At 40.3% G+C, this 282,802-nt stretch overlaps 22 protein-coding genes, 2 long non-coding RNA genes and 1 other non-coding gene across 55 annotated transcripts in view; 14 read left to right on the plus strand and 11 right to left on the minus strand.

Annotated features, from left to right (window-relative positions):
* Nucleotides 1–2,699, minus strand: part of LOC144057626 (histone deacetylase 4-like) — a 58,358-nt gene extending 55,659 nt beyond the window's left edge. For both annotated transcript variants that reach the window (XM_077575447.1, XM_077575440.1), the window contains exon 1: nt 2,475–2,699. The gene's annotated coding sequence lies outside the window, so the exon portion shown is untranslated. The remainder of the gene's footprint in view (nt 1–2,474) is intronic.
* A 7,113-nt stretch (nt 2,700–9,812) lies between these two features.
* aamp (angio-associated, migratory cell protein) lies at nt 9,813–16,006 on the plus strand. The gene is made up of 11 exons (XM_077579965.1): nt 9,813–10,739; nt 11,094–11,228; nt 11,331–11,450; nt 12,622–12,761; nt 12,888–13,032; nt 13,235–13,318; nt 13,902–14,017; nt 15,021–15,115; nt 15,316–15,406; nt 15,487–15,641; nt 15,710–16,006. The coding sequence occupies exons 1-11, from the start codon at nt 10,649–10,651 to the stop codon at nt 15,783–15,785; spliced, it is 1,248 nt and encodes a 415-aa protein (XP_077436091.1). The 5' UTR covers nt 9,813–10,648; the 3' UTR covers nt 15,786–16,006.
* On the minus strand, nt 15,565–22,721 carry LOC144060444 (uncharacterized). Of its 10 annotated transcripts, none has more exons than XR_013295931.1 (5): nt 22,545–22,720; nt 20,400–20,575; nt 20,212–20,294; nt 19,808–19,899; nt 15,574–15,703 (listed from the first exon to the last, which is right to left on the minus strand). XR_013295931.1 is itself a non-coding variant. In XM_077579996.1 (4 exons), the coding sequence occupies exons 1-4, from the start codon at nt 22,651–22,653 to the stop codon at nt 15,697–15,699; spliced, it is 384 nt and encodes a 127-aa protein (XP_077436122.1). In that variant the 5' UTR covers nt 22,654–22,721; the 3' UTR covers nt 15,574–15,696. The 10 variants fall into 10 exon arrangements, 1 of the variants encoding a protein (XP_077436122.1); XR_013295927.1 differs by lacking the exon at nt 15,574–15,703 and adding an exon at nt 17,554–19,161 and having other exon boundaries at nt 20,212–20,288; nt 22,545–22,717; XR_013295924.1 differs by lacking the exon at nt 15,574–15,703 and adding an exon at nt 17,554–19,161 and having other exon boundaries at nt 22,545–22,715.
* Nucleotides 20,585–25,212, plus strand: LOC144060426 (G-protein coupled bile acid receptor 1-like). Of its 2 annotated transcripts, none has more exons than XM_077579985.1 (2): nt 20,585–20,676; nt 23,445–25,212. In XM_077579985.1, exon 2 carries the CDS (start codon nt 23,503–23,505, stop codon nt 24,337–24,339), a length of 837 nt encoding a protein of 278 aa, XP_077436111.1. In that variant the 5' UTR covers nt 20,585–20,676; nt 23,445–23,502; the 3' UTR covers nt 24,340–25,212. The 2 variants fall into 2 exon arrangements, with proteins under 2 accessions (XP_077436111.1, XP_077436102.1); XM_077579976.1 differs by lacking the exon at nt 20,585–20,676 and adding an exon at nt 22,273–22,413.
* Nucleotides 25,213–26,938: 1,726 nt separating this feature from the next.
* On the minus strand, nt 26,939–31,614 carry LOC144054714 (keratin, type II cytoskeletal 8-like). The gene is made up of 9 exons (XM_077569940.1): nt 31,433–31,614; nt 30,472–30,680; nt 30,335–30,395; nt 29,668–29,763; nt 29,428–29,592; nt 29,223–29,348; nt 28,291–28,511; nt 28,033–28,058; nt 26,939–27,125 (listed from the first exon to the last, which is right to left on the minus strand). The coding sequence occupies exons 1-9, from the start codon at nt 31,565–31,567 to the stop codon at nt 26,944–26,946; spliced, it is 1,221 nt and encodes a 406-aa protein (XP_077426066.1). The 5' UTR covers nt 31,568–31,614; the 3' UTR covers nt 26,939–26,943.
* An 848-nt stretch (nt 31,615–32,462) lies between these two features.
* LOC144054696 (keratin, type I cytoskeletal 18-like) lies at nt 32,463–37,556 on the plus strand. Its single transcript, XM_077569916.1, has 8 exons — nt 32,463–32,889; nt 33,398–33,480; nt 34,392–34,548; nt 34,604–34,765; nt 34,837–34,962; nt 35,950–36,170; nt 36,382–36,416; nt 37,192–37,556. Exons 1-8 carry the CDS (start codon nt 32,527–32,529, stop codon nt 37,428–37,430), a joined length of 1,386 nt encoding a protein of 461 aa, XP_077426042.1. The 5' UTR covers nt 32,463–32,526; the 3' UTR covers nt 37,431–37,556.
* Nucleotides 37,557–37,603: 47 nt separating this feature from the next.
* arpc2 (actin related protein 2/3 complex, subunit 2) lies at nt 37,604–51,131 on the minus strand. Its single transcript, XM_077569928.1, has 10 exons — nt 50,988–51,131; nt 49,599–49,633; nt 48,174–48,286; nt 46,770–46,815; nt 46,503–46,689; nt 46,339–46,432; nt 45,170–45,296; nt 44,986–45,086; nt 41,202–41,302; nt 37,604–38,393 (listed from the first exon to the last, which is right to left on the minus strand). Exons 1-10 carry the CDS (start codon nt 51,059–51,061, stop codon nt 38,360–38,362), a joined length of 912 nt encoding a protein of 303 aa, XP_077426054.1. The 5' UTR covers nt 51,062–51,131; the 3' UTR covers nt 37,604–38,359.
* slc19a1 (solute carrier family 19 member 1) lies at nt 50,412–59,713 on the plus strand. 4 transcript variants are annotated; one of them, XM_077569887.1, is made up of 7 exons: nt 51,125–51,267; nt 51,918–51,998; nt 52,704–53,271; nt 54,385–55,171; nt 56,486–56,678; nt 56,894–57,035; nt 58,647–59,713. In XM_077569887.1, exons 3-7 carry the CDS (start codon nt 52,996–52,998, stop codon nt 58,830–58,832), a joined length of 1,584 nt encoding a protein of 527 aa, XP_077426013.1. In that variant the 5' UTR covers nt 51,125–51,267; nt 51,918–51,998; nt 52,704–52,995; the 3' UTR covers nt 58,833–59,713. The 4 variants fall into 4 exon arrangements, with proteins under 4 accessions (XP_077426029.1, XP_077426020.1, XP_077426013.1 ...); XM_077569879.1 differs by having other exon boundaries at nt 51,918–51,982; XM_077569903.1 differs by lacking the exons at nt 51,125–51,267; nt 51,918–51,998 and adding an exon at nt 50,412–50,430.
* A 908-nt stretch (nt 59,714–60,621) lies between these two features.
* LOC144056807 (uncharacterized) lies at nt 60,622–66,246 on the minus strand. The gene is made up of 12 exons (XM_077573888.1): nt 66,013–66,246; nt 65,835–65,913; nt 65,016–65,171; nt 64,814–64,939; nt 64,390–64,553; nt 63,152–63,242; nt 62,970–63,068; nt 62,638–62,658; nt 62,519–62,539; nt 62,315–62,341; nt 62,176–62,235; nt 60,622–61,207 (listed from the first exon to the last, which is right to left on the minus strand). Exons 2-12 carry the CDS (start codon nt 65,884–65,886, stop codon nt 61,188–61,190), a joined length of 837 nt encoding a protein of 278 aa, XP_077430014.1. The 5' UTR covers nt 65,887–65,913; nt 66,013–66,246; the 3' UTR covers nt 60,622–61,187.
* Nucleotides 66,247–67,178: 932 nt separating this feature from the next.
* Nucleotides 67,179–74,148, minus strand: cyp4f3 (cytochrome P450, family 4, subfamily F, polypeptide 3). Its single transcript, XM_077572361.1, has 13 exons — nt 73,796–74,148; nt 73,587–73,731; nt 73,446–73,499; nt 71,979–72,106; nt 70,254–70,375; nt 70,025–70,171; nt 69,818–69,932; nt 68,385–68,451; nt 68,184–68,313; nt 67,981–68,114; nt 67,825–67,889; nt 67,597–67,679; nt 67,179–67,523 (listed from the first exon to the last, which is right to left on the minus strand). Exons 1-13 carry the CDS (start codon nt 74,129–74,131, stop codon nt 67,310–67,312), a joined length of 1,740 nt encoding a protein of 579 aa, XP_077428487.1. The 5' UTR covers nt 74,132–74,148; the 3' UTR covers nt 67,179–67,309.
* Nucleotides 74,149–75,353: 1,205 nt separating this feature from the next.
* On the plus strand, nt 75,354–79,609 carry LOC144054699 (uncharacterized). Of its 2 annotated transcripts, none has more exons than XM_077569955.1 (6): nt 75,354–75,519; nt 75,811–76,231; nt 76,325–76,565; nt 77,532–77,781; nt 77,871–78,297; nt 79,160–79,609. In XM_077569955.1, exons 2-6 carry the CDS (start codon nt 75,825–75,827, stop codon nt 79,419–79,421), a joined length of 1,587 nt encoding a protein of 528 aa, XP_077426081.1. In that variant the 5' UTR covers nt 75,354–75,519; nt 75,811–75,824; the 3' UTR covers nt 79,422–79,609. The 2 variants fall into 2 exon arrangements, with proteins under 2 accessions (XP_077426081.1, XP_077426164.1); XM_077570038.1 differs by having other exon boundaries at nt 77,532–77,586.
* An 863-nt stretch (nt 79,610–80,472) lies between these two features.
* Nucleotides 80,473–84,040, minus strand: smim11 (small integral membrane protein 11). The gene is made up of 3 exons (XM_077555437.1): nt 83,963–84,040; nt 82,650–82,857; nt 80,473–80,615 (listed from the first exon to the last, which is right to left on the minus strand). The coding sequence occupies exons 1-2, from the start codon at nt 83,975–83,977 to the stop codon at nt 82,669–82,671; spliced, it is 204 nt and encodes a 67-aa protein (XP_077411563.1). The 5' UTR covers nt 83,978–84,040; the 3' UTR covers nt 80,473–80,615; nt 82,650–82,668.
* Nucleotides 84,041–84,414: 374 nt separating this feature from the next.
* Nucleotides 84,415–84,496, plus strand: trnas-cga (transfer RNA serine (anticodon CGA)). The gene has a single exon. It is a non-coding gene; the product is annotated as a tRNA-Ser (tRNA).
* Nucleotides 84,497–90,524: 6,028 nt separating this feature from the next.
* LOC144053300 (IQ motif and SEC7 domain-containing protein 1-like) lies at nt 90,525–149,026 on the minus strand. Of its 7 annotated transcripts, none has more exons than XM_077567619.1 (19): nt 148,755–149,026; nt 146,447–146,561; nt 142,657–144,080; nt 102,629–102,740; nt 102,385–102,552; nt 102,135–102,308; nt 101,963–102,058; nt 100,452–101,020; nt 97,951–98,826; nt 96,549–96,707; nt 96,353–96,475; nt 96,121–96,287; nt 95,102–95,241; nt 94,896–95,021; nt 94,301–94,400; nt 93,852–94,013; nt 92,440–92,646; nt 92,238–92,287; nt 90,525–91,867 (listed from the first exon to the last, which is right to left on the minus strand). In XM_077567619.1, exons 3-19 carry the CDS (start codon nt 143,292–143,294, stop codon nt 90,671–90,673), a joined length of 5,064 nt encoding a protein of 1,687 aa, XP_077423745.1. In that variant the 5' UTR covers nt 143,295–144,080; nt 146,447–146,561; nt 148,755–149,026; the 3' UTR covers nt 90,525–90,670. The 7 variants fall into 7 exon arrangements, with proteins under 7 accessions (XP_077423745.1, XP_077423764.1, XP_077423753.1 ...); XM_077567638.1 differs by having other exon boundaries at nt 146,388–146,561; XM_077567627.1 differs by having other exon boundaries at nt 142,657–144,076; nt 146,447–149,026.
* On the plus strand, nt 94,931–108,065 carry LOC144053326 (uncharacterized). Its single transcript, XR_013294381.1, has 5 exons — nt 94,931–95,247; nt 96,166–96,682; nt 100,471–100,982; nt 102,130–102,317; nt 107,876–108,065. It is a non-coding gene; the product is annotated as an uncharacterized LOC144053326 (long non-coding RNA).
* A 9,966-nt stretch (nt 149,027–158,992) lies between the features above and the next one.
* On the plus strand, nt 158,993–165,106 carry LOC144053297 (uncharacterized). Its single transcript, XR_013294375.1, has 2 exons — nt 158,993–159,528; nt 164,176–165,106. It is a non-coding gene; the product is annotated as an uncharacterized LOC144053297 (long non-coding RNA).
* Nucleotides 165,107–165,191: 85 nt separating this feature from the next.
* LOC144053283 (lithostathine-1-alpha-like) lies at nt 165,192–166,664 on the minus strand. The gene is made up of 7 exons (XM_077567583.1): nt 166,318–166,664; nt 166,149–166,211; nt 166,005–166,032; nt 165,833–165,918; nt 165,522–165,656; nt 165,334–165,442; nt 165,192–165,262 (listed from the first exon to the last, which is right to left on the minus strand). Exons 1-7 carry the CDS (start codon nt 166,363–166,365, stop codon nt 165,192–165,194), a joined length of 540 nt encoding a protein of 179 aa, XP_077423709.1. The 5' UTR covers nt 166,366–166,664.
* Nucleotides 166,665–169,472: 2,808 nt separating this feature from the next.
* Nucleotides 169,473–170,844, minus strand: LOC144053291 (lithostathine-1-beta-like). Its single transcript, XM_077567597.1, has 7 exons — nt 170,782–170,844; nt 170,613–170,675; nt 170,470–170,497; nt 170,298–170,383; nt 169,979–170,110; nt 169,791–169,899; nt 169,473–169,719 (listed from the first exon to the last, which is right to left on the minus strand). Exons 1-7 carry the CDS (start codon nt 170,827–170,829, stop codon nt 169,649–169,651), a joined length of 537 nt encoding a protein of 178 aa, XP_077423723.1. The 5' UTR covers nt 170,830–170,844; the 3' UTR covers nt 169,473–169,648.
* Nucleotides 170,845–174,902: 4,058 nt separating this feature from the next.
* On the minus strand, nt 174,903–176,267 carry LOC144057985 (galactose-specific lectin nattectin-like). The gene is made up of 7 exons (XM_077576048.1): nt 176,203–176,267; nt 176,034–176,096; nt 175,911–175,938; nt 175,739–175,824; nt 175,409–175,540; nt 175,221–175,329; nt 174,903–175,149 (listed from the first exon to the last, which is right to left on the minus strand). Exons 1-7 carry the CDS (start codon nt 176,248–176,250, stop codon nt 175,079–175,081), a joined length of 537 nt encoding a protein of 178 aa, XP_077432174.1. The 5' UTR covers nt 176,251–176,267; the 3' UTR covers nt 174,903–175,078.
* A 4,499-nt stretch (nt 176,268–180,766) lies between these two features.
* LOC144040386 (PDZ domain-containing protein 4-like) lies at nt 180,767–197,872 on the plus strand. Of its 5 annotated transcripts, none has more exons than XM_077554546.1 (18): nt 180,767–181,030; nt 181,508–182,317; nt 185,310–185,363; nt 186,892–186,994; nt 187,175–187,331; nt 188,189–188,252; nt 188,535–188,633; nt 188,715–188,777; nt 189,342–189,443; nt 191,880–192,229; nt 192,759–192,930; nt 193,305–193,647; nt 194,351–194,624; nt 194,787–194,857; nt 195,477–195,790; nt 195,905–196,048; nt 196,291–196,403; nt 196,477–197,872. In XM_077554546.1, exons 2-18 carry the CDS (start codon nt 182,258–182,260, stop codon nt 196,691–196,693), a joined length of 2,700 nt encoding a protein of 899 aa, XP_077410672.1. In that variant the 5' UTR covers nt 180,767–181,030; nt 181,508–182,257; the 3' UTR covers nt 196,694–197,872. The 5 variants fall into 5 exon arrangements, with proteins under 5 accessions (XP_077410672.1, XP_077410664.1, XP_077410690.1 ...); XM_077554538.1 differs by having other exon boundaries at nt 181,544–182,317; XM_077554564.1 differs by having other exon boundaries at nt 181,544–182,317; nt 196,480–197,872.
* A 6,593-nt stretch (nt 197,873–204,465) lies between these two features.
* LOC144058382 (neural cell adhesion molecule L1.1-like) lies at nt 204,466–242,125 on the plus strand. 2 transcript variants are annotated; one of them, XM_077576824.1, is made up of 29 exons: nt 204,466–204,580; nt 218,594–218,838; nt 220,874–220,888; nt 221,083–221,194; nt 221,740–221,909; nt 222,274–222,396; nt 223,944–224,114; nt 224,568–224,682; nt 224,769–224,953; nt 226,647–226,778; nt 227,454–227,597; nt 227,685–227,796; nt 228,176–228,336; nt 228,624–228,783; nt 229,456–229,583; nt 229,891–229,992; nt 230,058–230,273; nt 230,539–230,609; nt 231,584–231,809; nt 232,411–232,517; nt 232,596–232,863; nt 232,941–233,063; nt 234,148–234,324; nt 234,657–234,770; nt 234,851–235,000; nt 235,791–235,922; nt 235,990–236,050; nt 236,141–236,152; nt 237,082–242,125. In XM_077576824.1, the coding sequence occupies exons 2-29, from the start codon at nt 218,721–218,723 to the stop codon at nt 237,338–237,340; spliced, it is 3,864 nt and encodes a 1,287-aa protein (XP_077432950.1). In that variant the 5' UTR covers nt 204,466–204,580; nt 218,594–218,720; the 3' UTR covers nt 237,341–242,125. The 2 variants fall into 2 exon arrangements, with proteins under 2 accessions (XP_077432950.1, XP_077432958.1); XM_077576832.1 differs by lacking the exon at nt 236,141–236,152.
* A 1,276-nt stretch (nt 242,126–243,401) lies between these two features.
* LOC144055018 (6-phosphofructo-2-kinase/fructose-2,6-bisphosphatase-like) lies at nt 243,402–262,915 on the plus strand. Of its 4 annotated transcripts, none has more exons than XM_077570581.1 (14): nt 243,402–243,639; nt 247,007–247,132; nt 248,433–248,529; nt 248,600–248,666; nt 249,685–249,759; nt 251,117–251,173; nt 251,254–251,375; nt 252,126–252,333; nt 252,409–252,555; nt 253,472–253,576; nt 254,053–254,182; nt 254,274–254,336; nt 255,626–255,690; nt 261,271–262,915. In XM_077570581.1, exons 1-14 carry the CDS (start codon nt 243,564–243,566, stop codon nt 261,328–261,330), a joined length of 1,398 nt encoding a protein of 465 aa, XP_077426707.1. In that variant the 5' UTR covers nt 243,402–243,563; the 3' UTR covers nt 261,331–262,915. The 4 variants fall into 4 exon arrangements, with proteins under 4 accessions (XP_077426707.1, XP_077426717.1, XP_077426729.1 ...); XM_077570591.1 differs by lacking the exon at nt 243,402–243,639 and adding an exon at nt 243,905–244,074; XM_077570573.1 differs by lacking the exon at nt 243,402–243,639 and adding an exon at nt 246,294–246,420.
* An 853-nt stretch (nt 262,916–263,768) lies between these two features.
* On the plus strand, nt 263,769–272,398 carry LOC144035384 (mitochondrial carnitine/acylcarnitine carrier protein-like). Its single transcript, XM_077545024.1, has 9 exons — nt 263,769–263,990; nt 264,662–264,757; nt 264,921–265,048; nt 266,772–266,862; nt 268,477–268,594; nt 270,576–270,648; nt 270,740–270,849; nt 271,682–271,803; nt 271,875–272,398. Exons 1-9 carry the CDS (start codon nt 263,889–263,891, stop codon nt 271,935–271,937), a joined length of 903 nt encoding a protein of 300 aa, XP_077401150.1. The 5' UTR covers nt 263,769–263,888; the 3' UTR covers nt 271,938–272,398.
* Nucleotides 272,399–272,685: 287 nt separating this feature from the next.
* Nucleotides 272,686–278,380, plus strand: tafazzin (tafazzin, phospholipid-lysophospholipid transacylase). Of its 2 annotated transcripts, none has more exons than XM_077571897.1 (11): nt 272,686–272,745; nt 273,883–274,029; nt 274,854–275,039; nt 275,132–275,177; nt 275,554–275,639; nt 275,711–275,791; nt 276,231–276,272; nt 276,345–276,407; nt 277,477–277,529; nt 277,614–277,691; nt 277,914–278,380. In XM_077571897.1, exons 2-11 carry the CDS (start codon nt 273,921–273,923, stop codon nt 277,998–278,000), a joined length of 831 nt encoding a protein of 276 aa, XP_077428023.1. In that variant the 5' UTR covers nt 272,686–272,745; nt 273,883–273,920; the 3' UTR covers nt 278,001–278,380. The 2 variants fall into 2 exon arrangements, with proteins under 2 accessions (XP_077428023.1, XP_077428032.1); XM_077571906.1 differs by having other exon boundaries at nt 274,911–275,039.
* A 712-nt stretch (nt 278,381–279,092) lies between these two features.
* atp6ap1a (ATPase H+ transporting accessory protein 1a) overlaps nt 279,093–282,802 on the plus strand; it is a 7,047-nt gene continuing 3,337 nt past the window's right edge. The window contains exons 1-6 of the mRNA XM_077550211.1: nt 279,093–279,259; nt 280,377–280,503; nt 280,588–280,662; nt 281,071–281,264; nt 281,451–281,491; nt 281,584–281,669. Coding sequence (XP_077406337.1) covers nt 279,141–279,259; nt 280,377–280,503; nt 280,588–280,662; nt 281,071–281,264; nt 281,451–281,491; nt 281,584–281,669 — 642 coding nt within the window. The 5' untranslated portion in view covers nt 279,093–279,140. The remainder of the gene's footprint in view (nt 279,260–280,376; nt 280,504–280,587; nt 280,663–281,070; nt 281,265–281,450; nt 281,492–281,583; nt 281,670–282,802) is intronic.

A 282,802-nucleotide genomic window follows, 5' to 3' on the forward strand; every position in this document is an offset into this window, starting at 1 on the left:
TAATTCTGATTCTGGTTCAAAAAATGACATGTCGAAAAATTAACTAGAAATAGATGACCAGTTTGTTCTGTATTTCTATATGACAATTTAACTGCAAATTGATTTTCTCTTCTTTAATTTTAAAGCATAGCCTGAATTCCTGGCGCCCCGAGCAGAGGGTGTCAGATGTAATCAAGACAAGAGGTTGAAATGACAAGTCGACTTCAACGCATATTAACAAAAAAAAAATGGGGGGAGCGGTGGGGGCCAAAGTGCCTGAGGGTAAGGTAGATGGGGGATGCGAGTGTGTTCACGCCCTTGTGTGTGTGTTGGCAGAGGCCTCCGGTGTCCTCTAAAGCAGGATGGATATGTGTGTGTATGTGTTATGACAGTGGGGAGGGGGCAGGGTTCACGGCAAGAAGGCCAGACAGTGGGACAAATTGCTACCCCAAAAAAAGTCGGTCATTGCGCCGCGCATGTTGCTTTGTGATGGAAGAAAAAGGAGGGGGGCTTCGTGCAACACCATTCTCCCAGGGCATCTGTCTCGAGTGGGGGTGCGGGTGTGTTCATGTGCAAGAGCGTGTGCGCGCTTGGCCATTGTCCCCAGAAAGACCTAGCTTGATGCAAGGTGACAGATCTGGGGAGCCCTGAAGAAAAATCATGAAAGGCTGAAAATGAGTTCAGAAACAGTTATCATGCTTAATCACATTGACTACATCAGTGAGCTCATTGCTATCCTAAACGTAAAAAACAAACGCTAATTGGCGCCAAAAATAGTGTTCACTTTCAGACTAGTTGCGACAAATGTTTCTCCTGGACTAAGCGCAAACTTGAAACCCCCGCCAACATGCTGTCTGACATCTCTCCTGACACGCCTGCATGTGTGTGGTCTGGTTCTGCGTGTGACGTGCAATGAAAAAAAGTACATAATTGTAAAATGCATTTGCCTTAAGGGATCATGATCATAATCTAGAAATTCAATCTAACGAGATCAAGTGCAAGAAAAAATGCTTTCAATGCGGACTGGCATGGCAGAAGAGCAAAAGCAGTAAACAAGTGTTTTCTACTTCCTGATTCTTTGTTTTCATCTATTTTGCTAGAAGTATGTAAACTGTTCACCCCAAACTGTTGATCGATTATTGAATAACAAAACACATTATGTTGTACTTCTACTGTGGTGACGCATTGTTCGTATGTCATAGATGCTCTTCACTGCCTCCTACAGGCTGGCAGAATATCGACTAACAGCGGGGGCTAGCCACGCAAAGTATAAAAGGCTGCAACCTAGCAGTTTTAATGTCGTAGGATGGAGTCTTTTCCATACCACGGCAAATGATCCTTCCATTAAATGTTTTATGGCGTTTATGTTCATTAGGGCCGCGGGCGAGCTGGAGCTTATGCCACCTGTTGTCTATGGGTGAAAGTCAAAATGTCGGTCTTACTCTGTGAAATTACTTTATCTGTCCATGGAAAAGCATTGTATTATGAATCATTATTTATTTTGTTAGGATTATTTTTTATTTCAAAATATGCTGACATTTCCTTCGTTTAACTACTATAACAATCTGCCTGGTTTGTATGCCAGTCACAGGCAAAGGCATACAATATGCCGTTTGTTTTCACCGCGTAAAGGAAGCGTTACATTGCGGAAATATATTTTTAAAAAAGTCCTAATGTTCAGAATTGTCAATAGTCAAACCACCACACACTCACCATCACATTTGTGGACAATTGTGAGTCTGAGATGAACCTTTTTGGAATTGTGACAAAAAGACGGCTGAGCTAAGAATTTGAACCCTGAACCTCATTGCTGTGAAGCAAACGTGCCACCCACTCTACAACTGTGCTGCCCCACTAGAAAGAATAATAATTTTTAAAAACATACTTTTAGTCAATACATTTAAGATCGTGTAAGAATACTAACTGTGTGGACAGTGAGAGTGTAGAAGGCTGTGATGGAGGAGAGTTGTAATAACAGACATGATGAGCCGCTTTGGCGTAACAGTTTCAACGCCCCCATTCACAAAAAAAAAAAAAAAAAAAAAAGATTGACGCATGCAGAGAATTACCACCGCCCATCCCGAAACCATTCACACAGTCGCACAGGCCTTGGGCTTTATCTTCTCGTCGACACAACAAAATAACAGGCTGCACTATAACACAAAAGTGGCGCAGTCAAGCTAAAGCCCGAGGTGCACTAAAAATAGCCTAGCAACAATCGGCATAATAAACGTCGCCTGTCCTGTGCTGGCCCACCCCCACCCTCCTTGTTGCCTGGACACTTCCCGCCCTCAACAGCGCAACGAACCGCGGGGAAACGCTTTCAAGATCAACCTTCCTCTCGAGAAGTGTCGCGAAATGAACAAGAAGGCGGAGGCAACGTGGGGCGAAAAGTTAAGATAGACGTCGCCGAGATGAAACCGCGTCCGCGCATCGCATCCCTGCCGGAGGATCAAAGTGGCGACACGCTCACGTACAGCCCCCCAAAAACTCACCGGAAGCGCCACTCAACGGGCCCGGAGGCGACCACTCGTCCCGACGTTCGCCCCGCGCGGCGTTTAGTCCTCTCCCATGCTACACTCCCGGGCTTTTTTCTCGACTTGGCGAGAGGAGGAGGCGGAGGAGGAGGGGGCACGAAAAATTCATCTCCTGACAGATTCCGCCATACTGGATTTTTGTGTTCAGGCCCAGCGTCACATGGAGGAGCGCCCCTGCGCGCAGCGAGGGGCGGGGTCAGGCCGGCCAGTGCGTGCGTGAGCGTGCGTGCGTGAGCGTCAATCAACGTAAACATCCTGCGTGCGCGTGTGCGTATGTGCCTATGAACATGCACGCAGGAACCAACGGTGATATTCAAGTAAAAAGTGTAAATGCTCAGAAGTAGCGAAAGTACTCACACGTTGTAGTGAATAAAAAAAAAAAATGGTGAAAGTACAAAAACTCGTTTACTCATTTACTTACGTATGGCTGCATTATATATATTTATAAACAATAACTCAGTGTGCTTAACGTAATTAAAAATAGCCTACAACACTTAAAAGCATCAAAGAACTAAAGACATCTAAAAACAAAAGTGCATAAATAAAATGTAGCTTACAAAAAATTATTAAAAGAACATACGCATGTAAAAGTAAATTATAACAGTAAAAATGAAATTTTGCTATCAATTATGGACAATACCCATTTTTATTACATTGTTAATTATAGCAGTGCAGTTTTTTTTAAATCAGTTGTAGCTTTCCAAATGAAATCTCTACTGGCTCTTGCTTATACGAGTGCTAAAATGGCTATTTGTTTAAACTAAAATCATATTATATTTTTATTTTTACCGCAACAGGAGCCTACGCCACGGCTAGTTAAACATACCTGTAACATATAAGTAACATATTGATTTAAAAGTTGCCCATCAAACAAATTCATTTATTTTAGAATAAAAATGCATGAGAATAAAGTCATGTTTTTCAACAAAGAGCTTGTAATCTTAGAAGAATAAAGTATGTTTCCAAGATCCTAATATAAGTCAAATAGATGATGCAGTAAGCTGCTAGCCTAATATCACGGTTGCCCAAGTCATTTTTCAACTTACTGTCACAATAAAAATCATTTTAAAAATACCAATGTTCTTTGCTAACAATTGTCTTTTATTTTGCATTTATTTATGCCTGTGTAGCTTCCCAGTCACCTTCGTCATTGCAACCCACAAAGGTTGAAATGGACACTTCTTTGTTGAAGTTGTTAATTGGATTTTGTTTTTTTACTTTTTTAAACGACTTTTGGAAAATACTCCTTTATTTTCTTTATATATAGTCTCCAAAACACTTTTGATCTTGAAAAAAGAATATTCTGGTAATAATATGCCTTTTGTTCTTAAAAAAAATGGCTGTCAGATTTTTGTGTCACATTCAAATTGGAGATTAGACAATTGGCATTAACTCATTCACTCCCAGCCATTTTCACTGAAGCAATCCAAATTTATTTAGAAATGTGAGTAAACTAGCTTTTTTTCAACATGGCCCTGATTGATCTCTTTTGCTCTTCTGACACCTTCTGGCCATTTTTGTAATTACTATTTCTTCAACCATTCTTATCAAAGCCTTCTATATGCTCTAGCATTAAAAAAAAAACATTTAAAAAAACATATAAATATGTCTTTGGGACACTTAAAACATTTTAAATAGAATGTATTTATACGTTTTGGGGAGCAAATGATTATTGGCCTAAAAGCAAGTGCCACCCATAGGAAACGCTCCAAGTACCAACATCAAGATATATTCAATATTATTGTAAGCCACTGAATATTATGTACAACACTAAAATATAGGAAAAATCTGTAACCATGCCAGTAATGATTCAGCTGAAATGTATTCAGGCAGTGATTCACGTACCACTAGTTCTTCACTTGTTTATTATTGGCCTTTCCCAACATGCTGCTATGCACTTTTTGACGTTATACCACATAATGATCGATTGTAAAAAACATTTCCGCGGACTTCCAACCTATAGCTCGCGGACCCCAGTTTGAGAACCACTAGCCCAAACTACTCCGCATTTAACACACATCCGGCAGCTGCAAAATGAAATGAGCATGATCACATTCTTGCTGAATGCAACATGAGGGGCCTTCCCCATTCCCTGCTCGAATGCAATGAATGTTCATTTCCACGACTTCATATTGGATTTTGCCTCTCGCACAGCCACCCACGTGAGCTATTCTATTGCCAGCACCTTGTTTTGCTGCTTTGATTATTGTAATATGCTAAAGAGTTCCTGTGTAGAACACATCCTGGGGTGGCAGGAATCAACAGTGCAGATGCAGATGCAGACCATTTCCGCTCCTGTGCTTCTCTTCTCAACGATGCAGGACACGACGAGGTCAATGGTCAGGTGCCGTTGACAATAATCCTTCAGAGTGTTGCGATATCTTGCCTTACAATCATAAAGTCGTTATAATATGCATCCAGGTCACGTTTATTGTTTCCTATCTTGAAGAGGAAATAATTCATACATCATCTTCCTGTCTTTATTATTTTTAGCCCAGTCGCAGCTTTCTGCTGCTTGACTTGCATTTGTGAATCGAGGTCGTTCCTCTTTTGGAATACAAGGGAGGTCTTTTGGGATGGCCGTAACCATGGCAACAGAGAATTGTAATTTGCGTTCGACAACAGAGCATCAGTTATGTAAGGTGAGCGCGTCTTGTTGTGCTTGGGTGCACGCTTGAAAGCCGCGAGACCCTCGCGACGTGCTAGTGAGAGGAGACAGAAACCTTGCATGGCGGACTGTTTGGATTTGGTCCAAAAATTGCGCAAAGCGTGGTAAGGTGACTCAAGAGCTATAAGAAAACATCATAAAATGTGATCTCATGACTAGGAAGTGTGACAGTTGCATCTTTGTGAGGCTGCACTCGGCCGCAAACTAAATTTAAGGTGATGTTCAGCCATTTTTAAAAACAGGTTGTTAGAACTTACTAATTAACTCTGCGGGTGGGAATATTTGTAGCATTACATATAAATTTACTTCATACATATTGTATATTATGACCCAAAATATATAAAAAAAAAATTGTCTTAATCTAAGACTTTGCCATTTCACAACAACAACAAAAAAGCATTTTTGTGCACTGAAAAAGTAGGATGGGGAAGTCAACCCCCCCAAAAATCTTGACAATAAAATGTTATATGCAGCTCCAGTAGTCTAATGCTGCATTCAAGGTTGGTCGGAAGTCAGACTTTTCCGAGTCCAAACTAGGAAGGGTGTACGGGAACGCCCCCTTGCACTCGGAAATCCTACTTGCGAAGTTGTGGTGAAAAAAGTACCTTGACTTCACCGACGGACTACAAGTAACGTCACTCTACAATGGCGACCCCTATGGAAACACGGACCGTGAATGGTAAAACTCAATTGACTACAAGTAACGTCACTCTACAATGGCGACCCCTATGGAAACACAGACCGTGAATGGTAAAACACAATTGACTTGAATATAAAACTAGGTTGTTTTCTTCATTCATAAATATTTGACATAACTCCATGTAACACAACGTACGTGACAGAATGCCACTATCTCCCTGCATGAAATTATACCGTGAACTACTGAACTGTATGAAATTCTTATGAAATAAGATTTTTTTTTTAAAATAAAATAAATGAAGCAAAATTGCGAGAAGGCAAGTTTGCTGGAGGTCAAAATGAGTTTTGACGACCAAAATAAAAAACAATTTATCACTAACCGCCATTTTGGTTGTTTACTTTCAGCTTTCAGGTCAGAACAGGGAAAAAACAACTTGGGTAAATCCGACTTCCGACCATCCTCGAATGCAGAAAAATACGGTATTCTGGTTAATATTGTGTGAGTGGAATATGAGTTAAGCAGCAAAATCCAGCCGTTTTTATCAATATCACAAAACAGCCATTTTGTCACTTGCTGTCGAGTGAAAATGACATCACAGTTGCTCAGGTCTCAGGTAACAACCAATTACAGCTCAGTTTCAGAAAACTGGTGAGTTGTGATTGGTCGTTGCCTGAGCAACAATGATGTCATCTTCAGTCGACAGCAAGTGGCAAAATGGCCGCCCCCTAAGATGGATAAAAACAGGTTTGATTTTGCTTCATAACTCATATTCCACAAATCTAATATTAATCCGAATGTCATGTTTAGACTAGTGAGGTCACATATTATTGTCAAGAAATGTTTAAGGTAGACTTCCACTTTAATGTTTGCGTTCAGATCATGAAAAAAGGAAACAAAACAAAAGTGTTGCGTTTATATTTTTGTTCAGAATGCTTACGTGTCAAATGACGCCAAAATAAAAATATGTGTGCTCGTATACGTTCATGTGTATCGCACTCCTGCAGCTGACAAATTGCTCTTTTCATTGTTTTGACCGCATGTAAGAAATAAAAGGCCATAAAAGATCATCATTATCACATACACTAAAAGTGAAGGATTTAATCCAGATTTGTCATCAAACCCAGATTGGTTGTGGACATCTGCATCTCTATTGTTATTCTAAGGGCTTTGATTTAGGCACACGCACACAAAATACACACGCGTGTAAACATGTGTGTGCGGCGAAAGCAGTGATGTCAAAACACGGATTAGACTGGCTTATTTTGCCCAGAGAGGCACATGTGCAATTTAGTGAGTGTCACGTTCATGTTGCCAAGTCGCTGATGTCAGTTTAACCCTTTTGCATCCAAGAGGGATCAACCAGTGCTGGTGCATTTGAACCAAAATATCAACTGAAAAAAAAAAAAACTGAAAATCTTGAATAATGATCTTAAAATAAATCATATTTTGGCCAGTGGCTGGATGAGGAGCAGCAAGCCGGCCAGAAAAGTCAACAGGCGAGAGTAAACTACCACCCTGCCACCACAGCAGGCACATCACACACGGGCTGCGGAACAAGCCACTTGCAAGACACACACAACTGGCTGTTAGTGGTTTGCGAGGGGAAGCTTTCGTCTCACCCAGCGCGCTTCCACATGAGTCAGATGCAGCACGCAGACAAAGCTGAAGACCTCACTGTTGCTTTTCCCCCTCACAAAGGCAAACTTATAGTAAAAAAAAGTCAGAACTAATCCAAAATAATTAACTCATTTGCTCCCAAAAATGTATAAAAACGTTCCCGAAAAACTATTTATACGTTTTGTATGTGTGTTTGTTTTTATGCTTGAGCATACAGAAGGGTTTGATGCAGCCTCTGAACTGCAGAGAACGGGTGAAGCAATGGTAGTGATTACAAAAACGGCCAGCAGGTGGCAGCAGAGTATAAGAGATCAGCCAGGGCCATGTTGCAACAAAGCTCATTTACACAGTTTTAAACAAATTTGTGAATAATGATGAAACTTAGCTATATATTCCAATGCCAATTGCTCCAAAACGGAAACAGATAGAAATATACTTTTTTTCCCCGATGAAAGAAGCAATAGAACACAATATTCTGTGGGCCTTGCAAAATCAGTCAAAATCCAATGAAACAGCTGGTAGCAAAGAGGGTTGCTTCATTACAAATGTCTGGGAGTGAATGAGTTAAAAATAAACAAAACTGAAATGTTATGAAGAGTTATTTTTGGGGGGTTGGGTGCCTTTAACATTCAAGCCAGTTAGTCTAAAACAGTGGTTCTCGCTAAGTCGCAACCCAATTTTATTATTATTATTTTTTGCATAGTACTGTCATCAAAGAGGAATTCCAATGAACTGATTTGTTTTGTGTTTGTGGAGTACGAAATATTCAGAAAACGTCGCCTGTTTTATTCATCTCAGGGGGCGGCCATCTTGCCATTTGCTGGCGACTGAAAATGACATCACGGTGCCTAAGGGCTCAGGTAACGCTCATGACAGCTCACCTCTTTTCTGGGTTTAGTCATGTGACTTGACAGTTCACCTGTTTAGTCATGTGACATTCACAAGCTGAGCCCTTAGGCACTATGATGTCATTTCCAGCAAAATGGCCGCCCCCTGAAATGGGTAAATGCGGGTGGATTTTATTCCAGCTTCAGAGTCAGTGTCATTGCAGGGTGGCACATCCGCTCAATAAATCTTTGCTAATATTATAGTTCTGTCAACATGTCATTTACTCAATCAAAAGCGCTAGCTATTTCCATTCACACTGCTAGTTGGATGTGTTGGCTAGCTTGGGGAGCTGAAGCTAAATGCCCCACCTTGGGCCTATTGAGACTACAGACTACAGTCAATAGGTAAAGACTCAAATTAGGAAAATCAAACCACATAGAAGAACGAAAAAGCTTTACGCTTCATTAACTAAATCATTTTTTATCCTACCTTATCAAAAAATAAATGTATACACTAATTAGCTTAGCTTTACAAGTTTGTGAGTTTCTGGAAAATACAAGTTACAACAACCACAATCAATTACAATCTTCCGGTGTGCTATGGCACTTAAACATGTAGTTTCTGTTGAATCATAATTTTGAGGGTTTTGAGTGAAATAATTTGAGTACCTGCAATACAGACTGGAAAATATGGCTTCTCCTGAAGCCCATTACACATTTAACATGTTGTGAAATGTATCCTCTCTCACATCAAATGTGTACAAATCAAATCATTTCCAGCGCTTGAGTCAGTCATGTTATTTTTGAGAGGAATAGTCATTTATAGGCCTACTCATCTTTTTTTAGGACATTTCACCACATGCGCTTAAAGAGATGCTAATCCTTCAATAATTTCTTTAGCAGTCTCGTGTGTGTCATGATGGTCTGTCTGCTGGTTCTGAGGCTTTTCTGGGAAGTAGAATGAATTAGCCACATTTAACCATGAAACCAGAAAATTAAATTACAGAGTGTAGAAATGTGAGCCCTGCCACTATGCATTGACATTATCAGTCAGCATAAGATGCAATAAACTGATCAACATAGGGCTTATAGATTGATAAATACTGCACTGAAAAAAAGATTGTTAGTTACTTGTAATTGTTCTATTTTTTTTTAATGACAGACATATTTAAAATTGTGATAATTATGCACTGATATTGTCTCTCTCGATATACATGCAACCAAACCTGTTACTAAAACCTTTTTAGCCATAGACTCTAAAGTGAGTTGTATGACTCAGTAGAAATGACATCATCAAGGTAATTGCTATGGGCAGACCTGTTTTCAGCATTATGGGAATATGTTATTCAAACTAACGCAACCGGGTAACTCATATCACCAGAAAATACTTTTTCTTATATATAGTAATGTATATTTGAATTTTTATATATATATATATATATATATATATATATATATATAGCCAAGTTCGTTATTAGCATAGCAAGTAGGTAATCTTTACATTAGCATTGATTAGCAACCTTATAACTGTAATTATAAAATTCATTAATTATAAAATGAAATTAGTATGGTATAAAGCTAAGTAGAAATCAAATTTATTTCAATTGTAACTGATTTACTATATTGCTGTACTGTTTAACGGGTAGGCTACCTGGTTATAATTGTTTATAGCTTGTTTAAAACTAAATATTGTTTTAAGATAAATATATTACAAAAACATAAAATAAATGTTCCGTTTTTCACAGATATCATATTAGTTAGTGTACAGTGAAGTGCCTAGACTGACCTCCAATTCTGGAATGGCCTATCTTTCCTTACTGGTGCATTTATTATTTGGGCGATTGTGTGTCGTTTCTTTGTTGACACTGCTATCTAGTGGATTTCGCTGTTATGGCGCATTGACTGCCTTCGTGACGTCATCAACTTGCGCCCGTGAAGGCAAAACATTTACCCGTCTTTTTGTTTTCAGGCGGTCCTCGCTTAAAAATGATTGAAACACTCGCCGATTTTAGGATTTAAAGAAAAAACATATCAACATCGTTTATTGTACTATAAAAAAAAACAAAATAAGCCATCTTATTTGACGTGAGATTCAGCAAAATTTGGACTGAGAACCCGGCGTACCCTGGAAAAAAAAACTCAGGGCATACTTGCGATCATAGTCATAGCAACGTGGAAAGGAAAACTAGCATATCGTGTGTATTTGTTTCATTTAATTTTTTTGACATGCCGCTAACGTTGATCTATTTTCTCTCAACGTCATATGCGACATTGTCTATGTCTCAGTTGGAAATATAATACTGTCTTCAGTAACGTACTGCAGAAGTCAGGCCTCCGGCTAGTCCCTGGTTGATTGTTTTGCTCGAAGTGTGCTAACAGCATGGACAACCCGGAGCAAAATTCGTTAGAATTTCACGGAGACGAAGAAATCATTGAAGTCATCGACCTGAACGAGACTGAAGAAGGTCCAGGTACGTAAAGGGACAACATCTTTAACCAAAGTTTATTATTATTATTATCATGATCATCATCGTTATTATTGTTATTGTTCGAATCCAATTACCATATAATAATCCTTTTAGCTAAACAGTAGTCTTCTTATTAGTTTATCAATCCAGTATTGACTATGATTGACGTATGACAGCTAAACTGTGACTTGATAAATCTTTCTTTCTGCGATCGGCTGGTGACCAGTCCTGTGTGTGCCCCGTATATATATATATATATATATATATATATATATATATATATATATATATATATATATATGGATGCAAGAGGCTAATCGGAATCACTGGCTTGTAACATTTGGCTTCTGCTCACAGATAACTTGGCAGACGACTTAGAGGACATCGACTTTGATGAGGACGCCGGTGCAGACAACGACGAAGGCTGGGAGACGGAGGACGAGATGGAGTTGGAGCGGGATGATAGCGAGTTGACCTTCACCAAACACACCGGTACCGGAAGGCATACACTGTGGATGTTTTCTGCGATCAAGAAAGGAATCCAAATTTGAGCCTTCATTCCCCGGTGTGTTTTGTTTTTGTTTTCCACTTCAGGCTCTGTGTTTTGCGTGAGCTTGGACCCAGCCACCAACAACTTGGCAGTGACGGGTGGAGAAGATGATAAGGCGTATGTGTGGAGGGTGAGCGATGGTGAAGTTGTCCTGGAGTGTACAGGTGATTCTCCACAAATAGAATTGCAGGCACAAATTCTCACTTTTGGGTACAGTGAACCCCCGGGATATTTTCCTGCCGACCCACACAAAATTGGTGACCCTATAATTATTCTAAATTGTAAGGTTGAATGGAATGGTGTCATTTGCATTAGTGATAGATCGATATGTTTTTTTTTTTTTCAGGACTGATACTGATTGAAAATATATGTGTCGACATTTTTTAAAATTAACTGTGTTGAAATGCCATTAAGCGTGTGTTTGTTAAAGCAACTTTTCAAATTTTCAACACTTTGAAGGTTTTTCTTTTAATTTTAAACATATAAGCAATAGACAGCTTTGTTTAAAAATTAGGAAAAAAATTGTTAAGCTACCGGTAAATTAAAAACTAAGCAAGTAAATAGCTCCTGAAAGTTTTCTACTATACATAAAATTTTCCAAAATTTCAACATAATTTTTTAATTAAAAAAGGAATAATTTTTTTTAAAAGTGTATTGAGTTCCCAATGTCATCATCTTTTCTAAAGTGGAAATTTAAATAAATACATAAATGGAATGGAATCTTTCACTGAGCGACAAATGCATACAAATGTAGCTTATTTTGGGTTTTCATCAGGGTTCATAAAAGGTTTCAAAAGAACTTCAGACAGTGAAAATTTGTCTGAACCTGTTCTAGATTTATTTTTGACAAGTAATAACTGTCTGTGAACGTGTTACGAATCTTAATGAAAATCCCAAATTTGCTACGTTCGCAAGCATTCACCGCTCAGTGAGATACCAACTATATATATCGATTCAGACTGGTAAAAAGGCAGATGCCGATATTTGTCAAAATGCCAAAAATAAGGCCCGGCCGATAATCGGTCTATCTCTAATTTTCATACATAAATATCAACATTTTCTTTTGTCATTTAGCAAGCAGAGTGACGACTCCTGAAAAACGTCTAAGTTTGGCCACTTGTAAGTCCAGGCGCCGCTGTATACCGTAAAAATAACTAACTAACAAAAACAAGTGCTTTAAACATCAGATCTGATTTCCACAACAGACATGAATATGTTCCTCGCTGAGCCACTTTGGGCGCGCCGCAACATGGCGGGGGATTACTGCACACCAAAACGCAATCATAGAAAACTGAATAGCCTACTTGACAACTCCCGTTAATTTCTCCTGCGCAGGTCACAAAGATTCTATCACGTGTGCCGTGTTCAGCCATGACTCGGCGCTTGTGGCTTCGGGTGACATGAGTGGCTTCATTAAAGTCTGGAAAGTGGAGACCAAAGAAGAGATCTGGTCTTTCGAAGTCGGAGATTTGGAGGTAAAACACATTTGCTTTGATTTTCTTATGTATGTTGTGATCATCTTTAAAAAATTTTTTTTTTTAAAAATGCAATGAAAGCTCAATTCTTCTTCCGTGCTTATTTTCGGTCATGTGTCCTTCCAGTGGTTGCAGTGGCATCCGTGTGCTCCAGTTCTCCTGGCAGGAACAGATGATGGGAACATGTGGATGTGGAAGATCCCCAGCGGAGACTGTAAAACCTTCCAGAGTTCTGCATGCCAGTCCACCAGTGGCAAAGTCCTCCCTGATGGTAACCCGCATACGGTGACGCCTTCACTCAGGACGTATTTTAAATCCTATTCCCCCATTGAAATGAATGGCAAGGCTATTAATCTGTTCCAACCTCCGAAAACACCCCCCAATTTATGCATTTCTGTACATTTTATTCTTGCACATTATTTTTGTATCATCAAATGTGTTAACAATTGTTTTTGTTAATCCCTTCTCCTCAGGTAAACGCGCTGTGGTGGGTTATGAGGATGGAACCGTGCGCTTGTGGGATTTAAAGCAGGGCAACTGCATCCATGTCATTAAAGGTGATTTTTGTTTCTTATTTCATATTAAAACACGAGAATTGAGCTAAGACGTTTATAGAAGAATGGAAGAAATGGGATAATACCCGTGTACTTTCACATCGTTTAAATTTTGAAGAAAATCTTCCTCTGTAAAAACGTTGCCATCATAAAAGCTTCTTTTTATCAATTTTTGAGTTGATCAAAGTCACTGATAATTAAAAACAATGCATTTTGTACTCACCCGTTGAGTGACAGATGAGATGAGGAAAGTGTTGATGGAATAGCACAAAACCGCACTTCCGTGACATCATGTGGCTCAAGACAATTTTTCGCCAAACTTTGCCCAGGAAGTCAACTGCTTATTGTCCAGCAGTGATTCTCAAAGTGTGGGCTCCCTCTAGTGGTACATAAAAGAATCACTGCCCAAGTATAGTCATTTATGTTTCACTTTTTGTATTTTTTTCAGCATTTATTTCAGTACACTTTTTATTTAACTTTTATGTATAGTATATTTTAATTGAATTATTATCATTATTTAAGTACGTTTTTTTTTACAGTTACAATTTCCTTCTTCATTAAAATAAACACACGCACACACACACAGGTCAGGATGGACACCAGGGGGCGCTGACATGCCTTGCATGCAACAAGGACAGCTCTTTGGTCCTCACTGGCTCAGTGGACGGTTGTGCCAAGCTCATCAACACCGCTACGGGCAAGGTGGGTGCCATGGCAACATAATTGGAAACATGTAAACAATTACACACATTTCAAGTGGTAGGACCTTAAGTAGATTTACTTGAGTATTTATTTTTCAAAAGTTCTCCATCTAATCTCATAGTTTTCTTTTATCCAGGGATGTGATTTTTCCGCTAGTTCGCGGAATTCCGCTTTTTTTTTTTATCTCCCCCCCCCAAAAAAAAAATCCGATTTTTTTTTTTTTTTTTTAGTAGTTCATTGTGTATGCACATGACTCCGACAGATAACATCTTCTGCTATAACAAAGACATTTGTGGTATGCTCTAATATGAGTTACTTTTCATTTGGTCATGATACAATTATTTGTTCATGAAATTTGAACTCTTCAACATTATTTATGTGTTAACTTAGTAATCACATTAGTTAGATATGATGATATTCTCAGTGATAGTTTTTAAAAGCAAAGGCAGTCCAATGTTTTTGAATGTGACTGATTTTGAGTTGACTAAAACTGCCATTTTATATGGGATAGTTCAATATACATTGAAAATTTATGCTGTTGTTTTGTCTATTTCTTTGTCATGTGAGTGCATTGAAAGTACTTAAAAACACGGACCCTGGACCTAGCTGGGTGCCAGCGGGGCCCCCAGACCCCCGGCTAAATTTTCAGATAATTTCACTTTGGTCAAATCACATCCCTGTTTATCATTAGCAAAGTTAGTATTTTTTGTTTGCCAGTTTAAAATATTCCCAAATCATAAAGTGAAAGTTAATAAAATAGGGAATCTATTTTGTCTCCTGAAAAGTGTTTTTTGTTCTTGTGCCTTGTTATCAAAACCAGGCATTGAATATACTTGACAGTAAAACTCATTTTTGCTGACGTTTTTTTTTTATTTTTAACTTAAGTGCAGGAGTTGATTCAGCACTTGTATTTTATTATTCTTTGGATAATTTTTTTTTTTTTATTATAAAATAATCTGCACTTCTACATATTTGTGAGCACTTCTTCCACTTGTGGTATCAGGTGGTGGGCGTGTTCTCTTTGGCGGGAGGCAAGGCCAAAGGTTCGAAAGACGGGGAAGAATCCAACTCTGTGGAATCTGTAGGATTCTGCAACATGTAAGTCTGCTCGGGTGGTTCGGGAACCGTGAGGGACATGATTAACGTTACCTCTCATTACACTACTGAGATGCTCTCGTACCATTTTGCTGCTCTTACACCAATTTTTTGAGTGTGTGTGTCAGGAGTAAGATGAACTTGTCAATCACGTCCCTGGAGGCCCCCGCATAATAATGTCAACCATCCTGTGTCTTCTGCAGCCTTCCTCTCATCGCTGTGGCATATCTAGATGGCACCTTAGCCATTTACGATCTTTCCACACAAGTGCTGCGACACAGCTGCCGACATGAGGTTCGCATTTTCCGCTTTGACGCTCACAAAGTCGGGAAGGTAAAACTCGGGCTAAAATCCTCGACTCTCGCTTCCTCCAGGCCGGCGTTGTTCACCTGCAGTGGGAGGAGTCTTCTTCGCTGGTGGCCACCTGCAGTTTAGACGGAGCGCTGCGCCAATGGGACGCCCGCTCTGGCAAAATGGTGTCCGAGTACCGCGGTCACGCCGCCGAGATCTTGGACTTTGCGGTCAACAGGTAGGACGTAACGTTAGTCGTGTTGACAGCAGACTTGGCTTCGGCTTGACTGTCCTCATCTCCTGCAGGGAAGGGACAGTGGCAGTCACGGCTTCAGGAGACAACCAAGCCAAAGTCTTCTGTCTCCAAAGGCCCGATCGATAAAAAAGGAGGAGAGACGGAGATGGAATACAAGAGCTTGTTGCATTTTGCTAAATCTCCATCGGATTAACTTCACGGAAATCATTTCTCATCATGTTTGAATTGTCAAATTTAAAGTGGGATACATTATGCCATCTTTTCTCCAGATTATTTTAATATTCCCACCTGCGTCACCCTAATTGTAAATACGACATGAAAAATATACTAAAACACATTTTGCTTTACTGTTTTTGTGTTGTTATTCTCTTGTAACAGTCATTTTAAGACAACTTGTAGGGGTGCATTACACTTTAAGAGGAGAGGACCTTTCAAACTTTTTTGGGTTCAGGGATAAAATTTTCATTCACTGCCATTGACGGCTATAGACGTCAAAAATTCATTTCTATTAGTTTCAAAATTTTTCTCACTTTTATTAACAAGAGTATGAAAAAAATGTATTGTATGTTTAGAACAGATGTAAAATTTGTGATTTATCGTCAGTTAACGAGTGAAGTCATTGTAATTACAATAAAAAAATCGCCTGACACCTCTAATTAAAAAAAAAAAAAGATTATTAAAAATTAAGGGTGTCAGACGATTAAAATGACTTCAATAGTTAACTCACGATTAATCACAAATTTTATATCTGTTCGGAATGAACAATAAAAAAAAAAATTATAGGTTTTCATACTCATGTTAACAAAGGTGGAAAAAATGTGAAACTAATAGAAATAGTATTAATATTGAATTTTTGATGTCAATGACAGTGAATGAGTTAAAAGTGGGAAGTCTCAATTTTATGAGAATGAAGTTGCAGCTTTTTTTTGCGGGGGGGGGGCAGAAAAAATGTGATGGATGGATAGATAAGATAGATGGATAGCTTTATTGTCTGTTACAGGTAAAAACAGAAATGTTTCTTTTGCCACGGCTGTAAAAGTTAAAAACTCACATTCAAACATCCCACACATTTAAAAAAGCATTACAAAAGATAATAAAAAAAAAGAATAAAATATAGTGCAGTTCAATTTGTATTATTAATTGAATATTTATTGTAGAGGCGATAGAGGATTTTCATAATGCTATAATATTAAAGTCCAAGTTTAACAAGGGAAGAAACTAACATTTTAAGCGAATTTATTATTATGCAATGATTATTATTTAATTTATTCTTGTTATATTACACCTTTTATTCTAAAATAGATGTCTTCTTCTGATTTGTTGTGGTATCATGTTTGTAATGTTGACATTTTATCAGAGCAGAACCAAAAGGGCAAGTCAGTCATTAGAGAGACAAGAAGACTCCTTAAGAAGTGGATTTTCCTTAAGTACACTTTCATGTCATTAATCAAGGTACAAAATGGTCCTTTGAGGGAGAAGTCTCGGGCTCAACCAATTTAAGACTTAAGATCAATTTAAGCATGAGTGGCCTTGAGTTCAAGACTTTCGATTCTTATCAAATCCAATTGATCAGTCTGAGTAGCATAAATCTCCGCTGGCTGTCTGTGTCCTAACCTGATCTTTGAGATTGTTTTCATATTTTTTTAAAATTTTATTTCTTCTCAACGAGTCGGCCTGCCTGGCACCAAAAACTGAGCTTGAGGCCCAACAATCAAAATCAGATCTGTGTTGGGAAAGTGGTAGTCACGTTCGCTGGGTTCTTATCAGATTGAAACAACTACAGAAACTTTTAGATCCTATTTTTCCCTAGTGGTGATCCACAGTAGATTAGTTTCTTTGAATGCCTTTGCCAATTGTCATTAGAAATGACATATAACAGATAAACTCATGGAAATAACTTTGGATCCATTTTTAATTCAGTGTGTCATTAATAAAGAACATTCACATGTTTTTCAGCACCAACATTCTTTATATATTATTATCTCCCGACAGTTATCCGACATCTATTCCTTCCACATTTCTCAACTAATTCAAACCCTTTAACTCAATGCTTCGCGATTATTCTTTGTTATCTCCCAACTCCCAGCCGTGACTACTAATAGTATCACTTGTCTATAAAACTGTTCTAAGTACACTTCTACAGAGAATACTCTTTGCAAACTGTGACAATAAGAGCGCCACTGCCACCTACTGTAGTGGATGTACAATTACAATTTATCAACGTCGGATTCGTTCATTCATTCTTTGAACTGCTGTTAATCCTAGCTAGAGTCGCTGGCGTGCTTCATTATTCTCTGTTAATCAAATACATAGTCAGCACTTCAACATTAAGACACAATCCCTACAGAAATTGCATTCTGCACTCTTAAAAACAGTTGGGTCAAAAATAAACCAAGAATGGACCAGCACAGCTTTTTGAGTTATTTGACCCAAAAAGTTGGGTCAAATTAAACTAATAGCCCACAAAGCAACATGTTTTTTTTGTGGGGGGTTGTTTTGTGGGTTATTCATTTAGTTTGACCCAATAACCCAATAATGACCTAATTGAGTAACCTAATAGAACTTGGTCAAAAAAACAACTGACGAACTCTGCGTTATTTAACCTCAAAAGTTGCGTAAAATTAAATTAATAACCCACAAAGCAACCTATTTTGGGGGGATGTTTTGTGGGGGTATTCATTTGACCCAACTTTTTGGTTAATTGAGTAACCTAATAGAACTGGGTCAAAAATGAACTGACCCAACGTTTTAGTTATTTAAGCCAAAAAGTTGGGTCAAATAAAATTAATATCCCACAAAGCAACCCATTTTTCGTTTGTTCTTTGGGTTCTTCATTTAACCCAACTTTTGGGGAAAATTGAACCCAAAAAGTTGGGTCAGTCGCAGTCCCTTTTTGACCCAAGTTGGGTTATTTTTGACACACCCGTGTACTGTATTAAGTGTAACAGGCTTTGTTCAAGACTCGAACCATAGGTTTGTTGCGTCCTGTCGTACCTCCCTTTAGGTTAGCGCTCCTCCACTCCTTCAAATTTGCCATCCACAGGCAAGCGTAAACATCCTGTGCACAAGTGCGCCTTCCTTATAGCTACATTTCTGGGGCCCCGACCGAACTCGTTGTATCTGATTGTGTATTGTAACTCATCCAGACATGAGCGTGAATAGTCACAATGCATCCTTGGCCTCCAAGGATATTTGAATTTATTATAATAACATCCCAACTGCAAAAGTGTTCCACTCCTTTTAAAAACATGTGATTGCTGTTGGTGGTCCAGTGAATGTTGACTAAGTTTGAAAATGAATGCGAACGGGCCGACGATATGCGTGTGCTCCTTTCTCACGTGGAGACGTTGCGATGTCCCGTCCAGCCTGCTCTTCCTGCGTAGTGTCTTTCCAGATGCGTCCAGGCTCGGCTTGTGTTTAAAGCCGTTATCTTGACAGGCGCTGGGCCGGCGACCAGCTTTGCTCCGGACTGTCATGGAAAACAAAGCCAGCCTCCACCGACCTTCCATCAGACCAGACACTGTGTTTATTAGATACCAGGCGGGCATGACGGCTCTTGTGAATTGCAGACATACACCGTGTGCGTGCATGCGCATGTGTGAGTGAGTGCGTGCGTGAGTCCATTATTTTGTGTGTGAGAGCAAAACAATCACTGGACCAACATATGTTCCTCATTTGTCTCACTGTCACACATTTATTGTGTTTTTCAGTGTTGTGAGGTAACAGATTACTTTACTTTGTTACTGTACTTGAGGAGATTTTTCATATGTGTGTGTCTTTTACTTTTCCTCCCTAAATTTGAAAACACGTTTAAAGCGCTATGGGAACATATTGTGTTGATCAAAATAAGTCAAACCTGAGCCAACACAAGCAAGCTTTTATTTTGTTGTTCTATATGCGAGCAACCCTGCAAGGTAATGGAAACTTTTATGTGGAGTATTTTTTTTCATACTTAAACTCATTTAGTGCCAGCCATATTCAGACCCTCCTTTACCCTAACACTTGAAAAAAAATATTTTTTTTATATATTAGGGGTGTGCCAAAAAATCAATTCTCATAAGATTCGCAATTCTCATTTAGTACAATTCAGAATAGATTTAAAATGTCGCAAAATAGATTTTTATTGAAATTATTTCATACTGTCTTACCTTTGTCTGTGTGTGCTTTTATTGGGAGCGCTGTTCATGTTGTACCCGGTTTGGCCACTGAGGGGCAGTGTGGTTCCACGCGGTCTAATACACTGTTAAGTTGTAGCCACATTAGAGGGTAGAAGGCAAAAGTCACGATCAAGTTATTCCAATAAAAGCTGGGTTTTTTTTGCAGCGTGGAGCCGTTCTTTTGAGTGATAAAAGTGCCGCGAGTAACGCGCTAATTAGCATTAGCGAGTCAGACTGGACATTTTAAAACATTGTTGGCACTCAACAACTAAATTTTAGCATTAGTGCTTTTTTTACTTTTCCTTAGTAATGTATTTGATTCAGTACTTTTACCACTCTTATTTATTGACTTACCCAAGAATCGATACTTTTACTTAACTACAGATTGCGTGTACCTTTGCCGCCTCCGTCTGGTTTTCAGTTTTCCAGTAATCCGCTCAACAAATTGAGTGTTCTCCTAGTGTGCATCAACCTGTAACTTAATTACACGACTTTAGAACGCATTGTAGCTCGGAGCCGTTAACAAAAACTGTCTGCTGACCAATCTTAACTAGGAATCTTGTTAGGAAAGGAACAAACGTACTTCCTGAGCAGGAGGGGGAAACAAGGGGCTGAGAGAGCAAGTCAGTGGGTCAGAAGGCTGGTGTCTCTCCTCCTCCTCCTCTTCCTCTGTGCACACCTCCTCTTTACAGCGTGCGGACAGACAGACAGACGCGGTCGGCTGCGGTGTCTTGTGACGTTTCCAGAATTTGAGATCCACTAAAGGGATTAAAAGGGAAGCAGCAATGATCATCTGAGCGCAGATGTAGCAGACAGGAGGGATGATAGCAAGCTGAAGACGGACGGATCTTCACTGAAAGGTAAAACATGATTTCACTGACCTACTTTTGTTTCAAAAAGTTGACAAATAGACCACAGCTTGTGGGATTTTCAGGTTAATCTTATCTATGAGGTAGCAGAGCAGCGAATGGACGTGTGAGATACAGGATGCCGTATATCATATCGACATGTGTCATACGGAAGCGGCGGTTTTATTGGCAGGTTCTGCAAACATCTTTCCTGCTTCATAAACTGCATTTTGATAAAAAAATAAGTATGATTTTATTTGACGGATGTGACACGATCATAAGCACTTTGCCAACTAAATTCTGATATTTGTTCCGTATTCCATTCTGCTGTCGTCTTCATTTTGTAGTTTATTTTAGCCGCACTTTTCCTAGCAAATGTAAGTGGACATTCAATTTTTCTTGTCCAATAATATTTCAGCCTCTATGCGTTGCCATGTCAATCTAATCTGCCTAGCAACCTTAAACATTTCTTGACAATAATATGTTCTATGTGACCTCACTAGTCTAAACACGACATTCTGATTAATATTCCATTTTTGGAATAAGAGTTATGAAGCAAAATCCAGCCTTTTTTATCCATCTCAGGGGGCGGCCATTTTGCCACTTGCTGTCGACTGGAGATGACATCAAAATTGCGCAGGTCTCAGGTAACAACCAATCACAGCTCAGCTTCAGAAAACAGGTGAGCTGCGATTGGTCGTTGCCTGAGCCCTGAGCGACTGTGATGTCATCAAAAGTCGACAGCAAGTGGCAAAATGGCCGACCCCTGAGATGGATAAAAACGGCTGGATTTTGCTGCTTAACTCATATTCCACAAATTTGGGGGTTGACTTTGCCTTTAACTTTGCTATTTGGGCGAAATAACCCAGAGTTCTTGGAGGCAAGCGTTTTTGAATTTGAAAAATGTTTCGGAAAAGTGCCCCGATGCACCAGATGTTACCCATAATCATTTACAGCAGCAGTATTAAACAAAATAGGCTATCGAGGAAGTTTAGCGACTCTACATGAATACTTGTAAAATAATTGCCATTATGCAATGCCAAGAAGAAGAAGAAAAAAATATATATACTGTATATAAATATATTTCTATGTTTGAAAGGAAGCACAATTTTATCTCACACTGACCTTTTGACATTTTTCACAAGGGGTTAAAAAAAGGTGGTATTAAGGTAAAAAAAAAAATCGGACTTTTCAAATAGCTCCCTTATTAGCAATTCTGTATAATCAATCAGATTCATCTCACAATAGCATCAGCATTTTTCCATCATCTGATTGGTCAGTCAGAACAAACCAAGTTCCACTAGCAAACACATACGTCATAATCTGCACCCATTAATACATTTAGCAATCAGCAGCTTTACTGAGTATTTGTATTTCCATGTTTTGTCATGTTAATAGATAATGCTCCATATAGTGCATATTTTCTATAATTGTGATGTAATCTTTGTGCTATTAAGAGTTGGTAAGTCGCCACTGAAAGGCCCAGGTACCAAATGCACCGTCTTCCACTGCTAAATCTATCCGTAGGTGTGAATGTGACTATTAATGGTTGTCTGCTAATGAGTCCAAGGTTAATGAGTTTGCCTCCCACAAATCAGCTGCGATAGACTTTAGTTTCCCGGTGACCATAAGCAGAATGGAAATGTAGGAATGAATGATAGACATCGGGGCACTACACTTGCACTCATATTTGTGTGATTTCCTTTTTCCAGTAACGACCAAGCTAAAGCATTACTACTCCCCAGTCAGGTAATTATAGATTACAGTTACTGTACAAATATCACAAAACGTTATCATGGGCAGTTGCAGTTAACTGCTACTGCTCAAAAAAATATATAAAACACGTAATAGAGGCAGACTTTGATACGGTTTAAACATACCTGTGTCCAAATTGACAAGAAGTCCTCCGAAGGTCGGATTTGTCGGCCAAGGGACGTCACTTCCGGGGCGCCTCGACAGCACGAAGGGAATTATGACTGATTTACACATGAATGGATTGTCGGTCAACTGCTACTGACGAGCAATATTGACAATCCATTCATGTATAAGTCCGTGCGTGCCGTCGAGTCGCGTCGGGAGTGACGTCATGCAGCCGCAGATTCGGCACCCAGCCTTGCGAATTTGGACACAGTGTGGGAGACTTCAACTTCACATTCCCATCTGATGGAGTGACATCATTCACAGCCAAAATTGGAGTGCTAATATATCGGTGTTAAATGGTTCAGAGTTGATCTCAACCCCTTAAAGTGTATTTGACCACTTTCTGAAATAAATGTTTTTTTTAAAAAAAGCGGTATGCATTCCAGTCACCAAATAGGGCGACTGCAGGAGGTCCCAAAATGTATTAATTTCATTTATAAACAATGTACATTACAAACGTTACGTTTTGCCATTATATTAATAGTTAAATATGTGAAGTAAAAAAAAAAGACTGCCTTTTTTAAAATATTTTATTTAACAAATATATTTATGTTTAAAAATATATTAACACAAAGTAGCTCATTTATATTCAGTAAAATCCAGAAAAGACTCATTGCGTATTAGTTAAACATAAAGTGGTAAATCATAAATTTGCCTTAATTTTATTTTTAATGAAAACAAACTTTATTCTTAAATGTCACTGTTAAGAATCAAGTGGCATTTTTATCTTAAGCAGGGCTGTTGGTATCTGCTGAATGTAACGTAACTTGTAATCCAACTTAAAATCAAGTAATCGATAAAGTATCTAAGTTACTTTATAAAGCAAGTAATCAGTTAAGTAACGACGTGACTTTTCAAAGGTAACCGTGATACCACCCGTTGAAGGCGAGTGGAGCCGCTGCGTTGAAATCCCCGACGATGGCCTGCGGCGACGCTGGCGCTCTGCTCAGCCAGGAGCACCTCATCTTCGCCATCACCATCCCGCTGTCGGCCTCCATCATCCTGGCCAACCTCGTCATCATCTTAGGCATCGCGTGCAACCGCCAGCTCCACAACACGCCCAACTACTTCTTCCTCAGCCTGTTAGTGGCAGACCTGTGCACGGGCGTGGCGCTCCCGTTCATACCTCTGATGGGACTCAACCGCGAGCTGAGCTTCGGCTCGTGCCTGGTGGCGCACGTTTTCCCCAATTTCCTCTTCCTGGCCTTTCTGCTCAACTTGGTGATGGTCCACTATGAGCGTTACATTTGTATCGTGGAACCTCTCCACTACAGCAACTTGTGGATGCACCGACATTTCCCCCTGGCCCTGCTGTTTGTATGGGCGCCCCCGCTTCTGTACGCGTCGCTGCCTGCGTTCGGCTGGAACAACTGGACCAGCCCAGATTGGAGCAGCTGTCGCGCACTTGGCCAAAAGTGGACCCTTTCCTCAAATTGTTCCATCAATATCACCACCTGCTGCTCATACAGACGCGTGTTCCCCAATGCCTTCATCTACCTGGAGGTCTACGGGTTAGTCCTGCCCGCCATTCTCACCATCGCCGCCATGACGGGCCGCGTCCTGTGGATCACACGGGGCCAACTGAAAAGCATCTGCCGGCTCCATCGCTCGGTGGAGCGCGGTCAGGCCTCGGACCGGGAACAGCGGCTGAACATGCGCTACACCCGCTGCGTGGTGGCCGTGTCGTTGAGGCAGAAGATGCGGACGGCGAGAGAGTCCGCAGTCAAGGAAAATGCCAATGAGATTGTTGAGTAGTTGTTGTGTTGTATTTGTGGAAATACATTATAGGAATATTAGCTTTTAGGTTGAAAACAATTGAAGGGTTGAAAGGCAAAAGCGGACATCTCCGTTTTTTGCTGTCATTTCATCACAAGACTAAACAACAAAATTAGACAAGTACAATTTTTTTTTTTTATAGAATTCTATGGAGTTCCGTGAGTGCCAAAAATATGTCCCAATTAAAACTTCCCATATGGCGAAAATAGACAACTTTCTAATTCCTTTAGCATTTGGGTACACATATGGTAGTCAAAGGTAGAGATTTCATTTTTGTATGCGGTCCATAGACCAAAATTTTTTAAAATCCAAAATCCACTGCTGTACAGTACTGGATGCCCACAAATAAACAGGATTACAGTGACCAGACGCAATATGTTGCTCAGGTTTCTTGTAGTAGTAGTCATCGTCGTTTTAGTAATTTTAGCAGACCACCTTGGACTGGTTGCCAACGAATGGCATGGCAGATGTAAATGGCGAATTCTTCATTTCATGCGGGAAAACCGTGCTCGTTTCAATTCATCGTCACATATTGTAGTTTGAATGAATGTCTTGTTATTTTGGCTGCACTTGAAATGATTGTAACCAGTTTCACTCTACCTCCTGCCTGCAATGTTTACTCCAACTTTCCCTAGCAGTGTTTATCTATGTACTGGTATGCAAGTTGAGGAGGAGAGACGGATGCACTCCCGAGTGTAGTCCATCTACAGTAAGAAGACACGAGGAATAACACTGACCTTAGTTTCATGCAGACATTTATTAAGACACTCATGGCAGAAAATTGGCTTCTGGAACAAAAGTTTCTATTTGATTTCCCCCCCACCCCAAATGTCAGTATAATAACTGCAATACACTTTGTTTATTCAAAGATGTGTTTGCTTTCCAAGCAAAGCTCTTCAAGAGGAAATTACATGTTGAAATAAATGTGGAAAATATAACATGTATGTGCGTTGTCCTGACTGAAAATGGGCTTTGAAATGTGTAGCATGTAGCAGGTGGGCGGAAGGAAGACAGAGCGCAAAGATGGACGTGGAGGAAGAACAGACTTTAATGAAATTAGAGGCAAACAAGGTCTGAAATTATGCATGCGTGCGTGAGGAGAGATGAGATGCCCTCATGGGATCTGCCTGTTCCTCCAGCATGTTTAGTCCATGTACAAATCTCTTTTCCACAATGGAAGAACAGAATGAGGCGAATGCTTAAGACGGATTCAGTCAACTAGTTTTTTTTTTCTTATTTCAAGCATGCATAAAACAAGAACACAAACTGTTAAAACATCTGTTTACAGCAGATTTTATTGTCAACAACTACCCCCAGAATTTTAATGTCATTTAATCTTTCTATATATATATATATATATATATATATATATATATATATGTATATTTACACCTTCTATTTGTAGTATTATGTGCTTTCTTGATTTACTGTGTTTATACCAGAGCAGGTTTTGATTTCCTTGAATTCTGAGGAAATCATGCTGCATTTTCTCACCAGTCATCTGCAAACAATGCAAATGTCAGTGATTGTCACATCACATAAATCATTAACATATAACAAACAGTTATGGTTCCAAGACGGACCCCTGGGGGAACGCCATAAACAATGTCCAAACATTTTAAATTGAATTCACTCAAGAACTCAAGCAATTAAAACGGTCGCCTCTCTTTTAAATAGCATCTAAGCTCGTTCAAAACTATAACTCAGAATACGATAATGCTCTAATTTATTGCTCAATAGATTATGATTTATGGGATCAAATGCTTTCTGAAGGTCAGCAAACAGTATTGTGAGTTTCTCTTTTTATCTATGGCAGGGATCGGTAACCAGAGCCGCATGTGGCTCTTTGATCCTTCTGCTGTGGCGCTCTGTGACTTTGGGAAATAACAAATATTGAGTATTTTATTTCAAATTATTTTTATTTTAATCAATTCGCTAGGGTTAGTGTTAGTTCATTTCATGGGCACCCGGTTACTTACCAACGTACCCACCCTTTTAGCATTTTAGCATAGAGTTAGGTTTTTGAAATACTAACTCTAGTTTTAAACCCTAATTTGAAACCCGAACCCTAGTTCAAAACACTAATTTGAAATCTTAACCCTAATATAAAACCCCATTTTGAAAATGTCACCCTAATGTAAAACCCTGATTTGACGCCTTAACCCTAGTTTAAAACTTTTGAAAACCTAACCCTATAGTTTAAACTCAGGCTAGTATTTCAAAGTTAGGTTCGCGTTTCAAAGTAAGATATCATTTCCTGTAATTCCCCTGTGAATGCATTCAGTCTGTTGTTGTGTGAGTCAATGATTGTCTTCTTTATTTTAGATATATTGAACCAACTAAAAGCATCGTCATAATTGAATAAATCATAGTCATAAATGTACTGCTCAAAATTAATGTACCTGACCAACATTTTCTTTAATTTATTTATGAAAATTCAAGATGACAATATGCTTAAAAAAATAAAATAAAGACACTGGAAAGCAACTCAAACTTTATGCATCTACTCCCAAAAATGTCCATCCAATCTTGTAGCATGACATTATTGCTCCATTATGATTCACAAAGAGCTGTTGGCTCTTCTTAATCATCTGTGTAATGGCAAGTTTGGGACAGAACTCTCCCTGCCTCCACGCGCACTTTGACGAGCAGTCGCCTCTTGGTTTGGGGACTTGCAGCTCGGATGAGGTGAGATGTGATTTTAGTGTTGGGTTTTTGGCCTTGCGGCTCCTCGGGTGGTGATCGCCGGAGAAGCAGCTGAAGGTCTGCGTGCAAGTAAGGAGGCGGATTTGGTTGGTTGTTTTTTTTTTTAGAAATCTGAGCAAAAGAGAGGGGTGGATTTAGTGGAACACAACACTGGAATCAAATGAATGCAGGATTTGTTGAAAATTTGTCTATCCATTTTTATACCTAAAAAATATGAAAAATGAATTATTCCGAAAATCCCCCCAAGCTAAAAATAAATAAATTGTTTATTCCTTTTTATACCTAAAAAATATGAAAACGAATTCTTCCAAAAATTCCCCCAAATTATCTAATCTCCTCCCCCCCAACTATTTTTTTTCCCCCGTGCTAATTTTGGTCACTATATTGTCCTGCTATTTACTGTGGAATAGGTCAAAACATATATTTTACATGAGAGAAATCTCACAGTTCACGATACAAAAACATTATAAAAAGGTTAAAAATAAATAAATACAGTGCTAATTGTTAGCCCATCCAAGCGCACTTTAGTACAGCAAAATGATGTCGTTTTAAAAACAATTGTGTAATTCTCTTGGTTTGATTTTTATGGTAGTTTGATAGTAAACTTTAACTGAGAGTGGCAATAAACAGCTTGAACACTCTTTTTTTTATTTTTTTTTTTAACTGCCATTATATCTCAGATTTTTTGCTTACAAATCAAACCAAAAATAAAAGTGGCCGAACATCAGTTCGCTTCTCCAAAACTCATCAGGTGTGGTAGTCGTGGAAGGGTATGTAATAATTCTGCCTGTCGCTATAGGTCAGCGGCATAAATAGAGGAACACAGAAACATTATTTGGAGAACTTTTTTTTTTTTTTACAGAACAATTAAGTGGAATTAGACAATTTCCCGTAACAATCCTGATGATCTTCAAATAAGTAAGAAAGGTTACTAAAAACTTAGGACATTCACTCCAGGATTCTCACCTGAGTTATGCATGAGTTTGTTCATTCTGCAAAGAAACAGAACAAAAGGAGCAGTGATTAAGTAATATTGATCGACTTTCAGAAGAGGTGGCAAAAATATTCACACCCTATACTTAAATAGAAGTACAAATACTTTGTGTTAAAAAAGAAAAAAAGACTAAGGTAAAAGTAAAAAATCTTTGAATGTTCCGTCGTGCGAAAAAGATCTTGAAAAAAAAAAAGAGTGCTTAAAACAATTTCCCCTCGGTCCAACTCTACCTCAGTTCCTCGCCTTCCAGCAACTTGCGATAGGTGGCGATCTCAATATCCAGGGCCAGTTTGAGGTTCATCAGCTCTTGGTGTTCTCGGACCTGGCCGGCCAAGTCGTGCTTGGCGCGCCTCAGGGCCTCCTCCAGCTGGGCGATGTCATTTTGGGCCCTCTCCAAGTTCTCGTCGCCTTCCGCGATTGCGTCGTTGATGTCCTTCTTCAGAGACTCTTCCTGCAGGTAAAGGAATATGCAAATGACTTGTACTACACGTCACAAACTCACACTTAGAATTGGGTTGAGAGGTCCGAGAAAGCGCTTAAGTGCACAATAAACACGTTTCGCAACATACAGTACACAATAAAAGGCAAACAAACCAAACCAAAGTTACAAAAAGCCGACGCGAAGGGCGACACACGAAATATGCATATGAGGTGCAGGTATTGTTTTTATCCACTTAGGGTCGCCGTCCTCACATTCCACACTATCGTATGGGTACCCTTAAAAGGTGGGCGTGGCCTGTTCGGTGACGTGAAAGTCAGTTGTCGGCTGTTGACTGGCTAAACGTTAGCCACATTGATGTGAGACAGCAGTTGAGGCCATCTCAAATAATGTGTGTGTTTTTAAAAAAAAATGTAATTTCATTTGCTACTTTTGTTTATCAAAGCTATTTAAACTTTGGACATTCTGTCTCTTTATGCATTCCTTCCTCCTGGCTTGGCCTTTTTGCTCCACGAGTCTGTAGAAAAAGTCAACGTGGGAAAAATAATCACCGCAATAAACCGAATAATCAGCGATTTAAATAGTATTCAAGAAATCTGCAATGCAGTGAACCCACAAAAGGTGAACTACGATATAATGAGGGATGACTGTGTGTGTGTGTGTGTGTTTTTTTTTTCGATGTCTGTAGCCTACGTACGTACTTTGCCACCTTTGGAAACAAACCTTTCTTTTGAGAGCATCCAGCTCCCCATTCAGCCTTTGCATGAAGCGCGCCGTATCTGAGATCTCTCTTCGTATTTCTCTCACTTCTTGCTCTTGCTGTCCCGCTTTCAAAACCAGCACGTCCATCTAAAAGCAAGAGAAATCAATCAATCAATCATGTTTAATAATCAGGCATCTTCTGGACTTGTAACATCGTCTTCCTCGCCTTCTTCTGGTTCCAGTGCTCTGCTTCCTGCCTGGTGCGAGCAGCGATGTTGCCATACTGGCTCTTGACACTCTCAACAATCTCATTCATGTCCAGAGATCTCTTGGTGTTCGATGGTATAACCACCGTCTCGTTCTGGATTTGCGATTCCAGCTCTTTGATCTCCTGCGAGGAGTGCAGCAATGTTGTTAGTGGGGGGGAAAAAAACAGATCGGAGAATAAACATACTTGTTACGGTACCTCATCGTAACCAACCCTGAGGAAATCCAGCTGGCCTATCAGATCTTCCAACTCCAGAGCCAAATTTACAGCTTCCAAGTGACCTTCATCTGCTTCCTTTTGTAAAGTACAATTTTCATACATGAAAGCCTGGACTTAGCCAAAAGTGTGCAATTAAAAATATTTCTACCGAATATCACATTATTAATCACAAATGCATTTTAACCTCAATAACATGCAGGTACTATTTATGTCCACTTGGGGTCACCATACTCATCATACTTCTAGTGTAGTATCTGTTTGTGCGTTGAAAGGCAGTGGCCTAGCCTGGTAAGTGACGTGGGTGTCAATGAATGAGAAGCTGTTTCTCAATGTCAAGAATGCAGAGTACGGTCTCGTGAACATGCCAAGTATGGTTTTCCTAAGAACGAGCTCAAGAATATACTTCCTAAGTTTGTTTGTATTTGAAATTTGAAACACTTTATGTTTCTGTAAAATTATATTTTTAAAAAGCTACAACTTGAGCCATTTCAGGCATTTTGATAACAGCACAAAATGCATCTTGGGATATTTTCTGCATAGTTAGTTTAAGCTAGCAGACAAAACCAGGCAGCATCTGAATATAATAATAATAATAATAATTTTAGGCATACTTTGATTGAGAACCGGACTTGGACCGTGACCGTACCTTTTTGGTGATAATAAATTCATTCTCCAGTTCTGCTTTCTTCAGCAACTCATCCTCGTACCTGAAGCCAAAATGAAAGGGGAAATTGTAGTGTCAGTATTAGTAGACAAAACGTGTCGGCGACCGTGACCTCTCACCTCTTCTTGCTGTTTTCTGCCTCTTCCTGGTTGTGAAAGAGCGCATCCTCAAGTTTAGCCTGGTCACTGAGTAAACCGTCAATCTGTTGCTTCAGCGCCGCCTCCATTTGCTTCACCACGCCCTCAATCTTGCCCTCATAGGCCTTCTGAGCTTTCAGGATTTTCAACTTTGTGTAAAGTTTTTTGTTCTCATCGTCCTGGTGTTTCACCTGAGACACCAACAGGCAAAATATTTGAACTAAGAACGATAAAAGGCTTTAAAATGTCACTTATTAACAGCGGTGGCAAATCCAGAAAGTAAAAATCTTGCCATCGTTTGGCTTTAGCCAAAGATGCACCTGCGGCTAAAAGCAAACTGTGGCAAGCTTTTTACTTTTTGGACCCGGATTTGCCACCTTACACACTAACCTATCAAATCCAACACAATATGATTTTTTTTTGTTACAGATAGATAGATTCATTTTATTTTAAGTTTTACTTTAAGTTCTACTCTTTACTTTGTTTTTTTTTCTTTACTAGTTACTCTTTTCAAACACGAAGGGTGATGTCAATATCACGCAATATTCTTAATTGTTTTGTAAAATAAATAAATAAAATGTTTGAATGTTGCATCCCAGTCTGTTTTTATTTAACAAATAATAAATATATATAGAAAAATTGAATTTGACATGCTATCACGATTTTTTTTCTCATTAAAAAATACATATCACACAGTTTTTTTCATTTGACACAGATAAACAGGATACATGTATCTAACTGTGCATGTGAGTAACTTTAATTAACTGCGTCGCATTGGTTGAACTACAGTAATGGAATACTTTTGGTATGTTTCCTAAACACAAAGTGTTGTGGCTCTTTTCCTTCCATTTTTCTGCATGTGGTCCTCAGTGGAGAAAAAAAAAGTTTTGACATCACTGACTTACAGTAAATAAATTGCACAAATGAATTTGTAATAACTGACCTTTTCAATCAACCTGACGAACTTGTCATTGAGTCCCACCATGTCGTCCTTCTCCCTGAACTTGCCCGCCGACTGGACGTGGTTGCTCGGGTAGCCTCTGGCTGATTGGCTGCTGTAATCTCTTCCTTTGGACATGGCGAGGCGCTGAGCAACAGTGAGATCACAACAGTGAGATCACAACAGTGAGAATGAAGCAGGCTATCAGAGCAAGGATGGGTTCCGTCCACCGGCTCGCCTCCATTTAAAGCGGAGGAGGAGCGCTTGTTGCCTCCCTCCACTTCTGCCTGCGTCCAATCCAAAGAGGCAAAAGTGTAATTATAGGTAAAGGGGGCAAAAGTCGCCAACTCATATTCTGTAGGCTACTTAAGTAAAAATATATTATACTTAATAAATAAATACACCACACGGTAAAAGGTTGAACTCTTTTTTTGTAAAAGTAGAGAAAGAAAGTACAGACTCATAAATATACAAAAGTAAAATATATATTGTTTGTATGCTTTTATTTCTAGATACATTTATGGAAAAAGCATTCACATAGGCATACCCCCCCCCCCCCCAAAGAAAATTAGCTGATGTGATAAACTAATAATAATATTATAGTATTGGATTTTTCCACTCCATCGTCAAAATCGAACGAGCCTATTTCTAAAAATAAATAAATTAATAAACGAAAGAAAGCAAAGGTTTTCAAATAAGATTAAGTTCCTCAAAAAAGAAGAAGCCCTATTACTCAGGTTAAGTAAAATGCATTTGTTTTAATCTACAAAAGTAGCTACAGTATTGAACTTGGTTTTCTGCACTGACGTTAGTCACGCCACACCTCTCATCCCCCTCCCTCCAAAGAAAGAAAGAAAGAAAGAAAGAAAGAAAGAAAGAAAGAAAGAAAGAAAGAAAGAAAGAAAGAAAGAAAGAAAGAAAGAAAGAAAGAAAGAAACCCGGTGGTGGGATGTTATCCATGAGCCAATAGCATCACCAGGGGGCGGACTGGATTGGTGCGTAAAAATGCTATAAAAACCCCACCTGGATTCGTCATCTCCATCAAGTTTTGTTGCTATCAGTTCGCTCTCGGTCTGACTCCATCTCATCATCTCATCATGCCTTCCAACACCGCTGCAAGCATGTTCGGTGGTGCCGGCGGAAGAGGCTCCAGGGCGTCGGTGGCCAGTTTGGAGGGGCTGCGCAATGTACTGCGTAACGAGACCGACCGCCGGGACCGGAACTTCTCTCCGGTCCGTGCGGCCGTTCCTGCCACGACCTCCGCCGCACCTGCGGATGACAAACAGACCCTGCGGGGTTTGAACGACCGGCTGTCGGGCTACCTGGACCGAGTGAAGCAGCTGGAGAAGGAGAACCAGCAACTGAAGGATGAGATCGACGAGATTTTGGTGAAAAGGGAAACACAAGAGGGCCGCGACTGGGAAGAGCTTGAAAAGCCACTGAATCATCTCAAGAATAAGGTGGATCTCTTATTTAGGCTACTTAATATGATATCGGCCTGCTTTTGGCAACATAGATGAAATTGTCAATTTTACCTTCTTCTATGTAATTGTAACTGCCCGTCACTGATTGATTACAATTTTTGGACCAATGGGGTTGATTGATTTAAAAAAAAAAATATTTTAAATGCCACGGACTTCCGGCCACTGTCGCGACACACAGGACAAGTCCAACCCCCCCCCCCCCCCCCCCCCTCCCCCCACGGCACACAAGGGCGGAAGCGCAAGCAACGTACACGGCCCAAACGTCGCAAACAACAACCGGAAATAGCGCTGGTGCGTGAAACCCGGAAGTTAGAAGCCCGGCCTCCTCCGTGGCATATACCCCGTTATGTGAAATCAGATAATTTTCTGCACAGGTTTCGGTAATCTTTTGATTTATTTTTACATTTTTTTAGGTTTTGGTAATCATGGCTGATTTCGAAGCTGACTTTGAAGTACCTCTGCCCATGTGTCTTTATTTCCTCAGATAAAGGATATCACCATGCATAATGCCAAGATGCTGCTCCAGATTGACAACACCAAACTGGCCAACGCGGATTTCTTGAACAAGTCGGTACCATGCAATGTACCTCAGCGTTTCCCAACCACTGTGCCGTGGTACATTAGTGTGCCGTGAGACTTCATCAGGTGTTGCTGCAGGGAATGAGCCACTTTCACTTTAATTGGTCTGAACTCTGAAAACCATTATTGTATTTTTGGTTATCCATCTATGCCAGTGACATATAGTGACAGGCATAACGAAACTATTTTTTTGTTAATAGAATAAAGTAAACAATCCACCTGTTTCCATGCAGTCATACAACAGAATGTATCAAACTAAAGACATCCAGATTTCACACCATGTAATTGGAGACAGTGTCATTAATTAATAGACGTTTTGGAAATTAAAATTTTCTGGGAAGCTGTGATATTTTTTTCTAATGTGGGATATGTGCCTTGGCTCAGTAAAGGTTGGGAAATACTTGCGTATCCAAAACATAAAATAAGATTAAGTATGTCTGTGTAGATTTTCAGTCATCCACGTCATGATAATCTACAAAAGTTGATTTGAGGCTACTGGAATCTTTTTGGTTGTGAACGACCTTTTCCGCTTTGATTAAAAGGCTTCTTCAGTACAATTTTTTTGTTTTGGAAAAAATTAGAACTGAAGAAGCCTTTTAGATTATTTTCAAGATTTCCAAATTTTTCTAAAATTACTGGAAAATTTTAGAAGCCTTTAGATCCGCTTGATTTGGCTCCTTCATTTTTACAGTGTTCTCTAACTCCAAAAGCCGCTTATATTTTCTTTTTGATTTGGCTTCTTCGGGTTTAAAATAACCTAAAATGTAGGCTTGAAAAAGTCTTTTGGGATTAAAGAAGGAAAGTCTTCAAAAACCAGAAAGAATCCAGTTGCCTTGATTCAACTTCTGCGAACTTTGACAAAAATAATAAATAATTCCATTCCTGTTGTTGAATGCGAGGTTCAACGATGAGACGAAGGTGCGGAAGGCGATTGAAAATGACCTGGAAGATCTGAAGAAGAACATCCAGGACACAAAGCTGAGCAACAAGCAGACGGAGAAGGAGATTGATCTGGTGAAGGATGAACTGGCCATTTTTGAGCAGCACCACCAAAACGTGAGTCTCAACCTCAAAACCACCAAATCCACTTTCGAGCGTCTCACGTTTGCAGGCTGTGGCCGACCTACGTGAGAAGATCAAGAAGTCTGAGGTGAAAGTGGAGATTGAAACTCGCAACTCCAACTTGCCCGAGATCGTCAACAATATCCGCATGCAGTACGACAAACTTGCCACCAAGAACCTGAAGGAGACCGAGGACTGGTATCAGAGCAAAGTACCCGACATCCAGACTCGCGATCCTTTGCGCTTTTCTGTACTCGCCTCACTGTGTTGCTTCCTCTTCAGTTTGAAAACATCGAGGTTGAAGAGGCCCACAACGCCGAAGCGCTGCAGTCGGGCAAGACGGAGCTGAAAGATCTGCTCAAGCAGAAACAATATCTGGAGATGAAGGTTCAGGGTGCGCACAGCACGGTGAGGCCATCCAAAATTCACTAATCCAGCTAGCCATCAAATTTCTTTCGGTTGTTCTCAATGGGGTGAGCTGGGGGCCTTTCCCAGGTGACTTTGGGTGCACTCTGGACTCTTTGCTAGCCACGCGCAGGACATTTACAAATCCAAAAACACTGCCCTGCCAATATTTTAGGACTGTCTCCTCCAGTATTCCACCTGAAACTGCTCTTGTACAAAAAAAAAGTACACGGTGTCCCAAATGAGGCCTTCAGTACGTGACAGACGTTGCGGTTTTTGTAAGCATATTTTATCCCTGCTGGTTTTTGAAAGTCATCAAGCGGAAGGTTGTGATGTTGGTAACGAGCCGTTACTCTTGAAATCGAGTCTTTTTTTGATGCGGAGTGCCAACAATGTCAAACGTCGAGGGGTCCAATCTGGCCCGGGAGGACAAAACTTAAATTGTGGTTTTTCAAGTCAATTTCTGTTGTTGCTAATTTTGTCACTGGAGGTCACACCAACGACTACTTCAATGACATTCTGAAATTTTGCGGTTATTTGGGGTTTGATGCCCAAAAATTGCGTCTGTTTCAGATGACTCTACAATAAGAGAATAATAAATAGGAATATAATCAGAATGTATACGTATTTTTTTTTGCACCAAAAAAGGAAATATTTGACCTGTCATTTATAGCTTTTTAGCCACGGACATAGTGGTTTGGCCGAAAGTGGCCCCAAGAACTAAAATGAGTTTAACACTCCTGACTTAGACTCCCTGTCTTTGTTTGAATGCCTGCTCTAGGAGTTCAGTGTTTTGTTTTGTTTCCACAACGTCTTGCCAAGCTAAAATTTTACTAAACGGCTTCAATGTCAATTGGTAAGCTATTAGCAAACTAATGATATGCTTACAAAAATGTCTGTCTGAATGATACCGTAAAACAAAACGGGGAAAAGGAAGCGTATACTGTAGTGACTTTTGAAACACGCCCACTTTCCACTGACTGTCTGCAGATCTACAATCTGGAGGAAAGCCTGAGGTTCACCAAGATGAATAACGGGCAGCGACTGGGCCCACTCAACCGGGCAATCTTGGACTTGGAACAGCAGCTGAGGAAGGTGAGAGCACATGTGGAGAACCAGCTGGAGATGAACAAGGACCTGCTGTGCGTCAAGATGAGACTGGAAGCCGAGATCGATAACTACCAGCAGCTGATGACAGGCAATGTCGACAGGTGGGAGCAGTCGGATGATGGTAGAAAAAAATGACGTCACACTTTTTAATGCAAACCTAGACATGACTTAGTGGTAACGAGTTAGTATTTTGTGCACACATTTGATGTATATTGTGGTCAGTTGAATTTTTTCCTCTCGCGTCATCAGTTTTTTTTGGGTGATGGGATTCTCGTGTTTCACACTCAGTGCATTAATGTTCTTTCTCGACAGCTTGGACTTTTCTTTCGAGGATGCTTTGGCCTACGGTAAGTCCTGCACCCAATTGGTAAACTAAATGAATTATGAGTGACCTGATCTTCAGCCAAAGCCAATTAACTTTAAAAAGAAACCCTGACTGTAATGACAAGTTTGCTCCATGTGATCTATTTGGTTGTTACTAGCATAACTATGAGATCAATTTTTCAAAAATAATTTCCAGTTTAATACATTTTGTAGAAACTCTTATTTGTACACGATACGCCACCATTGTTGTTTGCGAAACGTAGAATGGCGCTGTTCTCTAGAAGCAAAACAGTGCGGTTGAGATAGTGCCCCTCCTCCACGCGTGCTCTCGTCGTCATTCACCAGAATCATTCAAAGACGAAAGCGCGGCGTGGGGGAGGGGAACTATCTCAACCGCACCGTTTTTCTTCTAGAGAGCAGCGCCATTCTACGTCACGCAAACAACAGCGGTGTATGTACTAGTTGTGTTTAATTATTTGTTGTTACATTGACAAGATTTGTTACAAAATTGTCCGTTTGTATTCTGACAATAAAAACGTACATATTTCTACAAAACTTATTAAACTGGAAATAATTTTTGAAAAATTAATATAGTTATGTTAGTAACAACCAAACAAATCATATGGAGCAAACTTGTCATTAGTCAGGGTTCTATAATAGCTCAATATTTTGTGTAGCCTACTGGTGTCTGTTCATTTGTTTGAATGAAATTTAATTCAATTTAAGTCTTGAGTCGCTGCATACAATGTGGTTTACCAACCAAACGGTGACCAAGATCACATTTGTTTACTTCCAAAGACCAACAAAAGCCCGATTGGGTCTCCGAGAAGCAGGAAGCGGCAAGAGAAGTTGTCAAGCAGGAAAATGAATCAGCTCCCCCAGAAACTCCTGAAGTCAAAGTAGAAGCTTCGACCGATGCAACCGACGGACTTGCAGTCAAGAAAATTATTATTAAGAGCTCTTCTTCCTCATCCTCCTCTTCTTCTGAGTCTGAAGAGGAAAAGGCCAAGAATCAGGGTCAAGAAGAAAAAGCTTGATTCAATGGTTTCTTGCGGTTATGTAAACAAACCTGCAAATGTAATTTCTGGTCAAATACAAAATGATAAACAATATTGCTCTTTTTTTGCACACTTTCAAAATAAAGGATTCGATTCAATATCAAATTTCCTTTTTTTCTGTGTGACATTTGTCGAGTTTGAGTCTCATCATCCAGCGTTTCCAAACCTTTATTGAGCCAAGGCACATATTTTAAATCCCAAAAAACAGAAATGACACAAAACGTATATACATATTAAAATAATGATCTGATCTCAATTTCCTCACAAATTTACTTTGGGCCTGTTTAGCTAATACAAAGCTATTATTCAACAGCAAGGGGATACACAAGTCAACCTTAATCGTAGCATTTAATTGTTCTGCCTGGCAAAATAATATACACGTTTTCCCCCCTTTCTAACATTACATTTCTACTTAAGTACAGAGTTCAAGTGAGTACCTTTTCACCTCCGTATATTACACACACACAACCCAAGATTTTTTTTTGTGGTATTTGAGTGTTTTATTATTATTTTTCCCTCAAATGACAATGACATGAAAGCGCAAAAGGGGGGTGTTGAAACCATCAAATAAAAATTAATAAGTGGTGAAGCTCAAGTAAGAGTACCAAATGAAATAAAAGATATTGTATCAAAAATGTCTTTTTTTTTTTCATATATATATATTTATATAGGACTAATAATGCTCTTTAACTATGCAAAGCAAGGAATGCCCTGTTTTCATTATCTTGAGCCTTGGCTTTTCCTATCAACTTTATTATTGGTTATAAAGAAGAAAAAAAAGAAGAAAAAAAAAAGACTTGACAATTTTGTGTGGGCTGTGTGGGGTGTTTAGAGGCGTCCTGGAAGCCTGTCCAATGTGCCGTTGAGTCGCAGCGTGGTGCGTTGGCGTGTGGCCACGGACGGTGGCTTCAGCTGAGCTGGCCGCGAGAGAAGGTCTTCCCGCTGAGAAGGCAACGGAAAGAACAATTAGCATTAAAGCTACGCGTTTTGCGCATGTGGGGAGCCAGAAGGGAGAGACGTTCACCAGAGACGTGCAGGCACGAGAGTACGACATGTTTGTGGGATCAAAGTGATGAAAGACATGAAAGGGTGAAAAGTCAGTAGCTTTCTGTTGGAAGAGTCAGAGACACGATTCACCTCTCTTGTCCTCTCGTCATTTATTGCATATTTAACTTTCCTGTACAGTATATTGTTGCCACCGATGATTACTTGAGAAATGGGAGTTAAAGCAGCAAAATCCGGCAGTTTTTATCAATATCAGAAGGCGGCCATTTTGCCACTTGAGTGAAAATGACATCACAGTTGCTCAGGTCTCGGGTAACAACCAATCAAGTTCAGCTTCAGAAAACAGGCGAGCTGTGATTGGTCGACACCAAGTGGCCAAATGAGAAAAAAAAAAACGGCTGGATTTTGGTGCATAACTCATATTCCACTAGTGTTAATTTTATCCGCCATTTTTACATTTTGTCTCAGTTTTAGCCCAGTTTCAATCACGCTTGTTAGTTTTTATTGTAGTTAAGTCAACCTCATCCCCTTTTTAATCAGTCCATTTTTAGTCGACTATAAAGCTAGCATTTTAGTCTTTATTTTAGTCCAAGAAAACATCATTTTATTCGTCGAGTTTTCAACGTTGTAGTCTAGTTTTAGTCAGGACAATCATTTAACCCCTGTATTTTTTCTCTCCATAAGATTATGTTGAACATTTCAGATCTAAAAATTATTTCACTTTTTTTTATTTCTGAAAAACAACTTGACACACAATTACAGTGGCTACTATGGCTCCATGCTACGACCAATAAGTTAGCTAGCATTAGTTAGCGGTCGGTTTAACATTATTGTTGGAATGTTACAGTGTTGGTTGGATTAATGTTACGTTGCTATAACTATATATATATATTTTTTTTAACCTTTCACCGTGAAACCACCTCCTGTCTGTCTCACGTGTTTGTTTGTGCATGTTGCACTCGCTAGCTAACTAGCTAGCTGCAGATTTGAAAGGGGGTGTGTCACATGACAGATTAGCAGAGAAAAGATTTGACAAAATCATATCATCTTCGTCTCGTTTTTCGTCATGAACTAAAATGTCCATAGATTTTAGTCCACTTTTTATTAAGTGAAGTACATTTTCGTCTCGTCTTTATTAGTCGGCGAAAATACATACTGATTTAGTCCTAGTTATTGTTTATTAATGAAGATTTTAGTCTAGTGTTAGTCTGGTGAAAAATGTTGTCGTTTTTGTTGACAAAATTAACACTATATTCCACAAATGTAATATTAGAATGTCATGTTTAGACTAGTGAGGTCACAGTTTAAGGTTGACTTCCCCATTAATAATAATATATATATATTTTTTTATATATCAGAAACAAAAAGAAGGCTAAATGGGCTCCAGTTAGACATTTACTGCATCAAAAATGATCAGCACTCTATTTGATGCATTTACAACTGTGGAAGGTTTCCCTCATAAAAATTCCTCCTGAGCATATGGGACCAAGTTTGAACTAGGGGTGGGAATCGCAGGACAAACTCTCAGGATAACATTGCCACAATATTTAGCCAACAAAAACAACAGTGTCCATTAAATGAAGAAGAAACTGCGAAGAAGAATAAACAAACTATTGACTATTGATAATGTCATAAGTACGGTTTAAGTAGAGTCTAGTAGACACAAATACATTAAGCTCTAAATCTTTTTTATTATTATTAATTTTTTTTTATATTGTCATCACTCTATGGTGTTGCTTTTGTTTTATTAGGAGACACGAGTCTCGTTCCTCAGCTTGTAACAAGATCGTAAAGCAAGACCATAAAGCGAAAATACATGAAGTTGTGGTCAGACGGCGTGCATGACGACAAAGGGTTCTACTAAAACGGTCTTTGGCAGAAGACAGGCCGGCTCATTTTTTGAGCAGGAATCGGCAGAAGTCGGAACTTGAGGATTTGAATTTGTGCAGGTCACAATCGATATTTTTGTCCGTCATCATCTCGATACGTTGTTTCGTATCAAATATTCTCAAAAACCGGAGGATTGTTTTGTCTTGTTATGACCCCGCCTCACCAAAAACTAATTGAAGGACAGCAGTCAATTGTTAGAAACACATCGAGTGGTAGCAAATAACGTCGACACTCGAAGAGCGGCAGACATGTACAGGGATGTGATTTGACCAAAGTGAAATTATCTGAAAATTTAGCCGGGGGTCTGGGGGCCGCTGGCACCCAGCTAGGTCCCCCCGGAGCTCATGGGTTTTCTGTGTTTTTAAGTACTTTCAATGCACTCACATGACAAAGAAATAGACAAAACAACAGCATAAATTTTCAATGTATATTGAACTATCCCATATAAAATGGCAGTTTTAGTCAACTCAAAATCAGTCACATTCAAAAACATTGGACTGCCTTTGCTTTTAAAAACTATCACTGAGAATATCATCATATCTAACTAATGTGATTACTAAGTTAACACATAAATAATGTTGAGGGGTTCAAATTTCATGAACAAATAATTGTATCATGACCAAATGAAAAGTAACTCATATTAGAGCATACCACAAATGTCTTTGTTATAGCAGAAGATGTTATCTGTCGGAGTCATGTGCATACACAATGAACTACTACTAAAAAAATATATATATTTTTTTTGGGGGGGGGGGGGGGGGTTGGGGGGGAGATAAAAAAAAGCGGAATTCCGCGAATTAGCGGAAAAATCACATCCCTGCATTTAGGAGGAGCGGGAGAATCAATGCTACGTACGAAATGGTCTTCATCTCCTTCTTCTCAGCGTCTGGTCGGGCACGGTTGAGAACCTTGAGGAAGTCTGACGTCTTGGCCCTCATGCGTGTGTGAATGTAGGCCTGGAGAAGAACCCATGACACATTTAAAGATCGCTTTGGGTACAAGACAAATGTTGACACACTTTCATTTCAGCATCCTTGATTTATTATAATCTAGTCACAACAAATAAGGTTGATCTATCTATGCAAGTGATTAGAGATACCGATGCTGTTGATTAGTAGCCAAGGAGGCTGATAATCGATATTTGGAGCTGATATTCATTTTCGGGGATTTTTATTTTTTTTTTTAAACTCATTTACTGCCATTGACGGCTATAGACGTCAAAAATTCATTTGAACTATTTCTGTTAGTTTAATATTTTTTCCTACTTTTGTTAACAAGAGTATGAAAACCTAGATTTTTTTTATTGTATTAGAACAGATATAAAATGTGTGATTAATCGTGACTTAACTAGTGAAGTCATGCGATTAATTACGATTGAAAATTGTAATCGCCGGACGCCACTTATTTTTAATAATTTTTTCTCTAAAAGAAAAAAAAAGTGTTTTTTTTTTTTAAAGAAAAGGTTATTTAAAAATTAGGGGCATCAGGTGATTACAATTTGTAATCGTAATTAATCGCATGACTTCACTAGTTATCTCACGATTAATCACACATTTTATATCTGTTCTAAATGTACCCAAAAAATTCTAGGTTTTCATACTCTTTGTAAATTGAAAAAAATGTTAAACTAATAGAAATAGTTCAAATGAATTTTTGACGTCTATAGCTGTCAATGGGAGTAAATGAGTTAAAATGCAATTGTCAGTCTTGACTCTGTTGTAGGGTTTTTCCTGTGTACAAAATTCAGAGGCGGCCGCCTCCACCTTATTTGCTCACCACTGACTGATAATGAATGAACGCTTTAACGTGATATTGGAACTATTTTTCTTATTATTGAAACATGAAATTATTATATGTTGCTTGTAAAAAAAAAAGAAAGAAAGCGAGTCAGTTGAATTTACGGAATACATGCACATGGTCAGGATTAGGGATGTTCGATACCACTTTTTCCCCCGACTGATACGCAACTCTTGAGTAGTCACCACTACTGATACCAAATACCGATACCACTAGTAAATAAAATTCCCCACCCATAAACGACAGATGATTTTAAAGAAAGACATATACATCCCAATATATTATTTTTCTTAAAATTGCATGAAGTTAATGTCAATTTTGGATTCATATCATTTCAAATTTCTTGTCCCTGATTGTAAAACGGCCACAGGGGGGCGGCCAAGAATGTTATCAGTCACCGCCGTGACTACCAATACTTTAAAATAAGATAGTATTGGCACCGATACTTGGTATCGGTAGTTACCCATCATAGTCGGGATGCTACCACGTCTGCCTCAATTTGAGCCAGGAAAAACAAATGTCTTAAAGTTTGTTTAATGAACAATCTTTCTGACTTGTCAAAATGTGGACGTTTTTTTGTTATTTATCTTAGACAGTAGACATTTCTAACAAAATGTTCAAGTAAATAGTAAATAAATAGTTCCCTGAGATTAAAATAGATTTAGATTATTATGATTATTTTTCCATCAGCTCTATTAAAAAAAAAAAGCGGATACCGATCTTCGTCAAAATGTACCAATATCGGCGCCGATAATCGGCCAGGTCTATCTTTACAAGTGATGTATAGTGACAGTCAGAACAATTCACTGCTCTTCCACCGCGTCAACTAAACGGGCCCACATTTCACACTGGCTCATGATTCCAGCATGTTGGATAGACTTTTCTTGCGACCATTTTGTTGGGTGGTGTCTGATGTGCTCGCTGCCGTGAGATTGCGTCTCTTGCAAAATATGTGCCTTGGCTCAATAAAGATTGAGAAACACCGCTCTACGCAACAGATAAGGATGCAAACAAAACACTGTATTGTGCGCTTGCCTTCCTGTTTCTCAACAAACTCACACCCATCAATAAACGTGCCCACACTGACTCCTGTCTGTCTGAGCAAAAAAAAAAAAAGAAGTCCCATCCTACTTCATTATCTGGCGGGCGGCGCAGCTTCACAAAAGCCAAACAAATACACCTGAAATTAACGTTGCTAAAAAATGTGTCTGAGTAGCATTCACGACCGCAAAAAGGTGCATTAAGGAAGTTGTAGTCATGCGTCGCCCCATCAGTCGCCCTAAAATCTGTATGATGAATGTGTGTGGCAGCACGGACCGGACTTTCTTTTGATGAGAGCGGCAGATGGAATGCTCCATTACAGTGACTCTAAAAGCATATAATTAAAAGGAGACAAGTGTCCCCTTAAAATCCGATTGTGAAACAACCGGAGACTCTAGCGCATGATGCAGCTCCCCCCCCCCCCCCACCCCACACACACACTAGACAACTGATCCCTTTTATGAATCTATCAAGTAAATTCTATTTTGAATATTTCCAAGCTCCAAAAGACGTATTTATACGTTTTTTAAATACTAGACCATACAGGAGGTTTTGATGCAGCCTCTGAACTGAAGAGAACGCTTGAAGAAATGCTAGTTATTACAAAAATGGCCAGCTGGTGGCAGCAGAGTATAAGAGATCAACCAGGGCCATGTCGCAAACAAGCTCATTTACCCACAGTTCTAAACAGATTTGTGCATAATGACGATGATACTTAGCTGTATTCTGAAGCTAATTGCTGCACAATGTAAACAGATACAAATATACTTTTTTTTCCTGATGAAAGAAGAGACTCTAATCTTTCTTTTGGCATGTTTTTATAGCAATAGAACACAATATTCTGTGGGCCTTGCAAAATCAGTCAAAATTAAGTAAAACAGCCTGGAGCGAAGGGGGTTGCTTCAGTGAAAATGGCTGGGAGTGAATGAGTTAATGACCACTTTGGCCTATTACGTTTATGCTGGTGGTAAAAAATATTATTATTATTATTATTTTTTTTTTTTAAATCTGACAACACCAGCAACAGACCTTTTGAATGACGCGTTCCATGGATGAGATGCTCTCCACGGAAGGGCCTAACATCCAGGTGGCATCTTTCTTTTGGCATGTTTTTATAGCAATAGAACACAATATTCTGTGGGCCTTGCAAAATCAGTCAAAATTAAGTAAAACAGCATGGAGCGAAGGGGGTTGCTTCAGTGAAAATGGCTGCGAGTGAATCAAGGACTAGAGGAATAAGTGAACAATAACTGTTGATATGCTGAAATCTGAGGATTTTGACAATTTTACATAAAAAAATCATTAAATAATGATTGATTACTCGATTATCGAGATTAACGTTGCTCAAAAATGTGTCTGAGTAGCATTTACAACCGCAAAAAGGTGCATTAAGGAAGTTGTAGTAGCCCCATCAGTCGCCCTAAAATCTGTACGAGGAATGTGTGTGGCAGCACCGACCGGACTTTCTTTTGATGAGAGCGGCAGATGGAATGCTCCATTACAGTGACTCTAAAAGCATATAATTAAAAGGAGACAGGTGTCCCCTTAAAATCCGATTGTGAAACAACCGGAGACTCTTAACCGCATGATGCAACTTCTCAGCTGTTGTTTGCTGCAAGGGACTAATAGCATTTCCATTCATTTTAATGGAGAGATGCAAGTGCTTTTAAGTGTGGCCATAGAACAAATGTAACTCTGCAAACTGTAAATATCATATAATAGTTCAGCTACGTCTGGTGGACGCCATTTGACAACTAGAACAGCGACAACTCCTGACCTAAAAGGCTCCACTCAAACTCACCTTGGAGCACTTTATGTGGTAATGCAGGTAGTCCCTGAAGGTGTGGATGAGGTTGATGGTGTTGTCTCTGGCATTGGTATTGGTGTGACGTGGGAAGAGGACTACAACGAAAACACACGGAACGGGCACGTCAGTATCGGTCATGGAGTGTGACACTCCCTTTTTCCACAGTGCAGTAACTGACCAAAGGTGATGTAACCGATGTTGTCCCCGATGGTTGCGTCTGTGTCCTTGAGTTCCAGAGGCGGCTCCCTGTGGCTGAACAGCACCTGCGGGGCCGTGTGGCTGGCTCGCCGACCCTCTTTGAACTCCTATGCGGCGATTGGATTTGAAGCAAAACATAAGAAGACACAATATGGACGGGAATTAAAAAGACAGTTATGTCAAATGTTTTGAACGTCAAGGAAGTATGCAAATGTCATACAAAATTCACTGGCTGCATGAACTTAGCATTAATAGTGTACTTTTTTTTTTTTTAACCCTTTTAAAATATGTTGATTGTGAGCAAATCCACCGGCTGCCAAAAACAAATACCTCCCTTTTTTCTTTTCTCCCCCCCTCCTCCCCAGACAACTGATCCCTTTTATAAATCTATCAAGTACATTCTATTTTAAATATTTCCAAGCTCCAAAAGACGTATTTATACGTATTAAAAAAAAAAAAAAGCCAAACCATACAGTAGGTTTTGATGCAGCCTCTGAACTGAAGAAATTATATACTTGAAGAAATGCTAGTTATTACAAAAATGGCCAGCGGGTGGCAGCAGAGTATAAGAGATCAATCAGGGCCATGTCGCAAACAGTTCTAAACAAATTTGTGAATCATAATGAAACTATATTCTAATGCTAATTGCTGCTCAACGTAAACAGACACAAATATACTTTTGTTTCCTGATGAAAGAAGAAACTCTAATCTTTCTTTTGATAGGTTCCATGTATTCATAGCAATAGAACACAATAGTCTGTGGGCCTTGCAAAATCAAGTAAAACAGCCCGGAGCGAAGGGGGTTGCTTCAGTGAAAATGGCTGCGCGTGAATCAAGGACTAGAGAAATAAGTGAACATTAACTGTTGATATGCTGAAATCAGAGGATTTTGACAATTTTACATAAAAAATATTAAATAATTATTGATTACTTATCAAAATAGTAGCCGATTAATTTGATAATCGATTAATTTTGACAGCTCTAAAAAGTTGATTATGAGCATCTCCACTGCCTGACAGAAAGAAAAAAAAATAAGTGTACAGTGTTGTACTCACTCCTAAATCAGACCATATCGAACATACAGTTTTACCGTACTCCAATTAAGTACACAATTGAGAACAAATGAAGATATTTAGTCGCCTCACAAACCTGCATGAAAACTTTTCCAATAATGACGTCATCGTCATCTTTGAACACCGTGCTGAACACCACCGTCACCCGGTCTTTCTTGGCCTCCACATACCTGAGGGCGTTCAAGTGTTATTTAATACATCTGAAATTGTTCAAATCGACACCGAAGAGAGAGAACCTACATGGACTCGTCATCTCTGTAGTGGACCACAGCCCTCTTCTCGCCCTCTTTGCCCTCCTCCTGGAACTTGAAGTACTTTTCAAATACGGAGGCAAAGCAGTTCCTCTTCAGCTTTCCCGCTTGGTGCACAACCTCATCTTTGTTGCCTGGTAGTGCGTCCAGGTCATAGAGGAGTGACACGTTGTAGCCTGGCAGCAAATCACAGCGGAGGTTATGCATTTGCAGCATCCTTTAGCATGAAGCTAACATTAGCATCATGTGAACATACCAGCCTCCGGTGAAACAAGGAAGCTCCCGTACACTCTCTTCAGAAGCTAAGAACAAAAACACGTTTTAGTATTTAAAAATCAATGAACAGTGGCTAAGTACAAATGAACATCTGACCCCAAAAATCAAGATCCCCCAAAAAATGTGGGCCAAAATTTGATCTCATGCCATTGCTCTCTTGGAAAAGGTATCGCCTAAGTATATAATCTTATTTTATGTTTGTGTATTTAGAATTTAGTGTATTTCACAAGGCATCTTGAAAGGGGTATCCCTCCATCAGTGATCACTTTTAGTTTTTTTTCTATGCTAAATGAGTTTTAAATGGTCTGCATTTTTACTGGGTGTGTATGGACTAGGGGATGTTGTCGTTTTTGTTAACTGTGGCGACGTGGCCCGAGTTAGCCCCTCTTGTGATTAAGGGATATACTAAATAATTGGATTTTTCAAAAATAACAGTTAATGAAGACTATGGAAAAAAATAAAACTGTTGCTTCTACTTGCTCCAACAGCTGTTTGAAGAATTTAATGCATTGTTTTATTTTAAATTGTTAATAGTGATGTGATTTTTTTTCTTTGTCTGTGTGTGCCTTTATTTGGAGCGCTGTTCATGTTGTACCCGGTTTGGCCACTGAGGGGCAGTGTGGTTACACGCGGTCTAATACACTGTTAAGTTGTAGCCACATTAGAGAGTAGAAGGAAAAAGTCATGTTCAAGTTATTCCAATAAAAGTTGCGGGGTTTTTTTCAACGTGGAGCCGTTCTTTTGAGTGATAAAAGTGCCGCGAGTAGCGCGCTAATTAGCATTAGCGAGTCAGACTGGAGTAGATCATGACAATTCCTTGCACATCTATAGATTAAAGCAAAAATCATTGTCAATTAAAAATCGATTCTGAATTGAATCACAGACCTAAAAATCGGAATTGAATCGTGAGACATTCGAAGATTCCCACCCCTAATAGATGACTGTAATTTTGAAATTAACAGTAGGAGAGCAAATCATAATATGCAAAGAGTAGGAGAGCAATGGCAGCCACGCATCACATAAACTTGACTTCAATCTGTCAGTACAAAGATATTTCACGTAATCCTTCGCCCGTGTATCCGGAAAAAAAAGGGGAAAAAAAGGAGCCCAGACTGCAGCCAACGCATTCATACAGCTGCCGCTAGTCACAGTCAGCACTTCCTTGCCTGTGGTGAGCGTGCCTCAAACGCACTTCCTGTTTCTACTTGGGGCCGCCGTGGCTGCTTTTCTTCCCTAACATGGCAGCAGAACTCTCTTGGCGGTTCACAGTATATGAACAGTAGACCTCATTCGAGTGTTTTTTGAAACTTTAGCATCTCTATGCATATCAAACCACATTGAAACAGTGTGTCTATGCTTGTGTGTGTGTGTGTGTATGTAGTACCTCATCGGCCCCATGCTCCTGTAGTTCCTTGTAGAACTTCAGGGAGATGCTGACCATCACTTTGGTCTTATCGCCATTAGGGTTGGAGATGTGGTACAAGACGCCATCGAAGTCTACAGAAGAGAAGGTCGACGTTACGCTATACATTTGTCACAACATTATGACCTTGTGCACCATACATACATCCCTTTTCGATCATGCCTGTCCTGATTTGGATTGCGGGTTAAGCTGGATCTTGCCCCAGCTGGCTTTGAGTAAGAGGCAGGTATAACCCGGACTGGTTACCAGCCAATCACAGGGTTCATATTTATCAGAATCGGACGGTCTTTTTGAGTGGTGGTCCTGTTAGAACAGGTACAGGCCCCATATACAAGTATTCATGATATAATACGTTAAAGGGACACTTGACTCATTGAGACATTTTAAGCAGTAAAAAAAACGTTATATTTTGTCTAGAAATAATTTGATAACTTCATTATTTTTCATGTACAATTAACGCCTTTAAAAGTAATTTTTACAATTGTTGTCGCCTGAAGATGATATCACCTGTGCTGAGGAAGTAGGTAGCGACCAATCATGGCTCACCTGTTTTCAAGGTTTGGTCAGCAAACTGAGCCATGATTGGTCGTTACCTATTTCCTCAGGACAGGTGATGTCATCTTCAGTCGACAGCAAGTGTAAAAATTTGTTTTTAAAAAAGGTACTAATGAAGTTATCAAATTAATTCTGGACAAAATATATATATTTTTTTTTTACTGCTGAAAATGGCTCAATGAGTCAAGTATCCCTTTAAGTTGAAATGACTATTTATTAATATTAGCATCTTTATACTGTATTATTTAAGCTTTAAAAAAAAAAGATTACCTATGTATGGGTAGTTAAAAAAAATAAAATAAATCTAGTTTATTTATTTATTTATTTTTCCATGCAGTAAAAAAATAATGTGGGAGGAAGCCGGAGTACCCTGGAGAAAACCCACACACACATTCAAGCAAAGGGAGAGCATGCACACGGCAACAGATTCGAACCGCAAACCTTATAACTGTGAGGCAAACGTGCTATACCACTCTTGTACCGTCAGAGATGTAATTATCAATGCATATACGGTAATATTTTGATGCTCTCATGTAGCTGAATTAGGTAACTAAAATATTAGAAACCACTCTCAGTCCTAATATGATGCAATAGATTTCTACAATACTGCAAAATACACCCAAGACTGTCAAAGGTGGATTCTGAATATACACTTAATTACATTAAATAATTAAAGATTGCATTTATGAAAGATAACATCCATGAACAGAAGCATAACTTTCCACAGGCAACGCATCAAACAATGTGTACAACAATAATGGATGACATCCTTTAACTCGCACAATTTGGTGGTACGATTGTCGAGCACTTAATTAAGTAACGCCGTCTTACCTGCAAATGTTACATCAACAGCCTCGGGTTTGGTTCTGCAAGGTAAATACTCAGTTAGAGCAGGGTTCACCAACATTTTTAAACACGAGACCTAATTCTTGGGTTATGGTATTACCTCAAATATGCTATTATTGCTAATTAATGATATTCATCATCATGTGAAGACACTGATTAACAAATGACAAGGGATTGAACAGATAAAAATCAATTAGAAGCACTTTACAGTCATTAAAAAAATGCATTTAATGTAGTAATAGAAACAGTGAAGCCAAGAGAAAAACACGGAAGTAACAGAACTTTGTGGGAAGGAAAAAAAAAATACTATTTCATGGAACAAATATCGAAATTTGGGTTGTAAATGTTGGTAATTTCTTTTGATGGTGTTAAGGTCAGCAGAAACGTAATTTATAACATGGATTATTATAACATCTATTTATATGGCTGAAAAGCCAATATAGAGGTGGATGCTGCTACATCTTGTGCAAGCTGATGTGTCGTGTGTGTTCCAAGACAGTGATTCCCAACAATTACTGGTTTGAAAAGGATTTAAGATTTCTGCATGTGTCTTTCTTTCATTCCTGCAAGAATAGCAGCTTTGTGTCACTAAACAGGTCCAAATGTGACACAAACAAAGTGCATTTTTGTGAGTCAATTATCATTGTTTCAATATACAAGTACTAGTTTGGTAGGATTTTTGGGGGGGGACTCAGTAAGGGTTCTAAGAGACTGCATCTGGCTGTGTAGCGGACTTGACTCAGCTTGACTTCAGGAATGCGGAAGCTGCAAAGAAATTGCCATCCAGTGGCTAAACCGCTTGCTGGTGTTCTGGCAAGTATGGACGTTCACTGTTTAATTTTTATGTATTTATCTGTTACCGGAGACTAATCGTAGTTAGGTTAGGCATCAACAATAAACATCAAACAGCCCAACAAAAAACGTTCTTCAAAGAGACCATTTGAGTTAGCTTGCTGCATCAAATTGCGTCCGCTACAAATGACATTTTCTGTTTTCAATTTTGCAAAATGTCGTATTAATCAAGCCGACGGAGCCAAACGGATACAAAATCCGAGCTTTTGCTTCCTGTTTCGAGATGCTTCAGGGGAGGTTTGATGAAGTGGCCGGGGTTGACACACAGATCGTTGAGACACACCCCAGCTAGAGGCAAAGCAGTAAGAGCCGATCGCCACGATCATTCAGTGCCCATTTAGACATTTTTTCCCCCCACATTACAACGCTCCTTTGCCGACTCTTCCAGATCTGTATGCGTTCATCAGGCCCACCAAACTCGACTCCCGTGCACCATTAATTACGGTTAGTGCAAGTACGGACCCGCTAAAGGGAAGCTAGCCCGAGTTAGCAACGCTAGCCAGGTGTAACAATGATTCTCACCCGTTTGATGCGCTGTCGAACTTCAACGACAGCGTCTCTTCTATAATGCGGTTATTGATTTCTAACAGGATCATCGCAGTGGATGGTGGCGTCGACGAAGAGGGAAGATAATCGCTGCAATTTGATGAAGTTACGCTATTTGTGTCAAATGGTGCTAAATGTTTCCTCCCTTGACAGACCAGACCGCTTCCGCCGAGGCTCCTTCCGCCTGTCACTTCCGCGTATTTTGCACTCTGGACCATAGGGTTGTCCGTGGTGTTGCCTGTAATAAAAACTATTAGTAAGTACTAATTCAAACCCTGTACTTTAGTAAAACTATTTTTTTTAAGTACTGAAGTACAAAAGTAAAACAAAAGAGAGTCATTTATATACAAAAGCCATTTCGATAACTTTACGCAACAATAAGAAACAAGATCCCACACACCAATAATTTCCCTCATCATCACCTAAAACATCCTGCTATGTGTTGTTATTTAAACCAAAAGCTAGCTAGCATGGGCTTTTTTTTGCTATCAAACACATGCAACAAAATGTAATAAAAAGAAAAAAATACTCAAAATTAGTAATTGATAAAAATGGAAAAAAATACAGTTTCGTGATTTTTCAAATTAGGCAGAGATAATTTGAATACCAGGAACTTTTTTTAAAAGGCTGGCACAAGAAACAACATGATCACCATGAATTAGATGAAAATATCATACAATTCTCTTAACCAAGGTCATTCTCAATTTGACCAAAAACACCCATTTTAAAACTGACATAGAAAAAAACAGAATAGTGTGTGTTGGTGGTTGTAAAATAATGTTGCAAGGGAAACACTTTATTATAGAGCAGAAAATCGAACCTCGCTACACTGCTACCACCTAGCGAAAGCTATATCGCTTGTAGTTTTCGAGCGGCCATTTTACACCCTCCTACTCCATTTCCCAGAAGTCAATGCGACGAAAGTAGGGTGTTCGACCAATGGGCGCCGTCGATTCTGCTGCACACACGAGGTACATAAACGTTAATGTAAGTTGAATGTACTTGTATTTTGTGATTTAAAAGCAAAATGCTAATCTATTTGGCAAGCGAGATTCTTGCAAGCCAGTTTCCTAACGTGAATAACGCGTCGTGCATTTGTATCAACAAACGATACAAATGTAGCGTTTTCGTTGTTAGCCAACCAGTTAGCTGCTTTGTGCTTATTTACTGTTTATTTGAAGTCGACCACTAATGTTCTCCCACGGGTGAATTAGTTGTCAAAAAGAACAAATTGCTAAATTTGTAAGCGGACGATTTAGGAAACTTCTGTACAAGCTTGTGTAACTTGTTTATCCGTCGTTATTTAGGCCACGTACTGTGACAAATCTGGCCATTCTTATTTGTTTCTTAAACAAATTACTGTACTTGATACGGCTGTCACAGAAAAAAACAAAAAACATTTAAAATCTTTTTTCCTTTTTTTTATTTTTATTTTTTTTAAATTTAAAACCCTTATGTCACATTGACCCAACGAGTTAGAATTTTAAAAATGACCCCCAAAAATATGCTGGTCTTGTTGTTGTTTAAGGTATTAAATATGTTTTTAAATATGTTATTAAATATAGTGACACAAGGGACTGAAACATCCCATTAACAGTCTTTTGTGTATCTAAGAAACAAACATATCTAAATCTTTTAATAGACCATTTTTGTTATAGTCAGCATAGTAATGTTATTGCTTTGTGTTTTCAGGTGGACAATGACTCAAACCCAGTGACTGGCCGCTTGCTTTAGTGCATTGTCAAAGTGCGTAATGGAGCAAAGGTCAACATTCTTCTCAGTGAGGCTGACTGCGTGTAGCATTTTAACCAAGCCAGCACGTTATTCAAACTTTTCGTTGGGAACGGAAGGAAGGTCGAAGCGTTGACAAGGAACCACGCTTTTCAACTTGACCCATTCAGGGAATGAGTGGGTTTGGCACCAAAACACTTGGTGATTCCACTCTGCAGTTTCACTTGTGAGTGCACCCTGATCAGCTGACACAATGGTTTCACATAGCACAGCGGAGCAAGAGACTGAGATGTACCCGAAGGTGCCTGCAGCTGAAGCCATTGAAGGAAATGTGGATGGAGATTTTGAGATGGCTGTCTGTGCTTCAGAGGAGCCGTCTGCCTCTAAAGGTCTCCCAGAGGAGCCCAGAAAGTGGATGTCGGCTGTGATATTCTTGTGTTTCTATGGATTTATGGCATCCATTAAGCCTGGAGAGCCTTTCATTACGCCCTATCTACTCAGCACTGAGAAGAACTTTACTAGGCAGCAGGTCAGTTGTGCCCTTTCAGGGTTGATTGAACTTTGTTGAATTTGTATGCGCCCTTATATTGTCACATTACACTGGTTAACATAAATTTTTTTTTTATAGTCGTTTCACAGATTTTGGGGGCTCTGAATCAGAATCTGGTGTTAGCTTTTGCTAATCACATCACCTTTTAGAGATATCAAAACATTAAAAAAAAGATATATATTTTTGGCAGAAAATTAAAAACATTACATTGTGTGTAAGCATCTATACATGGATTATGTTTGCAATGGAAGGCAGCTACTTCCGTAAGAATGCTTTTCCAAAACGACTGCACTCTTTTCGAGTATTTTTTTTAAACCAAAATATACGAACACTAAATACTGTAAGTGAAATATATTGTGGGGAAAAAAATACAGTCTAATCACAGGTGGACACCACTGAAAAGTTTTTTTTCCTTTCTTAGTCTTGTCTTAAAAAAAATAAAAAATTTAATTGGCAATTTTCAACCTAGAACATGCAAACATGCACAGGTTACACTGTTACTTTAAAGAGGAAGTTAACCGTAAACATTTCTTGACAATAATATGTTATATTTGAGTCTAAACATGACATTGTGATGAATATTACATTTGTGGAGTATGAGTTATGAAACAAAATCCAGCCGTTTTTATCCATCTCCGGGGCGGCCATTTTGCCACTTGCTGTCGACTGATGATGACATCACAGTCGCTCAGGCAACAACACAATCGCAGCTCACCTGTTTTCTGAAGCTGAGCTGTGATTGTTTTTTTTTTTCCTGAGACTTGAGCGACATTAATGTCATTTTCACTTGACAGCAAGTGGCAAAATGGCCGCCTTCAGATATAGATAAAAAAAAACTGCTGGATTTTACTGCTTAACTCACATTCCGCTAACGCAACATTAACTACTATTTAGACTAGTGGGGCTGCATAAAACATATTATTGTCATGAATTATTTTTTGGGGTTGACTTCCCCTTTCGAACAATTTGTAGTGTTGTCTAAATGCTAATAAAATCTTGGCACAAAGTAGCAATCACGTGAAGACCTCTCGCTTGAAAAGTGAAACCGTTTCAGGATCTGATTCAAACTGTCTTGAATTTTTGCATTTTTAGGTGACCAACGAAATTACTCCAGTGCTGACGTACTCTTACATGGCAGTGCTGGTACCTGCCTTCCTGCTGACGGATTTTCTGCGCTACAAGCCAGTTCTGATCATCCAGGGCATGAGCCAGGTGGTCATCTGGCTCCTTCTGCTTCTAGGCACCTCCCTCCTTGAGATGCAGTTCATGGAATTCTTCTACGGCGTCACAATGGCGTGCCGCGTGGCTTATTCCTCCTATATCTTTTCCCTGGTCAACCCGAGCCTCTATCAGCGCGTGGCCAGCTACTCGCGCACCTCGGTCCTTTTGGGGGTGTTCACCAGCTCCGTGCTTGGACAGCTTTTCATTTCAGTGGGGGAAATCCGCTACAAGACCCTCAGTGCCGTTTCTTTGGGTTTTGTCAGCTTTGGTGTGCTGCTGTCGCTGTGCCTGCCCTGGCCCAAGCGCTCCTTGTTTTTCAACCAGGCGCGCAAGCAGGAGCACAGAGAAGTGGCCAGTCAAGTAGCCACCAAGGCGGAATTGGACACGATAAACCCGAAGGATGCCGACTTGACCAAAGCCGTCTCCAAGTGCGCCGCATCCCGCTGGAAGGACTCCATCTTCGTGCAGATGTTGATGGAGCTGAGAACCGTGGTGAAAAGACCCAATATGCGGCTGTGGTCCCTATGGTGGATCTTCAACTCCACAGGATACTACCTGGTGTTATTCTACATCCACATCCTGTGGAGCAAAGTCCACCCGGCTACTGAGAACAAGAATGTATACAATGGCGCCGTGGAGGCTGCTTCTACCTTACTCAGTAAGTCATTTGAAGTCCAAGAAAGTTAGGCTGTGAGTTTCTCTTGAATATTTCAGCCACGAGTGTCGTCCCCTCACTGCCTTCAATTAATTTTATGTTCATCACCACAGTACAAAAACAGCGAAGAACCAATTTTTTTTACAATGAGCATGCACTGAATAAATGTATAATGCTTAGTACTTTTATTGGATTCTCAAGGGACCGAGCCCTGCTGTGAATCATGAAAAAAAAATTGACACTCCCCCAAAATATTTTAAAGCTGAACTATGGAGATTTTCCTCCCAAAAATGTCTTTATAATAGCTTTTTTATTTGACCATTTATGAAACATCTTCTAATTAGTAGATTAACAACATAGCTGTTCACAATGGGTACTCCTGTAAGATTTGTTTTCGAATTTCCCGCCCTCTGTCTGCTGATGTGACGTCATTTGCGCATTGTCTGTGAAGAAGTTTGTGCAGTTTAATTTTTTTGTCAACAGGTGGCAGTAGCAATTTAAAATTCAATTTTCTGCGTCCAGCACCTATGAGTTATGCTAGGAATATATATCAGAACAGTTTAATATTATATCAAACCTATCTTATGGCACTACTTAAAAAAATGGCTTACTGCTGATTTGATTTTGAAAAAAAAAATGCATAAGAATAAATAGTAATGCATGCTTGTTATTAGGGCTGTGCAATTAATCGAAATTCAATTACAATTTCAATTATTGCACCCCACAAGTAAAACATCGACATAATTGTTAACAAACAAAAAATACTATTAATACTAATTTTGAGTTGTTTAAATTTATATATTTGAACTTTTTTTAAATTTTAAAATAACTAATTTAATAAATAATGTTTGGTCCAAAAGAAACATATAGCATAATTATAGTGTTTCCCCAAAAAAATAATGTACCAAAAAACAAATGATTGTCCTAATTGTGATGGCAATTATTACCAAATTAATCGTGATTCATATTTTCTTCATAATGGAGAAGCCCTAACTGTTATGAAAAATTCTGGATTGGGAGAAATCCAGGATCGGCAGGTCAGGCTTTGTCAAGACCAGGGATCAGTGATAGAAAATTGTGATCACTGCACCCCTAATTGACACCAATCACTCTTGAGCCAGGGCTTGGGCATCTTGTGGCGTTTTAGGGTGTTGCAGAAAGAGCTTGAAAAAAATAATTTGTAAAAAAAAACGAGCCACCATCATACACGGGGACAACACGATATTTCCAGTATTTTCACTTCGTGGCCTCTCTCTACCAATATTTTGTTCAGAAAAATATCTACACTCCTGATTGAAATCTTTTGCCTCTTTGCAGGTGCATTGACCTCCTTCATCGCGGGCTTTGTGAAAATCCGGTGGAATATCTGGTCCGAGCTTGTCATCGGCGTGATCACGGCCGTGCAGGCTGGCCTGCTACTGCTCATGGGCACCACCGACAACATCTGGATCTGTTACGTGGCCTACGTCATCTTCAGAAGCTTCTACCAGTTCCTGGTGCCCATTGCCACGTGAGTGCCGTCCCGTTTGCATAGAGGCTAGACATATTCCAAGTTTTGTGTGAAAGTCCAACCGACTCGGTAACGGCGCTAATAAGACAGTAAGCTCGTCAAGAAAGCAGCCTGAGAGTTTTCTCGAAGGCGGACTAAACAACACGTTGTAATCCAATACTACCGAGCAGCTGTTGTAAAATGTTACAGTGTGACTTTGTAACTTTGATGTGTAGTTTTCAGATAGCGTCGTCGCTCACCAAGGAGCTTTGTGCCCTGGTGTTCGGCATCAACACCTTCATAGGGACCATCCTGAAGAGCATCATCAACCTGATATTTTCCGACAAGAGGGGGTTGGCTTTGGATGTACACAGTCAGGTATGTAGATATGCAACAAGAGCTATTAGGGAACAAAATATGTGTTCTACTTAATCAGCCTCTGGGCTCAGTTGTCAGTAGTGTTAATAAAAACTCCACAAAAATATTTTCATCAACACATTTTTTAACAAACGAAAATGTACTTCACTTAATAACAACTGGACTAAAATAAAAACCTATGGACATTTTAGTTCATGAGAAAATTGTGTGATTTTGCTATTCTGTCCCTGTGACACACCCCTTTTCAATCTGCAGCTAACGAGTGCAACATGCACAAACACATGGACAAACAGGAGGCGGATTCACAGTGAAAGGTTAAAAAAATAAAATAAATTATAGTTATAACGTAACATTGATCCAACAGCTATAACATTTCAACAATAATGTTAACCCGACCGCTAACTAATGCTTGCTAACTTACTAGCTCGTAGCATGGAGCCTTAGTAGACACTTGTTGATATCATGTAATTGTGTGTTAAAGCAACACTAAGGAACTTTCAGTTTACGTTGATTATGGCGACGCCATATGGACAAAAGCGGTAATGTTATGCCTGACGGAAGACCACATTTCCCATGAGGACAAGCGCATTGCGTCGTTTTTTTGAGTACACACCAGCGAGCGTTGACATTCAAATTAACTTCTGTCTTTGTGACGAATGGGGAATAGGGGAAGTGACGTGTGCCATAAAGCAGTCAGCACGTTTGTAGTTTTTTTGTGTGGCAGTGTTCCTACCATCCTCCTCAAAGTTGCTTAGTGCCAGTAAAAATGACACCGACCTACCATTCAACCAGTTTTAAGTTGATGTTTCATCAGATGAGTTATGAAAATATTTTATGACAGTTGAAAAGTTCCTTAGTGCTACTTTAATTTTTTTTATCATCAACATTAGAGAAATTGTTATGTCAAATAGTTTTAGATCTGAAATGTTCAACATTATCTGCTGACAGAAAAATCCAGGGGTAAAATGATGGTCCTGACAAAAACTAGACTAAAACGTTGACAATTTTTGTTGACTAAGACGAGACAAGTAAAATACAGACTAAAATGCTAGATTTATAGTCGACTAAAAGTTAACTAAATCAACACAAGATGAGGTTGACTAACTGATAACAATTAACAAGCGTGATTGAAAGTGGACTAAAATTGAGAGTAAATTTTAAAATGTCTGATAGAATTAAAAACTAGTCGTCAGTCGTGTTTAGATCATTGTTTCCTTTTCGCTCAGAGTGGAAGGTTTATTTCGATATCTATGGAGTGTAACCCAAACACTGACAATTGGATCTGATACACAGCTTATAAGAGAGCATTATTTGAACATTACATTTTAGGGGAGCAAAAGTATTGGAACAAAATCGATTCAAATGAATAAAATGCTTTTTTTTTTTTGTTGAAAATTTTTCATTCTTCTTTTGTGATGCTTTCACCACAGCTCTTTTCAGTTGTTTGTTTCGTGGAGTTACTCCCTCTCTGTGTCCTGTTTAGCAAGAGAAAAAACATTCCCTCTAGGGTTTAAGTCTGGAGATTTGCACATTGCAACCATTCTTGTAACCGTAACTGATTTTCGTCTCCATATAAATGTTGCATTCCTGCTGTTTTTTTTCTTTTCCCAGTTTCTTGTTTACTTCATCTACTTCGCCCTGCTGACCGTCATCTACTTAGCAAGTGCCGCCTTCGTCATCTGCCGGCACTTTAGAAACCAGCCCAAGAGGCAAGAGATCAAGCAGCAGCCCAGGGAGCTTAGCAACACGGTACCTGAGGCAGAACCTTTGTCCAATGGCAAAAATGCCAAGACATAGCAATCACCACCTATTAATAGACTCTAATTGATTTAATGAGCCGTAATCTTGCTCAAGTGCCTCAAGCTGGCTGATACAAAAGCCCGGTTTGACTTTTTTTTTTTTTTGTTTGTTCCTTATTCAATGCACTTAATGACAAACTTCAGTGTTGCGGGACCACTCAAGTGATGACCCGAATGAGGAGTTTGATTATCTCGATTCATCGACAGCGAATTATTGATTCCAATGTGATGGTGATGGCACTGCCGCCTAGCAGTGTGATGGCGCCATACCTATCGCAATCACTCTATTGGATTTATGACAATAATCAAACATTCGCATCACTTTAGAAAAGCCCTTCAGTGTCAAACTAGCATCGATGGTGTTATTTGCACACATTTTTATTAAGTTTAGTTTTTTAAAAATGTAATGAAATAGGAAAAAATGCATTGGAAGAAATGATTACATAGTTTTATGACTTAAATTTGTTTCCAGTCCATAGCCTTGATGGTTGTCAGATTTTTGCTGCTTTTACTCCCAGAAGCACTTGCGTTGGACAATTATCAGAATGTCGTGTTGCAGGTTTTTGCAAATTTTTCTTTTTAGAGAAATTACGAGTATATGAGATGATATATGTTTTGGAGTAGGATTATACCGTATTCAGTTGGAACGAGAGTTTTAAGTTAATGTTACAATATAGCTGATGTTATGTGAACTTGTCTGAATGCTGTAAAACAATCAGGTGTTATAATTTTTTTTTTTTTTGTATTTTTGTGTACTTTATGTACAATTAAAGCCGGTTGGTAATAACATTTGAATTCTGTTTGTTTGTAAACTGGCATGTCTGCCGGTCCTTTCTCTAAATTGTTTTAGTGCAATGAAGTTTGTTTGTTTTTCTGTCAGTGCCACTCAGCGTCTGTTTAGTTTTTTAACAGCCTAAGATATTTTTGCAGCTGCAGGCTTGAATCAGATGTTCTTGCATGCTTTGAAAAATTCAACCACGTAAACGAGTTTGTGTCCCGACGGCATGTGGCAATACTAATAAGAATCAGAAAGCTTGGTACCGTTTCTTTTGTTAGAAGCATTTTTTTAAAAGGGATACTTTTCAGCAGTTAAAAGATTATGTTTTGTCTAAAATTATGCACAAAAACAATTGGGTTAAAAATAACCGAATTATGGATCAATAATGGACCAATCCACTTTATGGTTCAATTTGACTCAACTTTCTGGGTTGTTCTATACAAAATGACCCAATTTTTGGACCAAAGTAAAGGATCTGACCAATATGTATTTAGTTTTACGCTGAAAGACCCATTTCTTGACTTAAAGTTGGGTCAAATCGACCCAAGTGGAGGATTGGCCCATTTTTGACTCATAGTTGGGTTATTTTTGAACCAACTGTTTTTAGTGTGTGATAACTTCATTATTTTTCATGATCAATTAATACCTTTAAAAACTAATTTTGCCACCTGCTGTTAGGTGGCGATTACCTACTTCCTCAACTGTGCTGAGGAAGTTGGTAACGACCAATCATGGCTCACCTGTTTTCTGGGTTTGGTCAGCAAACTGAGCCATGATTGGTTGTTACCTACTTCCTCATCACAGGCGACGTCGTCGTCGTCAATCGACAGCAAGTGGAAACATTAATTGTACATCAAAAATAATGAAGTTATCAAATTAATTCTGGACAAAATATTTTTTTACTGCTAAAAAATAAGTCAAGTATCCCTTTAAACGGGACATTGTGCAAGATGTGTTGACTTGCTGCCCTCCTGTGGTCAAAAGAAAAATGACGCACCATGCTTCAAGATTGACAGTTTGGTGTTTTATTTTATTAGACAGTTTAAATAATATACATATACTTTCTCATTTACAAAGCAAAATGAGATTGAATATCAAAGAGAAATGTGTGCAAATGTGTTTAAAAAGCATATAATAAAACTTGAAATAGTTTGACAGGGTATCAAAAAAAAGAAGAAGTTAAAAACATTAGTATCTAAAAATGCCCCAGAAGACCTGAATGATGCGATTGTTGATTGACAATGGTTTCTGCCTGCACCCCCACCCCCATTAGTGCATTCCCTCCCCACAGTGGCGCTACAACCTGCGACTGCCCTGGTGCCGACCCGTGTCGGCATGTTGGCTAACAAAATGGCACACGCTGGAGGATTTCCTGGAATTGTCTAGGGTTCACTTTTCAATCCTATTCCATGCCTGGTTTCCCTTTTTGTCTTTTCTTGGATTCTCACACACTCACACAAACAATCATTTGCTATACGGGTCCTAAATGATGTGTCAAAAAAAAAAAAAGAAAGAAGGGGAGAAAAAAAAAAGCATGTGCAGAGGTTAAGAGCGTGATCTCAGGTTTTGGCCCGTCTACGTCATTGGCATTTCCTCTGCAAATGACAAACGGTAAAAAATGGAGTTGTGACCGATCTCATTTTAAGTGCACAGTAAATTTTGTAGAGTACATTTTACTCCAGGAAGAGTCTATTTGGTCCTACTCTAACAGAGTCAAATTTACACTTGGAAGAGAGTAAAATATTCAGTAAATTTTACTCAAAGTATTTTTACTTTGTACAGGAGGATTGGCCTATCCCACGACAAAAACCTAAAGTTTTTTTCACTCAGAAATTCTAAGTAATATTTAGAAGAAAATATTTTGAGTACATTTTATTAATTTATATATATATATATATATATATATATATATATATATATATATATATATATATATTTATATATATATATATATATATTTATTTATATATATATATATATATATATATATATTATATATTTATATATATATATATTTATATATATATAATTTATATATATATATTTATATATATATATATTTATATATTTATATATATATATATATTTATATATTTATATATATATATATATTTATATATATATATATATTTATATATATATTTATATTTATATATATATTTATATTTATATATATATATTTATATATATATATATATATTTATATATATATATATATATATTTATATATATATATATATTTATATATATTTATATATATATATATATATTTATTTATTTATATATATGTATTTATATATATATATATTTATTTATATATATATATATATATATATATATATGTATATATATATATATTTATTTATATAAAGTTCCGCTTCGGAGAAGGCCGCTCTACCACGTCTACTGTTTGCTGATATCCAAAAACATTCTCTCGTACACAAAATATTTTACTCTCTTCCAAGTGTAAATTTTACTCTGTTTAGAGTGTGACCAAATAGACTCTTTTTAGGGTCAAATCTACTCTACAAAATGTACTGTGTGGGCATTTTAACTGTCGTACCTTCCGCTTGTGCTTTCTCCTGATGAGTCGTCGTGCCGTTTGATTCGTTAGCGTCTCGACCTACAGCACATTTGTGTTTTTAATCACACAGCATTTAAACGTTTCAAATCAAGACATCAATTAAGTGATGGACACTTACGTTGCCTCTCCTGCTTCTTCCAGAAGTCTGTGGCGGTGAAGGAGACACTAAATGTTATTGCACAGCACATGTTTTGTTCTAAAATAATTTTAGGCCCTAAAATAATGTCAAAGAAGTATGATGTGGCCATTTGTCTTTACTTTTTTTTTTTTTGATGGAGACTGATTTATCACAATGTTAAAAATAGTTCTGCTTTATACTGACCTGCATCCCATGGCATGGATCCTTATAAGGATTGGGAATTTGAAATAGAAAAAAAAAAGAAGAGTTTTCATTAGTCATAGAAGAAGAACGCAAAGTTCAATTTTCATTTCCATGCTTACCTTTTTGGAAGAACCAAACCCCTGTGCGAGATGAACAGATATTAGAACTCATTTCCCCAATAGGAAATAATGGAAATTGAATTCAGAAAACCTTTATTAACTATAAATTCAATTGCACTAAAGTTAATGACAAAGTGCAGAGGGAGATCAATTTTTGAATTTGGTATAATCGTCACAATTTTTTTTTTAATAAGCTTATTTACTCAACTTAGATTTTTTATTAATCACTTCAAAAACAACCTCATCTGAAACAGTCATTAATGTACATAGAAGCTGAAACTATTTAAAACCAAAAAACAGATTTGTTCAAACACAGATTGCACTAGTCTTACCTGTTCTACATTTGTGAATGAGCACTAGCACCACCAATGCAGTGAGGAGACAGATTAACAAGGTCAGGCCTGTGTTGACCTTCAAACCTCCTTCACCCGCTGTTGAAACAAAAACACCCTTTTTTCCTTTTTTTTTTTTTAACAGGACACCATTAACTGAACACTGTATTGTGACAACTTACAAGTGAGGAACGGGTTGCGAGTAGACAGACTGGATTTCTTGCTGACAGGATTCTCCAGCTCGCACTTGAACTCGTCTGCGCTTGAAGTATCCTGAGAGGTTGAGCGAAGGAGCAAACGACCGATTGGCACTTTTTTTTATGCTGCCCAAAAGTGTCCACTGACTTTCAGTGAGACATTTTAAAGTCACAGATCAGTGAAAAAGTGCAAATGGGAATTAAATAAATACATTTGCATTTCATGCTTTCCAATGGTTTGTTGTTACAATTTCTACGGAACTTTTTTTAATGTGCAATACATGCTAATCATTTAAGTATAGTTTAAATAAGTTCTAAATTTTAACTCATTTGCTCCCAAAAACGTATAAATGCGTTCTATTTTAAGTGTCCCCAAATTTTTTATTTTTTAAATGCTAGAGCATACAGAAGGCTTTGATGCAGCCTCTATGCCTGTCACGACAAGAAATTTTGCTTGGCGATAAATTGCCCCAGAAATTATTGCGATAAACGATAATATTGCGGTTTTCATATCATTTATCAACTAATATAATGATAATGGTATAATAAATAAATCCAAAGAATTCCCACACATGAGCAGTTGCGTTCGGCTTTGATACCAGCTCCATTTGTCCGCATTATTTCCAAATGATGGCTGTCCCTACTGCTCAAGCGACCTCACACTGAATCTAATGCGCCAAATGTGCCGCCGTGGTTTTGGTTTGTATTCCCTGCCTACCGCCGATCTTATGACTTTTACCACATAAAAGAGGCGATTTTAAAAAAAATGTTCCTTGTTCCTAACCTTAAACTTCAAAAATGTGGAAAAAAAACGAAAAAACATCAACGAGTCGTTTAAGCTTGTTATAAGTATACTGAGATTTCCTACTACGTGCGTGGTCATTGAACGCACTTAGAGTCCATTGCAGAATGTGAGTGTGTTCTTGCTAGGAAATTCACACCCTTAGATACAAATATTCTTTTTTTTTTTTCCTGATGAAAGAAGAGACTCTAATCTTCCTTTTGGTAGGTTCCATGTTTTTATAGCAATAGAACACAATATTCTGTGGACCTTGCAAAATCAGTCAAAATCCAGTAAAACAGCCCGGAGCGAAGGGGGTTGCGTCAGTGAAAATGGCTGGGAGTGAATGAGTTCATGACCACTTTGGCCTATTACGTTTATGCTGGTGGTAAAAAATATTATTATTATTTTTTTTTTAAATCTGACAACACCAGCAACAGACCTTTTGAATGACGCGTTCCATGGATGAGATGTTCTCCACGGAAGGGCCTAACATCCAGGTGTAGGTGACAGGTTCGGCCCCCGTGGTGTTGCTGCTGCATGTTAAAGTACAAGTTGTCCTCTCAGCGTCACACGAGATTAAGACAGTGGGCTCGGGGACAGACACTGATGAAGAAACAAAGAGTGATGATGCCTTGTAGCATCTACGTGGCAGTGTTACTTTAAACAACAGATCACGGTGAGATTTATTAGTCATTTTAAAATGAAATTTAAAAAAAGCTGAAAATAAATACATTTAATTACAATTATTCCGATTTTGTAATTGTGGAGTGAAATAAATGAAATTGTAGTTGAATTTTGTTTAATTGCACAGCTCTACCTGGCGCCAAGTATTTACAAACATTACAAGGTGAATATATACTTACAAATAACGGCAAGATGAGTTGGAGTGCTGGAGACAAAGTTGATCTCAGGTGTGTATGCGCCACTGTCGCCCTTTGTCAAGCCCGTAATGGTCAGCTCACCACTCACATTGTCCAGCTTAGCTCGATCTTAAAGAGGCCCAACCAGAAAGAGGCTTTTAGCAAGCAACAAGATCCTTAACCACCTCTCGATTTGATTCCATACGTTGGAACTGACGATACGCCTCAACTCCATCCGCGTCCCACTGGATGGCGATGTCGTCACCGTGCTTCCACAAGATGCTCGTGAGCGGGCCGGTATTAGGACCTGCGTCAGGTCTGAGGATAACTTCGTCGCCCACCTTTCTGTAAAATGTTGTGCCTGGAAAAAAAGGGGAATATAGTATGACCAAGCTCAAATGTTTTGGGTCCAGGGACTTTACAGGGAAGACATTTTTCCAAGGATGCAGACAAAAATCCTCACGCCAAATAAACGCAGCTGCCAGGTACAACGCTAAATGCCATTGATATTATTTTTGGACTGTTTCAAGCTAAATATTCACAGCCTTTTTAATAATAGCAATCAAGCTAGCTGCTGTGCACGGTTTCCACGTATAACAGCTGGAGGGTTGCAGGGAAGCTGAAGCGTGTCCAGTTGACATTGGAAGCCAGAGCACCAGCAGAAAACATACGCAAGCACTAAAAGGCCGGAAATCAGATTCGAATCCCGAACCTCAGAACAATGAGGCAGATGTGCTGACCACTTGCACACCGTACGGCCCTGTTGAAATGCAACAGGTTTTAAGCTTCCAAAACTTTTTTTCTTGTTCCTAAACATAATACACAAAACGTCAGGAGCACTTATTTGTTCTTCGGATTAATTATTTTGTGTACGCTAAATGTCAAGCTAACTAAAACTCGTGGCCATGAAAACAGCATCGATGTGACATACAATATAAGCTTCAAAAACAAACTACACCAAAAACGTCACTTTAACTGTCCTTCAGCTTCTGTATGAAAGTTTTCCAGGGGGGGAAGACCGTACCAGTGCAACAAGCAGCCAAAATCACGGGAATCACTGACAGGAACACGTGCATCTTTCTCGTCAGTTCAGCCACCACAAGCTGAAAACACAGCAACCATCCACATGTTAAAAAAACTAAAAATAGAAAAAAAAAGCGTTAAAGCAAAGTCATCGTAATGTTTTGCATGCTCATGCTCACCTTGTTAATGACTGGCGCTCCTGGAACTATTTGTTTCCGGATACAGGAACGTGAAGCTGCCTTTCCTCAATGCTACACCGCCCAAGTTTCTGGAAACTTCACCCGACGTGTCAAGTTAAAGAAAAAGACGACTTATTTAATATTAAGCACAACAGGATCACACAAATGACTGTATCCGGAATCATTGAGTCATTTCCTAATCCCTATTTACAAATCACTTAATCACGTCATCGCTGTCGCACAATAATCACGTAGGCTAGCTGTGAACTTTCCAAAAAAAAACATATTAAATTAAGTTGCTTTAACAATTTTAAAGAAAGTATTTCATAAGGATTTCCCCCCCCTGTATTGGCGCAAAATTAATTTTCTACTGACCATTAATTTGTGTCTTTTTTTAAATTGTTATTTATTTATTTATTTATATTTCAAATACAAACAAAATAGGTATAACATCTGAAAAAATTAAAATTCCGCAAATCAATAAATATAATCAAATAGAGGGACATGATGAGGCATTTCATTTTCTTACTAAATGCAAAGGACAAATAGCCAGCACAATAAGAAAGAAAGAAAGAAAGAAAGAAACAAACAAAAACAAACATTTTACTGACATAATCAATTTTAATAAATGAAGCTTGTTGCATTCTTGGTGTTTATAAGTACAGTATCAGAAATGTATCATATAAGATTTCAACTCATTTTTCTAATGAGGAATAATTGGTTTTAAAGAAACATTTATGCATTGTGAGCTACTGTATTTATTGGGTACTGATTAATGTGATGGGCTACCAATTTGATACACACATACTTTTTTTCTTCTTTTTTTAGGGGTTAAAGCATCTCACGTTTCTCAGAATCTTGGTCCAAAGCCGGAGTCCATATAGATGAGTTACTGCTGCTCTGTTATTCACTCAAATATTGATTTCTAAACACTAAGTTAAAACATTAGTAATGTGTTGTTTAAATAACTTTGAACTTTTTTTGCATATTATTTGAGCTCTAAAAACAATTCCATTCCTTTTCCGAAAAAATAAAGAAAACACTAAATATGTGAACTATTAATAATAATAATAATAATTGCATTTGGAATTAGAAAGTTATGTTGTCTGTAGTTTATTGGGGGGAAAAAAAACATTTTCTTTACCTAATAACAAAAATCAGACACATTGACAATTTTGCAGTGGTCTTTAATTTTTTTTCAAGTTGTACATACTTTTTCTTCTTCTTCTTTTTAAACAATTTCTTTGCATTTCAATTTAGCTTTAACGATTTTGGTCAACTATACAACAAATCAGCATCACTCATCCGCTGCTGCATCCACATTGGGTGGTGTCAAAGGCTCCAGCTGCAGCCACATGCCGCCCTCTGCCCTCAGCACGAGCTGGGGTAGACGACGAACCTCACCGGATCCAAGTCTGGGGTTCACCCCCGGTGTCAAGCGGAATCTGAGCAGTGTCAGCGACACAACAACACGGAGCTCTGCCAGTGCAAATTTCTGACCGATACAGTTTCTGTGAAGGCAAAAACATGGTTAACACAAAATAGGTGATCTCTGATTTAGCTGAGGTCAGGATGAGGCCGCACCTGGGGCCTGAGGAGAAGGGAATAAAAGCGTGTGAAGAGCGGCCCTCTTGGTTGATTTGTTCAAAACGCTGAGGATCAAACTCCTGTGAGAAAGTACATGAAAACAGTCAGACACAACTCAGCATTCAGAAGAGACTTATCTGACTTATTTGACGTGTTAATACCACAACGGACATGTCACAATTACAGAAAACATCAACATGAAAAACTAAAGATCTTGTTTCTTACATGTGGATTTGTCCATACCGCAGGGTTGTGGTGTGTCCCATAAATGCTGACTAAACAGATGGCTCCTGTGGGTGGTTTATGAAAAATTACATTCACACAAGCGGACACCCACAAGTCATCTGATCAGATTCCCTTTTTCGACTGTTTCCGTCTCACCCTTTGGTACTGTCCGGTTCCCTGGCAGGGGCATGTCTTGGGTGTACTTCCGTGTCACGGCCTGGACCGGCGAGTGTAACCTCAGCGCTTCCCTGATGCACATGGTGGTGAAAGGAAGCTTGGACAGATCCTCCCTGGGGATGAACACATGCGAGTAAGTCGCACAGACTTTTCAGATTGAAAGTATTTGTTTCTTTTCGAACCACTCGATTCCTTGTCCTTCGCGTCCCTGCATAAGCTCCAACACTTCCTTCCTGCATTTTTCTTGAAAGTGTGCATGGCGTGCTAAATTATAAAGCGTCCAGCAAATGGCACTGGCTGTGGTGTCATGACCTGAGGAGAAGGATGGCTGTGATGGATAAAATAACTTTCAGTCCTCAAACATCATCCTCTGATAGTCTCACCCGCAAACATGAACGTGTTGGCCTCAGCTTCGATCTCCTCGTCTATTAGGCCTCGTCCATCTTCATCCTGATATGTTTAATGCAATTTCTTTCTTTAATCTTACTGTTAGACTGAAACCATTTAGTTTTGACACCAAAAGATGAATATGAGATCAACATTTAAACTTTTACTTGCAGGTATTTGGATCTAGATCTGATACGCAACTTAGAAGATCAAATTATGGGGTGTCAAAATTAGTGTGTTCATTTTGAGTTGAAGTTCGCCACAATTTTTTTTTAAATGTTACAATGGTCCCCAAAAATGTTTGATTTTTTTATTTTTTTTTAATGCTAGAGCATACAGAAGGCTTTGATGCAGTCTCTGAACTGAAGAGGACGCTTGAAGCAATGGTAGTTATTACAACAACGGCCAGCAGGTGGCAGCAGAGTATAAGAGATCAACCAGGGACATGTTGCAACAAGTTGTTTTGTGAATAATGATGAAACTTAGCTATATTCTAATGCTAATTGCTGTAAAACGGAAACAGATACAAATATGCCTTTTTTTCCTGATGAAAGAAGAGAATCTAATCTTTCTTTTGGTAGGTTCCATGTTTTTATAGCAATAGAACAGAATGTTCTGTGGGTCTTGCAAAATCAGTCAAAATCCAGTAAAACAGCCGGGAGTGAAGGGGGTTGCTTCGATGAAAATGGCTGCGAGTGAATGAGTTAATGACCGCCTCTTACTTGGAAAGCCTGTACTGGCGGAATTCCAGTCGCAACGCAGCAGAAACGTCCACCTTACAATTTCGCAGTAATAAGTGTAAAAATAATGCATATATTTGTGGAGACTAGGGTCAAGTTGTATTTTATCATTTTAAAAATGTGCAGAATTTTCCAAGTTATGTCAAGTTGAAGATTAGATAGCTGCTAATATGAAACGAAAAATGCACTGTCACGTCTTACAAGCGCAATTATGCCATCTAGTGGCAGAAAAATGACCTCAACACAAATAAATAACACACTCGTTTTTTAACTTGAATTAAATTTTATGAATTCTTATGAAATTACTGTATCAATGACTAAAAGATGCAGCCATATTCTATTAGTTTTAAATGTTTTTCCACTTCTATGTTGACAGGAGTATAAAAACTATTTTATTGTACGTTTCATTGTACATTTAGAAAATATATAAAGTGTGTAATTAATCATGAGTTAACTATGTGATTAATTACTATTAATTTTAAAATATCATGTTTAGGAAATAGTCCTATATTTGTGTTTTGTATCAGATCCAGATGTAAATACTATGTGTCGAAATGGAAACTAAAATATTGGTTTTCTCGTCTTATATTCAACATGAATGTCAAACCCTGACGTATTCGGTCTCCAGAAAAAATAAATGGAGGGGATCAAAGTGATTTTTTGAAATTGTGTCATTGTGCAGCGAAAACCTTGGACAGCAGGATGATGTCCACGAAATCCTTTTTCCTCCGAGGTGTTGAGGTGGAATCAGACAAAGTCTCGCTGAGGAGGGCGCGGCGCCTCTGAACAATTTTGCTTGTAAAACTGCATTAATACAGTATTTAATAATCATTCTGTCACATGATCAATGACGAGTCAGCATGATTTCCACCAGACTGCATCCGCATGTGTGTTACCTGTGCACGATGTTTAAAGCCCTCTTAAAGCGTTTCCCCTCTTCCGTCTTCCAGTAAATCCAGTCCCAGTGATGCAGAATATTTTGACGCCGCGCTATAATCTGATCATTCAGCTCCACTACGGCTGACACGTACTCACTGCTTGACCTGGAGCGAGACGGGGATGTGTTACTAACCAAATGAAAAAGGTCAAAGGTCAAACAAAATAAGATCAGTGGCGCATCCTCACTCTTGACAGTTGCTGCTGTAGCTGAAGGCACATTTCAGTAAACTGTCCAATGTCATCAGAGTGACATGGTGGAATATCTCGACAGTCGTGCTGCCCTCTGCCACCAGACGCCGCCATTTATCCTGTGACACGTGGAGAGGAAGGCACACACAGTTTCTACATGCCAGATGAAATCACTGTAAAGCAGTGTTTGTCAAATAGTGGGGCGGGCCACCCTGGGAGGGCACGCGTGACCTCAGGGAACTCCCCTCCGCCATACTAAAATAACGTGTAATTGCACACCTACTACAGTAGGTGGCAGTGGCACTCAGTGGGGGGTTGCAATATTTTCTTCTTTCCTTGGGGTGGTCACAAAAATTTATTGAGCACTAGTGTTAATTTTATCAGCCATTTTAAAATTTAGTCTCAGTTTTAGTCCAGTTTCAATTACACATAGTTTAGTTAATTGTTTTTTTTAATCATAATTAGTCATCCCGTTTTTATTTAGGCCATTTTTAGTCAACTATAAATCTAGCATTTTAGTCCAAGAAAACATAATTTTATTTGTCTAGTTTTATTCAACAAAAACAGTCAACGTTTTAGTCTAGTTTTAGTCAGGACAATCATTTTACCCCTGTATATATATATTTTTGTCAGCAGATAATGTTGAACATTTCGGATCTTAAACTATTTCACATTATTACACACAAAATGTCCTCTCATCTTTTTGATGAAGAACACAATTACAGTATGTCAACAAGTGGCTACTTTTGCTCCATGTTATGAGCTAGTAAGTTAGCTAGCATTAGTTAGCGGTCGGATTAACATGGAACATTATGGCCATTGGGTTAATGTTAAGTTATAACTATAATTTACTTTTTTTTGGGTGCAGTTTAACGTTCTATATACACAATTGAGTATTACATAGCTTGCAGTCATTTTCAGCAATTACCTTCAAACATGTACAAAATGTCTAGAAACAAATCTCTAAATTCAATTACATTGACAGTGCATTTCATTTCTATTTCAGAATACAAGACTCAACATACAGTATTCTAAAATTAAATTAAATTTAAATTTATTTCACTCTTTAAAATAAAATAAATGAAAGGGGACAGAAAGAAGTAAAAACATCTGCCCCCAACACACACACACACACACACACACAAAATCAACACAAAAAGAAAGACAATGTAACAATTCTATAAACTAATTTAACAACATGTCCTTGCGCTAGGCTATATATATTTTTCCAGTAATTATGCTTTTATACATTTTTTAAATAAGACGATGATTAATCTGCATTCTGCACTGATAGTGAACTTGGCAGTGTTTCCCAACTTTTGTTGTGCAAAGGCACATACTGTGTATTATATTAGAAAAGGATCTAAATTTACTCCAAAATGGACTTGGTCATTGTGAAATCTAAGCTTGTTCAGCTGAACACAAAACTTTTGTGTTGTATGAATGGTAACAGGTTAATGGTTTGTTGTGCCTGTCACTATATGTCAGGGATGGCGAGATCCAGTCCTCCAGGGCTGGAATCCTGCAACTTTTGGATATTTTCCTTCTTCACAACAGCTGATTCATGATCAGCTCACCAGATTTATGGTAGGGTTGCATTTGGTCTGTAAAAATAATCTCAAACAAACCATGAGGGTACCTCGCTTGCTCTCGAGACCCTTGAGGGCAGGAGTTGAAAACAACAATTGATTATATGATTCCTCGCAATGCCTTTAGTCTTACATGCATGGCGTCTGCTGAAGTGTTAAATCTTGCAATGTAGTTCTTCAGTATGTCGAAATGAAAAGCGGGAGTCAGAAGGCGCCTCCTGCGGGACCACACCTCCCCATTGCTGAGCAAAAGACTCTCCCCTGAAAGACAATAATCAATTTGTGTCACCGAGCTTTATTTGCAAGCACATCAGACTTAAATATTATAAAATAACATTTATTTGTTATCCTTCATTGAAACACAACTGTATCTGAGTAGTGTTCATTTTATCAGACATTTAAAAATTTAGTCTATGTTTTAGTCCGGTTTCAATCACGCTTGTTCGTTTTTATCATAGTTAGTCAACCTCATCACCTTTTTATTTAGTCAACTTTTAGTCAGCTTTAAATCTCGCATTTCAGTCTTTATTTTTGTCCAAGAAAACATAATTTTCTTTATCTAGTTTTAGTCAACAATTGCCAACGTTTTAGTCAGGAAAATTATTTTACCTGTGTATTTTTTTCTTTTGTCAGCAGATTAAACTATTTCATATAAAATTTTCTCTCATTTTTATGATGAACAACATTTTGACACACAATTACATTGGCTACTATGGCTCCTGCTATGAGCTAGTAAATTAGCCACCATTAGTTAGCGGTCGGACTGTCTGAACATTATAGCCATTGGATTAATGTTACGTTATACTATAGTTTACTATATATATATATATATATATATATATATATATATATATATATATATATATATATATATATATATATATATATATATATATATATTTTATTTTTTTTTATTTTTTATTTTTTTAACCGTAAATCCACCTCCTGTCTTTTCCATGTGTTGCACTCTTTAGCTGCAGATTTGAAAGGGGGTGTGTCACTGTGTGTGTCACGTGACAGTGTCACAGACGTGACAGATTAGCAGAGACAAGATGTTACAAAACCATATAATATTTGTCTCGTTTTTGTTCATGAACTATAATGTCCATTCATTTTAGTTCAGTTTTTATTAAGTGAAGTACATTTTCGTCTTGTCTTAATTAATTAATCGACAAAAATGCATACTGATTTTGTCCCAGTTATTGTGTTAATGAGGGTTTTTGTCTAGTTTTTGTCTGGTGAAAAATGTGTGTTGATGAAAATATTTTTGTTTAGTTTTCGTTAACAAAATTAGCACTATTTACATATACAGTACATACCGATACCAGGTATTATTTCAAGTTTTTTTTATTTTTATTTTATTTTTTTAACTTGCAACCCTCTTGTGGCTGTTTTACGATCAGGAACTAGAAATTAGAAGAATTAAAAAAAAATTGTGTGTGGGGGGGGGTAATTTATATCTGTATCTATCTGCTTTCCTCCCACTTATAACCACTATTACGCGACTAGCCATCTTCCTGTGTGTTTTGAAATGTTAAACAACCTCAGAGCGACTCATCTTACAACATGTACAGTATTAGCTTCTTCATTTTTGACTCACCAAGCCATGGACGGAGATGACCATAGATGAGCTCGTCTTTCACAGTAATACTGGCTGCGTAGAGGGAGAACCAGACACTGTTGCTGCGTGAATTTATATATCGCCTTATAATAAACAATCAGTGTGAAGATGTTACATTACCAGGTGCCATCAGAAGAGGTTTGACATAGTCCGGGTGGAAGAGTCTAACCAGATGATAGAAGGGCCCCAGGAACCAGCTGCAGGAATGTTTATATGTCTGCACTAACTCATCCACCTGGAGGAGACCTTCCTCTGTACTCTGCATCTGATCGCAGACAATTAAGAATATTATAGTTATAATGTGTACGGTATAAATGTGTGTGACTTACCTGACCCAGGTGACCTATCAGCCAAGAATCCGCATGAGGCTTGCTGAAACACGACAGCCTACAAGTGAACCAAGCATGTTGAAGCAACAACCTGGTGGTCCAGACTGTAACCATGGCAACCAGTCCTGCAGCAGCCACTTGTAGGACCTGGGAAAGGGCGGCCCAACAGAACACCTGCGAGAAGAAGCGTAAGAGGAGAGACATCTCGGCAACAGACAGCGAAAGCAGTTTGGTGGTGATCTCTAAGGAGAAAGTGTTGATGTTACGCAAAACACAACTGCTTTTGGCAATTATTTCGACATGAACATCCTCCTTTGTAATCGTACTGAGACACATTACTTCCTTTTTTTCTGTTGTGGCTGTGAGATTCTAAATGAAGCGTTTGGTTGACAGTGGTGATGGTGATGTTATTTGTTGTTGTGTAGCCCGCCTCAAAGTCAGCTGGACTCCAGCTGGATGGACGGAATACCTACACTACAATGGAACATTTATTTGCTACAAATAATGTCTCTTTGTTCATCTATCCATGCCAGAATCATTTGATGGCAAAACAGAACCCAAGAACAGAATACGCCAACAGAACAAAGAGAAGCGAATTACCCACTTGAGTAAAGTGGAAAAATTACAAAAAGGACGGCCACAGTCGGTGATGAACTTTGACTCATTTATTGGATTGCCAAACATACAAAATAAAAAAATAAAAAATGCAAACACGTGCAAGGAGCATGAAGCAGATGCTAATACGAACGACTTAAAGGCACATATCAAACACAATTGTACTCAGCATGTTTGTTTTGGCTTAAAAATAGACTTCATCAAACCCATTATTTATCTATGCTCTCTTTTATTATGTATTTATATTTATATTTTATTTACAAGCCTCTAGTGTATATGTACAACATCACATGACAAAACCTGGAAAACAGGTCAGCATACTTAAATGATATATGTAAACATGAATGATATGGAAACATTGGGCATACTGTCATATTTTGTTGCTCTGGAAGACTGTAAAACAGAAGACATTGTAGATGTTTAAAATCCTGTCCTGATTTCATGTGTCATTTACCCAAGCAGGAAGGAAGTCCCTCAACCTGATTTGCCAAATGCAGAAGTTGTTTGCAGTGTTTTGGGGGGTTATAGAATGGATTGTGCGGAATCAGATTTGTTTGACACAAATCTGATTCTATAGGATTCATGGCATTTCAATTATTTTCAATTGGGAAAATGTATTTGATACATGTATGTATTTGAGTATTGAGCTTGGCCACTTTGAACTTGATATTAAACTCAAAAGTCAAGGTGTCAATGTTTCGTGTTCAATTAAGCAGCCCCAGAGTTCTCACTATTTGTGACTAAACAGAGATGAGACATGATTTTAGTTCCATATACCATTTGTGACATTATTGCTTGGTGATGCCCTCTAGGCTTAATAAAGGTTGGAAAACAAATATATAACAGTTTTACCATTCACTGTAAATAAATAAATAAAAACTTGCAATGCCAAGAACAGACTGTAGAGGGTAGCAATACGCCACAGAGGTGTCTAATTACTACAAAGAAGAAAAGACCAAAAAAAAATCTCCGGTGATTAGGTCTCTGTTACACCTGGCCAAGATTAAGAAATGGTGGTGCGAAAAAGCCGTTTAAAAATTCCTCGTTTGACCTCTACTTGCAGACTCAAATGAAACGAAAACGTAGATGTTCATAACTGTTCAAAACAGGTGAGTTTTGGTTCAACAGCTTTAAGTTAAATTAGCTAGATAGTCAGCTAGTTTTGGAATTACGTTTTTAACAGAACATTTTTGTAAATCATCGTTTCATGTTGTATAAGGTATTTAATTTGAAAATATCCCACGGTTAGTGTTCTTTTGGCAAAGTTCAAATCCAATATTATGTCATTTGATCAAGCAAAAAACATGTGTAAGTTTCCGCTGACCTAGATATAGCATTAGACTCGTTTATGAGCAATGTATTGTTTGTTCACTCGTCATCTTCTACCAAATATTGTGCAGGGTTACCTCTGGATATGGATATGGAGATGGTTGACTGGTCCAACACGGGGGCTGCTGGCTCAGAACAAATGGCGACCAAACTCTCCAGCAGTGATTGTCAGATACCAGTAAGAGTTGGTGAGCTGGGCCATCACATTAGGGTGCAGGTGACCCCTTATGATTCGTACGAGGAATTCTTCTGCAACAGCCAGACTTCCATCCATCTGCTCAGTGCCCTTGTGACTTACTCGGGGCAGCGCAGTGATGTAGTGAAACAAGGTTACCTGGGCATGCTTGAGCGGAGCAACAGAAGATATTTTGTCCTCAGAGCAGGAAGTCACACCGGATCGAGTCGACTTGAGTGGTACAAGTCCCTGGAGAAGTTTGCAGCAATGGAGAAGTCATCTGGAAAAGTTATGCTGTTTGGGCCAAAAAAGCAAGGGTTTGTTCTTTTTCTAATTACAAATTATAACGTTTTTACATGATAATGGTAACATTTTGCCTTTGAATAGTAAAATGAATTTCTCTTTCCCAGGGTCATTTACCTGAGGTGCTGCATTGGCGTGGGCTGCTTGAGCAGTTCCAGGAAAGGCCTCACGGTGGTGCTCTATGCTCAGGACCAGACGATGGTGCTGGTGGCGGACAACCAGCAAGATCAAGAAGCATGGTACCTGTCCATCAAGAAAATGATCGAGGAGCATAGAGATGAAGATCAGGCGTGTGATGATGAAGATGATGGGTATTGCACTCTGCCACCTGCAGCCTTCTTTAAAGAGGTTTGATCACTTTTTACACCGTGGAACAACACATTTGCTCAACATACCTTTTAAACACTTATTATAGAAATGACAAGGTGGGAAGGAGATGAATATCGATTTGCAATACTTTATTTCTACAAATCTTTGCAAGTGTTGTCATTTTCAAATGATCACTTAAACATTACTAGAAGATCACAATGTGGCCGCTCGTGAGTTACTTTAAGAACAGGCCCACGCCAGTCATGTGGTCCTTGGGCGCTACTTTCACCATGTGGGTGGTGGCCAAACTTTTGTGCTCACCACGTCTGATTTTTAAAACGGACTGATTGGCCTGGTCATTTGGGGTTACAATCGCAGCATGGAGTTACAATGTAAAATTATTTTATTACAATCGAAATGTATTCTCATGTTTACATTTTTATTATAATTGTTAGATTTTAATTAATCATAAAAAAAAACACTTTAATAAAGCCATTATTTTACCATTCAAAAAAATATTTACAATATAATGACCAGTTATTTAAGCAAATTAATTAAAATATAATAAAATTGTTTATTTTACTGTAAATTAAATTTTCGCCAAAAAAGGATTACACATGTATGCAATAATTTTGCTCTGATTAACTGGCAATAAGTTTACCAGTTTAATAAAATGTTAAGTGAATGTGTAAAATAGTCTACAGTAGTTTGCTATTTATTTTCTTTGCAATAAATTTAAACAAGTTATTGAGATGAGTGAATACAAATATTACAAGATTATGTAAATACTTGATGGGCCTGATTAAAGATCAACGGGCAGGCTGTATGTGGCCACTGGGTCATACGTTGCACACCCCTGCATCACATTCTTATTTAAAAAAATAAAATGGGAACAGTTGTGTGAACTATGCCCTTTATAAAACCATTTGCACAGGCATGATTTAAATGACCAATTAAAAAAAAAAAACCTATAGCAGTGAAAATATGAAATATGTTTTGCTCAAGGTTTGGCCCGTCTCGGTGAGTCCGCAAGGTCTGGGTCGCTCAAAGTCTCTGGCAGGTGAGCTCCGCCTCTGCCTCACCGCGACCTCTCTCATCCTGGTCCGAGCGGGCGCGTGCAGTGATTTGCCCTCGGTTACGATACCTTTGCTCGCCGTCCGGCGCTTTGGCCACTTGGAGGGCTCCTTTTTTCTGGAGCTCGGCCGCTCGTCACCGGTCGGCCCCGGAGAGCTCTGGTTTGAAGCCAAAGACCAAGGTGCTAATGAGCTTCGCGCTGCGTTGACATCAGGCCACTTGCTGCTTCACCACTGGAGCGTGACCCTGCCTCCTCCTCTGCTTTGACAGCACAGCACATTCACGAAGTGGTTCGGGACACGGTCCGAGCACTGCGTGCGCTTCCGGATTTCAGCCGGTCCCCGACCTCTAACCACAATCCACTCCTGGCTCCCAAACGCTGCAGACTTAAATACAGAGAGAAGAAAAACTCTGACGTCCAGATGGGCCCAACACAGTGCCAAGAACTCAACACAACAGAACCTCAATCTCCTCTCAGCTTGCATAGCATCACCTTGCCTGAGCCCGACTGCTACATGGACATGAGCAAGCAGCCATGTGATGGCGAATGCTGTGAGGGGGAGGGTGTTGGTTACATGATGATGTCACCGCAGGTCAGCCGCAGTTCTTGCGTGTTACCTCAGGATGCTTATGTTACTATGTCAAGCCCTCAAAAACAAGACTTGCCAGCCTCCATTTCACCTCAGAGAGTAAACAGGTACATTTAAAGTTTATCACCACAGTCCCGCCAGGAATTCACAATGTCGCAATTGCAACAGTTTATACGACCTCAACTAATTGCTGGGAATTATACACGTATTTGCAATTTCAGTTAGTCACAGCAACTTTTCGTAGCTTTCCTCGAATCATGGCAGTTCCCCAAACAATTGTAATATTGCACTGCAAATTATTTACATCGTAAGTCAAGTAAAAAAATGTATGTTCTATTCGGCCACTACATGGCCTTATTAATGTTGTGTTTGTATAATATGAGTTAAGCAGCAAAATCCACCCATTATTATTTTTATCCATCTCAGGGGCAGCCATGTTGCCATTTGCTTTTGACTGAAAATGACATCACATTTGCTCAGAGCTCAAGTAATGACCAATCACAGCTCACCTTTTTCTGGGGTTGGTCATGTGATGTCCACAAGCAGAGCCCCCAATGTGATGAGAAATTGACTTTATAAAATGTGTCACTTTGTGTCAGCCAATCATGTATATACACCGTTTACTCAAATGTGCATATTCATTGTCGTAAATTATGACTTAATGAATCATTACTTTGTCCGAGATATACTATCTACCATGTTATCAGCAATTTGCGTGCATGTTTTCAAATGTCTCTAAAATATCAAGTGAATGGGTATTCTAATCAGATGGGGCGCATGAGTGACTAATCACTGTGGAGAGGAAAAAAATCTTAATATTTCATCACAACTAAAAGCTTTGAAAATCCTTCAATCTGCCTAAAAAAAATGCCCACAAAATACTGGCGGGACTGTCCACATCTTACCTTGTTGTTTGTCTAGCTCTTGCTTGCATGTTGTTTACGTGATTGACTTTCCTGCATCTGACAGATGTTCTCCCCTGTACCCATCACATCGTCAATCCAGCGACCGGGCACAGCACCTTTCAACCCACAATGGACGGCTTCCACTGCAGTTTGGGTCCACTCTTTCACCCAAAAGACGCACAGATACCTCTAGACTGATGACTCCATTTGTCCAAACTGCATTGCTCCAATCGAGTCCTCAATCTGGTCTCTTCCAAGCAGAACGGCTTGCCGTTAGATCCCGTCTCGCGTCATGCCTGCCATCTTGTCTGCAAGTTGACGACTAGTTTGTGTTCTCACATTTTTGCACGCTTTGCTGTTGGCGTACCATGTGACAAATCTTAAATGTAATGTCAGTCATGTTTAGCACATGGGTGCAGAACAATGCAAAGTAGTTGATCACTACCTGGGTGTGGCTTTCACTGAAAAATGTTTCACGGTTGTGTACGTATGAATTAAAGTCACTTGAATGCAACCTGTGTATCCACTTTGTGATATTTGTTTGGTAATGTGCCGGAAGATAATTTTTTTCGTTATGTGCTTTGCCTCAAATGTTGGTTAACAGAACTACAGTACACTAACTACTTCCAAATGGAAAACAATTGGAATGATACACATTTTGAAGAATGGGTAGTCACAATAGATCTCCATTAAAGGGATACTTGAGTCATTTTCAAAAGTAAGATATTTTGTGTATTTAATTGTGATAGCTACATTTTTCTTCATGAATTAATACTTTTAAGAACTGATTTTGCCACTTGCTGTCTACTGATATCACCTGTTCTGAGGAAATACATTAATTAGGGATGTAACGATATCCAAATGTCACAATATGAATCTCACGATACGATAATTAGCACAATACTATGCCAGTAAAGTTGCCACCCTCTGTCATTTTGAATTACTTTGCAAACGATGTTACTATTGGCTTGGCAGCGTAAATTATCAGTCTATGGTGATGAAAAGTAAAAAAAAATTATGCCGATGTGCTTTAAATATTGTAGTATGACGATATTGTGGCAATTTTAATATTGCGATATATTGCAGTTATTGTTACTTCCTAAGTAATGACCAATCATGGCTCAGTTTGCTGACCAAACACAGAAAACAGATGAGCCATGATTGGTCATTACCTATTTCTTCAGCACAGATGTCATCTTCAGTCGACTCCAAGTGGGAAAATGTGTTTTTAATTGTACATGAAAAATAATGTCAAATTGGGGACAAAATATTTTTTTTATTGCTGAAAATGACCCATCATTAAATTTTGCACATTATGTGCAATACATCAACTTGTAAGAGAACTGGAGAACTTCAGAAAATAGCACAGTGAAATACTGAATGTTAAGCAATCTTTTATCCATTTAAGCACAAATACATGTTACAAAATTCAATAAATAAATTGTGTGTTATGCGATATCCTGTAGAACGCAGCGCCAAGCACGTGTACGTAGCAGTCAGGTCCATTCGGTTGATTGGCCCTAGAAAGTAAAAGGACAAGACAGGTCGTGAGACTATGACATTGTAACATAGGGTACACATAATCCGATAAGGTCACATTTGAGCGTTTGAAGAAAGTCGGCAAAAGCCCTGCTCTCGGATGCGTCGGAATGATAATGAAAACTAGAAAAATTCCCGCGGAAATTTTGAATGGGACTGCTGACTCTTGTAAATGAGCTGAACAGTTTAAAATTAAAAATTATCATTTGGTGTAGGCTATGTTGTGATTTTTTCCCCCTCCACGCTCTGCTTGGAAAATGCTCAAGGTCGACGATTGTAAATGTTAAACCGGTTCAATGTTTACGATAACGAAACCTTTTGTGTGGTTAACACCAAGTTCTATCTTTTATTCTACCGCCATTTCCAGGTTACGTCAAAGGCTACAACGCATCATTGAGTTGAAACAGGACCCATGTGTGTGTGGCTGTGAAGATTTTTTTTGTTGTTGTTTTAAAGCATGCCTAGCTGCATTGTGTGTACAAGTGTACGAATCAGAAAAGAAAGGAGTTCAAATTGTTCTCTTTTCCAAGAGGAAACAGGCCATTTCAGTCAGAAACACCGGAGGAGCTTGTGCCTCTAAGCTATTTAATGCACAGACTGGACTAAGGACATAATTAGGAATGTCCACGTTTGTGATGTTCATTTCATATTTGGTAAGTTATCGTGGCCATTTAGTTAAACTTGACTTCTGTCTTGAAATGTTCAGTAAGCATTTATTTAGCATTTATCAGTAATTTCTTAAGTCCAACGATGACTCCGCCTCCACCCCCCCACATCGTCGTCAGAACAATATGACACGATTCTCAGTTCTTTTATATACTGAAGGATTATATTTAGTTTTGTAATCTTTTGTGTGTTCAAATAAATCAAAGATGAGATTCTTGTGAAAAGGGTCCTTGCAAGGAGAATTTATTACAGAGATCTCTGGTCACACAATTGCATATCACCCAAGCAGTGTCATCCAAGAATGTGTGTCCCTCCCCCCAGGAGACACAGCCCTTTATTACAATCAGAGTTAGTACAGAAAAACGCCTCTTCTCCTCCCATCAAATACGAAAATCAGATTACATTCTCACAGTATGCTATGTTGATCTTTCACATTTAGACAAAACAGGTTCTCAGTATGCCAGCTTGCACTTTCTTCCCAAAACAGAATCTCAATATGTCAGATTGAACTTTCTTCCCAAAACACAATCTCAATATGCCATCTTGCACTTTCTCAAGCAGGACAAGGGAAAGGGAATTTAGACGAAACAAGATAACAGATAGGTTAAGGTCGAGTTATATTGAGTTTAACATTATTGCACCTGTGTAGATGTGCATCTACACATCTATAACTAAATTCAAAATGGTTAAAATATAAAATAAAGAATTAAAAATGTTAACAATGTTAACAATACCAAACAACAAAATAACCAGCAGACTAGTTGGCTACGTTACTCACCTGCCATGCAAGTATAGTTAGCTGTGAGGATTTAGTTCTTCCTATTGACAATGGCCCAAGCATCATACATTTTATGTTCTCGTCTCCGCCAAACTTTCACTTGTAAAACACTGAACTCTGTAATTCCATAAGGATCAGAAATTTGCTGGCCATCTGACATTAGTTTTTTGTGTGTGTGTCATTTTCATGATTCTTTATAGTCAGTTTATGTAAATGTTTACAAACCCCACCATCTTTTACTAACAATGTGTGCAACCTGATTACGCCATCTTTGTTTACAAACGGGAAAGGAGTCTATTCTTATTTTCCACCAGCCTGGATGCTGTGTGTTACCATATTGCCCCCTTCTGGTCAGTCTTGGTACTATGACTGCCACAGTGATGTGTGTGATATGCCATCTTTGTCATAGAGTACATCACCAACTCTAAGGGCAGCAACATGTTTTTGTTGCCATGTGTTAGGTTTCTCGCATTAAAAATAAATACAAAATCTTAATCAAAGGACAAATCTGCATGTGTGTACCCTATTTAAAATATAATTGGTACATGAAGTGGCATATCTGCTTTTATACCAGTGTTCAGAAGTTCCTCTCAGTCTTCCTTCAAGTTATTGATGAGCTCCTGTGTCCTCTGGGCCAACTTCCTCCTCTCGGCCTGCTGCTGCTTGAGCGCTGCCTCTGCTTTCTTACTCTGGTAGATCTTTACCCCAGCGAAGGCCAAACACAGGATCAGTGTCTTTAGAGCCAAGATGTACAAGAGTACGGGTACGTTGTCCAAAGCCTGCCAACATACAGAAAAAGTGCAGTGACTACACAATTTCCCAACCGCAGAGGAGTAACTAAAAGAAGAATAAATTGTACAGTCGCAGGCTGCAGCCCCAATGCATACCGTACCAGAGGTGATGGATTTAAGTCACATGACTTGCTTAGAGTCAGCAATTTTATAAATTCGGATTTGGTTAGCTAAAACTTATGATAGACTCGCTCAACTTGACAATACAGAGACTGGTTTTGGAACCATAAATAACTATTTGGGTAGCTGACTAAAGCAAGAAGAACATATTGAGTGTGAAGTGGCTAATGTGATATAATATATTATGTGAACAAGCTTGTATGACTCGTGACTTGTATGACAGTGACTTGTATGATTTTGGCTCAGGTCGTGGGATTCTGGGCTTCCCGGTGAAATTTCAGGATGAATCTACAACCTTTACCGCTGAGCTTAATTTGACCTCTAATCGTATACGTGCATTTCGTCCTTCAGCGCCTTGGCACGAAACAGTACTGTAGCATTGAACCCTTGGCCATGTGCGTTGAAAAGGTCAAAATGTATTAACTTGTAAAGGTTCTAATGCATTTAACGTTGATTCTGACATTTCACCCGAAATATAGCCCGAACAGTTTATGTGTGTGGCACGTACTCACAGTCCCACCGCTGATGTATTTATATGTCCGTCATTTCATCGTTACATAGCAGGCGCAGCCTGCCAGGACCATATAGGGTCGGAGGAGAGATCAATGTGAGCGAGACAGCTGCACACCAGCCATCGAGTGACATTCATTCGTCCGTATAAGCCACGCACACAACTATTAAGAGCGCTTTTATTAACATTGAACGATCACTAGCGAGTCCCACACACGGAAAAATGCTAAAAGATATGTAAACAGTTGTCACAGCAGCACCGCCGCCGTAACCCTAACCCTAACCCTAACCCTTAAACATGGCAAATTAGCATTAGCATGACGCTAGCGACAGCTGACAGTACAGGGTTTTGTAAAAACAAGCACAAAGGAAAAATCCGGAATAAAAGAATTGAAGACGAACACACAAGCAATCAATTGTCATTTACATGTCGTTTCTGATATCATGTGTTTGAATCGATTACCTTCCAATTGATCATTTTTAGCTTGTGACCGTCCAAGTTTGTTTTCGGCAAACAGTACCAGAAGACAGCGACCCACCAAAGAGGCGGGGCTAGAACTTAAACAACCAATTAAAATGTTTCAGTCGTGCTGCGTTCTAGGTAGCTGGGATAAAACGCAATACAGCACTCAATTTTAATTTAATCGTTTTAAAAAACAATTTAGCAATCATGTATTCAACTCGATTTCCTAAAATGCTTTAAGTAAGTTTGAAAATAAATTACACATTGTTTCCCTATGTCATTACGCTCTTTTTTACGTCATGTTTTGAAATCACGGAGCACACGTTAGTATTAAATAGCTGACCAATGTCAATAACGTGTAACAATCGAAAATGTCGAGCGTGCAACGCATTCATTCAAACAGGAATGTTTTAATATAAAGTTATTAAGCACTGCATTAAGAGTGAGGTGTAGTCACGGTGGCCGAGAGGTTAAGGCGTTGGACTCGAAATCCAATGGGGTTTCCCCGCACAGGTTCGAATCCTGTTCGTGACGCATTACTTTTTTTTTTTTTTTTTTTAACTTTTTTAAATAAACAGTCTTTCTTAAAGAGGCAATGTTTTAATGTTCATTTATTTTAAAAAGCCACTATAATTTTTATTAATATGCAGGAAAATATCTTCTATCACATCATATAGATAATCATAGGTCTAGTAATCGCTAATTATATTACATATGTCGCGCCGCACCTTGGCTGACATGTTTCGCCGCCATCTGCCTGTTACGGATACCCGCAGAAGACGAACTTAGTGAACCAAGTAACTGATGGTCGGCTTGCGAAGTGTGTCTTTTTAATATTGTTATGCTAATGTTAGGCTAAGTTGTGTACGCCAGAGTGGGGGTTGTTTATCATGCGCTACACCACAACACTGTTCAGCAAGTGTAATTTGGTGACTTGATTAATCGCTTGCCTCTATGATAAATGGAATCGCTATGAGCACTAGCTTTAAGTGTATGTGTGGAGGAGATGCGCTAGGCTTAAATTAGCCAGTGATAGTCTTAGATAACAGCATTAGCTTGTGAAATACAGTATTACTTGACTCCTCTGTGAAGTTGTTGACAGGGTGTTTGTATTTGTCATCCATGCGCCACACAATTGTTTCAATCTTCTTGGCTACGGCTAGTCGAAGCAAGATGCCGACCATCGCCAACACTAAATGCTGAGCAAGGTGGAAATGCAGACTTACGAATGAGTGCCAGCTTTCTGGTTGTCAATCTAATCGGGCCTTTAGTTTATTGGTGTTAGCATTTAGCAATGTTTCGGTCGACAAATATCTGATTTATAGAGCCGGCATGAATTATTAAAGCAATATAAGTAAGGCTCATTTTACATCATGTATTTCTAACATTTGCAATTCATTTTATGCATAAATTAACTGAAGCATAAAAATATTGAGGCGCCACTGAAGAGCTGACAAAATTCCCCTTACTAATCTTCAGTATGAGGGAGCTGTGTCATTATATGAAACAGATCCGTCCCAAAATGAGCCAATTTTACCATGACAAGAAATATATTGTAAAAACGTGAATAGTTCTTGATTTTTAGGATATTTTGATGAAAGAATTCCACAGACACGTTATTAAGACTCTGAACACTATGCAACATGATATTGCTTGTGATCAAGGACGTTATTACTGGAAATGCATTTCTTTCTTTCTTTTTTAAATCATAGATGTACTGTTAACGAGTGGCACTAGTTCCGGTTCTGAATCAGGTTTTCTGCTTCCCCCGTGTGGACTTTGCATGCTCTCCTCATGCTTTCGTGGGTTTATCTGCGGGTACTCTGGATTCCGACCACATTCCCAAAATATGTTTTGTAGGTTAATCGAAGACTCTTAATTGTCCCTATATGAATGTGAGCAATCGTTTATCTATATGCGCCCCACGATTGGCTGGTGATCAGTGACCAGGATGTTGCACACTGCTTCTTGCCTAAAGTCAACTGGGTTAGGCTCCAGCTCACCCGCCACGGACCCTCGTAAGGTTATGCAGTACAGAAATGGATTGTGTGACTATATGTGAAAAAACAAAAAACAACCTTCCATCAACATGAACAGACTTTTTATATGTTCAGAGCAATAAATATTTCCACTTTTGCCTCTGCAATGATGTCGAAAACCAAGTTACAAGTAATATATTTCTTTACATGGCTAAATCATCTTTAAAATAATGTAATCTCTGTGGACACGTACAGTATTTGACACTACTGGTACAATTGTACACGTACTACCTCAGCACAGGAAGCACAGACAACATTTGTCATTTGATTTTCTTCAAAAGAAAACAACAATCCCTGTTTTGCCGGCAGCAGCAGTCAGAAAAGATTTCCTATAAAATGAAAAACATCGCTATTGGTTCCTGACAAAAAGAGCTGCTTTTCATTGAATACAACATGTTTTTATGTACACGGTGGCTTATAATACAAAGTTCCATTCGTTGCAGATACCGTAATAATAAATAAGACATGCACAGCAATAATGGAGAGAAGAGCTGGGCCAAGAGAGCATCATGCCTCTATTTTTGCGTGTGTTTTCAAACGTCAACGTGCTGCACACTTAAAAAAAAGAAAAGAAAAGACACGCACTTTTTCATTTTCATCCTGTCTTTTGATTGCTTTAAGTGAACGCTCAACTGGTGCAAAATCAAACATATCAGGGGAAATAGTACATTTAGATAAAATGTTGCATTTGTGAGTGCAGTGTTAGACAAGACTGCGATTGGAAAAAGCTCCACGGCCGACAAAAGCCACGCTAAACGGCAAGATGGCGCTCAAACACGATGACTCAAACACTGCACTGTCCATTACTTCATGGCATTAGTAGGCTCTCACAGTACTTCATGAAATCATTGTTGCTTCATTCAAATAAAGATCTGAGCAAATGACGTGTTCCGCGTAAAAACGCGTGAAGACATCATGTCACACGATGTGTGTAAAGACATTTAAATTTGTCATCAGGTCATTGACAGACACTTGAAGACACTACAAGTCATCGCCAAGTCACCTGACGTGTGTAAAGACACTTGGGACCCTATTTTCATAGCCATGGTCAAGGTCATGGTATTTAAGATGATTTAAAAATATATATATTTCTACAATGATTCTTCGTAACTCCAAGATCAAAAGCGATGTTTTTGTTTTGTTTTGTTCTCCTCTTACAGTAGGAAGAGCATGGCTCAGGTGGTAGTGTGGCAGTCTCCCAAGCTGAAGGTTGTGTGTTCATTCCTCAATCATTGAGTGAAATGACTTTTATTAATTTTTTTCAATTCTTTATTTTACTCCCTTCCAAGTGTAAATATTACTGTAAAATTCAGTCTATTTGGCCCGTACTCTAAATAGTCAAATTTACTCTACAGAATTTACTGTGTATGATGACATTCACCCAAATGAATAAACAAATAAAACAATGAAATCCACCAAAATCACGTTACAACGCCTGTGCCACAATTTAGGCCTGATTTTAGCAGGTCTAAAGTCTAGTCTGCTTTGTCTCCAAATTGTCAGGTGCGCCGCGGCGCGTAATAGAAAACACCCTCAGTCCACCGGAATGCCCTGTGTGGCGCAATTCTTAAACACGGTAAAATAGACCTGCGCCGGTGCCAGTTTTTATACCAATCACATGTGCATCAGTCTATGAAAATAGGGCCCTTGGAATCGTCGTCGATTTACAAATTGTGATCACTGTAAAGAAATTTAAAAATCACCATCAAGCCGTGTGACATGTTCAGTAAGACGTAACGCCAAGTCATCAACTGACGTGGAGTTCAGTATAAAGACACTTAAAAGTCATCAAGTTTTCATTAAGTTGTGTGACATATTTAGGGTAAAGACTTCAAGTCATAGGACAGTCAGCGTAAAGACACTTGGAGTCATCACCAAGTCGTGATGTGTTCAGTGAAGACTTTTAGTTGTTAAGATTGCACTCAATAGTGTATCTTGGTAGTAAAAAGAAGAGGGGAGCCAATAAGGTGCCCAGAGGAACGCCATCACGTCGTTTCTGCTCGCAACACATTGCACGCAAATATAGAAAAGAATCAAGTTCAAATATGCTCAGCAGAACCCTGAAGAACTTCACAGTCACTCACATGCACGCACAGTCGCACGCACACACACACACACACACACGTATGCGCAGATTCAAGACAACACACACTGTACGCTTCACATGCACACGCTCACAAAGGCGACGCTCATATTTGCATAAGTGCAAAAAATTAACCATCATAATCATAGAAAAGTATATGTGTGTAGGTCCAGCTTCCTCCAAAAAAAGTACCTTTTAAATATGGTGTGGTGTGAAATGACCATGATTCATATTTTACCATCCTCCTGTCAGAAGGCACCTTGTTCTCCACTTTGCAAAATTATTATTAGGATTATGTGAATGCAAACGTTATTGTACTCCATGTTGGGACAGAGGTGGGCAACTTCAGTGCTCAAGACTCACATGATGATGATTCTTAAAAGGGATGGGTCAAGTTAAAATGTGTACGTAAAACATTTAATTTGAATAAAATAACATATTTTTACATAATCATTTATGCTGATTGAAATGTTTACAATCTATTTGACTCATTAAACCCTCAAGGGGAAATCAACGCATTTCTTATAATTAATGTAATTATAATTAAGTGACTAAATCATGAAAATAGTTCATTTAAAAAAATAGTTCAAATTCATGTAAAAATTATTCAGATTAAATTCTCAAGTAGAAATTCAACATTTGTAATAATTAACTAAATTATCTAAATAGATCAATTTGATGATGAAACAATTTCTTCTCATTTTGTAACTTCATTATTTATTTTTAACTCATTCACTCCCAGCCATTTTCACAGAAGCAGTCCCCTTTTATCCCGGCCGGCTGTTTTACTGGATTTTGACTGATTTTGCAAGGCCCACAAAATATTGTGTTGTATTGCTATAAAAACATGGAACCTACCAAAAAAAAGATTAGTGTCTCCTCTTTCATCAGGAAAAAAAGTATTTTTTTTTTATCTGTTTCCATTTTGTAGCAATTAGCATTAGAATATAGCTAAGTTTCATTATTATTCACAAATCTGTTTAGAATTCTGAGTAACCGAGTGTTTTTCCAACATGACCATTTCCTATGCTCTGCTGCCACCTGCTGGCCGTTTGTGTAATAACTACCATTTCTTCAACCGTTCTTTGCAGTTGAGAGGCTGCATCAAAGCCTTCTGTATGCTCTAGCATAAAGAACATAAAAACACGTATAAATTAGTCTTTGGGACACTTAAAACATTTAAAATAGAACGTATTTATATGTTTTTGGGCGCAAATGAGTTTACCAACCAATTGTTTTTTAAAGAAAATACATGTAATAAAATATATGTAAAATTGTTTTCTTCACTAACAAATTTTGATTTTATTATTTACAATAAATCAAATAACCCATTTAATGAGGATTTTTAGGGTAAATATGGCTAAATTAATATGACAATATTACACTGGTTTCTTGATTGTGTCAATAATCGGTGCGCCCGATTCAATAAAACACGTAGCGAGTAATACTTTGCCTCGCCCCTCATGTAGAATGTCATATCAGTGTGTTAAACATTACTAGCCACGAAATTGTAACTATACTTGCACTATGCATTTTGCATAATAATACCACAGTTGGACTACATATGCAGGATTAGTATCCTAATTATGGTAATTATAGCCAATTGTATATAAAAAAAAAAGACTCTGTTTCCCAGAATGCACCCTGTTTGGCGTCATGATATGATAATAGCTTAATCTCCTTCCTTGGCAATGTCTCATACAAAAACATCAATACATCAATTACTTTTGTATACCTTTGGAATACTTGATATACATTATATACTGTATACATCACAACGTGAGACGTTTGTGTATTTTCCCATGTTTGTCTCCTCAACTCGATGATGGTCTTGTTGTTTGGCTCAATGTTTGTTAGAATTCTTGTCTTCTCGTTTTGTCTTGATGTTTGTTTTAATATCGGTTTTCGGGTTTGTCTTCTTGTCTTGATGTTTGACTCAATGTTTGGCTTCTCATTTTGATGCTGGTCTTGATGTTTCACTTGATACTTGTCGTCATGCTTGCCTTGCTGTCTTGACCGTTCCAGTCCATAACAATGAGAGTGAAGAAACCCTGTGAGCCAAAACATTTTCACAAAGCACAGAGGTAAAAAAACAAACAAAAAACAGCAACAAAAAAGTCCTCCCCACTTTTACTCAGCAGCAATTGCACGAGTCATGCATGGCTGTTGATCAGACACAAAGTGCATCAAACTAACAAAAACACCCCACACTGGCCACTCCTGGGAATTGTCAGGCGAAAACCCCCGTTACCACGTGCAAGCATCGTGCACTTCAGGCACAGTTGTCACTCCTCACTAAAGTGTCTGCAACCCCGAATGATGGTTGAACCTATACATGCCTAGACGGGTGGCTCTAGTTGCAGGGAAAATTGATGTGAAAGTAACACAGGCTCAGTAATTTCCTCTTTCCTCTTATTTCTAGCCGTCTAACCAGGCGGCCGTTTTGATACATCTGCACATGCCCTCCACCCCTCCTCCTGCTCCTTCTCCCTTTGAATACTGCCCCCCGGTGGCAGGTGACGAGGTGGGGCGCCGCCCCCCGGTAGCCAACGGCGAGATGGGCCGGTGCCCTGGCTCGCCGACTCCTCACACCACGGTGCTGATCCGACTGACCGGTTTCGACTTGGGCCCTGGCACGCCGCCCACCCCCGGGTGCGGGGAGAGCGGCGCGGTGGACGGCGGCGGCAACGGGGAGTGCGGAGGAGGGGGCGGGATGGAGGAGAGCGGCGGGTACTGGGGAGCGTAGGGCTGCGGCAGAGTCTGAGAGACCAGGCGCGCCGAAGGGGTCTGGGGGGGTGCCGTGGAGAATATGAAGTGTGTGGAGGGCGAGCTGGCGGGAGAGGGGCTTAGCGGGGAGTGGACGGCGTGGTTGTGAGAGTGAGCGTGGGGGTGGGGCTGCGAGTGCGAGATGGTGAGCGGCAGCTTGCCTCCGCCGCCCGGCCGGTAGAGTCCGTGTGGCGTAGTCGGGGTGAGGGGCGAGTGCGGGGACAGCGGTGGCGGCGTGATAAATCCTGAGGCCGCGTTGTAGCGCTGGTGCTGGGCGGCGGCCTGCTGGATCCGCTGATGCTGCTGGATATGAGAAGGGCCACAGCCGGACGGGACCTGGCGCCGGGGGACCGACACCCTGTGCATGAGGGGGTGGTGCTGCGGGGCGCTTTGCATGTGGTATCGGTGATGGTGGTGGTAAGGTGGTGGGGGAGTCTGTTGCGGCTGGTGCCCGCTGACTCCGCCTCCCCCACTGTTGCCGTGGCAATACTGGGCGTGCAAAGCCTGGAGCTTGGACGGCGCCACACTTGTGCCTCCTCCCACGCCAATGCCGCCCGGGTCCGACTGGCCGAGGTTGGCAGATGGGGAGGGGCATGGGGAAGGGGAGGACGGGTGGGCGATGGGTGGTTCGGGGGCGGGGTAATGGGGCGGGGAGGATATCATCAGGGGACTCGGGGGGCACTGCGGTGTCGGTGATGTCATCGTCAGGGGACCAGGAACTTTCCCTCTGCGGCTGCCAAAAAAGTTCCCCAGCCGGCCGCTGCCGACGCCCGGCCCCACCCCCATCGCCATCCCGGCGCCGGCCCCAGCCCCGCCCCCGCTCATGAGCGGGGAAGTGCTCGGCCCACCCTGGTTGTGACAGAGCCCCGGCCCACCGCCCACCCCCGTACCGGGGCTCTGAGTAGGGCGGTGCGGCCGGTAGGCTGCTGGAGACGAGGGCGCCATCATGGGGCTGTAGGCCAGAATCCCTCCGGGGTGATATTGCTGGTGTGGCCGTGGGCTGCTGATGATCGACCCCTGACAGGAACAGCAAACAAGTTCAGTTAGACATCACTTTCTGTGCAAAATGTTCAGACAACAATAATGTAGACAATATTCATAGTTTGCACTTAAATTAGGTAGTTGGCAGCTCTTGTAAACATGTCTTGTAAACCACTCATCCAGCATTCTGCCACTTGTGCAAAATTACAACTCACAATAAAATTTGGATGTAACAGAACATAAAACAACAACAGCCTTTAATAATCCAGAAGACAAAACTCGACTTTACGATTTAGCACATTTTCAACGATTAATCAAATTAATTCGATTTATTGCCCGGCCCTATATAATGAATTATAAATAAGCGATTGGTTGTTTTGATCATATGTATCGACATCATGCTTACCTCCATCGTGCTGTCCAATGAGCCGACACTGTTCCGACGACCTCGCTTCCCTGTTGGCCAATCAGAAAGTAGCAACAGTCAACGTAGGGGAGAATCAAATTAATTAACAACCAAATTAATTATGATTGAACATAATGCCCCATGCATAACAATTTGTAAAGCCATTTTCTATGTCTGAACCCAAAAAGGAAGCTGTGCTGACCGCTGTCGGACAGATCTCTGAGCGAGGAGCTGAGCGCCGTGCGTTTGAGTCCGTCCACTGACGCGTACGTGTCGTCCAGGCTCGGCCGGCCCAGGGTGCCGTTCAGCGCCTCGCTCTTTGCGGGCCCGGCTGCTCCGGTCCCGACGCCCGGCCCACCCGCCATTAGCGCAGCGGGACGCATCACACCTTTCTGCTTCTCAAGCTCGGCTGTGTGTGAGGTAAGAGAATGGCGTGAATAATTAAAGCGCACAGCAACACAATCTGCCATTTACAGCATCGCCCTTTATTTACTTGTTAAATTCATTTATCTGTTTTTGACTTCTACAATTGGTTTATTAAAATTAGGGGTGTCAAAATGAGTGAGTTAATTTTGAGTTAATTTAAAGTTCCTTGACCTTTGAATTTTTTTAACGAGCAATTAATGACCGCCACTTACTTGAAAAGCCTGAATTGGGGGAATTCCAGTCGCAACGCAGCAGACACGCCCACGTCAAATTTAGCAGTAATACATTTAATAATAATGCACAATAATAATGCATATATTTGTGGAGACTGGGGTCAAGTTGTATTTTACAATTTTAAAATTGTGCAGAATTTCACAAATTACTTGTGTTAATGATTTGATAGCTCTTAAGAAAAATGCACTAAGCTGTAACTGTCTTACAATAACAATTATGCCATCGAGTGGCAGAAAAATGACTAAACACGAAAGCAGGTTTTTTTTACAGTACAACTTGTCATTTTAATTTTAACTCAATTGTATGAATTGTTAGGAAATTACTGTACTAAAGGATGCAGCCATATTTCTATTAGTTTAAATTTGTTTCCCCCACTTTTCTGTTAAAAAGAATAAGACAACTTAGACATGTTTTATTTTATTTTATTTTTTTTACATTTTATTGTACATTTAGAACATTCGTGATAAATTGTGATTTAAGTATTGAAGTCATGCGATTAATTATGATTAAAGAATGTTATCGCCTGATAGCCCTAATTAAAATCTATTTGTTCATTTTTATTTATGTATTAATTCATATATTTAGATAAATGGTTAGTATGATAAAAGGAATTAGATATACTGTACATACAAAATATTTTGTTCACTGAGCATAACATCCATTTTAATTTTCCTAACCGCTTATCCTCACACTTTAAATTTTTTTTTAAATAAAATAACACATTTACATAAGACAACAAGTGAACCAACCTCAATATAGATGTACTAGAAACACATTTATTATTATGTTTATTTATTTAATAATTGTGAGAATTATATCTTGCATCTTAAAAAAACCCCAAACTCAGCATATCAAGAAATTTGAATATGGTTTTACACATTTATTTTAATACAGACATAAGATCGTAATTGGCCTTTTTCTCAATCTGAGTGAGTGTCTGTGTTGCCCACTTACATTCCACACGATATTTCTCCATGTCCTGCACCTCGGCCACGCTCTCCCTCAGGTCCGAGGTGAATCGAGCACGGTCCTGCTGGCTGGGCGCCGTGAACACGATGAGGACCTTCCTCTCGCCGCCGGGGTTGGCCGATGTCAACCTGATGCCGTGAGGGTAATCTGGATGACGGGTCACGACACAAGGTCAGAGATTGGTCGAGGTCGGGCTAATTTTCTATCAGTAAAAACAGGTGTTTATCTTTAACGTCAAAACATCAGTTGGTCTTGCTATACAACAGGAAGGTGAAATCCACAGCTGTGTGACAGCGTCAATCCAAACTGATCACTGTTGTCTGGGCTAAGTCCGAATATTTGACAATGCATGTCATGAGATGGTGGCCGTAATAGTGTCTTATGCTTCTATGGGCTTGGTTGAGGTTGGGAATGGAAAACAAAGAGGCTCTTACAAGTGTTCTGGAAGGTGTGCACCTGCATGTCCACCAGAGGGAATGATTGTCGGAAACTGTACGTCACAGAGGCCTTCTTCTTTTGGAAGATCTTGGTCACCTAAAAAGGTAAAGGAGGAGCAGGAAGAAGGGGAAGAGAGGACATCATGTTCATTTAGATTATATTATATATATGTATATATATATATATATATATATATATATATATATATATATATATATATATATATATGTTAGGGGTGTGAATTGCCTAGTACCTGGCGATTCGATTCGTATCACGGTTCATAGGTCACGATTCGATTCGATACCGATTAATCCCGGTACGAATCTATAAATTGATTATTGCGATTTTTATTTTATTTTTACTCAAATTTAGAAAATACTAATCAGTAAACCTGTACATGTACACTGTAAGATTTGTATGAAAATGTATTTATTTATCTGAAAATTCAGGCTTATAACTGAGCCACTGCATTTAACAAACAGGTTGCAGTCTGTTTCATGTTTGAAATATTTTTAAAAAATCGGAATTGACCATTAAGACCTGCAGTGTGAACGTAGCCTTAGTCAAAATTTTCTGTATTTGGTGTCTTACCATCAGGAGGTCATTAAACAGGAAGACCTCTCTTTGGTGGACCCCGCTCCTCTGGCCTCGGTTCGGGTCGGGAACCTCGAACAGCTGGCAGCAGCACACCAGCCGGCGGTGAGGCAGCGACAGAACCTGGGAATCGTTTTTCAGTCATTCACTAAGAGCAGACGGCAGGTCGAGCGAGGCCAACGCGGAAGGCGGGAAGCTCTTACGGGTCTCTTGCCCACCACCATCCTCTCCACCGCCTGCACCTGAGACACGTGGTCGTCATTGGTCCTCAGCTCCCATTTCTGGATTCTTCCGTAGATGGACACCAGAAGGTCTCTGGGAATGTCCTGACCGTTGTCCACACCTGGAGGTAAAAAAGGAATTCACATTGGGTTGAGGGAAGTGTGTGTCAAGAGCTTGTGGATGTGTTCCAATTCAAATCTTGTGGCCAGTGTTTTTTTTTTTTTAACATTGAAGATAATTTAGTCTGTTATGGTGAAGTTTATGCTCGCCTGAATTTAGTGCAGGCAGTTTGGGTTCAGTTCCCACATACCGATGGTGTGAATGTGAGTGTGACGATGACGACGTTTTTTTTCAGGGCCGATACGATACAGATAGATTATTAGTAGTCAAGCCAAGGACGTTGATAACTGATAGTCATTTTCACTAAAACCGAAAATATTGGCATCAAAATTTGAAAAAATAAAAACTCCAGCTCTTAATTTTTGGAAAAATTTTAAGCACATGTTTACTGAACAACTTTTAGGGTTTGTAAAATATTGAAGTTTAAAAAAAAAAATCTTTGTTTTAAAAATCTAACAAAAAGTTTAGGGACCTCCCAGTGCAGGAGCATGTTTAATATAAATAAATAAAAAAACGTAAGTAAGTAGCTCCTTATTGTTTGCTACACTAAATAATTTCACAATATCTGAAGTGTTAAAATTTCACTTAATTTTAATTTCAAGCAAAAACAGAAGGTCAACACCATCTCTGATAATTTAAACAATTGGTTCCTTGAAGTTAACACTTTGTTAAAATGTATCTATTATCGGCCGTATGATTCTTCAAAATGGCAGATGCCGATATTCGGCAAAATGCTGAATATCAGCGCCGATAATCGGCCCAGCCAATAATCGGCCCAGCCAATAATCGGTCTATTCCTACTGATTGTCCTGAGTCTTTAATAAATGATTAGCGTCTCGATTTTCCACAAATATGAAAAACAAAACAAAGAGCAACTTACCTCGCAGGTTCTTGATAAAGTCCTCTAATTTCATCTTCCTCTCAGGCTTCACGTTGGGGCTATACATGTCCGTGTTGAGGAGAATGATGGCGAAGGCCAGGATAAAGATGGTGTCCGGATTTTGGAACTGCCGTATCAGCACCGGGTTGCACACACAGTAGCGCTGACTGCAGGGCAAGAGCATACCCGTCAAGCCGACTCCGCCTCGCGCCATCCAAGGACGCAAACCTACCTGAAAGCCTCCACCAGCCGCTCCACCCTCTGCGCTTCTCCCTGAACTTTGATCTGCGCTTGGAACTTCCTCAGGGCGTCATCCAGGTCCATTCCCGAGAAATCCATTTCGTCCAGGACGCAGCTGAAGACAAACGCAAAGAAGCTTATCAGCGCACGGGCCTGATGATTCAGCGGTGGGAAAACACGGTCCTCACTCCAGCACGTCCTTGTTGAACTGTTGCCGGCTGCCCAGGAACTCGCCGATCATCTGACGGCTCAGACCTTTCCTCTCCAGGATGAACCTTGCGATGCCCACCGGCGTGTCCGAAAGGAAGCCCCTCTCGATCAGGTACTGGATTCCTTTCTCTGGCTTCCTGACAACCACAACAAATCATGTGATCCACTTTTCTGATACCGTATGTGATACACACCTCTGCCAAGGAAATAGCAAGACATGTCATTTGGAGAATTAACAGGTTCCAATGAAACATGTTTTCGAAAAGCATCTTTTAGTCTTTAGTGAACTTAACGTACATGTTTTCGTAATCATTAGACACTATTTTATCTTCAACGAAACCAAAATACAGGTTTTCGTAAACATCGAAGGCAATTTTGTCTTCATTGAACCGAATGTACTTCACGTTACGTTTTCTTAACTACTGTTTAGTCTTAAAAGAACTCATGGTATATAAGTTTGAAAACTATTCAATTTAGGCTTTACTGAAACTCACAAAAGTGTTTTCTAGTGATAGACCGATGTTTTTTTTTCAATCAAGGTCGATACCGATACCGATTATTAGTAGTCAATGAGGCTGATAACCGATATTTCAAGCCGGTATTCATTTGCAGTAAAAGGGAAAATATTAGTATCAAATTTGAAAAAATATACTTTTTCTTTTAATTTCAAACATATAAAGAATTGACAGCTTTGTTTAAAAATTATAACAAAAATTGCGGGCAGCTTCCAGGGTCATCAGCATGTCTTAAGGTAAATTACAAATTAATCAAGCAAATAGTTCCCTTATCTTAAATAAAGTTTTCCAAAATTTCTTAATTTTTCATTTGCTCTCAAAAACATAAAAATACGTTCTATTTTAAATATTACCATGGTTCCAAAAACGTTTATGTTTTTTACGTTTTTTTTTTTATTTATGCTAGAGCATACAGAAGGCTTTGATTCAGCCTCTCAACTGAAGAGAACACTGTCTTGAAGCCATGGTAGTTATTTCAAATACGGCCAGCAGGTGGCAGCAGAGTATAAGAGCTCAACCAGGGCCATGTTGCAAAAAGCTCTTTTCCCCACTGTTTTAAACAGATTTGTGAATAATGATGAAACTTAGCTATATAGATAGAAATATACTTTTTTTTCATGAAAGAAGACACTAATCTTTCTTTTGGTAGGTATCTTCCATGTTTTTGTAGCGATAGAACAGAATGTTCTGTGAGCCTTGCAAAATCAGTCAAAATCCAGTAAAACAGCTGGGAGCGAAGGGGGTTGCTTCAGTGAAAATAGTTGGGAGTGAATGAGTTAAAGACCCTAAACTACTTGTTTATTTTATTTATTTTTCACATATTTAGTCTTTAGTGACCCTAATGTGATGATCTATATCTTCTCACTTGTTGAAAAGGTTGAGTCCGATGCGGTAGTGGCGCCGCTGGACCACGTCGTTGTTGAAGGCGGGCGAGTCCCAGCTGTGGCGGCTCTCGCGTTGATACGTCTGCTTGCCGAGTGCCGCCGCCGCAGGTTCGCGTAGGCTGTCGCGCGACGACGAGCCCGAGCTGCCGTTGTTGACGGTGGTGTCGTCGTTGGAGTTGGTGGTGGTGGAGTTGACGCTCTCGTTGTCGCCGTCCGAGCACAGCAGGTGGTGGTGCAGCGGGTGGTGCAGGTGCGGCTGGTGGTGCAGGTGGTGCATGTGCTGATGGGCGTCCGCCGAAGACGACAGCGGAGAGGGCGTGAGCGGTGGTGGTATCGGGGAAAGCGGTGGAACAGGTGAAGGCAGCGGTGAAGGAGGAGGTTCCGGGTAGGTGTGTGGGAGGTGGTGGTGGTGGTGGTGCAGATGGTGGTAAAGGTGCTGGGCAAAGTGCGGCACGTACGCCGCCCCGCCGTGGTGCATGTACGCCATGTGGTTGTACTGCGGATGGTGGTGCAGGACGGTGGGCAGGTGGGGGACGGGCGGCGGGTGAGGGTGCGCGTGCTGGAGCGGGTGAGGTAGCACGTGGGACGGCAAGGTGCGAGCCGAGGGCATTGGCATGGCGGTGGGGGCGGAACTCCGAGTCTGTCCCTGCGCCATCACCACCGAGCGGCCGTTTGGTTTGTGTTTGATGGTTCCCTGCGGTGATTCGGCCTCACTACTCCCTGCCCCGCCACCTCTGTGTTCTTCTTCTTCTTCTCCGCTCTCACCATCTCCACCTCCACTTTCTTCTCCTGCTCCTCGCCCCCCTCCGGGCGGCTCCTGCTCGTAGACCAGACGCCCGATGGAGCCTCGCTCGGACCTAAAAATGGCCACAGTTCATTGGATTTAAGATATTGGGAATTAACAAAGTACAAATACTTCATTGCTATACATGAGTAGATTTATCAGCAATCTGTGCTTAACTTATATGTATATGTATATATGTATTTATGTATTTCATTCCAACACTTTTTCCAATGAAACTTTTACTCCTATTTGAAGACAGAAAACTGTTACCTCTACATCTTTCTTTGTCAAACTAGGTTTGTTACTTTGGATGAGAAGTTACACAACTTAAATGGAAGTAAGGTCAACCACGGTTGACATCTTCTAAATTGAGGGCGGGGAAAACAAAAACAGCACAAACATGGTGGAAAGTGAACCAGGGATTAGCAACCATTAAATTAACTCATTCGTATACATACATAAGTTTTTTAATACTTTGTCCTGCACTCCCAAAAACATTTATACGCTTTTTTTTTTATGCTTGATGCAGCTTCTGACCTGAAGATGTGGCTTAAAGCAATGGTAGTTATAACAAAAACGGCCAGCAGGTGCCAGCAGAATATAGGAGGTCAACCAGGGCCATGTTGCAACAAGCTCTTTTTCCCCAATTTTTTCAACAGGTTTGTGAATAATGATGAAACTTAGCTATATTCTAATGCTAATTGCTGCAAAACGGAAACTGACAAATATACTTTTTTTTTCCTGATGAAAGAAGAGACTAATCTTTCTTTTGGTAGGTTCCATGTTTTTATAGCAATAGAACACAATATTCAGTGGGCCTTGCAAAATCAGTCAAAATCCCAAAATTGTGGGGGTTACGTTCCAGACCACCCATGCAATAAGTAAAATCTGAAGTATAGAAATACCCAATTGAAATACTCTCTAGGCATGTTTTAATAGCATTTATGGCATTTAATTGTTTAAAGGTCTTTAAACACACTTTTGAAATAATACAAACACATTTAAATAAATATAAGCACAAGATTAATGGATAACAAAATATTGTACAAACAGTGTAACGGTGTATGGATCCCTTAATGTGTTTACAGAAAACAAATCCATTTTTTTTTTCAAAGGAACAAACTTCACTTATCAACTCTTATATGTCAATAATAATGGCGAAAGACGTACTGTACATTATAAAATTAACCTATATCCATCACTTTCCGTAGGTGTAAAAAAGCAGGATTACAGCCTGTGTGTGATGACATTAAATAATTTTCAACAAAACTAGGCTCGACTGAACTATAGTACTTTCTGTCTTGTAAAAAAACAACTTCCTGTCTTGTTCTTCATTTTTCAGATTTACACAAAGTAAATAAGTGTGCCGCCATCTAGAGGTCAATAGTGGAAATACACCAGATCTAAAAGAGACCAAAATAGTTATTACCTGTACAAAAAAAATACGCCAAATGAGATGTGACCCTGGAACCTGCAATGGAGTTTTTTTTTGTTTTTACTGTTCTGTTTTTCTTTCAGAAATTGTGTTTTTTTGGGGGGAGGGGGTTGGACTAGATTAATGGCATTTTATATATGAGTAACTTGAGTTATGAGCAGAATGAATTAAACTCAAAAGTCAACTTACACGTCACCGCAGCATGGTGGTTGGAATCACTCGTCTAACTTATATTTTGTTCCCTCGCGATTGCTGTCACTGACCTGTCACTCATGTCAACAGAGCTGTCACTGGGCGGTTCGATGGTCAAGACAGGCAGGTGTCCTCCTGCGGCGGGCCTCCCCCGGTACTCCCCCCGACACTCCGTGCAAGGAGTGCTGCTTCTCCGGCTGGCGTTGCCACCTCTGTCTGCCTCTCGGCTGTCCTCCCTTCCGCTAGCGCCGCCCCAGTATTCGGTGTCGGAGCTGGTCAGACAAGACAGTGGCGAGGAGGGCGGGCGGGAGATTGGCGAGGACGGAAGGCAGCCGTCGTCCGTGTAGAGCGTGACGTCGCTGAAGGAAGTGGCCGTACTGTCCTCGTGCATGGCGGCGCCGGAGGCCCCCCGCCTGACCTCGCCTGCCTGGCCCACCACACGGCGGGAGGAGGAGGAGGTCCCACCCCAGGAGCACTCCCTGTAGTCTTCCTCTTCCTCCTCCTCTTCTTCCTCCTCTTCCTCTTCTTCTTCCTCCTCCTCGCCCTCCTCCTCTTCTCCCTCTCCTCCTGCGTCCTGGGAGTCCTCTCGACCTGATTGACAGGTGAGGGAATCGTCCATCGAATCTGCCAGAGACTTGACCTGACGTACACACACACACACGCGTGCACTCAAGAGTCAACACACACGCTAGTGTATTTGTTTGCTAACTTATGTACTGTATAACGTAAATGCTTACTTACAAAAAAATGTGTACGCAAAAAAATTTGAATCACGGCAGATAGAAGCCAATCAGATTTTTATTTATTTTTAAAACACCAAGGCAGTTAAGTTATCCCTGTAGTCAGGCACTGTTTCAAATAAGAACTGACAAAATGCTAGCATGCTAGCAGTTGATAAGTTAACATTTAGCAAGAAGACAGCAACCTGAGCACAAAAAGCACAAATGGACCTTGATAAGGATTCTACATCTTGCATGCAATGCGTTATTTCAGATGAGAACTGCTAGCTAACGTGTAGCATGATAGCAAATCAAGCACAAAAAGCACTATGTAGAACGTAGTGAAAATCGGTAAAATGCTAACAGTCAAATATGACAAGATATCGATACAAAAAGCATATGTCATGTCAGAAACCACCAAATAATAATAATAATAATAATAATAATAGCAATAAATGTAATTTATATTGCACTTTTCATTTAGTCAAAATCTCAAACACATTAAAAATCAGAAAGGTAAATAAAAACATCAAAAATGTAGAACAGACATAATAAAACGTATTACAGCAGTTTGGAAAGACTGCTAGATCATCTTCTGTTAGGTGCTGCTAACTACTACTAATGAAAACCAATCAAATGCTAACAGTTGCTATGCCAACACATGGCAATGTAGCAATGTGAGAAAAAGGAACAAAGATCAGCTACAACTTTACATTATGACCTTGAGTCTGCTATTAGAAATTAGATTTGATCAAATGCAAATTAATAGTTTGTATGCTAAGTGCAGCAAGGGCAGTTACATTTGGTCAGGTGTTATTTCAAATGAGAATTGATTAAATGCTAACAAGTTAAACAGTTAATACCTGCTTGGAGAAAGAGTCCTCCATGTCGCCGGTGTCCTCGGACCCCTGAGGACCTGAATACCCTTGACCCTGTGGCTGACGCTCATCAAAGGAGTACTAGACAGACGGAGCAGGATGACATACTGGACTGTGTGTTTGTGTGTGTATCCATTCATGTGTGTGTCTAGTATACCTGCATCCTCATGTTGGACAAAATGATGCGTCGGGTCATTCGACTCTCCGAGGCCGAGCTGCGGAGCCTCTGGAAGTTCTTGTTCATGCGGTACTGCCGGAACGCCGTCTGAATGGTCCTGGCCGCCCGCCGGGACACAAACTGGCCGCCGTACTTCCTCTCCAGCATCTCCACCTGAGCAAGGTATGACTAATAAGAAGCCTTTCAAATGGCTTGGGCCCATAGAGGGTCATGGGCGTGGGCGTGTCACCTTCTTGTCCTGGAGGTCCGTGGAGAGCTCATAGCTGTCAGAAAGGGCCTTGCAGCGTTTGCTCTCCTCCTCCTCTTGCTTGCGTAGTGCCAGGCTGGCAGGCTGCTGGCGACTCCGCTGAGCCCACGTCAAACTCGCCGCGCAGGGCGTCGACACGGGCGAGCTGTCCTGTTGAACAACAGAGTTAGCGTTGGAGCAAGATAAACAAACTTCCTGATAAACAATATGCCTAGCGAGAAACTACCTGTGTAGGGCAGGCTCCCAGGGGCCCACTGGAGGTGCTGGAGGCGTAAGGGTGGCCAAACAATGAATCTGGAAAAGGTAGCGCCTCCGGGCACCGCGGCTCACCTTCCACACTGCAGACAAACACAAGAGTGGGTCATGTAATGCTAGCTCAGTGCTAGCTCGAGAGATGCCATCAATACTGTGGGCGCATGTCATTATTATTATCATCATCATCATCATTATCATTATCATAGACCGTGAAGATGGAACAGAAGCAAACGTGGGCACTGCCAAATTCAGACACACACACAATGTTGACTCATGCTGAACAGCAGAGTGTGTCAGTGTGGGGGTGTCTGCACTTTGTGTGTGTGTGTGTGTGTGTGTGTGTGCAATGTGCATGTATGCGCGGGTGTACAGTGTGTGTGTGAATGTGTTAGAGAGACCCAGCATGCGTGTGTGAGATTGGGTCTCCTTGTGTCTTTCACATGACCTCACCTGAGCCATGTAAACATTTTTTACAGTGTGAAACTAAACACGTATGATGTCGACGACGTGTCGGTCCTTCGGTAATACACATACTAAAATAATATGTCGACGATAAGAGTAATATCACATGTACAGCAAGTGTAGGATTGACAGATAACAGATATAGTGGAAGACTACATTTGTTGACTACTAACATGTTATGCCCACTACCCAGATCATGTGTTAACATCTTGCCCCACGTACCGTCATCCAGAAGGGGTTTATGGTCTGACAGCTATTGATGAGAACCTGGTCAGTTGGCTAAATAATAAATGCCTTTCAATATGAGTCTTGATCTACATTTGAAGAAGACTACTGTAAATTGTTATTGGTGTTTATTGCTTGCTTCGGACCCAATATTCACATGGCTATTTGTTTTGACATAAGAGTCCTGAATGAACTCAAATAGGTTACACATTTTATTTTTGCCAAAAAACACATCATAGTCCAAAAAATGAAAAATCCAAATTGATCATAATGGTATGTAATGCACGTATTGTACAGTATATAGCGCTTTAGCTACACCATACGTTGTTGAAAGCCTCATTATTAGTTTACTGCCGTGTTTACACAGCAGCTCGTCATTCCACAGGAAGGTTTTTCTTTTTCGTTTAAAACTTACTAACTTATTTTAACCTCCAGGATCCCTCGTCGTACACTGGCCAACGGCACAACCCAGGGTGTTTATTTTGCCTTTGGTCCCACCTTAATTCCATCCCATTGTGTTGTACTGGCCTCACGTCTGTACGTCTTGTGCAGCGCTGGTTTGTGAATTGGCTTGAAAAATCCCAAAACACCCACCAACTATGGCCAGCAGATGGCAGCATTGTATCTCCTTTCAATAGGTTCCCGGTAATCAAATTACATGAAAACATGTCGGATCTTAGGAAATAGAACGTTTTCAAGGATGACGTGAATGATCAAAGCATTTGTCACATTAAATTCACAGAGCATCGCTAAACAAAAAAAAATCAAAAAGTCACTGTTGTACAGAAAATTTATCTTTTTACAAAAAGCTTGTTTTCTCCTTATTTTTTCAATTTTCGCTTGATGTCACTCAAATGACCTATTTTCAAATCGTGATTACTAAAGAGCGGAATAAGGTAGATACATAGCTTTTTTCTAATAGAAGAATGGAATCCAATCTTTCATATGGTATCCGCGATGTTTATGTAGTCATAGCACACAATATTCTGTTTGCCTTGAAAGATGAGTGAAAATGCTCGAAATCGGGGAGCACAGTAGGGGTTGTTTTTTGGAAAACGTTTGGCTGTTAAACTGTCATCTCCGCATTGCTTAGCTGGATTTTATTGACTGACTACTCAACAGCTGAATTGGGTTAGGGCTACGGTTATTTATTGTTTGGGTATTACGCTTGCTAACATCTAGTGGGTAAATATTCCAATACTGTACATGCACGCATAAATTAGGTTCAACTTTCTTTGACGCTTAGACCATAGCATGTATGCTGGGTTTGTTGAGGAATCTTAATTGTGTTCTTTGAAGTAGTATACATATGCATGTCGTTTAACATATCAATAAATATACCAGCGAGCCCCCTGCTCGTGTGCCCGGTGGGCTCGCCGCGCTCTACATTCCGACACAACAGGGACTCTGGCAAATGTGTGTCAGTGAGCCACCACTTTGTGAGCTCAGTGTGTGTGTGTGTGTGTGTGCGCACACACACAAACAGCAACCAAATGCCATCGGACCCGGAGGTCTTATTCCTTGTTCCCCACCACCCTGCAGATGGTACGTACACAGAAGCACTCCTCGCTCTTGTGTTCTTACGATCAAGCGAAGTGTGTGTACTGCCCCTTTGAAGGCAAGCAAGAGAGTGCGTTTGTGTGTGAGGGAGAGAAACGAGGAGAAAACAAGGAGAAAACCACAACAAGAGTATGCCCACTTATTACTGGAATGGAAGGAAAATGGTGTGATAAGCAGTAGGTTCCCCTGATTTAAAAGCCGTGGGGTAGCAGACAGAGCTTCCCTGTGTTGTCGCGACAACCTGGAGTCTCGGGGAATGGCGAACATCTGGATAACATTCTTGAAGTGACAACAAATGGTGTAAAGGGGTCTAGCAAGTTCATGGACAAGCTCCAGAATGTCTAAAGTCTGCTGCCAGCGTCTTATCCACTCATCACATCACCTCCACCCTCACAAGGCGTGACTGGCGCCGCATCAAGATCCTGATTGTCTTCAAACTTCTCCTCTTCAGTGGAGATTTTCATGCATGCCAGATCCACCACACCAGCATCGATCGAAACTCAGACACAATCTTCCTCAGGTCATTGAATCGGTGGAGGCTGATGTCTGTGGATCTCACTCTGCTTCGTCTGTCCTTCCTTCCTTTCCTCAGTCTCTCTTTTGGTCTCGAGGTCTCCCTGATTTGTTGGAATTTGGATGTTTCTGGGGTTGGTGAAGGACTCTGGTCGGTGGCCCGGTGGGTGGTGGGTGGTGTCTGGTCGGTGCTGGATTTCACTTTCCTTTCTTTTCTTTGGTCCTTCCTCAGGTCTCCTGACGGCCTCACGGCTCTGGCTGGGTTCTGAAGTGTTCGGTTTAGGTGAACGGTATGGGATTTTTTAATAGGTTTTAGGTGAACTAATGAATACACACTCACACGCACGCACACACGCATACTCACCCACATACAAAATAAAAATTAATAAAAAAAAATTTAAAAAGAGAGAGCAATGATGATGACATGTCAAATTGGCAAAATTACCGAATGAACAATACTGAGCTCTCCAGAAAAAAAAAAAATAAATAAAAACTTCTCCTAATGAACTATTCTGCTGCAGGTTGTAGTGGTGACAAAGAAGGATCTGGTAGTCCACGATCAAAGGTAGCAGATGTAAGCATTAAGATGTTTCTACAGGTCTAGATTTTCTCATTTCTGCAGCATGTTCCAGTAGTCCACTACAGGGTTATGAACGTGGGCAAGAAGAAGGCACCAAATGTTCCAAGGGTGTAGATGTTCTACATTATGTTGTAATTATTATTATTTATTATTATTATAGCATTAATAAGATTCTAAATCAGGGTTCACCAATTCCGGTCCTCGAGTTCCAGAGTTGTACAGGTTTTACATGTTTCTGCCCACTAGCACACCTGATTGATATAATCAGCTCATCAGCAGGCTTGATAACGATCCTTATTTTTAGTATCAGGTGTGTTGGTAGGCGGCAACCTTTGACACCATGGGGATGTAATTTTTTAAAATGAAACAGGTGTTTTGCTGGTTCTTTTTCTAACGTGGAAGTAATACGCCCGTTTCAGTTAAACCACGCCTCTCCCGGTGTGGTTGCCGCGCCCCCCAGCCTGCTGCTGAAGCTCTGCGTTTGAGCACTCCTGTACTCTGAATGGCCACGCAAGCCATCAATTCTTCAATAAACATTTGAAACAAAACAAAATAAATCGTGAAGGAGGAGGGCAGGAGAAGGAAGAAGAGAGAGGAGAGGAGAAGGAAAAACCAGGGACCTGCTGCTTACAGGGCGAGCGCACTAATCACTACACCACTCATTCAGTTAGGTTCAGCAGCGCAAAAGTTCTACTTGTAGTTTACACAAGTGTCAGCCGGAACCTTTTCTGGGATTTTAAGACGGCCAATTGTCATTGCAAATGTGAAGGATAATTGATTGCTTTGAATTCATTTGGACAGAATGTTTACTGATAAAGGCTACTTTTGTCACTATCCTGTTATGATTGGTGTCCTGTCCGACTTGTGAGGTTTTGTTTGCACCTGTACTCGTCATCCTGTTCCCTTGTGTCATCCAATCATCTCCCCCAGCCACTTGTGTCTTGTCCAAATGTCTCTCGTTGTCTCGTCAGTTGGCTTGCATTTAGTTCCCTGGTTTTGTTCAGTCTTGGTTGGATCATTGTCGCTGTCACCACTCTTGTGTTTTGTTGTTACTTTGATTTTTGGTCTTTTCAGATCTTTGTTGGTTTTGTTTACCCAGTACCCTTGTTAGTGTTTTTGTTAAATAAATCATGTTCAGTTTAACATGCATCCTTGCCGTGGTTCTCCTGCCCCCCCCCTGCATTTGGGTCCTCCACTCCGCAACCGTGACATATCCCATGGAGGTCTCAGAGAAAGTGGGTGTGTGTTTAGTCCTCAGAAATGGTGCGGGGGTTGGCCCGCACCTAATGACGTCATACAGTGAGCCATTTTTTCAGGTTGGGAGGGGGCTGGTGCTTGGAGAGCAGAATGACCTAGAATTTCTCATAGAGGGGCGAATGGAGGATAATACCACTTTGGTATTGTTTTTGGTGAGGGAATTGCATTTTAACATGGCCAAAAGCTCCAAAAAGTGGATTTTTCATGTTACTATCCCTTTAATATGGGCAATAAGAAGGTTCTTGAGGAGCTATGGGTCAAGTTGCAGCTTCTAGTGACGATCAAGTAGGTGCTGGTAGTCCACTACAAGGTTGTAGATGTAGGAATTAAGAAGGTTCTAGAGTTTGGACAGGTCAAGATGTTCTACAACTTGGTTCTAGTGGTGATCCAGAAGGTTCCAGTAGTCCACTACAAGGTTGTGAATTTGAGCATTAAAATTTTAGTGAATAAGGAGGTTATAGTAGTCTATTTTTATTATAATTATTGCTGCAATTATTTTTCCATTTCGCCTCTTGATTAGAACGAAGATCACACATTGTTTTCTCCATGTTTTGTTGAACATTTGACTAAGCAGCTCTTTGCGCTGTGCTATAAATAAATCCTCCCTGTCGTCTGTTGCAGGCGGGACCGCCGCCAGAAGCCCACCTGCTGCCACGTCATTGGCTGCTGAGTTCTGGAAGCGTGAAAGAGGTGGAGCCAAAGAAGGAGGTGTGGAATTAGACGTGTGGAGGAGAAGCAGCAGGAGTCAGGATGCAGAGGAGAGGGTACGGACGGATGACAGGCAAGGAGACGATGAAGCCGCATATTTCGGAGGTGAGAGAGTGTTGAGACAAACTGCTTCAATTGCTAGGTTGACGGGTAGCACCCAAACACATTCAACATCTGCACTCATCCTCCACCAAGTAGGAAGTAGGCTGATGTGATGACAACACATCGACACAACACACAGCGCATGTCGACATATGATACAAAAAGCTTGGTCATCCTCCGTTAAACAAAATACGTGATGCAACACATGACAAGATGTTGAGAACATAATGTAAGACGCTAGATTATTTTCCGTCAACCAGGAAGTAGTCTGACATGACGAAACAGGCATGCTGTTCCAGCTTGATTAAATGGGCATGACGGTACCAATGGCACTAAATGGGCATGATGTTAGTGTTACCAACATGACTACATGAACATGTTGTTACCAGTATGACTAAATACTGTAGATCCAATACCAACAGTACATTCTGTAGAGTAAATTTGACTCTATTTAGAGTGGGACCAAATAGACTCCGTTTTAGAGTAAAATGTACACTTGGAAGAGGATAAAATAAAGAATTGGGGGAAAAAAAAGTCATTGAAGGGTTGAGGAACAAACTCATGACCTTCAGCTTGGGAGACTGCCACACTACCACCTGAGCTATTTCCCTCCTACTGTTTGCTTATATCCAAGAGGAGACCAAAAACGATGTTTTTGGACTTGGTTAGGAAGATTCCAGATGACACAAGCGATATACTGTATTAATACACAGCAGGAGCTGCGTGGCTCAAGAAGTAGATCGGCTGTCTCCCAAACTGAAGGTTGTGAGTTCGTTCCTCAAACCTTGAGTGACTTTTATTTTTTTATTTTTCAATCCTGTATTTTACTGTCTTCCAAGTGTAAATATTACTCTAATACTGAGTCTATTTGGTCCCACTCTAAATAGAGTCAAATTTACTCTACAGAATTTACTGTGTAGATGACAAAATAGACATGATTCTATTAACATGACTCAACAGGCAAAATAATGTATCAATGTGATTAAAAAGGCATGACTAAATAGGCTTGATGGTGTAACGTGACTAAATGGACACGTTGGCATCAACCCTGGTGCTGGTTTGAACTTGACTAGATGGACATGATGGTACACATGAATGACTGTCAATGTAATTCAAAGTCCATGACAGATGATAATAAAGAAGTATGATGATATCAACATGACTAAATAGGCATGATTATAGCAACTTGACTAAATGAACATGACTCAGTAGACATGACTACAAGCTCCAGCTTGAATAAATGATGATGCACTTTCCATATGACTAAATGGACTTGTGATAGCAACTTGACTAAATCGGCACAATGGTACTGCCATGACTAAACAGGCATGATGCTTCAAGTACGGCCCAGCACATTCAAAATCTTAGGTCATCCTCAGGAATTAGGAAGAGCACATGACGCAACACAAGACAACAAACACAATGCCGCTGTCGTTGATGATGTTACGCTGTACTTTTGTTTTTATGCTTTGTTGCCATCCTGCTCAGGCAACACACTCACACGCTTACTCTCACACACAACAAGCAACTTCTGCTTTGTGGGGGTGTTTGAAGCCCACAAAATGCTGCAGAACACAAAACACACACACAGACCATTCTCCCCACGCTGCAGTAAAACTGGTCATCGTGTATCTGGGATCTGACGTAACAATCCTCCATCATCCACCCACAATCCTCTGTGCACACGCATTCTCAGATTGTGTATAGTGAAGCCTCGTTAGCATTTTGCCGCATCATTCCGGGCAGCGTGGATGGAAAGCCAAATGGACTGAACGGACAGCGTCACAGCTGGGGGGGTTTTCTTGGAAATATCAATTTGACTAAAACGGCATGCATGGTGGTATCAACTTGACCATATGGGCACATTAGTATCACCACGACTGAATAGGTATGATGTAATTAAATGGGAATTATTGAACCAACAAAGCTTAATTGTATATGTTTATACCAATATGACTTAACAGGCATGTTAGTACAAAAGTGACTAAATGGACATTAGGGTACGTGAGTTCCAATGTCACTAAATGGGTATAACGAGGGTACAAACTTGCCTAAGGTGCCAAGGGTAATACCACAACTAAATAGGCATGATGTCACTACTGTGACTAAATAGACGTGATTGTATTTTGTGTATTGTGATGTCAACCTGACTAAATGGGCATGAACACACTAAGATGACTAAATAAGCACACGGACATGATGTGATGTTACCAATGTGCCTAAACGGGCATGATGGACGTTTCAAGTCTTCTGTCAGCAGGTGCATTAAAGCTGAAATGTTAAAACGATTACAAGGTAAAACGAAAGGTGACAAAATGACGCACAGAAAAGGAGGACATGATTGAAGGCGGTGCTAAGCGGCGGCGCTAAGCAGCGGCGCTAAGCGACACCCGGGGGTCTCGAGCTGGGTCGAGACGTTGCGTCGGAGGATTTAAGTGTCATGGCGAGGCACAACAGCAAAACATTTAAGTAGAGCTGTCAGTCAAATAGAGCTGAAGCTGATCAGTTATGATGAAGGACATGTCACTCATATTTAATGTCCTTGCCTGTTGGTTATATCCGTGGCCATTTGAGCCCGACTCAACCGAATGTACAGTTGTGCTTGAAAGTTTACATACCCTCGGCTTATGTAAACGTATGAGCATGCTGTATGGTGAGAAAAAGTCTTCATGCCCATCAAATCCTAAACACTATGGCAATTGCTTTGATATTTTCAGAGGTTGAAGTTGACATGAGTGAATTTTGGTGACGATTCATAGCGTTTTTCTGTCACTAAGCGACGTTTAGCTTTTGTACATTTACAGTTGTGCTCATAAGTTTACATACCTACATACATATGCGTTCAGTTAATATATTCAAAAATCTAAAATACATGTTTTTGTGAATATCCAAGACAGTTTTAGACATTTTGTAATTTAGTTTTCAAGAAATCTAAAACGAGTTTACGTGTCTTTGACAAAACTAATGTCTGTTTTTGTAAATAATCAAAGATTAGTTATCATTCATATATCGCTAATCAATTAATCATCCCTGTTTTTTGTATCAGTGCCACTTTAGCGGTTTGTCCCAAAAATCTGCATTGCTGGTCTTGTCCAACCTAGTGTCCATGTTTAAAGGGACATTCAGTTATCACTAGCATAAACGTTTATTTTTTATTTGTAATCGTTTGTCTAGTAATCCCTATTTATATTACATGACTGTAATCTCACTTTACTAGAGCTGCCATGTTTCGCCGCCATCTTCCTGCTACAGATGCCTAAAGGACAACTTTGCGAATGTACCGGTAGTTTAGTCCGGGTAGTATTGCATTGTGTCGGACCCAATGGGCCGACCGCAGCTTACCTTCCACAGCTGGGGCCTGCAGGTGGTCGTCACTAACTCCCGTGATTCGGGCCCATTGCTCTCGCAAGCTTTTACTAGCTTTTTTTTTTTTTTTACTAGCTCATTCCGCTAGCCGCTCTTGTTAGCCACTCCAGCCGATGGTTCCGACTAACTCCTGCTAGCCGCTCTTGTTAGCTGCTCCGGCTAATTCCACAACGGGTCATAACGGCCAGGTCGCCGTCGCTCGCCGAGATGCTCGCTTGCACATGCAAAATAAAACGTGTGGTAGGCTTGAGAAATATGGTCTCTCTCAGCCACCGTAGTGTGCGTGCGCCTGCGTGCCTCTAATGCTATTCTTTGACCACTAGATAGCGCTAGGGATTACTGAATGTCCCTTTAAGAGACATTTTGTAAACATGAAGGATCATTTTGGTTTCAACAGACCTGATATACATTTTTCATCAACATCAAAGACAATATTAGTTTTTGAAAACATACATTAGACCAGTGGTCCTCAACCCTGGTCCTCGGGGACCGGTATCCAGCCTGTTTTCCATGTCTCCCTGCAGCCAACACAGGTGATTCATATCATCAGCTAATTAGCAAGCTCTGGAGAAGCCTGATAACGATTCCCACCTGTGTTGGCTGTAGGAGACATAGAAAACAGGCTGGATACCGGTCCCCGAGGACCACTGCATTAGACAATTTGGAGTCTATAGTAAATAGATTCACATAGCACTAATTGACTTATTACTGGTGTGTTTGAATTGAAAAATCCAACTTGGGCCTTGTCCCAGAAAGCATTTTTGATGAACCCGATAAACCTAACGTGCATGTTTTCATAAACATCAAACACATTTAGCACCTTTGACCAACTTAACGTTTTTGGGTTTTTTAATCAGATAATTTTAGTGTTTTTGACCAACCTAATGTGCTTGTTTCATGACAATTAAAGGCAACTTTAGTGTCTCTGAACCTAATGTACATGTTTTTCATAAACATAAATGTCAGTTCGGAATCTAAAAGTAGATTTGTTATGATTCAAAACTAATTTTAATTGACTAATGCCTTTTTGTAGTGTCCATGCCACCCTCACTCGAGTCCATCCCCAAAAAAGCACCAGCTGGGATCGGGGTTGGAATCCACATGGCGGTTGCTAAGCAACAGGCTCGCTGCTGACTCAATGGCTTCAGCGGCACTTCCCAAACAGGCGGTGTGACTCAGCGCGTCTTCATGAACGCCCACCGTCACTGTCCTCCGCCTTTCACTAATTCCCCCCCCCTCTGCACATCAACAAAACAGATCCACAGGGACAGGGTCGCATGTTAACGCTTCTCGGGGATGCAAGACTGCTCTTCAGCACATGGACCCGCTCCAAATGCTGCTTGTATACATGGCACACAAGTCTCATTCCATCAACTCACTGGATTCAACACGGCTCGCAGCACGCTAACGTGCTAACACCAAACACCCCAAACATGAAAAACCAAACCACCCTAAAGCTAAGCCTAGTTGGAATGCTACCAAATATCATAAGGAACTACATCTCTTGTGCTCGTCATTTAACATGGACTCTTTTGTTGTGTTTACCTTTTACTACCTAAAATGGCTAATTTGAAGTTAAGGAAGTAAACAAAATAGCATTGTGGCCAATTTTCCATATTTAAGATGCAGGGTTTAAGTTGCGGCTTGTATTTTTTTTTTATACTAACTTCAGAATGGCTAAACAAACGGTACCTCACTGCTTCTTCATCTCTTCTGTAACTATCGGGGAATGCTAGGCGCTAAGCTAACTCCATCTATGGGCTGCGGTTGGCTCACTAGAGCGGTTAAAACACTGTCCTTCCACCGCTCCTCTAAGTTGCTTATCGTCACCTCCATGGTGGAGATTAAGCAACAATTCTGACAATTATCATCACTAATGGGGAGCTAACGAGCAATACCGAGCGAGGAGATGGAGGAGAAGACGAAGAAGCCAAAGTGCAATAGTAGAAAAACACTTGGCTGGACAGATCAGCGCAATCCACTCTGAACAATAAGTCATTTAAAAAACTACCCAGCACATACTCACATCTGAAAAATGAAAATGAATCAGTACTTTATCGCATACGTCAGCCAGAAGAAGCTTAGAAAGGTCAAAAGTATATTCATATGTAGTCTTCAATATTTATGTAGCTGTTTTCGTAACATCAATATGTGTGTTACACTACATTATATTAGCATGGGACTGTTTGTTGAACCAATCAGATTCCAAATTGTCCTCACAGGTCAAGGTAGCTGGCCAACAATAATGTCAGCTTTTTTTCCCATCCTTTGATTGGTTGGTCACGGCAAAAACAGTTACAGCCGAATTTACAAGCAAAACACTTCAATAGGCATCTGGACAGATTATTAAGCAGTATCTGTGTGTCTGTATTTTATGTTTGTCAAGTTATTAGGTAAATATTGATTCTAAACTGCACCAGATGATGTACGTAGCACAGTCACTCAATTTTATATTTTGTTATTGAACGGTTTATGATTGCATCATGATAGCGGTGTTATAGAATTTTAGACACTGATCATGTTGCTGAACACAAACCAGACCAATTGGGGTCTGACCCAAGCAGCAGGAAGGTAGAAAGACATTTAAAGATGGGCAGCAACCATGAACCAAGCTTGTGCATCCAACAAAACATAAACAGTAGCTGAATGAAAGACTAAAATTGTCCATGTTTGTGAAAACAAATACGTTTGCCTCATTGAAGTTTAAACAAAAACAATGTTAGAGTCTTTGGGGAAAAAAATGGTTATTTTCTAAACTCAAAAGACCGTTTCGAAAATTCAACTAACCTGAGGTGTGTGATTTTATTAAAGTGCAACAATTGATGTACTGTGCATTTTTCCATCATCAACAAACCAAACGTGATTTCATAAACCACATGAAGTTTTTGCTTTTATCAACACTAAAACATTTTAAAGAACAAATTTACAGTCTTCGTCAAACCTAATGTTTGTTTTCATAAACATTAATGATTTGATGTGTTTTTATTAATAATGTGTGATAGCTTTAGTTTTTGGCAAACCTACTTGTGCTTTTACAGACGTCAAAAAAAAATATTAAGAGCAGTTTTTTATATATATAAATGTAGACAATTTTTGTGTTTTCGTAAACATTAAAAACAATTTGCCTTTGATCAAACTAAATATCAACACAATTCACAGACAACAAACATTTTTCGCATCTTTTTAATTAAAATAATAGACCATTTTTATTCTTAACATCAGAGGTACTTTTAGTCTTTGACTAACCTAAATTCTTAAACACTAAACTAATAATATGCGTAGTTGTCAGACTTGACATTTTAGAACACAACCAAGAGACGTCTGACCCAAGCAGCGATGAGTTCACAGGCCAGCAGAGAGAGAGAGAGAGAGAGAGAGAGAGAGAGAGAGAGAGAGAGAGAGAGAGAGAGGGAGGGAGAGGGAGAGAGAGAGAGAAAGGGAGAGCGAGAGAGAGAGAGACAGTCACAGGTAAATCGCACAAACGCATCATGCGCTATGCACGCGCGCAAACGTCAGGTCATCAGCGGTCAAGTGTGACACGCACGCACGCCCGCACGCCCGCACGCCCGCGCATCACAGTGCGCCATCACCGAGCTGAAAACGCGCAGTCAGCCCTCGATTGCGACAGCAGTCGTGACAGCATTAAGCAAGCCCGCGCCCCCACGCCCCACGTGCGCGCTCACGGTGGTGTTAGTGGCGGTCTTACCAGTAGAGAAGCTTGTTGTGCGGAATGGCGGGCGTTTTGTCGGACGCGCAGTTGATGCACCACATTGTTGTGTGCATGTGCGTAGCTCATCCACGCCAATGCAACGCCGAGCGGGAGCGCGCCAACCCACGAGAGGAGAGAGGGGCGGGGGGAGGGAGAGGGGGCGGGAGATGCGCGCCTTCCTCTCCTCGGCCTCCTCCTCCTCCTCCTCCTCCTCCTCCTATTTTTCGTCATGAATGACATATTATTTTTTCTTTACTGTATACAGTATGGAGGTTCACTGTGTATACACGTTGAACCTCCATCTACTATCGGTTCAGTTCGATTCACAAATGGAGACAAACAAAATAACAGTACTCAGGCAAATATTCATTATCCTCTGCATAAAGCGAATATTGCTGCAGTTACCGAGTCACTCGTGTAGTTGTAAAAGTTGTCTTTTTTTTGTCCTTCTAATCTCCGTGACAATATTATACTGACACCCTGTGGCCAACTTGCATAACACAGAAGGAGCTGCACTGAAATAGTCAATTTAAGTAATATAAAGTAATATAAGTAAAGTAATATAAATTAATAATAAACTTCATTATAATAATGCAGTTTTTTTCCTCCTTTTACAACAAGATATTTTTGACACAGCAATATGCCTTTTTTAGGACCTTTTATCTAAAAAGTTATAAAATTCTTTCTCATTTAAAAAAAAGAATGTCCCAAAAATACTATTTGGTTCATGCAAGATCTGCAGGATCAGCTAAATCTGTGCTTTTACAAGATTATTGAAAAACATAAAATAATTTATAATTGCAATCATTTTTCAATTTTTTTTCTCACATTATGACATTTTCCAGAAATACTTAGGATTTTTTAAACAAATCCTATTTTTTAAAATCCCCAAAACGGCATTCTCGAAACATGACACACACACGTACGCACGCACGCACACACGCACACGCACACGCACGCACGCACACACACACACACACACACACACACACACACACACACACACTCAGAATGACAGCAGGAAGCCTGTATCACCATGGCAACCCTTCACTTGACTCCTGCGACCAAGCCTCCTCCCTTCTGTCCCTCCCCAGCGCGTTGCACGGCAACCGTCGCCAAGCAACATCCATCCTTCCCGCCCTCTCTGTCTCTCTCTTCCTCTATCCCCTCCTCTCTCTCTCTCACCTTTTCTCTCTGTCACCCGCTCTCTCTTGTCGCCTCGCTCTGTCACTCTCTCCGTCGCATCGCTAAAGTTGATTTTTGCGAGTGTGAGTTATAAATTGGAGGGAAGAAAAAAGCAGGAGGGAAAGGTGTGACAGAAGAGAACGACAAATGGCGGAGGAGGCTGGAGAGGTAGGATGGAGGATGTGAAAAGGAAAGGAAATGAGGAGGGAGGAAAGGAGGGCAGAGAGAAAGAAAAAAGAAAAAAAAAACGCTCTTGAACACAACTCAAGTCAGAACATCTTGAGATTCTTGATGCCTTAAGTGACCCTGAACAGGAGTGACAGGATGAGCTGTGTGTGTGTGTTTTGAGTTGAGTTTATGCTTGCCTCGGTGTGTTGCTTCTTCTGGTGTGTGTGACTTGAGGGCGATATTATAGTCATGCAGACTCAAAACAAAGAAGAGTTGCACAACTACTTTGAGTGATGATAGATATTATAACATTTTTAATTATTCATTTCATTTATTAACCATTGTTACACATTATTAACATTTTAATTCTTTATATTAACCTTGTCGAGATGTTTTGTGTCCTGTGCAGAGCAGATGGTGTTGATTTCGGTATAATCTGACCTTAAACTGGGACATACTATTTAGTCTAAAAAAGTTCCTTCTCAGCGTTTTGTGCGAAAACACATTTGGTCCTTGAGAACAGAATCTGTTTCGAACACGCACTCCTGACTCTGTTTTCGCCATCGCTCATGGAAAAGTACCCAGAGAGTATGTTTTGTCTACAACTGAAAGAGAGGCGGTCGGTTTTAACTATAAGAAGCCATTGTACACGCGGAAGAGCCACATTTCGGCGCTCTGAATCCCACCTGTTTAAGTGATGAATTAGAGGCTGTTTGAGTGTCCAGAGATCTCTGTTAGATAAAATCATTTTTGCAAAGGTGTTTTTTCTTACATTAAATCTATCTTCAAATTTTGGAACACGCAAAGAGGAAATTTATTTTCATTCCTCAACAGTGACACAGTAAATTGCAGCAATATTAGTCATTTTTAACAGAGGATAAAGAATATATGCCTGTCAGTATTGTTATGTTACTGGTCTACATTTGTTGACGCGTCTATGGTGTTTGTCAGCATTACGCTAAGCGGATTTCGTAAGGGAAATGCTAAGAGGTTGTTATAAATGCTCTACGCCTTTGTTTAATGTTTAGTTTGTTGTTAAACTTGGAGAGACAGTGAGCAGATTGAAGCCTTTTTTGGACACTCTAAAAACAGTTGGGTCAAAAGTAACCCAATTATGGATCAAAAATGGACCACTTTAAGGGTCAATTTGACCCAACTTTCTGGATTGTTTTATACAAAATAAGTTAAGGACCTGACCAATATTTATGAGTTGTTTTACACTGAAGGACCCATTTCTTGCCTCAAAGTTGGGTCAAATTGACCCAAGTAGAGGATCGGTCCATTACTGACCCATAGTTGGGTTATTTTTGACCCAACTGTTTTTAGAGTGAAGAATTGTTTTATAATTGAATACATTTAAAGTAATTAGTTAATTAATCACTGCTTAGATTTTAGCTCATACCGTAGCCCCTTTGCAATCAGAGATTTACTAAAATAAATAAATAAATACATTAATTAATTAATTCATAAAAAGCTCCCACGCAGCTTTGTAGTGTTCCCTGAATGAGGATGCCGTAAACGAGGAAGAAAAGGTGGAGTCCTGAGGGAGGCTGACAAAAAAAAAAAAGTTTGTTCAAAGGGCAGCCTATGATCTAGAAATCTATTTTGAATCTATGCTATGAATCAAAGCAAAAATAAAAAGTGCTGAACAGTGAGCTGGAGGAGCAGAGGCGATCCCTCAGCTGAGATGTGCACAGTCAGCAATTCAAGAACACAAATCAATCCATTTCTGTGAGCTTTAGTTTGCACACCCACTGTATCATTTTCCCCATATAAACAAAATAGAGGACAGTAAGCTACTTTATACACATTTGTATTATTATTGAATGAGTTATTATTATAAAGTATTCATACAGATGAGGGCTTGACTCTATGCTCCTCCCACATTGGATAGCCTTAGCAACAAAGGTTTATCTTTGTAGAAATGATGCTGGTTGATTTGGGATAATTCTCCAATAGGAGTTTGAAAAAAAGTACAAACATTGGAATTCCTCCAAAATGGCTGCTTCAAACAAAAATAGCCAACTTCCTGTTCAGTTTTGGGCATGTGTCTTTGAGACACAGTTAGCAATATTAGCAGCATTAGCCTAGTAGGGAAAATTTGGGTGTTAGTCAAGTCAAGAGCTGCAATACTGTAGGTAGCGCTTGGCAGACAATTAGCAGTATTAGTGGAAGTTAGTCACAGCATATTTTCGTTAAAAGAAACAAATCCATCACAATACTACTCATGTCCTCTTATGCTAACATCCTAAAAATAGAAAATACATGTCAGCCGCGTGCTGCATGAATTATTGAGCGCGGTGCACTTGAGTGTCTTTACGCGTCGCTTCACTTCAGCAGCCTTATTTTATCCTTCTTCACGGTGACACAAAGCTAAACGCGGCAGTAGCACAGCAAAATATTGTTTGGCAGCAAAGTTAGCATTTGACATCTGTGAGCAGCGTAAGCAAAGGAGAATATGCTTCAGCAAAATTGTCAAACTAAATTAAAAAAATGCTAATAAAGTCAGCTGCGCTAAAATTAAATATCATGGTGTCAACATCTGGTGGCAACAGCAGCAAATATAGTGTTTAACATCTGTTAGCAACAGTTAGCCTAATTAAGCTAGCATACAACATCTGTGAGTATCAGCTGCAAAGCTAAACATCCATATCAGGAGCAGTAGCAAAGTTAGCATTCAATAGCTGTTAGCTGCATCAGCAGAAAACTTCAAAATCAACAGAAGCAAAATTTACAAACAAAATGATAAAATAAAATAAAAAGTTAGCCATGCTAACACTAAAAGATACCATATAGATATCTAGATATACATATAGAATATAACAGAAAGTTTTGACATCTTGGAAATCGTTTCTTTTTAACAGCAGTAGCAAAGTTTTCATTGGACAGCTACTGCATTAGCGACGGTAGCAAAGTTAGCAAACAAAATCATAAAACACACATAAAAAGTTTGCCGCGCTGTGAGTAGAAGCATCAAATGTAAATAAATCAGCTGGATAATACAACAGGTAAATATAATATGAAATATTACAAATAACTGAACAGTAGATTGCGTAGCATGTAACATCTGTCACAGGTGTTTTTATTGCAATACATCCATTATTACACAATCGCTATATTTTGATATTATCGTATAACTCAGTGACCCCTGCTCTAATGCACACACACGTACACTTACATAATTACACACTCACACAAACATACAGTACATACTTGCTCCCATAAGACATATACAGTCTCACACAAACACACACACACTCGCTAATGTGTAGTACACACACGTAGACATATACACACTCTACATATACTCATATGAATCCGCCATTGACATCGACACACTCACATGCTTAACTACACGCTGACATATACACAAACACACACATGCATAGGTACACCGCTATACACACATACGCATTTGTAAGTACACTACTGACTCGTGTATACGACCACACATGCACAACTAGCCATACACGCATACACACTGACCTGACCTGCATGTTCACACACGCACACACACGCGGCACAATGTCAGAGCCAGCAGGAGGGAAAGACACACACACAAACGCACACAGATGCAGAGCAGTGTCTTACCTTGAAGTAGACAATGAAGACACCTTCCAATCTCTCTCACACACACGCACGCACGCACACCTGTATTTGTCTCCTCCTCTCCCTCTCCCTTTCTCCCTTTGCCCTTCTCTCTCTCTCCTCCCTCGCTTTGTCTCTCACTGGGCCACACCCCCGACTCGTATGCTCTCCCTCCTCGCTCGCTTCCTTCCAGTTTGACGCGTACTCCTCCTCTCCTTCCTCGCTCCCATCTCCTCCGACACGCAATCCCCCCCAGCCCTGCCCCGCCCCAGCCTACCCGCCCCGCAGACGCATGGTTACGTTGCTGACAGCCAACCACGTGCCTGCTTTTCAATTTTTCACTCTCCGCTGCACATGCGCATGCACTCAATATGTCCTCACAAAGGCAGGTGTGCATCTCCCCAATATGTCAACGGGGTGCCACACAAACATAGAAAGACAAGAAAACACACAAACACACACAATGTCGAATGCTAGGAGCCAAATGTGGCGTTTTTCTCGTGGGGAACACAAAATAGAAAGACGAGAACACGCGCACACGCACACTCAACATGTCCTCATAAAGACAAGTCTCCCCAATACTGTGTGGCCAAGGTGCGGCACACGAACCTAAGAAGACAAGAACACACATACATACACACACAGTCAAATGCTAGGAGCTAATTGATGGAGAGTGGCCAAAATGTCCCCAAATGTCCCCTAAATACCTGTGAAATGTCAAGAGTGGCCCAACACAAACATAGAAAGACAAGAACACACACACACACAGTCAAATCACCGACAAAGGTCGAGTATGATTTAATGAGCAAACGAGACACCACAGCGTGATGGCGGTTAGCACTTCGGCCTCACATGCCAGCAATATTTGAGATATGAATGTACTTCAGCGCCCCAGCACTAGATAGCGCCATTGCACTTCACAGCATCCAGCCACCATCAATTTACATTGGTTTCCTTGCAGTTGAAGGACAATATCAATAGGGGGCAGTAACGTGCCATTAAGATGGTTTGCCAATTGACCTCACGGAAGAAGAACAAGGACGGACAGATGATACATTAGTTGACATGATGGGCTAATGGATGGATAGATGTATTGGCAAGCAAATGTGTGGAACATTGATTTAATGGACTAACTGGGAGGAAGGAGTTCCATTATTGTAAATAAATATTTTTTAAAAAAGCTCTTAGGGAAGTTTTGAAGTTGATCTAATCTTACTTGCGATAATAGCATCCTCCCCCCCCCACCTCTGTTAAAATTGGATTCCATAGATAAGAGCATAGCAAAAAAAGAAAGAAACCAAACTGCTCCAAAAATACCATGTTTGTGAGACACGTACACATATGACATGACGAGAAATCGCTTCAGTTGACAACAGCCATAGATATGAATAGATAGATACCACACGCTCCTACAGCGATGCTAAGCTAATGTTCCTTCTTTTCTATTTACTTTTGATTGTACAGTTGCCCCCGCTAACATGGCCGCCATATTGGTTGGCTAGTTAGCCTGCTCTAGTCTAGTGACAACAGCATAACATCAAGTCTTTACACTGATCAGCTTGATTAGATTGGCAGAAATTTTGCATTTTTATGCAAAATCTGTGATCGGCTGTAATGTCGTGATTTGCCGATCGATCAATGGCATCATTGATCGTATCCGCAAAATAAGACATGACAGCATTTGAGGGATGCTGTGCTGTGAATAATCATTGAGATAAAAAAAAAAAAAACATTTTTCAATAATTATGTTTTTTTTTTGGGGGGGGGTTCTAGCTGTTTAAAAACTCCAGCTTGCCCTCCACCCTGATGAGGACGATGTGTCCTACCTGTGTAAGGGAGACCAAGATCCAGAGGAGCGCAGACAAAACGAAGGGCAAAGCTTGCAGATGCCTGAAATGCAAAACATCCCAGGAATCCCCGCTCGTACGTTTGGGTTAGTCTAGATGGCGCGTTCATAAACGTCAGCAGATATCCTTCAAGGAAACTGCAGATGTGGAGAAAGGTTCATCTTATAGGCACACCAGCTGGAGTGTCACAACATTGTGGAGCGGTCACGTCAGTGTCTACTGGAACGCAAAGACGCCCTCTCCAAAAGCCCAGAAACACGATGTGGGGGCGGGAATGTGTAACTTTTAGGTCACAATCTGGTAACATTGAGAAGGGCTAGCTCACAAACACTTTTTGGGAAATAGGTAGAGAAAAATCTTCTTCAAGAAAAATGTTAATTCAAAAATCATTTTGCATTTAAAAAAAATAATATTTTGTTGTAAAATTGTCACAATATTAAGAGAATTATTTTGTATATTATATTTAGAAATCAATTGTTTCATCATCAGAATCATCTCATTTCATCCATCTTAGAGCACATATACATGATTTTCTCAGGGCTGCTGTTTTGCTCAGCAACAGACTAAGTCGTGGAGAATTAAATGTGTTTTTCTAAAAAAACTTTTAACTCGGAATATATTTTTCCTTATAGAAAAAAATAGTATTTTTTTGAAAATAGTAATTTCTAAAAACAGACTTTGAAAAAATTAATAAATAAATGACAAGAATTCATATTTTTTCTCCAAGTCATAATCTTGCAAGAACAAAAATGTAAAAAAAAAAAAAAAAAAAAAAGAAGAAGAATATTACGCTAATTGATAGAAATTTTTATTTTGTGCAAAAGTCACGTTTTTGGATCATTATTTTTTTCCATCAGAATCATCTCCCAACCTGCTTAAGATGACATGGATGGATGACATGTCTGACAGACTGTTAACAGTGCTGCTGTTTTGGTTACCAATGGAGTTTGAGCAACGAACTGTGGCTCGAGGCTTAGGGACGTCTATTATTTTTAAAAAAAGGTGGGGATTTAGTAGTTCTGTTTTTTGTGATACTCCAGGTGGTACTTCCTAATTGAGGGGTACATCCTGTTCCATGTTTCAAAATCCAGGTGGAACTTCCTGTCCCATGCGGTACTTCCTAATTCATGGGTCATTACATGTTCCAGGTGGTACATTCTGTCGGAAACGGTACCCTCTAGTCCATGTGGTGCATCTTATACTAAGCCTTATTCCAAATCCGGGTGCTACTCCCTGCTGTTTATTGTATGTCCTGTTCCAGGTAGTACTGTACCTCCTAATCCTGGTGGGTCTTCATGCTCCAGGTCATAAAATCCAGGAGGTTCTTCCTGTTTAAATTTGTACCTCCAAGTCCAGATAGTCCTTTCAAATCCTGTTGTTACTTTTAGATGCAGGCAGTACGTTCTGTTACATGTAATAGTTCCTTTTCCTGATGTTATTTATACAGGCGGATGGTACTTCCTGTTTTAGGTGTCCTCCAAATCCAGTACCTTCTTCTGGCTTTTGGCGGTACTTTTTCTTCCTGGCTTTATTCTCTATCCGACATTTCTTGTTTGTGGCAGTATTTTTGACGCAAATCGAGCTTTTTAATCCAAGTGCTACTTCTTGATCAGGTGGTACTTCGATCTGTACTTCCTGCTCCTGGTAGACATGTTCTAATGTGGTTGCTGACGTGTGAATGCGTGGCTTGGTTCTTTCTGCCGACTTCCCCTCTTCCTCTCCCTTCAGTCACTCACCAAACCCTCTAAAACCTTAATCCAATTATCTGACGCCGTGCCTCCTTCCAGTCGACGCATTTAGATTGAGAAGGAAAGGCGGTACTTCCTGTTCCAGGTGCTACTTCCTGTTTCAGTCTGTGCGTCCTAATCCAGGAAGTACTTCCTTTTTCAACTGGTACTTCCTGATCAAGGTAGTGCTTCGGGTTGTTCTTGTCAAACTGTTACTTCCTGTTCCAGGCTGTAATTCCTAATCTAGGCAATACTGAACTTCTTTTTCCAAACTGCACTCCATAATCAAGGTTGTATTTCCTAATTCAGTTTGGAAAATAGTAGTAGTCCTGCTCTTTGTGGTACTTCTTTTTTTGGGCAGTAGATGGGGACGTGTGCATGCATGCGTGTGTTACATTTCCAGGGGAACAAGCTAAGGATTGTGGGTAGTAACAAGTGATTCAAGACTAAAAGCAACAATCATTTCTTCATAACTTTAATCTGAGCCTCCACCATCATTCTCTTGATCCTCATCAGACACGAACAATTCACCGACATTCTGCATGTTTTCATTGCATCATAGTTCTTCTTGTGAACTGCTTTTAAAAGAATATAATATACTGTATTGTAGCATCCAAGGTCACGTTCGCTTCAAATCATTCACAAAAAAACTATTTACAGTACATACTGTATGATCAGGACACACTGAGAATCTGAAAATGAAATACCATGACTGTGTGTGTGTGTGTGTGTGTTTTGCTGCAGCAAGTACAGTGACTTTCATGGTAAAAGTCTCCCTTGAAAATGTAAGTGAAATAATAATCATAATAAACAGTAAAAATAAAACACTTCAAAGTTTTTTGGGGGTGGGGCGGAGCATTAATGCTCATTTAAAAAATAAATAAATAATAATTTAGCCTGAATGAGTTAGTTCCTCCTCTCACATTACGTCGCTCCTCCTCCGAAAACCAAAGAGCGACATAGCGAGCCAATGCTAAGGAAGTTAGCATATCTCTGTGCCACTTTGAATATGTTACCAAAATCAACATTTGCGTTTTCCCTTTAAACTGTCTCAGCGACTTCAGTTTTACGGAGTCCACGTCATGTTATGTGACACAATAGTGCTGTTGTTAAACGTCACATCCCCTGCTCTCTACAACTGTTGTTCTTCCTCTGATACTATATAGGAAAGTGGGACAATTTGCCTTTAATACCCATTTCGATGAGGGTTTACGCAGAACCTAGCGAGGCAGAATATTGCCACAATTGTCTGCGTTTTCTTACAGCGATATGGAATAAGACTGTGACATTATAAAAGCGGCTGTAATCATTTCGGAATATACTATAAGTTGTCCATGGCTTTAATTGATAGCATACAAATAAATACACTAAATAAAAGTATTGGCAACCAATCAGTGAGGCTGTGACTGTGTTACCGTGATCAATCAATGATCAATGCTAATAATCCTTGAGTGTTTTATTTTTACTATCATTGTCAAGCTAGCTACCTCGCTAGCGGTTGTTAGCACCTGACGATCTTTTGTTGACCACATGCAGCATAAGTCTATTTTGGCGAGCTAGCGACAATGTTGGAGTGTCAACTTAAGAAGCTCAAAGTTATTATTGCGGTTGACGTTGGAGCATGTTTGCTGTGTTTGGCTTTTACTCACTTGCTAATGGGGCATTGGCTTAGTGAAATTGTCGCATATTTTCAGCAACATGCATCCGAAGAGAAACCACACCATAAATATTTAGCGATAACAGCAAAGAGTGCAAATTTTGCTCAAATTTACATTTAAAATAAGATGTGGGGATTTATATGAATAGAAAGTTTCTTTATTGGAATACTATTCTATGGTATACAATTGTACTATTATTTATATTTAAAGTGAATAATAATAATAATAATATTGACAATGGGACAATTTTATTCAATTCTGTCTTTACCCTGATTGTCACTATCTTATTCAGGCAATGTTTATGCGAAATCAATTGCTTTAAAATTGTCTAGTATATTTGAATAGTTTTCCTTACAAGAGGAAACACTAATATTAGTGTGCTAGTTGCAGCATGTTGTCATTTGGCTGAAGTGCAATAAGAGTAGAAATGTCACATTTTAGACAAAATTATTAGAATATCACATCATATTTTTGTTAATATTCATTTGAAACTAAATATTAGCAACAAAACTAGGTAGATGTAACACATTCAGAAAAGCCACAAAGCTGGTATTTTGCTTTAGATTATATTGTGTAAGAATTTTTTTTTACCACACAGCCAAACTCATCTATGACACAAACTCTAAAACAAAACAAAACAAAAAACTTCAAGTGTAATTGGGAAGCTTGGCGATGAAGTGCTGCCTCCACCAGGGAAAATACAAAGGATGCTTTCATGTCTGCTTCCTCTTCAGACTCTTGTGCTAGTAGTAGCCTTTGCTTTGTCACTAGCCCCGAGCGCCGACCTTGGTCGTCATGGAAACTAATTATCAGCATTTGCACGGCAAATGATGGACTGTCCCCCAAAACAGAGTGATTGCAAGCTGATGTTAAGTGGATATTTAGAGCGGTTTTATTCTTAATCCTAATAAACAAGTAACTTTTAAAGAACAGTGGCTTGTCAAAAATCATGTGCTGTATCTTCATAGACAGACGCACATGCGCTCAGCCTAAATACTGACGTATCTTGATTTTCATGCCAGGGAACGTCTAGTTGACATGTTTGGGAATTTGGCAGACCGTGCTTCAACGGTCAATTTGGTGACTCGCCCTTCGCCCTACTCAGAGCAGGTCTAAGTTGTGGCGGATTTGATCGAGGAGAGAAATTCTGAGCTGGGCAGGAAAATAGTGCCCCATATGTTACCAATATCACTCTGTTATGGATTGAGGTTCCGTTAATCAAATCAAAAACACATTTACTCGTTGCTGTTGCTGATATGTTGTTGTGGTTAGTATGTTAGCATTTACGCTTTGGATGGCGGCCTGAAGGATGTTGATGAAAACACGCACATGCACACACACACACGTATTAGGGGATCAGGGGAGCGCAAATTTTTGCTCAAAGGACACAATTTACAGAACAGAGATTTATACATACATACATTTATACACATATATACACATACTGTATATACATATATACATGTACATACATATATACATATACATATACATACATATGTATATTATATATACACATATACTGTATACATATATATCAGTTTATTTGGATACTAAATAATGTTTACATTTAACTTATAATAATCTAATATTAATAAATCTTTAAATGAAATATAAAATACTTAGTTTATGTACAATTGCTTATTTTGCGATGCTTGAAAACATGATTTACAATTTAAAAAACTAACTAATTATATGAAATAATTTTAATGAACCAATGTTGGGATAAAAATAGAATTACATAAATGCAACAAATATTACAGGACTTTTGATTACTGCTTAGTGGGCCGGATTAAAGAATGTAGGCCGTATGTGGCCCGCGACTCATATGTTGCCCGCCTTTGCTTTAAATGCACAAAAAGCTAAATTAAACAAAGTATGCCCATGTCTTGTTTTTTGTTTTCTTTTTGACTTATCGTTAATACAACCATCATTTTTTCAATTATTATAATGCAATGATGCATCGTGGCTAATTTCTTTTAATCTATCCAGCGCATCAATTGGCACCAGGCAACACATTTCCATCTCTAGCCTTAATCTGTTTAACCTGCTGCAAATCATTTCCATCTCTATCTCTTTCTCTGTCTGGCCAACCTGGCAAGATATTTGGCTCCTTTTGTACTGTCCAACCTGGCATACATGTCAGATCACATGCCTCTTGTTTGGCCTTTGTCACCTAGCTTCACCTTGTGTTTTCCCTACCAAGTCCACTTTTTCTTTGCTAATCTTGTTAAAAGTTCCACCACCAAGTCTTCTACCCTTACATATCAATTACAAAATCGCTGCTTCCTACTCATTTGCGGGTGGGGTTCCTTGAGACTTTTTAGTCCACCCAATTTCGAGTTGATCTGTGAAACTGGTGTTAGGTGCTATTTTTTTCTAACTCAGCAGGGGGCGCAACTGAGTTCAGTTGGCGACCACTAAAATACACCAATTTTCACCAGGATACACACACTTGTTAAATTGGGGAATTTTCAAGCATGTTGAGGCCCCCAAAAAGGGCTGTTCAATGAAACACAAGAAACAATATGATTCTAAGAAAGCCTTCAAACTATCCTATGTAAAAATAATAATCATTATTAACACGATCACATTGTCACCTATTTTTAGCCTTGACAGTTGCGTTTTGTGTTTTCATTGAGAAAAGTTGTGACCAATTGATCCAAATCATTATGCTGTTGGGATACCAAGCGCAGTGGTAGGGTCCCAAAAGGGCGGAGCTAGACACCGTGTCCTCATAAAACCTCGTCTTGTAAAGACGTCCTCCATGGTGTGTCCGACTCCTAATGTGTCAACTTCCTCTTCTTTGGTAAACACATTGTGTGGCCACAGCGTACATCGCTGGTGGCACCTACACGTGACAGGATTTAGGATTTACACTCCTTTACATAAGATTTTAAAAGGTTTAAAAGTTCTTAAAAGGGGATATATTGACTTTTTAGGGTTTGTATATAATAAAGTTGAACCGATAAGCGTGATGTCGATTGATCAGCCATCACGTGTTATCAGAGCTGCAGTGTTAGCACAGATTAGAATTAGTTAACGTGGTTACCAGCTTAAGCTTCTGATAGAAATGTTATGTTTGCTAAATTGTCTACTTGGTTGCTGGTGGGCTAAAATTATAATTCCACAGCTTGGTGGTGAAATGATGCATTTATGAGGGATACTTGACGGTTTTGGGAGAATAGCACTGGCTTTCTTATTCACAACACTTGATTGCGCTGTAAAATTGATGAGAGTGGGTAGCGCTGGGCTATTACTATACAAGTAAGATCATTTCACTGTGTTAAGAAATATCCAGTAGAAATATGTCTATCGTTCTTGATCTTTGGAGTATTTTGACAAAATCGTGCCACTGACGTGTTAAAACGTATGGAAAGTGTATTAAATTGTGAAAAAAAAAAAACAATGCACAGTATGTCACCTTTAAACTTGATTTTGATTTCATACTTTCTTCTAAACGTCTTGCCTCGCTAGGTGCTGCCGTTTTGGTTAGCAATGGAGTTCAACAGGGCTCAGCAGTAAAATCTTGTCAACAAAATGAGCTATGAAAATGATGCTTACTACATGTTCTTTTTGGGATTCCCAGATGAGAGCAAGAAGAATCTTTCTGAAGGATGTGTTTATTTGTCTTGAGTGGCTGATGGTCTGTTTCACGCTCACGGGAAGAGGAAACACACATTTTACCTTTTGAAACTCCTAGTTAGGCTTTTTTCCCCCAACCACACATGATCCATTTTAGCGGTCCAAACAATGTGCCAAATCCAGTCCGATATTGATCGTTCTTTCTCAACCTGAGGCCACTTTTGGCTAAGTGTCAACACAGAGGCATGCAACAGCACTCCTCTATTGTGAAAGATGTTTGGATCGTTGAGAATTGATCAATGCTTTGTTCAAACCATCATTTGTACCGTGTTTAAACTAGTGGTGGTAATTTGGGCTTTCATTCCACTTTAACATGAAATTGCCACAATGTAAGGGAAGGATGAGCATGGAGGAAGTGTGTCGATAAGCCATTGTTTGGACCAGCAAAATGTTTCTTCTGAATTCTTCTTGGAAATCACAAGACCATATATTCATGATCAAATCAAAAGTCATGTACACATGTTTGGCTCCAAACAAGAAAAAGTCACATAAGTCAATGTTGTTGTTTTCTAAGGAAGCAGCTAGGAGAACCCTTGCCGCATTTGAGCCGAGCAGTGCTTGCTTGTTTACGTCCGGCTAGCAAGCGCGCTAGTAGCAGTTGGGTGTCCTTTGGAGCGGCTGGCGCTTGTCTGCGATGTTTTGTGCACAAGAGAGCTATTAGCTTGCTGCTAGCTTGCCGTTAGCTCGTAGCAGCACTGCGAGCATCCACGGAATGCGGGCGGGACGGACCCCGCAGCACTGCTTAGAAAGCATCCCGTCCGGAATATGATGTTCTTCGATGGGAAAACTGCTCATGGCTTTGAGAACAAATAGAAGCTGAGCAGCCGAGTTGTTGTCTTCTCCGTCGGGGAAGCTCCACTTTCCCGCTTTCATCGCTTCTATATTTAGAATTCGTGATTGGCTTAACGCCATCTTCCGTCAGTTAAGTTGGGCAGCGGGGCGGAGACGGGGGTCGGGAGTTGTATGGGGGTTGGCGTTGAGGGCTGATGGTCGCCCCTGGTTACCTAGAGGAGGGGCTACTGCACTCGGAGGCGGGGCAACAGAACTGATGGGCGATGTCATCATCTTCCTCCTCTCTGAGAGACAAACAGATGGATGGACGGACAGAAAGACAGACGGCAGCAGAAAAGCAAGGAAGAAAGAAAAGGGAGAAAGAGAAACAAAACAAAATAGATGAAAAGAAGGATAAAAAGAGAAACAGACACAAATGAAGAAAAAGATAAAAACAGACAGACAGAAAGAAAATTAAGAAAGAACAAATAAAAATAAAAAGTAATTAGTAGAGAAAAGAAAAAAATGAGAGTGAAGAAGTAGAGGCAAAGAAAAACATGAAAAAGAGGAACAAAAAGGGAAACAAATGAAAAAAAGGGAGAAAAGGCAAAAGACAGACCAACATAAAATAAAGAGCAAATAGAAAGCAAAAAGGTGAAACAAAAATAAAGGAAGGAACCAAAAAAGAAAGGAAGCGAAATGAAAAAGGTAGACAGACACAAAAAAAAGAAAATGAGAATGAGAAAAAGAAAAGAGGAAGGGAGGAAATAATGAAATGGTCAAAGAGGGAAAAGGGAAAGAAAGGAAGGAAGTCACAAAAGAAGGAAGGAAAGAAAGAAAGAGAAAAGAAAGAAAGAGGGAAGAAAGAAAGAAACAGAAATCAGAAAGAACAAAAAAATAAAAGAAAAATTGAATCCAAGGAAAAGAATGGAGTGAAAAACAAAGGAAAGAAAAAAGCAATAGAAGGAAAAAAGGGAAGGAAAGGGGGAATAGAGTAGTGAATAAAGAACAAAAAAATACAACAAAGAAATGAAAAAAAGATGGCAAAAAACAGAAACAATTATAAGAAAGGGAAATAAATGAAAGCCAAAAAAGAAAAGGAAAGAACATAAACAGAAATGAAAGAGAAAGAAAAAGAACGACAATCAAAATAGAGAGACCATGGAAAAAAGCAAAGGGAAAGAAAGCAAGCAAGAAAAAGGAAAGAAAAGGAAATGTCAGTGAGGACGCACAAAGGAAGACAAGGATGTTACGTGTGGGTCATGGCCGGGTGCAAGGGGGGATTTGAAGGCGAGGGGGGTGGGGGGTGTGGGTGGGGGGATCAATCATAAGACTAAAGTATGATTTGAGACAAAAGTTTAGTTTGATATCTATTACGTGGGTATGTGGAGAAAGGTCAACCAGGCCAACAGGATGCTAAATGCTAAAACTAAACTTAGCAGGAAAGTCTGTTAAGTTTAGCTTTAGCATTTAGCATTGGGTCATCACCTTCAGTCGGCAGGTGGTTGAGCTATGTCATTTTTAGCTTTATTAGCATGCTACAAGAATAGCTGGATGGCAAACTCATTCAATGTAGACGCCACTGTTTTGTTTAGCTGGAAAAGAACATCTCGAATATCAATGTGTGAAAAATGCAACGCAAGTTTTTTTTTCTTTAGTTTTATTTCAAGTATAACAATAAATATAGTTTTTAATGTTTTAACAAGATGAATGAATAAAAAATAATTAATGCATATTTTGTTTGATAAATTACTTGATTTTAATTATACTGTAATTCAATTTAAGATAATTTCTTGGAATTATTTAATCACTTTATAAATTGTTTAATGAGATAAATGAAATCAAACTCACATTTGCATTTCGCCATGTCAGGACTCTTTATAATAACTTAAGTGCTCGATGGGCCGTATTAAAGAATGGAGCAGGCTATCCTTTGCCCACCCCTGTCGACTAAAATGCTCAATGACGAGGACTCTCAGATTAGCCTTTAAAATCCCACCTCCCACCCTCTCTTGGTGTTTGGTCTCTACTGGGAAGGAGTGGGTGCCACCCGGGGGATGAGGGAGGGTTTGGAGGAGGGGGGGTGACTGTGGCCCTTACCTTGCCTGCTCGTGGTGCTTGTTGGCGGGGGGCAGGGCGCAGGGAGGCTTGGGCAGGCGGAGGCGCGCGGGGCAGCAGTACTGATGGTAGGAGGCGTGGCTGTTAGGAGGGAGGCTGGACGAGTAGAGAGAGGAGGAGGAGGAGGCGGAGGAGGAAGGTGTGGTGATGCTGGACGGACGACAAGAGGAGGCGGGGGCGCTAGAGAGACAGGAAGTGAGGGAAGAAGAGAGAGCGGGCCAGAGGAGAGAAAAGAAGGGAAAATAAAGTCAAGAGAGGAACAAACACAGAAAGGTAGACGACAATAACGACAACACACAAGCACACAAACAAACACCATTAGCACGGTCAGAGCTTAGCACAGCTATATTGCAATAATTAGTCATGTTAAAAGCAAAAAAGCACACCTACGTCAACATTAGCTTAGCACACACTCAATAGCAGAAGCGTAGCCATCGGCGCACGGTCTTGAGTTAGCTGTGTGTAACTGTGTTCGTAATTAGTAGCACAACGTGGTTCGCTGTGTGTATGAAAGAACAAGCAGACAGCTCATGGTTAGCACACAGTCAATCTAGTTAGTACTAGTTAGCCGTTAGCATCACAGAGCTACGTGTACAGTGAGAGGGAGGATGATGCACAAACATACATACAGTAGGTTGGGTTGTTTACTAGAAGTGGAGGACTGGAGTCAAATGACTCGCCTCCAGTTAGACTAAAGTTGTCAATTTAGGACTGAAGGGACTCGCTTGGTTAAAACTTAAAAAAAAAAAAACTCCACTTGACTTTGACTTTGTTTCCATGAAGGCTCCACTTGACTTGAACTACATGACCTGTTGAGTCTCACAATTGGAAGTCAGCATTTTCAATTGCCATTTGCTTTTGAAATTTTGGATTTGACATATTTTGTGTGTGTAGTGGACGCAAACCTGGCAACCCACAAGTATGCTATGTAGCGTAGTGCAGAAGCCACCTCATGAAGGGAACGCTGGAGATTTGTACATTTGGATTCAAGGATTATGTTTGTAATCAAAGCAGGAAAAATTAGACAACGATTTGGCACCGGCCGAAAACAGGCCGGACAATCAAATTTGTCTGTTCGTGAGCAATGTCACTCTCCGCAAGTCGTTTCAACAGCGGCGAGCTTACTGATTTATAACGCTGCTCGAAAATCAAAACTCATGACACCATGAACCTTCAAGTTTTTCCCCTAACAATGACATAAGTCATTCACTACTGTAATAATAATAATAATGCATTGGATTTATATAGCGCTTTTCTAGACACTCAAAGACGCTTTACAATGGAATAGATACATTATTCATGCATTCACACAGTCACACTGTGGTGGCGGTACGATACTTAAGTAGCCACAGCTGCCCTGGGGCAGGCTGACAGAAGTGTGGCTGCCAGTGTGCGCCTATGGCCCCTCTGACCACCACCGAACATTCACATCTTCCATACACCAGTGTGAGTAACACTGGAGGCAATGTGTGTGTGAAGTGCCTTGCCCAAGGACACATGACTTGGGGGATAGCGGGGATCGAACAGCCGACCTTCTGGTTACTGAACGACTGTCTCTACACCCTGAGCCACGGCCGCCACGTCGGTCGCGGAAAAAAAAAAAGAGACTTCAACGAGTCGTTTTTCTGACGTCGCGTCCGCTCTTCACTCATTGGTTCATTCCACTGTCTGTTAGCTCAGGTTTACCCCGCCTCAGAAATGCGATTGGGCGGCAAAGCCACGAGTGAGTTTGGATTTCCAGTCTATGGAAAAATAGAATGCAAGCTTTGCAACTAAAAGATAAGAAACACAAAAACTATAACAAACCGCAAAGACAGGCTAGCTAACTTTTGCTAACCACTGCTTACGTTGCTTACGTCACAAATCAAAATGGCGGTCAAACTCTCCGCTCATTGAATAGCATCGAACTTTAGTTGATTGTAATTAGATTTGTGAGCCTTATTTTGATTTCAAAATGTGATGAAATTATTGAAATGTCGTTTGACTACTATAACAAACTGCCTGGTTTGTATGCTAGCCACAGGCAAAAGCAAAAAATATGCAGTTTGAAGAAGTATTTGTATTGTGTTGCATTGCGGAAACAACACATATGCCGGATGTTCGGAATTGTCACTAGCTGGTCAATCAATGACAAGCTTCATGCTGGTTATGGATTTAATAGATGAGATAATAAAGTAGCAGACAATGCGGAGACTGGTTTAGGACCATTCAAAATAAGATTGTGAATGTGTTAGTATAGCTAACTAACAAAAGTACAGCGTAGATAATCATCATTATCATCTGGACCGGTACCGTACCTGTATTTAAATTAGCTGGCAAAAACGAAGAAGACTGATTGACAACATAAAGAGTCGGAAGGCGAACTGCACTTCTAGAAAGGAGGCCAGTCGTGTTGTCACGGGCAACCGTGGAAAATCAAAAAACATGTTGTCACGGTAACAAGGTCTGCGTGTGCGTTATAGCCGACTCTCACTGCTGCTGTTTGACTTTGCGAACGCCTCCAAAGTCGCACAAAAGCCAACAACAACATGAAAAAAAAAGAGTTTCCAAACAATCCAATCAAACCAAGAGTGACGGAAGAAAATATTTTATTCATAGTAATTGAAACATTAAAACATGCCATTTACGATCAAACAATGATGGAATCCCAGCTATTACAGCTGAGAGTTGCAACGGTCAATGAGGAATTTCAACAGCAGATTTTAATGGATTCGTACAGGAGGATGTCATCTACAGGCAGCAATTTTAAAAAAGAAAAAAAAGAGAAAAAAAATCCAACAGGTTTCTATTACTATAATACAATATTTTTCTTCCATCACTCTTGGTTTGATTGGATTGTTCAAAAAGTTCCTGTTTTTTTGTGTCACCTTGTATCTTAATGGGGACATCTCATTGACATAATGCATTTCCTAGCCCCTTACCCTAACCTTAATCATCACAATTGATTGCCTAACCCCAACCAAGACAAATCGGTCCCCACAATGGTAGTTGAACCGGGGGTAGGTGGGTCATAATGTGGCAGAGATGAAGGCACACACACACACACACGCGCGCGCACGCACGCACGCACACACACACACACACACACACACACACACACACGTTTGTTTTTCTATCTTTGTGGGGCCATCTCATTGACATAATGCATTTCCTAGCCCCTTCCCCTAACCCCAACCATCAAAAACGATTGTCTACCCCTATTCCTTAGCCTAACCTCAACCATAACCCAATTCAAACCTAAACTCTAAAACCAAGTCTTGACCCTCAAAAAGAGGTCTTAACTTGTGGGGCCCAGCAAAATGGCCCCACATGGACAGGTGGGCCCCACAACTCTGTGAAATCCCGAAATGTTGGCCCCACTATGTAACAAAAACAAGACCCCCCCCCCCCCCCCCACACACACACACACACACACACACACAAGATGACATACATAATGCATTTAGTCATTTACCCTAACCTCAACCATAACGTAATTCAAACCTAAACTCTAAAACCAAGTCTTGACCCTCAAAAAGAGGTCTTGAGTTGTGAGGACCGGCCAAAATTTCCTCACTTCACAAAAATGTCCTCAATCTGTTGGTTAAAGGCATATTTTGGTCCTCACAATGTAGTATGTGCAAGTACACACACACACATACACACACTGGGACCCCAGGGTGCCGTCTTGCTGCTTACCTCAGAGAGGTGATCCATCACATCGCTATTCATATTGGCTAGCCTAGTTTCCACGGCAGCTTGCACACGAACGCACACTTGTACCCACACACAAATGCAAGTCTCACAAAAGCAAACAACAACACACACAAAAGTTTCAAATGACATGATGGATGGCATCACGCGAGACTCAAGACATTTTTTCCAGACTCTAAATCATCATTTAAGATTTGCTGTGGAACCTTTCCCCAGTTATTCTATCTAAGAGCAGTACCTTATTGTACCAATACCTTGGTTAGATTTGTGTGTGTGTGTCTTATAGGGGAAAGTCAAGTCAAAAAATGTCAGATCAGGACCATTGTGGCTCACTTGTTTTCGGGGTTTGGTCATGTGAGGTTTGCAGGCGTTTCTCTGAGATGGCTAAACACGGATGGATTTTGATGCTTAATTCATTTGTATTCATCTCAATACCATGTTTAACTCATTTGCTCCCAAAAACGTATAAAAACGTTCTAAAAACCTATTTATACGTGTTTTACGTTGTTGTTGTTTTTACGCTAGAGCATACAGAAGGCAGCTTCTGACCTGAAAGGGTCGCTTAAAGCAACGGTTACTTATTACAAAAAATGGCCAGCAGGTGGCAGCAGAGTATAAGAGATCAGCCAGGGCCACGTTGCAAAAAGCTCTTTCCCCACCGTTTAAAAAAAATCTGATTTGTGAATATTGATGAAACTTGGCTATACATGGAGTCCTCGAGTTAAGTCGTATGCGATTTATGTCATTTAGACTTTACGGCGCCCGTGCCTCATCCGTAGCACCTTCATTTTCGTTAATTTCCCACAGTAATCACGCCATTTTATAGTTATTTAAAGTTGTGTTGTTGTTATTTACAGCAACGGATGTCATCGAACAGGCCGGCTCGCCAACAGGCGCGTCATATTTCCATGTTTACGTTTGAATTAGCTCCGCTCTGCCGTCGGTCAGCAATGAATGTCCGTGCGGAAACACGAAAAATCGGTGATACAAATATCGACTTTAACAGTGAAATTCGACTTAAGTCGAAATCTGGGTTACATCGCCAGCTTAGGAACGTAACTCGGACGTAACTCAAGGGCTCCCTGCATTCTAATGCTAATTGCTGCAAAACGTAAACAGATAGTATTAGATATTTTTTTCCTGATGAAAGAGGAGACTCAAATCTTTCTTTTGATAGGTTCCATGTTTTTATAGCAATAGAACACAATATTCTGTGGGCCTTGCAAAATTAGTCAAAATCCAGTAAAACAGCCGGGAGCGAAGGGGGTTGCTTCAGTGAAAATGGCTGCCAGTGAATGAGTTAAATGAGTGGGGGCACATAGAAAACATGATTTTAACGATTATTTTGGACTTGTCTTCCTCAAAGTACAAACATTTGCGAGCACACATTAGACCTCACCGCTAGATGGCAGCAAACGTCACAAAATATGTCACCATCAATTCATATTGGTTTCCTTGCAGTGGAAGGACATCAGTTGGTGGCAGTAATGTACAATTATTTTTGGTTTGCCAATTGACAATAAATACCACTGAAGAAGAGCAAGGAAGGACAATGCATTAGGTACAGTCCTTGAGTGCAGTTTTTCTCATTAAAAAGGGTGTTTTTTGAGGGTAGAATGGGTTAATCATATTTTCATTTATTTCATGATGATGATTTGAGATACGGGTGTGGCCACTGTACAAATTAAACTTGCATCCCAATTTTTTGTGGGTGAGCCAACTTCTGTGGAAAACGTTTTAAAAATATTTCCATGCGTTCCTAATGAACGCCAATTATATGTTGATTTTCAGTATTGGCAGGCTGGCCTAGTTAGTCCCTATCCCCCGCGAATAGTGGACGTACTAACTACACAATAATTATTTTTGCGGACCCCCAATTTAAGGCTTGCGGACGCCCATAGTTAGAGAATCACTGACTTAGGACATTTGATCTATAAATAGACATACCTCCTAAATAGACACCTCCACCACAAGGTTATGTGTGTGTTAACAAATTCATTGCAGTACCAAGAATGGCCACCAGGAAGCTTTCCTCAGAATGCACATTAGCGAGTCGAAGCGCTAGCTGGCAGGCTGGCGGCCATGTTCACGCTCACGCTGATCTGCATGAGCCTGCTGGACTGTTTCCATGACAACCCCCTCCCATCAGCACCAGCCGCCTTTGTGTCTCATTTGAATGCGGCCTAATAGAAGACACAGTGTGCGTGTATGTGGAGGTGGCGTATGAAGAGATGTGCACTTGTGTTGTATTTGGAACGAGGCTGCAAACATGAGCACAGAGAGAAAGAAAAGACAGAGCAGACCTCCACCAAGGCTCAACTGTGAGATTGTTGCCTTAAAGGGGACGCATTATGGAAAATTGACTTTTTAGTGTTTGCATGCAGTTGTGTCTCCAGAGTACCTGCGCACCAAGTGCAAAATAAATTAGTGCCCATATGCCACGAAAATGCGCCACAAAAATGCTTTTATTGTCTTGAGCCCAGCGAGGCAGAAAAAGTTGGCAAATTGCTGGGCTCACCATTGACTCAGCAGCATAAGTGTCAATATGAAAGGCATAAGGATGGGCCGCTGCGAGACACAGATTATGGCAAGTAAATGGATCAAAATAGCTTTATAACTCTTGATCCTTGGCAAAAAGCCTGCCACAGACTGAGTTTGCTATAGTTAACGTTGACAAAAAAATTTGTAGTTTAAAGAAATAATATTGAATCAAAATGACATTCTGTTTACAAAACTATCCATCCATCCATCCATTTTCTTGACCGCTTTTCCTCACAAGGGTCGCGGGGGTGCTGGAGCCTATCCCAGCTGGCTTCGGGCAGTAGGCAGGGTACACCCTGAACAAAACATAATTATAGGGAAAATGCCCTTTGCACTTTCATCTTTGCCAATTGACGTCATACATTGGCTTTTGCAGTTGATTTTAAATGCATTTATGTTCATCAAAGACAAGCGCTTTCCAATATAATACTTGTCAAGGTGAATAACATGCTCAAAACTGAAAATCCACTTAGGAAGTCCACAAAAGGGCTAACCTAGGACATGGTTTGGATTCAGGTCATCACACTGCGTTGCATCATGGCTGTAGAATGGTGCCTCGAGATATGCGTTTAGTTCGTTTCGAGACCATGCTCCTAACACGTTCATATTTCAAATCACCTTTCTCCATTGAAATGAATGGAAATGCCATTAAACCGTTCCAGCCTCCCCAGTAGGAAAACAGCAAAAAATGTTCTTTGTGTTTTTCCAATAAGATTAATATGTTACTTTAAAACATTCAGTAATGACACATTTAAATAGAATGTAAATAAAGTCAACAGTTTTGCCACATTTTTTGCTTCGCTTCAGTGGACATTGTGCTCCTTCTAGTGTGCACGCCTTGGCCACCTGAGGCCAGTATTTAGTTTTTTCATATTATATTCACATTTCATACTGTATTTTTTCATTTAAAATATTTGGTACAAATAAAGTTCCAGACATTTGGATACATTTAATGATGACAGTAAAAATTTAGCTATAAAGCTTATAAAAGATGAATTTACGTGCTGATTTCTAGCCATTTTCCACACTTTTCTTCATTATAACCAAAACCACCTAAGTTTGTACATCTGGCAAAAATGGAGCTTTGAATTATGCTCAACAGAGTGGCATGTACAAAATAAGTTAGGTCAAATAAAGCAAACACACAAAACATGACCTGAAACGTGATTGGAGAAACATGACCAAAAAAATGTATGACTGGCAACATGAGCTCTCTTCGTGGGAGCCGCAGAGGAGGACGACAGAAAGTCATCTGAATGAGTCACGGCCGCATTTCAGCCGCCTGGGAGAAGCCAGCCACGCTTGTCAGCATTTAGCGAGCCTCGCGCACGCTTAGCGCACGTTGACGAGCGCGCTCCTTGCGGCGGGCTGTTCGCAGTTGCCTAGCAACAGCATGCGCCATGACCAGTGCTTAGTGTCAGACGCTACAAGGAAGGAGGCGCCGGCGATTCGCACGGGACAACGTTCACTTCCTGATGGGGTGCTCCGAAAAATCGCGTTGCCAGGCAACTAAGCTAGTGGTGACGACTGCGGCCGATGACAGTCGACGACTGCGCTCGTCTGTGCGGCATCGTGTCCGAATTTTTCCGACAATCAACTGCTCATGTCAGTGATTCCTGTAACACAGTAGTGTGATGTGAGCGATCACCAGCCCGATGCTAGCCGACCCGAACGTGTGTACAACCATAGCTTTTGAATTAAGAAAATGAAATGAAAACACGACCATGCTGTCTTGGCTCAAAGCTTAATAAAGGACCTCGGTCAGACTCAGAAGTGGATTCGCAGGCTGACACGGCACGGACGTAAGAAAGAAGTGAAGCCTGTGGCGGCCATCTTGCATTGCCACTCGCTTAGGGCAAGTTTGTTCTTTACTAGGCTGACATGACCCCATATAGAGATCCATGTAGTAAAACACTCACTGATGAGTGTTTTGAGTGAAAAAATAACATTTCTCAAGTAACAACCTACTTCCTAAGCATGAGTTTGATGATGACACAGGACGATACGTTAATCTTGCAAGTGAAGAGCAACCAGCTAAGTGTAACGTTAGCGCTTCTAATTCACTTGTTGTCAACAATCATTGCACAACAGGCTGCTGGTCAAACGTCGAATTAGGGGAGTACCGGCATTTAAAATGGATTGGAATAATCTCTATTTTTCCTAAAGGCAATGTAAAGGTTTACAGCATATTGCCGTAATCAGGTTTGGGATCATAGTTTGTGGTACAGTATATTTATGGTTTACATTATTAATACACTACAGGCAGTAATAAAGGAATTTATGGGGTGTCAAGTACCCCTATATTTGTGGTGTCTTCAAATAATATTTATTGTTCATCTGTCTATGCAAATGCTGTATTGTGACAGGCAGAACAATTATCTTCCACTTGTTTGCAGGAGGAACAATTAACCTGTGGATCAACTTGTTTTCATTTATATAACTTATTTGCTCCCAAAAAACATATATATATTTTTTATACGTTTACGTTTTTTACACTATTTTAATATTGTCATGGTCCCAAAAACATATTTTTAAGTTTATGGTTTTATATGCTAGAGTATACAGAAGGCTTTGAAGCAGCCTCTGACCTGAAGAGGTTACTTTAAGCAATGGTAGTTATTACAAAAAACGGCCAGCAGGTGGCAAAAGAGTATAAGAGATCAACCAAGGCCATCTTGCAACAACCTCTTTTCCCCAGTGTTTTCAACAGGTTTGCGAATAATGATGAAACATAGCTTTATTCTAATTGCTGCAAAACGGAAACAGATACAAATATACTTTTTTTCCTGGTGAAAGAAGAGACTTTTTTTCGGTAGCTTCCATGTTTTTTAGCAATAGAACACAATATTATGTGGGCCTCAAAATCTAGTAAAACAGCTAAAACGGGGGGTTGCTTAAGTGAAAATGGCTGGGAGTGAATGACTTTTATTAACAACTTCGTGTTCAACAGGCCCAGATGTCTCAGTATTTAGGTATACATGCTTTTTGTGATATAGGCTGGTGAGGTGCCATGAGCCTTGTCTAATGTAAAATACTATTTGCTTTGGCTCAATCAAGGTTGGGAAGCAGTAGTTGGTCTCTCACTCCACCCCATTCCCACGTCCATTCCAAAATAGGAATACTCAACAACAATATCCGCATGGTGCAGGAAGGAGCAGCACTCTTGCTGTGATTGACGGCAACACACTAAAGCCTTTTTCACACTGCACTTGGTCAGTGTGAAACAGTTGCGAGACAATGTAAAAATGACCGGTTGCCAGGGTGCTCATATTTGGAGTTGTTGATGTAGAAGCCCACCAAAAGTCAAAACGGAAATTTTGCTGCTGGTTAGACCACAGCTCGACAAGATGCATCTTTTGTTGTTGCACAACAGCGCCATGACTTTGCTCATTTTAAGAAGGAGGAGGAGGATACGAGCAGCAGAAGAAGAAAAAAATATCTCGGCGGGAACTTGGACAGTTTGATTGTGCCGTTACTTCTAAATAAGTCCGCCAGAGTAACACTAAATCCCTACGCCATCTCCTCTCCTATTGGAGGCGCTTGACTGATGTCACGACACCGACGCTCTCGAATGGAACATTTTTCAATTCAAGGCGCCTTGCCGCCATTGAAGAAGTCCTCTTGCCGGGACGCCCAGCAATGCTACGCTCCGTGGTCCCCGCCCCTCGCCACATACACAATGAATAGGTTTAACGACAGCAGCTTTGCCTTCCTAAATGCAGTGGGAAAAAGGCTTAAGCCTAAACATTTTCTATATGTGTTTGGCAAGAGAATGCGTTCTGTGCTGATTTAGCATGTTAACATAGCACCTGCAAAAGAGAAGTTACCGAGTTGCTGTCACAGTCCAAAGTAGCACGAGTCAACATGGAGGACCTCTTAAGTAAACTCAAGGTTGAACAAATAATAGAATTTGACTAAGAAATATAAATTGTAAGGTGGTACTTTATAGCAATAAAGGGGACATATGATGTAAAAGTGAATTTTTAATGTCTTGTTTCATACTAGGTTCTCTGGAATGTCTGCTCACAAGTCAATCGAGGCTGGCTCATTTACATATGATGGGATCACCCCCTCAGTACGGGTTAATTTAAGCTCCGCCCTGAGTTGTCACATTATAATTTCAGAGAGTAGAAAAATGGGGGCAGCGTGGTAGCACGTGTCTGTCTTGTGGTTCTGAGCTCGAGGGCTCTGTGTTCTCCCCATGCTTGTACATTGTCCATCAATGTGAATGTCAGTGTGAATGGCAGTTTGTCTACCCTGCAATTGGCATGCGACCAATCCATGATAGCGAGGACAGGCTACAGCTCAATCACGACTCTAATGAAGATAGGATTTTGCAAAGACCTGAATGGATGGATGGAAAACTAGATGGTGGAAATGTGCTGAAACGCTTGATCCCTTGATTGATATTGAGGAAAGCGTGTATTATATAGGCCACCTGGGAACCGTTTAAAGTTGTGAAAAAAGATTTAACACATCTCCTTTCACGTTCTCTTAACCCGAAATGAACTCATTTGTGTGTATTCTCGTGCGACTTTGCCGCGTGCATCTCTGGAAAAGTGAAGCAGTAACTTACGCTTTGTGGTGGTGCAGCGTGTGGGCGTGGTGGTTGTTGGCGGCGTTACTCTTGTGCAGGCGCTCCAGGCGCTCCTTCTCCTTCTCCACAAAGTTGGTGTTGGTTCCAGTGCTGGTAGACGCCGTCCGGCTCAGACGGCCGTGCCCCCGAGGCTGCTCCCGGGGTGGAATGGGAGGTGGCGGTGGGGGAGGAGCTGGCGCGGGGACCTGCAAGACGGGGCCGGCGGCAGGAACGTGGGCCGCCGAGGTGCTGTTGTAGTGGTGGTGATGCTGGTGGTTGTGGCTGGCGTTGAGCGGGATGGAGGTGGGAGGCTTGTGGTGGTGGTGGTGGTGGTGGTTCTTGGTGGAAACGGAGGAGAAGTGAGTGGGAGGCGGCGGTGGCGGGGGAGGAGGAAGACGAGGCTCCGGAGGCGGTGCGGGTGGAGGCGGGGCCGGGGCAGCAGGCTGACGGTCCAAGCGCAGGTCCTTGTTCTCTTGACTGAGGCGGTCTAGCTGGACCTCCAGCTCGTCAATGCGCCGCCTCTGCGTTTCCAGAAGCTTCTGCTGGCTTTCGATGATGTTATTGAGTTCAAGGAGGTACTCCACCGCACGATTGGGACTTTCCGGGCTGCCCTGGCTTGGGCCTTGATTAGCATCCATAGTTAACAGCCAACTTGATGTAAAATAGAGACTAAACCTATGAAGCCACCGACAAGAGAAGCTAAAAAAGTGACTTCCTACTTGAAGTCCTCAGAACATCAAAAAAAAAAAAAAAAAAACAACAACAAAAAACTACACAACTAGCAGCTAACTAAGCCCCGCCCTCCCCCCCACTGGCAGAAAGTGGGGGGGAGAGGACCGGTTCTTCTTCAAGGTCTGATACGAAGATCAAGATGGATCCGGCACTCTTTGGCGCTGACCCGAAGGCTTGGCGGACTTGTGGAGCATTTCTGCTTCAGTCAGGATTCTCTGGTGGCCTTCACTTCCATGAAGAAGGAATACTCAAAAGCCATGATGGAGGAAAAACAGGACAAATCAAGTAGCGAAAGAGTTTACTCCAAGCCGAGGTCCAATCAGTCAGTCACTTGTATCCGCTCTGTTAACGTCAGCGGGAGGATTTCAGAGTGGCTGTCTTTCAACACGTTGTCAAAATCAGTTGTCATTGTCCCAGTGTCTCATTCACGTGACAACTTCAAACAAAAACAAAAAGTCGAGATGACTATCCAGTTGCTTCCCGCATGGGGAAATCCTTCAGGTGACAGAGAACCACTGGAGATTCTGTCTTTTCAATCCTTCATTTCCTCACATGGACAAACTCTTGGCTGTTCCTCTGCTGGGAAACTGGAAGGAGGACGTGGGCTGTCCGAGTACCAAGTTCACCAGGACTGCGCCTCATCCCACAGTTGCCTCAGCTGTCACGTCCGGGATTCTCTTTCTGGATTCTTCCTGGCGCCACGCGTCCGTTCCATGAAAGACAAGTAAAGAACATGAAAAGATGAGGACCGTGGCAATCATCACAGCCTTTGTCCTTCCTCTTGTCCAGTCTATCACTCTCAATACATGTCAAAACGGAAACGCCTCTTGATGATGTTCTGTGCGATATGGCTAAGGTGACAATCAAAATCAGGATAGTAATTAAAGCTGTTGGGTATGCTTCATGATGGACATTCTGCTCTAAATATCAGCTAACTTTGACTCCGTTCCACTCCTAAATAAGATTCCATCAACAAAAACGCTCGACTGTTTAGTTCTCGAGGGCCTGAGTCCTGCATATTTTCGAGGTTTCTCTACTCCAACACACCTGATTCAATGATCAGGATCATTATCAGGCTGCTGCAGAGCTTGCTGATGATCTTAACTCATTCACTCGCAGCCATTTTCACTGAAGCAACCCCCTTCACACTGTTATACTGGATTTTGACTCATTTTGCAAGAGCCACAGAATATTGTGTTCTATTGCTATAAAAACATAGAACTTACCAAAAGAAGATTAGAGTCTATTCTTTCATCAGGAAAAGAAAGTATATCTCTATCTGTGTCCGGTTTGTAGCAATTAGCATTAGAATAGAGCTAACTTTCATCATTATTCACAAATCTGTTTAAAACTGAGGGTAAATGAGCTTTTTGCAACATGGCCCTGGCTGATCTCTTATACTCTGCTGCCACCTGCTTGCCGTTTTTTTGCAATAACTACCGTTGCTTCAAGCATTCTCTTCAGTTCAGTAGCTGCATCAAAGCTTTCTGTACGCTCTAGCATTTAAAAAAAAAAAAAAACATTAAAAAACAAACAAATACGTCTTTGGGAGCATGGTAATATTTAAAATAGAACGTATTTACGTTTTTGGGAGCAAATGAGTTAAATATGAATCAGCTGTGTTGAACGTGGGAAACCTCTAAAACAGGGTTCACGAATTCTGGTTCTTGAGGTCTGGAGTCCTGCAGGTTTTAGCTGTTTCCGTCCACTAGCATACCTGATTCATATAATCAGCTCATCAGCATGCCCGATAACGATCCTCATCTTTGTATCAGGTGCGTTGATAGGCAGAAACATATAAAACCTGCAGGTCTCCGGACCTCGAGGACCGTAATTGGTGAACCCTGCTCTAAAACGTGCAGGACTCGGGCCCGCGAGGACCGGACTTTGACACCACTGGTCTAGAATAACGACTTCTGATTGGAGCTCGTTGAGGCAAATTTTTTACAGGTAAGAAATTACGGACTTCCTGTCCAATGTAGGACATGAGACTTTTTAGTATACTGTTATGATATGACATGCTCGCCCAATTACAAGTCAATCGGTGAAATTTGTGTCAGGGGCAGATTTTTTTTTTCTAACTTTCAAGGGTGTAGTACTTCATAGTGATTACTGTATGTTTAAAAACCCGAATAAGACACTGGGTACCCCTTTTCTAACTCGAATATTTACTCATACCGATTGAACGAGGCACTGGTTTTATTTTTATTTTATTTGAAGCCCCCCAAAAAATCTCCTCAGCGCTAGTTGACGTTTTACAGTATTGTGGCAGTTTGACACATTGACGACGGCCTCTGTTTAAAAAAATTTTTTTGCCATTGTGTTCAAATGAAATAAATATATACCAAAAGTACGCGAGGTATCAGTATAGGTATCTGTGAGCCACTTGTACTCGTATCGATCTGAAAAGTGGGATCAAACATGGCTACAGTCCTTTGGTAAAAACATCCCTAGTTTTTACAGGTTTTGTGGGTTACCAGTTTGGGCATGCTGAGGTCCCCCCTCTCCCTGAAAAGGCAATTAATTGGTCAAAAATATCAACGCAACGAATGGAATGAACAGCACAGCGTTGTGTGTAGAGACTCACCTCCCAGGCACAAGTTGCCATCCCCCCAGTCAACCTCAACCAAATTTAGGGAACCAGAGTAACCATTTTGCCATTGGGTAGCTCACGATTAGTAGTCCCAAAGGAAAACCTGCTTCCTGTTTACACACTCGTGACCAATCAGAAAAGTGTGTGATGTCGGCTGGTTTGTGGCTGATCTTATCTCCGAGGCGCGCACAACGTGTTCTTCCCGACGTGCGCGCGCGTGTAGGTGGATACACCGCTTCTCACGCAGCCTCATTTACGCCTTCAACACGCACAAGCGCGCGCGCGCGCGCAGCAACTGCAAAATGTCGCATGCTCTAGTACACACGACACGGCAATCAATGCGCGCGCGCGCCTGTGCGCACAACAGCATACGTGAGGCGCGCGGTCACGACGGGAAAGGACGCACCACTGTGACAGCTTTTGACGAGAAAGACGAGGATATGAAGGTTTATTGATGATGCTCACGTGCCGCGGCGGATGCTGCTGGTCCTTCCTGATGGTCTTCAAGTCTGCTCCGCTTCCTCACTCGTCACCATCATCCTCATCATCACCCTCATTCCTTTGCGCCGCCGCTGCAGTGCTGACAAAAAAGAAGAAGGAAAAAAAAGAAAGCGTTCTTCTTCCTCCTCCTCCAGCGCGCTGATGAAGAGGAGGCAGAGAAAGAGGAGGAGGAGGAGGTGCTGACTCCAGACAGAATGCCAGCTGGAAAGCACACGAGGACGCGCGCGCTCGCGAGGCTGAAGGAGTGAGGGTCGCGTACGCGCATTGCGGACGAGCGCGAACCTGATTGATATGATACGCGCTGACGTAAATACGCACATCCACAACTCTGTGTCCACGTGAAGACAGTTCAAAATACGCCGGAAGGTGGCGCTAGAATTGCGTACAATTATTTTTGGGCTAATCGGAAACAAAATTTTAAGCTCGATCTCAAGTTTCATCATCATGACCAAATAAAATAGCATATAGGAAGTTGTTTTAGTGCTACAAAGAATGTTTGATTATTATTTTTTAAGACTAATATTATGCAGTTTAAACATGAACTTGGTGCTATACTGTAAAGGAAAATAAAAAAGTACTTAAATAAATATTCAATCAAAATGTATAGCATATGTAAGTTTAAAAAAATTACATTGAATTAAATGTTTTTTTAAATGCTCTAATGGCGAATGAATTAAACTAAAACGTAAATACAACTGAACCATACATTCAAGCAGGCTAGTGTATTATACTATAGAATCTGTCCACACCTCCTTATTGGCTCCACCTTCTGCACACCCCTCCTGTATCGTGCATATTTCAATATCTGTGTGTTTGTGTGTTCCGGTTTTTTTTCTAGTCCAGACCTTTTCTTGAGGGTAAAGACATGGTTTTAGAGGTTAGGTTTGAAATGTTTTTTGGTTGGGGTATAGGGTTAGGGGTAGGCAATCAGTTGTGATGGTTAAGGTCAGGGGTCAGGGGCTAGGAAATGCATTATATCAATGAGATGTCGCCACGAGAAATGCAAACCCAACTCTGTGTGCGTGTGTGTGTGTGTGTGTGTGTGTGTGAGAGTGTGATGCTTGCAGATGTGTATATAGGCGTGAGCTGTGGCTTACAACAGCTTTTGTGTGTGTGCTAATTGTGTTCTTTGGTGCATTTATTTGCATTGCATTTAGTGGTTCTCAAACTGGAGCCGTCACTTGGGAATTGAAAAATAATTATTTGGTCATATTATTAGGGAAAAAAAGTGCATATTTTCATATGGGGACCGGCATGCCAGTGAAAGGCCAGCCCCTCCCCCCAACCCCCTCCACCAATGAAAGGCTCTGATGTGATGGTGACATACAGTACAGTATATCATAAATCTGACATCCATGTTGCTTTTCTAGCTTCTCATGCTGTTTTCTCATGTACAGTTGTACAGGTGAAGCAAGGCACGTCTAATATAATAATATCCTGAAGCACATCGGGTCAAATGTTCCCGATGTGTTGATAAATCACTACCATCATTTTGCAATGAATGGGCCATGTTTCTGCGGGCTCCTTTCATACCATACTGAACACAATGATTCTGTTCATGTTGTCTGTTTTTTAGCAGGAGATCACTTTTGAAAAATTGTGGCTTGAGCAGTTAGAAAAGTCGCTAAATGACCACATCGCTGAGACACGGACCGTGCTTTTGTGAATTGGCGCCCCTCTGTCGAAATTGTGTGAATACGGAAATGCTGAACTGAAATAAATACAATTGTTTCATAGTTTAAAACTTTAAATATAAGTTCAAGTTAGAAGCTAAACAAAAAATGATGTAGCTAATGTAATTGTGTTCAAAAGCAGATATTGTGAATGGTGAAATGCTAACAATGATGACAACCACAAAAACGGAGAAAGGTTTCAGGTCTTTAATTAGTAACAAAAATGGATCCGATGCTAACATGCTAAAAAATAGCAAGACATGAGGAACAAAAGTCTTATGACAGATTTATAGCGGTTTCATTTCTTGCTCTGTATTGAGGTACTATTACGAAGAAAATTGCTGAAATGCCAACTTACTGCGAGTTAGTAGGCTAGCAAGTAGCAAGATAACTGATGAGACGAGCGTCCCAATACTTTTTGGGCGCACGCTGATTGCAGTTCTCTGTGCGACGCTGCCAGGCGTGTGTGCGATTGGAATGTGATGTCATGAACGATTGCACCGCGGTGTGGTGCTGTTATAATTGAATACTAAAACATATGTAAATAAATAAACACATACCTACAATGTGCTTATTTGTGTGTGTGTGTTCTCACTCACTGTTGATGATGAAGATGATTCATCTAAGCAGCAGCGTTGCGGCGGCGCTCCTCTGCGGCGTTTCCACCTCCATGATGATGAAGAAGAAGAAGACGGGAAAAAAAGAAGAAAAAGAAAAAGACGGCCACCATTGTCGTCCTCATCAGCTCACACAGGCTGGCTGCGGCGGACGGCCCCCAAGATCCTCTCGCTTGTGGCGGAAGAGCTTTCACTGTCTCCGCGGAGAGATGCTTCTGCCGCTGCGCTCTGCAGAGGAGCTGGAGAAGCCTCACTGGTGATGATGATGATGATAATGCTAATAGTACTACGAATAATAATAATAATACAGTGTTATTATTATTGTTATTAGAGCTGTCAAAATGAATCGAGTAATTGATTATCAAATTAATCGACAACTATTTTAAAAATTGAGTAACTGACATTTTTAAACGGACTCTTAAGACTTTTCTTTTTGGAAAAGCTTTTTGTTGGACTAGATTGTTGAAATATAAAGTGCATTACAAATAAAATGTATTATTATTATTATATTGGCTTGATTGACCAAATAAATTGGTCAGACATTGACCATTAAGGGTGGTTACGGGCATACCAATTTTATTGGTTAGGCAAACAACCAATTAAATTGGTTACAATAGAAAGTAAGTCGAGATATATCACTTGGGAATATATTTATTGGATCAATTTATTGTATTCTAAATGTATTTATTAGTGCTGTCAAAGTTAAAGCGTTAACTGATTAATTAACTCATTCACTGCCATTGATGGCTATAAACGTCAAAAATTTCATTTGAACTAATTCTATTAGTTTAACTTTTTCTCCCACTTTTGTTAACTAGAGTATGAAAACCTAGATTTTTTTTTTCGCATACATTTAGATCGGATATAAAATTTGTGATTAATTGTGAGTTAACTAGTGAAATCATTAAAAATTGTAATCCCCTGAGGCCCCATATTTTTTATATATATATATTTTGTATTTATTCACTGCCATTGACAGCGATAAACGTCAAAAATTCATTTGAACTATTTCTATTAGTTCAACATTTTTTCCCACTTTTTTTTAACAAGGGTATGAAAACCTAAACAGACGTAAAATTTGTGATTAATCTTAAATTAACTAGCCTGTCACCCCTAATTTTTAATAATCTTTTTTAAAATGAATTTATGGCAGTAAAGGAGTTAATCACAAAAAAATATCGCATTAATTATGAATTAACAAAAAAATAAATTGGTTACAATAGAAAGTAAGTCTAGATAGATCACTTTACAATATAAACGTCAAAAAATCATTTACATTTTTACAACGCAGATTAATCATGTCTAGATAGATCACTAGACTTCACCAGCTAAGTGGCCTAGTGGTAGAGTGTCTGCCCTAAAACTGAGATTGTGGGTTCTGTTGAAGAAAATAATCATTTTCTTCGTGTGTTCGTTTTCTTTCGGGTAGAGAGAATGTTGATTATCTGAATACAGGCTGGAGATCGGTGAACAGTTCCTTCGAAGGTTTTATTTTTACAGAATATTCCGGACACAAGCAAGTTTACAGACAAATGGCTGCATTCTTCTTGCAAGTGTGTCGATTACAGACACTTACAACCTTCTTATACTATCTTGAAGGGCGGTATCACAAAAGCCCCACCCATACAGCCCACCTGGAGTTCACCGGGCATGAGATAAGACTTTAAAAACATCATTGATTACATTGTTGTGGAAATTGATGAGGTCCCAGTCATGACGGTAAGACTTAAAACACATCATTGATTACAGACACTTGGCAGAAATTGCGACATCACTCACAAAGACATATCCACAGATAAAAGTTATACTGAGGAAATAAAAAAATAAAACAGTTATGACTAAATCTGGGCAGAAGACCCTCTTCAATCCCTCTTTCGGACTCAAAAGAGTCCGACACAAGCAGATAAACATTTCAGAGAAAAATTCCACCGGGATCTTCGTCCTTTTTGTCGGATGCCCCAACAGTGGGCTCCTTTGGGGGAGCTATAGACTCAACCATCATATAAGAAGACTTATTTCGTATGTCCTGTTTTTCAATAGCAGTGGTAATAATTTTGGGTCCACCGTCAGTCCAGGATATGAGCCAGGGAGTGTGTGGAGAATCATTACTTTGCTTTATCCGATGTGTTGTCGTTACGTTCAAGGTTGTACTGAGGGGCTTCCAGAGATACCAGATTGGCATTAAATATGAGAAAGGGTGTCGTGATGTAGCAGTAGATGGAGATGTGTTCCCACTTTGAAGCCATCTCAAGATGATGTTCTTGGGTTGAAGAAAAGAGGGGTTTGTCAGCTTCTTCAGGACCTTAGGTTAGTCTGCCTGGTCCCAGGATGAGTCACCGGGATTATTCTGCCCGTATACCGTGAACTCAACCTTGGTTGAATGCTTCTCGGTTGTTGTTGGGTGATTGCCTGGTGCAGGGACAATGGCTCCAGCCGGTGTCCTTGCCGGTCAGGTGGAGGAGATGTGATACCACGTATCACCTTTTCCGTGCAGGCAAACGGCAGAAGATGTCCTCTCCGTCACCTTGTGGGGTCCAATCCACCTGGGCTCAGACCATTTTTGTTTAATAACTTTCAACCATACATATTCACAATCATTTATTTCTGATGGAGCATCTGGTTGTTTTTTTGTTAGTAAATGTTAGTTGTTTGAGTTCTGGAGGTCCTGGAACGTGCGTATCTTCCAATGGAGCTGTTGGAGCCGGAAAAGGTCTGTTGGTGTGACATTTAAACGGAGTCCAGCCTTTGGCTGAGTTTAGTAACATTCGCACATTCATCAACGCAACAGGAAGAGCTTGTAGCCAATTCAAATTTGATAAGGCCAGTGCTTTAGCCAATTTTTCTTTAATATTTCTATTCATTCACTCAACCTATCCTTGGGATTGGGGATGATACACTGAACCAAATGTGTGTTTTAGCCCCAATGTTTTTTCTACTGCTTGTAGATGTTTGTTTTTGAAATGGGTTCCATTGTCTGATCACATTTTCTAGGAATCCCATGATTAATCAGATGTTTTACCACAATATGTTTCAGATTTGCAGGGATATGCCTCTGGCCATCCTGAAAAGGAATCCACTATTACCAGTAAATATGTGTATCCTGACACTAGTTTTATCATGTCAGTGAAATCCATCGAAACCACCTGACCACGATCAGTCACGTCCGGCCGGATCGTGAGTGCCGATGGGGAGGTTTAGATGTAGGCATACTGTTATACCTGCTGCAAACACTGCAGTCCTGCAGTTCACTTTTAACAATTTGTCTCATGAAAGTATGCCATCAGGTGTGTAGTCGTCTCAGTGTTTCATCCACACCTTACATGGCATTTTTCCATGGGCTTCAGAAATGAGATTTTTCAGTTGTTTCTGAGATGGAATACATTTACCTTCTTTTCACCATATACCTGCTTCATCTTTTTGTCCCCCTTTGGACATCCACACACTCTTTTCTTCTGGACTTGCTTTTTCCTGCCACAACATAGCTGTTTCTGTGGTTACTTCTTGTCCTTCTCCTAATTCACTTTCGCTAACCATCAATTGTAATGTCAGGCTGTAGCCCGCCGCTTTGTCTGCCGAATCATTTCCTATCTCCCCCTTCTGATAAAGAACAGCAGAAACACTGTTGTTTTCTTCCCAGAAACAACCAGATAGAACATGCGACTGTAATCAGGAATCGCAAGAGCTGCAGCAGTGGAAAGATGCTGTTTCACGGAGATGAAGAGCAAAGACCTGGTGGCTTCAAGACAAGAAGTTTCAGATGGAGCTGCCAACAAGAGGTCATCCACCAGAACAACAGGGGGCAGTTCAAGTGGAGACACCAACTGGCGAAGACAGTCGTTGAAGAGTCCAGGTGAAAGGACAAAGCCTTGAGGCAGGCGATTGTAGGAATAGCAAACACCATTGCAAGTGAAAGCAAAAAAATGCTTCATTGAAGGGTGAAGTGGAATGCAAAAGAAAGGATTAGCCAGGTCAATGCAAGTGAAATGAGTGTGGGTTGATGCAATTTGAGACAATGCCGAGTGAGGATTCGGGCCAGAAAAAGTAGGAGTTAAGATGGCCGCATTAATCTTTATAAAACTTTCCAGAATCTTTCTTCTCAACGGGTAAAATAGGCGCGTTATAACCAGAGCCGGAAATTTCACACAACACTCCTGCTTTGAGCAAACCGTCAATTGTTTCCGAAATGCCAATCATCCCAGCCTCTTTTACAGAGTATTGGGGAACATATATTTGTCCTGGTTTCATCTGAAACACAACAGGTGAGACGTTACAGACGTCATTGATTACAGACACTTGACAGAAATTGCGACATCACTCACAAAGACACATCCACAGATAAAAGTTCTACTGAGGAAATAAAAAAATAAAACAGTTATGACTAAATTTGGGCAGAAGACCCTCTTCAGTTCAATCCCCATGGCCGAGTCATACCAATGCTTGCTTGACACTCAGCATTACGGGTTGGAATAATAATAATAATTCCTGAGCATGGCCCCTACTGCTGCTCACCGCTCTCTCAGGCTTGGGTCAAATGTGGAGAACGAATTTCACCCCACAATCAGTGGTACTTTTTTTTTCGGGATTCCACAAAAAATGTCAGCCTCGAACACAGATTAACTCTTTGACCGCCAAGCGTTTTCAGAAAAGGGATGCTGTGAGTGCCAGCCGATTTAAGCATCTTGACTGATCTTTCAAGGTCCACAGAAACGTGTTTGGACTATGGAAACACACCTACTACCAAATGAAAGATTGGACTCTCATCTTTCATCAGAAAAAAAGTTTGTTTCTACCTTATTCCGTTTTTCAGTAATCAACAATAGAAAATGGTTAGTTTCACCCAAATGCTCTGTTTTGAAACAAAATACGGAGAAATCAAGCTTTTTGTCAAACGATATTATTTCATGCACTCTAGTGAATTTGACACCTTTTTTTTCCATGAATGATGCCACAAACACCTAAACAGTGTTTTACTTCTGTAAAACACTACCACCAACAATGAAAAAGCGTTTTTTGATAGCAAAATTTGTTTATTTACATTCAACAATGTAACAATTTGACAAAACAATTTGGCAAACTATTTACAAATGTGTGTGTGCAACCGTGGTACTATTTACAATTGTGTGGATGTTTCAACTACAGTTTTCTTTTCGTAACACTCCCCTGCGTGCAAGGGGACACAGCAGGATTGCAGATTAGTTTCACTGCGATTGCCCCTTTTGCGTGCAGACGCTACACTTTCTTGCCGGCCTTTTTTTCCGGGGAGTAACAAGTATATACTGCAGTGTGTGTTTGGCCATGTTGGCATCAAGTCTATCAGGATCATGATACAGTGACGTTACGGTGGTGTTACGTCTGGCTTCCTCATGTCCTTTTCCTATAACCGGGTGGTTGATCCATCTCATCCACTCCATTCATGGTGGCATCGTAGTCCAGAACCAGTGTCTTCTCCGTGATTAGACTGTACCCACTCCTAAAATGAATATGCATTGGACTCGGGGTACTCTTCATCGTCCGATTGAACGTCCGCCTGTGCAAAAGTGCTCGGTTGTGCACCGCGTTTTCCGGTGTTAGCATCGCTAGCCGGTGAGGCTTTACGACGTGATCATAGCCGCCGCGTCAACGCTTCCAACTTCGGCGTCAACCTCGGAGTCACCATCATCATCATCAATGTGCTCTTTAGCATTGGTCGATGCTTTTCGTCTTTGAAAAAAATGCTCAAGCGTAAGCTGCTTGCAACCGGTCGCCATTTTCGCTTCCTCAGCCATTCTCCCCTCAACACTCTAGCTCCGCCTCACGTCTTCTACTGACGCCTACCTGATCTTGTCCAAAGAGAGTCATCGCTGCCATCTAATGCCCAAAAATAGTCATTATACTTACTAGATCTGCTTGATACTTTCAGCACAGCTGGCCAAGGCTTTCCACCACCCGTTTCCCCCCCCCCCCAAAAAAAAAAAACATAGTGAACATCTTTTAACTCTTTCACTGCCATTGACGTTTATAGACGTCAAGTAAAAACCTACGGAGCACTGCCAGTGACGTCTAAAGACGTCATCCAATTTATTTTTATTTATTTTTTTAAACGGGTGCGGGCAAGGCTTCCGGAGCTGTGGTGAAAGTTTCCAGCCGGTCTGTTGTGCCTAATGACTATTTTTGGCCCCTAGAGGGCAGCGATGACTCTCTTTTGACAAGATCGGGTGGGCGTCAGTAGAGGCGGAGCTAGAGCGTCGAGCAGGAGATGAGAATGGAAGACAAAGGAAAAATGGCGGCCGGTCGCGAGGAGCTCACGCCCGAGCCGTTTTTTTCAAAGACCAAAAGCATCGCTGAAAGAGCACATTGTTAACGACGATGATCATCATCGATGATGAAGATGAGGGTGGTGACTCCGTGGTTGGGAAGCATTGATGCGGCAGTAGAAGACGTTAGATGGAGCTAGATGGAGGAGGGAACGGGCAATGGCGAGCGTTTGCAAGCAGCTCTACACTTACAAGACGAAAGGCATCGACCAACGCTAAAATAGTACATTGATGACGACGATGATCATCATTGATGATGATGAAGGTGAACCCGAGCTTGACGGCGAAATTGGAACCGCTGACGCGGCGGCTATGACGGTGTCGTAACGCGGAGCGCAACCGAGCACGCACAGGCGGACGTTCGATCGGACGACGGAGAGTGCCCCGAGTCCAATGCATATTCATCGGAGGAAGTGTGTACAGTCTGCTACTTGCTTTTTATTCCCCGGAAAAAAAGGCCGTCAAGAAAGTGTAACGTTTGCACGCAAAACGGACCAATGTGAAAGTGAAAGTAAACTGTTGTGCGAGTCCTGGCGTCTCCTTGCACGCAGGAGAGCGTTACAAAAGGAAAAACTGTATTTGAAACATCCACATAATTGTAAGTAGTACCACAGTTGCACACATTTGTAAATAGTTTGCGAAATTGTTTTGTCAAATTGTTACACTGTTGAATGGAAATAAATGTATTTTGCAATCAAAAAACACTTTTTCATTGTTGGTGAAAGTGTTTTACAGAAGTAAAGCACTATTTAGGTGTTTGTGGCATCACTCATGGACAAAAAGGAGTGTACAATTCACTAGAGTGCATGAAATAACATCGTTTCACAAAAAGCTCTTTTTCTCCATTTTTTGTTTCAAAACAGGGAATTTCGGTGAAAGTAACCATTTTCTATTGTTGATTACTGAAGAACGAAATAAGGTAGAAACAAACTTTTTTTTCTGATGATTTTCTGAGAGTCCAATCTTTCATTTGGTAGTATGTGTGTTTCCATAGTCCAAACACAACATTTTCTGTGGACCTTGAAAGATCACTCAAAATGCTTAAATCGGCTGGCAGTGGGGACAACCCGTTTCTGAAAACGTCTGGCAGTCAAAGAGTTAACGTCTTTGGCAGCCATCGTTTGGATTTTACTAAACGTTATTAAACGTTTTTGGCAGTCAAAGAGTTAATAATTCTCAACGGACCAAGACATTAACTAAACATTCACTAACGTCGCCAACTCAATGGGATCCGGGCTTAAGATGAATTAAAGAGGCCAAAAGAGTCAGCAGAGTGAGTGTTGGCTTTCACCCTCTCTCTGATTTCTCCACATCCTGCATGCTTGCTCATACGTACACGCATACATAATACAGTACATCCATTTACACACATACATAGAGCACAACCACAATACATAAAATACCGTCTATAATATTGGGAGATAAACCGTGTGTTGATATAGGCTTACATTACAGATGATGCATGTATCACTTGACGTAACCGTGACAACAGCGTTCTCCTCGGTGTGTATTGATTGCTAATCAATGTAGCATTAGTGGGAGGATGCAGTGCATGTGTGTGTGTGTGATGAAGTGTATTTGTGTACACGTGTGTGTTTGTGTGCGTGGGTGCAGGAGCCCTACTGACATTTGTTACTGAGCTGGTGAAAGGGAAAACGACCACAATGCAGCCACGGCATTCAGACACACGATGGCAGCAAACCTCTGCCTTGATTTGGGGAAAAGGGGATCTGAAATGGTTTCAAGTCTGCATGATGCTTTTTCTTTGAGCAGAACTTCTACTTTACTGCAGGAAAAAAAGAAAGATAAAGACTAACACGCCTGAAAATTTGCTTTGTTAGCTTGTTATCGTCTCATGCTGTAAGACTCTTATTTTGAGACTTTAAATCATCTCACGGCCATGAGATTCTTAGACACAGTCCTCCAATAAATATGACCTAGCTCATTTTGAAAAGGTTTCATAAAAGTGTTACGTATTTTAGTTTAGCGACCTCTATGGGCTATGTTAAATGGCGCAAAAATACAAAAGTGGGACTTGAACTCAGTCCATCTGCTCGTAAGACGAGTGTTTATATGACTGAGCGGCAATGTTTTGTAACTAGGGGTGTTAGAAAAAAATCGATTCGGCAATATATCGCAATTCGGCATATATACAGCGCGCAATTCTCGAATCCATTTTTAAATATAATTTTATTATGGGAATATTCAACAAAACGTCTTACTTAGGGTTAGGATTCATACATTAAGCATGGAAGAATGTTATAATAATGGAACATAATAATGGAATATTTGAAACGGCCTACAACCTCACTGTGCCTTTTCCTAATCTCAACCATTAGTGTCCCATGTAAAGACGTAACGTGTACTGAAAGTCTAATGCTAACCCCAACCATTAGTCCGACGACGAATTGGCATACATGTCAACACTAAAAAAGACACTAAAATCATAACTTGCCTATTAGCTCAATAAGATAAACCTTTGTCTTCCAACTAGATGACCCGGATTCAATTCCCATTGCGATTTTTTTCGCTATGGCTGATAGAACATGGCCGATACGATAGAGGTCTCTAAACTACAATATGTAACACTTGGTCATATTTTGGTGCATCGTAAAACGACCAATATGCTCGTTATTGCTTGAGGACTTGTTAGATTCTTTCTTTGATCGGTCAAAATGTCTTGCGGATCAAAGACTTTGATCTCGACCCTTTTCCAAAGAGTCTTGCTTTGCCTTGCTTGTCTCATGACTCAAAACACTCTTATGACACTAGGGCCATTTCTTCCGTACCGTACTGAAGCCTGATTATTTTTACCCTTCAAATATTCCTGTTTTCCAAGAAGGCTTCCATATTTTGCCTCAAGAGAATCCATTTGCGCTCCTCCTCCACAATTTTTCAATTCACTCCACTTTTAAATGCAGTTTGGAGGGGCAGTCTTATCACAGTGATTTTTTTTCTCCCAGTAAACAAACATGCAGGCAGATAAACCTGCGCATGCATTTTATTTTGAAAACACATCAAGAAGATCAAGAAGGGAGTGGAAGGCGAATGAATTTTAACGCATATATCTTATCTGCTTTATTGGAAAAGTAAAATGTAAAATACGGTGCACAAGCGCGCACACATTCATAAGGCACCAACTGGATGAGAATGACAATTAATTTTTCAGTCTTATGACTAATTTGCAGTATTAACTCACTTCATTGACGGTTATAAACGTCAAAAAATCATTTTAATTTTTCTATTAGTCTAACATGTTTTTCTACTTTTGTTAACAAGAGTATAAAAACCTAGATTTTTTTTTATTGCACATTTAGAACGGATATAAAACTTGTGGTTAATCGTGAGTTAACTATTGAAGTCATGTGATTATTTACGATAAAAAATTGTAATCGCCTGACGCCCCTAATTTTTAATAATCATCTTGTCAGGCGATTACAATTTTTAATTGTAATTAATCGCATGACTTCCCTAGTTAACTCACGATTAATCACAAATTTCACATATGTTCTATATGTACACTAACGATTTTTTTCCTTAGGTTTTCATATTCTTGTTAACAAAAGTGGAAAAAAAAATTTAACTAATAGAAATAGTTCAAATGAATTTTTGACGTTTATAGCCGTCAATGGCAGTGAATGAGTTAACAAAAATCGTATTCATTTCGTTTAATAGCATACAAGTGTGGTCTGTCTTTGTGGCCTGTGATTGGCTGACATTCTGTAATCAAGCAATACAAGTTAGAAAAATAAGACACAAACACATATTTGGATGCAGATTTCTTTATTAAGCAAAAATATGCCATTTGACATTGCAAAGTTGTTTCCACAACAACAAATTGGCATCAAGGAAGACAAAAAGAAAAGTTGATAACAAACCCAGAAATAGAAAGGCACCCATTAAGTTGAATATGAGTCGTGGATATACTATGTTACTGTGAAGTTGCTTAAAACAGTAGTCTTAACATTATGTGTATTTTAAAGAATATCCTGTATATATTTTTATGTTTTTATATTATCAACTGTCGTTTAGAGGCGCCGCTCAACTTTCTCTAATGTTTTGTATTTTTCCATGACGTATGAAACGAAACTGAAACTTTACTGTAATAAAAGCGACGAGGTGGCCGGGGGAGAGGAGAGAGTCGGAAGGAGCCGAGCGTGAGTTAAGGTCTCGCGCCTCCTCTCCTCTCCCAGCCGCGGTTGCAATAAAACAAAGCAACAGCTTCTGCCTCCTTTTTCCTTGGTGCACGGTCAGTAACTAAGGGGATCTGTAATATCAGACCCAACATTTAATTGGTGCCGAAACCTGGGACCTGCATCTGGACGGACGACCGCCGCCGAACCGAAGACACCGAGAATCTGTCGACAGCGTCTCCCCTTGCGTGACGGGTCTCGTCGCTCCGGCCTCGGCCGTTCGCCCGGACACCGGGTCCTGCGAACCAGACCGGCACAGAGGACTAACAGGTATTATGCTGTTTAATTATCACGATTTACACAGAAGTTTGAAAAAAGGAACACTAAATATACTGAAGAAGTAAGAGAAAAATAGAAAAGTGGGGAGTAAAAGAGAAGCGCTTGGGCGTTGGCCCGTGAAGAAGAGAAAAAAAACCCATGGTATACATGATCCGGGCATCAAAGGGATCACGGTTTTATTAGATGAGATCCAAAATACTTTTATTGACTAGTTTTTAACTTGTTAAAAAAAAGTGTCGTTTTCGGGTGCCCGGGTAGAGGAAATTAAACGTTGCCGTAAATACGTAATAATTTACACCTCCCCACTCATTGGTTACCAAAATATCTGTGTTCAATATAACAAAGATTTATTAGGTCAGAACAGAACTGACTGCGATTAAAATTAATCGCCTAAAACACAAATCATGGTTTTAAATTAGAAAGTGGTGCACCACAGAAAAGACTAAGTGTGTGTGTTTGTGTGTGAGTTTTTGTGTGTGTGTGGTTGTGTGCGTGTGTTTTTGTGTGGGTGTGTACTTTGTGCGTGTTTATGAGATAAGGAAAAAAGGGAGTAACTGCTGCCCGCTCGGCAATAGATACAATGGGCCAGTCATTGAGAAAAGAAATAGAACAACACCAGGATGTTAAATTTATTGCAAGCTTTGACGCTAATGCGTGCAAGTATCTGGAATCCTGGGTGACCAAGTATGATTTTAACCCGTCTTTGAGAGATGTCAGGAACAAAGAGGAAGTTAAGAAAAGTTTAGTGGAGAAAAGAGCAAAGAAGATTAAAAAGGGAAAGAATGTAGAAAAATTGGAAGCACAACTACGTGCTGTTGAAGTGTGGATAAAACAGTGTAAAATGAGGGCAGAAAGCATTTTGGAAAGTGAGAAAAGAAAAAAGGAAAAGACAGAAAGAAAAATGTATCAGATGAAGATAAGACCAACGGAAGAAACCGGCGCCAGACGAAGAGACAACGGAAATGCACCGGCTGAAGTGCGACAGCAAAATGATCCAGAAGAGGAAGTAAACGTCAACCAACAGCGGGAACCGCCTACCCCGTCTACCTCCTCCCCAAATTCCACCTCCACGAGTTTTGGGGACAGAGCCTCCCCTCCTATTGGAAGCCGTACAAGATCAAACAAACCAACAGCAGACGTCCTGGCTGCAACAACAAAATTATACCCAGACATTCAGCAGGTGGCAGCATATCCCATGGTAGCTGTAGCCAACCCAGCTTATGGAATGCCAAATCCTGGTCAACCTGCTCATCCACAGACCTTGCTGCTCTATCGGCCATGGAACGAAGAAGAAAAAGTAGCCGCATGCGCATCAGTTCCTCCCATTGAAGACAACGTTGAAAAATGGGCAGCTGCAATTAGAGAACTACATGGATCCTATCACCTCAATGGCAATGAATTACTAAGCGTCCTACGTCTGACCGCAGGACATCGAGTTGGAAGATTCCAAGGAGCCTTTGCTCCAGCCAACCAACGAGGCCAAGTCTACCAACCAGGCCAAGAACTAGACAACGCCCTAAATACTCTTTTAGAAAGAGCCATCGCAGTGTTCAAGAAACCACCTGATTTAACTAAAGTCCGCCAATGCCGCCAAGAACCTGAAGAAAGCGCACAAAAATATGTAGACCGCCTCCAAGACGTACTGAAACTACATGGTGGCATCGAAGAAAGCACTGAGGCACAAAGCACATACCAAACATTACTGCGGGCAACATTCCTGGATGGACTAGTGGACGGTACAGTCAATTTTATCAAGAAACATTACCACACCTGGAGAACTGCCCCGGTGAATGATCTCGTAGCTTGGGCCTCACACGCTGAAGACCTAAAAAGACAAAAAGCGCAATCATCAGTCTTCAATGCCATGCACACATTTTTTCAACATGCCTCTCCTCCACCTTCTGGACCAATTTACTACCAAAACCAACCCAATCGGGGTAGAGGACGTGGACGCGGAAGAGGAAGAGGCCGACCAGCCACCAGACAGGATGTGTGCTACAATTGTGGCAAGTACGGCCACTTCGCCCGAGATTGCCGCTCCAAACAAAAAATTGAGACCCCAAGATCTGACCACTGGGATCCAACCGAATGACGCGAGCAGGAAAGGTCAAGTGATGAAAACCCTGATGACACCAGAACGATCGTCGAGGTGCTTGACCTGACAGTCCTGTTTAGCCAGATGTCCTCTATTGACCCAGCAGTAAGAAAACTAGGCTTAGGGCCATTTACTACAACATTGAAATTCATTGTGGATTCAGGAGCACAATCCTCCGTGATCACTGATCTACCAACAGGTGTCAAATTGTCAAAAAGCACAATAATGGTCATAGGAGTGGGAGGTAGACCAGCCATCCATTACTTTACCGAACCACTGACCATTATTGATGAAGACGGAACAGAATACCCAGATCAAACTTTCGTTTACGTGCCTCGTTGTCCTGAAAACCTCATCGGACGAGATTTGATAAAAGCCATGAGCCTTGTATTAATGGTCGAAGGCTCCAGCATGGTCGTGACAAAAAGAGGACAAGAAACACCAATGCAGATGTTAGTACTAGAAGGAAAAGACAAACCACGCCCATTCTACAGTCTGGATCCGATCCAAAAAGGTCCAACATCAGTAACAAACAATCTGCAACAGATGCCAGAACAAATCCTACCAAATTCAAATTGGGTGCCCCAAACCACGTACCCACTTCACTCCACCATCCGCTTCGCCCCGAACAAAGAGGACAGAGACTTCTTTGATCAATGGTCCCGATTGACAACCATGCGGGCCCAAATAAAGGACCTAATTTGGGACGAACAGGCAGGATGGATGGCAGCCACAGTAATCTTTCCAGATTACATATATGCATTAACCACATATGAAGGCGTTGGCATTCCCTTCCACATTTCACTGGCAAAACCAACAGGCTGGAGATGGAAAGACATAGGATCAAAAATAAGAGATGTAACATGGTCCGAACAACGACTTCCGTGGACCCCATGTCAAGATGGAAGATTTAAACGCATCATGTCATCAGGAAACGTGGTCTGGAGGAAAAAACTAAACTGGGTGACAACATTTGTCCCCAGCACCCACCTAAGTACATGACATCCGGAGGAAACCACGATCCTGGCACTAAAAGACGCCATGGATCAAATACCACCTCAGCTGTGGTCAGCGTCAAAAACCGATGTGGGCCTAATGACCACAGCCACAGAAGTAACAATTGAACCAAGAACAAACTATCGCCCACGAATCAATCAATACCCACTCAAACCTGATGCCAAAGAAGGAATCACACCAGTAATTATGAACATGGTAAAAGCTGGAGTGCTCATAGAAGCCCCCAAGGTAACTTGTAACACTCCAATCTTTCCAGTAAAGAAAGCAGACACCACGACCTGGCGAATGGTCCACGACTTAAGAGCCGTAAATCAGGCAGTAAAACAGAGAGCCCCCTGCGTCCCCGACCCCCACACTCTACTCAATGCGCTGAAGCCAGAACAGAAATGGTTCACAGTAATTGATCTAAGCAACGCCTTCTTTTCCATCCCATTGCACGAGTCCGCCCGTCATTGGTTTGGTTTCACCTTTAATCAAAAGAAGTACACCTATACGAGACTACCCCAAGGCTATGCAGAGAGCCCCACCATTTTCTCTCAAGAAATCAACAACTGTCTGAGCCTCCATGAACACAGTGAAACCACTCAAATACGTAGATGACATTCTCATCGCCAGTCCAACCAAAGAAGAAAATCAAGAAGAAGCAGTGAAACTGTGTCAACACCTGGCAAAGACAGGAAACAAAGCCTCACTGACCAAACTACAGTGGACTCAGACCGAAGTAGTTTTCTTAGGTCACATCATATCGGCAGAAGGAAGAAAACTAACCTCTGATCGGAAACAAGCTATCCTTGATGCCCCCAAACCAAAGACCAAAAGACAGATGATGGCCTTCCTAGGCCTAGTGAACTTTTGCCGTCTATGGGTTCTGGACTTCGCCGAAATAACGCAACCACTGGTGGATTTAATCCACAAAGAAGACCGACCAGTCATCCCCCGCAGTCTGTTCCACGCAGTAGCCACATTGAGTCATGGGAAGTCCCATGTCTCAACAGGAGGGATCATATCTATGGTAGAACAGACAATGACATTACCACAGGGCTTACAAACCTATTTTAAAACTTTTTGTAGGTCATGTATGGTCTGTTGTCGTCACAATGCTCAGGGAAACTTAAGACCACAGAGAGGGAAATGCCCAGTGGGCTCCTACCCATTTAAAGTTTAACACATGGACTTTATTGAACTACACAGAAGTGGTCAGCACAAGTACTGTTTAGTGTTAGTAGACTCACTAACTAAATGGGTTGAACTTGTTCCTTCAAAACATCCAAACGCCCTCACAGTAGCTAAAGCTATTTGTAAACACATAATACCAGAACATGGCATTCCACGAGTCTTGTGGAGTGATAACGGTAGCCATTTTGTAAATACCATCGTTGACAATATGGCCATCCATTTAAAATCAGCCATGGTCAGACAAAACAGGAGAGGCAGATCCACTGACTAAATGGTTATGTGACTTGTTTAAAGAACGGACTGTGTCAAGAGCAAATGATCTGCCCTCTACTTCTCTTCCTCCTGCACAGGAAACGGTGACCCCGGGTGACCTGGTGTTGGTGAAGGTGATAAAAAGGAAAACATGGTCGAGCCCACGCTGGGACGGCCCATTCGTTGTTCTCCTGACCACACCCACCGCTCTCAAAATCGCTGAGAGAGAGACGTGGATCCACCAGAGTCACTGCAAAAAGGTCACCGAACTCAGATAAGGGATTACCCCCTGATTCTTGTCAAAAAGAAGAAGAACAAAGGAGAAGATGACCCTTTTTCAGACATTGTTTGGACTTTGATCATTATAATGTTTATCTTATTATGTGTTATTTGTTCCTGCTGTATTGTCCCAATGTCTAAGAGATTAGTCGCCCGTATGTTCGTGGCCCAGATGTATCAATATAACTTACTACGCGTAGAGGATTATGTTGTCACTGTGGAGACCGACACAAAAGTGTGACCCTCATCTTATTGTGTTTCCCTAACTTCAAATTCAGTTCCATTCTCAGACCAAGAGGTTCTCGTCACCGTGCGGTGGGGGAGTTATGGAATTTTTCCCTTTAAGTTAAGGGTTTTCGCCATTTCCTGAGAATGGTTCAAATGTTGTGAATCTATTAATGAAGTAATACTGAGAAAACTTAATTGTTTTAGTATTTACTGATGTCCTTTTAAATCCACAACAGGAGGGAATGTGAAGTTGCTTAAAACAGTAGTCTTAACATTATGTGTATTTTAAAGAATATCCTGTATATATTTTTATGTTTTTATATTATCAACTGTCGTTTAGAGGCGCCGCTCAACTTTCTCTAATGTTTTGTATTTTTCCATGACGTATGAAACGAAACTGAAACTTTACTGTAATAAAAGCGACGAGGTGGCCGGGGGAGAGGAGAGAGTCGGAAGGAGCCGAGCGTGAGTTAAGGTCTCGCGCCTCCTCTCCTCTCCCAGCCGCGGTTGCAATAAAACAAAGCAACAGCTTCTGCCTCCTTTTTCCTTGGTGCACGGTCAGTAACTAAGGGGATCTGTAATATCAGACCCAACAGTTACTCGACTACTAATGATGCACTTCTTTGATGCAAACATACGCGAACAGATCTGTGCAGCCCGTATCCCCCCAAAGTCCATCTGTAAGAAATGAATGTTGAAGTAAGACAGCATTATATTCTTAGCAAACCTCGATGGCTGATTTGACTTACCGCTCTCAAGCATTGCCACACACGGTCCATTATCATCAGGCTCACCTCCGGCCACAGCAAAATTGGTGAAATCATTATCGGAACCATCAGTCCAGATAAAGTCGTCATCCTGGATGACAAAATCAAAAGCCAGTGAAAAGACTGAGATTGGAAGGACACGTTCAGTGGCAGAACTTTTAATGTTTCACCTCAATGGCATCATTGAGACCAATCCAGGCTACGCCAACATCATTAACACCCGCTCGAATCAGTTCGACGACGAACGCGTTTTCCAGGTCACTATGAATGGAGACCAAATTCCCACCAAGAATGTTGCACACACTCTGAAGGGGGAAAAGTGTAAAAAAAAGAAGTTATTTTGCCATTTTGATCCATCAGACGAAATATTTTGACTCCCAACCAAAGTGTTCAATGAAAAGAAAATCGCTTCCTGTAATCACTGTAAGCTACTTTCAAAAAAGATATCATGACTTGTAAAAGTGTCAAACGTCTTCCATACCTCTGCGTCCGCAAAGGTTCTCCCTTCATCTTCGTAGAGATAACAGTAGCAGTCCAACCGAGTCCAGCCTTTAGGACAGCTATTGTCTGCAGCACAATTGTAGTTTGAGAGAAAACCCGAAATACTTCCATTGAATCAAATGGCGACAAGTGGCTGATGTACAACGACTTACCTTTTACAAAGGTGATAGGTTTAGACCACTTGTGAGAAGAAAAAATATGTTTTTCAAATCAGACCTGGCAACATTGTCACAAATGAAGACCACGACGAACCAAAATGTAAGATTTTTACGCGAAGAAAAGTATTTTTAACTTACGACTCCGGTCAACAGTCCACTGATCCCGCAGAGGAGGAACAACGAGCGAAGTCCAAATGCCATCTGCACATTGACAGGAAAACATCACATTCAACAATATGTTGCAACGTTAGCTTGTGAAATGGTGAAACCGTGAAAAAGTCATCAAGATGTCAAATTGCGTGGTTACCTTTGTGGTGATACTTGATGCTTGATACTGAGGACGACGGCGAGCCATCCTTATATACGTTAGGCGACAGTCTCGGAATGAGGGATTGTTTGGTTGATTATGACATGAAACGTCTCACAGTGGTATCTTTTTAACGAGTTCCTCATTCTTGAGGAAGAAGTATTCCTTTTGTTTTCACTAATGAGCTCATCAATTTTGTCACTGACAGTTTTTTTTTTTCTTTTGGAGAGCTCAGTATTGTTCATTTGGTAATTTTACCGATTTGACATGTCATCATCATTGCTCTCCTTTATTATTTTTTATTTTTTTATATGTATATATTTTTTGTATGTGGATGAGCATGTGTGTGTGCGTGTGTGCGTGTGTGTGTGTGTGTATTCATTAGTAATTAAAACCTGTTTAAAAAATCCAGTGCCTGCTTGTGGGTGTAGCCTTGGCCTGAAGTCAACTGGGATCGGATCAATCTCCCCGCCAATGTGAACGGAATAAACGCTATAAATTAAGTAAGGATGATCACACAGCAACCCAAGAGAGACGGTTGTCATTCCCGTGGCAGGAATAATGCATTTTTTTGGTTTCTTTTGTCTGAGCCTACAGATGATTGATGTGAGGTGTGCCAACCCTCAACCACCCCGCCACCGTGTTTTCTAAAAACCTGCAAGCCTTTGGTTTGTTCTTTGTTCTGTTCCCGTACTTACACGAATCAACAATGGAACACCTTTAGGGGGTCTGGTAGATACCGGATCCTTAGACCGTGATGTCGTTATGAGATGAGGGCTCACAATTGTTGTCTCAAGGAAGTTTTGAACATTTTCAAAGAAAAAGTGTTTGCGACCATTAAAATTGTTGGTGAAGTTCTTTGCGACCGTTGAAAGAACCCCGACGATGAAAAAGGAACATTTGCTACCTTCGCAAACCTTTGCCTTCTCAGTGAGATATGAAGATGAGGAAGTAATACTCATCAATTTAAAATCTAGTGCCAAGTGAAGTGTAAATGTGTGCGTGGGAAGAGTTTTCTCTCTTCTGGTATTTTGCTAGACTATCTCTCATTCACTGCTGATATGCCCTCATACACTATACCGGAACCTTTTCACAAATCATACTAAAACACCCTTGTATTTCTGCGAAATATAACATTATGAACAAAAAAAACAAAAAAGAAACAAGACTTCAACCTTAAATACTCAAAGAGCCATTTCAACCGTCTACCACAGACACACACACAAACATTGGGAGCCACAAAACCTTTTTGACATCTAAATTGAGGATAAAACTGAATTATATTTCGTCTGTGTTTTGAGCGTGTGGTCAGTTGTCAATCTGAAATAAAAAGGTCTACAGTATTCCACTTAGCAATGCAAAATAATAGCCAATAGAGATCCGGATATCACATGACTCTTTCTCTGAACACGCCCCCTGTGGCAGGAAAGTCGCAGCGCCGCGTTAATGGATTACAATTACGAGGAGGGATAAAACTAGCGTTTATCTGTCAACTTTCAATGCAAGAGCGTTAAGAAATGTTTTTTATTTGAACACATTTTTTTGTTTTTTTCATTTCACACAAGACAAACGTCACAACCAAACAAAAAAAACAACAATCTGACAGACAAGCTAAAAAAAAAAAGGACTATGTAAAGAAAACAAATATAATTCTGTTACAACACACAAAAAATGGGGTGGGGGGTTGGTTTTGGTGCGGTGGTTGTTCGATGACGCTGCTACATGGAATTACCTCCTCTCCTACTTTACAAGTTTGTACAATCCGGATTTATTTCCTCAGGTCAAAATGCCATCGAAATTAGCAGTTTCACACGTCTTGTTATTTAGGTACGTTAGCAACTTAGCATCCGCCGTCATCTATGCCGTAAAAAGTCTTTATGGGGTTGGTCAGTTATTAAATTCAACTGTGTGTTAAACAGTATCAGCACAAACGAACGGATTATTCCCCCACATTTTGCGTGATAACTTACCTGAAGCTAGCCTCCTGAGGCGCTTACTTCAGGCAAATTAGCATCTGCTGATTCAGCCACCATCTACAAAGTGCCTTATCACGTCTTTTGCCTTCATTTAATAACTATACTATCGAGCTACATCTACTCAACTAACTGATTCAGTAATTGACTCGCCTGCTAGGAAGTGTTCTCTACACTAGCAATGAAGAGAATCACAAATTATCTGTCTTGTTGTTCACTCTTTATGGCTGCTATGATTGGCTACGCATTGATTCGTATTTTGGTAGCCTGGAGAATGCTCAATCCTTTTTTTTTTTTTGCCTCTTCTCTGTCATGTTTGGGTTCTGCTTTTGGTTATTGTGTCTCCATTGGTCTTGAGTGTGGTCCTGCCCTTCCTCGTGTCGACCAATCCGTGCCCTCAGCCACTTGTGTCTTGTCGCAGGTGTGTCTTGTTGTCTCGTTAGTGTGTGTGTATTTAGTTCCCTGGTTTTGGTCAGTCCTTGTGGGATCATCGTCGCTTGTCGCTGTCACCGCTGGTGTTCTGTTTGTTACTTTGATTTTGGATCTTTTCAGATCTTTGTTTATTTAAAGCTAACCAGTACCCCTGTTAGTGTTTTTGTAAAATAAAGTATGTTCAGTATAACCTGCCTCCCTGCATTTGCGTCCTCCACTCTGCACTCAAGACAGACTCAACTCCGCACCGTGACAGATCGTGACATTCTTGTGGCGTTTGCCGTTTACTCAAAGTGGCAAACGCGTTTTCTATGCTGCCAAAATGGCTGCGCTAACGCCCATAACGTCCGGATCTCTATTCGAATATTTATTTTACCAGGTTAATGGGATTTTGCTCCTGAACCACAGCATAGTGTCAACACATCAGGACTGAATTGACATCACCTTCATTATCACACATGTTTATCTCTTAATCACAAATTTTACATCTGTTCTAAATGTACAATAAAGATTTTTTTTTCCTAGGTTTTCATATTCTTGTTAACAAAAGTGGAAAAAAAAGTTAAACTAATAGAAATAGTTCAAATGAATTTTTGCCGTTTATAGCCGTCAATGGCAGTGAATGAGTTAACAAAAATCGTATTCATGTCGTTTAATAGCATACAAGTGTGGTCTGTCTTTGTGGCCTGTGATTGGCTGACATTCTGTAATCAAGCAATACAAGTTAGAAAAATAAGACACAAACACATATTTGGATGCAGATTTCTTTATTAAGTAAAAAGATGCCATTTGACATTGCAAAGTTGTTTCCACAACAACAAATTGGCATCAAGGAAGACAAAAAGAAAAGTTGATAACAAACCCAGAAATAGAAAGGCACCGATTAAGTTGAATATGAGTCGTCGATGTACTATGTTACTCGACTACTAATGATGCACTTCTTTGATGCAAACATACTCGTTCTCTGCTGTGCAGAGCTGATCCTCCCAAAGTCCATCTGTAAGAAATGAATGTTGAAGTAAGACAGCATTATATTCTTAGCAAACCTCGATGGCTGATTTGACTTACCGCTTTCATCCATTTGCACACACGGTCCAGTTTCATCAGGCTCAGGTACGCTCAAATCAAAGTTGGTGAAATCATTATCGGAACCATCAGTCCAGATAAAGTCAGTATCCTGGACGACAAAATCAAAAGCCGGTGAAAAGACTGAGATTGGAAGGACACGTTCAGTGGCAGAACTTTTAATGTTTTACCGCAACGGCATCATGGAGACCAATCCAGACTTCGTCATCATTATCACCCGCTCGAATCAGTTCGAGGATGAACGCGTTTTCCAGGTCACTATGAATGGAGACCAAATTCCCACCAAGAATGTTGCACACACTCTGAAGGGGGAAAAGTGTAAAACAAAGAAGAATTTATTTTGCCATTTTGATCAATCAGACGAGATATTTTGACTCCCAACCAAAGTGTTCAATGAAAAGAAAACGGATGGATCGCTTCCTGTAATCACTGTAAGCTGCTTTCAAAAAAGACATCATGACTTGTAAAAGTGTCAAACGTCTTCCATACCTCTGCGTCCGCAAAGGTTCTCTCTTCATCTTCGTAGACATAACAGTAGCAGTCCAACTGAGTCCAGCCTTTAGGACAGCTATTGTCTGCAGCACAATTGTAGTTTGAGAGAAAACCCGAAATACTTCCATTGAATCAAATGGCGACAAGTGGCTGATGTACAACAAATTACCTTTTACAACAGTGGTAGGTTTAGACCACTGTCGAGAAAAAAACAACGTTTTTCAAATCAGACCTTGCAACATTGTCACAAATGAAGACCACGACGAACCAAAACGTAAAATTTTTACGCGAAGAAAAATATTTTTAACTTACGACTCCGGTCAACAGTCCACTGATCCCGCAGAGGAGGAACAACGAGTGAAGTCCAAATGCCATCTGCACATTGAGAGAAAAATATCACATTCAACAATACATTGCAACTTTAGCTTGTGAAATGGTGAAACCGTGAAAAAGTCATCAAGATGTCAAATTGCGTGGTTACCTTTGTGGTGATACTTGATGCTTGATACTGAGGACGACGGCGAGCCATCCTTATATACGTTAGGCGACAGTCTCGGAATGAGGGATTGTTTGATTGATTTTGGCATGAAACGTCGCACCATAAACGAGTTCCTCATTCTTGAGGAACAAGTATTCCTTTTGTTTTCGCCAATGAGCGCATCAAATTTGCGGATTGTCAATGGATCGGCCGGGTTTTGCGAGGACACGTGTCAAGTTCTCTGAATTCCCCTTACATGATCCCACACAGTTGAATAATAGAAGACAATTATAACTGAGCAGTGCTCAATGGCGTTGATGAGTGATGCATACAAATAACAGGTAATCCAAGTTGTCTTGTGGCATACCAGTCACTGACAGTTTAATTGCTACCTTTTTAATTGATGCTTGTGGTTGTAGCCTGGGTTCAGTTTCCACTCAGTGATGTGCAACTGCACTGTCAATTGTTGTCTGTACGTGTTCAAGGTCCAAGGTGTCATCTACCTTGGGCCTGAAGTCAACTGGGATCGGATCTATCTCCCCGCCATTGTGAACGGAATAAACGCTATAAATTAAAGATGGATAATCACACAGCAACCCAAGAGAGACGGTTGTCATTCCTGTAGCAGGAATAATGCATATTTTTGGGGCGGGGTTTTTTGTCTGAGCCTACAGATAATTAATGTGAGGTGTGCCAGTGACGCAGTAGAAGTAAATTATAGGTGGTTGTCAAAAGACGGCCATAACTAGAAACAATGACTTGGTTTGGGACATTATGCTCTCACTGCGCAGCGCCATTATGCGACGTCCACAGCCGTAGTCGGCCACAATAATGTTTCGTGATTTGTTACGTGCGTCATACTTTTGAGTTATTAGCTCATGTTTAGTATGTTGTACAACTTTGTGTGTGTTTATAGCCATTCATGTGCACAGCTACATAGTTAATGTAAAATTAGTAATTTTGCAGCCCAGTTATTTAGCCAATCAATGTATGCTGTTAAGTAATGCAATACTGTATTTGTGTTTATTAGGAGTCAAGTACGTATTTACACTCATACGCTGTATTGTTTTCTGTTTATTGCAGAACCACACACACGTTGAACCACACACGTTGAACCTGTTGGAGAAGGATTCTTACTATTTGCGTGTTCATGCTGTTGATTAACAAAATATACAATGAGATCTGTGAAAAGAGATATTTCCTTAAGGATTTATTACACAAATTTGTGGACAGATGAGATTGCAGCCTTCCAGCTCCAATTCGTTGCTCATCTGTGTCGTTTCTCGCTCCGCTTGTGCGTAATATCCTTTGTCTTACAAAAGTCCCTCCCAGAGTCACATGATATCTCAATACAATTGACCAACTGCCCCCTTCTTTTCTTCCCGCTCGTAGTCACATGATGGAACACAGATAATCAGATAAGGGTTGACGTTGTTTACAGAAGAGACTGAGAGAGACTCTGAGGAGCCGTCTTATAAACAAAGGGGTCTAATTTACACTTTCGCTTGCCCCCACCACATGTTCTCAGGAGAGAACAAAGAAAAATCACCCCCCTCACATGATTTGAATTCTCACACAAAACTATACTGAGTAAATCAAAGCAATTTTGTTCAATTCTAAATAGTTATAACTAAATAAAAACAGTTATAATTAAATTGAAACAGAAGATTCACTTCAAACCACACACACATAGATGATCAGACCATGCATACACCGGACTTCAGGATTACATGCATCCATAGTTAGCCACAGTGCCTGCATCATAGCAGCCCATGCCTGTATGCCTGTACAATAAAGTGCAACTACTGTAACCGCTTCTTGCTGTTCCTGGATTGAAGCTGCCAATCCACATCTTCGCTCCACTGTTACTTTGTGTTCTGACCGACACCCCGAGGGCGAAAAGAGATACTCTCTTTGAATCGCACCTATACAGTCCAAAACTAGCCTCTCCAACAATAATATTGAGAGATAAACCGTGTGTTGATATAGGCTTTCATTACAGATTATGCATGTATCACTTGACGTAACCGTGACAACATCGTTCTCCTTGGTGTGTATTGCTTGCTAATCAATGTAGCATTAGTGGTAGGATACAGTGCATGTGTGTGTGTGTGTGTGCGTGGGTGCAGGAGTGCTACTGACATTTGTTACTGAGCTGGTGAAAGGGAAAACGACCACAATGCAGCCACGGCATTCAGACACACGATGGCAGCAAACCTCTGCCTTGATCAGAAAAGGGGATCTGAAATGGTTTCAAGTCTGCATGATGCTTTTTCTTTAAGCAGAACTTCTACTTTACTGCAGGAAAAAAAGAAAGATAAAGACTAACACGCCTGAACATTTTCTTTGTTAGCTTGTTATCGTCTCATACTATAAGACTCTTATTTTGAGACTTTAAATCATCTCACGGCCATGAGATTCTTAGAGACAGTCCTCCAGTAAATATGACCTCGGTCATTTTGAAAATGTTGCCAAATTACAACAAAGTGTTACGTATTTTAATTTGACTGCCAAGCATTTTCAGAAAAGAGAACATGTGGGTGCCAGCTGATTTAAGCATTTTGACTGATCTTTCAAGGTCCTCAGGAAATGTTGTGTTTGGACTATGGAAACACAGATACTACCAAATGAAAGATTGAACTCTCATCTTTCATCGGAAAAAAAAGTTTGTTTCTCCCTTATTCAGTTTTTCAGTAATCAACAATAGAAAATAGGTTAGTTTCACCCAAATGCTCTGTTTTGGACCAAAATACGGAGAAATCAAGCTTTTTGTGAAACGATATTATTTCATGCACTCTAGTGAATTTGACACCTTTTTTTTCCATGAATGATGCCACAAACAGTGCTTTACTTCTGTAAAACACTACCACCAACAATGAAAAAGTGTTTTTTGATAGCAAAATATGTTTATTTACATTCAACAGTGTAACAATTTGACAAAACAATTTGGCAAACTATTTACAAATGTGTGCAACTGTGGTACTATTTACAATTGTGTGGATGTTTCACACAGTTTTTCTTTTTGTGTGGAATATTGTGTAACACTCCCCTGCGTGCAAGGGGACGCAGCAGGATTTGCACCACAGATTAGTTTCACTGCGATTGCCCCTTCGCATGCAGACCCTACACTTTCTTGCCGGCCTTTTTTTCCGGGGAGTAGCAAGTATATACTGCAGTGGGTGTTTGGTCATGTTGTCATCAAGTCTACTCTTAGGATCATGATACGGTGACCTGGTGTTACGTCTGGCTTCCTCATGTCCTTCAGTTCCTATACCGGGTGGTTGATCCATCTTATCCGCTCCATTCATTGTGGCATCGTAGTCCAGAACCAGTGCCTTCTCCGTGATCAGACTGTACCCACTCCTCCGATGAATATGCATTGGACTCGGGGTACTCTTCATCGTCCGATTGAACGTCCGCCTGTGCAGAAGTGCTCGCTTGTGCACCACGTTTTCCGGCGTTAGCATCGCTAGCCGGTGAGGCTTTACGACATGATCGAAGCCGCCGCGTCAATGCTTCCAATTTCGGCATCAACCTCGGAGTCACCGTCATCATCATCAATGTGCTCTTTAGCATTGGTCGATGCTTTTCGACTTTGAAAAAAATACTCAAGCGTGAGCTGCTTGCAACCGGTCGCCATTTTCGCTTCCTCAGCCATTCTCCCCTCAACACTCTAGCTCCGCCTCACGTCTTCTACTGACTCCTACCCGATCTTGTCCAAAGAGAATCATCGCTGCCATCTCGTGCCCATAAATGGTCATTATACTAACTCGATCTGCTTGATACTTTCAGCACAGCTGGCCAAGGCTTTCCCCCACCCGTCCCCCCCCCCCCCCAAAAAAAAACAAAAAAACATAGTTAACGTCTTTTAACGTTTCTGGCGGCACTCATTTGGATTTTACTAAACGTTATTAAATGTTTTTGGCGGTCAAAGAGTTAAACTAATAGAAATAGTTCAAAGGAATTTTTGACGTTTATAGCCGTCAATGGCAGTGAATGAGTTAACAAAAATCGTATTCATGTTGTTTAATAGCATACAAGTGTGGTCTGTCTTTGTGGCCTGTGATTGGCTGACATTCTGTAATCAAGCAATACAAGTTAGAAAAAAAAGACACAAACTCATATTTGGATGCAGATTTCTTTATTAAGTAAAAAGATGCCATTTGACATTGCAAAGTTGTTTCCACAACAACAAATTGGCATCAAGGAAGACAAAAAGAAAAGTTGATAACAAACCCAAAAATAGACAGGCACCGATTAATTTGAATATGAGTCGTCGATGTACTATGTTACTCGACTACTAATGATGCACTTCTTTGATGCAAACATACGGGATCTCTTCTGAGCAGAGCACATCCTCCCAAAGTCCATCTGTAAGAAATTAATGGTGAAGTAAGACAGCATTATATTCTTAGCAAACCTCGATGGCTGATTTGACTTACCGTCTTCCTCCATTTGCACACAAGGTCCAGTTTCATCAGGCTCACCTCCGCCCACATCAAAGTTGGTGAAATCATTATCGGAACCATCAGTCCAGATAAAGTCGCCATCCTGGACGACAAAATCAAAAGCCGGTGAAAAGACTGAGATTGGAAGGACACGTTCAGTGGCAGAACTTTTAATGTTTTACCGCAACGGCATCATGGAGACCAATCCAGGCTTCGTCATCATTATCACCCGCTCGAATCAGTTCGAGGATGAACGCGTTTTCCAGGTTACTATGAATGGAGACCAAATTCCCACCAAGAATGTTGCACACACTCTGAGGGGGAAAAAGTGTTAAAAATAAGTTATTTTGCCATTTTGATCCATCAGACGAGATATTTTGACTCCCAAAATAGTTTTAAAATAGTTAAGTGTTCAAAGAAAAGAAAACGGATGTATCACTTCCTGTAATCACTGTAAGCTACTTTCAAAAAAAGACATCATGACTTGTAAAAGTGTCAAACGTCTTCCATACCTCTGCGTCCGCAAAGGTTCTCCCTTCATCTTCGTAGAGATAACAGTAGCAGTCCAACTGAGTCCAGCCTTTAGGACAGCTATTGTCTGCAGCACAATTGTAGTTTGAGAGAAAACCCGAAATACTTCCATTGAATCAAATGGCGACAAGTGGCTGATGTACAACGACTTACCTTTTACAACAGTGGTAGGTTTAGACCACTGTCGAGAAGAAAAAAATATGTTTTTCAAATCAGACCTTGCAACATTGTCACAAATGAAGACTTTTTACGCGAAGAAAAAGACTTTTAACTTACGACTCCGGTCAACAGTCCACTGATCCCGCAGAGGAGGAACAACGAGCGAAGTCCAAATGCCATCTGCACATTGACAGGAAAACATCACATTCAACAATATGTTGCAACTTTAGCTTGTGAAATGGTGAAACCGTGAAAAAGTCATCAAGATGTCAAATTGCGTGGTTACCTTTGTGGTGATACTTGATGCTTGATACTGAGGACGACGGCGAGCCATCCTTATATACGTTAGGCGACAGTCTCGGAATGAGGAATTGTTTGGTTGATTTTGACATGAAATGTCTCACAGTGGTATCTTTTTAACGAGTTCCTCATTCTTGAGGAAGAAGTATTCCTTTTTGTTTTCACCAATGAGCTCATCAAATTTGCGAACGTCAAATCAACGTATCGGACTGGTTTTGCGAGGACACGTGTCAAGTTCTCTGGATTCCCCTTACATGATCCCACACAGTTGAACAATAGAAGACAATTATAACTGAGCAGTGCTCAATGGCGTTGATGAGTGATGCATACAAATAACAGGTAATTAAAGTTGTCTTGTGGCATACCAGTCACTGACAGTTTAATTGCTACCTTTTTAATTGATGCTTGTGCATGTAGCCTTGGTTCAGTTTCCACTTGGTGATGTGTGACTGGACTGTCAATTGTTGTTTGTACGTGTTCAAGGTCCAAGGTGTCATCTACCTTGGGCCTAAAGTCAACTGGGATCGGATCCATCTCCCCGCCAATGTGAACGGAATAAACGCTATAAATTAAGGATGGATGATCACACAGCAACCCAAGAGAGACGGTTGTCATTCCTGTAGCAGGAATAATGCATATTTCAGTTTTTTTTTTTTTGTCTGAGCCTACAGATGATTGAAGTGAGGTGTGCCAGTGATGCAATAGAAGTAAATTATAGGTGGTTGTCAAAAGACGACCATAACTAGAAACAATGACTTGGTTTACATATTACAGAACATTGTTTTGGCGTTACACTATCAATGTTTTACTTTTTATATTCAATTCTCTTGGTCTATACTGTACTTGAGTTTGCTTTTGGTATTCTGTGTGACCCCCAACCTTCAACCACCCCGCCACCGTGTTTTCTGAAAACCTGCAAGCCTTTGGTATGTTCTTTGTTCTGTTCCCGTACTTACACGAATCAACAATGGAACACCTTTAGGGGGTCTGGTAGATACCGGATCCTTAGACCGTGATGTCGTTATGAGATGAGGGCTCACTTGAAGAGTGACAATTATTGTCAACTTTAGACAACATTAGACAACTATAAAAATGGGACCCATTTACCTCCCTGCTTGACACTCAGCATTGGGGGTTGGAATTGGTGGTTTAGATCACCAAATGATTCCTGAGCATGGCCCCTACTGCTGCTCACCGCTCTCTCAGGCTTGGGTCAAATGTGGAGAACGAATTTCACCCCACAATCAGTGGTACTTTTTTTGGGGATTGGAACACAGATTAACCAATCTTTTGGTCAGAATGTCCAATTTGTATTGGTTGGGCAAATCACTAATATATATTGGTTGAAAAAACCGACCATTCAAGAGTGGTTGCTTTCTACCAGCTAGATTGGTCAAACTTTTGGGGTCAAAATTTCCTTGTGACAAAAAAACCCCATTAAAACTGTTAAATCATTTTCAATGGACCATGACATTAACTTTGCTCCTTGACACTTCCACTTCCTCCTTACATACGTACATATGTAACATACGTACACACATTCATAATAATTATCATTGTTGTCTCAAGGAAGTTTTGAAAGTGTTTGCGACCATTAAAATTGTTGGTGAAGGTCTTTGCGACCGTTGAAAGAACCCCGACGACGAAAAAGGAACATTCGCTACCTTCGCAAACCTTTCACCGCTCAGTGAGATATGAAGATGAGGAAGTAATACTCATTAATTTAAAAATGAAGATGAGGAAGTAATACTCCATCCAATCAATCAATCCATTTAAAATCTAGTGCCAAGTGAAATGTAAATGTGTGTGTGGGCAGAGTTTTCTCTCTTCTGGTATTTTGCTGGACTATCTCTCATTCACTGCTGATATGCCCTCAGACACTATACCGGAACCTTTTCACAAATCATATTAAAACACCCTTGTATTTCTGCAAAATATAACATTATGAACAGAAAAAACAAAAAGAAACAAAAGTACTTTGCTTCTGCAGAATACGGTACAAGACTTCAACCTTAAATACTCAAAGAGCCATTTCACCCGTCTACTACAGATACACACACACACACAAAAACATTGGGAGCCACAAAACCTTTTTGACATCTAAATTGAGGATAAAACTGAATTATATTTCTTCTGTGTTCTGAGCGTGCAGTCAGTTGTCAATCTGAAATAAAAAGGTCTACAGTATTCCACTTAACAATGCAAAATTGGATTCCAATGACGAGGAGGGATAAAACTAGTGTTTAGTGTTGACAGTCACTTTGATGTAAGGGACTTTTAAAAAAAAAGAAGTTTTTATTTGAACACATTTAAAAAAAATAATAATAATAATTAATTTCACACAAGACAAACGTCACAACCAAACAAAAAAAACAACAATCTGACAGACAAGCTATACAAAAGGACTATGTAAGCAAAACAAATATAATTGTCACAACACACAAAAAATGGGGTGGGTGCGGTGGTTGTTCGATGACGCTGCTACATGGAATTACCTCCTCTCCTCCTTTACAAGTTTGTCCTCAGGTCAAAATGCCATCGAAATTAGCAGTTTCACACGTCTTGTTATTTAGGTACGTTAGCAACTTAGCATCTGCTAATTCGGCCACCGCTGCCGTCATCTATGCCGTAAAAAGTCTTTATGGGGTTGGTCAGTTATTAAATTCAACTGTGTGTTAAACAGTATCAGCACAAACGAACGGATTATTCCCCCCACATTTTGCGTGGTAACTTGCCTGAAGCTAGCCTCCTGAGGCGCTTACTTCAGGCAAATTAGCATCTGCTGAATCAGCCACCATCTACAAAGTGCCTTATCACGTCTTTTGCCTTCATTTAATAACTATACTATATTTATTTTACCAGGTTAATGGGATTTTGCTCCTGAACCACAGCATAGTGCCAACACATCAGGACTGAATTGACATCACCTTCATTATCACACATGTTTATCTATGAGACCTGAGCGATTGTTTCATGTAGCATGTAGCATTCAACATTCTGTTTTCGTCACAAACTTTTCTTTTTTTTTGTCTTAGGGGTATCCATGGTTGGCGTACTGGAGGTTGTATAGCTTAATGAATTTGGGCGCCAGGTGAGTATATTTTTAAAAATTAATACCCTAACTTAAATGTCAATCAAATATGCTTATTATTTTTTGGGCTAAAGTCAGAGAGAAGGATGGAAGAGCCACATGCGGCTCTGGAGTCACAGGTTGCAACATCTGAATAGTGAGTCATATAACGGTACCAAAGGTGAAACTATGCACTAGCAACAACAATGAAGCTTTGTTTCTTATTTTTGGCAAGCTAGTTTTCCATTTCACATACTCAGGTCTCATCTTCTGCGCTTTACAGGTGTGTCAGCTATTATTGTTGTATGTTTCCTCTTCCTTTTTTTAGTAAAGCCGGTTTCTATTGGTTGCTGTTTGATTTGGAAATAGTTGAACAACAGCTGGAATTTTTGGCTTTTGTACAGCCATAGAAAAAAATTGAGAAACTGCCATGTTGTCTTGTCACCGACTTTTTGTGAAGTGATTGTGGTTATTATCAAGAAGAACTTTGGAAAATGTGTCGATCAGCTCTGAAATTTAACTCTCATGAGATGTTTTTGTTGACATTAATATATTGTTCCAAGCAAATGGACCTTTAGTTGTACTACACATAGCCTTCGATAAATAAATAAACAAATCAACAGTGATGTCCAGTTCAAACGCCCCCAAGACTCTATTGGATGGTCTGGATTAATATTTTGATCTTGTAGGTGCGAACAAGTCCTGCAAAACATTTTCTGGAGGGCTGCAAGTCCTGATCAGTACTGATCCTATTGAAATGGAACTACAACTTATTAAGGATGAGTCCTGAGGTTTTATAGCTATGAACAAGTCCTTGAGGAAAGTCCTTGAGGAGGATGGAACACTTCCTGGATGAGTACTAGTCCTGGCATATTACAGGTCCTGATCAGGACTGGATCTGGAGGAGGGATACAGCTACTGCTCCAATTTCTGGATGATGAACTTAGAGAAGTCTTCAGGACTACATCTGTATGTTTCAGATTTTTTAAGATGTGCACAGGTATGACCTAGGAGCGGGTGGGACATTTCTTGGAGGAGTACTGGTCCAGAATCAGTACAGGCTCCAGTTCAGGACCAGATCTGGAGGTGGAGTACAGGCTCTGCTGTAGTCCAGTTCCGTCTTCCAGATGAGAACTGGTCTCGTAGGTGTACAGTTAAAGTCCTGGACAAGTTCTGGTCCTAAATGAGTACAGGTCTTTATCAAAACTGGATCTAGAAGAGGAGTACAAGTCCAGATACTCAAGGACTTAAACTGTCTAGTTTGGATGTGGTTTTGTAGGTGTGTACACGTCTTGGAGAAAGGTGGTAAAAATCCTGAAGGAGTGCTGGTCCTGGTCCTGGATCAGCAAACGTCAGAGACAAAGCAACAGCAATCCAAAGCAGGTGGGAGGGGGAAGACGAGGGAGGAGGGGGAAGGGGTCCAATGATGGCGAGAATTAATTGCCTCCAGCGTGTGATTGGCTGCCGGCGTTGCAGAAGAGGAGCGAGCGGCGTAAAGAAGAGACGCGCTCCCCTTCTTCATCGCCGTCAGTAAGAGCAATTTGACGGGAAACCTCCAAATCCTGAATGTCGCGAGCCTGCTGGCTCCGCACGCAAACCAGCAGCACATTTCCTTCCGGAGAGATGGATGAAGAGGAGGCTTTCGCCATGCAAGCGCTGCCCAGGCAGGGATCACCGTGCGTGGGGGCGATCAGAGGCGGCTTCTCCTAAAACATCTGGAGGAGGCTCGGAAACATCTGGAAAGGTGCACTGCAAGCTAGTATGATAATGATAATGCAGACAATCATATTGTTAAATTGAAATTTTTTTAATGAATCAAATGACACTATTATGTTGGCTATTTTTAGAACATGTTATTAAATGTGATTTTTTTTTTTTTTAATTGCATTTGACATTTTTGTTCTAAATCTAGAAAGAATACAGGATTTAAACCAAAATTGAATTAATTCTTCTGGGCCTTTTTTTTTCCTTAGAAAAAAATAATAGAATATACAAAGTGTTTATGATGATTGATGAATAAGTGAGCAAAATAGGATGTTATATTAATCATAAATAAGTTGGAACGCCATTGGAGTAAAATAATATATATATTTTTTTCAGTACATGAACCAAAACAAAACAGAAGAACATTTTTGGCTTCGTGTTGGATATTTAATAATGTTAAAATGTTTTTATAATTTTTGTTTGGTATTATTTTACATCAATATTTGTGTGTATGCAGTCCCATCATGGTCCTTTCTCTGGTATCGATTTCCAGGGGAGAAATTCCAAGTGGATTTTTTGGGGAGAATTGACCATGCAGTGGAAATCAGGGGAACGGAGGATTCTCTATCGTGGATTTAGATCTATCGTGGAATCATAGCGCCAGCGCTGGATTTGAATTCTTGACTGGATTGAAACTAATTCCTGGAAACAGCATATCTCTGCTTTTATTTCAACCACCACTACTGTAGATTGAGATCCACCACAGAAATCATAGCTCCATCTCTGGATTTAGTCACTGCATTGAATTGAATTGATTAAAGGGAAATTCAATTTACCCTTTTTTTTTTGTGTGTTGTAAAGGGTTAGCTCAAGGGCACTTTGACAGTAGCCAGGAATTAGACCAGCATCTTGCCAGCAACGAGTTGCCATTTTTCATGTGTTGTCCACAATTGGCCTTGACCTGTGGCCATCTGCAATTACAACAACTTGATTGGATTTGGGATTTTGCTCACACCTCCATTGGACAGTTGGAGGCTTTTTTTCCCCTAGATGTTGGAAATGTAACAGGAAGTTGCCCTGCAGACATCTTGCCCACTTCCGGCAAATTGGAGAAGAAAGTCAAGAACCAAGGTTCCTGCCCCCACTGTTTCCATCACAAACTCTTACTAGAGAGACATCTCAAAGTTTTAGGATCTTTATCAACCTCATTGAAAATTGGAGGAGCAGTCGAGGAGGAAGGGCCGATGTGCAGGTGAAAGTCGGCATCATGGGCTGCAACATGTGTGTGGTCAGACGGCCCGAGGAGCGCTACAAGGTCATGTACCAGGTATGTCGACTTTGAACGGCACAGACAGAATGTCATCCTACTGCCAACATTATTAGGACATTTGGAATCAAGTGCATTACAAGCGGGAAGTGAAAACGTGACTGGTTGCCATGAAATTTGATTAACCATCCTGTAACGCACAAATGTTACAGGGTCATTTTGACGCGTGGCATGAAAAAAACATTATGAACTTCAGTACTAAATATTTAAGTTACCTTTCACAGATACTGGTCCAAGGAAAGCAATTCAATTATTTTCCCGTGAGATAAATGCATGTTCATTGGTTCTTGGGTCAGTGTGAACCAGTGCATGTTTAATTATCCAAACATGGCAGAAATGAAATGGGAAAATAAACAAGCATTAATAACCATTTGAATCAACATTTCATGCATTTTGATTTTAATATTGTTTTGCTGTTTCATTGAATATATTTTTTTCAGTAAAAAAAATTCTGTCATTAAAAAATAATTGTTCAGAAAAACAACAAAATATTCCATAGAATGGAAAAAATATTAAGAAAAACAGGGGGGAAATATATATAAAACAGATAATTGAAAAATATATATTTAAAAAAAAAAAGCTCCCCCCCAAAAATAGTCACAAAAACAGGAGTTTATTTTTTCTTTATTTTTAGATGCAGTGCAGTGCAAGTGAATGCAACACCCGTCGTGGTTTTGGACACTTATGCTTCCGAACAGGTTTAATTTCAGTAACTATTTTATTGAGAAAAGAGCCCATTTGACAGGAGGGTTAAGAATGGTTTTGCCATTAACGTAATCATATTTTAATTGAATTAAAATATTTAACACAACCTACTGCATGTTTTGTTTTTGTTTTTTGGATGTATTATTTATTTTTTTGCATGTAATTTGCAGGAATCCCAATCCAAACAAAAAAATTGTCTGTCATAGGGCAAAACCTGAATGTTGAAATATTCCATTAATTGGCACAAGGGCCGAAATGATAATAATGTGACTTTTAGATTTACATTATTATTTTTTTTTACTTTTGCCCGTTTCTCAATGCTTCTTGGCCACCATTGAAAAAACATTTTCACAGTTTCTGCGTGTGAAGCATGTGCATGAACAAACATCCTCTTCCTTGACAAACAAACCCCCCCCCCCCCCCCCCCCCGACCTTCACCACCAGCAGCACCTAGTCTTCACTTTGCTAACAAGTGCGCCTCAGTGGGATGTTGTTGCCGTGGTGACTGCTGCCATTAGGCAAGCCGCACTCGCTTCGCAGCTGGCGCTGAATGCACACATTGGAATGCATTATATTATTTTTATTATATATTATTATTACATATACAACATATATAATTTCGAATAATTCTAAAAACAAACAATCATTCCTAGTAATTCTTCAAATTGTGTTCTTAGAAAGCAATAAATAGTGATGTAATCTGGTCAGTGTTGCCATTGCAAAATATACTATATTATTCTTTAATTTAAAAATCTCTTAATATTACACTTTATTTCTTGAAACATGGCATTGCTCTTGCAACATATGACCTAATCTTACAAAAAAATGTGTTCTTACATGTTGCTTATTGAATTTCAGACTTTATTAAAGTTAAATTACTTTTTTCTCCCAAAATTCAACTCTTTTGAAAAATACAACTTTGACTATTTCCTGGAAAAAAATACAACTTTTTGTCTTGAAAAAAATGGACTGTGTTCTCATTTAATTTTCTATTTCTATCTAATATACTATTCTTGAAAAAACAAGACAAGATTTTGAATTTTGAAAAAATATTGCCAATGCCATTCTGAAATGATCATTATTTTTCCTACACGATCCCCAGTACATTTTCTGCTACTTTTATTTGTAGATTGTTTCAACTCTCTTGAATTTGGGGCCAGACACAACCATTTGCATGTAGCATGTATATATGTAACTATTATTATACAAGCTCATCCCTCCGTCCTCTTGCTCCGCCCTACACTGCTCATTGTTACTATTTAATGACTCCCATCAACACAGACACATGCACACCCACACTCATGCACACTGTTGTTGAAAGGCCCATTTGTCATTGGCAGCGCGCCGAGTGCAGTCACAATAATCACAAACGGGGGGAGGAGATGGAGAAAGGTAGCCCATCATCTTTGTCCCACTTTCCATCCACGCCAGGTTGATGTGGAAACACTTCCAAAAAAAACAAAAAAAAACATGGATGGATGTTCTGTCTGTTCTCAGTTTATTCAAGTGATGTGCGATACTCCGTTTCTCCTCTCAACTCGTCTGAGGCATCCTATTGATTTTACTGAAAAAAGATGAATGATCACATGGCATTGAAGTCCAAGCATCTGCCTTCTCACAACCCAATATCTCAGCAGCAGGGCTGGCCTGGCCTTCATTAACTTATTCATTACCATTGGTGGCTACAGACGTCAAAAATTCATTTTAACTTTTTCTATTAGTTAAACTTTTTTTTTTCCACTTTTGTTAGCAAGAATGTGAAAACCTACAATTTTTTTTATTGTACATTTAGAACAGATATAAAATTTGTGATTATCCGTGAGTTAGCTAGTGAAGTCATGTGATTAATTACAATTAAAATTTTAATCGCCTGACGCTCCAAATTTTTTATAATCTTTTCTTTTTTTTAAATCACGTCAGGTGAATACAATTTTTTATTGTAATTAATCACATGACTTCAATAATTAACTCATGATTAATCACAAATTTTTGTATCTGTTCTAAATGTACAATATATCGAAATATATTTTTAGGTTTTCATACTCTTATTAACAAAAGTGGAAACTAATAGAAATAGTTCAAATGAATTTTTGACGTCTATAGCCGTCAATAGCAGTAATTGAGTTCAAATGAAACCTGTTTTTGTTTTTTAGCCGCGGAACAGAGTCATTCCTGCTTGCAGCTTTATATTATATTTATTCCTAATTCTGTTATCATTTTGGGTTTCTCCTGACCATGTACTCTGGCGTTGCCATCCATCCATCTCTGCTCCGCCGGGCTTCATTAGCAAAAGGGGCGCAGCAACTCCCTGCTGCCAATGGATCGAAATGTACACGAAAAGGTGAGAACAAGCTCCGGCGACCAGGTTGAGCCTAACAGTCCTACCTCGCCGTTAATTCGCCAACCAAATTCATGTCCTACTAATCTATTCAGTCATCTACATGACCATATGCATTTCCTGATCACCACCTCGCAGGTCTGAAATTGGCCAAATCCTTTTTGTAAGACAATAAGACTTTTCTGATTTGCTGTTTTTGAGACCAAGGTTGAAGCAGGAACAATTAACTAATTCGCTGCCATTGACGGCTATAAACATCGAAAATTCATTTGAACTATTTCTATTAGTTTAACATTTTTTTTCCACTTTTGTTAACAAGAGTATGAAAACCGAGACATTTTTTTAAAATAATCTTTTTATTTTTTTATTTTTAGAAAAGATAAAAAAATTAGGGGGGTTAGGCGATTAAAATTTGTAATTGTAATTAATCGCATGACTTCAATAGTTAACTCACGATTAATCACAAATTGTATAATTTTACATGTTCTAAATGTACAATAATTTTCTTCTAGGTTTTCATACTCTTGTTAACAAAAGTGCGAAAAAAAGTTAAACTAATAGAAATAGTTCAAATGAATTTTTGACGTCTATAGCCGTCAATGGCAGTGAATGAGTTAATTAAGCTCTCTGGAAAAAGGATCTGTGTGTTGTGCCTGCAGTAAACTTCTCACTCCTCAACTAGGCTGCAATCAGGGTCCCATGTAGAAAATCTGGATACCACAGACAACATACAGTATTTCTTTTCACACACACACAAAAACAAAAAAACTTAATAAAGAAAACTGAATAAACCTAAAAAGAGAGAGAGAGAGAGAGAGACTGTAAACGTTTGACACGTCCAAATATCCGTATCATGTGTGAAGCAGTGACAAAGACATGCTCACAAGAAAATGGAGGGCATAGCCAACTTTTCCTCACACAACACACTGTGCATCTTTAACACAAATGTCAAGTCACTTTTATTGTGACAGATCAGAAACATGGAGGACCAGAAAAACAACAATCAAAAAATTCCAGAGCTGCTCAAGCATATGCTTGCGACATCTGGGAATTCACTACTTGCAATAAGCAATGAAAAGCTGATGATAACACAAGAACAAATTGAAACCAGAATCAGTTGGAGAAAGCGGGGCTTCATCGGACACAGTCTGAGGAAACTTCACTCTAACACAAACTGGAAGAAGGCAAACAACTGTTGGAAGATTCTCCAATGACCTATGACCTTCCTAGTGCCAAAAGGGTTTAAGTCAAGTCCCATTGTGAGATTGTGTCGTCGGATCGGGAAAAGGATGTTGATGGAATGGAACACGAATATTTGGGGGTTTGGTGATACAGTACTGTCTTTTTAAAAAAAAATCAAATTCTTCTTTATCTTTATTTCTTACATCCTTCATTCTTATTTTTTTTCTTCAATAGTTAACAGACACAAAATGTCAAAGAAAAAGCAAAACTTAAGAGGTTGAACTGTGATGTCAAGTAGAATCATTAAAGTTCCAAGACTAGGTCAAAGTTGTACGTGTCACACTGTCAGGTGAAAGAAAGGAGGCGTTCTCAACTGCCTCTGGGCAGACTGCAAAAGTCCCAGGAGCCTTTGCAGCGACCCGGAACCAACCACAAGAGTCACAGAAGGAAAGGTAACACAGCCATCATCATTATTAGCATATTTATTATGAATTGTACATTTTGACAATTTCGGTTTTCAAACACTGAGATTGTGCTTTCATAAATGTGGAATGTACAGTATGTGACTTGCACATAAGTGACTTACATCCACCTCTGCTAATCACTTACATGCCCGCGCCTCCTCCCATCAGGCGTGATAGTAAACTCTGGAAACAGGACCAGCAGCACCTCCATTTCCTCCTTCACCATGGTTGCTCTTCTACCTGAGCATGTGGACAACAGCACGCAGACCGACGTTAGCTTCCAGTGGCCGGCGACCACTCCACTACTGCCCCAGGCTGACCACTTGTACGTTTGACTTCTTTGATGAGGATAGCGAGATGAAGTGAAGGTGCCACCGTCAGATGTCATTTGCTCCCAAAAACGTATAAATACATTCGATTTTAAATATTATCATGCTCCCAAAGACATATTTATACGTTTTTTTTAATGTTGTTGTTTTTTAAATGCTAGAGCATACAGAAGGCTTTGATGCAGCCTCTGAACTGAAGAGAATGCTTGAAGCAAAGGTAGTTATTACAAAAACGGCCAGCAGGTGGCAGCAGAGTATAAGAGATCAACAAGGGCCATGTTGCAAAGAGCTTTTTCCCCCCACTGTTATAAACAGATTTGTGAATAATGATGAAACTTAGCTATATTCTAATGCTAATTGTTGCAAAACAGATTAAAAAATATATATATACTTTTTTTCCTAATGGAAGAAGAGACTCTAATCTTTCTTTTGTTTTTTTAGCAATAGAACACAATATTCTATGGCAAAATCAGTCAAAATACAGTAAAACAGCCGGGAGCGAAGGGGGTTGCTTCAGTGCAAATGGCTGCCAGTGAATGAGTTAAAGGGGAAGTACCCCCACCCCCAATTTTTTTTTATTTGCAATATGTTCTATGCAGCCTGGTTAATATTGTGTTAGTGATCACAGCTCAGCTTCAGAAAACAGGTGAGCTCTGATTGGTCGTTGCCTGAGCAACTGTGATGTCATCTTCAGTCGACAGCTGGTGGCAAAATGACTGGATTTCGCTGCACAACTCATATTCCACAAATGCAATATCAATCAGAATGTCAAGTTTAGACTAGTGGAGGTCACATATAACATATTATTGTCAAGAAATGTTTAAGGTTGACTTCCTTTAACGCCTTCCTCCAGTGAATGCGTGTTCGACGGTGATGAAGACTACTTGGAAGTGGCACACCACGAGCTGGAATATGAGGTATGGTCGTCTCTCAAAAGACACCTGGGGCTGGTGATGTCGACTACTCCTACACCGTATTGCACACCATCTTTCTCATCAGACTTCCACATTGCCACATTACCACAAAATGGTTTAAGTCCAGCAATCAGTTCATTCAACTAAAATCACCTCTCAGCCATACCCAATCAACAGAGGTGTGCCCCAGGGCTCTGTCCTAACCCCCTCTTCTTTATCAAGTATTTCATTCAGCTTTCTTTGAAGGCACCTTTAAATAAAGTGTATTATTATTACTATTATTAGGAGGTGGCGCTGCACAAGTCCCGTCAGGAGGAGAAGCTGGGCCTGACCGTCTGCTACAGAACGGACGACAAGGATCAGCTGGGTATTTATGTCGGAGAGGTAAACACGTCCCCGCCGTTTTTGGCTGGGTGTGCTCGGGAGTTCCTGTGTTTGTTGACTTCCTTTTGTCACGTGACCAAGGTGAATCCAAACAGCATCGCTGCAAAGAACGGACGCATCAGAGAGGGAGATCGAATACTTCAGGTAACTCACAACGCTGCCTTTAATGGTTATTTTGTCCCCGCTTCAAATCAATCAATCTAACTTTATATAGCATTTTCATACAACAAATACAATTGAAAAGAGTTTTACATGAGTTAAAAACCGAAAAAACAAAACTTCAGTCTTGTCCTGGTTCAACTGGATCTTTTCTTCAAGGATTTGAAATCCAAAATACAGTTAAAAAGAGCGTCCATTTGACTGGCGTCAGAATACACAGAGATGTACAAATGCGTGTCGTCGGTGTAGCTGTGGAAATTCACTTTGTGCCTCCTAATGACACCGCCAAGGGAGCATACATAAATTAAACAATAAAGGACCTAAAATCGAACCTTGAGGCACACCGCATGTTATTTCACAGATAGGAGAAGAATGTATTTAAGACTACAATTACGCTTCTCAAAGTGAGGTAGGATAAAAATTCTCCACTTGATGTCCACCACATACACTTACAAGAAAACGAATAAGTGAATTCTGCATTAACTGTTATGTAATCTAAACCAATGAATGTTTGGTGGCAACTAAATGATACACTCGTCTCACGTGCAGATCAACGGGCTAGACGTCGGCAGCAGAGAAGAAGCCGTAGCCATCTTGAGCAGAGAGGACAGCGGCAACTTCTCCTTATTGCTGGCCCGGCCCGACATGGAGGTGACTCGCAACCCCTGAACAACAACAACTATCAACTATCAACACACACTGTACAAATGAGACAACACTAATGAAGATAAAGCCTCATTCCTTACATGTTTCCTGCCACATGCACCCGAACACACAAACGACACCGCAGTGTCAATAAACATGATAAATTCATCGTTCTATGATGATGGATGACGTATATGACAGTGTGTCAACATTTGCTGACTGCACGGGAACAACATGACAGCTACTCATTCATACACACACACACACACATACAATGTATTCTTCCATGTACATATTACTGAGGCAGCAAATAGCATGATGGGTCGGCGTGGGTGGTGGTTGTGGTAGTTAGGCATTGATCATTTTTTGTAAAGAACACTGGAAAAAAAGGTCATACTATTGTCATTACATTTTAAAGTGCTATTAAACCCTCAAAACATCTTTAATGATCAAGTTGTATATTCAACTTTGAGCAACTGTTAAAAATCACCTTTTTGGACAATGCACAAATTGCCTCCAAGAGTTGCTCTGTCCAATGTCCTACAATTTCCTTTTAGGTATGCGCTCCGGGTTCTCTATAGGGTTGATTTTGGGGGCTGATGGTGGCGAAACAACACTTTCCACACAAACTAAAACTTAAATGTATAACAAACCTATGATGCTTCATAGTTTGGAACACTGTGTATATATTCTACAGTGAATCCCCACCATTTGTGAGGAATTGGGATCGACCCCTGCTACGAATAGAGAAAAGCCGTAAAATATTAAGGGTTTGTTTGCAGTTTCAGACAGATGACACAAGATAGCGGCAAAGTACTTAAAAAGGAGAAGATCATGAAGCACGATCACCAGGCATCAAGCATACACAATCGCGAACCCATGTTAAGGCTTAGATACACCAATCTGACGTCGAGAGTCGGACAGCGTTGGGGCCGACGGCATGCGCTGTCTCATCAGTGTATAAATCATTGTCGTAAAGTCGAATTGAGTTGGAATACGTTGGGGTGTCGTTTTCAGCAAATTCGACATGTTGAATTGGCGTCGTGTGTTGGGGCATTTGATCACTGGGATTGGCTGTTAGCTAGCGAATCAGCGCACGGGCGGATGAACAGTAGATGGAAAGCCTTTTTCCCTTGCTCATTTTGCGCATCGTCACCCTACTGTACCCTCCCCATTTGAACGTACAATGTCTGTCTGGACAGAAGATCGGGAAGATGACATTGTCTCTTTGGTTCAAGAGAGACCGGCATTGTATGATATTACCGTTAAAGGGTATGCCGACAAAGGTATGAAAGCCAAACTATGGCATGACATGGGGGCGCGACTGGATATATCCCGCCCCCGTAAAGAGGTTTCGGGTTGCCTTTAGAAATGATGACTACCGCCGCTGATGGTATGGAGGGGAATTACTTCTCGCGCATGCGCTGAAGGTACGTAATAGTTCGAGGTCGGTGCGGTGTGTATTTACGTCTTTTTTCTACATGACGTGTTGGCGTGCTGACGTCTGGGCCTACGCCACGGGGTGACCGACGTCGGATTGGTATCTAGGCCTTTACATAAATGCCTGCATTCATAGTTCAATTCTCAAACAGTTTTAAGTCAAAACAGGGTGGTGTTTTTAATTCATTTAAATGAGTAAAACATGTTCCATGTACAACTTAGTCCTGAATTTGATCACAGCAGAAGTTAAGATACCTGTGTTGAGGGTTTTTGTGGGGACGGTGGCAAAAACTCAGCTCAGAAAAGAGAGTATTTATTTACAAAAACGGAGGCAAAAAAGACACTAAAGAATGAAAATAAAAACAAAAGTACAAAAACAAGGTTCAAAGTGACAATGAAACTGAAGGGAACCATAACACATTGGGATTAACGTGACTCATGATCGAAGCTGCAACAACAATAAACAGAAACAGACCGACAAAAAGCAGGGAATTAAATACAAGACAAGCCAACGCGGCGCACCTCACCACACGAGTTGCTGAAGGGAGCTGATTGGTGCCACAAGGGACCCGGCTGATGAGAACGAACAAAGCGAGACATCACAAAATGAACACAGACGAAACGTGAAACAAAACTAAATCGAATCAAAACCAAATCTACAAAAACATAGATCATGACGGTACCACTTTATTTGTGAACAAACTATCAAAAAGTCACTTTTGCATAATACGGTGTGCCCACTTTAAATAAATTAAAATGTAAATTATAAAAAATAATAATAATAAATAAATAAAAACTAGGTGTGATGCCACTGAACATTTTGAGCAGTTGGAAGTAAAAAAAAAAATTAGTTATTACACCTCAAGTATCACGTACAAATATTGTACCGGTTATGTTGTGGGGGAGTTTTTCAGGACAACTGCCATTGTCCAAAAAAATTGGCATGCATCAAACATTTTGCTCTTACTGACTATCACTTGCTTCAAATAAATATCCTTTCAGGAAGACCAGATTGTTGATGGCATCACCACCCGACACCTCTCGCCTTGCATGCACCTCCGCCACGGACGGACAGAAAGAAGAGAAGAATTGGATGACGACGCCGAGGAAGATGACGACGAGGAAGGAAACAGGGAGGAGCCCCCCGTGCCACTCCCCCCTCTTCTCCACCTGACGCCGCTACTATCCAAAAGCCAGGATCTAGACAGCGGACTGGGCCGCACCGACGATAGCACGCGCTACGACGAGTCTTCAGAACATGACCTGCTAGGTGGCCCGAGCAGCGCCTGCAACACGGACGTCACCAACACACCCGGAAGCACCCGCAAGTTCTACCTGGGCCACAGTCCGAGGTCAGGACCTCAAAAGCCTGCAAAGCAAAACCTTTTTTCACTTGACTTCTAACATGTACTTTGGTATTAGTAGAAGGAGTAATTAATAGTAGTAGCACAGCTAAGATGTCTTTGAAGGTGAGAAAGAGAACGATAGTGAAGGTAGAGAAGATGGAATTTAAGAAAAGAGGAATGTTTTGAAGACTTTTTAACTCATTCACTGCCATTGACGCCTATATACATAAAAAAATCATGAGTAGGAAACAGTTTTGATAAAAACTTTTGAAAAAATATACTTTTTTTTTCCTGATGACAGAAGAGACTCAAATCTTTCTTTTGGTAGGTTCTTTGTTTTTATAACACAATATTCTGTGGGCCTTGCAAAATTGGTCAAAATCCAGTGAAACAGCTGGGAGCGAAGGGGGTTGCTTCAGTGAAATTGAAAAAGACAGGGATAGAAATGTACTGAGAAAAAGAAGCTGAGTAGTTTGAAGTAGTACTTTGAAGAGTTAATGAAACCTTTTCATTTGACTCCTTTCTCCTGGCACAGGCTCAGTCCACGACCCAGTCCTGGAGTAGGACCCAGCCCCAAGATGAGCCCCAGTCCCGGGCATGCCCGAGGAGACACCCCGCCTCCTTTTCCACACCTGCTCGCCTCTGACTCTCTCACTGCACTGGACGGAACTGACAGAGGAACTGTTTTAAACCACGCCCACCACAAGGTACATTCCATTAGGATTTGTAAATCACAGTTTGGACGAGAGTCCTTTAAAGGAGATATTATGCTTTCTTTTTTTTTTTGCAACTGAAATGGAAAGATTTCCCAAATTTCTTAATAAAGGCGCTCTGACATCCTCAAAGGGTAAAGAAAATTCCAGGACACTCAACACCCACTCTGCTTGAATTCTATTGGTTTGGCGGGGTGGGGGACAATTCCAATTTTACATAAGGTTCCCTTTTAAATTTTAATTCTGTACCATAGACACATTTTGAACTGTAGTGCTCTTCCATCTTTGTTGGGAACATTTAGGGGCGGTTGCCTTCTAGTTACCAGTTTAAAAAAAACAAGCTCAATAAACCTTTGACTCTCACTCAGCTTCATCTCCTCAAGAGTCCAGTGAACATGATGGCGGGCCTGACAGAGGACGAATGTCAACGGTACCAGGAGCTGCTGGAGATCAGGTACCACTGCGAGATGCAGCCGAGGAACAAACAAAGAGAGGAGGAGGAGGAAGATGAAATCGAGGAGGTTCCGTCTTCTTCTGTGGCGGACGTGAACTGCAACGTGACCATGAGTGAGCATGAGATGGCGCTCATTGAGGAAGAGCTGCGCCACCTGGAGTTCAAGTGGCGCAACATCCTGCGTGCGCAGAAGATGCAGCAGCTCCGCCAGCGATACCTGAAAGCCTGGATAATGGAGGACGAGACGGCAGAAGCCGGTAACCGCACCCAAAAACCTTACAACACTGATCAGCATTTCATCAGTCACATCTGATTATACGACATGTTTAATGAAACAACACATTGTGTAATCTTACATTAGATGACACAAATACAGTGATAATGAGTCAGCGATTGCACTTGTCGGACAGGATTATTGCTCAACTGTGGCGTATTGCATTGCGACACTGCTGTTTTTAAAGCGTTGTAAGGGTCATGTAATTTCGCTATCAAGCAAACTATGGATTTGACTGCGCCTACGAGGCTAGCTTCAAGCTAGTTAGCGTCTGCTGATTCAGCCACCATGTACTAAGTGCCCGATCACATCTACACGACGAACTGATTCAGTAATTGACTCACCTGATATGAAGTGATCTCTACACAAGCAATGAGGAGGATCCCAAATCCTCCATCTTGTTGTTCATTGATTCTTTTTTTGGTAGCCTGGAGAATGCTCGATCCTTTTTTTTTGCCTCTTCTCGTTGTGGCAGCTGGTTCGCAACAGCTGTCAATCATTGTTAAAGTGTGGCGTTTGCTGTTTACTCAAAGTGGCAGACGCGTTTTCTATTCTGCCAAAATGGCTGCCCCCATTTTGGGACGTGTGACGTCAATGTCCGGATCTCTATACACCTCTAATCAACCATTTACGCTTCCAAACACATAATTTTCCAAATATAATTTTCCAAAAATGTTTACATGGAGGTGTGCGTGACGACGGCGTCAACGACGACGACACCCATCGTCACGAGTTGTCGGCCATCAACGAGCTCCCGGAACGTCCCAACGACAGCAAAGACAGCACCAGCGCTTACGGCAGCGGCGAGAGCACACCATTGGTCAGCACTGTGCGAACCCCGCCTCTTTGGGAAGACGAGGCCCCCATGTCCCCGCCTCCTCACTGGGAGAGACGCCACTCCAACCTCGGATGTGGCGGTGCGGATGGCGACGCGGTCAACACTTTGCCGTACAAGTTCAGGTCTAAAGATCGTCACTGTAAAAAAAAATTTTCCTAAAAAACATGCTAACAGTTTTGCCATTAGTGACATACGATTAAAAAATATTTGAATTTCCAAATACAGTATTACCAAAGGGATGCTCTTGAGGTGTTAAGAAATATAATCTTTGTTTGCCTTCTTAGATCTCTGTCCAGAGAGTTGGGATCACCATCTAGACGAGGCACGGCTGACAAAGGGCGTGTTCCCAGAACAGGTAACGCGACATACACATACAGATTTTTCTAACGTGAGAGAGCTCATTTCTGGCAAGGAAAAAGGTGGACTGAAGATGACCAACACTGCACACTACACTGACTGACCTGTGACAGACAGTATGGTTGGCAAAGTGGCATCCCGACTGCCAGAAAATGCACACAAGAACAAAATAGAAGATAAAGAAGAAGTTAAGCTAACTGTTAGCTTGTCTAGCAACTCCACTGCGGTGCTTCCTTGTGGCGTTGGCTTATTAAATAGGCTTAACATTGATGATTGCCGGCCCCAAATGTTTTACCAGCAGATAAAGGATGAACATTTTGCGACATCATAGACTGCAGGATGATCGCTCAGGAACATTTACCAGAGGAATCCGAAAAATTGGGTCTTTGCTGACAGTGATCGCAAAAAAAAAGGAAAACGATCAATTTTGGCCCAATAGTTGTTAAGTTAACTTTGAAGCTTGGTCTGAAATTAAAACCAGGTTCTCCAGGTCTGAACCTTAAAGCCAGCTCTGAACCTGAAAGCCAGGTCTGAACCTTATAGACGAGTCCAAACCTTTACGCAGAACTTAATCTTAAAGCAAATATTGTACATGATGAATGACCATTTGGATTCAGGCATCACACCAACCCGGCCACGAGGACGAAGCGCAGAGTCCAGCCCCTTCCTGGCTCAACGCCGCCAAAGCCGAGCCAAAGTATTGGAGCGCTACCACAGCTGCATGGCGCTGCCCTCCGATGGCCTGCCGCAGCCACTGGATCGGGAGCTGGCCGAGGAACGAGGGGCAGGAATGGGAAGCAGTGGGCCGGCCAGTCCTCGCAGTGTGAGCAGCGCCCCCTGTGGTCTGGAAGACCCACGTTTGCGCCTAGCGCTACCATTAGCGCTGGCACACTCGTCACCAACTGCCACAGGACAGCGCATGGAATGGAAGGTAGGAGACAAAAGTTTGGGAAAAACGATTGTAGTTGAGTACAGTTCTTGCTTTGACAAGAACCCGCATACAAGTCTTGGTTTTGCCTTCATTGCTCATGGTGTCGCTGTTCAGGTGAAAATCCGCAGCGACGGCACTCGCTACGTGACAAAGCGGCCAGTCAGGGACCGCCTCCTCAAGGCGAGGGCCATGCAGATCCGAGAGGAACGCGGCGGCACGACCACTGATGACGATGCCGCCGCCAGCGAGATGAAACAGGTACACGAGTAACAAGAATGCCAAAATCAAATATTCTTTCATTACAATATAGAAGCTCTCCCTTTACAGCGGCATTTCGCGTAGAGGAGATGCAGAGTTGCATTCCCTTTCGTTGCACGTGTTGATGAGAAGATTGAAGTCTTGAAGGAGACTCGAAAATTGTAATCTCGTGATCACAACTCAAATTTGCTACAAGTTGAGTTTGAAACTAAGCAAGCAACTGTACTATATAACTATAACAGGGCCGCTACTGGAGCAAAGAGGAGAGGAAGCAGCAGTTGCTGAGGGCCAGAGAATACAGACGAAGACGAGAGTTCATGATGCAGAGCCGCCTGGACTACCTGAAGGCCAACAGGTTAAAAGGACACACAGGACAGGACATCAACAGCATCACCACCAAATACTTGGATTTTTCTCATTTTCCTCAGCAGGGACGCGGCGTCATCAGCAGGTGGCAGCGTAGAGATTCCTGTCGCCGTCCACAACGACACCATCGTGCCCCTAAGCCAGAAGAAGATGAGCAGGAAGAGGAACCGCCGCATTCTTGACAAATGGAACACCATCCAGGAGCTGCTGGCTCAAGGCTCACGATCGCCCGACGGCAAGAAAATCTTTAACCCGCTTCTCTCCGTCACCACCGTGTGATGTGTGCAGGACGGAGAACGAACAATGTTTGGAAAACTTGTAAGGATAGTAGAAGAACAGTTTTTGTTCTTTTTAGCCTACCATAAAATTTGGACCATAAGCCACGACTACAGCTACAGTATGGTTGTAAACAACGATGCAGTTTATTTACCGATTCCCCCAATCTCAGGAGCTTCACCTTCTAGCTTTTTCTTACCTACTGGTAGCTTTCTCTTAGCTTATTTTAGACTTACCGAAGTCGAGTTCATGAATTTCTCAGTTTCATGTTGAAATGTTTGTTGACATTTTTTTTTATCAGAACCAAACACAATGAAGCATTCGGATTGGTATTCTGGTCTACAGTAGTTTGCTAGCCTCATGCTTATATCAAATATGAAACAATTATGGGCTAACGAAAGTCAGCATTGCTGCTGCGGTCAGTTGAAACTATCAAACAACACTTATTTAGAAAGAAAAACAGGGCAGCAACATTTAAAGTACAATTTGAACATACAATAATACTCACTGGGAAGAGGAATTTAGCTTCAGTTTTAGCTTACTTTTGAATGACTTTTCAACTGATATCATGTCATTTCCACCGCCAGGTGGCGCTCACACCGGAGATCAGCCAGCACATTTTTTGTAATATGTGCGGCCAGTACGCTTCGTGTGGCAATGTTTGATTATTGTGGCCGTGGTTCAGGCCATATATCGCCGTGCTCAATAGCTTAAATGTACGATGACTCCGAGTCATACTGCTTTGAATGTGTTTACATTTGATCTCTTAACTTGTCGTGTTAGCTTCACGCACACGCAACAAAAAGCCAAAGAAAATGCAAAACTCATGCGCAGAGTTAATCCTTTGATGATTGCTCAACTGAGCTCCTATGAGGAACGTTGCTATCTTGTTTCTGGACACACCATGTAAATACCATTCTTGAATGGAACGTAGGGTAAATGCCAAGGTGTGACGAGTGTTGACAATGCGGAGAAACAATTCTGAATGACGTTACCACAGTCACGCACAACAAAACACGCAACCAATAAAAACTTTCCTTTGAGTTTGTCTCAAACACCTCATTGTCTTTTTACCTTAAATACTGTTTGTGTAACATTAAATACTATTTGTGCTACCTTAATTACTATCTGCCTTTATTACTAGGTGTACCGCATTAAAAGCTATTTCTGCTCTACCTTGAATACTATCTGCGCTAATTTAAATACTAACTGGTAACCCACAGACCCACTCACAACACATTTTTTTGGAGCAGTTGGGTGAAAATGACCCAATTTGGGTCACAAATGGACTTATCCACTAGTAGGGTCAATTAAATCATTAACCCAAGCAGTTGGGTCTGCCTACGGCAGCCCTGAAGTCCAAAATGCAAAAACAAAAAAGTGAACATGACTGCAAACCAAAAAGCACAAACCAAATAAAAAACACAAAAACTAAACAAAAAACTAAAATGTAATTGCAAACCCAAATCAAAAAACACAAACACACAAAACAACAAAACGTAATCGCAAACACAACAAAAAACACAAACACAAAATATGAAACAAAACAACAAAAAGTAATCGCAAACACAAATCAAAAAAGGCAAAAACAGAATATGAAATAAAAAACAAAAAGTAATCGCGAACACAAATCAAAAAAAGGCAAACACAAAATATGAAACAAAAAAACAAAAAGTAATCGCAAACACAAATAAAAAACAACACGAGCACAAAAAGGTAAACACGCAAACACAAAAACCCGAAACACATTAACAAATGATGAAACACAACATTTCGCTAAGGGGAGTTTTGTTTACATGGGGGGAGGGCAGGGGGGATCCGAGGAATGTGATTGGACGAAAGTACCGCCTCCTAACACAACAGTTAAGCACAGTTTACATGTGCTTAAAATATTTAGAAATAATATTACAGTTTTATCAGATTAGCCGTTTAATTTAGTGAGATAGTTGGAGAGAAAACGAACATCATAAGATATAACTTTTATAGGGTGAAACACTTCCGTTAGCAAAATGTAATGTTTCATCATTGAATGTGTTTCAGGGTTTTTTGTTTGCACACTTACCTTTTTGTGTTCGTGATTATAATTTATTTTTTCATATTTTGTGTTTGGGTTTTTAGGTTTTTGTTTCATCTGTGATTACTTTTTTGTTTTGTATTTTGTGTTTTTTGTTTGTTTTGTTTTTTTTTGGTTTTCATTTGTATTTTTATGTTTTTTTTTTTTTTCATTTGGTTTGTTTTTTGGGGGTTTTCATTTTATTTTATTTTTTTCATTTGTGTTCCTTTTATTTGGTTTGTGTGTTTTTATTTGTGTTTTTTAGTTTGTATTTTGTTTGTTTTTCATTTTTCGTTTGTGTTTTTATGTATTTCATTTGTTTTGTTTTTTACTTTTTGTTTTCATTTGTGTTTTTTATTTTGTTTGTTTTTCATTTGTATTTTTTGTTTTCATTTGTGTTTTTTATTAGTTTTTTTGTATTTGGTTTGCATTTTTTGTTTTCATGTCTTTCATTAGGGTTGTTTTTCATTTATTTGCTTTGTAGATGTGTTTACTTTTGTGTTGCACTTCATGGACACATTATCTGTACCTTCTTGACCCATTTTTTTTTTTTTTAAAGCAGATTAAATCGCAAACGGGGGAGAGAAAGAGAGGTACTGACCTGCATGAATCGAACCGTGGTCGGCTGTTCCGAGGACGAGCCTCGACACATGGTGCGGGAGCTCAACGCAGTGAGCTAACCATCGCCCACCAAATTTGTTTTTGTTTTGATCAAAGTACACTCACCCATATTTGCAGTGGTCAAATGAGAAGTTTAGGGTTGGATTATGGTTAATACTCCTGCCTATAATCAACTGGGATAGGCTCCAGGACGCCTGAAACCCTGGTGAGGATAAACGGTTCAGAAAAAAAGGATTGACGGATAGAAATAAAGCCAAACGTGTTGCTGGTAAATCAGACAATACCTCACTTCTCCCCGCAGAGGGCGCAATTGAGCTTCTAATTTGAAACGTGCTACAGTTGTTCAACACATTTTTTCATCAATCATTTGTTTGTATAGAAGTCTTGTCATCTTGACTCTAGCTCAAAATATCTTTCACAATTCACACACCTAACTCATCAAAACATGTCTTTATGGGCCGTTCTTTACTGAACATACTACTAAACAAAAATATATTGATAACATAAACACAAACACTTAACTCTTTGACTGCCAAAAACGTTAAATAACGTTTAGTAAAATCCTATGGAGGAGTGCCAACGACGTTAAAAGACGTGTGTTTCAAAACAGAGGTGAAACTAACCATTTTCTATTATTGATTACTGAAAAACAGAATAAGGTAGAAGCAAACTTTTTTTTCTGATGAAAGATGAGAGTCCAATCTTTCATTTGGTAGTATGTGTGTTTCCATAGTCCAAACACAACATTTTCTGTGGACCTTGAAAGATCAGTCAAAATGCTTAAATCGGCTGGCACCCACGGCATCCCTTTTCTGAAAACGTCTGGCAGTCAAAGAGTTAAAGTTCATTGTGTCTCGTTATTTAAAAAAAAAAATACATTTGCGTCTCGTTAATTTTTTCCATATGGCGAGTCTTCTTCTTGAGTATTCCAGTCAGCGAGGCTGCTCCTCACTTACGGTAATCTCTATCTCTTGCTCCTTGCGTGTGTGAGAGAGAGATAGAGACACAGAAACAGAGAGAACGCGATCAATACAGGGTTTCCTTTCTCCTTTGTCCTTGACTTGCCGGAACACACGCAGACAGGAAGTGCGGGGGTGTTTTGACTGGCACATTCTATTTGGCAGTAGTAACACGTGGCTCTGAATGGTCGTTGCAGTGGAGGGTCGTTGTGGGTTAGCGATGAAGTGGGGGGCAGAAATTCCATTTCAGAGCTGGAGTGGGAGGAAGAGCGGGAAAAAGCAAACTGATGGGAACAAGGTGGGGGAAGATAAACGATTGGCGATGAGCAATGATACTTTGCATGAGGAGACAAGGACATCAAGTCATCTACTGCTCCTATAATCAATTTCCCCAATTAACCCTAACCAATCCGACGTCGGATTGTGTGACCGACGTCGGCCCAGACGTCGGCACGTCGCGTAGAAAAATGACGCAAATATACACCGCACCTACACTGACTTTACGTACCTTCAGCGCATGCGCGAGAAGTAATTCTCCTCCGTACCATCGGCGGCGGTAGTCATTATTCCTAAAGGCAACCGGCAACCTCTTTACGGGGGCGGGATATAAAAACGTAAACAAGTCATACTGGTGTTGACAGCGGCCAGCTGGTGAAGCGAAAACGGTGCCCTGGAAGAAGCTGCGTCCCCGAACGCTTGGATGTACTCCGTTGTGGCGTATCCTGGACCCTGTCGACTCCTGGCTGCTACCGATCGTCGGTTCACCCGAAAAGCAATCGGCGGTGCTGCCGTCCGCGTTTTGGACGCGGTGCCGACCTCCAGCTTCTGAAGGAGCTTCCTCGAGACCGCTGGACAGAAGGCCCATGTTCCCAGCTGCTTCCACAAGGATGGCGCTGTTAAATGCGCGGTCTTTGACAAACAAAACGTTTATTTTGAGGGAGTTTTTCCTTTCCAACAATTTGGATTTCCTCTGCCTGACGAAGACCCGGACTGTCGCTGGTGAGTCTACCGCTATGATTGAATTACTACCGCCTGTCTGTGCTTACTTGGACGTCGGGCCGAGGTGGAGTAACGGCGACTATTTAAAAAAACTGACAATTTTAAATGTAAACGATGGCTATTTACCACATCCATCTTATCTTTGAAGTCGGCCAAACTGTCACTGTGCTGTGTTGTGTCATTTACCGACCTCCAAAATACAATAAGGACTTTTTAAACGACTTTGCAAGTCTTCTTGCCGAAACCATGCTGAAATATGATCATATACTCATTACGGTAGACTTTAATATTCATGTGTGCTGTCCTGAAAAAACATAAAGTTGAGTACTGTTTATCCGCGTTGTTACTGGCGCTTCTTGCCCGGTGCGCTGATTCGCTAGCTAACAGCCAATCACAGTGATCAAATGCCCCCGACGCCGATTCAACATGTCGGATTTTTATGATAACAAATGTGTCAAATAAAGTAGATTGATATAATTGATTGATTGAGTTGATAAAGTCATCTTGTTGGGAAGATTTAGGATGCATTCATTGGTTTGTATTTCTAGTTCCAGTCATGGGGTTGTTGGACCTTGCAAACCGGGCTGCTGAGTTAGTTCGGTTGTACAAAAGCTGTATGTGTCCCATACACAGTGACCCCACCCCATCTTCCTGAAAGTTTTATTTATTTATTTTTTGTTAAAAAAAATAGAAAGTTGGGTCAAACTGTGCTAACGTAAACATCAGCAGCAGTGGCAATCATTTAGAGTCTTAAACACCAGCAGAAGAACTGACTGGCATTTACAAGTTAGATTAATGGGGTAGATGCCACGTACTTCCGGGCTTTATACATCAGCGCATTTCAGGCCATTGCTGGCGGTGTTCCAAACCTCGTACCCCCACCCCCGCGCCTCCCAACTGCACGCTCCCGCTCATCGGCGGGAGGGCGTCTAGGCTATCTGAAATGCTTCCGACACTGAGACAGACACTACACACTCGCAGCCTCGCACCCGTCGACGGGAACGCGCAACCGAGGGGCACAAAGGCGGAAGCGCAAGTAATGGGACGCGGCCCACACGTTGTAAACCAGAAACGGAAACCAAGTTTGATGGGTGAAAACCCGGAAGTCGGAAGTCCCGCCTCCTCCGTGGCATATAGCCCATAGTATTCATTTATGTCCAACAGTCTGTTATCTTCATTTCATATTGTGTTTTGTCGTGCTGCGCAGTTTCCAGTCATTTGTGAGTTTTTTTGTATTTTTTTTTTGTCCAGTCATATTTCAGCTTCTGTGTGTTGTCATGTGAATGTAATTTGTCCAAGTCCTTCAGGATCCCACACATGCATCATATTAATGATGTTTTTTTTTTTAACCTATTAGATATAAGCTTCAGAGTGACATCAGCATTTTCTGTCCTCTGATTGGTTGATTGCAGCTGCTCAAAACAATTACGTGCAGGTGTCGGCCAGAAGTAGAGTTTGCCGGTTTATTTCACCTTGTAAAAAGGTTTATGTGACACTCCTAGAGCTGCAACAACCAACTAGCAAAAGAGAATGGATTTTATCTATGATCGATGAATAATAAGTATCTCTGGTGAGCACGATGAATTTTATTTAAAGTTTTTATTGATTTTTTGTCCCGTTATCAGATAAATTTTAATTGTGAACTGCTGGTTTGGATTTGATATAATAGAAGACATGTTTAACTTATATTTCTTGCTTTTGTAATATGAGCAGCAAAACGGTCAGTGTTAAATTGTGCAGTAAGCAGTGTTATTTTTAACGCTGTTAGGATAAAAAGTGGCACTGTAGTAAATTTCCTTGAGTGTTGGGGACGGTGGATGTTGGGTATAACCTGACTACCACTACCTTGAGTATTAAATTGACCACACCTTCATTTCTGGGGAAGGAGAAATGTTCCCATTTTCCAGCGTGCTGTCGGCATTTCAATAGCGATATATCCAGTTGTTGTTAGGGTGGCATGGCTCAGTGGTAGAGTGGCCGTCTTGCAACCCTAAGAGCGTGGGTTCAATCCTAGGCCAGTGTGACTATGTCAAAGTATCCTTGAGCAAGATACTGAACCTCCAGCTGCTCCTCACGCCATGTCATCAGTAGTCAAAATGTAAAGCGCTTTGAGGGCCTTGTAAGGATTAAAATGCAATATAAATGTAGTACGGTTTACCAGAGTAGAGTGTAGTTTGAGTTAAATGTTTAACACTGACACTAGTGTAGAGGAATTTCAACACTACTCAGTGTTTACCAGTGTAGATTTTTAACACTTTACAGTGTTGGAGTAACATAGGTTAAGTGGACTCATATAAACACTTTTCTAGTGTTAGGTTTAACACTCTCAGTGTTAATCTAACACTGGCGTTTTTTGCTGTGTGGAATTTACTCTCAAATGCCCAAATTGCCTCCATCTCATTGTAATGCCAAGCATAGTTATAATGCGTTTTTCTATATTATTTTGCAACAAGGTTAAAAATGTGGATTAGGTCACATGTCCAAAATGCACCACAAACCACCCTCACTGTCTCTTATCTATAATCTACCAGTAAATTAGATTTGGCCCAATGGCGCCAGAATATGACAAGGACAATTCATTATTTGTCACACATGCAGTAGCAAGTCAAAATAATAATAAAAAAAGGGAGTAAACTAAATTAGTAGAGGGTACCAAATCAATAGGTAACAAGGGTGAGTGGTCAAAGGTTACAAGTCAGTCAAAACATAAATCAGTCTTATGTGTGACTGAGGGATTCTTTGGTGGATTCTTCTTTTGGTGTGATGACGACTTTTTAATTAATTATTTTTTTTATATATTTTTTTAATTAGTCTTTATAATCAATGCAAAACTTTACAGAGCTGACCTTTATTGTCCAGTGTTCCAACGTATTTGCTGCATTTGTAGGTGACACAGAATCACGTCATAAATCACAACATACTGCTATGACCTCCACCGACGGACCGTAAAAAAAAAAAAAGAAAAAAAAAAGTGAGAGAGACAGAGGGAGCAGACGGGATGGTTGGAGATGAAAGTCGAGGAGGGATGGAGGTAAAGAGGAGGGGAGGGGCTAGAGGTGCCGGGGGAATACATGGAGAGATGAGATGGAGAAAGAGAGGGAGGCTGATGTCATCTGGATGGGGCGGCCAATGAGAGCGTGAGGAGGAGGAGGGAGGAGGAAGGAGGAGACGCAGCACTCAGACGGGCGTGTTTTATGTGCCGCTGCAGCATCTAGCACGGAGGAAGGAGAAGAAAGACTTCAGGAACGGATTAGAGAGGTGAGGCAGCATCACTTTATATATTACGCTATATCAATTATATAGATACAGTATATTGTGTTTGTCTGTGACTATATGTGCAGTATACGCCATATGTGCGCGTGTGTGTGCGTGTGTGTGTGTGTAAGCTGTAATGACTACTCCCATCAATGATACAATAGCAGGTATGAGCATAAGGAGTGCACTCTCACTTCCTGGCTGTCCTGCTCCACTTTTATCTTGTGCAGAAGCAGGAGCATGTTTTAAGCCCCAGCGGCTCAAATCGACCCATTTTAAAGTTTAACACACTTTAAAAAATATTAATTGTTTTAAATGTCACCAAAAAAAAGGGTGTATTAAACATATTGGCACAGGGCAAGAAAAAATAGAGGAATGTGCAATAGTCAAACAAATATTTATAATAAAACATTACTGGTGTTCTTTTTCTTTTTATTATTTATTATTGGATGATAAACCCTCCTGTTATCTAAGTTACATTAAAACAATTATAACTTGAGTCCATTTTATGTTTGTGTGCTAAATTGATGTGAAATAAGGTGTTTTTATGTGTAACACAAACTGCAGCGAGAATGAGTGTATATTTGCAAATTAAAAAAACTGCAATTCTTAGCCATTTCACCTACTCATTTAGTCCCGTGCCATATTACATGTATTAGCATGTATCGGGATGTGTACAATAAACACAATTTTAAAAACATGTAATAAAAAAGAAAGGAAAAAAGTACCCCAAAAAAAGGCCAGCAAAACAAATTTGACCCAAAGTAGTAGTAGTAATGATGTTCCTGTGAAAATTGAATTCTTGTGGCAATTAATTTGTTTAGGGAGTAAAAGAAGCTGGGACCTTGAAGGCAGCCCTGTTGGACACCATAGCTGGTCATACTTGTAACAGCTGAGAGATAAGGAATCAGCTGATATTTGCTTTTATATTGGCATTTTTTAACATGAATGTAAACATGCCTCACAAATTAACATTACATGGCATTCGTGCCACTTGAGATTAAATAACATGATAATTTTATATCACCATTATCGCAAACAAAGTGATCACATCTATCAATATTATCTTTATATTGCTTAGCCTAACAATATGGCAAATACATGCCCCTAAAGCAGTTTTAGTTTGAGACTTTGAGTGTAATAAATATATTAAATCAGCACTCTTTTACATGTTAGAAATTGTAAACAGCAGCAACCAAAAAATGATTTTCTATTGATCACAAGAATGTAAACAGGAAGAAAACTAGCGAGTGATAATAGTAGGAAGCATGAACTCATCTGTAAGAATTGTGCGCTGGAGACAGAGCGTCACTGGTTCAAGTCCCCCATTTTGTAAAAATGGCTATTAGTTGTTGGACAGATGCCAATCAGAGTGCTGGCTACTATTGACCCTCACACTTCACAGTTTCTTTGGGGATGGGCCGGAGTTTTTCTTAACTTATTTGAAGTCATGTCTTCGTTAGTCAACTGGGGCTGTCGCTTTAAGATCGTGCGCGTACTTGCATGCTCACCATGAACGAGCCTGACACAGATGCTGCAGTTACGCTTTGGGCCAGAGGTGGCAGTCGTGAGTGAAAAAGTGACAAACTGCACAAAGATACGAAAGGGTTTCAGAATCAAACAGTGCAGCAGCACTTGAGCTGGGGACCCGCCCTTTGTTGAATTTCCCTTGTATTATAATGAGATCAGTAAATTACCAAAAAAAACAAACAATCAAAAACAGAGGGACACAAATAAACAAAAACTGGAGCACAAGTGCCATTTGTTGATGACTGCAAAAACACTATCTTCATAATAGCAGGCTACAATGCAACAGGAAATAGTCGAGTGCACTTTCAAGGGATGAGTCCAACTCATTATCCATATTTATCTATTTATTTATTCATTCCAAATGTGTTCTGGTCGACTGCTTGGTCATGTAGTATGGCGGAACATTTTTGCTGTGCAACAAGGGAGTTTGATGTACTGACAGAACGAGATTTGAGAGAAGCCAGAGTCAAGAAGGAAACAACAACAACAGTGTAGCAAATAGGAAAGTAGAAAATAGTGATAAGGAAGTCAATATGATACATCATGCAAGATCTTTGCATTTCAGGGAGGAGCTAAGTTTAGCCCAGGTTGTTGTGGAAGTTAAGAGTAGCTTTAGAATTAAACACGTCAAGCTAACAAAAAACGGAGGTCTTGTTATTGGTTAAAGATTAGAATTGTTATGGTTCGCAAAGGCGAAATACACGATAGCATCCTCGCACTTCCGGTGACTTCTTTTTTTAGGGTAATTTTTTTTTAACCACTCGGGGTATGCGAGCTCCCTCTAGTTGCACACAAAAAAATCACTGAATTCAATCTTCAACCTGCATAATGTTACAGTGGCTTCAAATTTTAATGTAGTACAGTGCAATTGTTGAAGTGCAGTTCAATTGTATTTAACTTTTAAGTAGAATACAGTTGCATTAAATCTTTCACGTTAATTTACAAACATTTAAGTACATTTTTGGATCATTGTGTGCAATAATTTTAATGTTTAAAATAATTGAATCATTATTTAAGTGTGGTGATTGCTAGGCACAGAATAGCCAAAATGTCCTTCATTTTTATGAACTTTGTTTATCGTGTCAACATCATTGCCTTTGTTGAACTGACCGTGTTTATCCGCTGGTGTCTTGACTCCTGAATTCCTGCCCTGCCTCCCGGGTAACTTTATTTGAGGCCCAAACACCTTTTTAGGAAAGTCCGTGAGTCGCCCCGATGATTTGTTTGATGAGTTCAAGATGGTTGTGAAAGCAGATCAGACCATGGTTGGGTGGGCGGAGGCTGGGGGGGGGGGGTGTTCTGTATTGGGCAGTTTGCGTCAAGGATCATCTCTCTGGATTACTTGATGTGCTTGGCAGTGCTCATTTATGCCGAATGATTGGCAGCAGGTTGGAGCTAGCATGCTAAGTGTGTGTCACAGCTAGTTACATATGATCAGATGAGAATGTTTTTCGTCTTTCGTCTTGGTGAAGCAGCAGAACTTTGGTCCAGAACACTTTAATTTCATTCCAAACTCATTTTACAACTGTATCCTAAAAATGGCTTTTGGATGATCTGATTAGAAAACAAAAAATAAAAACACAGGAAGCACTTGCTTTCTAAGACTCTCCATAATGTCTACTAATAACTACCTAAATTTAGCTCCTAGAAATTAGGGAAGGGTTGTTTGAGAGTTTATGAAGCGTTTGTACAGTGTTTTGTAAGGAGCGTATGAAGAGGCTTGGGAAGGTCTGGGAAGTGCATTGTGAAGAGTTTGTATAAAGCTCGGGAAGAGCTTTGGGCAATGCATGCAGAGATTGTGAAGCGCATTGGTAAAAAGCTTTGTTTTGAGATTGGTCAGAACTCTAGGAAGAGCTTGTACCTTGTGAAGAGCTTGGGAAGAGCTTTGAGAGATGCTTGAGACTCATTTGTACAGTAAAGAGCTTTGGGGAAAATGCTTTGTGTAGAGGTTGGAAGTGGTTTGGCAAGTGCTTGTGACGAGATTTGAGAAGGTCTGGGAAGTGCATGAAGAAATTGTGAAGAACATTGTGTTGAGATTGGGAAGAGCTTGGAAAGTAATTTGGCAAGAGATTGGGAAGGGCCATGGGAAGTGCGGTGTGAAGAGTTTGTATAGCACTTGGGAAAGAGCTTTGGGGAAAAAAGCTTTGTGTTGTTTATAACCAGAGGTGGGCGCGTCAATTAATTTTGAGCGTTCATCATTTGTCGTCAACAGTCGGAACCCCCTTGTTTCCGTCATTCGAGGTCGGCATCCGTCGATGTTCCGTCATTCGTCAAACCGTCACCAAAATGGGACGTCCGTCATTGACGGTCTGCCAGATTTATTGACGGATATTAAGGATTACATTGACGGACGAAAACCCACTTCTGTCTATGCTAAATTTCTCTCTCTCTTTTTTTTTTTTTTTTTTTTTTTTTTTTTAAGTTTCTCGTCAATTGTCAACAAAATGGGCATCCGCCATTGACAGATTGACGGACCTTCCGTCAATATTGGTGAAATGTCCACTTTTGCTTGTAAAATGCTTTGTTGGGGACCTTGTGTAGAGTTTGGGAAGAGCTTGGCCTGTAATTTGTGAAGAGTTTGTGTAGGTTTTGGATGTGTTTGTTAAGAGCCTGAGTAGAAACTTGAGAAGAGCTTACAGTATGAAGGACCTTGGGAATACATGGGAAGAGCTTTTTGAAGAGTTTGTAGAGATTTGGGAGGTGCAATGTGAAGAGTTTTTGTGGAAAAGCTTCATGAAGAGCTTGGAATGAGTTTATGAAGAGCCGGAGAAGAGCTTGTGAAGTGCACCTGCTGCTCTTTAAGGACAACACATATAATCTCCAGACTCTTAGGAGCCTGCGGTGGAGGAGTGTGTGTGGGTCAAATGGAGGCCTGGCTGGAGAAAATGAAATTATCTCCGTCCACATCCCTTCTTTTCTCTTCTGATTCATCATCGGCTTCTTTGAGTCTTTTTGTGTTAAGCGTTTCTGCTCTGTAGAAAGACGTCTTTGTGCGGCGGACTCGTGTGGAATGCTTGCTTCTTCCGACCTGATCCAGCTGTTAGCCCCCATTAGCTGCTATCGGCGCTATTACAGCCTTTCCGTGCCGTTTGGCTTTTAATACCCTCGGATGCAGCTAATAGAATGCTTTTAACACACACACACACAAATGCGCGCGCGCGCACACACACACACTCTCTAATAATAAGACTACTTTTGTGATGAGTGCGCTGGAACCATGACAAGCATCCGATGACCAATAACAGGAGAAACAGAAGCTTGTTATGCTGACAAACGTCTTCCTGTCTCCTTGGTGGTTGCGAAATGTCCCGAAAAGTTAGGCTCGTCTGACATTTAAGATAAAATGTTGCTCACATTTCTCTGGACTTCTTCTCTCTTGTTCTCAACGATGCATTCCATACAAAATGTAAACATGCTCATTGTCAGTGTGTCAATTTAGAGGTCATTTGAAACCCTAATTTGAAATCCTGGCATGAAATCTTGAATTGAAACTTTCACACTGACTCAAAATGCATCAAACCCTTATTCGAAACCCGAACATTGGCTTCAAACCCTCCCTTGAAACCCTGTCTTTGACTTGAAACAAAATGTTGTAACCCTAACTTAAAAAATAATCCTTTGTTTGTAAGCTTTAATATTGAACTTTTACCTTGTCTTGAAATCCTCATTTGAAACACTAACTTCAAACCTTATCCTGTTCGTTAGCCTAAAGATTATCGTGACTTGAAACTCTATTTTTAATCTCTAACACTGACTTTAAACCCCAACCCCCAAACCCCTATTTTGAAAACCTAAAATTCCATTCAAACCCTATTTTTAAACCCTTATCCTTGGAACCCTAACTTCGAGCTTCAAATCCTTACTTGAAACCGTAACCCTGACATGAAAACCTAAATTGAGGCCATCGCCCTGATTTGAAACCCTATCCTTATCTTGAAAACTTAATTTGAAACCCTACCTTTTACTTGAAGCCATAACTTTGTCTTCAATCTGTAATTTAACCCTAACCCTTGTTTTAAAGCCTACTAATGGCTTGAAATCCTATTTGAAACCCTCACTCTAACTTGAAACCTTAACCTTAGCTTCAACCTCTAATTTGAAACCTTGTTTTATACCCTAACCTTTGTGTCAAACTCTCATTTAAAACCCTGAAACTATTAGTAAATTGAGACCCGCACCTTGACTTGAAACCTCAATTTGTAATCCTGATTTTGATTTGAAACCCAAATTAAACTCTTACAATAAGTTAAATGCCTAATGCTGACTTTAAACCCTAATTTCAAACCCTGACCCAGGGATAAGCCCTTCATTAGAATTAACTAAACTATCAAAATATTTTACAAGCACCGTGACCTGCTTCAATTATAAACTATTCGTCCTGGTGCGCGCACGCATGTGTGTGTGTGTGTTAGACGCAGGGTGTGGCCATGCGGCGGGACAGAGAGGGGGATGGGAGGTAAAGAGGGAGGGGCCATGTGGGGGATGGGCTGGCACTGGCTGCTGCTGCTGGAGTCTGTGGTTACCATGGCGACATGGGGTGATGACGGGAAGACATGCCGGCTCCTGGCAGTCGCACGCGCTCACTGAGGTTCAGCCGGCGAAATGACGAGATCATCATCATCATCTTTTTTCTTCTTTTTTTTTTTTAAATCTTGGCCATGGAGGCGTGCGGGGGAGGGGGGAGGGGGGTGTTGGTAGGAGAGCTTCACTCTCACACTCGTAGTCGGGCAAATCTTATGATGTCATCAATGAATATGAAAAACAATGCTGCTGTAAAAGATCAGGAATAAATATTTTATTTTAACACTAGTTAGAGACCGTAATTTGTAACCCCACAGTTGAAACCCTAAACTTGGATTCAAACCCTAATTTAAAACCCTAACCCAGGATGGATACTCTAGGTTTGAAATCCTAACTCTTACTTGATAGCCTAATATGAAAACCTAACCTTACCTTGAAGCCCTAACACTGGTTGAACCGCAAATGTGAAACCGCAACTCTGGCTTCTAAACCTAAATTTGAAACCCTCACCCTAATTTGATACTTACTTAAAACTACAAATTAAAACCCCAACCCAGGCTTGGAACGCCAATTTAAAACTCTAACCTTGGCTTAAAACCCTAACTTTTGTTTCAAAACCTTATCTGAAACCCCAATATAGACTTGAAACCCTAAATAAAAAAAAAACTAACTTAATTTGAAACCCCTGAAAACAATTTAAAATTTTAATCTTAGCTTCAAACTCAAAGTTGAAGCCCTAATGTAAAAACTTAACCAAGATTTAAAGGCCAAACTTTGGCTTTAAAATTACTAACTTAAAAATTTAACCCAGGCTAATTTAAAAGGCTATCTTTGAAATGAGTTTTGAGATTCAAAGTCTTAACTTAGAACCTCATTTGAAACCTAAGAAAAAAACTGTTTCAAACCCTAATTTGAACTCATAGCTCTTGATTTTATACCTGAAATCCTCGCCTGACTAAAACTAACGTGCCTCTGCAATACTCAAACGTAGGGGAAAAAAACATTTGAAAAAAACACACAAATTAATAATTTAAAACAACAAATCAATTATTGGGCCTGAATCATCAATATGCTGATTCGGATTGTTAATCGTTAACAAGACGACTGCCTCGCCGACTAAATGTCAAAAATCAATCTGCGCGAGCAATATGCTGGCGTTAATGGCCTTGGTTAAGTGCACGCTTGGTTGCCACGACAACGGCACCTCGTGATGTCTGTGTGATGTCATGTATCAAAAATGGAAAGATCAGCATGCACTTGACTTCATAGCGCGTATGTGTGGATGGATGTCTTGTATGGGTTGCCCACAGGGCTCCAGCTGCTGCCTCTGCGTACCCCCCACCCAACCAAATCGCCACCCCCCCGGGCTGAGGCTAATAGACCCTTGTCCACTCAGCTTATTGTTTATGCAGCCACATAGTGTCACTAATGACTGACTTCTGCACTGCTTCATTTGTCGTGCTGAGAGATGCTGGGGGGTGTTTGTTATGTATATGTATGTCTGCAAGGTTATTATAGTTGACAAAAATGAACAAAATAACTAAAACCAAAATTTAAAAAAACGTTTTCGTTAATGACATAAAATAAGGGTTTATCAAAGAAGAGTGCTTTAAAGTGGAAGTCAACTTTAAATATTTCTTGAAAATAATGTTATATGTGACGTCACTAGTCTAAATATGACATTCTGGTTAAAATTCCGTTAGTGGAATTTAAGTTAAGTAGCAAAATTCACTAGTTTTTATCCATCTCAGGGGGCGGCCATTTTGCCAGATGCTGCCGACTAAAGATGACATCAATGTTGCTCAGGGCTTAGGCAACGACCAATCACAGCTCACCTGTATTCTGAAGCTGAGCTGTGATCGGTTGTGACCTGAGACCTGAGCAACTGTGATGTCATCTTCAGTTGACAGCAAGTGGCAAAATGGCCGACCCCTGAGATGAATAAAACTGTTGGATTTTGCTGCTTAACTCATATTAACCAGCATACCATATTTACATCAGTGGGGCTGCATAGAACATATTATTGTCCCCCAAAATTTGGGGGGTTGACTTTTCCTTTAAAAAAAAAAAAAAACGCTAATGAATTGAAACTCCATTTTATGTTTATAAAACGGACCGAAGATGCCCTCCGTTTTCATTTTTGTCAATTAATTTGATATGTGAGTAATCTATGTAGAAGGTCAAAAAGTCGTTTGAGTAGTTAACTGTATTACACAATGCTTATTGTGATCATTTTTTTTAAATACCTTGCATTTCACAAATACAAATAAACTATATTGAAAAATGCAAAACTTTTATAAATGTTGTCTGCAGAAACAGTTCATCTGGAAAAATAATCACTGTAAAATCTCAATACATGTATAACAATAAAAGAACAAATAATAATCTGCAATGTAGCAGTCCCACGACGAGGGACTATTGTAATGTTGCCGTGCAGCATTTCACCTCCAAGCCGCCAAAATAATACTAGTGGTTTGGGTGGCACATGACTTGGCCAAACATAAATAACCCCCACATCGACAACCTCCACCAACATCATGATAGTGATATTATCAGAAGCTAATGCTGCTCACACTGCTTGCTATCATAATCGCTATTTATTTGCATGTATGAGTCAGCGGGGCTACGCTAACCTGCATGTCAGCATCAGGAGGAACTTGGGTTAATTATGGCTTTTATTTGCTGTCTCTCGCGTTTCATGATGACTGGAACATTTTTGATCGTACATACACAGACAAGAGTTATGAAAATCTAGATTTTTTAAATTGTATTATAACAGATATACAATTTGTGATTGATCGTGAGTTAACTAGGGAAGTTATGCAATTATTTATGCCTGATGCCCCTAATTAAATTAAATAATCTTTTCTTAAAAAAAATTAAAATAAAATATTTTACTATTTAAAAAAAAAAAAAAAAAAGGAAAAAAAGATTATTAAAAATTAGGAGCGTCAGGATTTTATTCGTAATTAATCACATGATTTCACTAGTTAAATCACAATTAATCACACATTTTATTTCTGTTCTAAATGTAAAAAAAAAAATCTAGGTTTTCATACTCTTAACAAAAGTGGGGAAAAAATGTTAAACTAATAGAAATTTATGACGTCTATAACCGTCAATGGCAGTCAATGAGTTAAAATCCTAAATTGAAACCCTAACTAACTTGGATCCGTGTCTAGAAACCCAACCTAGCATGAAACCCAAATTTGAAATCTTAACCCTTTAAACCCTAACCCTTGTCTTCATCCCATAAATTCAAATCATTACCTTGGCACCAAACCTCAACAAGAAAATTAACCCTTGCATGAAACCCTAATTTGAAACCCTACACCTGTCTTGAAACCCTAAATAGAAATCTAATGTTGTATTAAAACCTTAAAGTGGAAGTCAACCTTAAACATTTCTTGACAATAATATGTTATATGTGACCTCACTAGTCTAAACATGACATTCTGATTAATATTACATTTGTGGAATATGAGTTAATAAGCAAGCAAATTCCAGCCATTTTTATCCATCTCATGGGGCGGACATTTTGCTACTGAAGATGACATTGAAGTTGCTGAGGGCTCAGGCAACGACCAATCACAGCTCAGCTTCAGGAAACAGGTGAGTTGAGGTCACATACTGTGTAATATATTATTGTCACAATGTTGTTGTTTTTTTTTTTTTTGGGGGGGGCGGTTGACTTCCCCTTTAATTTGAAACCCTAAACTGTATTTGAGAGCTTAATTTGAAATACACATTTTGATTTGTATTGTATTTATTTAATACATATAGCGTGTATATCCTCGTATAAAATAAACATGGCCATGTTTTTAACATGAAAAAACATGACGTGTAGCCATACATTTAGCAGATTATGAACATTTCTTCACCAAGCTTTGGTCTGTCTGCTTTTGCTAATTCGCATCATAAACACACACACACACACACACACAAATGCACACAGGCGTGCGCACACGCAGGCCTTCGGGCAGACGTGTTAATCTCAGAGGTGCTTTATTAAAATGACACTTGTGTTTAATATTCATGAAGTCTGATACGGACACACGCGCGGACACACACACACACATGGTTAGCATGGGTTTATTCTACGACTGCTTACATATTATGCATAGTGTGAGTCACAAATCTTTTCTTTTTTTTCCCCTAGTATTTATTTTAACATCAAAATCAGTAAAGTAACAAATACATTTATCATGATAACAAAAGTAATTTCCACAAAATCTTTGAGGGGTAGTGCATGAAACAAAGAAAAAAATGTTTCAATCTGGATCAAAGTACAAATACAGGAATTTTTATTGGATGTTTTTTGTTTGTTTTTTACCGTTTGAGTCACTTTGACATCAATCCAAGCTGCACACCTCCCAGAGTCATAAAGGCACTGCCCATCTGTTCACAATCAGTGAATATTGGGACAAACAAACACATTTATCAATTTTTTCCCCTCACTTTTATTACCATTTTAGCTCTGGCGGCAGAACTGTATATGACATTCTAGTTCTAAAAAGCCATTATGGTGTAGAATACAAAATCAAATGTTGAACTAGGACTTCAGCACACTTCTGTATGCAGTAATACTTCATGTGTTTATTTATTTTATCGAAATGAACCGCATACACACACACAAATGACATGTTATTATTCTTTTGTATAGCGACTGTCCACTTCACATTCTGACATTTTGTTGCCTTTGTGTGCAGATCGGAATCTATCAATGAGTTAATTTCGCGCTCCGTCTGGCACGATTTATCCACCTGCACCCCCATTTCACGATTGGACCATAATGCCCCCCCACCCCCGGCCGATTAGACTGTCCCACCTGCACCCACCCTGCCTTCTCCCCTCAGGCACCCCCCGGCGAACCGCCCCTCCGCTTCTGCGGGATGTCCCAATACACCGGCAGGGTCGAGGGGCCACGGCTCAGTTTATATTTAACATTAGCCGAGATGGCCGCCGCCCTTTGGGGGGGGGGGGGGGTTGTTTCTAGAATTTTTGACAGGAAAGCTCCTGCTTTGTTATCTTGAGTAGAAGCAGCGATGACAATTATTTGCAAAAACAAACATGCTTCCCCCAATCTCATGCAGGACTTTTTGGGAGATTTTTTTTTTCTACATCTACATCGTTGGATATAACATAGCACTCTCACTTCACTCAGATTGTTTAGTCTCAAATTTGTGGGAAAAGCTTCTTGGTTTAATGAACTAAAAAGAGCGGACCAAGTGTGTGTTTGTGTGAATGCGCACACTCATTAACGTCCCAAACACAGTGTGATGAAATGGGGTCTGACCTGCCATCATGCTTTGTTCACACGCTGATTTTATGGCTGTAAAAAAAAAAGAAAGGACTGTGACTGTGACTTCTGTTTAATTTGAATATTCATACCCCCAACCCCCCATGGTATTACTGTATTAAAGATGGGCATAGTGTCAGCGCTAGTTAATCAATTCACAGCCATGATATTTTACAAAATGCAGATTTTAGGCCGTTCCCCCCCCCCCCCCTTTGTCCTGATTCAGCCGTTCACCTCAAGACTCTGCTTCCTTTACTGTGATGGTCGGGAACGAGTCCAATGTGTGACGAGGTTTTATCACTTAATTACACTTGCCTCACAACTTTACAGAAGAGTTTATCAGAAGCTGCTAACCCTGTTAGCTAGCAGAAGGACTGGCACACACGAAAAAAAATCGGCCCTGGCATTTTGACTTAGGCCGGCCCAGCCCAGCTCTTGCCTAACATGTAGTTCTACCACTAATTTTTAGATGTTTGCTATCTATGTTCGAAATGGATTAATGGAATAGTCTTTCTAAATTGTGGCCCAGTCTCTTGTGGTAAAATGTAGGAAAATAATCATTACGAAGCACTGCAATTTATACTGACACTGCAGCTCTGCTTACTTTTTTGCTTTGACACGATTGCACTTTCATGTTATCTGCTATCGCTTGTAAATGGCGGCTGTTCAGCCAGCCGAGCTTCCCAAGTCGTGGGCAGAGTAACTCGGTGACATGAATTGTTCCAATTGTGACATTGCAGATTTTGTGAACACAACATTTCCTTCATTGGTTAAATCTCACACTTGAAGGTGAGCAGAAACTCCAAATGCGCAACTATTTGTTTGCAGGACACTAAAACAGAATTTTTACATAATCTGTCCCCTGTCAGGTTAGACCTTACAGGTTCCAAGTGGAATATTTTAATCTTTCCACTGCAGGCAATAAAGCTTGCAAGAAGCTTCCATCGGAAGAAGAATGTTTACTGGCGGGATTACGTCCGTTTGATTGGATTTCCATGAATGGACCTGCAGGCCACTTTGAAGTGCCTCCGTGCTATTTTTAGCAAAGGGCAGAGAGGATTTTCCGAAAAAGGGATTTGCACATTGAGTGTTAAGATCATCCTGCACTTGTGAGTCAAGATGTGCAAAAAGTAGTCAACTTCCATTTAAAGGCAAATGAGAGTGATACCTTCAATGCAGTCGGGATTTTTTTATGTTCACTTCGACAAGCTTTTATCAAATATGTTCATTTATTCTTACAATATTTTATCTTTTGAGTTAAAATGCCTTGATTTTTTAAATTTTATTTTATTAATTAGATGAAATATGATTAATCAAACAATTTTCAAATTATTAATATTATTTCAACAAATCTCCTTTTGGGGCCTTAACATGCCCAAAAACCAAGTGCAAGTGTCCTTGTAAAAATTCCTTGTGTTTTTTTACAGTTCCCCAACAGACCCCCCCCCCCCCCCCCCCCCCTCACACACACACACACACACACACACACACACAAAAACTGCGCAAAAGGGAAAGCTTATCATTGATTAGCGACCAGTCCATTGTTTGTCTTCATGTGCAGTGCAATTGGCTCTGGGCAAGTCTCTTGTCAACTGGTTTAGATGAGGACAAGCACTACACACTATTGTTTTTCTAATCCACACGCTGGGTAACTATAAATTTGGAGTAGATCGGGTTAATTATTTTTGACCCAGCAGATTGGGTTGAAGATTGAATTTGTGCGGAAGCTGGTCGCCATCTTGGACATTTTGTGTAATGAAGTTGAAGTAAATTTCATGTAACATTCTGCCAACACGGTGATCGCTGGATGGCTCAGGGATCAGGTTTCAATCGTGATCAGGGTTGACAACCCACCCCAAAAAATGGGCGGACTGCGTCAGGATCGGCATCTGCTGTCAAAACTGTGCCAAAGATATTGTGTGTGCGAGTGGTTTGCTGTTCCAGTTACTGACAAGGGAATGTTGTTTATTTTTCTACGACAGGGCTCGACTGGCACCAAAAAAAAATCAGCCCTGGCATTTTGACTTGGGCCCACCGGCCCGGTCCGATCCAGCCCCACTCCTGCCTAACATATAGTTCTGCCACTGATGTTTATTGATGTTACAGTTTGCTATCTCTAGTCGAACTGTGTTTATGGACTGGTCCCTCTAAATTGTGGGCGGGTCTCTTTGAGTAAAATGTAGAAAAATAATAATTAAAAATCACTGCATCTGCCCCGTATGCCAGATGGCCAGTCTAGCCCTGTACTAAGAAAATGTTTGAAATAAATTTTCTTTTCTTTTTTTAACCACAGCTATATTGATAATCTGGTAACCAAATTCTTGGTAGTACTCATCAATATGTGTAGTTCTTACCTTTTGTTGGATCAAATCCTCAACCCATTGCGTTGGGTATACAGTAAATCACCCAGCAGTGGTTAGCTATTTTGCCCAATTTGGATTACATTGGACTCAGTAGTTTTAAGTAGTTTCATTTGTGTTCGTTATAGGACACTAGACGTGAGATATACTTTAAATAATGACTCGGTGAACGTTATCTGATCATCTGACTGACTTGAATGGCCTCTCTCACCCCTTTCCAACTCCTGCCCCCTCAACCATCTTCCCTTTGTTCTATGGGTCAAACACCCCTTCCCCCTTTTTCTTCCTCTTTCCTCCTCTTCACAGGACGAGACTGCCAAAGCGCCACCTTAGATCGCGCCGTGACGTCATAACGTCGCCAGGAGGGTCCCAGGCGGAGAAAACGTGTGTGTGTGCGTTGATGAATGCGTGTGCATCAATGGGACATTGAGACATGTGTGTGTCAGTGGCCCTCCCCCTCCCCATCCTGCCCTTCCTCCTCCTCCCTTTGACCTTCCTCTCGCCATCAACACTTCCGCTGGCTCATGGAGCCCTCGTCATCCCGCCAGGCTGTGAGTAACGTGACATCATGTTGATGCTAAATACAGTGAAACCTCGGACTTTGAACGTCTCGGAACTCGTACAATTCGGACTTCTACCAAAAAATCTGAGTAAAAAATGCCTCTGAGTTTGAACTCATTTTCAGAATTTGAACACACATACCAAGCAAGCTAAGCCAAATATACCTTGAAAACTAGCGAAGCCGAGCAATGCCGAATGCTCACATTGCGGTCGTTGAGACGATACACTGCTCATTTATAGTCAGTCCATACTCGCGAGTGCATTTTGATTTTTCCACGACAATTTTCTTTGTCATGGGCCCAAAGAAAAACAACAGTGCCAGTGGCAGCAAAGAAAAACATACAGTGCTACGAACCTCCGTGGAATTAGGAAGGAGATTATCGCGCCGTTGTAACTACTGTCACTACTTCTGTAAATACTGGCACGAGGACCCCTCCCCCTTAGCTGTTCAACAACGTGCCTGACGTTAAACAACGCACGCAAGGACCGCTTAGTAGTCTAACAATATGCTCAATGTAAAATACACAAACTCCGCACTGAACTAAAGTTAGCATTAACATAGCATTTATCATCCACTGATGCCATCACACCACAACAAAAATGTAAGGTATTTTTTTATTGTTTAAATACTGTACTGTACTGTAAATGTAAAAACCATAAATATAAATTAAAATAGGATATTTCAGTTTTTTGAGCTTTGGAACGGATTCATTGCAATTACATTATTTCCTATGGGAAAAAAATTTTCGGAGGTTGAACAATTCGGACTTTGAACACTTCGCAGGAACGAATTATGTTCAAACTCCGAGGTACCACTGTATTGGGAATGCAATGTATTGGTACAGTACAAGCTGAAGTATAAGGGGGAACAATAATAAAATCCCAACATATCAATGATTGTATTGTATATTAGTGCCAGCTATGGTTTGAAATGAGGCTACTGCAAATAAATGTAGTGTATCGTTACCTGACGGTAGAATATGAATTAGGTGTAAGACAATAAATCGTTATTAATCGCAATGAATGCATCACAGTGATGCATTCATTCATTGCGAGGGGGTGGCCAACCCTGGTCCTCGAGAGCCACAATCCAGCCTGTTTTCCATGTTTCCCTCCTGCAGCACAGCTGAATCTAATGATCAGCTAATCAGCCAGCTTTGCAGAAGCCTAATAACGATCCTGATCATGAACCAGGTGTGTTAGGGGAGAGAAACATGGAAAACAGGCTGGATTGTGGCTCTCGAGGACCTCGGTTGGCCACCTATAGAATGGTGCCACCAAAAATATTGGTATCGCAATGTATGTTGCGTATTGTTATCTATACGATGAGATGGCATAAATTAGGCATGGGGCGAAATATTGATATTGCAATGTCTGAAGCAGAATGTAATCTATTACTGTATACAGTGTTCCCTCTCTACTTTACAGTTTGATTATTGTAGCTTAACTCTATCGCAAAGTTTTCATTTGTGGCGATAACTTCATCTCTTGTGGGTTTACTTTGCGATTTTGTGGCTTTTTTTTGGGTGCTATTTTTCTTCTTTCTAAGTCATACCAGTCTTTTTTTTTTTTAATATAGGGGATATTATAGTTTTACAAAAACAGAGACCATGACCAATTCTTCATCCCCCAAATCCCCGTTCCCTCATTGTGCTTGTGTTGGGAAATATGCTCCGAGCGAACTGCTTTACTCAGACCTTTCGTAAACTCAGAACGTTGTTGAAATGTGCCGTTCAGTTATTCAGAGTGCCCCCAACAAACTGCGTACCAGAGCCCAGAGCTCCAAAGTTTTTCTTTTTAGTTGAAATCATGGGGGATCATTGAAAGTAGCACCTGCAAAAAGTGAGGGAGCACTGTACTAATATTATCAATTACAATCATCATAAATGCTACATTACCAATAACTGCTACAAAATATTGCACTTTATGTGTTGCATTGTTATCTCTTAACAAACAACAGTAGTTTTGATTTTGCTAAACGTTTGCCTTCTTGCCTTCTCTTTTGGCTTCCATGTGGACAAACAGACAAAGCGAACAACAGTAAGTGACTCTCCCGTTGACGTGGTTGTGTGCAAAGCTTGACTTTTTTTCCCCTTTTTTTTTTGATTACGCTACTGTAGGCTACTATGAGTTTTCTTGGCAAGCCAACACCTGAGACGAAGCTTAGAAATGTGCAAGGTGTGAAATCATGTTCTCTTTTTGCTGAGATTAAACGTTTGCGTGTGTGTTGTCAGTTTCGCAGCCTCCCGTGCTCACAGAACCTTCTGAGGTGATGACATCATACACGGCCTTCTCTCGTGATGACATCGATCTACCGTGTGAGGCCTCCGGCGACCCGCCGCCCACGTATGTCTCTCATTGACTGTAATGTTGCATATTAAATATGAATCCATGCCACATCCAGCCATCATTTCCTGTACTGTTTTTTTTATTATTATTTTTTTTTTTACATAAATGATATTCCTTATTTTTTTTCATGATGTATTAATACTTTTTCATATGTATCCATCCTGTCATTCACTTTGTGGCATGTATCCTGCTATGAGTCTTATGACGTGACATTTCCACTTAATTTCATGTTGCTTGGTCAAATTGGTGATAGGGTTCTTTTTTTTATTTTTTATTCTAGGTTTAGTATAATATTAAACACAATGAAAGTGGACCATTGTTGTTGCCTAAATTGGAGTCTGCACATACAAATACGAACAAAAATTCATATGCTAATGACGCCGCCGTAGAGAGAAATAAGTTAACGTTCTCACAGCGACAAGACACTTTCTTCAGGATCTTTGTCTCTGTTCTTAGGCCTTTCTGTTACCGCAGCAACAAATGTTCCCCTAATTAAATGACATCACTAATGAGATCATCCCTCCCCCTCCCCCCTTCGCTAGTTTCCGCTGGGTGAAAGATGGCCGGACGTTCGGGTCGGAGATGACGGGACGCGGAACGCTGGAGGTCAGCCAAGACGAAGCGCTGGAGTTGTACCAGGGAACGTTCCGATGTTACGCCTCCAACACGCTAGGGACTGCCATGACACACGTAGTGCATATCAATGTGGAGGGTGAGACGCTAACAACTTTCACACCTATCAGACCTACTACTCAACATCAACTCACTTACCTAGCTACCTGCACTGCCTACCAACATACCAAACTACATATCCAACCAAGCTAACTAGCTACCTACATTTCGAACCTACCTTGAGTATATCTATCTATTCATTGTCGATCTATTTACGCTGTCAAATGACCGATGAGATACCAGATGTACAGTAATATACACTTGAATGACTCAGTGAGGTTGACTGGGGCCGCCTTTCTGCGCTCTCATCTCTTGTTGCCGTGGTAACCATTTCCAGGAACTAGAGCAGTGATGTCAGTGTGTGTGTGTGTATGTGTGTGTGTGTGCGCGCGTGTGTGTTGCAGCCCAACCAGCTCTGCTGAAGCAGCAGAAGTTCCGCCGGGAAGCGTACGTGGGCGAGAGCATGGTGCTGTCCTGCAACTCCCCACCGAGCTCCACCCCGCCACATATCCACTGGATGGACAAGAGTGAGTTTGGAAATATTGATCTTTTTTTTTTTTTAAATGATTATTAAAAGAAGAAAAGAACAAAAGTGAGGCCAGTTAAATATTTTTGATTCTTTGAATTTGAGAAGAGGGTTAATAGATTTTTTTTTTATCTATCGCAAATAATCCACAGCTTTATCAACATGTTTTTTTTTTCAATAGGAAAATGTTTTAATTAAAATACACACAAAAAAAGACAAAAATGTAAAACTCGCAGGAAAAGAAATTGATTATTAAAAACAGAATGTCAATTAAAAATAAACTCAAGTTCTCAGTTTCAAAGCATTTAAAGTCCTCACTCACTGCACTTTGTTTTTGAGACACCCACTGCATGGTAGCTTGCCGATAATTGACGCTGGTTGCTAAGCGATCAAACAGGAAGTCGCCTGATGCCTTTTCCCGATGGTTTATATGTAAAGTAAGTTGCAGCTTGGCAATATATTTTTGTGTGATACCGGAAAAGCCCTGGCTTTGTGTATAATGAGAAAGAAGAGATAAAAGTGAAGCACTTGCTGCTATGCTAAATTTTAAGCTAAGATTTTGTTGTTAAAAGTGGTAACATACCACATTCCTACCACTTTCAACCAACCCTGCTATAATGTTTTCAAAGTAGTGGAAATCTCCCTCCATCATTGTGACTTCTTTACCACGTCAATGTATGACATTTGTCGCCCAGAGTTTAGGAAACTGGGACACCACATCAATATTTTTTTTTTCTCTTTTCAACTCTGCACCGCCAAAATCTCTTGCTGTCGTTACTTGAAAATCTCCACCACCATCTTTCTCTCCAGCTGCTGTACCATGGTCGCATGTACTTAATGAAAAGGTAGCTTGACGGTGTAGTGTGAAAAGACCTTAGCTCATTCAAACCCAAAAACGTGGAAACACATCTTTAATACTTCACTCCCAAAAACACATGTACTTTTATTTTTATGCAAGAGCATACAGAAGGCTTTGATGCAGCTTCTGACATGAAGAGGTGGCTTAAAGCAATGGTAGTTATTATGAAAAACGGCCAGCAGGTGGTAGCAGAGTATAAGAGATCAGTCAGGGCTATGTTGCAACAAACTCTTTTTGTTAGTGTTTTTACCAGGAATGTGATTATTGATGAAACTTGGCTATTTTCTAATGCTAATTGCTGCAAAAGCAAAACCGATACAAATATACCTTTTTTCCTGATGGAAGAAGAGACTTGTATCTTTCTTTCTGTAGGTTCCATGTTTTTTTGCAATAGGCCACAATATTCTGTGGGCCATGCAAAATCACTCAAAATCCAGTAAAACAGCCGGGAGCGAAGGTGGTTGCTTCAGTGAAACTGTCTGCGGGTGAATGGGTGTTAGGGTTTGGTTGGTAGTTTGCTGGGATTCTATGGGGCTCCGAAAATATGGTTAAGGGTTAGCCAGAGGAAGAAGGGTGGGGGGGGGGAACTAAGGTTTACATGTTAGTTTTAAGAAAGGCGAAGAAGCACCATAAGTTGAGTGTCGGTATGGACTCGGTGTGAGTGTCCTCTATGTGTTTACTTGTTGCAGGGCTGGTGCACATCAGGCAGAGCGACAGGGTGATGGTCGGCCTCAACGGCAACTTGTACTTCGCTAATCTGCTCAGGAGTGACAGCCGAGAGGATTACATCTGCAATTCCCATTACATTGCAGCCAGAACCATCCTGCCCGACACCGCCGTCGCCCTCAATGTGCTGCCAAGTGAGTGCACGTGCAAACACACATGCACCAGATATCGATGCTGCCATACATTGCATCTGTATCACTAATGTTACTGATTAAGTTCAAGGGGAAAAAAATATCAATGGGCATGAGCTGCATCGTAATTGCTCGTGTTAGTGTGTTCAGTGATGGTACAAAATGCAATACCAGCGTGCACCGTATCACTATCTGATCATATTGTCAATTAGATGGCTTCACTTGAAATTGATATTGACATATATATTGTAATATTTTATTCATCACGTGCGCTGTACGTAACGTTCGTTACGTAAAACGTACATGACACGTGTGCTGAACACGTAATCTTTACTAATAGCCACTCAGTCATGTGTTATTAACTGACTGGTTAGTGTTTGATGTATGGATTGATTAGTTGATTGATTTATGAATAAATTGGCCATCAGTGACATGATTGTGTAATCTTTTATCCAGGTAACGACGTTGCTCACGGAAAGCCACCTCACATGTTCCACCCGAGCGGTTCGCACTCATCGGTGCTAGCGCTCCGCGGCCAAAGTCTGACCTTAGAATGTATTCCCAAAGGCCTGTAAGGATCTTTTTTCAATCAACTTCCTGTTTTGCTCTCGTGTCCTGCCTCAACGTTTTCTTCCTCCTTTTTTTTCTTCTCCCCAGTCCGACTCCAAAGGTGGAGTGGAAGAAGAAGGACGGCAACCTGGACGAGACCGCAGGGCATCCGGAAAACCACAACCGTTGGCTCTACTTCGACAGCGTCAGCCAGAGTGACGATGGCGAGTACGAGTGCCGAGCGTTCAACGCGCACGGCTCTAGCGTGCACTTCTTCACCGTCACCGTTGAAGGTCAGTGGGTATATGCGTCACTGAAAAAAGGGTTATAATTGTATCATAATCATAAACACTGATCCCAAAACACACTGATCTCATGTTCAATAACTCACTCATCTTACATTACATTACCCTAAAAAAATAAATACACCTAAGCAGAACAAAAGTGACAAGACTCATGAGAACAAACTTGATAAAAGCGCCATATGGTGGCCACAAACTAAATTCAACTCAATATTTCCTCCCCCAAAAAAAGAGGCTTGAATCCTTTTTAATATTGTTCGCAGTTTAAGCTTACTGTCTAGCTAAACCGAGAATTGCAAATTGTATAATTATAAAAACGACGTCGCCTTTATGCTGCATTCGAGGATGGTCGGAAGTTGGACTTCTCCGACTTCAAACCAGGAAGTGTGTACGGGAAAGCCCCCTTGAACTCGGAAATCCCACTTGCGTAGTCGGGGGGGGGGGGGGGGGAGTACCCCGACTACCCCGACTACCCCGACTACCGACTACAATGTGACGTCACTCTACAATGGCAACCCACAGACCGTGAATGGTAAAACACAATTTACTGTATATAAAACTAGATGTCTTTCTTCATTCGTAAATATTCAACATAACTCCACAACGTACGTGACAGTTTGCTGCTAGCTTCCTGCATGAAATGGTACGTTGAACTATTGAGCTCTATGAAATGCTTTTGAAATAAGATAAAAACATTTGTTGCTTTCATCTTTTTGAAGCTAAATTGCGAGAAGGCAAGTTTTGTGCAGATCAAAATGTGTTTTGAGGACGAAAAAAAAAAAAAAATCATCACTATCCGCCATTTTGGTTGTTTACTTTCGCCTCAAACGCTTTCAGGTCAGAACTGGGAAAAAACAACTCGGATAAGTCCGACTTCCGACCTTCCTCAAATGCAGCATAAGAATGCCGCCCGCTTAGCTTGATGCTAAGATATTATGTACAATGCAATTGACATGCTAACGGTTAGTAAGGATCGTTGTTGCTGTTTCCAACCCTTGAAGCAACAGATAATTGAAGACAATTGGAGGAAAAAAAGTAAACATAAAATATAACAATACTCAGACATATATTTGTTATCCTCAGCAACTAATAAGATTAATATTACAGCCAATATCTAAGTACAGCAGTAGTAGAAGTCTACTCCTTATTTGTGTGTGCATGACTGTATTAAACAGTACTGCCTCCTGGTGGCCAAGGTGGGTACACCAGAAGGAGCTGAATTGGACAGCAGCCTTCATTCATGATGCTCAAACTGCTTTATGCTTTACTTTTTTTTATTTATTATGATAGTATTCTACGTTTTTGTTTTATTAAAATAAAATTTTAAAAAGCAAATAAGTGTTTTTTTTTAGGCAGCCAAAACAGATTAATAATGGCATTTGCGTACATTTCAATGTGTGTGTGTGGGGAGGGGTGGGGGGGGGGGGTGGTGGTGGTGAGATCCAAGTGTTTTGATTTTTTGATAAGCATGGTCACTGAATGAAATGAACTCATATCTGAAAGGTACCAATGTAATACTACTAACCAGGGCTTTGGTGGCATCTTGTGGCAATTTAGGAAATTATGTAAATCCAAAATATACACAGGTTCTTTTTTTAACAGCAACTAGTTGACCATTCACTGTATTTCGCTTTTGTTTTGTCTACACTAAAACGACCCCTTGTTCTTTTTTCCCCATGTACAGCTGCTCCCTACTGGGCGAAGGAGCTCCAGAACCTGCGTTACGCTCCAGGCGAAACCGTGCGACTGGACTGTCTAGCTGAAGGCATCCCGACACCCAATATTACCTGGAGCATCAATGGTCAACCCCTCTCCGGTAACCTTCATCAATGCTGATTGGTCACAATCTACCTCTTGCTTTATCAAGCTGAGGCACTTTTTCATTACAAAAGTCTTATGGCACAACAAGTGTCACAAAATATATCAATGCAGAAATAATACTCAATATACAAACATTTGGGCCTGCATATTTCAAGTTCAACACATATGTGTTCTATTATGTTGTATGGATGGCAACAAGTATATAGACAGGTTTTTGTATCATCTAGTGAACAACTTACTGTACAACTTACTGTACTGTACGTCGCTAGCATAGATAAACAAAGATAAAGTAGCCTATATTACATTTGTAGTAAAATTGCTTCTTCTTCATAGAAAATGTAATGTAAGAAAACTAGTATAATTTTGAACCACAGCTACACTATACTAATAACGTAATAATCCAATTATTGGTAGCTTTAACTATTAGTAATTTTTACCCCTTGTTGGATCCGTTAAGTAGCCTACTCAACCCAGCTTGCTGGGTATAAATAATCAAGAATCAGCTTGGTCTCTGGGTTATATTTCCCCCAATTTGGGTTATTTTTGACTCAGCAGTTTTAAGAGTGTTGATACTATAATTTGAGGTCGAACAAAAGGCATATTGATAGTAAGTATCTATAAATACTATAAAGCACAAAAGGACCTTTCTGATACATACTCGTCTCCTCAGCGGTGGACGAGGACCCTCGCCGCAGCGTGTCGGGCGGCGTGTTGAAGCTTAAGGACGTCCTGCTGAGTGACACGGCGGTGTATCAGTGCGAAGCCGCCAACAAACACGGCTCCATCCTGCTCAACGCTTACCTCCACGTTGTCGGTGCGTCTTTCAAGAACTTTGCATTCAATAGATGAGCATTCAGTTGTTTTGTTGAATGACTGAGTTGATCTTCTATGTGCCCCTCAGAGCTCCCCCCTCAGATCCTATCCTCAGACGGTGTCGTTTACCGGGTCACGCAGGGCGAGACTCTCAAGATGTCCTGCGAGTCTTTCGGCTCGCCGCCGCCTCATGTTAAATGGTGAGTGACTTCACGTTATCCGTAAATCGAAAAAAAAAAGTGAATGGAAGCCACAAAGAGCCCAGTCACTGATGGCTAAATGAATATTGCAAAATCCCCACACGAAAAGACATAAGTAGGCTTTTAAGTGCCATGCCCAAACCACCAACACAAGCGCCTCAATGGAAAGTCATTCAAAGCTTTCAGACGCCTGAGGAACATTTTCCGGAAAAGACACAAGGACGGTAAATGGCGTACATTCAGCTCAGATAACTGAAGACATTGTCTGTTTGTCTGGTTTGCTGTTTGTTGTTGTGGATTGAAGCTTCTGGACTTTTCCTCAGTACGGACCTTCAGCATTCCAAAGTGTTCCCAAATTGACACTTGCTTTGTTTTTTAGGGAGGGGGAGGACTGGGCCCCCCTGCTGTCAGACCCCCGAGTCTCTCTGTTGACCGACGGGACGCTGGAGTTGTCCGACGTGGGTCCTGGCGACAGCGGCATGTACACCTGCTTGATCAAAAACACCAACATCTCCATCAACGCTCACCTGGAAGTGTTCAGTAAGTTTCATAGTACTCAGGAATTTGATATCACCATTGGACATGAACTATTTTACATAGAGCATAAATAACGCAAATTTTTATTATGAAAATAAAAAATATTATAAAAATATTTGAACTTCAGGGTCAAGTCCTTTTTCTCCTTTTTCTTTCATGCTCTAAAAGTTATGCTGAATATGGTAGTAACATAATATTTAATAAATAAATAAAAAAGAAGAAAAAGTGTTACTGACCGTTTGAAATATTACCACAGTTTATATTTATGTGGTCTCGTTGTTTCCTGTCAGATAAGACAACGATCGTGACCGGGCCGCAGGACATCCGAGCGCTCCGAGGCGGGAACGCCTTGCTGGACTGCCACTTTGGCAAAGACCCCCGATTGCTGCGCTACCAGATCGTCTGGAGGAAAGATGGACAAAAACTGCACGAATCATCACCGGATGACAAGTAATGACAAATCTGCATTACCGGAGGCATCTCTGTTGTCACTATAGAGATCCTCCTGAATCTCTTGCTGTAGGCTAGACTGGCCAACAACAGGCTGGATGTTTTTCATCTTTGGTTCCATTTTAAACCCATTTACCTCGTCGTTGTGTAGCCTCATCCTGGCTTAGCATTAAGCTAGTTCATCTCTCAGGTCCAACGTAAAAGTTAGCAAATTCCCTTTGCTTGTTGCTAGGACGGCGTTAGCCAACCAACAGTTACGCAGTTCTGAGCATCTGCTCGAATGTAGCGCACAAAAGGCTTTCACGTATGGACACTCCCCACATAGATACGTCAGCGTTACTTTTCAAGGTTTTCTATCCTGCCAAAATGGCGTTGTTTACATTTGTTGTTTGGGATGTGTGACGTCAATGTCAGCCAGACAATATGCCAAATCACCTACTTATGCACTCTTAATACTGATGGACCATCTGTACACCTCTAGCGCTAGCATGCTAATACAAGCGTAACACACTAACTATGCCTTGGTACTTATCGAGACAGGACTTGTTGCGCTTTTTCAATTATTCATGACACATTTAAGTAAATCTTTATTGGTTTATAATTTTTTGCCACTGTTATATGTATGTAGTATAATTGTTAGGATCGCTGCAGCAACACTGTGCGTGTGTGTAGGTACACTGTCTTTGAAAATGGCACATTGATGGTGACCGACATCCAATCAAATGACAACGCAGCGTATTCCTGCGAAGTCATCACAGAACTGGATCAGGTGACGGCCAGCGGCTCCATCACAGTCGTGGGTGAGTACACTTCAGCATCCTACTGTTATGACCTTTAATATTTTAAAGACACTTTTTTTTTTTATTGCAATGTCAAAATTTTACATCAACTTACCTCAAAATCAGTTATTTGGATTTCCACCAACCAGTAAAGTTATTTCAATGCTCTGGTCCAGGTAAACAATTGAGATTACAATTGGCCAGGTGTGGAATTAAGGACCCTCTTACCCAAGTGTGGCGTTTTACCCCACTCTACCCTATTGAAAATCTAGCTTAATTTTTGTGTGTGTTTGATCGCAAAACAAAATATTCCATGGTGGACCCTCAGCTCGTCCGGACCCTCCTGAGGACGTGACCCTGTCTGACGTGAAAGACGATTCTTTGACCCTCAGCTGGATCCCGGGTCGCTCGCACAACAGCCCCATCACAGGTAAACATGCGCACACCTGCAAATGTCAATTCAAGTCATGCGACCCGCCACGCTCGTGTGAGCAGAGTTCATCGTGGAAGCGAAGGAGGAGCAGCACTCGGGCAGGCACGACGGCGACACCTGGAGGTGGGAGGTTCTGAAGCGGGTGCCCGCTGACTTTAACCACCTGCAGCTCAGCCTCCACCCTTTCTGCACCTACGCCTTCCGTGTCGTCGCCGTCAACCAGCTCGGTCCCAGCGAACCCAGCCAGCTCACACCCGTACACAGCACACCACCAGCGGGTAGGAGGCCTCAACCGCTTGATCGAAAACAGTGTAAAAGTCTTCGCCAGCTTTAAATATTTATTCCAACTGGCGATGTACTGTTGATGAATATTTAGGTGTCGACTTATGATGCCAAAATATGAGCAGCATGACTGTATAGAGAATAACAAATTAAGTTCATCTGTGAACTTAGTGAATTTGAACTTTGAGGTACATATGTTTTCATGTTTTCTCATGGGAAATTCATTGCTACTGTATGTTTTGATGCGTTGCCACATTCCAGTACCACACAACAACCCCACTGGTGTTCGCAGTGAATCCTCCGACGCGGGAACACTGGCTATCACATGGGACGTAAGTAAGAGACTGTCTACATATATTTCTATGCACAAAAATCATTGTTCACGTTGTGGATTTTTGTTGAATGGACCATACAAACTTCTTAACAGGAAGGATTGAACCCAGAACCTCTTGACCGCGACATAGACATGCATAGCAACCACAAAACCGCCAAGCTGCACCAAATCTCAGAGCTGTAATCCAAACTCTCATCCAATTTTTCCTCTATTTATTATGCTTCACACACTGAGAGGTTTTGCCAATTTACTTTTTAACCTGCAGCATCTCATACTGTAGGCTACACTGGCCAACAACAGACTGGATGTTTTTTTAGCGCTAAGTTAGTTTGTCTCTCAGGTCCAGCGTAAAAGTTAGCAAACACCCTTTGTGTGTTGCTAGGACGGCATCAGCCGACCAACAGTTATGCAGTTGCTTGTGAGCATCTGCTCGAATGTAGCACACACAAGGCTTTCAAGCATGCGCACTCCCCACGTAGATACGTTAGTATTAGTTTTCAAGGTTTTTTTTATCCTGCCAAAATGGCGTTGTTTACATTTGTGGGGTGCGTGACGTCAACGTCAGCAAGACTATATGCCTAATCGCCTACTCATGTACTCTAATACTGATGGACCAACTGTATTTATTACTCTTCAAATGCCTTTTCACGTGAAAGTCAGTTCTCTGCAGTGACCCTACACGATGGGATTTTGTGATTGTAAATATTGAAATCTTCAGTTCATGATTGCAAACAAGCAACTAGTGTTTTCTAAGCAGATTAAACAGGGAAAAAATAGATCCTGATCATCTTTGGATCAAATAATGGGGCTGTGCTGACTTTCTTCAGAACATTAATCTGGTTTAGCAGCAACTTGCATTACACAATTACATGTTCTTCCATAACCTTATCAACAGATATTCGATCACTGAGTTTGAACACAATGAACAACTGAGGCCAAAATATCTTTTCTGATCCTTGCCTGTCCCCGCAGGAAATTCCCAGGCGATCGCATAACGGCCAGGACTTCCATTACAAGGTGTTGTGGAGGAAGGCAGGAGGCAAGAGTGACCGTTGGGATCACGGTTATGCCAAGTCGCCGCCCTTCTGGGTCAACAAGACCGGAACGTATGAGCCGTTTGAGATCAAAGTCCAAGCTGTTAATGCACTGGGAGAAGGTCCTGCTCCAGAGGCCGAGATCGGACACTCAGGCGAAGATGGTATAAAAAAAAACAGTCATTCATCCTTCTTCATAAATGTTTAACTCCCAGCCATTTTCCCTGCATTAACCCCCTTTGCTCCCGGCTGTTATACGAGATTTTGCAAGGCCCACAGAACATTGTGTTCTATTGATATAAAAACATGGAACCTACCAAAAAAACAGTTAGTCTCTTTTTTCATCAGGGAAAAAAAAAAGTATATTTGTATCTGTTTCCGTTTTGCAGCAATTAGCATCAGACTATAGCTAAGTTTCATCATTATTCACAAACCTGTTTAAAACACTGGGGAAAATAACTTTTTGCAACATGTCCCTGTTTGATCTCTTATAATCTGCTGCCACCTGCTGGTCGTTTTTTGTAATAACTACCATTGCTTTAAGCGACCTCTTCAAGTCAGAGGCTGCATCTAAGCCTTCTGTATGCTCTAGAATACAGGGGAAAAAACATTTAAAAAACATATAAATACATTTTTGGGACCATGGTAATATTTTAAATAGAACGTATTTATATGTTTTTTGAGAGCAAATGAGTTGACAACTTCAGCCCACTTTGACTGATTTTGTCATTATTGCTGCAAATGAGCCTGAATTTCTTGTATCAGTTCCCGAGGAGTCTCCCAGTGGAGTGACGCTTCGGGTAATGAACCGCACAGTCGCCCTGAAGTGGAACGAAGCCCAGAACGTCCGTGGTCTTCTTCTGGGCTACAAGGTACCACATGTGACTTCATGTTCAAGATTGTGCCCACCACTGACAACAGCAAACGCAACTGATTCCGATCTAATTCAGATCTACATCAAGAGGCTGGGTCCAGAGGGGGGACGGGCCCGGCGGTCCCTTGGGGAAGTTCACCACCTGCAGGAGGGAAAGGGGCATGAGGGCAGATCGGGGCGAGCGAAAGAAGATGACAAGGTCGTGGTGGTCCACGGCATGAAAACCGCTGCGGAAGTGACGGGTCTGCAGCTCTTCTCCCGTTACACTGTTTCCGTCACTGCTTTTAACAGCAAAGGAGAGGGCCCCGCCTCCCCGGCTGTCCACTTCAGCACCCCGGAAGGAGGTGGGCTTCGGGGGTGGGAGGGGTACGACTTTATTTGTAAAGAGATTCAATATTAAATCCTTGTGGTCTTCATGCAGTGCCTGGCCCGCCGGCATCGCTTCTTTTTGAGAGCCCCTCGGAAAACTCGATGCTTCTCTACTGGACGCCCCCACTCCAAACAAATGGAATTCTCCTGGGATACATGGTGCACTACCAGCAGGGTAAGAAGTCATTCTGGGAAGTTGATTGGATCATCTTTGTTGCTCATGTTTGTCTGAGCAGCAGAATCAGCAACCTTTGGAATTTCAACAAACTCCCTATTTGCATAGCAAAAATAGCGTTAAGTAATTTAGCTCTCACCACCAAAATGAGCATCTTTGCGCAGTGGTAGAGTGGTTGTCTCCCAACCCTGAGGTTGTGGGTTTGATCCCCAGCCATTGTAACCACGTTGAGCAAGATACTGAACCTGCAGTTGCTCTTGATGCTACGCCATCAGTAGGTGAATGAGTAGTCAAAAAGTAAAGCACTTTTTGGGCCTTGTAAGGAGGAAAAGCGCTAAATAAATGAAGTACAACCTAGTGGTAGAGTTTCCTCCCTGAGACTGAGAGGTTGTGGGTTCAAACCCTGGCCGAGTCAGGCCAAAGACCTTCCCACTTGACACTCAGCATTACGGGTTGGAACTGGGGGGGTTAGCTCACCAAATGATCCCCAAGCGCAAACCCCTGCTTCTGCTCACCGCTCCCTCAGTGGATGGTTCAAATGCGGAGGACGAATTTCACCCCACTTAGTTGGGCGTGACAATCAGTGGTACTATTACTATTACTATTTACCCCCAAAATGATACTTATACTCTAATTTTTCTAATCACATATTCCGCAAACAACTTTATATCTACTTACCATAGCTGACGTTTATCAGTAGACCGTTACCAGCTGTTAACTTGCACCACTTGCAAAAGTGATCTTGGACCCATTTTTGTATCATCTTGAGAAGTTTACCATCTAGCGTCCCACCACAGAAGAAGCCTTCCCATTGGATCTCAAACCTGCCGGCTACCAGCTGATGGCCAACGCTAGCTATGGCGCCAAAGGAGCAAAGCATTTTGATGTCATGTTAAAAAATACACTGATAACCACAAATCAGTGAGTTTTTCAACGGATAGCCATTACTTGTTTTTGACAGGGAAAAAAATCAAAGAGGTGAATTGATGAATGTTGAGCAGCGTATAGACTGGGATTCACTGCATATTAATATCTAACAGGGTTTGTCCTGAGACTGATGAAGCTGTGTTTGGTGTGCACGCAGAGGTGAAGACCCGCGACAGTCCGGTACAGATAGAGATCATCGGCGATCCCGGCGTGACCCACCTTATGCTGGATTCTCTGGACCCCCACAGCTACTACACCTTCCAGGTGATCGCTCGTACTGCCGCCGGGGATGGACAGCCCATCACCAGGAGGAATGCCACCCTTTTTGATGGAGGTACAATTCTCAACATTGGAATGTTTTGTAGGATGGTGATAAAATGGGTGGAAGGAAGGCGCGAGTCCATGTGTTTGAAAATCATTTCCTATGATAATGAGCCTTGAACTGCCAAAACGCCACTTGGGATGGTAGCAATGGAAAGCTAACCCCGAAAAACGTGGGCACTAAATTCATCTCAGTGGGACATTCAGTTCAAGTTGATCCTTTGGCTGCAGAATCTGTTTGGGCTGACTTTCATAGTTCTCTGCCCTTTCTGGTTACGTCCTTTAACTTGACTTCATGTAAGTGTTGTTGTTGTTTTGTCTCTATTTCCTCTTTTCTTCATGCAGTTCCTCCAACAAACATCACTGTCATGCCCGACAAGACGTCGCTCAACCTGAGCTGGGTTCCTGGAGAGCGAGAGAGGAACCACGGCTTTCATATTGATTTTCTCAGGAAGAGCGGTCAGTGAGGAAAATAGAAAGATAATCCATCATAGTAAGAATTCCGTTTTTGGTCACGCCTACAAAATTCTGTTTGGCAGCTGGGGGTCAGTGGGAGGAGTCGGAAATCGTGAACACGTCGCAGGGTTTCTACTCGCTGACAGATCTTCAACCCGGAACTGAGTACCACCTTGTTGTCATGCATGGGAACTACACTCAGTGGGAAACTGCAAGTTGGACCTTAGGACCAGGTATCCAAGTCGTCCTTTGTTAAATGGGAAGTCAAACCCATTTTTTTGGGATAATATGTTCAATGCAGCCTCACTAGTCTAAATATGGTGTTTTGGTTGATATTGTGTTAGTGGAATATGAGTTAAGCAGCAAAATCCAGCCATCTCAGGGGGCGGCCATTTTGCCACTTGCTGTCGGCTAAAGATGACATCACAGTTGCTCGGGTGTTTTGTAAAACAGATAAGCTCTGATTGGTTGTTGCCTACATTGACGTCATCTTCAGTCAAGTGACAAAATGGCCGCCCCCTGAGATGGATAAAAACGGCTGGATTTTGCTGCTTAACTCATATTCCACTAACGCAATATTAACCAGAATACCATATTTAGACTAGTGGGGCTGCATAGAACATATTATTGTCAAGAAATGTTTAAGGTTGATTTCCACTTTAAGCATGTCTGCATCGAAATATATTTAAATTATTTTTTTAATTGAAAGTGGAAAGGAAAAGATAAAAAAAATGATTAACGTCATGCCTTGTATTGACAATCAAATAATCAAATGCTAACTGTTATTATGCTAACATACGTTACATGGTACAAGTGCTCAGTTAGATCATTGGGGATTTTATGCCACTGTCTGTAATTAAAATGAGATTGATTGAACAAATGCTAATGTATATCAGGATGGCAGCCTTAGTATGGAAAGTACTCAGGCAGATCAATACAGTCCACTACCCTGTAGTTGGGTACTATTTACATGTGTTAAAATGCTAACATGTTAACATGTTAATGGCACTGTTTGACGGACAGGCCCATCAGAGGTGAGCGGCGGCTTTGCCACACAGGGCTGGCTGATCGGGCTTATCAGTGCCATCGTGCTGCTTATCTTGATCCTGCTCATCTTGTGTCTGGTCAAGCGCAGGAAGGGCGGCAAATACGCAGGTAAGAACGCACATGGCTTCCGTGTTGCCCAATGAGGAGACATCATATTTGTTGTCATCCACTCCAGTGAAAGACAAAGAAGAAAAGGAGGTGGACTCGGAAGCCCGGCCCATGAAGGACGAGTACAGGTGGGTCTTCTGCATATAAAATGATGATTTTCCTCTCTTTCCTTTATAACTCCCTCTTGCTTGTCGCCCCTGTAAATGCTTCGCTGGCAGATCTTTGGAGAGGTGAGGAACTTGATGCATGCCTGTGTCACCCAATGAGAAAATGACATGGTACAATGTATGACTGGGAAGATAGTAAATTGCAGGGGTTCGATCGTGGAGCCTTGGGGGACTCCTCAAGACACAATGTAGCATTCATGCAAGATGCTTACTGTATATATTCTATAATTGTCTAGTGGTATAGACAGACTATAAATATTTGGGGTGTCAAAATGAGTGCGTCCATTTTGAGTTAATTTAAAGTTCCTTTAACGCCACATTTTTTATTTTTTTACGTGCGATTAATGACCGCCTTAGACTTGGAAAGCCTGTACTGGGAGAATTCTAGTCGCAATGCAGCAGACACGTCCGCGTCAAAATTTTGCAGTAATAAATGCAATAGTAATGCATATATTTGTGGAGACTGGGGTCAAGTTGTATTCTACAATTTGAAAAAGGGGCAGAATTTCACAAGTTACTTCATGTTAAAGATTATAATTCATTAATATGAATAGAAAAATGCACTGAGCTGTCACCAATGTCTTGCAAATGCAAGAATGCCCTCTAGTGGCAGAGAAGTGACCTAAACACAAATCAATATCACACTCGTTTTTTACAGTTCAGTACATCTTTGTAATGTAACTAAATTTTATGAATTATTATTATGCAATTACTATATCAGTGACTGAAAGATGCAGCCTTATTTATATTAAACATTTTTTTCCACTTTTATGTTAACGAGTATAAAAACTAAAAAAAATAATAATAATTGTACATTTTATTATACATTTAGAACAGATATAAAATATGTGATTAATCGTGAGTTAACTATTGAAGCCATGCGATTAACTATGATTAAAAATTGTAATCGCCTGACATCACTAAAAAAAAAAAAAAACGTCCTGACGATGAAAGTTGCACATCTGACCATTATTCCTCCCATGGTCTCCTAGCGACACGGACGAGAAGCGTTCGGAGAGCCAGCCGTCGCTGTGCGGCGACAGCAAGCTGGGCAGCGACGACTCGCTGGCCGAGTACGGCGACAGCGTGGACATCCAGTTCAACGAGGACGGCTCCTTCATCGGCCAGTACAGCGGACGCGTCCCCGCCCCCGCCGGGAACGAGAGCTCCGGCCCCACCTCCCCGGACAACGCGGCCCCGCCTCCCCCCATCGCGCCATCCATGTCGAGCGTCCTCAACCGACCCAGCTAAACACACAACCACGCACCCCCACCGTCTGAATACATTCCACACGTTTATGCAGAGAAGATGTTTACACCGTGTTTCGCCTTTTCAATGCCACGTTTACGCACACACGCTCACACCTAATGTATGAGGTAACATGCCAGTTTTCCAAAACGTCCCACCTTGGAAATTTAGCAGCTTTTGTAATATTCCAAGATGGACACGTTCCAATTGGGATTCATGAAAACGTTGACATAAACCTTCCACCATTTGCAAGTTGCAGGGGATAGAGACAGAACCATGCCACAAATACTGAAAACGGAGAGTAATTGATGATCTCCCTAAAAATATTCAATACACAGTAAATAAACCACAAACTATGATCCCAAGTTCTGACACACTTTATTATCATCTTCAATCATCCTACATTTTTCTAAATAATCATCTTACGGATATTTTTTTTTTAATGTGCTGCAGAGCAAAAACAAACATATGCTGCAAAAGAATCTTCCACTAACAACCATGGCCGTGTCTCCTCCCTCACATGCAAAGATCTTAGCCTCAGTCAAGATGCATCACTCCAACGTACTTCCTTGACACCATTATAGAAGGAGCATCAGAAAAATGTCAGTGACTTTTTTTTAATACTACTAGCTCAGGATAGGGACATCTATTTGTGAATTTGTCAATAGTGAACCACGAATCGGACAAGGTTGGCTGTCAAATGCCAACTCAAGAAACGCTAGATGACTCCGGTTTCCGCCAACATTTCCCAAACAAGTGTGAATGTGAGTTTATATGCTTGTTTGTCCAATTGTCTATGTGCTCTAACACTGGTGGTGTTTCCATCCAATTGTTTTGAATGTTTTAGGCAAATTTACTGAAAATGCACAAAACAGACATGCGATTTATGCCCGTTCCCATCTGTTCTTCTTTTGCGAATATTGAGAGGGTACTCCGCCGCTGTAGGTGGCGCTATACACATAAAGATGTGATCCACCAGTAATTTAAAAGAAGAAAAGACCAGGAAGTGACTGCACCGTGCGATGTCATATGAGTTTTCTTTTGTAATACTTGATAAACGTAGCCTTTCTTTGCTGTTTTCCATCTAAAATTGCATTAATAATCACTTCTTTAATTAATTCCCAAAAGGTTTCTGTTTCGTTCCCCCCCCCAAACATACCTTACTTTAAAAAACAAACAAATATCCGGTCAAAACGTGCGACATGTATCCGGTTTTGTCAGCGTTTATTCATAAACCTTTTTTCCATAGCCAAAATTAGCATTTTCGTTTTTTCGATGCGCTTCAAAATCCACCCCTTTGAAGCTTAAAAATGTATTTGCGAATTTTGGGCCCTTTTTCGACTTACTAGCGTTTCCATTGTTTTATTTTCGCATTTCTTGAAAATTTGAATCAAAATGGGTGGATGGAAACTCCACGACTGACTGAGCAAAATTCAGCAGGGATATTCGGACAAAAAGATAAATGTGGTCATAGACTTGGGAATAATTTGACCACAATTTGGGGAGGATACACCGATAAAAGTCAGTTTAAATCTTTAGGTTAACAGTGGTAAAGCATCTTTTTTGGCTTTAGATTTGGAGAGAGCGCACTTGTGCTTGAGCATAAAAACAGGCATATCCTGATTTTCGTGCCGACGCAAGCCTCGATGTGCTTGTTTGGGAATTTGGTTCTTCTCTCTGTGGCGTAATGAGGGATGTTTCTTTGGAAACATTGTCGGCCCATCTGACAATTTGGTGGCACAAAATCATCTGAACCATGTCTAAGTATTGGCGCAGGGAGAGTAATGCGATGGTGAATTTGATCAAGTAGCAGGCAGACAGATTCTTGGCTTGCTGCGTGGTGGATGTCATCGTATTTCATTCATAAATATGACAACAGCGTGCATCAAACCAATTCACAGTACACATTATTGTCATTTTTATTATATATTTTTAAAACCATCCCACTGGCCACGGAGCTAAGGAGGGTGAGGAACGATGGAGCTCTTAGCATATTTACCGGTTACATTAGCAAAGCTTAACTTTTTTTTTTTTTTGTCAAATTCATCTCAGATTTGATGACAACTTTGTATATACAAAACATTCAAAAGTCACTTTAACCTGTCCCATTTAAGATTTTTGTTTTTTTTTAGTCTTCATATTAGCAGTGGCGGAAAATGTTGGACCTTCAATGTTCCACTCTGTTCTCTTTGATGCTGATGTTTTTTTCCTTCCAAATTTTGCGTTTTCAGCTTGAAAACAAATACGTTCCACCAAACCATAGGCAGGGCAACGGTGGGCGGCGTTTGAGTCGCGTGATCAAAACGTGACATTGTGTCTGCTTGAGCGGCCATTTTTAAAATACGTCCATTGCTTGAGAGCGGCCATTTTTAAATACGTCCATTGCTTGAGAGCGGCCATTTTTAAATACGTCCATTGTGTGTACCTGTGCAGCACGTTGCTTTTCCAGGCGTGCACGGTCACCAACCATCCATCCTGCCAGACGGAAACGTCTGAATGTTCTTTTGAATTGAGAGGAGGAACTTTGCCTTATGAGAGTCCCACCCAGCCTCCCCTCACCTCCCCCCAACACACACACACAAACACACACACACTCACTCAACAATTGGAGGCCCAGGAAACCGCATGGAGTGAAGCATGGGTCTTGTGTAGCAAACCTTACATGGAGGCTCATCCATTGATTATTGCTCTCTGAATGTAAATACCACATTAAGATTGTTGTTTTTGTGGTCAGCGCTTGGTTTGTTTTTTGATATTCAGATTTTTTTTTTTGTATCATAAAACTGTCTTGTGTTGCCTTAACACTGAATGCTAAGATAACGTTTGGTCACCAGTGCTGAGTTAGGGGTGAGAATCAATGTCAGGGTTCGTGTTAATGGGTTAGTTAGTGTTTCATTGTTTCTTTCTTGCTGGATGTTGACATAGCATTCAGTGTGTGATCGCGACACAGAGCTTTCCTCTTGTCACTTTTGTAAGTGAGACACATTTAGACCATAGATTCAAAACACTTCTTTTTCACGCTGAATTGTTTTTTGTTTTTTGTTACGCTTTTAGCCACGAAGCAGATGGTGACGACGACGATGCGCCGTTGAATATTCTAACATTCATGATGCTTGTTTTGTTGCCCTATGTAGACCAACTCGCATATGTATGAGCTGCAAATTGAAAATAGACAAGTTCAAAAATGAGGCAAAGACAGGAATATTAAATACAAGAAATGACAATATGAAATGCCATCAAGTTTGTGTAAACAACAGCAACCAACGTTTTGCAAATCAACCAATTGCAGAATAAGTCACAACACTGCATAGTGTTAACAGTTTGATATCATAATTATATAATTGTAATTATACAATAAGTGATAGATTGTTGGTGGGAAACAGACGTACACATGCGTACAGTGGATATAAAAAGTCTACACACCCCTTCATAAATGCCAGGTTTTTGTGGGGAAAAAATGACACCAAGATAAATCATTTCCAAACATTTTTCACTATTAATCCGACCTATAAACCTGTACAAATAAATTGAAAATAATCTTTTTTAAATTAAAAAATATATATATCAATCTTGATTTTATTGGACCATAACATCTCCCAGACATAGGAAGGAAAATGTGATGTGGACCGATAAAACTATGCTTGAGTTTTTTGGGCCAAATGTTCAAAAGGTCAACAACATAATGTTAATGATAATGGGACTGTGGCACTTGAAATGGCGGTGCAAAGCAAAAAAACAAAAACGCAGTAAAAGCCTACTAGAACTTTCAAAAATCATTTGGGGTGAATCACATTATATAAATTGAATTTCACTTCCCCTCTCAAAAATAATTAAAAAAAATTTTTTTTTCAATAGACTTGCACAGCTTAATGGTAGGGAATATTTTGAAATGATTTATGTAGGTCCCATTTCTATAGAATACAAAAATCTATGAACTGAAAAAAAAACAATGCAATGACTTTTCGATATAAGGTGAGTTGAGGAACAACTACAAGCATTTATAATGACAACGACATTTTTAAAAACTACGGTAATTTTGAGCAAAAGATCCGGGGTTTTTTAACATTCAAAATGATATGTGTCAAACTCTGGAAACGGGCATTATTTGATGCAGCAAGACATTTCAAACACATGTTTTTGTTACCAAATGTTTTTAATAAATTGTACAATAGCTTGCTTAAATACTTGGCTGCAATTCTTTTTCTTTGACATGCAGGATTACAAACTAAAAGTTATCAGAAAATGTTTCACAAAAATGTGATACGGTGATACTATAGTACTAAAATGGTAAATGTTTGTTTACATTCATCTAAACGAGTTGACAGTCCTGACTGAAAGAAAAAAAAAAAGTATTTGTATGTGTTCTTGTAGAAATGGTTCTGGCCAGAACAGCACTCATGTAAACAACCCTTCATGTATTTCTCAGATCATTCGAACATCTCTTCGTTGCTACTCTGCTCTGACACCGTATGTCTGCCTTCTTTTATATGCATATATAAATATATATACAATACAGTATATCAACAACACAAACTGTGGAAAAAGTCCAATAATTGAGGTCAATAACAAATACTAACAATTCTGCAAATGATAAAATAGCCAGACAGTTGCATGGCGTCACTCTCGAGGTTTGATGATGATGATGATGATGATGATGAGGGGGCGGGGCCGTACTGCACGACTGAAGTGTGCTAACGTTGTAGCTGCTTGTTGAATTGTGCGCTGTGCTCAAACTAACTAACTAATCCCAGTCTGTCAACTAATAAACATCAACTAGCATAATCATCATGGCTTGTCGTCTCTGTCTGTCCATTCGTGTGACTGCAAATGTCTTCATTTTTTCAAATATTTACTATGGTTTAAGAGTTTGGACACTTTCCTGTAATGTTGAATGAGAAACGGGGTCCAAACGTTTGTGCCACTGCTAGCGTCTTCGGTTGAACAAAAACATCAGCCAAGATGAACAATGCATTACAATAAAACAGTTATTGTCAAAGTGTGGGACAATGTGGTATGTGAAAGAATCACCACCATACAGTTCAGTTGTATTTAACTTTTATATTTAAGTACTACATTAGCGTTTGGGCTTTAAAGAACTTTTTTTTAAATATGTTGTGGCTAAATTCTAGTTTACTTTTATGTGCCATGCTTTTTAACTAAATCGTTTGCTTTCCTTTATTTATGCTCAGTGTCAATTTTCTATCGGTGTAGCCTATTTTACAATCTCAATCATTTTATTAACACATAGTAGGCCTACTATGTTTTTTTTTTTTTTTCTGGAGAGCTCAGTATTGTTCATTCGATTTGACATGTCATCATTGCTCTCCTTTTTTTTATTTATTTATTATATATATATATATATATATATATATTTTTTTTTTGTATGTGTATGTGCGTGCGTGCGAGTGTGTGTGTATTCATTAGTTCACCTAAAACCTATTAAAAAAAATCCCATACTAATAATATAATATAATAATAAATTGCCAAATGCAGAAACATCAATGTAAGTTATCACGATGTGGTGGCTCTCGCTAACAGGCAGAATTAAGTAATCAGAATTAGGTTAAAAAATTCTATATACGTAGACCATGTTTCTATAAATTTTGATATTTGGTTTTTATTTGAGGCAGATATTTTTTCCATTAAAATGTGATTTATGAGGAGGTTAGACCATTGGTCAATATTCAGAGTTTGTTTATTTTTCCAGTTAACAAGAATTGTTTTTTTTGCGATAGTAAGGGCTACGAGTGTAGATTGAAATTGTTTATGTGGTAAGTCAGTTGTTGTTAGGTCACCTAGCAAACACAAGTTTGGAGATATAGATATAGGCCTACTATGTGCTACGGTATTTTTAAGTTTTTGTTTTTATGTTGTTGTTTTTTAATCAGCCTACTATTCAATTTCGATGGCATTATAAGGGTACACCGAACACGTAGCAATGTTTATTTATTTAATTTGTGTTAAAATTTGGTTCATGTCCCTTTAAAATGCTGACGTCATGTTGAAAATGCAAATTGTTTATTTATTTGTTTGTTAGAATGCTCGCGCACGCGCACTGCCGAGGGCGCGGTGGACGACGGGAAGGTCGAGAGAGGAAAAATAAAAAAATGCGAAACCAGTCCGGTTGCTTGGTAGACGCTGTTGGCCAGGACGAAACGTGCGCCCAATTTACCCTTTCCAAGTGCGCACGCTCACAAGCTCCGAGGGGAGTGACATTTGGAGGAAGATGAAGCCCACCGCGGTGACGCAAGACGGGGGGGCCGTGACGGCTGGGAGGAGACTCCGATTTCAGCGCCCATATGGTGAGGCACTCACGCGCACGCTCTCAAACGTCATCACTCCCGGCTCGGTTGCGTAACGGGAAACACGTGGCCGCGCGCCAATGGGCAGTTCCTGTGTCGGAGTGCGCGTGCTCAGAGTCCCGTGACGTCACTGGTTGCCATAATTGACCGCCTCCCCTCCCACCCCCGCGCCTTCCACGAAGCGGCTAGGCGTGGAATGTCGCGCGTGCACGGCGTCGCCATGGAGACCGCGCGTCCCGGCTCAGTCCGCGAGGGGGGTGTCGGTGGGGGCTCGGCTTTGTTTTAGGGGCGTGTATTTTGAGGGTCACCGTGGGCGTAGCGAGTGGCGCGTGGCGAACACGCGCCCACGTGGACCCCGGTTGTGGTCGCTCATGGAGCCCGCAAGAAATAAGAACAATCTTCTTCTTCCGCGCCGCGTGCGCTGCACGAGCACAGGTAGGCGTCTACCTGAAAACACTCACACGCATTCACGTGCATGAACCCGCCTTCGATGAAGTCCAGCAGTTGTAGCTGCATGACGTCATGTTTTGGGGGGTCTTGTTATGTTGAATGTGGACCGACGGAAAGGGCCAAATGATTCAGATTCGCATCCCTGGAATCTTATGTATACATTTAGTTTGATCAACATGCGCGTGCATGCCCGGAGTCATCTGTCATTTTTTTGTGTTTTGCCATCTACAACAAAACTGACCTGTTAGCATTCCTCAAAATTCATCACCCAAAGCTATTTCACTTATGGCAACATGAAATTTGTTAGGCTTGTCTGACATCCGTAGGTCCTCAAAAAAGTCTCATAAATCCATGCCTGAAAAGACGTGAATAATTTATTTTTAGCTACTGTTATATAGTTCATATTTTACTGTATACATTTTTTGTTACTATCATTTATCCATGGTTCTTATAAAGTACTGTAGTTAGTTTTTTTTTTATTGTTTTGAGTTTTGTTTTTGTTTTAAAATTTTGTTTTTAGTTAGTTTTCCTTTGTTAATTATTTAACTGATTAATTGTTAATTAATAAAATTTCTGCTCCTGTTGGTTCCTACCGGGGTTATAATAGTTTTGGAGTTTTCATTATATAGTAGTTTTTAAATTTAGTTTTAATTAGTTTTTGGACGCCATTTGTTAGTTAGTATTAGTTTTATTTAGATTTTTTGGAAAATGCTTTGTTTTAGTTTAGTTTGTATAAGAGGAAGCGGTTCGGAAATTGGATGGATGGATGGAAGTTTCAGTATTTGCTTTTTAAAATTTATTTGGTGTATTTCTTGGGTGCAGGATTTATCACCAAGTATTCTGTAATAAAAAATTGACAAAAATATTGTTTTGAAAACACAAATCAAATGCAGGTACTCTGTAAAAGTTCCCCAGACTTTGAGGTACAATTGAGTGCAGTGCGAAATGCTTAAAATGCAACATATCCACATTTTAGACATACGTATTTACAAGTCATAATATGCAGATGGTGTATTTGTGGCATGTGTCAATGACATGACATCATCTTCAGCTCATTTGCTCCCGAAAAGCGTATAAATACGTTTTATTTAAAATGTTTTAAATGTCCCAAAGACGTATTATACTTTTTCTTAATGTTTTTTTTTTTAAATGCTTGAGCATACAGAAGGCTTTGATGCAGCCTCTCAACTGCAAAGAACGGTTGAAGGAGTGGTAGTTATTACACAAACGGCCAGCAGGTGGCAGCAGAGTATAAGAGATCAGCCCGGGCCATGTTGCAACAAACTCTCTTCCCCAGTGTTTTAAACAGTTTTGTGAATAATGATGAAACTTAGCTATATTCTAATGCTAATTGCTGCAAAACGGAAACAGATAAAAATATAATTTTTTTCCTGATGAAAGAAGAAACTAATCTTTCTTTTGGTAGGTTCCATGTATTTATAGCAATAGAACACAATATTTTGAGGTCCTTGCAAAATCAGTCAAAATCCAGTAAAACAGCCAGGAGCGAAGGGGGTTGCTTCAGTGAAAATGGCTGGGAGTGAATGAGTTAATAGACGTCTCCATCAAATGACAACAGTGAGGAGCGATCGTCTCTTTTCACAAAAAAACATTCCTATTACTGTCAATCTCCTCCCTCCTGGATGGAGTTTCTGGTGAGAGGTGCTAGCATGTAAACAGAGGAACCAGGACTGCTGAACATGCAATTAGAAGAATAAGATGAATCGATTGACTCTTACCTGAATTGTAACTGGAAGTCGGCCATTTTAGTTTGAAGCAACTTCCAGGGCTTGTACTTTGCCGAACTCCTACGAAGGATTACACCCGAATGAAAGCCAATCCATAGCAGTTAATACGAGTCAGATGGTCAATTACGGAGCTTTTTGACCTAAAACATTTCATGTGGACCAAATGGAGCATGGTGTCAAATTTTGATGATCAGTTGGCATCATAAAGCTTTGTCTTTGATATTTGCAAAAACATCAACATTAGGTTTCAGATATTTGATACACACACACACCCTTTGCTTATTTTTGAAAATCATCCTTGTGATGTTCTGAGACAACAATCCAAGCTCATTGGAGGCTGAGCTCTTCCAGCTCAGGTCATTGTCCAATCGGCAAGGCTCCATCTCCTGCCACTAGCCAAACAGGTGCTTGGACAACTCCGCCCCTTCTCGTGAGAGACTTTATAAGTCTGCACACACACGCGTACACACACAAACACACACAATCACAGCTATGTCGCACAGTCACAGCACCCTCACTCAAACACGACTGGAGAAGACGTGGGTGCCGTGGGTGCCGGACCGACTGAGCAAGCGTCGCGGATGTGAGTACTGCTACTTGTTGGTGGCCATGCGTGTTTGTGTGCACACGTTTGAGATCGGCGGCGTTCGTACGTGGCGTTCGTCACTGCGAGCGGGCACCCTGCCGGTCGTTCACCCCCAATGTGGTCACCGAGCAACACAACTTTGTCCCCAAGTCCAATTTCGGATTTGAGTATTTTTTTCTGCTTCAATCAAAAGAAAATGCAAATGACAATGACAACATTTGAAACTTGGAGAAAGTGGGTCTTTAAACACAACCCTTAATACTTTTTAATAAAACAATTCAAATGTTTGGCAGTTTAATTGATAGTAAAAATATTCCTTTTAGAATTAATATGTAACAATAAAATAAGATGCCAGTCTTATGTGAGTTGTTTAGCTTAGAGCATGGCACTTCCATGAAGATATATATATATATATATATATATATATATATATATATATATATATATATATATATATATATATTAAAAAAAAATATATATATATATATATATATATATATATAAAAAATATATATATATTTTTTTATCAGTCGTTTCTGTCAAATCTGTGATAACGGCGAAATCGTATTTGTTGTTTGTACAGCGTCGGTTCCGCAGTTCACCAACTCGCCCACCATGATCGTGATGGTGGGACTGCCCGCCCGAGGGAAAACGTACATCTCCAAGAAGCTCACCAGGTACCTCAACTGGATTGGCGTCACAACCAAAGGTATCACGACCAAGTTTATTTCCGTTAACGAAAACTAACGATAAAACTAAAACTAAAATTTAAAAAAAAGTAAAAATCATTAACAAAATAAAATTAAGACAAAAATGCCTTTTAAAAACTAAAACTAATTGTAACTACATTTTATGTTTACAAAACTAACTATAAAAGTACTGACATTAATCTCTACTTGAGTAAAAGTACAATTACTTAAAAATAATTAAAAATACAACTTTGGTAAAAGTACTTAAACTACTCAAGTAAAAGTATAAAAAAGTAGAGGCTCCAAAATGTACTTGACGAGTAGAAGTAAAGAGTAGTTTACAGGATGTTTCCTCTTACGTCAATTTGGAAGCTATTAGCCAATGGAGCAAAAATTGCTATACATATAGCGTGTGGCAGAACCAATCACAAGCTGGAACCCGTGCGTAACGCTTCATATGGAGCTAGGAGACATTGATGGCTGTTTTTTTCTTCCAGGTTCCATCATTTTCATGCATTTAAAAACACAAGAAACGACCTTGTTTTTAGTAAAAAAGTACAGATATTTATGTTAAAATGTAAAAAGTAGTCTAGAAAATCAATACTCAAGAAAGTACAAAGTACTGAAAAAAACTACTCAAGTACAGTTACTTCCCATATCTGACTGTAATTATAGCATAAATGTCCTTCATTTTAGTCTTTGGTAAATTAATTTAATGCATGAGCCTTTGGGGATGATTTTAAATGTGATTTTAAGTATATTTATTTTGATGATAACCGGAATCAGGACGTTTGAAAGTGTGTCACACAGAAGTGATGTCATCTAGCAGCAGCCAATAGAAAAGCACCTTCGGATGACGTCGCTCCTAGGCGAAAATTTTGCGTGCTTGACTTTTGGCTCCAGTGGCTCGGATCGCCAGCTTTTTCATTTAACTCAGCAGAAATGCAAGGTTAGGTAAGAAATGCGTTACTTTTTCAATTTACCATGATATTTATTAAATATTGCACACAAATAATACATATTTAAAAAAAATCTAAAACTAAACTAAAATTAAGTATTTTTAAATGACTAAAAGTAATAAAAAAATTGAATAGAACAGAACAGAACCACCTTGAAGATTAATTAAAAACTAACAACATTTTAAAAACAAAACTCAAAACGAAATAAAAACTAATTAAAATGAAAAATCCTAAACTATAATAACCCTGATCATGACAAAAACACAAGTAAAATGCTGTGATTCACTGCAGATTTTTTTAAAATGTTTTCTTTATTATTGTTTTACAGTTGCATGAATGTGTCGCCATCTTTCTTCAACAGTGTTCAATGTGGGCCAGTACCGCCGAGACGCTACGCGCGCCTACAACAGCTTCGAGTTCTTCAAACCCGACAACGCCGAGGCCATGAAAATCCGAAAGTACGATGGGCTCAACTCCTTGTCCTCTCCCGCCGCATCTTAATCATACTTTGACTTGGTTGTCCGGCAGGGCCTGCGCCATCGCCGCGCTAAAAGACGTGTGCGACTACTTCAACCGTCAGCAGGGCCAAGTGGTGGTGAGTCATCCGGCTGGACTATGTCCAAAATGATTAATATCATCAAATGATCAGAAGTGGGCGCGGCAATGAATTACGAGCGTCTGTCATTCGTTCAATCGTCAACAGTCGGGGCACCCTTTTTTTAATGATACCTTATGATACGATATCGATTATCATCGCCGTATGTACTCAATTGAGCTCGACAACAAGGCCAGCTATCAGTATTGGGCAGTGGCGTGCAGTGAGCGCTAGGTTTGGGTGGGCTGGCAGTCGCAAATTGAGACACCAATTACATATTTTATTTTTATTCTTTTTACTTCGAGCAAGGTTCGTACCCATGGCCCCCCCGTCAGCCAGTGTGCAGTCTGCCAGCCACAGTAAACGTTGCAGTGCACTCCGCCTCCCATTTGCCGCACAACGTAAAACGGACAATTTCAAACCCGCCCGGAAAGAATGTAATAAAGTGAACATCTCCCTGTAAAACAGCTTAATTCCTCACAAAATCAAGCTAGCAATAGCAATGCCAAACACCATGTCAAGTCAAACAACCAGTTCATCGAAAATCATGAAAATATGTATGAAAATCACCAAATGTTGTCACTTTTAAACCTATTGGTAGTGTAGACGAGGAAGTTGCTATTTTTTACTTTTTTAATGAAGGTGAAAAAGAGTGGCTCGCTTCATATAAGTGGCCGTCCTGTTGGACTGAGAAGGTCCTTTACAGTAGTACTGACTCGGTAATGGATTCAGCGTTTACATTTCTATTAAGAAATGTGCTCACTCCTTCGAGCCAGCAAAAATTAAAAAAAAATAAATAAATAACCTACTTCGCGCTGAGCCAAACGGCATTACGGACTCCAGAGGAAACACTTGAGCTCATTACATAGACGGACGAAAACACACTTTCGGCAATGCTTAGTCTGTCCATTTTTTTCACGTCGTTCATTAACCGTCGACAAAACGGGCGTTCATCATCGTCCGTCAATATTGACGGAATGCCCATCAGTGCAAATAATGAATGATGTGTTGATTTCAGGTTTTCGATGCCACAAACACGACGCCAGAGCGCCGAGAGCTCATTCTCGGCTTTGCTAAGGAAAACGGCTACAAGGTTGGTGGCAAAATTGAAAGCTTTCTCTGATGGCAACACTAGAAAAAAATAAATATATAATAATAATAATAAATGGAAAAACATGTCATTTGACCAAGAAAGTTGAATCCAGAAAATGGTCAATGGCTTGATTGAAGGCATTTTTGCAATGTTTTTAACTGTTTACATCCACTTGATTCATTCTCCTCATCCGCATTTTCAGCTGGAGTAATTTTATTTTACTTTTAATTTCCATCATGATGTCAGTCTCGGTCAGCAGTAGGCAATCACTTTTCTGCCACACATAAGTATCCATTTTTTTTTTCTTAAGAGCTCAGTATTATTCATTTGGTAATTTTACCAATTTGACATCATCATTGCTCTTTTTTTTTTTTTTGTATGTGGGTGAGTATGTGCATGTGCGTTGTGTGTGTGTGTGCATGTGTGCGTGCGTGTGAGTGTGTACTCATTAGTTCACCTAAAATCTATTAAAAATCCCATAGCGTTCCCCTAAACCGTATACTTCAGAATCCAGCTAGAGTCGTGAGGTTGTCAGGAGACCCGAGGAAGGATCAAAGAAAAGAAAGGAAAGTGAAATCCAGCACCAACCAGACATTACCTTCTACCCACCGGTTTACCAACCAGAGTCCTTCACCAACCCCAGAAACATCTAAATTCCAACAAATTACGTACCCAAGCATCGGTGCCGGAGAGGGGCCGGACAGTGGAGCGGAGAGGGCACCCGCGCCCACCCCACCCCACCTCCCGCCGCGTGGAGGGACGGAACACCAGGGGCAGAAGGGGAGATGGGGGCACCGGGGGACGGGCGACACCCCCGAACCCCAGGCCCAGCGGGGAAAGGTGCCGGTCGTCACACCAGCGTTCTTAGTGAAAGCTAACCCTGTTACTACCGCTACACCGTGAATGTGACCCCACCCAGTGTATATACAAGTGTGTGTGTGTGTGGTGCATTAAAATTGGGAGCAGGTGAGATGGAGCAGAGGGAAATGATATCCCCCCCACTCCGATCCACCTGCCTCCCAGTCATGTCAGTGAGTGTATGTGGTGCATTAAAAAAAATAGGGGGGGGCACGGTGGCGCGGCGGGGGCACGGATGGGGGACCGCAGCACTGCTCAATACTGCGGTCTGCCCCAACCAATGGCAACCCCCCCCCCCGACACACCTGCCCCCCCCCTTAGTTGTGTGGTGCATTCAAATTGGAGGGGAGTTGTAGGGCGAAGACGGTGTCTAGCAAAAGTGTGTTATGTGCCCTATGCCACACATAAGTATTCTGTTGCCTATTATTTACTTATGTCAAGAACCCTATAATCTAAATTCATCATAATTTTTTGACTTTTTCACCTCATGCTTGTTCAGGTTTTCTTTGTGGAGTCCATCTGTGACGATCCAGAGATCATTGCTGAGAATATTAAGGTAGGGCGTGTCTGTTTCAAAACTCCGTTCACTCGAAACCACACCTTTTGACCACTTTTATGTTCGCCCTTTGAAATTAGCAAGTGAAGATAAGCGGTCCCGATTACATCAATTGTGACAAGGATGAGGCTGTTGCCGACTTTCTGAAGAGGATTGAATGTTACAAGTTGACGTACGTGACGCTCGACGATAACAAGGACAGGTAAGTGTCACTCCTTTGCTGTACAAAAAATGTACAAGACTCTTGCATGACAAAATTGACATATACGCCAGCAAGCGGTTGTTTGGGAATGTCACTCTTTTTTAATTGTCTTGAACAAACGGGTGCTGTTGGCCGTAGCCGACGCCAAAAACAAGAACAATTCGCGAGCGGCGAGCAGTAGTAGCAATGAACACAAACGTAATGTACCTCGTCCACCGCGAGTCCTGCGTCACGTTTACTGACACTCGGACATAAGAGTTCGAAACAGAATGAATGAGAAATGTAATAATAAAAAAAAGGAGATCTATTTATGGAAAGACAGATGTAGCTCTGTGTCTAATGGAAGAGAGGAGGTGTCGGTAAAATGAGAGTTTGTGAAATTTGAAATGCCAGAAAAAAAATATGGCCACATAGCGACCATTTTGTAATGCATTGTGACGATCTAAGGGCTGACTTGAAGTCAATCACAAGAAGGAGTCATGCCATATCGCTCCTTCTGCTTGGATTTGGGTCATTTCAGCAAATGGTAGCAATTGGTGCTGGCTTCTCCCACAGCAGTTTTTTATTTTTAGGTGTGCTGTCCTACACATTCATTCATTCATAATTTTGTCAGTTTTGGTCCTCCATACACCCATACCTACATCCAATTCCACGTAGCACATCTGATATCCAACAAAGCATTTTATCTTCATCATTGCTGCCCACACAAATGTAGCCCAATTAATTCCCCACCGCTCTCCGCAAATGCAGGAACTTGTCCTACATCAAGATCTTCAACGTTGGCAGCAAATACCTCGTGAACCGCGTGCAGGATCACATCCAGAGCAGAATCGTTTACTACCTCATGAACATCCACGTCACGCCGCGCTCCATCTACCTGTGTCGCCACGGCGAGAGCGAGCTCAACCTGGTGGGCCGAATCGGAGGGGACTCCGGCTTGTCGCCTGGCGGCGCCAAGGTGAGAAGCGTTGGGAGCGCCGTCACGTGGTAAGCTCGGACTCATAAACGCCCCGTCGTGGTGTGTCGTCCCCAGTTTGCCAGCGCTTTGGAAGCGTACGTGCGCAAGCAGAGCATCAACGACCTGAAGGTGTGGACCAGCCACATGAAGAGAACCATCCAGACGGCTGAAGATCTGGGGGTGCCGTACGAACAGTGGAAGGCGCTCAATGAGATTGATGCTGTGAGTGCTCATCGTCAGTTGCTAACTTTACAGGGAAACATTTGAATGTTAACTCGTTCACTGCCATTGGCGGTTATAGACGTCATAAATTAATTTGAACTATTCCTATTAGTTTAACATTTGTTCCCACTTTTGTTAACAAGAGTATGAAAACCTAGATTTTTTTTTTTGTACATTTAGAACGGATATAAAATTTGTGATTAATCGTGAGTTAACTAGTGAAGTCATGCTATTAATTACAATTAAAATCCTGATGCCCCTAATTTTTAATAATCTTTTCTTCTTTATTTTTTAAATAAATAAATGAATTGTATTTTTAAAAAATAATATTTTCTTTTTTTTTGTTAAAGATAAGATTATTAAAAATTAGGGACATCAGGCAATTACAATTTGTAATCGTAATTAATCGCATGACTTCACTAGTTAGCTCACGATTAAATCACAAATTTTATATCTGTTCTAAAACAATAAAAACAATTCTAGGTTTTCATAACTCTTGTTAACAAAAGTGGGAAAAATGTTAAACTAATAGAAATAGATTAAATACATTTTTGACGTCTATAGCCGTCAATGGCAGTGAATGAGTTAACTGCAGAGTTTACAAATTGGAAGCAGTGACAAGATGACAGTTTGTGTAGTTATCCATTTCTACCAACATGAACCATTTTTCACATAAGCTGCAATTTGACTTATTTTCCGTCAAGGCATTCTTAAACTTTTGGCCTTAAACTCCGCCCACATGCCAAATTCAAATTCTGCACTCTTTAGTGCCCTCTACCTGTCAAGTATGCGTGGCTAAAATCTGGTAACAATTGGCTCTGTAGGACCCTAGAAATCCCCCAAATGGCCTTAAAATGGCCACTTCAAACAAAATGGCTTCCTTTCTGTTCTACAGCACTGTTGGGTTGTGTTTCAGGGCGTATGTGAGGAGATGTCCTACGAGGAAATTCAGGAGAATTATCCGGAAGAATTTGCACTGCGAGACCAAGACAAGTATCGCTACCGCTATCCTAAAGGCGAGGTGAATGTTGTTTTGACGTTTTGTTTTTAGAAGGCCTGTTACTTTTTGTTCTTTTTTAATTTGGGGCTCATTCCGATATTAACACTTTATTAGTGTAATTCACTTCACTCTGGTTTGATTTGTGTTCAGTAACTAAATCAAATCTATCTTTTAACCAGTCAAAACTACTAAGCTATACTGTTATCATTACCATGTATTTTGACTATGTTTATAAATCACTCAAATGTAAAAAAAAAAATATTATTATTATTAATCATTATAGCAAAAAAGATGGGAAAATTATCTAAAAACATTCAATTCTATCAAATTGACAGTGACAAATGAATTGCACACTTGCCCTAACCCCTCCCCTTTAAACCTTAACCCACAACAAATCTGCCCTTGAACTCAAACCCTGCAATTGTCGGGCAAACAATGTCCGTCCGTTTTCACGCCGGTCGTCAGGTTTGTCTTCTAACAAGCGTCTTGTTCACCAGTCTTACGAGGACCTGGTCCAGCGTCTGGAGCCCGTCATCATGGAGCTGGAGAGGCAGGAGAACGTGCTGGTCATCTGCCACCAGGCCGTCATGAGATGTTTGCTGGCGTACTTCCTGGACAAAAGCTCAGGTGAGAGCGTATAGTGATCATCGTGTGTTGTATTCATCATTCTTTTGCTGGTGCTTTTAATATTTCATATCACGCGTGTCGTGTCTGTCAGATGAACTGCCCTACCTCAAGTGTCCTCTTCACACGGTCCTCAAACTCACCCCAGTTGCATATGGTCAGTCACTTGCAACCATTTTTCATATTCTTCTTATCAATAATATCATTGTTACCATTATTGTTTTTATTATTGATTTTTCTGACAGTAGCCTACTTGATATGACCAATACTTCATCTCATTTTAACATTCATTGTCATTGATGGCTAAAAACGTCAAAAATTCATTTGAACTATTTCTATTAGTTAAAAAAAAAAAAAATCCTCTTTTGTTAACAAGAGTATGAAAAGCTTGAATTGTTTTATTGTACATTTAGAACAGATATAAAATGTCTGGTTAATCGGGAGTTAACTAGTGAAGTTATGCGAATAATTACGATTAAAATTTTAATCACCTGACGCCCCAAATTTTTAATAATCTTTTCTTTTTTTAATTCACTCACTGCCGGCTATAAACCTTTTATAACTATTATTAGTTTAACAGTTTTTTCCACTTTTGTTACAAAAAGTATGAAAACCTAAAATTTTTTTCATTGTACATTTAGAACGGATATAAAATTTGCGATTAATCGCGAGTTAACTAGTGAAGTCATACGATTAATTACAATTAAACATTTTAATTGCCTGTCACCCCTAATTTTTTATAATCTTTTTTTAATGAATTCATGGCAGTGAATGAGTTAATCACTCACTCAAATTTTTTGCGTGCCTGTAAATTTTGAGAAAAATAAGGCCACAACACCATTTTCACCAGTTGACATGAAAGTGGCTGGACATGTCCATCATAATAGGACACACTAAGTCCCAAGGACCCATACATGTCGTTAAACGGGAAGTCAGCCATTTTGTTTTCATGCAGGCATTTTGAGCGAGTTCCAGGGCTCGTACTTTGACAAACTGCTAACTGGGAATTTACCCGAATCAACACCAACCGTAAGCAGGAATCCTCGACAGATTTATGAACACTAAATTACAAAGCTTTTCCGGTTATACCTTTAAACGTGGATGCTGTCAAACTTTGACGATCATTTTGAGGTTTCACCATGAAAAGGGAGTTGTGAGGACCCAATCATTGCTGCTTTCAGCTTTAATTACCAGTGTTAATAAACCAATGTGTGAATCACCATTTTGAGGGCTTCACGGGGTGGATGTTATAATAGATATCGCCATTTGGGGGACCTAGACAGACAGACGAGGGTCAAATAAGTGTTTTCCTTCTGACGTCTCGTGTTAAAAGTCAGAGGGTCATTTGGATGAATTTCTATTATAAAAGGGTTTGCGAAAGCCCGTTTATTGATCTTTGCTGCTTTAATTTCTGTTTGTTTCGCTTTTGGTGTGGCTATGGCGCAGGGTGTAAAGTGGAGTCGATTTTCCTGAATGTAGAGGCTGTGAACACACACCGTGGTAAACCTGAGGTGAGTGCAAACACATAGCAATCAAGAAAGCATTGCCTTATGTGTGGTGCAGCAATGGTTGTTTTTTAAGTGCTTTATAAATTATAGATTGAATTTAGTTGTCTGCTACGACGGCGTATTAGGGCCACGTATAAAAAAAATTTTTTTAGAGGGCGGGGGCAATATTCAGGGAAAAACTTTATAAACTTGCAAATTTACGCCCTAATTTTGAACCCTAGCACTACGTCAAAACACTTATTTGAAACCCGAGCCCTAGTTTGAAACCCTAATTTGAAACCCTAGCCCTAGTTTTAAACCCTAATATGAAACCCTAGCCCTAGTTTGAAACCCAAATTTGAAACGCTAGCCCTAGTTTGAAACCCAAATATGAAACCCTAGCCCTAGTTTGAAACCCTAATTTGAAACCGTAGCCCTGGTTCTAAACCCCAACTTTGAACCCTAGCCCTTGTTTGAAACCCTAATTTTTAACCCTAGCACTACGTCAAAACCCTTATTTGAAACCTTAGCCCTTGTTTGTAACTGTAATATATGACCCTAGCCCTAGTTTTAAACCCTAATTTTGAACCCTACCACTACTTCAAAACCCTAATATGAAACCCTAGCCCTAGTTTGAAACCCTAATTTTGAACCCTAGCACTACGTCAAAACCCTTATTTGAAACCTTAGCCCTTGTTTGTAACTGTAATATATGACCCTAGCCCTAGTTTTAAACCCTAATTTTGAACCCTACCACTACTTCAAAACCCTAATATGAAACCCTAGCCCTAGTTTGAAACCCTAATTTTGAACCCTAGCACTACTTCAAAACCCTCATTTGAAACCCTAGCCCTGGTTCTAAACCCTAACTTTGAACCCTAGCCCTAGTTTGAAACCCTAATTTGGAACCCTAGCCCTGGTTAAAAAACCCTAATTTTGAACCCTAGCACTACTTCAAAACCCTAATATGAAACCCTAGCCCTGGTTCTAAACCCCAACTTTGAACCCTAGCCCTTGTTTGAAACCCTAATTTTTAACCCTAGCACTACGTCAAAACCCTTATTTGAAACCTTAGCCCTTGTTTGTAACTGTAATATATGACCCTAGCCCTAGTTTTAAACCCTAATTTTGAACCCTACCACTACTTCAAAACCCTAATATGAAACCCTAGCCCTAATTTGAAACCCTAATTTTTAACCCTAGCACTACTTCAAAACCCTCATTTGAAACCCTAGCCCTCGTTCTAAACCCTAACTTTGAACCCTAGCCCTAGTTTGAAACCCTAATTTGGAACCCTAGCCCTGGTTAAAAAACCCTAATTTTGAACCCTAGCACTACTTCAAAACCCTAATATGAAACCCTAGCCCTAGTTTGAAACCCTAATTTGAAACCCGAGCCCTAATTTGAAACCCTAATTTGAAACCCTACCCCTAGTTTGAAACCCTAATTTGAAACCCTAGCCCTGGTTTAAAACCCTAATTTTGAACGCTAGCACTACTTCAAAACCCTAATTTGAAACCCAAGCCCTGGTTCTAAACCCTAACTTTGAACCCTAGCCCTAGTTTGAAACCCTCATTTTGAAGCCTAGCCCTTTTTTTAAACACTAATATGAAACCCTAGCCCTATTTTGAAACCCTAATTTTTAACCCTAGCACTACTTCAAAACCCTCATTTGAAACCCTAGCCCTCGTTCTAAACCCTAACTTTGAACCCTAGCCCTAGTTTGAAACCCTAATTTGGAACCCTAGCCCTGGTTAAAAAACCCTAATTTTGAACCCTAGCACTACTTCAAAACCCTAATATGAAACCCTAGCCCTAGTTTGAAACCCTAATTTGAAACCCGAGCCCTAATTTGAAACCCTAATTTGAAACCCTAGCCCTAGTTTGAAACCCTAATTTGAAACCCTAGCCCTGGTTTAAAACCCTAATTTTGAACGCTAGCACTACTTCAAAACCCTAATTTGAAACCCTAGCCCTGGTTCTAAACCCTAACTTTGAACCCTAGCCCTAGTTTGAAACCCTCATTTTGAAGCCTAGCCCTTTTTTTAAACACTAATATGAAACCCTAGCCCTAGTTTAAAACCCTATTTTGAAACCCTAGCCCTAGTTTAAAACCCTAATTTGAAACCCTAGCCCTATTTTGAAACCCTAATTTGAAACCCTAGCCCTATTTTGTAACCCTAATTTGAAACCCTAGCCCTGGTTCTAAACCCTAACTTTGAACCTAGCCCTAGTTTGAAACCCTAATTTTGAAGCCTAGCCCTTTTTTGAAACACTAATATGAAACCCTAGCACTAGTTTTAAACCCTAATTTGAAACCCTAGCCCTATTTTGTAACCCTAATTTGAAACCCTAGCCCTGGTTCTAAACCCTAACTTTGAACCTAGCCCTAGTTTGAAACCCTAATTTTGAAGCCTAGCCCTTTTTTGAAACACTAATATGAAACCCTAGCCCTAGTTTGAAACCCTAATTTGAAACCCTAGCCCTAGTTTTAAACCCTAATTTGAAACCCTAGCCCTAGTTTGAAACCCTAATAGGAAACACTAGCCCTATTTTGAAACCCTAATTTGAAACCCTAGCCCTATTTTGTAACCCTAATTTGAAACCCTAGCCCTGGTTCTAAACCCTAACTTTGAACCTAGCCCTAGTTTGAAACCCTAATTTTGAAGCCTAGCCCTTTTTTGAAACACTAATATGAAACCCTAGCACTAGTTTTAAACCCTAATTTGAAACCCTAGCCCTATTTTGTAACCCTAATTTGAAACCCTAGCCCTGGTTCTAAACCCTAACTTTGAACCTAGCCCTAGTTTGAAACCCTAATTTTGAAGCCTAGCCCTTTTTTGAAACACTAATATGAAACCCTAGCCCTAGTTTGAAACCCTAATTTGAAACCCTAGCCCTAGTTTTAAACCCTAATTTGAAACCCTAGCCCTAGTTTGAAACCCTAATAGGAAACACTAGCCCTATTTTGAAACCCTAATTTGAAACCCTAGCCCTATTTTGTAACCCTAATTTGAAACCCTAGCCCTGGTTCTAAACCCTAACTTTGAACCTAGCCCTAGTTTGAAACCCTAATTTTGAAGCCTAGCCCTTTTTTGAAACACTAATATGAAACCCTAGCACTAGTTTTAAACCCTAATTTGAAACCCTAGCCCTATTTTGTAACCCTAATTTGAAACCCTAGCCCTGGTTCTAAACCCTAACTTTGAACCTAGCCCTAGTTTGAAACCCTAATTTTGAAGCCTAGCCCTTTTTTGAAACACTAATATGAAACCCTAGCCCTAGTTTTTAACCCTAATATGAAACCCTAGCCCTAGTTTTAAACCCTAATTTGAAACCCTAGCCCTAGTTTGAAACCCTAATAGGAAACACTAGCCCTAGTTTGAAACCCTAATTTGAAACCCTAGTCCTAGTTTGAAACCCTAATTTTGAACCCTAGCACTACTTCAAAACCCTTATTTGAAACCCTAGCCCTAGTTTGTAACTGTAGTTTTTTTCTCGCAAATTTGCCACTTCATAAGCTCGCAAATTTTTCACTTTATTTAGTGGCAGATTTACGAGAAGAAAACTGAAAAACTTACGAGACATACACGTAGCGTACTACCTGACTGTTTGTGCCAATACTTTTCGGTTGGGTTTCCAAATAAGGAGATAGTAATTGCTTTAGCAGAGATTAACCATATCATGTTAAGCATTCGCTCTTTGAAGCGTTGTGTACGGCCACTGGCCAGCGACAAAGACACCTCGCTTTGCGAAGGTCCACACTTTGACAATCAAGCATTAAAGGTAATTTGTTAAAATGTATATTTACTTGTGCATTTATGTTTCCAGAATTATTATTTACACGTTCATACATTTTGGTATTTTTTTGTAGAAGTATCTAAGTTGATGTGTCGAATTTGCTGCTCTCCGTCATTCACTTGCATTTACCTAAAGTATGCTAGCATCTGATTGGTTAGTGCTAGTCAGCTGATAGGGGATCAGGAAGTGTTGTCGCTCTTGCTGCAGTGATTCACAAGTAAAGTTTTAATTTAAGAATGAATCCGTCTCTATCCTGCCTTTTCATTTTATAAACAGCGTCCCATTAACCACCATCGAATCCTTACATGATTGGACCATAGCTACGCTACGTGCATTTCTCGTAAGTTTCTGAGTTATTTTTTTCGCATATATAAATATATATATATATAAAGTTGCAAATTTGCCATTTTATAAAGTCTCAAATTTGTGAGAAAAAAACTCGTAAATTTGCGAGTTTATAAAGTGGCAAATTTGTGAGTATTTTTCTCGGAATTTTGCCCCCACCCTCTAAAAAAATAAAGATTTATACATGGCAAAAATACGCCATCGTAGTCTGCCCTACTTGCATTACAATATGGATTTTTTTCTGTTAATCATACTTTTTTTTATGAAATACATTAACAATATGTTTCAAAAGTGTGTTTATTAAGTTTTAATGTGAATTTATTTTGACAACAATATCTTCTATGCAGCCCCACTAGTCCAAATATGGTATTCTGGTTAACATTGTGTGAGTGGAATATGAGTTAAGCAGCCAAATCCAGCAGTTTTTATCAATATCAGAAGGCGGCCATTTTGCTACTTGCTGTCGAGGGAAAATGACATCACAGTTGCTCTTGGCTGTTTCCGAATGTCCACCCAAATTCCCTAACCCCTCATTCACTACATAGATCTGCACTATATAGTGCCCTCATTCTGTTTGGCCATTCGGATCAGGCAGCTCACTACTTTCTCTTCGTTGCATAAATCTCTGACTATTTATCATGAATGAAAATGTTTTAAAACTGTACTTCATTTCATTTGTTGTAAATATTTTCAACTAAAACAAATGATTTCCGTAATATATATTTAATGCATCGCTTTGACTCTCGCGCTTGCTGTCGTTCGTGCAATGTTTTTTTCCATTCTCGCAATGCATTGTGGTCTATATCATCCCGGTTGAGTGAGCATCGATATTCACTACTTTTCAGAGTGCATTGTGGGTAATTTTGTGTGCCCTACATTTTCGCTCCCTGGACATTCGGACACCCCTACAAAATGGCGTGACCCCTCAGCAGGGCAGACTATATAGGGAGTAGGCTGTACATTCGGACACAGTTGAGGTCTCAGATAACAAGTGCGCTGTGATTGGTCGTTGCCTGAGCCCTGAGCAACTGTGATGTCATCTTCAGTCGACAACAAGTGGCAAAATGGCCGCCCCCCCCGAGACGCATAAAAAACGGCTGGATTTTGCTTCATAATTCATATTCCACAAATATAATCTACTATAATAGACTAGTGATGTCACATATAACATAATTGTCAAGAAATAAGGTTGAAGTGATCACTGTATTGTGGACTTTGATGGCCGATTGAGTTACCATCTGTGGTGCTTTAGCAGATTTAGCCAGCTAAGCTAAGGAGGCTAGCAAGGCAACGTTTGTGTCAACTTTTGGCCTTTTAATGAGTGAAGTAATAAATCCTGAACAAACACCGTTGGTCCGTCAACTACGATGCAGTTTTGAAACATTTCCTGGGTTCCCTTCAAAGGTGGGCCCCATTTGTCGAGTGTGTTTCAGTTCACAGTTTTTTTCTTTTTGTCAGAATGTGGACGTGGACAGAGAACCAGAAGAGGCGCTGGGGACCGTTCCAGAGCACAGCTAAACCACCAGGGGGGTAAACAAATGCCACCAAGGAGCCCGTTTTAATGACCTTTTAATTGAAATCTTATCAGGTGTTTTGACGGCAAGTCATGGCTCAAAAGAACATTTGCAAGGGACATACAATGGAAACTTGACTTTTGTATACAAACCGTTGTTTCTGGACTTGCTGCCCATGCAGCAAATGAGTAATTATACAACTAAGTAAATCTGTCAGCTGCTTATTTCTGAAAATGCGTCATTATACACTTATGTCGACATAATAACGACAGCAAACATTTTTAACGTGAGCTCACGCTAATTGATGCTGACACTTCGGCTTTGCTTACTAAAAATAAAAATAAAAATAGGAGAACTTAGCCCATCCTAACTGCCGAGTTGCGGTCAGAGAAACTCCGTGTGGGTGGAGCTAGGGCATTGCAACAAAGCAAGGGCTACTCTGTGCAATCTGGCTATATTTTGTGATTTTTCTGAACCCTTGAGTGCATTTCAGTCACTTAAAAAAAAAAAGTGACTGAAAATAATCTGCTCTTGGAGACAGAGCAGAAGAAGTTCACCTCTCTGTGGAACTAAGCAAAGCCACCACTGGCTAATTTAACCGTATATCCACCATTGAGTAAGCGGCCATTAGGATTTGATTGTATTTTCACCTGTAAAAACAGCACTGGAGTATATGCTGGTTATTAGAATCCAATTCGGTCACAATTTTTCTGTAACTTAAAAAAAAAAAAAGAAGGGCCCTAACTGGCAAGTCAGGGGCTTTAAAACACATTGTGACTGTGAAGGCTGCGTTATGCAAATTAGCTGAGTTGAGATGTCACGCTTTATCAAAATTGGGAAGACATATTTTCAGAAATAGTACTTATCCAACATGTGGCAAATGCACAGCATTAACTCTATTCATTGAATCGTATTCTATGATGCACTTTAAGGATGCTCAGGGCGGATGTGACTAGTAATCAATAGACAATTTACTGCAATAATTAAAAGCACATTCAATGTTCTGATTTTTCATCCTTGAAGCAATGTCATTACTTTTTTCTTTTGTGCACTTTCATCCAACGTGGACTGTGAGCGCAATGCTAAGCTAACCCATTGAGGAGAGTGATTAAGACGCGGTGTGGGAAAAAAAAGTATCTTCAAGTGGAGTCGTCTGTGTCAAACTGCTCAAACATTCTTCACTGGTTAGGGCAACGCTAACTAGCTAGTTGAGCTAGTGATATTCATTTTAAACCGCAGTCGTCCACATCAAACCATCGGTGGACAGGTAGCACAATGCTAGCAGCTAGCATTGCTTTCTTGGAAAAAGCACCCAATGCCATTGTGTGCCTAACACGAACGCCAAATTCTTATGAAATTGTCTAAGCACTTTGTAGCGTTTAATAGGACACAAAACGGGGGTGTTGTGCAATAACAATAACTGTGATTTGTGTCCCCCCCCCACCCCCCATTCTAGGGTCATGAAGATGTACATGTATTTGTTTGTGCAAGAAGAAACTTGTCAAATCAAAATGTCGAACACAGTCGTAAGCAGTTCAGTGTTACTAACGTAGCTATGCAATGGAGAAATAAAATCAATTTAAAAAATCCTCTCCGGCTGCTGCTGCTTTCTTAGAAAAACTGAATATTTTGAAATATTTTATGTTCTCAAGATTCTGTAGTTTTTATATTGCTTTATATTTATATACAATTATTATTTGTCTTGTCATTAAAAGAAAATCCCCACAAAAGTCAATGTTTTAATAGATTTGGGATATTGCTAATATTATCACACCATTATTGCTGTATTGTTGTTTCTTTACATGTGACTGTGCCTAAGTGATGTTAATGTGGACTAGAGGCTGTTTTTCTTTCTTAGTATTTGAAATATATTTTGGGAGTTTTTCATTTTATTGTCTTTCCTAATTTATTTTTGTTTTATTTAAATGACTGTTCGTATGTGATGGTAGGTATTATGCTAGGTTTGGTTAGGTTTCAGGGTATTATTGTTGCTGTTTGCTGTATTATAGATTTATTATCCATCCATCCATTTCCTGAACCGTAGATTTATTATGATATTGTTTATTCAGTAATTGTGTGTGTACTATATACGTGACTAGAAGTGATTTTAACACTTTTTGTTCATTTGGCGGGCTATTATAGCCTACTATCGTTCATCATAAACACTTTTATTCATGTGTTACATTTACGTGACTGTTTGCGCTGCCCCGAAGACGGGCAGTTTTCACCCATTTTAATTTATTTGTGTGATTATTGTTATTTATTGTAGACTTTTTTTTTTTTATAACTAGCACTGTATTTTATGTGACATTGAATGGAATTGATCAATGACGTATGAAACCTCGGGAATGTTTCCCATTATTGTTGTTGCACGTGACGATGACGTCAGCAGGCGAGAATGGGGGCGTGGACGAGAGTTGAGTTGGCAAGTTAGTTCAAAAGTCGCCACTGAGAGGAGCCGACGTGAGGACACCCGGTGCACGTAAGACGGAGGTCCACCGTGACGCAGGAGAAGCGCAGGCCGCCTCTCCGCTCCTCGGCGCGGACCATGCGGGGGAGAGGATGGGGGACGAGCCAAGAGTTTCTCCCCTCAAGAACTTCGTGGCCGGGGGCGTCGGCGGAGCGTGTCTGCTGCTGGCCGGACACCCGCTGGACACCATCAAGGTGACTCGGTCCCGAATGTGTTTGCCTTCCGACTCTTGTTGCTCTTGACCTGTTTTCTACTCAGGCTTTGAGGAGATTATTGGACAAATCAGCTTAAAAACGCACGAGGCGCAAGTGGAGCTGCAAATTTAGCTCGAAAACCTTCTTGGGGCAATGTTGTGTTAATTAATATTAAACCGTGAAAACAACAAAGCGGGGCAGCGTGATCCGGATCAGTGGTTACCGCGTCTGCCGCACAGTTCAGGTTGAGGGTTCAATTCTCCGGCTTTCAGTTTGTGAGTGAGGAGTCTGAATTGTGTGAATAAAGTGTAGAAGGGCATAAAGGTGTCAGTCTGATGTTAAATAGGTGAGATTATGGCCGCAAGAGAGGAGAAATCGCTAATTCCAATATGATTTTCATTATTAGACAAGACAACAATAGTCAATTGATTAATCGATCCTAAAAATAATCGATAGTGACAGCATTAGATATGATACAATTCAAGGACTGTACAAGGGGAAGAATTCAATTCAGTTCAATTTGATGTACTCATCAAAACGGATTATAGAAAAACATCAGATTACAGCAAATTGTTTAATTTCACAATCCTGACACCCGCAGCTATTTGCATACAAACGTTTTCCAAATATTTCCCCTTTGATGATGTGTGTGTTGTTGCGTTGTGTTTTAGGTGAGACTCCAGACTCAGCCCAAAGCCTCTCCGCTCTCTAGCTATGTCGTCTACACGGGAACCTTTGACTGTTTTCGCAAGACCATCTCCAAAGAGGTCAACACACAGGACACAATCGCACACACACACACACACACACACACACACATACATTGGTAAACTGGAGCTGTGTCGAAAATGTAAATGTGTGTGTGTGTGTGTGTGTGTGTGTGTGCGTGTGTGTGTGTGTGTGTGTGTGTGTGTGTGTGTGTGTGTGTAGGGCATCCTGGGCCTGTACAAAGGGATGGGTGCTCCGCTAGTGGGTGTGGCGCCCATGATGGCAATCAGTTTCTTCGGCTTCGGTTTCGGGAAGCAGCTCCAGCAGACGGACCCCAGCCAAGAGCTAACGTTAGTACAAGAACACACACTGACGCGTGGGACCTTCAAGTTCATGCCTGAACCTTGAAGCCAGGTCTAACGTTAAAGCCGGTCCAAAGTCTGAACCCTGAAGTCATGTCTGAATCTTGACGCACTTAAAACCAGTAAACACGCCACCCCACCAGGGTTATTATAGTTTTGGAATTTTCATTGTAGTTAGTTCTGATTTCGTTTTGAGTTTTTTTTAAATTTTATTTAGTTAGTTAATTAGTTTTCAGGGTGGTTCTTTTTATTAATTTTAGTTATTTAAAAATGCTTAGATTTTAGTTTAGTCTTAGTTAGTTTCAGTATTAATATTACTTGTGCGCAATATTTGATAAACACTAGGGGTGTGCCAAAAAATCGATTCTCATTTAGTACGATTCAGAATCGATTTTAAATGTCCCGAAATCGATTTAAAAAATTTTTTTTATACTGTCTTGCCTTTGTCTGTGTGCCTTTATTTGGAGCGCTGTTCATGTTGTACCCGATTTGGCCACTGAGGGGCAGTGTGGTTCCATGCGGTCTGATACACTGTTAAGTTGTAGCCACATTATAGAGTAGAAGGAAAAAGTCACGATTAAGTTATTCCAATAAAAGTTGTTTTTTTGCAGTGTGGAGCCGTTCTTTTGAGTGATAAAAGTGCTGCGAGTAGCGCGCTAATTAGCATTAGCGAGTCAGACTGGAGTAGATCATTACAATTCCTTGCACATCTATAGATTGAAGCAAAAATCATTGGCAATCAAATCATTTTGAATCAAAAATCGTTCCCAATCGAAAATCGATTTTGAATCGCAGCGCGGAGCCAAAAATCGGAATCGAATCGTGAGACATGGTGGGAACACCCTTAATAAACATCATGGTAAAATGAAAAACGGAGCCAAATGTCGAGCACGAATTGTCGTCTCAGAGCGGCGTCATCCGAAGCTTTTGCTGCTGCTGCAAGATGACGTCACTTCTGTACAACACACTTTCAAATGTCCTTATTCCGGTTAATATCAAAATAAATATACTTAAAATCACATTTAAAATCATCCCCAAAGGCTCATCTATTAAGTTAATTACAAAAGACTAAACAGACATTTTCTGTATAATTTGGTTAGTTTTAGCTAATTGTGCCAAATGTAGTTTCGGTTTTCGTTTTTTTAAAAAGCATTTTCGTTTTTAATTGACTTTGTTAACAGAGTTGTTCTTTGAATTTTAGTTTGAGTGTTTTCATGAACTAAAATAACCTTGTACTCCCTCTAAAGGCACATATTCGACACTCAGATAACACATTTGAACCGTATTTTCTATACATCTTATACTTACTTAAAATGAACGCCAGCAAGTTTACTCCTCCTTGCGTTTAAAATGGTGCGTTTAAGTTGAAATGTGTTGTTTTCTTTTTTGGACTCAATATTGTGCGATAAGTCTGATAGCATGCAAACGTGCCCTGACCTTATTACGTATGTCCAAATATAAATGTTGACAGCGCCGTGCCCTCGAATGCTATTGGCTAATGTGAGACCCGCCTCTTATATTATGAATGTCACAATTTCAGCTGCCACTCAATTGCAAGGACCTCATGTTTCTCCAGAGCATATTTTCAACAGTCGTCTACTTCATAAATGTGTTACATGGGCGGTGTTTTGAATATGAAATATGATGTAAAGGTGTTCAGAATAGGAGGCCTATATATAGACGCCGATTGTCTTTATGTGACTGTGTTCAGGCATGCTCAGATATTCCTGTCAGGATGTCTGGCGGGGGTCTTCACCACAGTGATCGTGGCTCCGGGAGAGAGGATTAAATGCTTACTGCAGGTGAAGTCCAAAGTCTGACCCCATGACCCCACACCAACGTGTTATATGGTACTATGGATGGGGGATGGGGTGTCTTGGTTAATCAGTCCGTGGAGAGGAAGTTACGGATTTGTCCTGATCTTTTTCTTAGACTCTCGAGCAGGGGTAGCGAACCCTGGTCCTCAGGAGCCGCTGTCCCCGCCTGTTTTACATGTCTCCCTCCTCCAACACAGCTGATTCATTTTATCAGCAAGCCCGATAATGATCCTGTTCATCAAATCAGCTGTGTTGGTGGAAGGAGACATGGAAGACGGGCAAGACCGTGGCATTTGTAAATTTTGAACATGAACATCATGTGAATCAACTTACGATTGTGATTGGTTCTGTAAGATCCAATCATGAAGCAGAAGTGATGACATCATCCAAATGATCCGTTTTATTGGTTTGGACACGCAAATATGTCACGTCCACTGGGACCATCTGAGGGTCCGAAGGGGTTAATTAGCCGGTGGTGGCTTCATTTGTACACAGTAAATTCTGCAGAGCAAATTTGACTCTATTTAGAGTGGGACCAAATAGACTCGGTTTTAGAGTAGGCTCATATTTACAAATGGAAGAGAGTAAAATAAAGAATTGAAAAAAAAAAAAAAATCACTCAAGAGTTGAGGAATGAACTCATGATATTCAGACTGCCGCACTGCCACCTGAGCTATGCCCCTCCTACTGTTTGCTTATCTCCAAGAGACCAAAAACATCGATTCCAGCCGACACCAGCGATATACCAACACACAGCACGAGCTCCGTGGCTCAGGGAGTAGATGGGCTGTCTCCCAAGCTGAAGGTCGTGAGTTTGTTCCTCAACCCTTGAAGTGAATTTCTTTTTTCAATTCTTTATTTTACTCTCTTCCAAGTGTAAATATTACTAACTGAGTCGATTTGGTCCCACTCTAAATAGTAGGGGTGTGCCCAAAAATTGATTATCATAAGAGTCACAATTCTCATTTAGTATGATTCAGAATCGATTTGGAATGTCCCAAAATCTTTTTTTATTTTATTATTATTTTATACTGTCTTGCCTTTGTCTGTGTGTGCCTTTATTTGGAGCGCTGTTCATGTTGTACCCGATTTGGCCACTGAGGGGCAGTGTGGTTCCACGCGGTCTGATACACTGATAAGTTGTAGCCACATTAGAGAGTAGAAGGAAAAAGTCACGATCAAGTTATTCCAATAAAAGTCGTTTTTTTGTGGTGTGGCGCCGTTCTATTGAGTGATAAAAGTGCCGCGAGTGGCGCGCTAATTAGCATTAGCGAGTCAGACCGGAGTAGATCATTACAACTCCTTGCACATCTATAGATTGAAGCAAACATTTTTTGTCAATCAAATCATTTTGAATCAAAAATCGTCCTTAATCGAAAATCGATTCTGAATCGAATCGCAGACCCAAAAACCGGAATCGTGAGACATTCAAAGATTCCCACCCCTACTAAATAGAGTCAAATGTACTCTACAGAATTGACTGTTTGGTGTGGATGGTTGTGTATCAGTGTCTCCATTTAACAGCATTCAAAGTCACTACAAAGGCTCAACTACGCAGTTGAAGCCAACGACAGATGTGTTTCGTTTTGAGCTATTCAGGTTCAGGCTGGTGGCGGCCCGTCCAAATATTCGGGTCCTCTTGACTGCGCCGCGCGTCTCTACAAGGAACAGGGCATCCGCAGCGTCTACAAAGGGACGCTGCTGACACTTATTAGAGGTACACTGGCTCTCAGAATGAAAAGTATGCATCTCCATTGCAGCTTATTTACTGCACATAGTTAGTTCATGTTCCGTACACCTCGAATGTTGCATATTGATCATACACTGCAAAAAGGGACTGTAGAAAATTGAAGAAGAAAAAAAAAAGTAAAATAAGAAAATTATTACTTCTAATAAGAAAAATGATCTGCCAACAGAACAAAAACATTTTACTTAAATTTACCTGTAAGATTTGGAAAAATAAGAAAATAATACTATCAAACACTGTGGTCATGAAAATAGTATTTTCAGACTAAAAACAAGTAATGTCGACTTTTTTCAAGCTGTAATAAATATAACTATTTTCTTAAAATACATGAGATTATTTATTTCCTTTTTTACACTTGGATAACTTAGCCTGAGTGTCAAGCAGGGAGGTAACAGGTCCCATTTTCTTTGTCATAACATAGCCAGGAATTGAACCCACAACCTTCAAATCTGAGGGTAGGCACTCTACCACTTGACCACTGAGCTGGTACTGAAAGATGGAAAAATGAGCTTAGTAAATATAACGAAATGAACCATATTGCACGCGTCTCTTTTAATACATGTATTTTTCCCCCCCGTTTATCTTATTACAAGATTATGCAAAATCTTAAAATAAGAAAAGTCAGGAAAGCCCAGTTCAGGCCCTTTGATGTTGGTTAGTTGTCATCTTAAAATGTGGCAAATGCTCGTTTTAAGCCTCACAGTATTTAAAACTGGCTGTTAACACTCAATGCCAAGACTGCTTCATCAAAAAATGATAATTAAGTAATAAGTATCTTAAAATAAACACAATGATCTTGCCTGACAATTTCATTTGAAGTAAATAATAACTTGTCAAATCAAAATAAGCAAATTTAGGTTCAATTTAAGAAATGATATCTTAGTTAGGATTTCAGTTTTTGCAGTGTATGTGACGTATGTAAATCCTACAATTCCTACATAAAACATTAACAAATAAAATGTATGTTCTATACACCTCCATGTTGCACATTTACATCATATTAGATGACAATACACCTCTAATGTAACATACTTATCATCTATTCATCATCTATTTTATGTCTTAATGCAACTCATTCTATCATATTTACATCTAATGTTTTCTACATGTGATATTTTAAAATAGGAGGTAAATATGCTCTATTAGAGGTGTAGAGAACATTTACATCATAATGGTCTCTACACCTCTAAGTAGCATATTTACATAATGTATACACAACATATACTGTACATTATATTTAACTCATTTACTGCCATTGACGCTTATTTACGTCAAAAATTCATTTTAACTATTTTTTATTAATTTAACTTTTTTTTCCACTTTTTTAACAAGCGTATGAAAACCTAGATTTTTTTTATTGTATATTTAGAACAGATAATAAAATGTGAGTTAACTAGTGAAGTCATGCGATTAATTACGATGACAAATTTTAATCGCCTGACGCCCCTGATTTTTAATCATCTTTTCTTTTTTAAATCTTAAATCTTTATCTTAAAAAAAAAAATATATATATATATATATATATATATATATATACTTTTTTTTAAAGAAAGTATTATTAAAAAATTAGGTTAGGTGATAAATTTTCTAAATTTAATTAATTGCATGACTTCACTAGTTAACTCACGATTAAAAAAAAAAGAATTAGGGGCGTCAGGCGATTACAATTTTTTTATCGTAATTAATCGCATGACTTCAATAGTTACCTCACGATTAATCACAAATTTTATATCTGTTCTAAATGTACAATAAAAAAATTATAGGTTTTCATACTCTTGTTAACAAAAGTAGAAAAAAATGTTAAACTAATAGAAATGGTTCAAATGATTTTTTGACGTTTATAACCGTCAATGGCAGTGAATGAGTTAATGGAGCATACACCTCAAACATAATATATATATATTTTTATCATATTAATAAAGTTAACTGTTTGTGTTTTCTTGTCTTCCAGATGTGCCTTCCAATGGTCTCTATTTTCTGACGTATGAATACCTGAAAAAGTTCCTGACTCCAGAAGGTCAAAGGTAACTAACTGCATTACCACGTAAAGGCCACAAGGTTAAAGATGGTAAAACCTTCATGCTAGCTGATCTTTCCATGGCTCTGCGTTGTTAGCGTTTCTCAGCTTGGCGCCGCCTCCATCCTGCTCGCTGGCGGCGTGGCTGGACTCTTGAACTGGACCATCGCGCTTCCCCCAGATGTCCTCAAGTCCAACTTTCAGACAGGTGACGTATGGATGTGAGGACCCCCCCCCCCCCACCCCCTCCTGGGTGACAGAGCATGAATGTAATAGCAATCTTTAACTCATTCACTGCCATTGACGGCTATAGACGTCAAAAATTCATTTTCACTATTTCTATTAGTTTAACTTTTTTTTCCCCACTTTTGTTAACAAGACTATGAAAACCTCGGGGGAAAAAATATTGTACATTTAGAACAGATATAAAATTTGTGATTATTCGTGAGTTAACTAGTGAAGTCATGCAATTATTTACAATTAAAAGATTTAATCGCCTGACGCCCCTAATTTTTAATAATCTTTTCTTTTTTTTTACATTTTTATTTTATTATTACATTTTTTATTGTAATTAATTGCATGACTTCAATAGTTAAGTCATGATTAATTACAAATGCTATATCTGTTCAAAATGTACAATACATTTTTTTCTAGGTTTTTATATTGTTAACAAAAGTGGGAAAAAATGTTAAACTAATAGAAATAGTTCAAATGAATTTTTGACGTCTATAGCCGTCAATGGCAGTGAATGAGTTAATAAATGTTTTATTTTTACAGTTAATAGGGTTTCGGTATAAACTTTATTTGTGAACATGCAAAAGTTATACAGCACATGAAAAATATTGAGCCTCGCCTATTCTCAGTTTGCTATTCATGAATTCACCTATTCATAATTTTTTTGAATCGCATCATCTATGTTATCTATTTTTGAGGTAATGTTAGAAAAATAGTGTTGAATTGTGATACAGTTTATAAAAAATACTCACTTTTTTTTTTCTATATCCACTGTATATACTGTTTGTGTGCGCGTGTGTGCGCAGCCGCAGACGGCAAGTACAGAGGTCTGGTGGACGTCTTGAGGACGCTGCTTCGAGAAGAAGGAGCCAAAGCGCTCTACAAAGGTTTCAACGCCGTCTTCCTCCGAGCCTTCCCCGCCAACGCCGTACGACACCTTTCTCTTGCGCTCTTTTGCTGATAAGACGCCATCCAAATCTCCTTCTCTCCTTCTTCCAGGCATGTTTCTTGGGCTTCGAAGTGGCCTTAAAGGGTTTGAACTGGCTGGCACCCGGCTGGTGAACCTGCGAGCTACTGCGGCCAATAAATTGCTTTGTAATCACGGTTATACGGAGTTCCAGATATGACATGCGGAGAAACATGCACGCAAAATGCTCATTTGTGGCCAGTGGCCAGTTGGGTAAGCAAATCAAGCGCACCTGCTTTGGAAAGGCGAAGGTGTGTTTCATTTGTTTACCCAGGTGTCCAAGTTGTTCATGATAATGATTTTAAAGCCACAATTTAGTATTTTATGGCCATAAATAAGCAATCTGTATGCAAGTTTTATCTCTATTGTTGCTACAATTACTTTTTAAAATCTATTTACTCCTTTTTTGTTTGACTTTGTAGCATGTTAAAAACAATTGGTGCTGATTTATCGACCACTTTGAGATCTACATTTGGACTTGTATCATTTATTTGGAACTTTTTAAAGTGCATGAACATGTTTGTAACTGTTTTCAATAAAACTTTTTTGAATTTGACAGCAATTTGCTTATATGTTATCCTGCTAAAAGTCTTCTTGGACGATGCTGGCAAGACAAAAATAAAAGAAAATACATATTAAAACATGTAGGTCTAAAACAAACTGTACAATGTGATATATGAAAAACAAAACATAAACCATGCATACAACACAAAACAATAATTAAACAATTATAAATAAACAGACAAAATCATTTGCGTTGTTTCACCTGTTCTATTTTTATTCATTACTGTGCATAATTAGTATTACATTGAATCTTTTGGAGTAAAAACTACAGTACCCACAATCCAAGGCGACATTTCTCTTCCGGGTTATGTGGTTAGCCTGTCAAACGGAAAAAGGCAAGTGAGTAAATATTTTTTATCTGTTATACTTTGTGCATCTCCCTCTCATTATTGCAAGGATTTATATTATTATTTTGTCGACCGTATTACTAAATGTCACCTTATTCGTATTGAAGTTTTACGTGGTAAATGTAAACCGTGTGTTAACTCGTTAGCAACCATAGTTTGACTTCAATACTTCTGTAACCTTATGTGTAGAGTGGCAAACTAGAAAAAAAAATCTTGTGTGCAACTTTCACGCTCAGCAGATAATACTTAATGTGATGGTTCCTCTCGATCAAAGGTTTTAGGCGTGGATTTGACCGTGCAGAATTATTTATGATGCATAATGTAACCAAAATATCAGTTGTGTACAATTACAAATGACTATGACAATCACCCTTCTCTTGGTTAAAAAATGACGAAAAGAGCACAGACGATTGTGATCATTGCATTAAAGTAAAACATGCAGAAAGACGTTGCAGATAATTAAAGTTAAGATCACAATTGAAAACGTCGATCATGCAGTTACCCGGAACGGAGTGTGTTAACTTTAACTTCTTGAGAGATTGGAAACAATAAGAGAATACACTTTTTCACGACAGTTTAGATGCCCTGGCTAGTCCAACCAACCATTTTGGGTTGCAATAGCAGTCACCTGGTGCTATTTTGCTGTCAGCATGCCACCTAAATGATCTACTTGGAGGGCTGAAAGATTAGTCCATTTTGTTGCGAAATGTAAGCTTATTGTCAGAATGATGGTTTTCCATTGTTTAAAGCGCAGCCTGTCCACTGCTACAACCCACCTGTAACATTGAGGAGCTACTTTACCAAACAATGTACATGTTGCTAATTTAGCGTCTTTTCTGACCCTTCCAGCAACTATTTTTTTTCCCTAAAAGCTGTCATTCCAGGAAAATTAGTGCAATTTTGAGCCCCATTTTGTATGATGCAGAGGCAGCACTTTATATTGGATATGTGCTGGAAACTTTTGAACTGAAATATGGGCATCTTGAGATTTAATTTTAAGATCAGCCCAATTTATCAATTATTTTTGGGCCCAAAATAATTTAATGTTATCGTAAATGATGCCATGTGACATTTGCTTGTTTCCATTATACAAAATATCTGTCTTTTGTTGTCCCACATGTCACACCAGGTGAGCGTGTGTGGATGTAGTGCGTGTGGAGAGCCGCGATGCCACTGGAGGTCAAGTGGCCTTTTCCACAATGCCCAACGTTGGCGTGGAGGCTCTCTGGCTCGCTCATCATGGGCTTGGTGGGCTCCTACTCCTACTTGTGGACCAGTAAGTTACATACAACGTCACAAAATATTGTATTATAAACTCCAGTTAAAATTCCACTACATCAATTCTATAATATTTTACTGAATGATCGGTTATTTCATTGAGTAACAAAAACTTGAATGTTCTCACCTATTCAACAATGCCAGCAAAGTCCCATTCAAAATATTAAAGGTCCTTCTCATGCTATTTGTGTGTGTGTTTTTGTGATGAATTTGCATTTTAACATGGCTAAAAGCTCAAAAAAGTTGATTTTGCATGATATTTGGGCCCTTTAAATGTGTAACTTCCTGATTTTTTTTACTAGTGTACTGTATTCCAATAATTCACATTATTTGCCATGAAAATTTTCCAACTTTAACTCATTCACTGCCATTGACGGCTGTAGACGTCATAAATTAATTTTAACTATCTTTATTAGTTTTACACTTTTTCCACGAGTATGAAAACCTAAAAAAAAAATTATTGTACATTTAGAACAGATGTAAAATTTGTGATTAATCGTGAGTTAATTATTGAAGTCATGTGATTAATTACAATTAAAAAAATAATAATCGCCTGACCGATAATTTTTTTCATTATTTATTAAAAATTATGGGCGTCAGCCGATTCAATTTTTTAATTGCATGACTTCACTAGTTAACTCACAATTAATCACAAATTTTATATCTGTTCTAAATGTACAATACATTTTTTTTGAAGTTTTCACACTCTTGTTAACAAAAGTGGAAAAAAATGTTAAACTAATAGTTCAAATGAATTTTTGACGTCTAAAGCCGTCAATGGCAGTGAATGAGTTAATAATTCCCAGAATTTGGCAACTTTAGCAGGGATCCCCACTGGAACCTTCTCATCACTCGCCAGCCTTGTCGCTATTCCCGTAGAGCACCTGAACTGCCTGACGGTGCACAACCATGAGGTTCTCTTGGAACTGATCGACCAGCGGCCGGCTGACACGCCCCTCATCACACTTTCCAATCACCAGTCTTGTATGGATGACCCCCACATCTGGGGTGAGAGTCCACCTGGAAGTGCTGCCGATGCATCAGGAGATTCAACACATTGTGTGTGTGTTTACTTATTTGTGTGTGTTTGTTTGCGGCAGGTGTCCTGAAGCTCAGACATTTCTGGAACTTTAACAAGATGCGATGGTAAGCACAGTTTTATCTTGGTCACATACTGTAGATAATTTCTTTCTCAATTGTTATTTTATTGTTTGTTTTTAAATGCACTCAATCATTTGTGTTTACAGCAGTACTTATTTCACATAGAAGGTAATGCTGGTAAAAAGATGGGATAAATCTCCAATACGCATGTTCCACGAAAACCGGTTGCCCCCCTCCCCCCTCCACCCAAAAAATAAAAAAATAAAAATAATAATAAATAAATAAAATAAAAATAAAATACAATTGTAAACTTTTAAAAAATAAATAAATCTGTAAATAAATAAATCCAGAGGACAGAGCCATGGTTTATGGTTTCATGTATGAAATGAATGTATGTTTCATTCAACTGTGATCGGAACAGGACTCCAACAGCTTCGGACATCTGCTTCACAAGGGAGTTGCACTCCCGATTCTTCAGCCGAGGGAAATGCGTGCCCGTCTGTAGAGGTGAGTGACACGAGAATGCCGTTTGACTTTTTTATGGGTTGAATGTTGGTATTTTACGGCCCCTTCTTTAGGCGATGGCGTTTACCAGAAAGGCATGGATTTTATTCTGGAGAAGCTGAACAGAGGAGAGTGGGTGCACATTTTTCCTGAAGGTAGGACTACGTTAATGTTTGAAAGAAACCATCTAGAATGGATTGTTGCAGTTATTTCAGCATTTTTTTTTTTTAAATTTGTCTGTTGTTTTATTTATATATATTTTTTAAAGTGCAGTGACTAGTATTATAATTAGCTTTTCAAACTGTAAATCCACGATCTTAATACTGAAATAACGATGGGAAACTCCATAGATTCACTCAAGGAAATTAGCATCACTTTTGGTTAGAATTTTTTTAAACAATCCAAGGCAAATTCTGTGCTCTGTGAAAAAAAATCTGAATTTCTGGAGTGTAAAAATCGATTACTTCTTGACATCATCAATCAACTCAGCTTCTATACGGCTTATTTGTGATTTAAAATAAATATATAAATAATGTAGTGGATGTGGGTTAGACACCAGTGGGTTTAGTAATGTTGTTGTTGCTCATTGAACAGGCAAAATCAACACAAGTGAAGAATTCCTCAGGTTAAAATGGGGTAAGTACATTGCATGACGCCCATTCACGTGTAACGTGTTGCTTACACAAATTTACACTGGGGGTCTTTTAGGCGTGGGACGCCTAATAGCAGAGTGCACCCTCAATCCCGTCATCCTGCCACTGTGGCATGTGGGTAAGTGAGCCATGGCTGTTTTTCAATGACTTTCTTACATGTTGCATGTTCTTGTCTAGTCTTCTCTTTTTTGTAACTTACCAAAATCAGGTTCATTATTTTGATTAACTCATTCACTGCCATTGACGGCTATAGACGTCAAAAATTCATTTGAACTATTTCTAGTTTAACACCTTTTTCCCATTTTTGTTAACAAAAGTATAAAAACCTAGATTTTTTTTTATATTAGAACAGATATAAAATTTGTGATTAATCGTGAGTTAACTAGTGAAGTCATGCGATTAATTACGTTTAAAAATAGTAATTGCCCGACGCCCTTAATTTTTTTTATAATTTTTTGTTTAAAAAAAAACATTATTAAAAATTAAAATGATTTTTATTTTATTTTTTAAGAAAAGGTTATTAAAAATTAGGGGCATCAGGTGATTAACATTTTTAATTGTAATTAATCGCATGACTTCACTAGTTAACTCACTATTAATCACAAATTTTTTCATTCTATTAACAAAAAATGGGGGAAAAAATGTTAAACTAATAAAAATAGTTCAAATGAATTTTTAACGTCTATAGCTGTCATTGGCAGTGAATGAGTTAATGCTATCCATGTTTATGTATTATGTGCTTATGTTTTTTAATCAAATTTAAATAATCAAACGAAACCTTAATTTCTAAACCGTTCAAGTGCGTGATATGTAATTTTTGTTGGCTATATTTTCTTGTATTTTTGTTTCTCTGTTACTTTTCTTTTGTTTATTTTCTACAAGCCGATTGGCAGTTTTTATTTTTCTGTCACATTTGTGCTTATTCTGCCTCTTCCCTAAGTGTCTACCTTTAGTTGAGCGGACAGATCACGTGGTCTGCTCGCCGAACGCCAACACACGGTAGAAAATGTCATAGACGGGTTTACAGAAATTAGCATCACACTTGCAATCCTTTTAAACAATCAAACAACTGTTATTTAGCATAGCAGACAATACATTTTATCCTCTGTGCTTCATGGAAAGCAATTTGCTCGATAGACTGCATCCGATATATTCCTCTTTATAACAGTCGTTATCTTTTGTGTCAGGCTTGAGTGATGTCCTTCCAAATGTGAGCCCCTACATCCCTCGGATTGGCAAGGTAGGAACAGCCTCGCGGCGTTCTCCCTCATTCTCTCACCCCCGAGCGACGGCAAATTCCGATTAATCGCTTGTGTGCTTCTAGAGAATCACCATCCTTGTGGGAAAACCCTTCGGTGTCGAAGACCTCGTGGAAAAGCTCAGAGCGGACAACAAGAGCCAGGTGAGGCAATATTTGGATCATCTGTAACTGTCGTCAATCATTCACTTTACTGATCTTGTTTTGTCTGTTTTGTTGAATGTGACCTGCTGTATGTTTAATCATAAAAAAAGGTTGTTTTGTGTCACTTCAGAGGTGCTACATTCCACTTTAAAATGTTCCGGTGCAATGCGTTGACAATGTGTCATCAAGAGACATTCATACGTCCTCTCCATCAATTTGCAGTTGGAGATGAGGAAGACACTGGCGGACGTCATACAGGTGGACTTTCAGAGACTAAAAGTTCAAGCTGAGGCACTTCACAAATCCTGAGCGTGGTGAACCTTCACATGAACACAAGGGTTCGGCCACAACATGCGGGAAGCCATTTTGTGCAGGAGTGTGCCAGAGCAAGTATCAAAGGACCTAATTTGTGTGAAGAGAACTCCTCTCAAATGTTTTAAAAACATGCTGAATGGGACAGAACATTAACTGACCTCATTCATGTTTGGACACATGGTTATTCTTCTTTAATGTAAAACAAAAAACATTTTATGGTTGCATTCTATTATACCTTATCTCATCTTTCCGTGTATCATTATTTTTAGCACTGCACATTTGTTGTCCTGATCACTGTCAGGAGGAAAAAAAAATGTATTTGGCTGCTCCTTCCTTCCTGCTCTGTCAATGCCAATAAAGTTTTTATATGGGGACCCTTGTGTGGTCATAATAAGCATGTTTTCCTGATAAACTCAATGTAAAGAGAGAAGATCATTGTTGAAATCGGATGCCCATTTATGCTACATTGGGACTGGCAATGACATGGTTCTCTCAATTGAAGTTCATTTGTCAGTAATTTAAATTTTTTAACAGCTGCTTCTGTAGTTCAAAGTATGTCCTTGTGATGTGCAGCGCTTGCACTGACAACATGGTTGCAAACACAGAGGGCCGAGTTTACAAAACCACGTGACTTTACAAAGCCTTTTTGTTGACCATTTTCCAAAAAAAGCGACTCACAACTTTGGATGGATCATTTTCATATAGTTTTCTATAGCATAAGAAAGGAGCCCATGCAGTGGAAAGCAATCAGTGAATCACAGAGACAAGAGCATTATTTCAGAATAGACATACTTTTAGTGTTTTGTTGTGTCTGTTTTTTTGTGAGATTTAATGTAAAACATGCACTGACTGAGTAAAATGTACTAGCCTACCTTGCTACCAGAAATAAACTAGAGCAACAAACAAAGCACCTCTCTGTTGTTACGAAGGGATGTTTTCAATAGCAATTAATTAGAAATAGTAATAATTACTAATATAATTATTACCATCTTAATTATTGTTCTTATTTTTATTATCATTGTTAGTATTTTTTTCGTGTGTAAAATAATACTTAGCGGCTGCGCGAACGAGGCTGCGCAGTGACTTCATCTCTTCATCCGCTCTCCGTGACGTCACACGCTGGGATAACCGAAGATGGCGACGACTGAGACGCTTCCCTTTCGCAGCATCTCCGCGACCCTCTTCGTCCTCCTGCTCGGCCTTCAGAGCAACTGCGAGGAGCAGGTGCCGCTCGTCTTGTGGTCGCACCAATGGTGAGTCCGATTTTTTTGTTTTGTTTTTAGCATGTGTGTTTTGGCTGGGGTGTTGAGGCGCAACGGCCGTCTAAGCCACCTGACACCTAGTAGCATCTCTATGTTCAAAAAAACAAACAAATAAAAAAACACACCCAGATATCCACCGTAAGACATACTGGGGATACGGACGTGCTAGTTAATTAATCACCCATTTGAGAATGGATGGATTGTTTGCGTGCGATTGTTTGGGAATGAATGACACATTGAAACCAATGTTAAAATACAGTGCACGACTGCTGCAACCAATGGAGGCGATATTTATTTATTCATTCATTCATTCATTCGTTGTCGTCAAAGCAAGCAGTAGTCCTTGACTTGTAAAAGTTGAAGTGCTGATTCATTGAAATCCTCTAAGTAAAATAAAATTAAAAAAAAACAGGGACGGGCCTAACCCTTGGGCGTTATTTTATTTTGAAATGGCTTGGTCAAAACCAAAAAAAAAAAAAAAAAAAATGGTCAAATAACGCCCAGGGGTTGGAATTCAAGGCAAACATTTTCTATTCAATAATGTGTTATGTGTGCCCCCATTTGTCAAAACATGGTCTTCTGCTTAATTATTTTGTTTGTGGAATAAGAATTAAGCACTATATACATCTGGGGGTTGGGCGGGGGCTGCTATTTTTTTATCTTCTGCAAACAAAAGTTTCCCTCTTTTATTTATCTGTACTGTACAGCGCTCCTACTGTCAAGAAAAAAAAAATCTAATTAACACACAAAATATTATTCAATCATTCACTTTATTTTTTTTTAGCCCTTGAGAATCAAATTTCGATCCTCTGTATGTTGCAGTATTGCGGATTGACAATATACCATTGAATTTGTATGACACAAGCACAAACATGTACAGTATGCCATGCCATCATATCCGTTGCGGCTTTCCGGTTTTGCACAACGTTTGGTAAAGAGCTGGCTTTGAGCCTCAACAAATATTGCTATTACTTTCCCGCAAAAGCAATCCAAAATACCTTGTTGAGTTGCAAGGTCCACACTGTCTTCCTAGCTGTCTTTTGGTTTCTTTTTGAATTGAGACAATCGTGGTTTTGCTCGCCTCATTCTGCTCATGGATCTTCTTCAGGACCCCCCAAGCGAACCAGCCCCTCCCTGCAGCAGGTCACATTGTCGAGCAGCAGCAGCTGGCCGGTTACCTGGACAGGACTCTCAACACTGGCCCCCGAAATGTGCTGCTGTTTCTTCAGGACAAGGTACGTGCATGGATAACATTATAAAGAGGGACGTTTTGCTTTTTGTGAATTATTTTCAAGCAAAAGTCTTTGTCTTTCCTCTAGATGAGCGTGGAGGATTTCACGCTGTACGGAGGAGCTTTTGGAAATAAGCAGGACAGCGTTTTCCCCAACCTAGAGGTTGGTTCAGGTTTCTATTTCTTCTTGTTTCATTGCCTTGTGTTGGCTTTTGGACACCAGGGGGAGCCAGTGCATAAAAACTAAAAAAAAAACGGCAACACCTAATCAGCCTTCATTTTGTTGCTTTTCTTTAGCAGCCATGCAATTCCACTTACCATTTTGTTTGAAAAAAGGAAAATGACAATAATAAATGACTATATTTAGGAAGAATTTTACCCATTTGAAATATTTAGAAAATTATAGCTGGTCCATCCATAGATTTTTATATATCATTTTGAGAGCTTTTATTCAGATGCTTGACAACTCTTTAAATTGTGAATGCCAGTGCGTCATATGTCTAATTAAAGAGGACAGCGACACCGTGCAGGGTTTTGAGTGGCAAACGCTAACATCAGTTGTGTGTTGAAGAACGCTCTGAGGTCATCGTCCTCCTCCCTTGTGCTTCCGGCCGTGTCCTGGCCGGCCTCCAACGCAGTGATTGGTCACCTGCAAGAGCAACTTGAAACCTCCCCTTTATACATGGACCCCGACACGCTGAATCAGCTCACGCTCAACGCTTCCTCGCCCGCCCTGCTCGTTTTCCGGCTGCCCTACTACATCGGGTTAGTTGGCCAGCATGTGCTCAGTACGGTGTTGCTTCTGTAATACAAAAACAATAGCAAGAACACCACCAAGCAAAAATGTCACCAAGAGTAAACTGTACTGTTTATGACCTCTCACAGTTGGGAACGACTGCTCGAATCGACTCTGAGAGTCGCTTGACTACCAAATGTTTGTTTTTGCTTTAGGTCTGATCTAATGTCTGCCAAAGAAGTTCTCAGTGGCAACGGTGAGTCGCTGTTGACTCGGGCATGTTGTGGTTGATTAAAAAAAAAAAAAAAGGGTAACGTTGAACCAACTTGTTCATCTTGCATTCTTTAGACGAGGTGATCGGCCAGGTTGTGAGTGTCATGAAGAGCCAGTCTGTTCCATACACGGCCATCTACACCGCCCTGCAACCCTCCAGGGTGAGTCAAACACAGTAGTGAGAACACACAGATTGGCTACCAGTCGCCATTTGCATTTTTATGGAGCACTCATGCACCCTTTTAAGATGTTCAATTTTGTGCTGTATTTGTGTTGCAATTCATTATTTTATATATGATCATTTTGATAGGGGGAAATAAAGAAAAATGTTGGGATGCAAGAACTTTTAGTTACTGGCATGTTAGAATTCTCTAATTTCTTCTCCTCTCCTTTTTTTTTTTTTTTTTTTTTTTGCCAGGCCTGATATCAAGCATGTTTAGGCCCTCATCCGTAGCCTCTTTTCAAAATTTCTTATTTTTCCTTGAAATGTGAATTTGAGTTTGGCTCATGGGATGTTAACCTTGCCAGCAAGCTGAATTCTCGCATTATTTATTCCTAAATACTACGAGCATCATTGATGGGAAAACCAGAGTTTTGTCTTTAGCCACAGGTGCTTCTCGTAACGACAGCGAGGACAAGCACACGTAGCCAAAACCAAACTGTGGCATGGTTTTTCCTTTCCTTTCTGACGAGAATCCATCTTGCACTGATCCCGCTGATACGTTCGCAACCAACCTTTAGGTCAGACCAATCGGGCGTTGTTTAGGGCGGGACATGCCGCCGTGACGAAACCAGGAAGCGCCGACGCCGGGGTAAACAAACAAACCTAACATAGACAAATGGATGCTGCAATTAATTCTGTTCTTGCAGAATTACTTACTGTTTCCTTGTTGAATGTTGAACAGCTAGAGGCGCTTCATGCATTTTTATCTGCTAAAGATGTTCGTGCTTTTTTTTTTTTCTCCCTAAAATGAGACCGAAGAAAACATTTTCATCCGTTGCCCTGATTGGTCAAAACAAACGTGCAATCCCGCATCGTCCAATCATATCGAAATATTGTACAGAATGTCCCGCCTTTCGCAAGCAAATCAGCGTGCTACAGTCCCAGATTGATACTGTGAAGAACTCCCTTGAGCGAATCACAATTATCAATCTTGGCGATTGATCTTTGTGCTCAATCCCAGAAAACAGGTGAGCCGTGATGTTCACAACATGAGCACTCAGGCACTGCGACAGATGTCATTTTCAGTTGATCGTAAGATGCAGTGCAAGGCAAAATGTCCGCCTTCTGAGA

Source organism: Vanacampus margaritifer, chromosome 1, assembly GCF_051991255.1.
Source record: "Vanacampus margaritifer isolate UIUO_Vmar chromosome 1, RoL_Vmar_1.0, whole genome shotgun sequence".
In the NCBI taxonomy this organism is placed as follows: Eukaryota; Metazoa; Chordata; class Actinopteri; order Syngnathiformes; family Syngnathidae; genus Vanacampus; species Vanacampus margaritifer.

What these genes read in the sequence shown, in the direction of transcription:
- LOC144058382 (XM_077576824.1), top strand. Translation starts at nt 218,721, where the DNA reads ATGTGTGTGTCAGTGGCCCTCCCCCTCCCCATCCTGCCCTTCCTCCTC. An exon ending in AGTGCATATCAATGTGGAGG is followed by an intron (nt 221,910 to 222,273) that starts GTGAGACGCTAA and finishes TGTGTGTTGCAG; the next exon opens with CCCAACCAGCTCTGCTGAAG. An exon ending in GCACAACAGCCCCATCACAG is followed by an intron (nt 229,993 to 230,057) that starts GTAAACATGCGC and finishes TCGTGTGAGCAG; the next exon opens with AGTTCATCGTGGAAGCGAAG.
- cyp4f3 (XM_077572361.1), bottom strand. Translation starts at nt 74,131, where the DNA reads ATGTGTCTCAGTACGATTACAAAGGAGGATGTTCATGTCGAAATAATT. An exon ending in ACCTCTTCTGATGGCACCTG is followed by an intron (nt 73,500 to 73,586) that starts GTAATGTAACAT and finishes CCCTCTACGCAG; the next exon opens with CCAGTATTACTGTGAAAGAC. An exon ending in GAACCGGACAGTACCAAAGG is followed by an intron (nt 67,890 to 67,980) that starts GTGAGACGGAAA and finishes AACCACCCACAG; the next exon opens with GAGCCATCTGTTTAGTCAGC.
- arpc2 (XM_077569928.1), bottom strand. Translation starts at nt 51,061, where the DNA reads ATGATCCTGTTAGAAATCAATAACCGCATTATAGAAGAGACGCTGTCG. An exon ending in TGTTGATGTAACATTTGCAG is followed by an intron (nt 48,287 to 49,598) that starts GTAAGACGGCGT and finishes TCTCTTCTGTAG; the next exon opens with ACTTCGATGGCGTCTTGTAC. An exon ending in TACAGAGATGACGAGTCCAT is followed by an intron (nt 46,433 to 46,502) that starts GTAGGTTCTCTC and finishes GAACGCCCTCAG; the next exon opens with GTATGTGGAGGCCAAGAAAG.
- LOC144040386 (XM_077554546.1), top strand. Translation starts at nt 182,258, where the DNA reads ATGGGCTGCAACATGTGTGTGGTCAGACGGCCCGAGGAGCGCTACAAG. An exon ending in AGGGAGATCGAATACTTCAG is followed by an intron (nt 188,778 to 189,341) that starts GTAACTCACAAC and finishes TCTCACGTGCAG; the next exon opens with ATCAACGGGCTAGACGTCGG. An exon ending in TGGCCCGGCCCGACATGGAG is followed by an intron (nt 189,444 to 191,879) that starts GTGACTCGCAAC and finishes ATATCCTTTCAG; the next exon opens with GAAGACCAGATTGTTGATGG.
- slc19a1 (XM_077569903.1), top strand. Translation starts at nt 52,996, where the DNA reads ATGGTTTCACATAGCACAGCGGAGCAAGAGACTGAGATGTACCCGAAG. An exon ending in TTCCTGGTGCCCATTGCCAC is followed by an intron (nt 56,679 to 56,893) that starts GTGAGTGCCGTC and finishes TTTGATGTGTAG; the next exon opens with TTTTCAGATAGCGTCGTCGC. An exon ending in CTTTGGATGTACACAGTCAG is followed by an intron (nt 57,036 to 58,646) that starts GTATGTAGATAT and finishes TTCTTTTCCCAG; the next exon opens with TTTCTTGTTTACTTCATCTA.
- LOC144053300 (XM_077567619.1), bottom strand. Translation starts at nt 143,294, where the DNA reads ATGGATGCTAATCAAGGCCCAAGCCAGGGCAGCCCGGAAAGTCCCAAT. An exon ending in TCTGTTGACATGAGTGACAG is followed by an intron (nt 98,827 to 100,451) that starts GTCAGTGACAGC and finishes GGCCATTTTTAG; the next exon opens with GTCCGAGCGAGGCTCCATCG. An exon ending in CGGCTGGTGGAGGCTTTCAG is followed by an intron (nt 96,288 to 96,352) that starts GTAGGTTTGCGT and finishes CTTGCCCTGCAG; the next exon opens with TCAGCGCTACTGTGTGTGCA.
- LOC144055018 (XM_077570573.1), top strand. Translation starts at nt 246,330, where the DNA reads ATGTCGCACAGTCACAGCACCCTCACTCAAACACGACTGGAGAAGACG. An exon ending in GTCAGCAGGGCCAAGTGGTG is followed by an intron (nt 248,667 to 249,684) that starts GTGAGTCATCCG and finishes TGTTGATTTCAG; the next exon opens with GTTTTCGATGCCACAAACAC. An exon ending in CTTCCTGGACAAAAGCTCAG is followed by an intron (nt 254,183 to 254,273) that starts GTGAGAGCGTAT and finishes CGTGTCTGTCAG; the next exon opens with ATGAACTGCCCTACCTCAAG.
- LOC144054696 (XM_077569916.1), top strand. Translation starts at nt 32,527, where the DNA reads ATGCCTTCCAACACCGCTGCAAGCATGTTCGGTGGTGCCGGCGGAAGA. An exon ending in AACGCGGATTTCTTGAACAA is followed by an intron (nt 33,481 to 34,391) that starts GTCGGTACCATG and finishes GTTGAATGCGAG; the next exon opens with GTTCAACGATGAGACGAAGG. An exon ending in ATGACAGGCAATGTCGACAG is followed by an intron (nt 36,171 to 36,381) that starts GTGGGAGCAGTC and finishes CTTTCTCGACAG; the next exon opens with CTTGGACTTTTCTTTCGAGG.
- LOC144056807 (XM_077573888.1), bottom strand. Translation starts at nt 65,886, where the DNA reads ATGCACGTGTTCCTGTCAGTGATTCCCGTGATTTTGGCTGCTTGTTGC. An exon ending in ATCCATGCCATGGGATGCAG is followed by an intron (nt 62,342 to 62,518) that starts GTCAGTATAAAG and finishes TCACCGCCACAG; the next exon opens with ACTTCTGGAAGAAGCAGGAG. An exon ending in GGAGAAAGCACAAGCGGAAG is followed by an intron (nt 61,208 to 62,175) that starts GTACGACAGTTA and finishes TGTCATTTGCAG; the next exon opens with AGGAAATGCCAATGACGTAG.
- tafazzin (XM_077571897.1), top strand. Translation starts at nt 273,921, where the DNA reads ATGCCACTGGAGGTCAAGTGGCCTTTTCCACAATGCCCAACGTTGGCG. An exon ending in GGATGACCCCCACATCTGGG is followed by an intron (nt 275,040 to 275,131) that starts GTGAGAGTCCAC and finishes TGTTTGCGGCAG; the next exon opens with GTGTCCTGAAGCTCAGACAT. An exon ending in ATTCCTCAGGTTAAAATGGG is followed by an intron (nt 276,273 to 276,344) that starts GTAAGTACATTG and finishes GGGGTCTTTTAG; the next exon opens with GCGTGGGACGCCTAATAGCA.
- aamp (XM_077579965.1), top strand. Translation starts at nt 10,649, where the DNA reads ATGGACAACCCGGAGCAAAATTCGTTAGAATTTCACGGAGACGAAGAA. An exon ending in CGAGACTGAAGAAGGTCCAG is followed by an intron (nt 10,740 to 11,093) that starts GTACGTAAAGGG and finishes TTCTGCTCACAG; the next exon opens with ATAACTTGGCAGACGACTTA. An exon ending in TTGGACTTTGCGGTCAACAG is followed by an intron (nt 15,642 to 15,709) that starts GTAGGACGTAAC and finishes CATCTCCTGCAG; the next exon opens with GGAAGGGACAGTGGCAGTCA.
- LOC144054714 (XM_077569940.1), bottom strand. Translation starts at nt 31,567, where the DNA reads ATGTCCAAAGGAAGAGATTACAGCAGCCAATCAGCCAGAGGCTACCCG. An exon ending in TCAGGGTTGGTTACGATGAG is followed by an intron (nt 29,593 to 29,667) that starts GTACCGTAACAA and finishes CACTCCTCGCAG; the next exon opens with GAGATCAAAGAGCTGGAATC. An exon ending in TGGATGCTCTCAAAAGAAAG is followed by an intron (nt 28,512 to 29,222) that starts GTTTGTTTCCAA and finishes CTTTACCTGCAG; the next exon opens with GAAGAGTCTCTGAAGAAGGA.
- LOC144060444 (XM_077579996.1), bottom strand. Translation starts at nt 22,653, where the DNA reads ATGTGTAAATCAGTCATAATTCCCTTCGTGCTGTCGAGGCGCCCCGGA. An exon ending in TCTTGTCAATTTGGACACAG is followed by an intron (nt 20,576 to 22,544) that starts GTATGTTTAAAC and finishes TAATCCCTTTAG; the next exon opens with TGGATCTCAAATTCTGGAAA. An exon ending in TTCCCCCTCCTGCTCAGGAA is followed by an intron (nt 19,900 to 20,399) that starts GTACGTTTGTTC and finishes ACAACTTAACAG; the next exon opens with TGTATTAGACCGCGTGGAAC.
- LOC144060426 (XM_077579985.1), top strand. Translation starts at nt 23,503, where the DNA reads ATGGCCTGCGGCGACGCTGGCGCTCTGCTCAGCCAGGAGCACCTCATC.
- LOC144053291 (XM_077567597.1), bottom strand. Translation starts at nt 170,829, where the DNA reads ATGGCTCGCCGTCGTCCTCAGTATCAAGCATCAAGTATCACCACAAAG. An exon ending in CATCAAGTATCACCACAAAG is followed by an intron (nt 170,676 to 170,781) that starts GTAACCACGCAA and finishes CTCAATGTGCAG; the next exon opens with ATGGCATTTGGACTTCACTC. An exon ending in GTGGACTGTTGACCGGAGTC is followed by an intron (nt 170,498 to 170,612) that starts GTAAGTTAAAAA and finishes TTTTCTCGACAG; the next exon opens with TGGTCTAAACCTACCACTGT.
- LOC144053283 (XM_077567583.1), bottom strand. Translation starts at nt 166,365, where the DNA reads ATGGCTCGCCGTCGTCCTCAGTATCAAGCATCAAGTATCACCACAAAG. An exon ending in ACCTATCACCTTTGTAAAAG is followed by an intron (nt 165,919 to 166,004) that starts GTAAGTCGTTGT and finishes ATTGTGCTGCAG; the next exon opens with ACAATAGCTGTCCTAAAGGC. An exon ending in GTCTCAATGATGCCATTGAG is followed by an intron (nt 165,443 to 165,521) that starts GTGAAACATTAA and finishes TTTGTCATCCAG; the next exon opens with GATGACGACTTTATCTGGAC.
- LOC144057985 (XM_077576048.1), bottom strand. Translation starts at nt 176,250, where the DNA reads ATGGCTCGCCGTCGTCCTCAGTATCAAGCATCAAGTATCACCACAAAG. An exon ending in GAACCTTTGCGGACGCAGAG is followed by an intron (nt 175,541 to 175,738) that starts GTATGGAAGACG and finishes TTTCCCCCTCAG; the next exon opens with AGTGTGTGCAACATTCTTGG. An exon ending in TGTGCAAATGGAGGAAGACG is followed by an intron (nt 175,150 to 175,220) that starts GTAAGTCAAATC and finishes AATTTCTTACAG; the next exon opens with ATGGACTTTGGGAGGATGTG.
- LOC144054699 (XM_077569955.1), top strand. Translation starts at nt 75,825, where the DNA reads ATGGATATGGAGATGGTTGACTGGTCCAACACGGGGGCTGCTGGCTCA. An exon ending in GTTTGAAGCCAAAGACCAAG is followed by an intron (nt 77,782 to 77,870) that starts GTGCTAATGAGC and finishes CTGCTTTGACAG; the next exon opens with CACAGCACATTCACGAAGTG. An exon ending in TCACCTCAGAGAGTAAACAG is followed by an intron (nt 78,298 to 79,159) that starts GTACATTTAAAG and finishes TGCATCTGACAG; the next exon opens with ATGTTCTCCCCTGTACCCAT.
- LOC144035384 (XM_077545024.1), top strand. Translation starts at nt 263,889, where the DNA reads ATGGGGGACGAGCCAAGAGTTTCTCCCCTCAAGAACTTCGTGGCCGGG. An exon ending in GGATTAAATGCTTACTGCAG is followed by an intron (nt 266,863 to 268,476) that starts GTGAAGTCCAAA and finishes TGAGCTATTCAG; the next exon opens with GTTCAGGCTGGTGGCGGCCC. An exon ending in CAAGTCCAACTTTCAGACAG is followed by an intron (nt 270,850 to 271,681) that starts GTGACGTATGGA and finishes GTGTGTGCGCAG; the next exon opens with CCGCAGACGGCAAGTACAGA.